The sequence below is a fragment of the Peromyscus eremicus genome, chromosome 3, assembly GCF_949786415.1.
Source record: "Peromyscus eremicus chromosome 3, PerEre_H2_v1, whole genome shotgun sequence".
Taxonomy (NCBI): Eukaryota; Metazoa; Chordata; class Mammalia; order Rodentia; family Cricetidae; genus Peromyscus; species Peromyscus eremicus.
In genome coordinates, this window is record NC_081418.1 from 50,043,488 (window position 1) to 50,331,845 (window position 288,358).

At 45.1% G+C, this 288,358-nt stretch overlaps 2 protein-coding genes across 6 annotated transcripts in view; one reads left to right on the forward strand and one right to left on the reverse strand.

Annotated features, from left to right (window-relative positions):
* Nucleotides 1-939, forward strand: part of Clec2l (C-type lectin domain family 2 member L) — a 16,899-nt gene extending 15,960 nt beyond the window's left edge. For both annotated transcript variants that reach the window (XM_059256560.1, XM_059256561.1), the window contains one exon: nucleotides 364-939. In XM_059256560.1, coding sequence (XP_059112543.1) covers nucleotides 364-475 — 112 coding nt within the window. In that variant the 3' untranslated portion in view covers nucleotides 476-939. The remainder of the gene's footprint in view (nucleotides 1-363) is intronic.
* Nucleotides 940-19,049: 18,110 nt separating this feature from the next.
* Hipk2 (homeodomain interacting protein kinase 2) lies at nucleotides 19,050-197,344 on the reverse strand. 4 transcript variants are annotated; one of them, XM_059257609.1, is made up of 15 exons: nucleotides 197,177-197,344; nucleotides 140,530-141,613; nucleotides 70,682-70,805; nucleotides 70,215-70,334; nucleotides 68,241-68,327; nucleotides 65,454-65,638; nucleotides 61,559-61,721; nucleotides 55,525-55,732; nucleotides 54,542-54,663; nucleotides 45,279-45,421; nucleotides 42,379-42,558; nucleotides 37,748-38,029; nucleotides 25,232-25,479; nucleotides 20,888-21,045; nucleotides 19,050-20,266 (listed from the first exon to the last, which is right to left on the reverse strand). In XM_059257609.1, exons 1-15 carry the CDS (start codon nucleotides 197,193-197,195, stop codon nucleotides 19,805-19,807), a joined length of 3,585 nt encoding a protein of 1,194 aa, XP_059113592.1. In that variant the 5' UTR covers nucleotides 197,196-197,344; the 3' UTR covers nucleotides 19,050-19,804. The 4 variants fall into 4 exon arrangements, with proteins under 4 accessions (XP_059113592.1, XP_059113594.1, XP_059113593.1 ...); XM_059257611.1 differs by having other exon boundaries at nucleotides 55,525-55,651; nucleotides 197,177-197,343; XM_059257610.1 differs by having other exon boundaries at nucleotides 20,888-21,048; nucleotides 55,525-55,651; nucleotides 197,177-197,342.
* Nucleotides 197,345-288,358: the final 91,014 nt, after the last annotated feature.

Consider the following 288,358-nt stretch of genomic DNA (forward strand, 5'->3'; position numbering starts at 1 on the left):
CTGTTCAGAAGCTGGCTGCCTTGGGGACTGGTGGGAACAGACAAGCCCCTCAAGGCTGTGATGAGAGGTACCTCATGGTGCAGACAGGGTTCTGTGGGACGTAAGGTGGGCAGAGGGTAGCTCTGAACTGGGCACCTTGGAGCTGACCTTAGAAGGAGGTAGAGTAAGGAAGGCAGGGAGCTTTGGTGGCGGGTGTGTGGATGGTTCCGGAGCCTGGAGCATAGAATTGGGGACTAAGCCGGCAAGGTGCACCAGTGTCTGTCTTGGAAGATACTCCAGCGAGGGCCAAAGGTGGGGACAGGACCTGTAGGACCACCTGGGACGGGCAGCACGCGAGCACCTGACCTTTCTCTTCTATCACAGATTCACCATCTCGGGTATGGGGGAGTGCGTCTTTGTGGAACCCACCAGGCTGGTGTCAACGGAGTGTCTGACCACCCGGCCCTGGGTGTGCAGCAAGATGGCCTACACGTGACGGGGCTCAGGTCGGAGGTGGCCCTCTGCCCAGGCCCGAGGGCAGTATCTCTTCTACCACTCGCTTCCAGCAGGAGCCGCCACCCTCTCTGAATGGAAGTAGTGGGGAGGGTGGCCTCTGTCACCATCCCCTCTCAGGCTCCAGAGCTCTGAGGCCCTGGTTCCTGGTCTCTCTTGTCCCCAGGCAGGTCCTGCGGCTTAGCAGTTATATCTCATGTGCTAAGTAGTGTAGACATCTTGCCCCCATACACACAAGCACACATGTGTACACACATGTACGCACACGTACACAACACACGTGCAGGCTCTCCGTAACAGGTCACCCTTCCTTGGCTCTGCCTGGAAGCTTCCTTACTGCAGTCCTGGTGCTTCTGGGCAGAAGAGGGCCTGACACGGATTGTGTGGCTTTTGGCTCAGCAGCTTGTCCTCCCAGTGGCTTCTCTCAGGTGGCTGGGGGAGGCAGGCAGGTACAGCTTCCTCTGCACCTTGGAGAGAACAGCCCAGGGCTGGAGGCCCCTCTGTCTGTCCTCCCTGCCTTCCCGGGGTCCTCAGGCAGGGCCCCTGCTGTGCTGAGGTGCTGATGTATCGGTCACTAATGGAATAAAGACATGACTGCATCTCTGAGTCTGCTGCCGTTTGTCCCGGGCCATCGCTTGGGGAGGAGCAGAGGGGCAGTCTCTGGGGGTCACCATAAGGATGCAGGTGTCCCAGTGTGACACACAGCATTGTGTGGGGACCCAGCACGAAAAAAATGAATAACAAAACGGAACACCCTTCCCAGCTCAGGCTTCATTTCTTTTTTTTTTTCTTTTCTTTTTTTTTTTTTTTTTGGTTTTTCGAGACAAGGTTTCTCTGTGTAGCTTTGCGCCTTTCCTGGGACTCACTTGGTAGCCCAGGCTGGCCTCGAACTCACAGAGATCCGCCTGGCTCTGCCTCCCGAGTGTCAGGCTTCATTTCATGGTGGCAGCTGTTAGTCTTACCTGGGTGTACCCCCATTCTGGTACTTTCAGGACCTTTTGACTCAATATGACAAATGCTTATTCACACCTACTATGCTGGCTTGTTTCATGTCAACGTGACACAAGCTGGCGTCATCTAAGAGGAGGGAACCTCAATTGAGGAAATGCCTCCATAAGATCAGGCTGTAGAGAAGCCTGTAGGGAATTTTCTTAGTTAATAATCGATGGGGAAGGCCCAGCCCATGGTGGGTGGAGCCATCTCTGGGCTGGTGATATTCCTGGGTTCTATAAGAAGGCAGGCTGAGCAGGCCCTGGAGAGCAAGTCAGTAAATAGCACTCCTCCATGGCCTCTGCATCAGCTCCTGCCTCCAGGTTCCTGCCCTGTTTGAGTTCCTGTCCTGACTTCCTTCAATGATGAACAGTGATGTGGATGTATAAGCCAAATAAACCCTTTCCTCCCCAAGTTGCTTTTGGTTCTGGTGTTTATCACAGCAATAGAAACTTTAACTAAAACAAACTGGAGACCTGACCATGTGTTTTGGGGAGGATTGTGGAAGGACTTCGGAACTTTGGGTTGGAAAAGCCATTAAGTGTTTAAAGCTTGGTGAGCTGTTCTGTGGGAGCTTGGAAGACAATGTTGAGGACAGTGCAGACTATAAAGGCCTGACTTCTCCAGAGGGAAGTTGAGAGTCTCTTAAAGACTTTATCAGCGCTGTTTGCTATTTTGAGTTGAGAACCTGTGATTCTGGTCAGCTGGAGCTGAAGAATCAGCCGTGTTTATGATAACAGAACCACTAAAAGTAAAATCTTTGCTCTACTGGAACATTTGATGCGGGTTGGCTGGGGCTGAGAAATCAGCAATCATTAAGAAGAGACCAGCATCACTGAGGTGAAATCTTCTGGGACGTGTTTCCTCAGGGTCAGCACACAGAAGTCGTGTTCCAGAGGGGCCAAGGTTGTACCTCAGGCTGGCAGCTGAACTCAGTCACCTGTAGGAGTCTCCCAGGTGGTACTGGTTTTGAAGGCATGAAGGGGTCATGGAGAGCAGCTGAGGCTTGGCGCTGTGAGAGGCCAGGAGAGGCCGTTGGTGAAGGTGCAGCCTCGGTAGCAGTTGAAGGCCCAGGGTTGAAGGTCACACAGTTCAGGTTTGGCTCCACGAAGAGAGCCCAAGAAAGGTTATTGGTTAAACTGCCCCAACTGCAGCCGGAGACCCCAGCAATTTGGAGACTCCTCAGCAGCTGCTGTGGAGACATAGTGTGTGCTGTGGCAAGCCCTTTGGACCCCAGGAGCCCATGAGCGGACCCCAGGAGCCCGTGAGTGGACCCCAGACATTGGGCACTGAGTTGTTTACACTGTTGGAGTTTGTTTTGCTTTGTTCAGATTGTGACCTTATCCTGGTTATTTCCTCTTGGAATAAGAAAGTATTTATTTTTTATTTTCCTGGAGCCCACAGTTGAGAGTCTGAACTTTTAAAGAGATTTTGGAGTTTTACGGAGACTTTGGATTTTAAAAGAGACTAGATATTTTAGAGGCTGAACTTTTTTGTTTGTTTTTGTTTTTTGTTTTTTGGTTTTTCGAGACAGGGTTTCTCTGTGTAGCTTTGCGCCTTTCCTAGAACTCACTCTGTAGCCCAGGTGGGCCTCGAACTCACAGTGTGCCACCACTGCCAGCTAAGGCTGAATTTTTAAAGTGTTTGAATTTGTAAAGACTGTGGAACTTGTAAAGCTGTTTGATTTATATTGCAATATTTTTATTAATATGCCATCTTGTGACAAATGGGAAAAGTAATGGTTCTGATTGAAAAGTGGTGTTTGTGTTTCAGGTGACAAGGGTCAGGTGTACTGGCTAGTTTATGTCAACTTGACACAAGTTAGTGTCATCTAAGAGGAGGGAGCCTCAAAGGCCTCCTCGGCTGTAGGCACGTAAGCCTGTAGCACATTTTCTTAATTAGTGATTGATTGGGGGGGGGGCAGCCCATTGTGGGTGGAGCCATCCCTGGGCTAGTGGTCCTGGGTTCTATAAGAAAGTTTACTGAGCAAGCCATGAGGAACAAGTCAGTACACAGCACTCCTCCATGGCCTCTGCATCAGCTCCTGCCTCCAGGTTCTGCCCTGTTTGAGTTCCTGTCCTAACTTCCTTCAGTGATGAACTGTGATGTGCAAGAGTAGGGAAAATAAACCCTCCCCAAGTTGCTTTTGGTCATGGTGTTTCATCACAGCAACAGAAACCCTAAGACACCTACCAGTTGACAGACACCATACTAGGTATGTGGGAATCTGTGTCCTTATGCCCCAGGGAACATATAGGGAGAAGAGGAGCTGGAAAGCACTAGAATGTTCTGGAACATTGTAGAAGAATGGTTTATTCTGGTTGGGGGAGGATGTTCATGTTGGGCTGGGTCTGAGCCTTGAGGGTCTTCTGCTCTTAGGCACCCAGGTTTGCCTGGTAAGGGACTGGAGGGGAGCTCCATGCAGCCTGCAGTGGGACCTGACCTGACTTCCTGCTGGTGTCTGCAACCAAGTGTGGGATGGATGGCTGCCTGGGAGCTGCTGAGTCTTGCATTTGAATCCTGGCCCATTTTCAGAAAATACCTCAGAGGCAAAATATGGCCCACTCCTGAGGTCCTGTTCACTCCTTTTGAGTGTTCTTTTTGGACAAAACTACTCATTTCTGTTAACTTTTCTACATGCTTTCTAGATATTCTTCAGGGGAAGTCAATGGGAGAGAGGGATGTAGGGCAAAGTGGTTAGGGAATTCTGGGGGTGCCCCTCCACTTGTTAGTGTGGTAAAGGGCCACTGCCAGGCACCTGGTAGTGTCTTGCTCTAACCTGTGCTTGGCCATCAAAGTCTCTGGAAGGGCTGGAGGGTTCACAGGGGAACCTTTCACCTCTTACTTACTAAATGCTCACCAGGCTGGAGAGATGGCTTAGTGGTTAAAACACTTATACTCTTGCGGAGGGGTCCCAGCATCTACACGAGGCTCACAGCTGCCTGTAACAACTCTAAATTCCAGAGGATCTGTGGTGATCTGGATAGGAATGGCCCTCAGAGGCTCATAGATTTGGTCATTAGGGAGTGGCACTACTCGGCAGGGATTAGGAAGTGTGGCCTGGTTGGCATGCTGAGTTCCCACCCTTTGGAGGCTCTCCCTGTTCTGTTGCTTGGCCATCTCGGAAGTGGTCAGTGTGTAGGCTGCTCAGCTCTAGCTGTCTTCTACTGGCCTAGGGTCTGTCCGAGGGCCCTGGGAGCTGAAGCAAACAGCAGGAAGCATTCCTAAACTGTAGTCTCAGGGAGGTTTCTATGGCAACGCTGCTTCCTCAAATATTCAATATACTTTTGATCATCTGCACCCTATCACCAAGTCCTTCCCAGGTTTTCAGGGCTGCCTAATTTCTTTTTCTTCTTGATTGGCTCTGCCCATGTTTTTCTGTTAACCTATTGGTACAGTCTTCAAGGAACTGGAGATAATAGATATTTGGGTCGCCATTCTGCAATCTTGACATTTGCTGGAGGCCCAGTTCATTTGTTCAGTTGAAACTTTGCTTGTTTTGTTGCTACCACCATCCCCTGCCCTTTCTCCCTGCCTCCTTTTTGCACCATCTCTCCAGGGTCTTACATAGCCCAGGCTGCCCTTGAACTCTTGGTGCTCCTGCCTCAGCTTCCTGAGTGCTGGGTTGTGTGAGCCATGTCCACCTTCTTTCCCCGGTGAGCCTTTTTTCTTCTACAGTCTTTCACAGTTTGAATTTCATTTTCTTTTGCTTGTTTTCAAACAGAGGAGTGTCCCTTGCCCTCCTCTCAGGTCTCGCTCTGTAGACCAGGCTGGCCTTGTGCCCAGAGAGATTGCCCACCTCTGCCTCCACCATGCTGGGATTAAGGCGTTCAACATCATGCCTGTCTGATTCCCGCTTCATTTTACCTCTTACAAAACCTTGCTGAGAAGAATAAATAAAAATTAAAAAACAGCAACAGCAACAAAAATAAAATAAAAAAACAAAATAACTTTGCTGGGTGGTGGCGCACGCCTTTAATCCCAGCACTCGGGAGGCAGAGGCAGCCGATCTCTGAGTTCGAGGTCAGCCTGGGCTACAGAGTGAGTTCCAGGATAGCCAGGGCTACATGGAGAAACACTGTCTCAAAAAACCAAAAAGAAAACAAAAGAAAACAAAAGAACAAAAGAACGAAAATGCATAAAACCTTGCGGCCAGGCGACAGCACCAGCTTCCACGCTAACGTTCTAGCTTTTCCTCTCACCCCGCCTGGAGCTGGGGAGCCATTTGGCTTCAGTTTTCCAGGGTTCCCTCTTGGTCCAGATTTTATTCAAGCCTCACCTGGACCACAATATGTTTAGCCCTGAAATCAATTTCTTTATTTTTCTCTTCACCTTCCAAGCCAGTGCCACACATTTCATGTTTCAAAAACATCATTACGTTTTAGTGCATGTGTGCTGAGCACCTGTGCCATGGTGTGCTTGTTGGGGTCAGAGGACAGTAGGAACTGGTTGTCTCCTTTCACCATGTGGGTCCTGGGATTAACCTAGGCCCTTGGCCTTGGCAGCAGGCACCATTTACCCACTGAAGCATCTCAGTGGCCCTTATTTTAGATTGTTTATTGTAGAAGATACTCCCTTTCAGGAACTAATCTCTATACTGAAACAGGCTCAACAGAAACACCGAACCTTAATGGCTCGACACAATGAAAAGGGTTGGGGGGGGGGGTTGTCTGGCCAGTCTGCACATGTCACTTTATTCCAGAGTTCCCAGGGATAAAATGAGAGCTCCTGGAGTTGAACCTGACTGGGACCAACCACACAGCCTGCTGTCCATACCTCAGTGGCTGGTGGCAACTTAAAACCTGTGGCTGTCTCCCCCACCCAGAGAGGCCGCCTCCTGACATCAGTATTTCCTTCTGCCTCTGGCCTTCTACCTGCCAAGGCTCAAGCACTTCTCTCACAAGCAGTCCTGGTCCATGGGTAAAGGTTTTGAGAGAGCTGTTGCCACAAAACCCGAGGTACCACTGAAGCAGAATATAAAAGACACATGAGGATGTCAAGTGTCTTTAAGGGGATCTGGAGTCCAGCATTGTTTTAGAAGTGCCATCAGACATAGTGTCCTCATAGAAGATATCCTTTATGGTATTCCTGTATGAGTTTAAGTGGGACAAAAATTTAAGAAAAGGTGAGCCTAGCCTGGTGGCATATGCCTGTCATCCCAGCTACTTGGGAAGCTGGGGCAGCTTGGATCACAAGTTTGAGGCCTGGTTGAGCTCCATAGTGAGTTTGAGGTCAGCTTGAGTAAATTAGCAAGATGCTTTCTCAATGTTCAAATAAATAAGTAGATAAATAGATAAACAAACCAACCAACCAACAAATAAATAAGGGTTGGGGATGTACTTAGCAGTAGAGTGATGGCCTAACATGCTCAAGGCCTGTGTTCAAACCCAAGTACCCTCCAATCAATCAATCAATAATAAATGAATGGTGGGGGATGGTTTCCATACTGAAGGAAGGTTTGGATCCACTGATTGGCTTCTACAGGGTGGAGGTTGGGTTGCTGCTGGGCAGTACAGGTGCTGCAGCCTCTGGCTGAGTGACCAGGATACTGAAGGGAAGGCAGTTGTGAGGCTGACTCCCAGAGTTGGAGAGGAACTGGAGTTAAGGAAGTTGTAGGTTTCCCTGGTTACTCTGGAGAGTAGTGATCTAAGGAAGTAAGACAGTGGAAAGGGAGAATGCTTCTCATCAGTCACAGGCGTCTGTGAGTAGAGGGGCCTGGCTAAAGCCACAGGCCATTTGCATGGCTGAGGAGGTTGGGGAATCTAGTATTGAGGGTTTTCTTGGTTAGGGGCTTGCTAGTTCAGTGGTCTATAGGGTCAGTGATCTATGGGATCAGGGGTCTGCTGGTCAGTGATCTGTGGGGTCAGGGGTCTGCTGGTCAGTGGTCTATATGGAGGATCAGGGCGTCTGCTGAGTCAGTGGTCTGTATGGAGGATCAGGAGTCTGCTGGGTCGGTGGTCTGTATGGAGGATCAGGAGTCTGCTGGGTCAGTGGTCTGTATAGAGGATCAGGGGTTCTGCAGGGTCAGGGGTCTGCTGGGTCAGTGGTCTGTATGGAGGATCAGGGGTTCTGCAGGGTCAGGGGTCTGCTGGGTCAGTGGTCTGTATAGAGGATCAGGGGTTCTGCAGGGTCAGGGGTTTGCTGGGTCAGTGGTCTGTATAGAGGATCAGGGGTTCTGAAGGGTCAGTGGTCTGTATGGAGGATCAGGGGTTCTGCAGGGTCAGGGGTCTGCTGGTCAGTGGTCTGTATGGAGGATCAGGAGTCTGCTGGGTCAGTGGTCTGTATGGAGGATCAGGGGTTCTGCAAGGTCAGGGGTCTGCTCCAGCAGATCTCAGGAGCTGAGCAGTTGGATGGCTTAGTGGAAGCATGGCAGGTGCAGTGGGGGAAGCAAGGGCTGCAGAAGTCATGGTGAGAAGGTGGAGGAAGTGAGTCAAGGGGCCACAGTGTTTAGGGTAAATTGGGAGCATGTAAGAAGAGGAGGCAGAGCCGGGCGGTGGTGGCGCACGCCTTTAATCCCAGCACTCGGGAGGCAGAGCTAGGCGGATCTCTGTGAGTTCGAGGCCAGCCTGGGCTACCAAGTGAGTTCCAGGAAAGGTGCAAAGCTACACAGAGAAACCCTGTCTCGAAAAACCAAAAAAAAAAAAAAAAAGAAGAAGAGGAGGCAGGAGATCTGAGGATGGACAAGAGTGCTGGGGAGAGCATGGAACCGTACACTGAAGATGGGAAAGAACGCAAAGTGAGTCACCCTGGGACATGTGATGGTTCTTCACAAGCTACCACGAAATTGTCATATGATCCAGTAATTCCACCTCTATAAGACATATCCGAGAGGATCAAAAGCAGGGGTTTGAAGAGAATTTTGCTCACCAAAGTTCACAGTGGTGTGCCACAAGGGCAGGGCAGATGTTCATACAAAATGTGGTATGTTCCTATAATGGAATACTATTTGATCTGCAAAAAGAAATTCTGATCCATGCTGTAACATGAATGAACCTAAAAACATTAAAATAAGCCAGGCATAAAAGGACAAATAATGAATGATTGTATGTTTATGAAGTACACGGAACAAACAGGCCAATTGTAAAGTCACAGTGCGATGGTGTTGGACGGGCTAGAGAAGAGAATGGCAAATTCTGTAAATATGTGGCAAAACAAAAGAAACACTGAAGCCAGGAGTTGTGACTAGGGGAGGAGCTGGCATTTTCTAGGCTTCCTGAGGGGTTGTGTGTGTGCGCGCGCGCGCGCATACATGCACTCTCCAGTACAAATGGCAGTCCTGGCAATGGGGCTGTGACACACTGAGGTTGTCTGTGGAGTTCAGGGTGAAGAAGCAGAATGCACATCTGGAAGGAATGTTGGCAAGCTACAGGCCAGCAGTGACCGGGGTCTCAGAGGAGGCATGGAGGCACAGATGGGGTCAGGAAGGGACAACAGGATCCAGGATATGCAGCACAGGCGATGACCACAGGGCCCACCTTGCTCCAGCCATGCGGACATCTCTAGTTTCCATGTGAGGGTGGGTTGTGAATCCTTTAGGGACAGTGAGCAGTTTCTGAAAGAAAGACTGAAGAACTTTCTTGCAGATATTACTTGTAACAGTGCCCTCTAGTGAGGCTCTGGATAAGAAAGCTGCTGGGCAAAGTACAGTGATTCCAAACAGTTTAATGTAATTCCAAGACAGTGTGATCACATCTCTACACATATACAATATGCATATGTGACTTTACAGATACCATTAATAACTCGCTTCACCTCAGAGACTGAAAATATGATCAAAAAGAAACTGAGTAACAAGCTATAACAGAGTTCACCACAACAGGACCCCTTCCTCACCCTACAGTTAGTAATATTACAATTAAAATAACTCTATTCTTCTATAATTTTTCTGTTAAAATCATCTCATAAATTTACAATGCTATTATTAGTTTTCAAGACTAATATAAATTCACTCCATTTTTCTACAACGAAAATGATGATTAATTTAGAAGCGCACGACGTCATGATGAAAACGAGCATTTTAGTAGCAACAACTTCATCAGTTAAGAATTAGTTTTCTTGAAAAACATTCTAAAGCCAAGTAAAATATCCATCCTTATAACATACCTATAATGAGACTAAGGAATAGGTTACATAGAGGTCTACGACACACTGGTTTGTCCTTTAAAAAAAAGTAGACATTTATAAATAAAGAGAGACACATCACAGAGGAAAAAGAGGTACACGAGAAAATACTGTTGCACGCAATAATCCCCACACAGATTAACATGGATTAACACTTTCTTACAGAAACCGTACAGTGAAGGAACAGATGGGCCAGGGCTTTCAAGGGGTTATCAAGATTGAGCTGAGATGACCTGGTAGAGAAATATCTAGGTGAGATGACCTCGGGGGAGGGAGCCTTGTTCCTTGGACTGGGGACAGGCATTGCTAGGTCCCCTCTTCCCTGTTTTTGTCCTAGGGAGTATGTCTTTCTGCCCAGAGCGTCCTGAACTCACAGGTGGCCGAAAGGTAAGCACTGCTACAGATCTCTCGCCATCTGCACGGTGCCTTTTGTTTTTGGAAATGTGATATAATATCAGGGCTGCAGCTCAATACATGTGGTCAGAGCAAATGGGCTGGAAAACCCCGTCACTCTGATCTGTCCCTCACTCTCCTGTGCCTTTGTTGCTAGGCGCCCTCATGGTCTCCCAGCTCTGCTGAGGTGAGGTGGACGGCAAGGGCTGGGTGCTGAGGCCTTAGCTGTGTGTGAAGGAACAGGATGTGCCTTGCTCATTGGACACATAGAGGCTGGCTCCACCCTCTAAAGGGTTCCTCTTCCTTCTCATCCATAAAGCTATACTTTTCCTATCAGAAATTTGGCTTGATATATATATACACAAACATATATATCAACATCTCTATCTATACAGTGCTGCTACTACACTAGGAATTCTGCAGCCCCACATCCGCCTTTGTCAACTTCATTTGGTTAAAAGACACACACACAAAGGGGTGAAGGGGGCTTTGGGGGCGAGAAATGATTGTGCCCTGGGTAACCCATGGAAGAAAGCCAGCCTCAAATGGGTAGTACACGAGAGAGAGGGGTGTGGAAGGGCAGGGAGCTAGTGGACTTGGAGGCAGTGTGAACAGGATCTCTGCTTTGAAGGGCACGTGGGGTGTGTGTGTGTGTGTTCATTCCACTCAGAGTCACAGAAAGCTAGAGGATGGCACACTTAAGTCACTTGAAACTTCCTATGTCTTCCTCCTAATCTGAGCCAAAGTACTAATAGCAAATGTGCAGGCCACCAGCCCAGCAGGGAGGCAGGAGCATGGCTCTCAAGGCTAAGCAAGTCTTCGAGATGGCTCTGGAGCTTCCTGGAGTCCTGAGTGCTAGAGCATGGATCTGTGGTGACAGCAGGGAGGCAGAGGTGGCTATGGGAGCAGTGAGTCTACGTGGGGGGAGGGGCAAGAGAGAGTCATTTTGGAAGCTGGTTGAGAGGACACTAAAGAGAGCCACAGCAGAGACCTTTCTTTAGATGCAGTAAATTTAACTTTTCAAATATTAATGAAAAGCCCATTTTTATACCTCTCATTTTTAAAAACATGGGTTAGCTCCAAAGACAATGACACAAAATTCATTTGGTTTATTAGTGCAAAGGAACACACACACACACACACACACACACACACACACACACACACACACACACACCAGGAGCCTGGGAGTATGGCTCAGAAGGGTGAGATGAGGAACATTCTACAAGGACATTCTAACAGAGCTCACAAGAGCATGCGGTCAGCACTGGCCACTGGTGCAAAGCCAACAGGGGTGAACAGTCCCGGGTACCCTGGTACGGCATGCTACAGCTCTCCAGGTGTCTGCTAGAGGAATGGTCACATCACACCATAGATCACCATGAGTTCTCCATAGTTCAGTGGTGGCACAAGAAAAATCAAAACCCAGTCCACACAGTGAGTTCCAGACCAGCCAGGGCTACATGGTGAGACTCTGTCTTAAAGACACAACACAAAACAAAAACACCCCAAAAAACCCAAACTCAACAAAACTGTCAGGGAAATTGACCTTTCTTGTCTTCTGCCTACCAGTGGCATCCACACTTGTCTCTGTAAATCCCCTCTGCACACCCAGTATCCATGGACTGTCTTTCGCTGCCCACCCCCCAGCTCCTTTGGCTCAGAAGCACCTGCATCTGTCAGCAGAGGTCTCTCAACTGGGTTTCACAGCTTAGCCAGACAATGGGTAAATTAAAGAACACATCATTTTACATGGATTTTATAAGAAAGAAAGAAGGAAAGAAAGAAGGAAAGAAAGAAAGGAAAGGACTAAAACAGTGATATGTGGAAAACCCAGCTAGCGAATACCACAGAGGGGTATGGTTCTCCCTCTCAAAATGCTGACCAAAGGTTCACTGGTCATACCTTCAGAGCTGTTGAGAACCAGCATCATCTACTTCCAGGTGAGGGATCTAGTCCCGGAGGAAGCACTCAATCAAGACAGAAGTGATGAAGCAGAGATCACTTCTCACTGCCCCCTCCATGCTGTCAAGAAGGCCTTGACAACAAGTGTCGATACAACATGGCACAGGCCTCTACATCTGGCCCAGGTTCAGGACTCACCCCTTCCCATTCCCTCTAGACTTCCCTTCACATTCTCTCAGGTTCACTGGAAAGCAACAATAAAGGAAACGCGCACAGTGGGCTACAGAACAGTGTAAGTGGAACATGCCTGCCTCGGGGAGACACAGCTTCTAACACAAGAGTCAATCAATCACTGTGGTGGAAGATGTCAGTTATAAACAATTTTCTTTTAAAAAGTACCAGGTTAAATGTAAACTATAAAATACTTTAACCATAAAATGTAGCCAAAAGTATGCTTGAATATCGACAGTCAATTGCGTAGTTTATTTGCTACTGGAGAAAGCAAAGGGCAAGAAACATGCTCTCCCCGTACTTGAACATCACATTGATTTTGACACAAATCATCATCTCTTCCTTGGTTTCACTTCTGGTATACCAATGAGCTATTCTCAGAATTCACTTCGGCAACAGTGACCAGGGTACACATTAATCCTTACTTTCAGCCCACAGAGAATTCATAGTCTTTTAAATCACAAGATCAAGCTGGCTACATGATTTCAAAAAAGGTTAAAACCAGGACGAATGCCCACATTTGAGGTAATTATTGCCATTAGGTCACAGTTTGTGTAAGATAATGTAACTAAAACCTTCTGAAGACCTTGCCAGGTGCTCTGCCAGAGTTCCAGAACACCTACTGACACCAACCGGGACCTCAGGTCTGCACTAGTTGGGTTTGCTTCCAAAGGAGTTAAAGTTCTACAAGAATTTAGAACTTGTGTAAACGACCTAAGAAGCTAGGCAAACAAGCCTGGAGCCAGTCAGTACAGACATTTTTAGAAGAAAAGAGAAAGAAGAAACTCAACCAAACAACTGAGCAGATACTTAGAGTCTTAAAGAAGTTCAAATCTAGTCCTCAAGCATTTCTCGATTGATTTTTGTCATCTCTCAAGTGAACGGAACCGCGGCTGCGGTGCTCCCAACCTCACAGCAGCCAGAGGCACCTCCTCCTCACTCCCTCGCTGGGGCGCTTCACTCTACTGCGCTCTGTCCGTCTCCCTGAGAAGGGTCTCTCTTGCAAGGAAGCTCCATTTTGTTCCTCTTCCCGACTTGCCTTCGTCCCCTCCTCCCCTTTTTTGTTTTTGTTTCTTCATAGAAAAAAAAGTTTCTGGACACAGACCCAGATAGTATTTACAAATTTGGCGTGAACCTGGCTCCTGGTTCTGTCCAGAGCTGAAGAGAGGGTCTAGTACAGAGATCAGAGCTGTCAAGATATTTATCAAGTACAGTAAAAAATAGCATTTTAGAAAAAAAAATATATACTTTTAGTATTGCCTTTCTAGGATTAACTATAAGCAGGAAAAATCATCTTCTGTATTTATTTATTTATTTATTTTTTTTGAAAGAAAAGAACACTTTCCCTTCACTCTCCTAAGAGTTGTAGCAGCGTGACTAGTGACTAAAGCTAGTTGCTGGAAAGAAACCAGAAAGGAATTCTAGGAATCCAGAGAAACTCCCCGAGTTTTCTTAAAGTTGAACAACTCCTCTTCCACCTGCATCCAATCCAGGAACCTCTTTGCACAGACCTGCTGAAGTCCACAGTCACGGGGAAGACAGGGCGTGACATTCTGCAAAGGACTGACTTTGCTACACAGGGATGCAGCTGAGGCTGGTGACTGTGAGCGCAGCTCTAGAGCCAAGCAGACAGAATCAAGCCCTCGGTCCCCTTCTCACTAGAGGGGTGGGTGGCCCGGGCAGGCTGCAGGCTCTCTAAGATACAGGTACTGACATGGCTGGTGTCATGGGGCTCATCCAGTAATTCTTAGCACAGTGTTTGGCACACAGGGAAGGCAGCATCACTGAACGGCTCATTAGAGATAGGCTGCTCACTGCAGTTAGTTAAACAGGGAAACAACATTTCATACAGGAAAGTCCTGATTAACACAAACAGGATTAAAAACTTGGGGATTCTGAAATGTATCCTATTTTTCCTTTCACATATGCCACTTTCTCAGAGAGGGCCAGCTTTTCCATCTGTCAAATAGGGGTACTGGCTCTTGCCACGGGTGTGTGGCTGTGATGTGGGAGGATGCTCAGACAGGCCTTGGCATACTGTGAACACTCAATAAATGTTGGTGAGTCCTTACACGCAGGGTACTACTAGTGTGCAGCAAGAGGCAATCAGCGTAATGTTCTCCTGCATGGGTCTGAGATGTAGGACCCCAAAATGATTGGGGGGGGTGTCATCTGTGACAGGGAGCCTCCGGGATCTCTCTTCTGGCAATTCTGGCACGGCCTAGGCTCTCCCATGAGCTGCCCTAAAGACTCAGTTGGCAATACAGTGAACCATAGTGCCAAAGTGTTCGTGAGGTTTCTTTTGCAATTAAGTCAGCCTCATTTTGCCCTCTTTGGTTCTCTAGAGGCTTGATGGATTTGTCTGAGTACTGCTTGTAGAGACTAGGCAAGTGGACAGATACTGCCTAAGCCTGGGGTGCAGTGTGGGTCACCAGGGAAGGTCTGCTTGCTGGTTTTCTAGCCCCGCACTGTACCATGAGATCAATTAAACACAAATGAGCACTGTAGGGCCTCGGTTCCCCAGGAGCAGCAGCATTTAGACCACTGCTCCACCCCTCTTTAAAGATGAGTGGTTTTGAAACACATGCAGTGCAATACAAAGAGGAAGCAGGGGAAGACAGTCCTGCCCAGAAAGGAATGGGGAACGGATGGCATCTGTTCTTCTCTAGGTGTCTTTGAGAAGGTTCTTTGGCTACAGAAAGGGACAATCTTACTTTCCGTTCTAATTTGGTAAGGACATCTCTGGCCTGCTTAATTCTGAGGTTTCCCCTTCAAGAATCTATAAAGCACATAAGAGGGAAAAACAGGAGTGAGGAGCACGCCCTGTGAGCCCCTGGGCCGGAATGTGTTGTGGTATAATGGCTGGCTGGGGAGTTGTGCGGTCTCAGGCTGGGCCATGGAAGGAGACCTTGCCTCTCATCAAACTCTGTCTGCTAGCTGGGGCACCAAGCAATTTCCTTCTGTTTTTTTTTTTTTTTGTCCTAGCAGCTATTTGGCAGGCCAGCAAGAGCCATGATCACACCCTCCCTCCCCTGCCCTCAGCCAGATGATGAGAACCTGGGGGAGGGAGGGGCAGAGTGAGGACCCAATCACCCTTACTACCATGAACCACCAGTAATACTTCCTTAAGCCTCCTCAACATTAACTCCACTCCCTACGATCACCCAACCCACTCCTCCACCACACTGTTCAAAAAGAGTGTTTGCAATTCCCGAGACCTGGTCCAGGGAGGTCCTCTCTGCTGGGCTGGCCTCCCTTCCTGACCTGCTCCACACTGTGGTCGGTCAGTTCCAGTCCTTAGGGGCAAAGAGGACAAAGCCAAGTTGGCTTTTATAGCAGAAAACAACTTTGCCACCAGGAAGGAGAGAAATCTGAATACAGTCCAGGGGACACTGGGCATTCCACCCCCTTTCCTCTGAATCACATCAACCACATCCACTTCACAGTGTTAACTGACACTAACACCAGCCTTGCCTACCCACTGGCCTGCTCATCTGCTTTCCTAAAACATCACCCCAACATAACTAACACAGAGACCTGGGTGCTAAGGCCCAGATGGTCAGTAAGAACCCAGCGAGCAGCGGAGTCTGCTGACCTGAGGGTCACAAGGTGCCATGGACGTGTTTCCTCCTCGTCTTCCTCATGCTGAGCAGTGTTCATTCATTAGAGAGGGCCCAGAGGGTGCACCAGGGACACACGGTCCATTAAGGACAAAGTGGGCCTCCTCCCACTGAGAGCGTACCGAGTCCTAAGGACGGCAGCTTTCTTCCATCTTCTTTGCCAAAGGGATGTGGTGCTGAGCACCTTAGAAGGAACTTGGGTGAGGATGCTAACTAGCGAGGGTCTTCTGTGCCTCCTGATGAATCAGCTCTGTGCATGGACTTGTGACCAACGCTGGAGTGGGATGAAGGTTTGCAGAGTGGCTGTCTTCTGTCTGGGGAAGCTAGTGCTTCAGTCCTTCCTTCCCTAGGGGCCTGGTGTTGGAGTGACAGTGGGTAATGTGTACACACCCAGCACCACAACTCGGGCACTGACAGGCAGAGCCAGAGCCCAGCAGGGAGGCGGCTACAAGTCCCACTGTGCCCTTCACTTGCCAGTGATTTAGAAGGGATCCTGCAGTATCTGAGCAGCTGCTGGACTTTGCGTGGGGCTCTCTTGTGTCCCATTCCTTTACTTGGCTCCCTAGAACTGTGTGCTGGGAGGATGTCTGGGGACGAAGCAGACTAGGGAAATGGGAAGGGTGGTAACTGAGCAGAAGGACCGAACGAGACAAAACTATCTCACAAGAAGACTGCCCATCACCCTCACTATACCTAATGGCTTTTGGGTGGGACCACGGTCTCTGCATTGAGGGAGATAAGCCACACTCCAAGTATGCTGATAGGAAAGAGTGAAGGTACGGGAAAGGGTCTAGGGCAGCTTTGAGAGGGGCCTTTTATGCTAAACGTCAGATGTGAAGCAGGCTAAAATCTGGTCAGTAGTTCAGACATGGAGGAAAGCACAGAGAATATGGGAGAAGTTGCCAAAGGGTCTAGAAGACATGGCCCAACAGTGGCTGTGTACTGCTGGGCCACGCCGAGAAGGGCCTGAGTACCCGAGTCTCTGCTTTGCAGTAGGCCTTCCTCACAGCTATTTATGGGCAGAGATGACAGAAACGTTTCCTAATTCCTGGGCCTTTCGTTTTCTTTTTTTGACTCTGAAAAGATTGGACATCGGCATGTCCCTCCAGTCTACTCATACTCACAGCTATAATAAAATAAATTTCAATATTACGAAGAAGACACAGATACTTGGAATAAATGTCTACTTCAAACCCTGACTAGAGGAGCAACAAGGTGACAATGACCATAATTACAGTGGTAACAACACAAATCATCAGTACACTAACACCAACTTGACGAGCAGCAAGAACGTTCACTCTTGATCTGGAAAGGGAAGGGGAAGGACACAGTGGGGGGGGGGGGATAGTGAGAAGCTTCAATGTAAGCGGATGAGAAGAGAGGAGAGGACAGAGTCATCCCTCCCCCAGACAACCAGCTCCAGACTGTGCTGGCCTCCAGATGCTGCCACACAGCGAGGCAAACCCAGGCCCACTTTCAGTCAGGACCAGCTGCCTGGTGACTTAGTATGCGAAGGTCCCACGGGAAACGATGTGACGGATGGATTTCTATGCTGGCGAGGCTCTAGGAGCCTCTAGCTCAGGGCTTCTCCACAGACTTTGCTCCCTCCCCCTCTTGGAACTGACCTTTCCTTTGTCTCACTTTCAGCTAAAGCCAGTCTTGGGCTAACGTGGTTCTGAGCAGGATGAGAGAAGGATGCAGCTCCCTACCCCAGGCCTGCTCCATTCATTATGCCTCCAGCAAGTCCTTGGCTGGAGGTGGGTCAGGCCTTGCCAGGCTCCAGGATCTCTTCTTTTTGGCCCACGGTGCACTAAGACATACCCAGTTTGGGGACTTTACAAGAATTTATGGGTAGGGAAGTTTCCAGAGTTTTTCACAGCTAAAAGCTAAGTAAGCTTTGTTACTGAAGGAGGGCAGGTATCATGAAGAAAGCCTTTCACAGTAGATTGCTCAGGGCCTGCAGAAGGAAGACAGGGAGGGAGTCTGGACTGCTGACGAGAATTTTTACCTGAAGATGTGGATTGGGGCCAGCTAGGACTCACACCAGGATCAAACAATCCATACCATGCTACTATGTCCCATCCTGGACCCGACTGGTCTCCAACCTCCATGGCTTCAGATTTTCTCAGTAGGAATACAAAATTCCTACCCACCTCACTGTTCAAAGCTGGAGAAAACGTCCAGATGTAGCAGAGGTGCACAGAGGGTGCAGGGCAGACTTCTTTGGAGGCTTAATTGTCCATGGGAGTGTTTTCCCAAATGTCCCTCCAGCCTCTCTGCCTGCTGTATCTCTCTCAAAAGCAGACATCAAGGTGTGTTGGGAGGCCTAGGATAATTTCAGGAAAGCAGCAACCGCAAACTTACCAGTGGAGGTCTGCAGGGAGAGCTGGGCACACTGGCAGTCTGACTGCAGCCCCTGGAGCTGGTACAGAGAGATGGGGTGTGCTGAGAGATCAGGCTTCTTGTGGGAGGGAGGGAGGGAGGGACTGGGGAGGTAACTAGAAATGGGAACAGGTCTCCTGCTTCTCCCCATATGGCTCCAGGAAGGAGGTGTGGTGGGCTTGGAGGCTGAGGCAAAGCTGACATTCTTAAGACCCCCCTCACGCCATATGTGGCAGAGCTAGGGCAGGGTAGGAAGTCTCTCTGGACCTCTGCCCTCAGTAAAACTCAGCAAAAGAACCAGCTGTCACCAGGGTTGCCCCCACCTGGCTTCCACATCCCTCTTGAGACCCATGATTCTCCCCTTTTAATGAAAACGTCTTTAAAATCCTTCTGCTCACAACAAGCCCAGGAAAGACAATCCACATGACATTAAAATGATCCAAAACCAAAAAGACGCAAGTGAAATACTCTAACAGCTTAACACAAGAGCTGAGAATGTATCTGACCAGCCCCAGCCAGTTTCTTGGAGTACCAGTGGAAGTAAACCCTTCACTGTGTCTGTCTGTCTGTCTGTCTGTCTGTCATTAAGGCACTAGGAGGGAATGATGTAAAATCAAGACTGCAAGGGCTGTGACGGCGGTGCCAAGGGACACACAGGGAGGGTGGCAGCCCTGCTCACACCCACACGTGCACACTCATGCACACTCACTCGTTCACCTAGACCACCACATTGGTTCCATGCCTATGTTATATCACTTTTTTTGTGCAATTATACTGAGGAATAGTCTATTGGTGTCACTGGAGTTGAACACAAGGTAGGAAACAAGGACGCAGAGTGCTACGTTCTACGAGGGTGTCCGTGACGACCACTAGCCCTATGTACACGACTAGGGGTGGATCCAAGGAAAAAAATCAAAGACTGCAACACACATTATTAATGACATCTGAGGAATAACATTGCTTAGAGATTTATCCAGAATGCCCCAAAAGAGGAAGCCCACCCCTCTCCTGAGGGTCGTCTTCCATCAGTCTGGCCGACCCCACTATTCCTGACGAATGAGCCAGAACTGGGCTTTGTCAACCCCAGACCAATCCCCAAATATGAGCCTCCTCAGGCCATGGCCTGACATTTGAAAGGGGTGTTGACTCTTTTGGAGTTCTGGAAAAATCCCTAATTTTCATGTTCAATTAATTAAAAATCTATTGGATTTCTGTATCAGGTGTCCCTGACAGCAAATTCTTCAATGTCACTTGCTGTCATATGAAAATAATCTTTAAAAAGTTCATAAAGTTCTTCAAAAACTGGGGCCCCTTGCTTCCAGAATCTTCCTGTAGCTCTTCTTTTCCTTTCCAGTTTGGTGCAGAATGGGTTTGTGAGCTGTGTTTTTTCTTTTTTCCCTCTTTTGTTACTAACATTTTTCTTTTTCTTTTTTTTTCCTTTTTCTTTTTTAAAATAAAAAGCATAGATTTCCCACTCCTTAATCCCTTCCTTTAAAATGTCCTCTTCTCTGCCCTAAGTCCTCCCCTTAGTCTAGTTCAAGTTCCCCCCAGCTGCCCCCCTCCCTGCCCCATTTGCATTGTCTGTGTGCGGCACCTGCAGTATAAAACCCCAGCTCCCCAGGTCTGCTGGGAGCTCCTCCACCCCGCGCCCTGCGGGCCCTCTCCAGTGTTTAGATGTAAGGGTATTGGTTGACCTTGGCAGGACTCAGTGGGTATCCAGTGTAGACGGTGGAGGCTGGTGAGGCGCTGATATAGGTCTGGTGGGCAAACTGGGCCGGATACTGACTGGGGTGGATGGTGGGTGAGGGTAGGACCCGGGGCCCCATGCTCACGGGAACTTGGTGGACGATGCTGGCCGGATAGGCAGTGTGCTGCACAGTGTGGCGTGCTGAGCCTTGGGATGCCACCAGGTGGGCTACGGTGCCGGTGGAGCCTAGGGCTGTGGGCGCTGTATAGGTGTAGAGGTGAGGCTGGGTGGGAAGGTGGGCAGCTGCAGCCAGGTGGGGGTGTACAGTGCCATGGCTGGGGCTGTTGTGTGGGAAGGTATATGGAGCCTGGGCCATGGTAGGAGTGATGTAGGCCTGCTGTCGACGGTGATTCCCAGTGCGGTCTGCAGCCATGTGCTGTTGAGCCTGAGAAGAAAAGTAGCAGAGGGACTGTGTTAGGGGAAGAGGGAAAGTATGGGAGACAGAATGGGAAGCCAGAGTGACTACACCCATTTCCCTTCAAAAGCAGAGAGCATAAAACTTTGTGTGGATTGAGAAAGTAATGTCTGACTGGCTCGTCACCAGACTAGGGTGAGATCTGAAAGCCAGTGGGACGCTCGGCTGGAGTGATCCCTCTCTGAGTAGTAACTACTTTCCCACATGCTGTGAAACCTAAAACTGGGGACTTCCAGACCCAGTCCAAGCAAAGAGCCCTCTCTCCTGTAGAGTCCAAATGACTGGAGTGTGTGGGCAAGTCCCAGGGTACTCTCTCCATGGGCCTGGGCGCTGACCATGAGGACCCCCTGCAGTGAGGCTAGCCTGGGGACCCAAAGCAATGGCAGGACACTATGCCCACCCTTTGCTGGGTCCATGTGGCCCTCTGATCAGCAGGTCAGCTCTGGCACCACCTCACTAACTACTCTATCACTTTGCTTTGGGCTGGCTCTTTGCGAACCAGTGATACCACCTTTCCCAGGGTTGGTCTAGCACAGGAATAAGCCATCAAGGCCCCTTAGGGCACTGCCTATTGTGGCTGTCGGGGTTTACCTGGCTGAGATTGAGGGGCTGCTGCTGCTGGAAATGGCCCGGCCGCTGCTGCCGGTAGGCGATGGCTCCTGATGAGCTCCCTGAAGAGTGGCCACTGGTGGAGGTCACGGTGCTGGAGGACTTGGACTTGAAGGAGGATGAATGGTGACTGGTACTGACTGCTGTGGGAAGATGAACAGGTCATAGGTAGGTGGCATGTCCTTGGCTGTCTAGCAGATGCATTCCCTCCCCTTGTAGACAGTGGCCTTCTAGGAAGGACATGTTCCTGAGACTGCCCAGACATAAACCACTCAGTCCCTGAACCTGGTCAGGCATTCACATTGACTCTGGAGAGGCAGCTGGGCTCTAGCCCTTGGCTACATGGTGGATTGGAGCTGCAAATGAGGGACACAGGAGTAACAAATTCAAGGGTAAAGGCACAGGTCCAAGCTGGGCCCCACACTGGTCCTCTAGGGAATGTGCATAGCAATACCTGGGAGGTCTGTGGAAGGAAGAAGGCTTGCCTGGTTCCTTCCCAGGTAGCCAAGAGGATCAGATGTGATCATGCCAGTGGTTGGCCCTAACAAACAACTAGGATGAATAGCAGAAGCTACAAATAACCCTGCAGTTTTCCTGACCCAAGGCAGGATGAGACTAGCTCTCCCAGGGAATGGCCTGAGAACCCATTATGGCTGACATTAACAACTGTTCCTATGTTACTGACAATGTAGAGACTCTGCCCAGCCAGGATGTAGCTCTATACTTGGGTCAATGTGAGTCCAGTCTTATAGCTGGGGGTGGCATGAGGGTCTGCATTCTAGTATATTCTGGATGTTGCTGCTGGGTGGGAAGACCACAGCCTTAGTGGGTAGGAGATTGAGAAAGACAATACCCATATTAGATGGCTCTAAGGGAGCCCAGAGCTTTATTAGAGCATGCTGTTTTAACCTAGCCAACATGTTCTAAGTCCATGCTGTCTGCCAGACACTGTGACCACGTACCACCCAGGAACAGATGGGGTGAGAGTGGTAATCAGGAGGCATCACAGAGCATAAAAGCAAGAGGCAGAGGCAGGGGATGCAGGGAGATACTAATGGTTGGTTAGGAAAGGCCTGAACTGTCCAGCTGGACAGGGGTGAGAACTTCAACCCCTGAATAAAGTAAGTGATGCTTTGCAAAGAAGAGCACCTAAGCGGACAGGTCGCAACCGTCTCCTCTCCCCTTTTATTTTTGATAGGGTCTCAAGTAACCCAGACTGCCCTCAAACTGGGGATCTTCCTGTCTCTGCTTCTTCTGCACTGGCATTACAGATGTGCATCACCACATCTGGCTCAGCGATAGCCTCTTTATTGAACAATACCCAAGAGCCAACCATAAGCAGACAGACAGTTATTAGGGAACTCTGCGTGTCTTGTGTAAACCTGCACAGAGATGAGACACACATGGGTGGGAGAAGGTCCCAGACACCTCCTCTGTGTTCTGAGTGCCTGTTGGAACAGAAGAAGCCTGTGAATTGTACCGTTGGTGTTGTCTGGTTTCAAAGCCACAGCTAACACGTTAATTGTACTCTTAAGAGCTGAAGAACAAAGAAGAACTAGTTGAGAAGACAAGGTTTTGGTTTGGAGGTTGAAGGACTGCCTGCCTCCACTGCCCCAGGCCAACCAAGTACCAGTCTAGGCAGGAACGTAATGCCAGCTGGGAGATGGGCTGCATGAGACAGGTGCACAAAGGTGGTGTTGATTCTCTTAACAAGTCTGAGGAGGGCTTTGCTCAAGAGGAGAGAGAGCGTACTGTAAGAGAGAGAGGCAGTAAACCTCCCCATCTCCACCAGTCCAAGTATATCTGAGCACTGTCACATTGTGTCTTGTAGTTAATGATTCATTTCCTTCACCAAGTTTCTGGAATTGACTAAAATACAGGTCTCTCTCTCATTCTTAGGACAGATGGCACTACATTAAGGAACATGTATAATAAAAGATGGGGCCTTTGAACGACCTGGGCTGGGTTGACAAATCCCAGGGCAATGGAGTCAGTGTTGTGGACCACCGGTGACGGGAGAAGAGTTCCATCAAAGGCACTGGCTCCAGGAGAAGGACAAAGGGAAACTGGAGACCTGGGGACAGCAGATCGTAGCATGTGCACAAGGCAGAGGGACCATCCTACCTCTCAAGAGACTCCCAGCCTCAAGCAAAGGAAGATTTGATTTGCTGGGAGGGAGATGGTGGGTCCCAGAAAGAGGTCCCTAAATATGACTGTGCACTGGCACCCAAGGTTTCTCCCACCTACCCACGGCATCAAAGTCCCTCAGGAGGTGCCTGGGACTTGGTGTACTGAGCTTGCCAGGAATCCAGAGGCAGCCAGGCGCTAGTGGAGCAGACGACATTTAGGACTCTGCCCAAGCTAAGCCAGTGAGATTCTCCAAGGCCAGCCCAAACCTGGGTCTTTGAGGACTAGCTATGGGGTCAAACAAAGCCGCACGCCTTGGCTGTCAGCAGAGCTTCCTTTTCTCTCGGGCACCAGGAGCTTGTGTGCTAGAATTGAGAGATCAGGGGCAGATCTCTGCTCTAGTTCAGCATCCTAGGAACTTTGTAAGGATTATGTTAGAGGTAGAATCAATTAGTTCCAGGGATCTACAGCTTGGGTATGCTAAATGTCAACACTAGAAGGAACCTTTATTGTGATGACAAGATGAGGAGACTGTGTCTGAGCTGATCAAGCTGTCCGAGTGGAAGAGCCCTGAATGCAGGAAGGTCCTGAAGGGGTCAAGAGATTCATGGAGTGATTTCCTTGGCAGAGGTGAATGAGGTGGCAGGGGGCCATCACTATCCTAATGTAGATTCTGTGGCCGTGAGGGAATAGATCCTCATTCAAGCAGTGTGTGTGCACAAATGTGCTTAGAGCACAGGTAAGCTCCAGCAGCAGATCGTGAGAGGCCAGCTGCATGGCCCTGGGCTAGTCTGAGAACCCCTATGCTCTTGCAGTTCCTTCGTCTGGAAATCATAGTAGCTCTAGAGTTACTATGAAGACTAGTTGTATTAGAGAGTCCTTGTAGGGTTCATCCATATGCAATATCCCCTTTACCGAGCAGCTCAGCAGCCTCATGTTATTTCTTAGCCAGGGCACTGTGGGCCCCACACTCTGCTTCTCACCCTTAGAGCACTGACTCTGTAACTAGCATCAACTCCACAGACTGTGGGAGCAGCTAGGATATAAAAATGAGCAGCAGTGGCAGGGTGCCAGGCAGATGTATTTAATGAGCCTATCTTCTGAAGAAGGTAGCTGGGATACCTTTAAAGTCATGGTCATGGAGAGTGCTTGGCAAGGAGGCCTGTGAGCATACCACACATGGGTCACCCCTAGTCAGATGGTGAGGGAGAAAGAAGCCCAAGCTGGTTTCCATTTCCTTTCAGGCAGAGTTCTTGGTGTGAAAAAGGGGGGCTGGTCACAGGCTGGCTATGCGCATTGGGAAAGTATTGCAGGCTGGCTGCATCAGGGCACTGGAAAAGTCCCTAGAGATCTCATCTTGAATTCTACTCTGTACCTCAGCAGCCTGTATCTTCTAGGCCTGGCAAAGGTGTAACCAGCAAAGAAGGATCCTTATCTTCCAAGGTGACCTCAGGTGTCTCCTGTTGCCATGTCAGGTGACAGGCAGGAGGTAGCCTCTCATGTTTAGACAAAGCTTGACAGTGTGTCCCTTCCGGACATGAAGATGCTCCCTGGCCTGAATGTGGCTGATGACAGCATGTGACAGGACATGCAGACACTTTTAGTCTCCCAGTTCTTCTATGTGAGCCTGAGTGAAGGAAATACTGAAGAGGTGTTGCTGAGTAAGACCATGATGAACAACTGTGCGGATTCTGAAGGCTCAGCTCACCAGCTTCCTGCTAGGGCTCAATTTTCAGAATAAGCCTGATAGAATGTTAGTTCTTTAAACAAAGCTGAGAGAAATGTGCTCAGCTCACACCTCTGTGCCCAAGAAAAAGTCCTGATAAAGGTCCATGACTCCCATATGGCAACCCCGAGGAAGTGCTTCCTCCACAGGACACCCGCTCTCCCAGTGGGCCCTAGGAAGATGTCAGCAATGCCCAAACCAGTTGATAGGAAATGACAGAAATGACAGAAGCAGAGCCACCATGAGGACAGCCATGCTTCCCGAATTTCAAAAGGAAAATGTTCTCTGTCGACTGTGATGATAGTCTATGATACAGGCAGACTCTCACTGTGGCTGCTTGAACAGAACCGTGTGTGCAACACAGATCATCTGAAATAATCAGGTACTTCCTGTTTCACTAGGACTAGCATTTGGAATAGCAGAAAACAAGAAAAGCAGAGAGATGCTATGGGTTTGCTGTGGTCCCAGGTTACCTGGCCCTAGGCTGTCACATTCTACCAACACTTCACTGGCCTGGGTCTTCAGTGGGGGTACGATGATGGTGCGGGGGTTGCCAGGACAGTGGTTCTCTAGGCCCCCCTTAGTGTCCAAGGCGCTGGTGCCGCTGTGCCCTGTCCGCTGCTGCACCGAGTAGGGGCTGGTGTTGCTGGAGGAGTCCGAGTAGGGGGAGTCGTGGACTGTGACACAGCTGATGACGTTTTTCCTTTGCTTGGAGACTGTGCTGCAAAGTTAAGGGAGAAGTTAGAACTGTGGGCTGGCTGTGAGGTGAGACAACCAGCACCCGAGCGCATGGGGGGCTGGCAGAGCAGGCCTGGGCCTGGCACTGGGCACACTGACGCCTAGTGAGACCATCAGATAGGCCTGGGCTGTCCCCATGTGGCAGATTCAGTAGAGTTCGGTGGCAACCCCTCTGACCACTAGAATTGGAGTCTGTCTGAGCAAGGAAACATAACCTGAATGAACTAAGCAGGCAGAGGACCATCTTGGAAAGGAAATGGCCTGGAATCTGGGCTCTGGGCCTGTGAGAATCAGCAGAGTGTAAGCAGGAAGGGAGGAGGTATCCAGTGATCCAGGATGCTGGTGGAGGAATAGAAGGAGTGAGGCTCTAAAGATCTTAGCATCATCACTCAGAAACTCTGAGAAATAGAAATTGAGCTGAATTTGGGTGATACTGTTCAGGCCACCTAGGACCCCTGGGTGCCCATTTTTAGGGATGGCCTGGCCTTCCTGCAGAGTTCCTATCCTCTGGGCCAAGTCAGGAGACAGTACTGTCTTGAGTACTAAAGGCAAGTCTCTTGTGTGCTAATGCCACTAGGGAGTGGATCCCAAGCCCATGTCTTCATTTTCTAACTGGGAACAGGGAAGAGCTGGCTTGGGGTAGCTCTTGGCCAGCACTTGCTTTTCAGAGGTTTATGCTCCTGTGGTTCCTCTAGGAACCAATTCCATCTGCCTGTGGCTTGGTGATAGGCTGCTGGGATGACAGATGTGGAACTTACTGCGTATTATGCAAGGTTTTAAAAATGGGTGTTCTATTTTTGTACACTGATCAGTTATTTTTAAGAATAACTGTCTATTTTTAAGAATAACAATTGCCTAGACAAGATGGCCACTTTCCAGCTAATTTGATAGGAGAAAAACCCAGTATTTATAGAGTCTGATAGGGTTCCCAATGACCTTTCTATCCCAGGAGTCTTGACTAATGCCACAGACCCAGGCCAGGCACTTTCCAATGACGGTAAGTTTTTATCACTTAGGGGGAGTAGGGAAGCGGGCACTTTCAAGAGCAGCTAGTAGGTCAGCAGGGCTGTAGACCTACAGAGGCTGGACGGGCAGTGGGGTGAAGGCTCTAGGGGACCTGGCCCTGCTCCTGATACCCAGCACTAGTGATGCCAGGGTAGGACCATTCCTCTCGTGGCCATACACCCTATTCTTTCTGGTTTAGGACAGAAGGTCCTTGGTGGGGCTTTCAATCGGATGTTTACCTTCAGTATGTGCTGATGACAGGGCCCTGGGAAGCATCAGTTTCTGAGGGATTTAGTTGTCTGCACTGCAATAATATGGGTAACCATAGAACCTGTGTCAGGCTGTTCTGGGACTTGGTGAGACAATAATACTGCATGACACATGTAAGTAGTTCACCAGGTGAACTATCACTATTATTATATAGGATGAGTTTCCCTAATCCAAAATCAAAAATGCTCCCAAATCTAAAAATTTTTGAGTGTTGACATGGTATTACAAGTGGGAAATCCCATGTCTGACAGGCTGTAGTCAAAAAGCAGGCATACTAAAAATAATTGTGTAAAATTCCCTTTGGAAGACATGCGCATGGGAAAATTTTAAATTTGAAACGTTTTTGGTCTCAAGTCTTTTCAAAAAATAATTTTAATTTTTATTGAAAATAGATTTTTTATATAATATATTCTGATCATGGTTTTTGCTCCCCCAACTTCTTCCAGATACTCCTCACCACTTCACCCACACAAATTCAAATCTTTTCTTTCTTTCTCATTAGGCAACTAAAAACCGAAAACCAAACCAAACCACACAAACAAATCAGAATAGGACTAAACAAAAAAGTAGGAAAAAAAAAAAGAGCCCCCTCCCCAAAAACTCCACAAGAAACACATACAGATGCAGAGATACGTTCCTCCTCCCCAGAAATCCCACAAAAATACAAAATTAGAAACCATAATATATTAGCAAAAGACTTACAAGGTTAAAAAAAAAGCCTAGACAAAGCACTGTGTGACAGAAGTCCACTGAGTGGGTTTAGTGTTGGCCACTGAGTGCTGGGTATGGAACCTCCCCGTCAGTGTGGTTTGTATGGCCAGCGAGACGCCATTGGAGAACTAATTCTTCCTCTGAGTGGTTATCAAGTGGAAACAGCTTCTGAGTTAGGGAGAGGGGCTTGTGTCCACTTCTCTCTCAGTGTTGGGGCCCCATCTGCTTAGAGCTGTGCAGGCCCTGTCCCAAGCCTTTTTTAAAGACAGGGTTCCACTACGCAGTCCAGACTGCCTCCTGAGTGCTAGGATTAAAGGCATGCAGACCATGCCTGCTGTCCCAAGCCTTTTGGGTAAAGGATATTCAATTTGTGGTCTCCTCAGTTGTGCTTCCTAAGACAGCATGGGAAAGCAAGCTCTGTACAAACCCTCATCAGGCACAGAGAGTTAGGGGGAAGGGCTTGCTGAAGAAGTTCTTCTCTAGTCTGTGCTGAGCCAGAAGAGAGAGAGGAAAGAAATGACACATCAGTGATTTGGAATCTTGGAGTTCTAGTCAGGGCCATAGGGAAGAGCTGCACAAAGAAATAGAAACATGCCTCTGTCTTCGAGTAGACGAAAAGCTCAGTGGGAGACCGTATAACAACACGACAAGTTAAACAGTTAAAAGTTTTAAAATAACCAGTTAGAATACTGGAGTCACAAAGCCATCCATGACTCACTGTCACACGAGTCTTCCAGATGATAACTGTTAAAAACCCAAAAAGATAATCCCAGCACTCAGGAGGCAGAGGCAGGTGTATCTCTGTGAGTTCAAGACCAGCGTGGGCTACTGTGTGAGTTCCAGGAAAGGTGCAAAGCTACACAGAGAAACCTTGTCTCGGAACAAAACAAAACAAAACAAAACAAAACAAAACAAAAACCAAAAACAAAACCAAAACCAAAAAACCAAAAACCAAAAACCAAACCAAACCAAAACAAGTCAAGGAATGAGCTGATCACATATATTTTCAGCTCTTCACATTAACAGAACCAGGTCCATTTTAACTAGTGAAGACCCACATTCCTCACTTGTAATGGTTTAAACCCAGAGTTATCACAGCAATTCTATTCTAGACATATTATCAAAGGAAGTGGAGATGGGACTCAAACAGCGATTATCATCTCAATGTCCACAGCAGTGCTGTTCACAACACCCAAGAGAGAACAGCAATGTAAGCACGGCCAATGCTGAGGGGTAAATGAAGCCTGGCACACCCACACCAGGGAATACCAGTCAGTCAAAAGGTTCTTTTTTCTTTCTTTAATATTTTTATTGTTCTTTATTGTTGTGTGTTATGTGTACAGGTACCCACAGAAGCCAGAGGTGTCAGGATGCCTTTGAACTGGGGTTATAGGAGGCTGTGAGCGTCCTGATATAGGTTCTGGGGATAGAGCATAGGTCCACTGAAGGGCAGTATGTGCTCTTAACTGTTCAGCTATCTCTCCAACTTCTTGAGTGAAGTTCTGATGTACACTACAACATTGACGAACCCTGAGAGGATCACATAAGCCAGAAACAAATTCTGCATGATTCAACACACAAAACGTCTAGAATAGGTAAACTCATACAAAAAGGAAATAGATTACAGATACAGAGATCTAGGGGGTAAGCTGAGAAAAATGTAAACTTATTTAATGGATATAGAATATTGGACTGGAATGACAGAAAAATTTTAGAAATAGATAACGGGGACAACCAGTGCTCCCAAATGGTTAAAATGGCAAATTTCATGTTTTACTATAATTTAAAAACTACTTGCAATCTCTCCGGTGAACTGCACACAGTAAGTGGGTGAACTGTACAGTATATAGATTTCTCTAATTGTAAAAAGCCCCTCGGCTTCTCCACAACCAAAAGCTCACAGGACATAGCCTTCGGCCCTCTAGTAGCACTGCTCCAGCAGCTCTCAGGAGCCACGAGCAACTGTGACCTGTCCCTGCCCCTGGAGAGTGGGGGGGGGAGAGCAATGAGATGTGGGAGTCAGCGTGGAAAGCTGAGGAACAAGGAGGACCTGCTGCTCTCTCTGTGGTGGGAGTGGTCAAAGGAAGCCGCTGGCCTCTGAGCAAAACACTGTTGTCCTGCTGTTGGGGGTATCCTTCCTACCTGCATAGGTACAAAATGCTTCCAGGACCAGGGATGGAGCCGGGCATTCACTCCAGGCATGTTCCCAAGGGGATGCAGGAGGCATGCTGCTCTGTTCCTCACTTAGGACTTCGGTCACTGTCACTTGTACTTGATTAACCCAACACAGTGGCTCCTCTTGCCATTTCCTGAAATGGGGCTATGTTCTGCTGCAGAGGCATGATCTGTAGGGTGGTGGACTTATGCAAAGCTGGAGGTTGGCTCCCAACATGTCCCTGCAAAGGGCATTCTAGTTCTGGCTCTGCTGTCCCTTTATAGGTGGACCCTGAGGAACCATGGCCTTGTACCATCCATCTAGCTCCAACTCACTCTGAAATTACTAGGGGAAGTGGGAGAGATTACTTGCAGTATGAAAGGGCCTGTTTTGAATATCTCTCAAAGATTTATTACAAAAGACAGTCAAGATAAAATCCAGCCTACTATTCACGTCAAGAGAAGACAAATCTCCTTCTCGAAAGGACCTTACACATAAGTGCGGTGATGGCCAGTTCTGCCGAGCCTCCCTCCTCAGGCTATCAGCTACTCACAAAGTGACCAAGGGGAGCAACACACGCTGATTGTGACCGAACTGTCATCTCACCTCCAGTGCCTGTTTGGAATTCCTAACTCAGATCTGAAAATTGTAAAGAATCTCTAGCTTAATGCAGTTATATTTTCTAGCCACTGGAACTTTCTGAAGGCACAGTGAACTACCTCATGAATTAGCACACTGCCACTGAAGTTCTGGGCAGAGTCCTGTGAGAGTGTGGCTGGGTCACCTGCGAGGTTAGGGTCAGGTTCACAATAGGAAGCTGGCAGGCAGTGAGTGGTGCATGTCAGTGTCTTGTTATCTGTGGAGGAGGGGGAGAGAAGATCTCCCCACACTCTTCCATGAGGCTCATCCCTTTGTCTGTATCTGGGAAGCCCCATGACTAACAAGCAAAACAACACGGCACAGCTTAATGTTGTATCTTCTTGGCTGTATATATGGCAGGTTTGGGAAAGGTGAATTCGTTTGATAGCTCTGTTTCTAATCTTGTCTACTGCTAGAAATGTCTGTGCTCCACGTAAATATACTATTCAAATTAGAGAACAATGGGAAGCTGCTAAATGGTTCACTTTAAAAACCAAGCACACATTTGAGATTGCCACTGCGAGTTCTTCAGGCTCCTATATGTCAATACTACTGGGATTTATTCTACCATTGTCTCTAATTATTATTGACAGCTTATCAATCCCATTCTGAGCTGGTTAATGGAAGTGAGAGAGACAGTGATAGGAGGGAAATGAGAAATATTTGCTCAAATGGCCTTGACAGATACCACTTCGGAATAAGAAGCAAAGCAGCAAGAGCTCACGACTGTATTGTGTTGTCATGGCAATAGATGATTTTCATCATTTTAAAATGATGAAAGGAAATAAGGAGCTAAGAAGTATAGAAATGAGCCACAAAGGAGAAAATACAGCCAGAGGATCAGATGCAAGCCTCTGACCCCATGCCTGTAGGATCCTGTCTGGAATATGGTTCTGATTTCCATTTGCTAATCTCAGTCAATTTCATCCTTCAAGACCAAGGTCAAAATCCATCTCCTCCAATAAACTTCCCATGACTTCTTTATCTCCCCTGACTTGAGAGTAAATGCTATATGTGAAAAAAACCAAAACCTCCTTTTCCATTACAACACTGATGACCAAATAAGGTGACATCCACTGGATATAGATCAACTACCATTCCAAGTGCTGTGTGTGTGTTACCTTTTCAGTCCTCAGAGCATGACTACACATAAAGGAACTGCAGACAAGGAAGGCTTGAGCCGCTTGCTTGCTCAAGGCCAAAGCATCTGCAGTCTTACTAAGCTCCACAGCCCTCTGCCTCCCTAACAAACACTCTCCTGTCTGGTTTTTCCAGGGCCCATTTGTTAACCGTGGTTTTCTTGGGCATGGGGTGGTTTGCATGGCGTTTCTTGGCTAAAGAAAACAAGACACGAGAGCTCAGCTAGCCTCACTGCTTTGTCCCCAGGCCCTTTCTGTTCTAAGTCCCTCAACCAGTAATACACAGGGGATTACTTTTTTTTTGTTCTGAGACAGGGTTTCTCTGTGTAGCTTTGAAGCCTGTCCTGGATGGAACTCACTCTGTAGACCAGGCTGGCCTTGAACTCACAGAGATCCACCTGGCTCTGCCTCCCAAGTGCTGGGATTAAAGGTGTGCACCACCACTGCCCAGCACAGTGGATTACTTTCAATCTGCCCCAAGTGAGAGAAGGGTGAGAAGCCAAGGCCTGCAGGTCAAAGTGCTCCACCTGATGCTATGTAGCTTTTAATTTAGCTATTAGCATGAGAAAAGATACCTTAAACTTGTTTGTTTACTGTTTTGTGTATGTGTGTTTGTGTATGCATGCCTAGGTATGGAGGTTAGAGGTCAACCTCAGGTGCCATTCCTCAGGAGATGTTCATCTTGCTTTTTGAGACAAGGTTTCTCTCTGGCTTGGAACTTGCCAAGTAGGCTTGGATTAGGTTAGTTAGCCATTGTGTCCCAGGATCTGCCTGTCTTTGTAATCTCAAGGCGGGGATTACAAGCACACACTACCACACACAACTTCCCATGTGGGTTCTGGGGTTCAAATTCAGGTCCTTATGCTTACATGGCAAGCACTTCTCTAACAGAGCTATCTCCCAGTCCCAAAACTTTAATATGGTACATACATTCCATTCAAATGATATTATCTGCTTATTTACATCTGTATGTATATATTCTCATGTGTGCCAACATTAAGGTCAGCCTTCACATGACTACTTTGTAGGATATCAGGAATGGGCCTGGAAGGAGGTGCAGGCTTTCCTTCCCCTCTCTTCAGTAGTTCAGTTATCTATCTTCCTAAAGCAGTTTGACTCAGCTGGCCTGGGCCACCAATCACATTAAGCCTATGCATTGAGCAATGCCCTGCTAGGCCGGATCCAACCCCCTCTAGTGTCCCTAGCCCCATCTGTGTAGAGTAATGAGCAACCAGGAGGTTGCCACACATTAGTCTGGCTCTGTTGTATACGAAAACATTAGGATAAGCTGTTGGGGACAGACAGGTTGGCACAGTGCTGCCTCTCTGATCCACCCATTCACCCACTCTGAATGGGGTCCTGTTGATGAAGACACAGTGAGAATGTCCAGAGTGTATAACCTTCCACTGCTGGGCGTGAGTCCCACAAGACTGAAATTGTTTTCAACTTTGGGGTGTGTTGTAGCTTGAAACCAAGTTCCCTTCCCTGACACTGAGAGTCTGGTTTCTTTGTCCCTCCCTCTAGCTGGCAGTCATTGGTCCAGCAGTGCATTCTGATGCTGTTGGATGGGGCTTTTTAACCAGTACAGGAGGGTGGTGAGTTCACATTGTTGTAGGTGTCAATAAAAACAAATTCCAATCTGGGTTGGCTTTTTTTGCTCAGGCAATAATAAATGAGTGTTTATGTTGTTCATTTTTCAGGCAGAAGTCATTTGAGTAATAGTTTGTAAATTACTGACTGTGACTTATCTGGAATAATTTTACCACCTTTTCAATTTAGTATAAAGAAGCAAAATATCTTGGGTCAACTCTTTTTTAGGGGTGGGTATTGAACTCAGAGCCTCATGCATATGGATAAGCAATAGAACTACAGCCTAGCCCCTAATTTTTAAAAACAATAGAAATACTTTAAGCGTAACTTAAGAAATTGCTTTTATATCTAAAACATCATGTGATACTTAGAGCTGACATTGTTCAAAACATTGGCTCAACAGTCCTCACGCAGCTGCTTGTGTACTGGGAGTGTGGAATGCAGATGTGCTCTGTGACCTGACTCTCCTACTGGACTCAGTGACTGGGCATGGGAATAATGAAGCCTGGACCAAAAATTCTTGCTGATCAGCTGAAATGAATCACTTTTACCACACACTTAAAATGTTTTCCTTATCAGAAGTTTGTATGTCATGGCTTCTGTAAGACTGTTTCTGCATAGGGTGAGTTAGGCATGAGGATTTGGATAAACAGACATGTCCTCGTAAACACTGTTCAAGAAGATTCCAGGTAAAAGACATACAATCAAATGCTTCCCTCGTCAAAAACACTTAAAATAAGACCAGTTCTACTTAATCCTGGGAAACGCAGCAAAAAAAGGTATTTGTTTAGTTTTTCTGTCTTTATGTCAAATCTCTAGCTACGATTTAAAGAATCCCCTAGGCTATTAGTGAACCATTGAAAAATAGAGCCCACTGGCTTTTCGGTGGTCTGCCCATTTATTAAAATGTTCTGCAACGAGAAGACACAAACCTCTGCCCGTTTCCTGAGGCAGCCTCAGCACCCTAGTGAGTACGGACCAAGCCCCTGTGCTTTCAACTCCTCATGGCCTGTCACAGCTTCCTGCACACACTGGATGCTATCATGGGATCGGCCACAGGAGAAGGCAGGACAAAATCAGTAACTGCTAAACTAGTGACTAAAAGAAATCAGTTCTTTTGTCAGGAATTAATAATATAATTTCTTCAATGGCATAGCACTTCCTGAATGAATTCCCATTCTTTTACTTGAACCTTCATTGATCTGACTGAGTCATTTGGCTTCCTTGGGCCTTAGTTTCCTTAGTTACTGAACGGAATCGAAGTGACCAAGCCTGTGGGTAAAGCGTGTGTGCAGCTCTGCTATGATTCCCCTTAGTTCATTTCCCCGTGTGCCTCTACATGCTGTGGAATTCTCCTGACTGGTGGGAGACTGGCCATTGCATTGGCAACTAACAGTGCCCATGTTTGTGGTCAAGAATAATGATCCTCCTTTGATATTCTTCAACAATTCTAGGCAATGTCATCTAATCTAGTCTTAGAGATTGACATCGTCAATACGGTCTAAAAACGGGGTTTATCATTTATGTTGACGCTAAAAGGCACTCTGTAGCGAGACTGTTTTCCCTGTGAGTGTCTTCGACACCTGGCTCCAGCTGTTGTGCCGAGGCTGAGCCACTCTAGGGAAACGACCAGCATTTCAGGACCACACTGGGAACTACAAAGGCTAGATTTGGGGTAAGCAGCAAGCAGGGAATGAAGTCGGGGAGACAGAACAATCAGGATGCTCACTTCCAAGGAGAACTGTAGTCTGGTGACAAGGATGACCAGAATTAGGGACTGTGGGGGCTTCAATGAGATGTCCCCCATAAATCTTGGGCATATGAATAGCTGGTCCCCAGTTTGTGGCTGTTTGGGGAAGATGAGGAAGTGAGACGGCTCTGAGGTTTCAGAAGACCTGTATGGTTCAGAGTTCGTGCTTGCTGCCTCCTGCTTGTGGTTGAGGATGTGAACTCTTGGCGGCTCCTGCGGCCTGCTACTTTAGCGCTGCCGCCATCTGGATTCCAGCCCTCTAGAACCGTAAGCCCCAGACAAACCCTTTCTTCTCTAAGGTGCCTTGACTATGGTGTTTTGTCACAACAGAGAAGTCATACAGGGACGGAACGTCTTCAATACTCAGACTGGAATGGGGAGGACAGGGATGCTGTACAGTTAGCTCTGCAGCCCACAGCCAAGTGCCTTCTTGTTTGGGTGCACATAGTAAACTCTTGGTTTTCTAGAATGGATGCTTTTCCTTGAGCTCCTTAGAGCCTTTGGACAAATCCTTCATCTCCATCTAAGGGAAAAATGCCTCAAAAAACATCTCTCATGGACAAATCCTTTTTCTCTGACATTCTGCATTCTCTTGGATAAGCTTTGCTACTGTGATGCTTCCTGTCTGCTCACCTTTGAGGCTCTGCCACAGTCACCTCACTTAAATCTACAATTCTCTTCCCTCAACTCTCCCGAGTGCTTGGCTGGTTTCTCTGGAGATGCTCTGCTTTGTGTCAGAATGATTTGTACATGTCTTATCTTGCTTATTACCTGCAAGCCTCAGGAAGAGAGACTGTCCCTCTTATTTGTATGACACTTGGAGTTCCAGACATAATATCTTACAATGATGGGGCTGGTAAATATTCACTGTGTTGAATTTTATGATAATTATGATTTCCAGGAACAGGTACCCTAAGTCCATGTACTTTCTCACTGTTAAATATAGTCACAATTACATGATCCAATTACACAGCGGTTTCTCTATGAGTAAGTGCTACTGGCTGCTGCTTCTTCAGGTAGCCTTTCCTATCCTTTTGGGTACTGAACCATTTTCTAAGGCAACGGTCATTTATCTCTGCAGAAAATATCACTCCTGCATCTTCCTCTGCAAGCTCCCTGTCACCACAGTGGGTAGCTGAGGCCCTTTACCATGGCTCTGTGGCCTCAGTCTGCAGACACTCAGCAGAGCGTCTCTAACGCGTTTTCCCTATCCCGGTGAAGGCTGGCAGTTCCCTATATTTCCTACTGTATAAAGCCACTGGGTTCAGTTTGTGGTTGTTCTTCCTAATGTCACCTGCCCATAGGCTGCTGTCCACCTTTGAGCCTCTGAGTCATTTTCATGGAAGTTCTCACAAGCTGCCACACACTTCCGTTATGTTTCCTCCTAGGGAAACAGTCCTATGTTCCACTTGCCTTCTGCTTTCAGCCCTATTGGCTCTGACTGAGGAGAGATACCACTGGTCCTCCTGTCCTCTCACCCTCTAGTCAAGTCTCTCCTGGGCACATGTTCAGAGCTGGTATCAATTCAGATCTCGGCCTTCAAGAATGACACTGCAATCTAGTTAAATCTAGTTAATTAAAGACAGCTAGGTCTTTAAATTGCTTTTGCATTTCTCCAGCTGTGCTCAAGGCTGCTCAGCTTCTCTTTAGGCAGCGCTACATATACACAGGCATCCCCAAACCAGGGGCCAGTCTTGGGTAGGAAGGAGGCCAAGCCCTCGGGATTCTCAGGTTTGGAATGATGGAACATGGACTCAACTTGGGGCTGTAATCACAAAGGAAAGTGAGGCCAGTCTTGGAACAAGGAGATGGAGTGTAAAGTGATACTGGAGTACAAAACATGTGCCTGCCTCACCAACCCTATGTCCCTCAGATACCTAGCAAATGGCAGGAACAGAAACACAACACCGAGCCATTCAACAGGAAAAAAGGACACATTAATGAGACACATACTAGCCCTAGTGGTGAAAACTCAGACCATTAAACTTCACCTGGAAGGTGGAAGGGCCACATCCTGTAGGGACTGCTACAATGAGAGTGCTATAATCGGCTTAGCTGAGCATTTTGTAATGACTTCAAGCATGAAAATTTATTATCTAATCAAAACCATCACGATTAGTAATTAGCATTATATCCAATCAGGAATCAACACTTCGGGCTTAATTGTGAACACGGAACTTTGTACCCAGTCATGGCAAGTACGACGGTGATTGGAAGCTCTGGCTTGCAGTGGCAGCCCCTTCCCTGGCCTCGTTCCTAATGTAAAGGTAACAGGAGGGTGTGGTTGTGAGACCGTGGACTTAGAAGGTTAGTGGACAGCTCTCTGGGCCACCTGAGCTGGCAGCCCAAGAAGAAGGCATCTGCTGCCGGAGTCTGGCTGCTAAGTGCAGAAAAGAAGCTCTGGTGCCAGGGTTCACAGTCTTGCAAATACAATAAATATTTCGTCCCTCCACCCAGGAAGCACACACGGAGTAAAATGAATTACTGCTCCTTTGGAATAAACAGTAATGCTCTCTGGGTGAAGAGCCAACTGGCAGTTTAAAGGATTGGGTTAATCAGACACAGGGAAATTTCTGATTAATTAGACAATTACTTCAAATTCTGAGTGAGCCAAGGCCATGTTCGAGAGATATCCTGACCAACTGGGAATAAATTGAAGAGCCTGAGGGAACATTTAAGTTTATAAGTATTAAAATAAACTGGGATTGGGAGTCCAATTTTTATAGTCTCATGTTCCCAAATGTTTAGGGACTGTAGCTATTCTTTAAGGCCAAACTCACTCAAAATTATTTTGGTTTTGAACAAGTATGGCAAACTTGTCATTCTCATGAAGTAATTGTGGACCCAAGAACATGGCAAAATGAAAATGTAGGGATCAGCAGGGAACAATCGTCATGTTTCATGGACTGGCCAGGATCCCTAGACAAGACTATACACAGTACGATGCATGTGCACTCTGCTCTCTCCGGAGAGTCTGTAAGCACAGCCTCACCTGGTGGGGGCGTGTTTCTGTTCCTCCTCCTCATCCGTGTCACTGCTGATGGTGATGACACTGACCGTGGGGCTAGGGGTGTCAGGGATGACAATCGTCTGCCGCTGTCGTTCCCTGGTGCTGCTGGAGGCCACATCGCCCCACCCACAGGTGACTGAGGTGCTGCAGGCTGGGCTGCTGTGCACCATGGCACACCGTGGGGGAGTGTTCTCCTTGACACGCTTAGATCGCTGAGGGGAGCTGGTAGCCTGTGAAGAGGTCACCTCACAGGTGGAGACATTTCTGTAATGACAAAACAACACAAACTTACAGAGGAAAGTCAGGCCCCACATCTCCATCCAAGGGGCCCAACTTTCAGAAGACACCAGATTTACCAAATTTCCACAGAAAAAGTCTGAAGCCCAGAGCAGTTGGCCTCCATCTGTGACAGAAAATGTGCCTCCAGAGGCCTTTAGTTAGTTACTATAGGACCTCAGGTTGGAACCTCAGCTGGGCCTTCTCTGGGCTCTGGTTTGGGTCCATATTACCTGTTCTTGAGAGTTGGTCTTCTCAGATGAGGATTTTAGCTATCTCATCCAACATGGCTGCACAGGATAATCTTCAGGATTAAACCCCAGCTTTTGGCTTCATCTAGTCCTCCCTCGATGGTACCTGAGTCTTATTTTAGGAGTGGTGAAAAAAGTGGTGTTGGCCACACAAGGGTTTGGTTTCCTTGCTGATGGCTGGTTTATTATTTAATTGTTCCCCTGCCCCCCTCCTGTGCTGGGGACTGAATCCAGGTTCTCACAGATGCTCTACTATGGAGCCACACTGCTAGCCCTTAAACACTTCGAGAGTTTCTAGAACCTCAGTGGTGGGTGTGTGCATGTGTGTATTCCAGAGGTCAGCCCCAGGTGTATGTTCCTCAGGAGCTGTCCATCTTGTTTTTTGAGACCAGGCTCTCCTTGACCAGAGCTCACTGATGGAGTTGATTGCCCAAGCTCCCAGGACCGGCCTGTCTCTGACCCCTGCCCACAACACTTGACTGACAGGCGTGCACTGCCATGCTCAGCTTCTTATGCAGGGTCTAGGGACTGAACTCAGCTCTTGATGCTTGAGTGGCACACATTTAAAGATGGAGTGATCTCCCGGCCCCTCGGCTCAGCTTTCCCCTTTCTCTTCTGGGAAAACCTATGGCCGTTCAGATTTGTGTACAATGGAAAACAAAAAAAACCTTTTTGGATTTTGACCTGAGCCTCATGGGAGGCTTATCAATGTGAGTTGTAATTAAAAACAAACAAACAAACAAACAAACAAACAAACTGGGACAAATGCAAGACACGCTTTAAAAGGGACTTTTTAAAAAATTATGTAAAACCAAATCTGAATACTGTAGCATAGTCTAACTGTTTTAAAATGATTTACTAGTTTTAGATTTATTTATTATTTCATGTGTGTGAGTGTTTTTCCCACATGTATGTGTGTGCCTGGTGTCCTAGGAATTCAGAAGAGGGTATCAGATTCCTTGGGACTGGAGTTACAGATGGTTGTGAGCTGCCATGGGGGTTCTGGGAATCAAACCCGAGTCCTCTAGAAGAGCAGACAGTGCTCTCAACTGGGGAGCCATCTCTTCAGCCCACCAAAAGGGACTTTTTAATTTGGATCGATGAACCCGAAATTCTACATTAGTCCTGGTAACTTTAGGGAACCATTACCTTCTTTTCTCCCTATCAAACCCATCATTGATCCTGGTTAGGACCTATGTGGTGAAGACCGAAGTCAAAAGAGAATAAATCTTTGGCCCTGCTATGTCCTTACAGAGTCCAGTACCTTTAAGTGAAGGGACAGAAGTAAAATGAAAATAGTTTAGTGAAGGTGAACTTGATTTTGTCCATGGCTGACATCAGTTGCATCTGTAAAGTCCTCTCTGGAGCTGGGAGTAATGCTTTCTGGTTAGACCATCGTTTTTGCATGTTACAGCTTTTATAGTTTCAGCACTTACAGCATGTCTACAGGAGAAAGCATGTCTGCTGCATTACTACACAGGGATAGTCATCTGTGCGGTTTCTCACAGTTTTGCTGGAGACTGATCTTCCAGCACTCAGGAGGCAGAGGCAGGTGGATCTCTGTAAATTTGAATCCAGGACTCATCTACACAGTGAGTTCTAGGCCGGCCAGAGCTTCAAAGTGAGACCCTGTCTCAAAAACACTAATAACAACAAAAAGAATCGTAGAGATGATTTGCACTGTGACTATGTTGGTTTTGCCCTACATAAGCAGTGTGTTCACCTGAAGCAGCTGTGTGATGGTGGTGGTGGGGGATTTGCTGAACTGCAGGGTGGTCACAAGAATGCTAAGCTCAGTTCTGTCTGATCAGCATTCTAGTAGGGCACCAGGCTGAGCCTGATGGTGCACAGAGATCAAAGCAGTGGTTTCTGTTGCCTCCAATGACACAGGCATATTGTCACAGGGCTGCCACACAAAAGCATTCTGGGGAGCTGCCACTGATCTAAGCAGAACTTCCATGTGTTATCAGAAATACCCTAACCAGGGATTATGAAGAAGGATGCCAACTTGAGAGAAGTCAGCCCTTTGAATTAACTTTTGAATAAGAATGAAAGAAGGCAGATCTAGCTTCTGGCACCTGGCTATGTGAGGAAGAAGAAAAAATTCACCAGCATGGTGGATAGACTTGACACATGGGGAAGAGGAACCTCAGAAAAACTGACCATCAGACTGACCTGTGGGTATGCCTGTGGGTATGACCTGTGGGTATGACCTGTGGGGAACTTTTCTTGATTGCTAATTGATTTAAGAAGGCCCAGCTCACAGTGGGTAGTACCAGCCCTATGCAGGTGGGCCTGCACAGTAAAAGAAAGGTAGTTAAGTATGAGTTTGGGAGCAAGCCAGTAAGCAGTGTTCATTCATGGCCTCTGCTTTTAGTTCCAGCCTTGGCTTTCCTGGATGATGGACTATAACCTGTAAGATGAAATAAACTCTTTCCTTCCCAAGTTGCTTTTGTCCAGAGTGTTTTTATTACAGAAACAGAAAAGCAAATTAGAATAACTATATTTTTTATGTACCTGATTTCTTTTGTTCAATTCATCCCAAGTAAACAAATATGTGCATCAAATCACGAGGCATTGTGGGAGCATTTCTGTAGTTACACAATCTAAATCTGTTTGACCAGCTATAGGTTGTGGTTTTGCTCCTGTTTGTTTTTAGAGTGGAGCCTAGAACCTCTTTTTAAAAATGTCAGGTTTAGCCGGGTGGTGGTGGCACACACCTTTAGTCTCAGCACTCGGGAGGCAGAGCCAGGCGAATCTCTGTGAGTTCGAGGCCAGCCTGGTCTACAGAGCAAGAATCAAGGACAGGCATCAAAACTACACGGAGAAATCCCTGTCTCGAACCCCCTCCCCCCAAAAATGTCAGGTTTATTGAACTCCACAGTTGCTACTATATACACTAAAAGTCTCCCTTCTGAAATGTTTGGGGAGTTACTAATATATAGTTAGAAACTTCACCTACAACCCAGATATGGAACTCTTTTTACCACCTTCCCAGGAATTCCCTTCTTCATATCCAGTTTCTGGTACTGCTAATTTATCTCTAGGTTTGCCTTCATCAACGTGACATGGAACCCGGAGCCTTAAGAGTTCAGGGGGATGGGAAAGATTAGCAGCCCACCATTAAGCATTTGGAAGTCACTACAGTTATATTTAAGCAACCAGCCAAATGTGTTCATCTGGGAGCAATTCTGTAGTTTCATGATCTAGATCTAACCTGCCAGCTATACAGCTTATTTTTAAGTTATGAGTTATATTTCTGATCTCAAATCTCAAAGAAAGCGCATTTTCTCGTGTTTTTGAAAAAGAGATCTTGGTAATTTGTATTCAAATGGAAACTCAGAGAACCACTGTTTCTAGAAAAGATGACAGATTGTGTGGCTGGCTTTAGTCAGACTTTGAACCTCCTCATGACTCACCTGTGCACTTCTTTATAAAGTCTAGTTTCAGCTAAGAGCCTTGCTAGTTCATTTTAGCCAGAGGCAGGTCCTCACCATCTTCTTGATATCTGCTCAGATTCCTCATCCTCCACTGTCCTTGGATGACGGCTAATCACTGTCAGAGAATCCTGGTAGGATGGTTTAGCCACAATTCTCCAGTTTCTGTTGTCTCCTATTCGTTTTTCCCTACACAACCTAGACACTACTACTCCTCCTCCTTGGCTGCAAATTCTCATTGCCCATGCTGTGTGTAGAGCTGAGCCCACTTTTTCCTCCACGGCAGCATTTTTGTACACAACCCCGTGGTCTCAAATGAAATCTGCCTTACTGTGCTTTATCACTTTTTCTTTAATAAAAAGGGCTGAAGCATTCAAGATATTAGGCACAGCATGACTTCAGGCTTCTACCTCAGAGTGCCAGAGGGACACGAACTAGAGAGAGTGAGAGGCAGGGTTGCATTTGCACAGAGCCCAGAGAGAGCTTTCAGCAAACCCTGGAGGATGTACTGTAGATGTTCCTCCAGTTCTTCCAGGAAGAGCTGCTCTCCGCACCATGCTGGGGTAGTGCTCCAGCAATCCCTACCTCCAAGCAGGGCTTAGCATTTCAATCTTCTGGGGTTCTGGCTACCAAGGCTCTCAGCACCTACCTCACAGATGACTGGTGCTGCTTGCTCTTCCTGGAGGAGGTGGTGCTGGTTGGTTGCTGCCTCATCACATGGGCTACACCCACATTTAAGGGCTGCGCTGCTGGAAGGGTCACATGTCCAGTCAAGAGTGTAGGCTGCTGCATGATGGGATTGTAATGGCTTCCATGAGCATGTGTGTTCCTGAAAGAGAAAAGGAAGCAGAAGGCGCCTTAGTGGGTTGGTTTTTTGTTTTTGTTTTGTTTTTTCCATAGAAACTGAGCTCTTTGCTAAGATGAGGCTTCTTCCCAGATAAAGGCTGACCACTGTAAGCCACCTCACAGTGTAGTGAGAGATAACTGAAGAGATGAGCCTTGTCAGGTGAGTTTGCATGTGGGCGTCCCAGAACTGTAGAATGGGCATCCTGTGCTGAGGAAGTAGGAGAAATCAAGCTGCTTGATGAGAACCTGGACTTTCAAGGCGGAAAGAATGTCAAGTTCTAGAGAGAGAGGGTAAAGAGCTCCTCTGGCCTTTAAAGTCCCTGGATGGGTGATTGTGCTGAACATTAGAATGCCCATTTTGTTTTCAAATTTATATAGCAACTGAAATGGGCTCTTTTATTCTGCTTTGTGAGGTAGGTAAGATGTCTTAGAAATAGCATTTTATTAATGAGGAAGTTGTAGTTAATGTGAAAAACAAACTGGTAACGGGGAGCCATATGTTTCTGGCGTTAGGAGTCATCAATGTTCTTTTGAATTCCCTCAGTAGCTAACACAATGCTCAGGCGTGGAGCAGCTGATCAGTTAATTACACGCTTGCTGAATGAACAATTAGATTAACTGAAGGGTGACTAGACATGTATAGAGTTTGTATTAAATCAAAATTAATAACAGCTATATACATGCAGAGAAATATGATGGCAGCCTGCATCCTGGAAATGAGTTACATTTTAAAGTCTTACCATCTAGGCTGTTGGTGCTTACAGCCTTGTTTTCCAATAGAAACATTTAAAGTGGTGATTAATTCAAAGATTTGACCATAAAAGCCCATTTAACACACAATAAAATTAAAAGCTAAAGAATTCATATAAACTTAAAAAAAATCAAATTCCATCTTTGTAACTTGAAGGGTAAATAAGAGAAAAAGAAATGAGCGTCTTAGAGTGATTTTGATAGTGTGTAGACACATCTACGGCCTTTGGCAGTGGTTGTGATGGCTTCTTCCTGCTGTTTACTTCCCCACAGACAGACCCTTTCTCTTGGAAACAAGGGCAGCACTGGGGCTCCTCTTTTGTTTTCTGGTCATGGTTATGAATGCTCTTTGGCCCACAGTGAAATGCAGAGCCCGGGAAGATATGGAGATTATCAGCTAAGAGATGGAAGAAGGCAGAGTAAGAAAATAGGCATGAATCAGTGCATGACTGTTGCTGAGATTGAGCTCTACCGGCTGAAGGACAAAGGAAAATATGATGTGGTGGTGGTGGCATCTTTCAGAAGAATAAGGGGGAGGGGAACCCAACCTTAGGTCAAATAGCTTTCCACTTGGCTGCTAGTGCTAATGAGCTTGAAGAAAGGCAATCCTGCCGAGTGAGAGCCGCTGTGAATGGGTGAAGGGAAGACGCCAAGCTTATTCATTCTGTAATGTTCAGGCATGGCTACACTGCATATTAAAGACAGGCCAAGTGCTGTGTGTTCCATTTTAGGTGACACCACCTCTACCCCACTCCTCACCGCCCCACAGTCCTGTGAGGTAAGCATCAGGACCCCACTTTATTGAAAAGAAAACTGAGGCCATAAAAATCAAATAACCTGCCCCAGGTCTTGCAGAGCCAGAATAGAAACCAGTTTTGCCTGGTTTCAAAGTACTTCCATTGAGTGCAGATTGCAGCCATGGGGACGGCCCAAATGTTCCCCTCCTGTTAGTAGTCAGAAAGTAGTTTTACGTGGCCAAGGAGAAAGCTGCAGTAGATATGATTCAGGGGACTTACTTAGCCACCTGCCAGCCTTTTCCCGAGAGTGAGTTACTTATTTAGACAGAGTTTCACTATGTAACTCAGGCTGGCCTCAAACTTGTGACCCTTCCTTCTGCCTTAGCCCATATGCCAAGATTTCAAATACATACTACCACATGCAACCCAAGAACTCTAAGCTCAGAAAAGGAACTATAGAGACCCTCAAGGTGGTATACAGACTACCAGAGGGTAGCAGGGAGTAATTTCTGCAGAAGGAGGAACAGCCCAAAGGGGCCACAGAGCTGGGGGCTCTGTACTGGTCAAGGAGGGCATTGTGATGGTGTTGCAATGAGGGCCAGAGGAGGAGTGATGAGTGCTTATGAGAACAGCGGAGGAGAGTGTCCTTGAGTAAGTCAGTGAGCTGCATGGGCAGCTTTGGAAACATGCAGGGTGCTGGCAGGCAGTGGCTGGAGTCCCTGGGGTCTGCAGAAGGTGAACTCTTATCCCTGAGACATGCTGTTAACTGAAGAGGCACACTTAACAAACATGTTGGAGCTTATCCTTCCAAATACATCTCATCTGTCAAGCTTTCTCTGGGGAGCTCAGACAGACAGGCACCTATGTCTCAAAACTTCATGAGAACACTTTTGAGAATTGCTTAGGGCTTTGGGGACTCTCTTCTGTATTCCTTCACTGGTGACGAGTATTTGCTTTCTGAAAGGAACTTAATTCTGAGAAAAACCCAGCCAGGCCTGCTGAGTTGCACTGGTGTTTAAAAGATTTAACTGAGTTTTGGGTAGAAAATGACGGCTAACTATAAATTAATCAAGTTAAATCTTTGGTACCCCGGTATATTGTTAAACCTCCTCCCCTTACACTGCGGCCATTGCCCATACGATGTTCTCTGTCAGTGGTGGACACAACAACTCTCATCCCAGAAACACTGCCCGACCCAGGAGGCTTTCCTGTTTACCTCCAGTCGGCCAGTTGCTGAGTGCCTGCCATGGTCTCAGGAATCACAGCCGCATGCTGCACTGACGTGTGGGTGGCCACGCCAGTCAGCTGCTGCCAGGCTGGAGGAAGCAGGATCTGTTGGGCCCCACCTGGCCAGGCCTGCTGTAAGACAGGATATTCACACTCATTACAGTCTGTTAATTACCTAGTTGATTTGCATGAGTCCAGAACTTAATCTGTGTGTGGGCTGTGCTAGATCTTGTAACGGGTGCGAAAGTGTGAACTGGTGGTTGACTTCAAAAAACCAAGGGAGAGCTGGAGAGATGGCTCAGAAGTTTAGAGCACTGACTGCTCTTCCCAGGATTTGGGTTCAATTCCCAACACCCACATGGTGGCTAACAACTGTCTCTAACTCCAAGATCTGACACCTTCACACAGATACACATGCAGGCAAAATACCAATGCAAATGAAATAAAAGTATATATATATATATATATACACACACACACACACACACAAGGGGGACAACAGATAAGTAGGTATAGGGCTACAGAGATATTTGGAAGGAATTTATTCATCTTCAAGATGGTTTCTTAATGAACTTGCTCTATTGAACAACATTCAAAGTTCTAAAGATCTATCTACTGGTTTGTTCTGTAAACTGTGTGCAAAAGACTGAGCTAATTGAACTGGGTCAGATGGGGATAGCTCTTTGCCCTCAGGAAGCCTTCTATCTAGTGTCCTAGATTTGATACTTGACTTTTATCAGTTAGCATGTAGAGTCTCACCTTACGGATTCAATTCCCACTTTATATAACTTGGAGACCATAAACTACCTGGTGCTGGCCTATACCTGAGAGAAAGTGGTATAAAATAATGAACTTAGCTATGACTTTCAGCTTAAATGACAAATACCTCAATTCCTTAAAGCTTGTAGGAACTAGTAGGAACTCGCTGCTTCCATCTTCACAGTATGAAGAAGACATGTTATGCTTTTTCCCTTAATGACTAATTGATGGGTACGCACATGTGCAATGCGCTTTAAGTTCTCTGTGCCTCCATTTCTCCTCTGCTTGTTTTGGTCATTCAGTGATTCTCATTAAACACAGTTGTCCAAAGGTGGACACCTAAAGGACCATCACTAAGTGAAATGCTTCTTGGATGGGTCAAGGACCTAAGGGTGTTGTCACGAATATTCGCTTACACTGTGATTGGTTTAATAAAAAGCTAAACAGCCAATAGCTAGGCAGGAGGTATAGGCAGGACTTCCAGACAGACAGACAGCTCTGGGAGGAAGAAAGGGAGAGTCGCCAGCGGCAGAGGAAGCAGGACACGTAGGAGGAGAGGTAAAAGCCATTAGCCTCAAGGCAGCACACAGACGAATAGAAATGGGTTAATTTAAGTTTTAAGAGCTAGTTAGAAACAAGCCTAAAGTAAGGCTGAGCTTGTGTCGTTATTTGGAAGCTGGCTGGCAGGACAGAAAAACTCATTACACGAGGGGTTTGATTTCTGTTATCTCTCTTCCTATGAAGCCAAACATGACTAACATATCTAACATTTTTCTAACTCAGTGCTCCACTGACTGGGCATGTGTTTTAATATGTATGTTCTGACTCTTTAGTTCTTTATAGAAATATTTATTTATACGATTTAAGTCAAGACTTAATAAGCATGATAGAAGCACATTTCAAATCTGCCCCATTTTCTGTTTCATCCTTCTCAGGTTATTGGTGTGGCCTGTGACTCTCATACACATTTTGATACTGCTTGTTTGCTTACTGATCTATTGTGATAGAGGCAGAAAGCTCAGAGACCACTGATCACACCATAAATACTTAATGTCAGCTGACAAAATGAAAAGTGATTCTATAAGTTTATTAATCACAGCTAACTGTATTTCAAGTCTACTAGTTCACCAAGGGGAAATATAACGTAACTGGTAAAACGACTGTCAATTCAAAATACTGAATGAGCCAGGGGGAGTGGTGTGCACCTTTAGTCCCGGGACTCAGGAGGCAGAAGCAGGTGGATTTCTGTGAGTTCAAGGCCAGCTTGGTCTACATAGTAAGTTCTAGGCCAGTCAAGGTTCATGCTTTAAACAAACAAACAAATGGTTTCACTGCCAGTTAAGATTTTTACTGCTTTGTGATCTGGAACTCATTTCCAATTCTATGAATTGGAATTTTTATGAGTTTTGACTAATGTCACTAAAAAATGTATCTCGATATCAAGATAAAGTTATCTTTTTTTCTCCCCATTTCCTTGAATTTTATATTCAAAGCCATAAGTGAAAAGGCTATTTTTTTAAAACCTTTTTTTTTCATTGACTGTGAAAGTGATGCTTACAAATACAATCAGCTCATTCAGATGACATTACATCAAGCATCTATAATTTATTATGACTACTACTAAGAACAGAACTAATATTTCCTTTAAAAAAATTATTATTATTGTGTGTGTCTGTAGGACATGTGGGTGCATACATGCATTTGGAAGTTCTGAAGACAACTTTTGAGAGTCAGTTCTTGGTTGTCTCTTCCTATTTTGTGATTTAGGAATTAAATTCAAGTTACCAGGCTTTCAAGGCAAACACTTTTAACTGCTGAGCCATATTGCTGTCCTCCTCCCCTTTCTGAGAAAGAATCTTGTTCTGTATCCCAGACAGCACTTGATTTCCTTGCCTTAGTCTACCAAGTGCGGGGATTATGGGTGCACACCACCAAGCTTGGCTAGAGCCAATATTTCTTGATCCATGCTGTGTGCCAATCAGTGTTTAGTCATAAATGGATTTTCAAACTTAATATCAGTCCTATGAGATAAGGACTACTATTTATTCCCATTTTTTAGGTGAAATAAACTGAGATGGAGAGGTTAAATGACTTGTTTAGAAAATATGGCAAATTATTTGTTTTTCTTTGAACCTAACATGACAGGGAAGAAATAAAATATATTGATTCACAGAAGCAAGAATAATGGAGGACAGACAATAACAGTTAAGATTTTAGAGGTGTAACAACACATGGCCAATTGCCAAGAAAGTTAGCATACTGAATTACTCTAAGGTAAATCTGCATATGAAACCTGGCCAGATCCCCAGTGTGCAGGTGTCTACTGTTCTCAGAGCAAGAGGAGTGATTCTCCAGGGAAAATGAGAAGACATTCAAGAGAAAAGAGCTACAGGTATGCCATTTGAGGATAAGGGGTCTGCCAGTGAAAAAGCTGGGCTTGCTTCTAACCACTCCACAGGGAAGCCCACATCAGTACTCTATCCCTTGTCAGCTTTCCCAGTGTGCTGAGCAGCTGAATGTTTTAGTCTCAACTATGTATGAACAGCTAAGGTAGCCTTTAGAAAGCATCCAGTGTGGAAGAGAGCAAAGCAAGAATAAACTGAAACAATTGAAACTCACATGAAACAAAAGCAATGTAGGAAACAGAAAAAAATTCCAAAGATCTATAACTGTCTATAATCAATATCCACAGAGTTTAAAAATATGCATCTTACTTCATATATATATATATATATATATATATATATATATATATATATATATGAAGTATATATGTGTGACTACTGAGAATTTCACTTTTTTGAAATTTTCTTTTTTACTTCATATCTATATGAAATGGAGAAGTCAAAAAGAAAATTTCAACAAAAGTGAAAGAAATTCTCAGAAGTAGTCACACACACACACACACACACACGAATGAAAGATAAGAAATGCTACAAGATGAATTTAGAAGTATAAACATCCAGGCTGGGGAGATGTCTCAATGGAACAAAGTACTTCCATGGAAGTGTGAGGACCAGAGTTGGATACCCAGCACCCGCGTAAACGCCAGGCAGACATGGTGGCCCACCTACAATCCCTGTGTTTGGGAGGCAAAGACAGGATTTCTGTAGCAAACTATAAAGCTAGACTACACTAGCCAGAGAGGTCTAGATTCACATGAGAGACTCTGCCTCAATATATAGTAGAATCCAGGACCACAAGGCCAGGCGTGGCAGTATCCATAATGGGCTGGGCCCTCCCCATCAATCATTAATTAAGAAAATGTCCTACAGGCTTGCCTACAGCCTCATCTTATGGGGACAGTTTCTTAGTTAAGGTTCCCTCCTCTCAGATGACTCTAGCCTGTGTCAACTTGACATAAAACTAGCCAGGACATGTGTGTACCCACACCTACCCACTACTAATATATCTGCATCCACACACCAAAAAATAGAAGTAACAATATCCAATTAATAAGAATTTTGCAAAGAGAAAAGAGAAAATATTGTTAAAGGACCAACAAACAACAACAAAACTCAAGAGTAAAGGGCAACTAGGGAGTCCAGGACAAGGTATGGAAAACAACAAGAAAGCATGAAGTCATAAATCTTGAGACCATTGTGGACAAGAATTGTCTAAAAGGTTTCATAGAGACAAATAATATACTGAACTCAATATATTCAAACCTAAACATGTCAAACACAGAAACCTCTTACAGCTTTAGAATGATCTGAGACTGAACACTAAGAAATACACAGAAGATAACCCAGTGGGAAAATGAGACAGCCATTAACTCTAGAGAAAACAAGAAGCCATACAAGGAAGGAAATACAGCGTATTATGAAGCTCATCGAGAGCAGTGTTGTAAGACTGGTAATAATGATACAAACAGTACGGAGGAGTTGAATCACAGATTCTAGGAGAGAACGGGAGAATAAAGAGTGAGGGGAAGACAGACGGCAGTAGGAATGGGCTGGAGAGCTAAGGCTTCCTTATACAAACGGAAAGTCAGTTTAGAATAAAAAAATGGAAGACTCAATTGAAAAACACTCTAGAATGTTACTTATATGGATTTAAATAAGACTGAATGGTCAAGTTAAAGGTTGTTTTAGAACAGGAGAGATTAAAGTTGGGATGGAGAGAGGACTATATTTTTTAGTAAATGTGTGGTGTCATATAAGTTAAAAAATTATGTACCTGTATTACTTTGAAAAAGGATGAAATTTAAATGTCAAAAACCACATCCCCAAAGGCAGCTAGCAAGTGGTGCAGCTGGTGTGTGCACATGAATGATCTAATGCCCATGCTCTTAGCCAGTATCCAAACATACTTTATGGAGCTCACAAACACGATGGCCCCATTTGGAATCTGGCGTGAGTGTTAACTACACGGAGGTGGCATGAGCAAACCTTATCTGTTAGCAGCTTCAGTGAGGTAGGAGTAGACAGCATGACAATGGCTGCAAAGCCTGGCTTTTAAAAATGCCATCAGTGGAGGGTTAGAGTGAGAAGCATTGGGTTTTGTTAGAGTGGATAGTTTAAAGATGTCCCTTGTCCTCAGGGAAATACAGGCACCTTGGCCATATGACTCAATTGGCCAAGAATACAAAAACCTCTTCATGGAAAGTGGAGTCTAGAAGGATCTGTCATTTCTGAGTTTCTGACTGGTCTTGTTAGTGAGAGGGAGTTTTGGATCCTACTCCTTGAAAAAAAAAATGAGTTAAATATACCACGATCTCACACAGAACTGTACCTCCCATATCCCCACTTTGACCTGTTCCCTCACAGTTCTCTCAGAGCCAACATGCTAACTGGGGCTCTAGGCTTGGGAAGGTGGAGGTCATGGCCCTTTCAGGAAGTATCAAGAGGTTCCTTAAGAAGGGCTTTCTGTAATAACTGTGCCTTTTACCATGCACACTTCCTCAGGCTGTGCTAGAGGCTTGTTTCTCTGTAGGACACATGTTACTGCTGGGAAATGGGGAGAAAGAGAGGAAAGAACATTAACTAATGCAAGGAATACTTTTAAAGGGTCCATATCTAAGCCTTCACTAAGTCCTCAAAAAGTTTTAAATGCTTAGAAGAAAACAATGTCAAATTTGGGGATACATTTAAAAGCACACAATAGTATTTAGAAATCTTGTGCCTGATAACCTAGAAATCTACTCACAGAAAAATGAAGGCCTAAATTTCAATATTTAATTATTGCCTTAAAAATAGCCACCACTTAGTTTTGTAAGTTACCATATTTTTGTCCTTTACAAGGAGCATAAAAAACAGAGGAGATAACTCCATTGTAACAGGCTAGCACATTGGGACAGATTAAATGGCAGAAGAAAAAGAAAGGGTAGCCAACCGTAAGCCAGTGAAATACTGGATAAGATATGTGTGCTTTTTAAAATAAGAAATGTATCTTCGAACTCTTTGCATGTGAAGACACACAGGTCTACTACATCCATGTTAGTGGGTATGTGCTGTCCCACTTTATGCAGACACCTGTTGATTCAGCAAATTCCCTAGTAAGACATACTCAACTTGTTCCTAATGGTTCCTTTTTATAAACATGGTAACAATTAAAATCCTATACACATATACTTCTTGTTGTTCACTTTTCCAATTACAGATTTAGGTTAAATCAACATGAAGGTTTACAACACCAGAGACTCTTTTCAAGTAAGCAAGAGGAGAGGACTCTTCCCACTATGATTAAAGGACTGAGACAAATTCAGAAATGCTGAGCCTGTTGGTTCCACTCCACTGAACAATGAGGAATGTCTCTGTTAGCTAGGAAGCCATGCTTAGTATTTCTAACAGAGCTCACCCCTGGCTTACTTGGATTCAGTGTGCAAATACAAAAAAAAAAAGGGTCTGTAATTACCTTGGAAAGTATACAGGGAGATCTACAGATTTTGGGCTCACTGGGAGGCTGGTTTGGACTTCTGACACTCAGATAAAGAGTGAGCAAATGTCTTGACCTGGACTGATCTTTAAGTAGTTCTTCTTTGATTCATAGTGGCCTTTTTTGAACTCCTCACCACAGAACTATGCATCAACAACACAAAGGAAGTTAAAAGGAAGGGACAAGACCACTTTAAATACAGGTTCTCTCTTGACACGCTTTCAACAAGGCATGCATAACTTTGTGTGTCACCAATTGCTGGTGTTGGCTATCACTTGAGCAATGTCAGTTTAGATTAAGAATAAAGAGATGCAAAGATGGTTAGTATCAATCTTAACTGTTCTAGAATACAGAAGAGGTGACAATATCCAAGTCTGTATGAGACTGTAGCCACCGTATACTCAAATCAGATAAGGATTCCTCAAGAAAGGGAAATCATGTGTCATTTCTCGTCTATGAACACTGATGCAAAAATATTAATCACAGTAGTTGCAAACTGAGCTCAAAAAGCATGTCGTCATATCAACATGATCAAATAGAGTTTATCTCATAAATATAAGGATAATTTAACATTATAAAATCTATTAATGTAACTTGCTACATTAACAGAATAGGGAACAAAGTCGCATGGTTATCCAAACAGATGAGAAAGTATATTTGATATAATATTTATTTAAAAATTAAAACATGACAAACTATCTCTATTAAATAGTTAGGAGAAAAAAAACTGCCTAATGGGAAATAGCTACAACAAACTAGACTGAAGTAAAAGATCCCCGATTTCATCTAATATTAAACATGATTTTGGACTGCTCTACTCAGCCCAAGACATGTGAGCAATAAGAAAAAGTGCAAGGATTGAGGAGCAAGAAACAAAACTATTAACCTGCAACTAAAAAGAATTCACAAAAAATTCCCTACAGAAGGCTAGCTTGATGACCCAAATCAGCTATATTCCTATAGACTGAAAGCAAATGATTACAAGTATAATTAATAAAATCAATAGTAACAAAAACTGTAAAATGTTATTTATTTTTATGAGTATGGCTGTTTTGCCTGCATTCATTTCTGTGCTTTACATGTGTACCTGGTGCCTGCAGAAGCCACAAGGGGGAGTCACTGGATCCCCTAGAATTGGAGTTATAGAGGGTTATAAGTGACTATGTAGGTGCTGGTAATTGAGCCCAGGGCCTCTGGAGGAGCAGCCAGTGCTCTTAACTGCTGAGCCATCTTTCTAGCCCCACAGTTAAGTTCTTCTTTCTTTCTTTTTTTTTTTTCCTAGCCAACATTCTTATGGAGAAATGATGATAAAATGGATATGGAAAAGAAAAGAAACCAGAATACCTAAGGAAAATTTGAAGAACTAAAGAAGACTAGGGCATTCCCTACCAGATATCAAGACACAGCTGTCATGGTGAAGACTGGATATTAGAGAGGCCAATGGACTACAAGAGAGCCCAGAACAGACCTATGCAATTTCACTACCTAGAAACTAAAACAAGGAAAACCACTTCTATAAACAAACTACTTGAGAACACTTTAGGGGAATCTTTTGGGAAACTACCTTATTTAAAAGTAAAGTTGACACTAACAGGTCAAGTCATCCTTGTCTGACAGTAGAAAGATGGCATGGAAGTGGTCTAAGATGGTAGAAAAATATGGACATTTGTGTCAGATGTCTAGAATATGTCCTGGTCTGACATCTAGTTGTTGTGTAATGGTTTTGTTTTGAGACGGGGTCTCACTGTGTAGTGCAGGATGGCCAAGACTCACTATGTAGCCTACCATGGTCTTGAATTCACAATTCTCCTGCCTCAGCCAGCTGAGTACTGGTGTGACAGGTGTGTACCACCACGCCTCGCTGCTATATGGCTCCAAACAAATCCCTGTTTCAGTTTTCCTACTTGTCAAGTAGAGACAGATATCCTGCTGTGTTGTGGGGATTAACTGTAAACTGTAAATGAATTAACTGTAAAGTGCATGGCACAGAAACATTACATATGTTATTTAGTGTTCAAATGTCTTTAAGGACTGACTTCTGGTATTGCACCATAAACTAGTTACTATAGTTACTAGTTAAAGTTACTATAAACTCAAGTAACACTTTATACATTGTCAATAATTTTTCATCTTTGTGACCTCATTCCACCATTAGAATACCTATATGGACAGAAAGGAAGGTTCCAGCCCATAGCTTCCACAAGTCATTTTCCCTCAACTCTAAAAATGAAGGGATAATCTCCAGGGCTCCTTCGGCTCTAAGAACCACTTCTATTTTACAAGAAAGAAATTGGAGGCAAAGAGATATTAACTGGCTTGCCTGAGGTCACGGAGAATTACTAGCAGATTTAGGATTAAAACCTAGGTCTCCTAGATGATTTGCTTTACAAAGCTATAATAATAATTTCCCTAGACTCTCTGTATCTAAATTTCTTCCTGGAATTGTCACTAGACACTTAGGGATGTAATTCACTCGGGATCATTTAGAACATTACTGACATATTCCAGTGCCTTGGAGCTCCTACCTCATTACTAGAGAGGGAGTCAGAGATACATGTCTTTTGGAAAAGCATTAACATGGACGATGGGAATATGAGCAATACAGAAGAGAATTACCTGAGCAAGCAGACCTGGTTGGATCTGAAGAGGCTGAGCTCCTGGAGCTTGAGTGACGATGGGAACAGCATTTTCCATCCGTACTGAGTAGCCAGCATGCTTGGAGGGAGAGGCCTGCAGGCCTGTTCATGGGTGAGGGACAGGAGGGAGGTGAAGGACTGAAAGATGGAGAGACCCTTCTAGCCACTGAGTGAGTGAGCTTGACTGCTCAGCTATGGGATGTTTTCCTTTTAATTTCTAACTAAAAAGTCGTTCCCTGCTCCCCACAAACACACCCCTCCAAAATTAAATTATGTATGGCCCAAAACAGAACAGTTAAGATGACTAATTACACGAGGGAAACAACGGTTGCTGCTCCTGGAGACATAGCTGAGTGTCACAGAAAGGATGCTGGGGGCAGAGTGGTGGGCTCTCTCTGGACTGCACAGATGGGATCTGAGCACCAGTGTATATATATGCGCACATGGGTGCTTTGCACACATCTGTCCTTGAGCTTCTCGTGTGGAGTCTTCTCTAACTCCTTAGAGTCCACAGGAAAAGAGCTCCGGGACCATGGCCAAAGGGGAGGAGGCACAGGGAAGCACTTTTCAGACAAATTTCTATTCTCCACATGAAGTGGGCCTATGCTGGCTGTCAGAGACTGGCAATTTTCTACAGACAATGTTCAGAGAGCATTTCATGCAAGGGAAGCTGGAGCTGACATCAGCATAACAATGGAAGCAGACAATCCGCCTCTTCACAGGCAGCTGGCTAGGACCACAGCTTCTGGCAGGTGGTGAGAACAACACAAATGGACTCGGTGCTAGAGCACAAGTCGCATTGTTTCTAGGTTGGTGGCAACAGGAGAGCAGCCTCCAACTTCAGTGATGCCAGCATTCGCAGGAAGGAAGGGAAAAGGGCTTTCTCCCCTGACAGTGAGCATTCCAGGAAGCAGCAGGGGTGGAACCCTGGAGATGGTCCTGCAAGAACCAGTTCGGCCTTACCTTGGAAGCCAGGGGGACACACGATGAGAGCTTGCTGGAAGGGATCGGGCCGGGCACAAATCTGGGCTGTTCCCGTCTGCAGGGGCATGCTCCGCTGGGCCACCGCGGCCATGGATGCCGCTGAGGGCTGGTAGAGTGCAGATTGGTAGTTTAGTATGGAGACTTCGGGATTGGCTAAGGAAAGAGTGGCACTGGTGGAGGTGGGAGCCTAAAGGAATGATGGGGATTAAACAAAAATAAACAAAAATAAAAAATGAGGGAGGTGGTATGCTGGGAGACACAAATCTAACCCAAATAAATGAACTGAAAGGAGAGCTAACATAAACCAAGAGCAGAAAAGCAAGAAGAGGGGCAGGAGTCCAGCTGAGTGCCTTAGAGGAAGGCAGGCGCCTGCATCCTCACATCTGGGGGACCACAGCTGACTCCTGAAAAGTTAACTCAGTCTAGAAAACCCTTTGCTTAAGGGTCTGGGGACGTAGCTCAGCGAGTACAGTGCTTACTTAGCATGCACGAAGCCCTGGGTTCAATAAAACAGCTATGGCAATACTGTAATCTCATATGTATTTTGTAATCTCAGCACTCAAGAGGCTGAGGCAGGAGGATCAGAAGCTTAAGGTTATCTTTGGCTAGATGTGGAGTTTGAGGCTAGTCTGGGCATGAACTCCTAATCTCCCCCACCCCCCAGAGGGGGGAGGAAAAACAAACAACGAAAAAGTAAATTGTTTAATGAAAGTCTGCTTCACCCCAGAAGGCCAGGTTTGGGGTGACAGCCTTTGTATTCCCTGGATTCTACAATGGACTATGATGATGGGGAAGGTGGGAAAACTGAGCCCTGCCTTTCTTCTCCTTGTCCCAGCAAAGCTCCACCAACGTGAGGGGTTTCTGACACACATGTATTGTGCTGCCAGCCCACAAGCTCCACCTTTGTTCATCCTCTCCTCTCCTCTCCCTGGATCCAGGTCGTCTATACCTGGGAGGACAAATCCAGGAAGAGGCGTCTGCAGGCCTGGGTCCTGGATAAACAGGTCTTAGCACGGAAGCCCATGCACCAGAAGGGAAGCCCAGGAAGAGCCCTGCAAGGAGACTCTTGCTCAGATCTAAAGACGGTGCTGGTACCCTCAGCCCACTGTAGGACACTGCTACTGTAAAAACAGTATGTGGCAAACATCTGGATCTATCTTTTGAAATGGAATTTCCAACAGAAACAAAGCTGTAGAGGGAAAGCAAATTCTTTGTTGGGAATTCTTATATTTCTCTCCTTAGCCTTCTTTACACTGAGCTTTAAGCAAAGAGAAGCAGAGGTTAGCAACGGCTTCAAACTGAACATTGTCTAGAAGGAGTTGTAACTCTAGAAGAGAGGTTCTTAACCTGTGGGTCACGATCCCTTTGGGGTTACATATCAGATATTTATATTACAATTCATAACACTAGCAAAATTACAGTTATAAAGTAACAACAAAATAGTTTTCTGGTTGGGGGTTCCTCTTACAGCATGAGGCACTGTATTAAAGGGTCGAAGCATTAGGAAGGTTGAGAACCACTGCTCCAGAGGGTGTAAGAACTAAGGGATAAGGAGGAGACAGACTGTGAGTAAATACTGGACACATGCGTAAAGAGAATTTCAAGTGGAGTTAATGTCAAATTTCATAAAAGTCAAAGTCTTGTTTACTTTTTATTTATTTATTTATTTTTTGTGGTGCTAGGGAAATCAAACCACCCAGAGCCTTGCATACACCAGGCAAGTCTACTACTGAGCTGTATCTTTAGCCCTACATAGTTTGTTAGACTTAGATTTTGTGCTAAATTTTAGTACAAGACAATAAATTTATTTGAAAATGATTACGAACTCCTATGACACACTTATTTAGATTTTTAACTGTATATGCATTTTCAGCATTCCACACCATGCCTCCTAGAAGTATGGTGGGGACATGTGTGCACATGTAGGAAGGAGCCAGTGTCTATGTACGGATGACATAACACTCATCTCCAGTTTTCCCCACACCATTATTGTTCCTGGCAGCTCTTTGACCACACTTCTCACCGTCACTTCAGACACTCAAGGTTCAGGCCCTGAAGGTCCCCTGCTTGGGGCCGTGGCACCAATGTCTTCCCAGTTGACTGTGCTGTCCCAGCCTCTGATCAGTCACTGTTCTGATGCCTCTGCCTTCCAAACATCCCTAGAACCCACTGACTTTTTTCAGTTGTTCTCTGGTGCCCACCCAGGACCCGTAAGTCTCTGATTAGTGATGGCCTGCCCTCTACTTCTCTTTCAATTCTTGGGCACAAGATCGTTTTTCTCTCTCTTTTAATTTTAAAAAATGTGTATGGGTGTATTGCCTACATGTATGTCTGTGTACCATGCATGTGCCTAGTGCCCACAGAGGCTAGAAAAGAGCACTGTGTTTCCTAGAACTGGAGTTACAGATGGTTATGAGACACAATGTGGGTCTAGGAATTGAACCAGGTCCTCTGGAAGAGGCCATCTCTCCAGCCTTGGATCTTTCTCTCTGAAAGACCACTTTGTGTATCAGCTCCCTGTTCTGCACTTAAGGACCTGCTCACAAACTCCAGTAATGGCCTCATGAATGTGGTGTCTGCATCTTGGCCCAGCATTTTTGCTTTCTACAGACCCTCAGTTACCTTCCTTGATAAGCGTTATCTATCTTTTTCTTCAGGACAGATTAGTCTACTTGCAGGTTTCCTAGCTTCCTGTGAGCGAAGGCTATTCATCTCATAGGAGTCCTTTGGCTCAGTGTTTTCTCTGAGCCTCTGTGCTTGGGGCCAGCCTGGATAGCAGGAATCCAAAGTGGAATCTTCCCTGGCAGTGCTCTTGTACAGCAGCCTGTGGTTGTGTGGCTCAACTCCCGCCACCGTGTGCCGGGCAGTGCAGTTAGCATCCTGACTGATGCCTCCTTGGGAGAAGGGCCTGGGTTCTACTTGTGATCCTGTTTGTCTGCCTTATCTGTATCCCTCATGTATGCAGCCTGTATCTGGATCTGTTTTAGCTCATGTTTCACCATGGAGACCATGAGCTCCTTGAGAGGAATCTACAAAGATGATGAGCTCTTTGTAGATTCTAGGAAAGAAAAGGGGAATGCATATCCTGATATGAGCACCAGTCCCCAGTGTGAGCAGTAGGCATGCATGCTGACAGTTTCCCTCAGTTTCCAATGCTGCTATGGACCAGCTGTTGGAAGTGTGTATAAGGCTGAGGGAGATTTTTGCTCTGTCCTCCATGGTTCTGGCAGAGTGACGTCACCTGTCTGCGAGAGGCAGGGAGGACTGTTAAGAGCTGTTCTGGCTAACAAAGACAAACGAGAAGGAAAAGCAAGTTCCCTGGCAACCTACATTGCAAAGATGGGCCAAGTGATTTTTTTTTTAAATTTTTTTGAGACAAGGTTTCTCTGTGTAGCCCTGGCCATCCTAGAACTCGCTCTGTAGACCAGGCTGGCCTTGAACTCACGGAGATCTGCCTGCCTCTGTCTCCTGAGTGCTGGGATTAAAAGTTGCGCACTACTGACGTTTGGCTGGGCCAAGTGATTTCTTGGATGCAGTTATAAAAGATGTTTAAACAGGATGTGAGCATAACCTATAAATCTAGCTAAAATTCTTAGTAGAAGGATATGCCCCTAAAACAAGACACCTTGGAAAAGTTAGTAAAGCGACTGAGCCTAAGGATTAAGCCAAGAACACTCAGGGGAGGACTTCCTACTCAATGTTACTAACAGTTTTGTTTTATGGTTTTTCGAGACAGGGTTTCTCTGTGTATCCCTGGCTGTCCTGGAACTCACTTTGTAGACCAGACTAGCCTTGAACTCAGAGATCCACCTACTTCTGCCTCCTGAGGCTGGGATTAAAGGTGTGTGCCATCACCACCCGGCTACTAACAGTTTTTGAAAGTACATAAAAATTACGGTATATTGACCCAGCTTCCTTGAGACACACACAATTACAGATCAGTGTCACTTGGGAAAGATCCTATGGCTAGTCTACCGGATGTATGTTAAGAGCAACACAGAACTAGGTCCATGGCCTTCACTAACATAAAACTGTAGGTGTATTTCAGAAAAATCCAAGAACCTCATGGAAGGAACACAGGACTGGGTCACTAACGTACAGAAGAAGTCATGTTGTATTTGGAGAGCAGACACCATCTAGAGAAGGATCCAAGGACCTCCACAGGATTTATCAGTGCATGTGTTTCAAGAAAACAGACCCTGATACCAGACCGCTGGGGTCAAAGGCCAAACCTATCTCATGTGTACTAGCAGGCAGCCTTAGGTAAGAGGATTAACTGCTCTGTACCTCAGTTTCTGCCTCTAAAATGCCAATGATCATACCTATCCCATATGCATGCTGGGAGGACTGAAAAAAATCTGACACAATAATGTTCACTGTCAGTAATGTGATCACTTTGTAACATTATCAGAGGAGGACAGCATGCCTTAGTGCTTTGTCTAGGTTATACCTGGAATAACTTGTTTTTCTCCTGTATTTAATTAAGGCCCAACAATTCTGAGTTCAGAGGATCGAGGGTTTGTTCTCAGGATCATGCTTTTGTAGGGCAGCGTTTCACCCCCAGTGCTCAAGCCCACCGTTATACAAAGGTAGCAGCCTTTTCTACTCTAGTGCACCTGGCCAGCTTCGCAGGTCTCACTGCCATGGAGAACAGGGGTGCCCTTTCTTATTTGGGACCTGCCTTTGTGGTGTTCAGTTTTGGTGATAATTCTTTTGAATGGATGTGCTGGCTGTCCTACCATAGGAAAAATGGAGATGACCTGTTCTGTTACGGTCAGGGACCTCCAGACCTCCAGTTCGAAGCCTATGGAGAGATTCATGGAAAGGCTGGTGGGGAAGGGGGATTCACCTGACCTGATCCATGATCCTCTTAGATCCTTTGGTAATGGAAGGAACAGACAGATGGCAGATGGGGACAAGGGATTTGAGGTTAGGAAGTTAGGATCAAGAGACTCCTAAGGAGATGGATGGGAAAAGCAAGCCTCAAGGTAATGAAGAAAGCCTCAGTGACCGCTGGTTGAGAAGCCCCTAGATACAAAAGCCTTAACCTTGGGGCTGGCAGGAAAATGAGCTTTTTTTACGCTACAGACAGTGTCAAGATCGCTGATGGCCTGCAGGGGGCAGCAGATTCCAGGTGGCACTGAACATCTAAGTAGAGGAAGAGCTAGCAACTGGAAGTCAAGCTCAGAGGGTGAACAGGGTGAACGGAACAGTGTTGAAGGCAGGGCCAGTGACTCCTCAGTGACAGGAGGATCTGCCAACTAAAAGTGGACCCACAGGTGACAGCATTCACACTTCAGGTTTACATATTTCTTTCTCTTCTCCGAAGGTGTGTATATGTGCTTGTGCACAAGGGAGACCACCACACAGGAATACCGTTGTCATTACAGATTGATAGTAAGACTGAAAAGTCTGGGGACACTTCTTTGAGGAACTCGGAAGATTGGAAGATGAGAGGAACAGTTCAAGTCTCTCAGATTCTAGAGGCGGGTGAACTAGGATGTGGAGATTCTCCATTTAGTACCTGAGTACTGAGTTTCCCGAGTCTCATCTGTATTTCAAACATTCTATGTTGCTGGGCCTTCCAGTCTACAGAAGGTAGGGGATCAGCTTCCTGTATCCCTTGGGTAGGGTGCTAGGATTCTGGTAACAGACCCATGAGCTGGCTTTTCTATGACTTAGAGAATGGACAGGTTTTACCTTCCCTGATAAAGACTATATGGACACAGGGGTGCAGGGAGGGACTCCTGCTCATTCTGGTTCTAGAACTTTTTAGCAGGCTCCGTTCCCACATCTGCTCAGAGGCAAATGGGAAGAGGTACCATCTCAGGAAGCGGCAGTGAGAACAGAGAGCCCCTTGGCCTCTTAAAAAACTAACCAAGGAAGCAAGTACTTCAGCTTACAAACCCTAAGGGACAGCACAGGGAAACCGCCTGGGTCTGTTGGGGGAAATCCGAGTCCTGATGCCCACACTGACAGCCCTGCCCACCTTTCTCTGGTGTCTGCCACTTACCTGGTTGTGGACAGTGGTCAGCTGGTTGTTAAAGGTCATGGTCAAGTTAGTAGATGTGCTAGGGGCCACGTGTGTGATGAAAGGTGTTTTGCTCTGGTTCACTGTGTCATACATATTCACCCGGCGCTTGCAAATCTCCATGTTTTGGAAACAAGATTTGACACTGTTCATGCAAAAGATGGAAGCAGAGAAACAGGGACAAGAAGAAGGGTGAGGTGGGGTAAGGTGGGTGGGGAAAGGAGAGAAAACAGTGAGAAAAGGAGAGAATGGTTAATCCAGTAAACAAAATGACCACGCAGCTTTACTTTAGCTTCAAAACCCCTGGCCTTCTCAAAGTCTGCTCCTGGGACTGTCACCCTTTGTCCTGTCCCAGATGGGCAGGTTCCCCAGACCACAGACATCTTCACTCTATCTTCCTGCCGTTACTTCACACCTCCAATCTCACTGCTCATCCTCAGTGCAGTTCTCACTCAACAAGACGACTCTCCAAGCAAGGATCTTAAGGAAGGAGCTGCTACAACCTACTGCCCCGCTCCTTGGGGCCACTTATCTACCCCATCCCCCTATTCTCCTGACCCTGGGCTACTAGCACCATCTAGAGGTCAGCCAAGTAATTCTCCCATCTAGGGTCATGAATTTAGGCAGCTCACCCACCTCACTGGAACATGTCAAACAATGAAAACAATGATGACTATGATTACTAATGGTTACTGAGAGCAGTGACATGTGTTTGCAATCTCCCTTCTAGTCTTACACCATCCACAAGACAGACTATGATCACTGTCTCAATTTTATAAGTAAAGCCGAAGGTTTAGGACAGATAATTTGCCAGATAGAGAATTATTAACTGGCAATTCACCCCTACTCCCATGTCTCTCTTGTATACACATTCCTAACTTCCTTAATCCTTACCTTTTTTTTGGGTAATTCTTGTCTAGTTACATGAAGTACAATTCCATCCCCCATTTTCTTCCTCTATTGTCTTGGTGAATCAAAACCAATAACCTAACTACAAAAGTATTAAAGGAGTACAGGTCCAAGCATGATGGCCTTTAGTGGCCTTGGCCCCTAGCTCCTGGCCACCACTGTGTCCTAATCAATTCATGCTCTGCTCCTCATACACTCTGCCTCATCTGTTTCTAAGTTAACCTTTCCTCAAGCGCTAATATTCAAGATAAAACCTCATTTAATCTACAATTTAAAATGCCTATTACAATAACTGAATGTAAACAAGGTAACAGAAATTGCTGTATACTACAGGTATGCTGTATTTTGAACTAAATAGGTGTTTATAGGCTATCCCAGAATATGATTTCCAAGAAAGATATATTCAAAATTTCAGAAATTGGACATAGGCATGACCTATGACCTAGAGATTCCTATTTCTTTCTAAGTTAATGGCTATTCACACTGGCTACTATTCACACTGGTTACTCAATACACAATGCACAGTAAACAAACTAACTGATGGTCCTAGAGAGAAAAGAAAACATATTCACTGGTAAACAACACCATGCCCGGCCACAGCTTCTGGTGAGTACCTAGTATACTGCTGAGTGCTTTCACATTGAGCAGAAGACAATAAAACGATGCTGGATGCATTCTATTTGGAATACATTTAAAGCATCCAGTGATTTTGTGATGGCTCAATGTATAGTCTCCAGACTCTAGAGTTTTCTCACTGCAGTGGGTTGAGTTTGACTGTTAGGATGAGACAAGTACTTCTACTTTGAGTTTTTTATTCTTAAGATTTATTTACATTTATGTATTTATGTATTTATTTATTTATTTAAACTTATTTTTATTTTATGTGCATTGGTGTTTTGCCTGTATGTATGTCTGTGTGAAGGTGTCAGAAGCCCTGGAACTAGAGTTATAGGCAGGTGTGAGCTGCCATGTGGGTGCTGGGAATTCAACCTGGGTCCTCTGGAAGAACAGTCAGTGTTCTTATCCACTGAGCCATCTCTCCAGCCCCTACTTACTTTTATTTATGTATATATGCATGCATGAATTTATATGCATCATATGTATGCCTAAGGAGGCCAAAGGGCATTGGATCCCCTGGAGCTGGAGTTACAGATGGTTGTGAGATATCTGATGTGGATGCTGGCAGCTGAGCCCAGGTCCTCTGCAAGAGCAGTAAGTGAACTTAATTGTTGAGCCATCTTTCTAGTCCCCAAGTGTCTTTTTTTCTTATTAAAATTTTTATGTGTATAGTTGTTTTGCTGTGTGTTTGTCTGTGCACTGTATGTTTGCCTGGGAAGGCCAGAAGAGGGTACTGGATCCCCTGAGACAAAAGTTACAGACAGTTGTGAGTTACCACGTGGGTGCAGGGACTTGAGCCCAGGTTGTCTACAAGGCAGACGGGCTCTTAACCACTGAGCTCTCTCTCTAGCTCCCCCGAGTGCCTTTCTTGACTACCCTTCAAGTAGTCTAGCTAGCCAGCTTGCCCCTGGGACCCTCTATCTTCACCTCTTGAGTGCTGGGATTATAGGCAGACCACCTGGCATTTATGTGGATGCCTGAGATTCCAACCCAACCCTCACATCTGTGTGGCTAATGCTTTATCCCCTGAGCCATCTCTCCAGCCACAGTCATCACAACATTCCACAATTGTAAAGCCATCACTCATCTTGTTCTTAACAGGTGGCTTCATCATCTATTTCTGAGACAAAAGCTGTCTGACAGGAACTCCCTCAACTTTCCTCTGCTATCCAATGCATCTGTGGACACCCACGCATCTCTCTTGCCATCCTGTAGTGACAGGGCCCACCTCTCCACTCAGTCACAAGTCTCTTTGTCCTTCTCACTTGCTACCAGATTCTTCCCACTAGTATTGCTTAAGTTTCCTCACTCTTAAAAACCTTTCCTCTTGACGCTCCTCTAGTTCTTCCCTTTTCACAGCTCACTTCTTGTGAGGCTGCCATCTATTTCTCCACTCTCACTTATCTTTCAACCTGCTCAACAAGTTCCTGCTTGGGAATGGCTGTCACTAAGTTAACAACGCTCTCCCAGTTGCAAGATCTTACAGACATTTTTTTTCCTAGATTACTGATATGGCAGCAGTTAGGTCTGTATCCGACACAAATCTGACCAGCCAGTCATTTGCTTCTAAGTCTTTTAATGAGTTGCACTGTGCTTTTGATAAAAGACAAAGTCCTGCTTGAGCATGACTTGCTCCAGCTGACTTCTGTGACCTTGGCATGCCACCACTGTCTTTATGTCCAGTGTTTAGTCATGCTGGAGAGTTCACACAGGCGATGCCCTGACTGTTCACACCCATTTTCTTCTTCACCTTCAGAGGTTACATTCTTGGGTCTTCTGGCCTGCTCAGTCAGCTCCTTGTTATACTGACTCATCACACCTCATTCCTTTCTTGGTAACAGCCATTGTTTTATACCTTCCTCTCTGAAGACCATAGCTCAGTGGGCAAGTGCTCAATCTATTTTTACTCACCGTACCCTAGCACCTAGTATAGCCCATAGCAAGCCGAGGAAATGGACAAATCTGAACAAACTAGACCAGTTCACTCCAGGACAGTTTGGGGACTAACCTTTGGTACTGATGCTAGATTGATTAAGAGCACTGCTGTTTTGTCCACTTCCTTTGTGCACGGATATCCAACTTCATCTGGCCCCAAGGGCTCCCATGTCCCATGTTCCCTCCTTTTTGGTACAACTGCAGTCTTAGGCCCAATCTAGCCCTTATAAGTTTTCTAAGTACTGTTTTGGAATGCAGATCCACAACTTTGCTTATGTGATGTATCACAGTTGCTTTCAACTGTAACAGAACTGTGCCATAGCAGCGGAAACCAGAGTGCTATAAAGCCTGAAGTATTTACTCTCTGGGCCTTCAAAGTGCTGCCCTGGTACCGAGGATCGAGCAGGACACTTACTGTGTACTATGGGGAAAATCGAGCAGATGTGTCATTGTGACAAAGGGGTGGTTCAGAGTTTCGATGGGAGTGATCCTCTTATCAGCATCGATGGTCAACATCTTCTTTAATAGGTCAATGAATTCCCGTCGGTCTGCCTTCTCTACCAACATGTCACTCCCTTCCAAATCTGTTGTCATGTTCACCTGGAAGCAAGCGGGGACAGGGGAGTAAGAGCCAGAGTATACCCTGTAACCTCTTCTGATCTCAAGCCTCCCATCCCAGTTGCCAGAGGGTAGACTGCCCCCAATGGAGGAGATGTGGCGTGTGTGCTGCTACTATCCACAGGTCATGGCTTCTTAGACTGTAAGAACAGAATGGCCGAGGCAGTCAGGCACCAGGTAGGGGTGGGGGCAGAAAGAGGCCACCATGGTTGATACCTGCAAATAATTCCCAAGGCACAAAACTGCTCCTGTTTCAACTGGCCAAGCAAAATGCAGCTTTTATCACACCTTATTAAAAATAACCACAGGATGAAGGGTTCTGGAGACTGATTGCATAACAGTGTGGATATACTTAATACTCATGAACTTAATGTTTAAAAAAGGCTAAGACAAGAAACTTTATGCTATATGTGTTTTACCACAATCAAACAACAACAAAGAAATAAACACATACACCCCTCAAAAGTTCTAAGATAAAGCAGCAGAAGAAGATAGAAAAAGTGTGTTCAACCCCTGGAGGGGGAAAGAAGAGCCTGGGTTCCCTCTTCCCTCACCTTCATCACGTCACCCTTCCAGAGCTCCCTGAATTAGGACCAGAATGGTTTCAGTTCCTGTGTTCCTTCCCTGCAGTCACCTCTGGCCAAGGAATGCAGTGTCCCTGAACACAGGGCGTTTCTCCCGACGGCAGGTCTCTACTAGCATGGCCTTTAAAAGGCTTGCTTTGTGGTACTTTCTATTTTTTTCAAAGAGGGGCTCTGGAAAGCAATTTCAGTTTTCACAGACCATTTAAGCTACTAATCAACTGACAAGTGTACTTTACTCAGAATCAGGAGTTCTGGTTACACTCATCTTGGCTAAGAGGTGTGCTAAGTGTTTATTGGGCTACAGCTTTTTATTTCTCAGCATTTTAAAGGAAAACTCATTCTGGGTTGCTCTCAGTTTGGACTAGTCTCTAATTAAAAATACCAAAAGATCTGGAGTTACCTCTGATACAAAGGTAAGAAAAAGTCTGTAGTGAGTGAAAAAGTCTCTGCTAGTGAGCCGACAGTGACTGAGTGTAGTGGTCTGGATTGGATCCCCCTAAAAGCTCAAATTCAAGTCCTAATCTGTGGGAGCTATAAATGTGCCCTTGTTTGGAAATAGCATCTTTGCAGATATAATCAAGTTAAGATGAGGCCATATTGGATTAGGATGGTTCTAAATCCAATAACCACTGCTTTCATAAGAGAAGAGATCTGACACCAAGACCAGAGATGACACAGAGATAACAGCCACGTGGAGGGTAAGGCTGGGATTAGAGTGATGTAGTTGCAAGCAAGGAATTCTGAGATTGCTAGGAGGCATGAGAAGCCAGGCATATGGATGGTGTTCACTAGGGTCTTGAAAAGGACTGTAGCTCTGAGGACATTGACACCACATACTTCTAGCCTCCAGAACTATGAGAGAATTCATGTGTGCTGTCTTAAACCCTCCAATTCACTCTATCTTGTTCTAGAGGCCGTAGGAAACTGACACACTGAACCATGGCCATCAATTCCAATACAGCAACGGGCTGGACTTCTCAGCTTAGGAGTGAGTGCCTGCCTAGCACATGCGAGGCCCTGGGTTCAGGCCTTTAGCACCACAGAAGAAAACATCAGTAAGGTTAGCCACTACCTTACAAACAAGAAGCAATACAACGGAGCTTTTTCTTTTCTTTTCTTTTTTTTTTTTTAAATTTTTTTCATTTGTTTTACATACCAACCAGTTTCCCCTCCCTCCTCTCCTCCCATTCCCTTCCCCACCTCCTTTCTAAATCCACTCTTCCTCCATTTCCATTCAGAAAAGGTCAGGCTTCCCATGGGAGTCAACAAAGCACGGCATATCAAGTTGAGGCAGGACCAAGATCCTCCTCCTGCATCAAGGTTGGATAAGGCAACCCAGCATGGGGATTGGGTTCCCAAAAGTCAGCTCAAGCACCAGGGACAGGTTCTGATCCCACTGCTAGGAGCCCCACAAACAGACCAAGCTACACAACTGTCACATACATGTAGAGGGCCTAGGTCGGTCCCATGCAGGCTCCCTAGCTGTTGTCCAGAGTCCATGAGCTCCCATGAGCACAGGTCAGCTGTCTCTGTGGGTTCCCCCATCATGACCTTGACACCACCCCCTCTGGCTCATACAATCCTTCCACTCTCTCTTCAACAGGACTCCCAGAGCTCAGCCCAGTGCTTGGCTGTGGATTGAACATCTGCTTACTGGAGCTATTTTTTAAGTGGTTGGTTTCATGGACCAAATGGCTTTTTTACTAAGTCTGGCACACACTGTTCAAAAGCAAATCCAAGGAGCACAGCAGGGTAGTGGGGGCTTCTACTCTGTACTGCTCTTGAATAAATCTCACTGCTGGTGGGTTTTATTTATTTATTTTTTGTTTTTAAGACAGCGTCTCTCTACTTAGCCCTAGCTGTTTTGGAACTCACTATGTAGACTAGGCCAGCCTCAAACTCACAGGGATTGAATGCTGGGATCACAGACATGTAGCACCAAGCCCTGCCCTGCAGGTGTTTTTTTAAAGTGCCGTACTGCATACTCATGCGGAGCTTACCTGGGCCATATCATCCAAACAGTTGAAAATGTACTTTCTTGCTTCTTTTGACTTAATTCCCGTCTCTGCTTCATGGTCATCTGGTGTCTATTGAAAAAGGCAAAAGCTGGTAAGATGGCATCTCTTCGTCACTGAATCTCAAGCACTTGAGCTCCTGCTTGGCCCCAGGGTCTTTTTCTCTCTTTGTAGAGGAGACTTTGGTTCTTCTGAAAGTGTCCTTTTCCCACCCATCCACACTAGCTTTCTTCCTTCCTACTCTGATACAGCTACCAAAGATTCTAAAGAGAGTATGAGAGCCACACCCTTATCCCTCTGCAGCTTTCCATACGCTGAAGGTAAGATTTCACTGTGCAAGACCAGAGCCCTTTTTGACATGCTTTAAAATTTTGTTTTACTTACAATCCCTTCTGCCTACAGCTCCTATGCTGTTTCAAGGCACATTAACTTATTAAATGCTCTTCATAACCATGGTTATCAGGATGACTGCTCTCCCCTTCTACTATATGGGAACACAAGAATACAAAGCTGTAGGGACCTACCAAAGCCCCTGGCCAACAAGTGGCAGCTGTTTCCAGAGCTTGTGCCCTACCCTGATCTTCTACAGACATCCATTACACCATTGGCTGGGAAACTACCACTGCTACTTGTCATGGGGTTTTGGACTCATCCATGGATCTAAGGTAATTAACTCTGGCTGTAGGCCAGCACACTTGAAGCAGCTCGACTCCTAGGAGCAGCTGAACACAAAGAATGAGTTTCCTGGTAAGACACAGAAGTAGCCATCCCCTACCCTCAACCTGGGCTCTTCCTCTGCTACCTGAAAACTTCTTACTAGACTTGACCTTGACAACTCACTCTCATAATTATTGAATGTCAGGTACTCTATTCATAGCTTAAGAGTCTCCTTAACTTCCAAATCCCAACTTTTTGAAAGTACTTACTATCTTTAAACTCTATTAGGATTTGGTTGGGATCCTGTCAAAAACAAACCAAACCAAACCCACTAAAACTCAACCTACTGTTAAAAAAAAAAAAAAAAAAAAAAAGAACATGCAATATACTTAAGGTCTTTATTCCTTTCTCCTTCCCAGGAAAAGTGTGTTAATTTTAATTACGAGACACAGGTTTAAGTAAAAGCAAACTGGGCTGGAGAGATGGCTCAGTGGATAAGAACACTGATTGTTCTTCCAGAGGTCCTGAGTTCAATCCCCAGCAACCACATGGTGGCTCACAACCATCTATAATGAGATCTGGTGCATGTAGACATACATGCAGGCAGAATGTTGTATACATAATAAATAAATAAATTAAAAAAAAAAAGTAAAAGCAAACTATGTTTCCATTAAGGTAGAATTACCAAGAGTTGATGGTGTCCAGCAGAGCACTACATGGACCTGGACGAATCAGATCTGCCCTCTTCCCAGGGGCTTGTGCCATTTGCATTGCTTAGGCTACCTGCTTTCACTGCCTGGGAAAATCCCTCCCTCTGTACCTACAAAGCCCAGCACAAATGTTCTTCCCTGCCTTGACCCCTGGCCTCATTTTTTCTTGGCTCACTTGGATCACTACTGTTCCCCACATTCTTTCCTCCTAGGAAGAAGATACTCTGTTTGGTAACCCAGAGCTTGGGCATTGGTCCTAACCTCCCCCCCACCCCCATGGACAATGAGCTCCATTAAGGGTGAATATGGCTGCTTCATCTGCCTAGCACAAATTAGTCATCAAGGATTAAATCCCAGAAATTCAGCAGTCTTCCCATGGGATAGAGCCTCTCAGGCAGTGGCAGGCCAAAGGAACAGGTGTTTTCAAACATTCAGATCCAGCCACACCTTGTATTCACAACTATATCTGACATCCCCATCTTGCTGGCCTAATTAAAGCTATCAATTTGAAAATATCAAAAGCTCATTTTTGTCTTTCCTTCTTCCTTCACTACTGGGCCACCAATGTACAAGGGAGGGGTGTTTTTCCTACCTTTAGCCTCCACAAAGGATACGGAGAGTCTGTGTCACGGTTGAAAAACCTAGTTGTCTTTGTCCCTGCACTTAATAAATATTCAGCTGGCAAACCCTGTGTTTGTGAAATATACCGAATCTGCAAGAAAAGATGAGAAAGAGGTCAGGGCTTTTTCTGTCACTGTGCATATGGTATACCAATGGCTCTAGTGGCTTTGAGAAAAATGGAATTACTAGTTCTAGAGGGAAAAGAAGTAGTAAAAAGAAAGGAGTAAACACACACACACACACACACACACACACACACACACACACACACACACACACACACAGGGTCGGGGGATAAGAGGAAGCCAGCCAGGCAAGAGAGACAGTAAGTCAGCCCATAAGAATATGATAGGGCAGGTTCTAAGTGAAATGGTAATCCAGGATTTTCTAGATGGAGAATGAAGTCACACAGTGAATTCCTGTGTTACCCAGATCTACCTGATCATACTCGGAAGCTCCTGGATATAACGGCCAGCCCAGGAACAGCTCAGCAATGACACAACCAAGGGACCACATGTCAATTGCCTCACAGAATGGCAAACCAAGGATGATCTCGGGGGCCCTGGAGAGGAACAATGGAAAGAACCATCAGTTCTCTAGCTCTCTCCTGGGGTACCATGACTGCATGTGTGGGGTCTGTGGTCTTTGAGAGAGGTCTGCATTGCAATGACCTCTCCAACCTTTGGCTTTATCCTCTAGTTAGAAGAGGATGTAGTTAGCTTGCTAGTGCAGAGTAAGGGCAGGTGGGTGGCAGTACAATAGGCCTACAGTGAAGCACGTCTGTGGGCATCACTATCATCACATTCTGGCCACATAAGCTCATGAACTGATAACAATCGCAGAAACAGTAGAAAATTAGTTTTTGTAGCTGAACACCTGGAAATCTTCATAAAGAATGCCTGGTTTTTAAGAAGGAATTCTGAAACAGTCTACTTTCGGACATACATAAAAATAGCTGCCCCCACTTAAAATAAGTCAATTAAGTCCAATATCCATTTTCCACAATCTTTGTCTTAGGCATTTGTATCACAATTCCTCAAAGAAACACTGCTATTACTTTTCTCATCCGTTTCTAAATGGTTAATCTCTATAAAAGTTCTTTAATGCTACAAATATAGAACCCCATTCATGAATAGATCATCTTGAGAGTCAACCAGAATTCCATTATAAACCCAACAACCAGCTCACTCCTGACTGTACGACCTAATGTCTCTGCAAATGACAGACAAGGTCACATACTAGAAATTTCAAAGAGGAAAGTGCACATGTAGTTGGTAACCAAAACCAGACCACACAGTACACCTTCTTTTAAGTTTTATTCGTGTGTGTGTGTGTGTGTGTGTGTGTGTGTGTGTGTGTGTGTGTGTGTATTTGTGTGAGGGAATGTCACAAATGTGGGGAAGCGGACACTAGGTCCCTTGGAGCTGGAGTTAGAGGCAATTGTGAGTCACTCAACACGGATTCCGGGAACCACACTTGGGTCTTCTGGAAGTGCACCAGCCATCTCTCTAGCACCTCTACCTTCTAGTTTAAGCATCTGTCCTGACTAGGTAGTAAGTACTATGCTTTGGTGTAAGACAGGCTCAATGTTTGAGGTATAACTACAGTTGGCCTGTTTTGAAATGCGCTCAATGCACTGTGCTCATAATGAAATACATTAGCCCAATTTGCTTTCTCTACAAGGTTTCCACACCATAGAGCCATGTCAGGAGCACTGCTGTGCCGCATTTTTAGAAGTCAAGAGTGGAGGCTCAGGGGTCTGTCTTCACCTTGGTCACCTTTCACCTGGCTGGCCCAAGGGAAAGGAAGGGTAGTACTCAAACCACTTCTATCAGCCTCAGACCTTCCTCTTCTAGCTCAGAAAACAGCCACAGTCCCTTCTTTTTAAATTTGCTTATTGCTATCATGTGTGTATATGGAGGCCGGAGGACAACCTTGGGTGTCATTCCTCAGGTGCTACCCATCTTTTTTTTTTTTTTTTTTTTTAAAGTCAGGCTATCTCACTGGCCTGGAACTTTCCAAGTAGTCTAGGCTGGCAGGGAAACAAGCCCTAGGGAAGCTATCTGTCTCTACCTTCCTAAGTGATGGGATTATAAGCACACACTATCATTCCTGGTTTTTGTTTGTTTTTTGAGACAGGGTTTCTCTGTGTAGCCCTGGCTGTCTTGGAACTCGTTCTGTAGACCAGGTTGGCCTTGAACTCACAGAGATTCACCTGCCTGTCTCCCGAGTGCTGGGATTAAAAGCACACGCCACCACCACCAGGCTCATTTCTGGCTTTTATTACGAGGGTCCTGGAGATCAAACTCAGGTTACCAAGTGAGTTATCTCCCCTATGAAATAGTTTTGAAAAACAAAATCCCAAGTGTTTTTCTGCAAAGTTTTGATTTTTCAGATGTATGTGTGCTTCTGTGGTGCTACCATGGTTGTTCTGGGCAGCAAGGGAGAGTGCTACAGTTTGGATGTTGAAGGCTTCCCAAGAGGCCTTTAGTTATTAGTATTTAGTTAGGGACTGGTCTCCAGTGTGGCACCACTGGAAGGAGGTGGAACTTCTAGCAGGTGGAACCCAGTGGGAAGTACTTAGTTCACTGGGGATGTGCCCTCATAAGAGACCACGGGTCACTTGCCCCTGACCTTTTCCCATGTGCTATGAATGATTTGCTTTGCCATGTACTCCTGTCTGTGTGCTGCCTCAGTCAATCCTATACCGGAACTTCCCAAACTGGGAGCCCAAAGAAGTCATTTCTAAGTCTTAGGCATTTCGTAAGGGCGAGGGAGAGTTGACTAGCACAGAGGAACACCACTGCTAGAGTAGAGGGAACATTGTCTTAGTGCCATTGAAGAGGTATTCCTGTCTGTGCTCCTTCACCGCTAGAAGCAGCTGCCAGCACCCCCCCCCCCCCAGCCTTTGTCTCCTTTAATGCAGTTGCTAACTATGTGTGTGGGCCACTGAGGCTGCTCGTGCTCACTAGCATCACAAGCTGGGGGTGCCTGTGACTGTTCCATGATATATGCCCGCCTCACTCTTATGTCATGAGCCACCACTTGTCTAGGTCACCTGTACTCTGGGGCCCCTAGTCCAGGATTCCCAAATTTGTTTCTCATGATGTGTAACTAGTGCCTTTGGAGATAGTCTGTTCATTTAAGAAAAACCTACATCCCTTAGAAAGGGGATGCCTGAAAAGAATATTAGAGAGAAGAATGAGTGTTACAAGCTGCTTTTCCTCCTGCCTCTCTGTTCTGGAGTCAGATGTGTTCCTGCCTCTGCACACATGTAGGCTCAGGTCTGTCTATGAGAGTTCTTGCTCAGGCTTTCCTCAGCAGCCTGCCAGTTATGGTCTAGATGTTTGGATGCATCCCATTCCAGTCCCCAGTCCCTGTGTTAGGAACAGGTATGTCTAGTTCCCTGGAGTTGTCTTCCCTGCATTTGACAGTGGGCCATTCCTATCAGGTTAACCGACTGGTTCTTGTGGCCTCCATGCTGACAGCTTCCAACCTCTAGACACCTTTCAATCAAGCCTCTGTTCCCTAGTGCTGGAAATGATACAAGTATCTGAACATGCCGTGCAGACACTTTAGTGGCAAGAAACACCAGATATAGATTTCTGCAACTGCCTATATGAACAGGGTCTGTGAATGTTTTTCTTTCTCAGTCTACCAGAAGAGGAAACTGCAGCCATTCATGGTACTATGGTTGTACATACAGCAGCGCCTACTTTGGGAAAACAAAACAGAATGCAAGGACAAAGTAAACAAATGTAAGCAAACCTCAAATACACACCTCTCCTTAATCCTTCTCTCTGTGTTACCTAGAGTATCTGCTTCCTCCATCCCCCATTTCTCATAGGAATGGCCCCCTAAAGTTCCTACCTCTTCACTGCATACCGACTTTATAACTTGTTCTAGTGGGGTCCTACACTCATGAGCCATACTAGCAAGATCAGATATGTCATATTCATTGGTCAGCATCTCAGCTCTACGATTTGAAAGCTGCCTTTCTTCTATACAACTGCCCATTGCTCCTCCTTTGCAATAGCTATTCCTAGCTTTCTAGGTGCCACTTGCCCATATCCAAATTTCTTGCCTGTCTATTCCCTTTGCTAGAACATCCTCCTCCTTTATCCAACTGCTCCATATCTCTTGTTCTTTTCCTTCTATTCATTCCCTAAGTGATTATCATGGTTTTGTGTTCGCCCTAAATGATATGCTAGGCTGGGGATACAGCTCAGCGGTAGTGTACTTGTCTAGCATGCACAAGTTTCTGAGCTCACTCTCCAGTATTACAAAAAAGGTATATTGAAATCTTAATTATTTAGAAATGGGGTTATTGTAAGTATAATTAGTTAAGACGAAGCTGTACCATAGAAGGTGGGTCCTAATCCAATATGACTGATGTCCTTATGAGGACAGGGAAATTTGGGCACAGACACTGACAAGATAATGTGGAGACAGAGGTGGAGACTGCATTCATGTGCCACAAGCCAAGGAGCCTTGAAACATAAAAAAAGAGGAGCCACTTTTCCCAAAGCAGGAGTGGCTAAGGTATGGTGTGTGTGTGTGTGTGTGTGTGTGTGTGTGTGTGTGTGTGTGTGTGTTAGATGCTTTTTTGTATCTACAGCCACAAAAAACCAGAGAAGGCAGGGAAAGATCCTTTCCTCAATCTCTATGGCCCAGCTAACATCCTGACTTTGGTCTTCTGAGTAGTTGCTCTTTCAAGCCATGCATGTTGTGGTCCTTGTTTGCAGCTTTAGGAGACTGACAGAGCAATCCTGCTGGCCCTCACAGGTTTCAACTCTACATCTAACTCTCAGTCTCAGTTTGGAACAGTCTTTTCAGCTCCCGGCTCACATCTGAGAGCCTGGAACCTCCTATGCTATATCTCACAGTCATGTCAAAATGCACAGTTGAAAGGGAGCTCTTCTCTGTCCTTCCTCTGTCTTCCTCATTCTCTAAATGGATCCAACATCCCCACCCCGACGCAGCTACTTTGCAAGAGATCCAGGACTGCTCTCTGATTCTCCCTTCCCTTTATTGCCTCCGCCACCCAGTCTACCTCAAATCAGTCCCTATTCCTTGTCTCCCTTGGCATCACTCTGGCCCCAGCCACTGCTTCACTTGGAGCTTCCTCCAACAGTCATGCGTTTCAAGCCCTCAGAGGCTCTTGCAGCACTCAGAATATATGAATCTCTCCCATGGTCCAGGGACCCCCCTTCCCCAATTAAGGACCCAGTCTGCCTTTCCACTGTCACTTCGAATCACTCTTCTAGTTCAAAAGGCTCTGGTGCTAGCAGTTTCTTTTCAGCTTCCAGAACACCTTAAGCACCTTGTGAGGCTGCAGCCTTCAGGTAATGTAGTTGCTTCTGCTTCTGTGTTTGCCCCATAGCTCTCAAACAGCTGCCTCCTCATCCTTCACATCTCTGCTTAATTGTCACCACCACAGACAGACCTCCCCCGACACCAGTTAGTCTCCATCTCCAGTGCCATAAATGTCACTTTACAGCACTTTCCCCAATAACCTTCCTACTGTCTCTCCCTCTACCAAGCCCACGAGGGCAGCACAGTGCCTGGCATTTAGTAGCCACTCAATCACTACAGATGTGTTGATTGAATAAACCTTGATTAAATATAAGGAAGTATGAAAACATGAGTCAGGCTGGGAACGCCGAGGCAGTGCAGACAAAGGGGAGGGTGAAGGGTGAGTCTTCACCAGGACCAAGCCTGGGCACTTGGGCAGAAAGGACTCAGCCAGGGGTGAACAGGCACTGAGGCCCAAAGGGGCATGTGCAATACCAGCCCATGCTCAGCTGCACAGGCACCTGAGCAAGAAAGACAGGAGGAGAGTCTGTGTGTCCATCTGCAGATGGCTAATGAAAGAACTACAGCAAGAAAGGCGAAGTGTGGAGATGTGAAAGTGGTACCAAGGTCTTGTAGGGCTAGGAATTCAGAGAATTAGTCCAAGCTCCCTGCCCCCGCCCCCCCCCCCCCCCCCCCGCCTTGGAGGGGGAGATCACTGTCCTACGGAGTTGGTCACTGGACTGTACCACGAAGCCGCACCCTGCTCGGCACCTGTTCCACTAGCTAAAACAAGTATTCCTCGGGCCATGGCTCTGCTGCAGTTGCTAACCGATCTCTTGCTGTTGGTTTCAGTCTTGCATCACTCTCACATCTCAGAGAACAAGTTCCACACATGAAACCTCTGTCTGACCTATCTTTCCCCCTTCCTACCTCTTCCAGCCTTCCTTACTCAGACATCTGCTGCTCACTTTCAACTGCTGACTACACAAGTAGATCATGATGTAAACATAAATGGCACACTGGTCCAGGAGATACTGAGCGTCTGCTGCCCCCAAAGAACCATCCTAAAGAAATCTGTGATTATTTGGGATACCAGAAATCCTTTAAACATACATGAAATTTATATATATATATATATATATATATATATATATATATATATATATATATATATATAGCGCACCTAAGAAAGAGGAAACCATTTCTCACATCCCAACAAGACACTAAAAGTTCTATATAGAGAGGGGTGTCTCATTGGCTAGCTCATGATAGCTCTGGATGGCCTGAAACTACTATGCAGATCAGGCTGGCACTGAGCTCACAGAGATTCACCTGCCTCTACCTCTTGAGTGCTAAGATTAAAACTGTGGAGCCGGGTGGTGGAGGTGGTGGTGGCGGCAGCGGTGGCGCACACCTTTAATCCCAGCACTCGGGAGGCAGAGCCAGGAGGATCTCTGTGAGTTCCAGGCCAGCCTTGTCTACAGAGCGAGATCCAGGACAGGCACCAAAACTACATGGAGAAACCCTGTCTCGAAAAACAAAACAAAACAAAGTGTGTACCACATGCCTGACTAAGTTCTAGTTTCCAATAAAAGAATAAATTCTGCTATTTTTGACCCAATGACATATTTGCCTATCTGTCCCATTTTTAAACCTGTAAGGACAAGATCCTGTGTCTCAATTACTTTAGATTCCAAGTTAGATGCACTGAGGCTGCTCTTTCAACAGCTGTTTGAATCTTCAGGAAAGAAAGATACTTCTCAGGCCAGCGAATAGCTCAGCAGGTAAAGGTATTTGCCATGCAAGCCTACAGCAACCTGAATTTGACCCCTGGAATCTGCGTAAAGGTGGAAGGAGAACATTGACACAAAGTTGTCCTCTGATCTTCACATGCATGGTATGGCATGTATGTGTACACATAGCAGTAATAATAGTAATAAAATTTATTTGGAAAAAAAGCCACTTCTCTCTTTGGATGCCAGCAATTCTTGGGAGTATGAGTGCACCCTGCTGTGATTCTGCAGATACCTTGTTCCTGTGCTGCTCAACTACTCTGAGGTCCTGGAGGCTTACGAGTCAGTTCTGAAGCTCATTTCCTTCTGTTCAGTTTCTCTGACACATGCTCAGTGGTTGCCAGAGTGTCCACTCTTTGATGAAGCACTCTGACCAGCGATCATCCGAAATCGGGCTTTGGCTTCAGCTGCACTCACTCTCTCCTTATTCAAACATTCAGCCATGAGCACTATTGTTCAGTGTTACTATGTGCCAGGCACTATGCTGGGGGCTGAAGATCAAACAATAAACCAACTCTGTGGCTCCTTTAGAGGTCACTGGCTCGACAGAGGCAGCCTCATGCAGGCAGCACAGCTCTACCACATGAAATGTGTACATAGTACATGAAGAAGGGAAAACGGGGAGAGGAAAGAGAGCTGAGGGCTTCCCACAAGAGGTCTGAGCTGAGTCTTGATACATGGCCAGTCAGGGGCAGCCTCCAGACACAAGGCAGTGAGTAGTCCTCCATCCCCCCAACCCCCAACCTCCACCCCACCCCACCCCCCTGCTGTATTGCCAGTGCCTGGGGCATGGTAGGTACTTAATAAACATGTCTAAAGGGATGATTGTGCCAACCACAGCTCCCCAGCAGTTCCCCCTCGAGGCTGGCAACATCACCTTGGCAAGTACTATGACAAGAGACACACTGCTCTGGCTTTCCCAGGTTTGGGAGGTTTGTGGTCACATTCCATGGAGGTTGTTTCTGTTCTCAGGTTAGTGCCAGTACAGGAAGGACCCCGGGCACATGGATCTCTGTTCTGTGGGTCACTCATGTGACATGGTTGCTCCACACTTTCGCTGCCATGGTACCACCTCATGCAATCATTTTAAATAATCTCACTACTATTTTGGGACATCGAAAATACTTTAAGCACATACAAGAATTGTCAGACAAAACTGTACTCAAGAAAGAGAGTGACTGTTCCTTTTCAACATGACCATCACAGGACACTGAACATTCCATTTGTCTATGGGAGATTAAAAACAAAATGCAACCATCACTTTCAACATATCAATTATTAAAGTTTTGATATTCAGCTCCACTACTCTCTTGACTGCACATAAGGGATAAGTTATTCCTAGATCAGTCCAGATCATATGACCCTGCAGAGGCTGGATGTGAAGACTGCAGACAGGAGCCCAGTGCCCGTGGGTCCAATCCTAGTGCTATTAGGCACTGGCTGTATACCTCATTCCAGAATGGGGTTCCAGAAGGAGGACTAAATAGAGCATGGTAGGAAGTGCCTCACGGCAGGTCTAGGGCAAGGCATGGCAATCAATGCTAAGTACACTAAATAACTCACCTAGTATCGGACTTGATTTATATGGCAGCAATCAAACGAACACCCCTTTTCTGGTTTCGTTTTTTGGTGCTCTGAATCCAACCCAGGGCCTTGCTCACACTAGGAACGTGCTCAACACTGTGACTTCCCTTGCTCCTTTTCCTCATCTCAAAGATGCCTTTTCTTCTTATCCACTGGCACCCACAGCCACAAACCTCTTACCTCACTTTAGAAGCAGAACTTCCTACCTATAACCCAGTTCCATTTATTTGGCCCAACACAGATGGCAGCAGCATGCATGGAACTACACGGCCAGGACTGAAAACACAGGCCCTGCCTTGTGCTGTGGGCAGGCCTCCTATCAAGATGGTAGTTGTGATGCCAGAGTGACACCCTGGGAACAAAGCCTAGGGAAGAGGTCTGAGGATCTAGATGGAGAGCTGATCCAGGGTGCGCTCACTACATTCAGTGCAGCAGAGGTCTTGATGCAGGAGCTAGGCACATAATCTGCTCACTCCAGTAGCCTTGGCCAACCACTGGCCCAGAGTCAAGGTCTCACTCTTGTCCACAGTGCTCTGACAAAACAAGGTTCACGTGCATTCCTGATATGGGCGATCAGTCTGCAGCTCATTTGGAGAGTCTAGGGAGAGCTGAGCATTTCTGGGAAAATGCTACTCAATTTCTCCTAGTTTTATTTTACCCTCTATAAAATGTGATTATTAATCTCACTTTTTCTCTTGTCTGTATAGTAGGTTATGAAGATAAATTATGGCCAGTAGAATTACAAAGCAGTTTGAACTACTTGGAAGCAAGAAACTGTATTAGTCCCTGGTATTTTATAATCACTGGTATTATAAGGTGTACTCAAATTGAACTGCAGTGAAGAAGTCTGTTCCCACAAATATATGTAGATTGAAAGTCACCTCAGTATGGCTGGGGCAGAAGCAATCAAAATGTAAAACTGTATTTCAGACGGGTTGTTAAATCTTATGTTTCTATGCAAAACTGAGGATACTTGGCAATGCCCTCATGAGTTCTGAGCCACTGCTGAGACTGGCGACCTGGAGTGGAGGCATGAAACTACATCAAAGCAATATAGGGCCCAAGAAACAGCAGCAGAAACCTGAAGGATAGAGAGGAGAAGTCGAGTTGAGAGGAACTAGAGCCAGAAACACGAGAGATCAGTAGAAAACAGCCTACACAGTAAGGGCTAGAGAACACCTTAGGGTACCACCTAGAGAGAATAGTCTTGGTTTACAGGCAAGGCTGCCAGGAAAACAGTCCTGCATCTGCAGAAATGAGTTCAGACTGTGTCTGGGAGAAGTCATGAAGCGGCACACAACTGGAGAGTTAAACAGTGATTCAGGCCTGGATAGTCCCAGGTCAACCAGGGATTTGGTTCTGAAAAAGATACAGCTTCTTCAGCAAACTACGTAGGAAAGGAACTGATCTGTCTTTGATTCAGGGGCTGGGGAATGGGCAGAAGGAAAGAGGGACCCATGGATGAGATTCTTAAGATTAAAACACTCGAAGAAATTGACCCAGAGCTCCCCGTTATGTGAACTTATAAGGAGCCATGCCTGGAACCCAGCTCAGTTGCTGGAGACCTTGAGGTTTTTTGTTTTTTTTTTTTACCCCCACACTCCCCAGCTCTAATGAGCTGAAGAGACATCGCAGATGAGATCTGCTGCAGAGAGTGGGCTCTGAGTCTAGAAGGAAAGCTAGTGAAACCCCGCTTAGCTGTCAGGGGTCACAGCTTGATACAACAGACCCAGAACCCACGGCAGCGGTGTTCAAGTTTGACATGGGGCTGGTGCTCATAAAACTGCTGATGAGGATTACTTCACAGCCCTCAGTGATGACTGTCTTTGGCTATTTCCAACAGAAATGCTTAAGACGTTGAAACAAAGCCTTGTGTCCATATGGGAAGGTGACATAATCACAGTTTGGTCTACGGTTGATGTCAGTCTCATGCCACACTTGGACAGTCTCCCAAAGAAAGCTGGCTTTCTTGATCCCACTGGCCATTTCCAGCACACTGTTAGGACCAAAGGGTAGCTGTTTTTATTTGTATAGGCAGCGTTAGCTCTGAACGAGATTTTCCCATGTGTGCACTAACACATGTGTATTTTCCATGCTAATCCTTGATTCCTAAGGCTACTCCACCTGTGCTAAGGACACCATCAAAGTCAAACTCTAGTTCTGTGCTTATATGTGGAAGAAAAAGCTGGCTCTGGAACACAAACTGAAAACAACACAAAGGCCTCTAATAATATTGGTGGCCTGAAGCCAGCTCTCAGATATCCAAGGTACATTCTGACACTAGCCTTTCAGTGTGCTAGTATGTGCTAGGGTAGATAAAACAAAGCAAATATACAGCCAGAGACATGTATTCACCTAAATAACACCAATTTGGCTTGACAACATCTAAAAGCCAAGGAAGAAGGGAAAGAGGTAAAAATAGAAACAAACTCCCCACTATGAGTGCATATCTCACTGAGAAATGTTCCTAGGAAGAAACAGCTTAGATCCTTTCTAGGAAAAGTCACAATGGTTCATCTCTAAAACACTCAGCAGCCCTGAAATTCCTAGAATCCTCACTTTCCTGGTGGTGCTGTACCTAACATTGCCTGTTTCTAGCCTGGGTGGCCTAAATTTTCCAGTCTTGTCTCTGGTGTTTTACCAGGAAGTCCAAAGTTGCTGGAGAGAGCCTGTCCAGGACCACAGTGCAACCAGGGCAGCCTTGATGGCAGTGCCTTTTGCCAAAGTATATGCTCAACAAATGTCAGCTCAGGGAACTGAATTACAGGATCTGCTCGTGTCCACAGAGTGATTTGTTTTACACTTGTAAAATTCCAGGTGCCTGTAATAGTTAAAAACACTTATTTCACTTGTGCTGAGAAGACAGACACAAAGAAGTATAGAACAAGGGCTAGGAAGACGGCTCAGTACAACAAGTGCTTGCTCTATAAGAAGACGACCTGAGTCTGATCTCCACCACCTGTATGAAAACCCAGGAGTGGTGACCCGTGTTTGTAGTTCCAGTGCTGGAGAGTGGAGACAGGCAGATCCCTGAGGTCTTCTAATTAACCAGAGAGGTCTAGCTTAAGCAGGAAGTTCCAAGCCAGCAAGAGATCCTGTCTCAAAAACAATGTGGAGGACTCCTGAGGAATGACACCTGAGGTTGACTTCTGGCCTCCACACGGTCATACAAAAAGAGGAGGGAAGAGAGAGAAAGAGAATGAGAGAACGAGAGAACGAGTGAATGTGGGTGTGTTCACTGCGTGCGTGTGCATGCGCACACAACACACACACACACACACACACACACACACACAGAGAGAGAGAGAGAGAGAGAGAGAGAGAGAGAGAGAGAGAGAGAGAGAAATATACAACAAGAACGATTAGAAAGCAAAGACAACTACAGCAAAGAACATCCCAGAATGTCAAAATCCCTCCTTGCCTTTAACACACTGTCCTTCTCTTCAAAGGGGCTTTGAAACCTGCGTCTTTATGCCACAGACACACAAGAGATGGGTGTGGGTCACACTGGTGAAGTGGACCCCAGCCTCAGGAAACTCCAGACAAGACGTGTATGAAGAAATGGAAAAACAGAGCTAAGCAGGCAGAGCTGTGGACATTCGGTGATATCTCCTCACAGTTCCTTCTGTTGGGTTTTTCTTCTGCTTTGTTAAGTCTGTTGACTAAAGCCGAGGGCTAAAATTGTGCAGTTATGGCTTCTAAGGTGAAACCTGCTGATACTGGGAAGGGCCAACTCAAATATTTCTCTCCCCTGCTGTCACCTGTCACAGCTTTCTGATGGTAACCCCTCTTTCCTCTATCCTGGGAGGAAATTCAGAATTTCAATTCCTATGGATCAGCTGCATATACAGCATCTTCCCTATATTTGGCCTGGTGACACATATCAAAGCTACCAACAGAGTGAAAATGGGATGTCACGCCACGGAAGGGATAGGATAGCTTCTTCCATGAGAACCTAGCGTTCAAGGGCTTACTTCATACCATAGGTAAAAAGCATACCCAAGCAGCGACATTACCTATGTGGCACTTCACTGCTTTGAATGTCACGATCTCACTGCTTGAACATTTTGCTTTGACTGGTTCACTCTGAGTACTCAGTAAATGTCTGTTGGGTAAATGAACATGAGCAGAGAGTGTCAGTGCTTTCCTGGCCGAAGTGCCCTGTGCCTGGACTGGCGAGGCCTCTGCATGGATAAGGCTCATCTCCTCACTTCCCTCATCTGCTCCTGTGCTTGGAGGGTTAAATGGCAAGCCACTGTTTATTGCTGCTGATCAGGGATTAAAGAGAGGACTCTGACAATAGAAATGGCTTCCTTCTTTGAAATGGAGGTACATTTGGTGTCACTGACTGGAACAAGACCAATTCAGAGAACAGAAGCCAGAAACCTGAGCTATGAAAAAGACCCCACAGAGCACGATGGCAATCCACTGCAGTGTCAGGGAAGGCATCAGAGGTTTCTTTCTGTTCACTGTATCTCAAGTAGAGGATTACTAAGAACCAAGGGCCAAAGTGTGCTAACATCCTGCAGAGCAAGTTCTCAGCATAAACTAGGAGCTAGCTGATGGGGTATGCTGACCCAGTAAGTACAGGATGTGGCTCTCTCCAAGCAAGCAGGCATTCACGGGTCTAGATGAGCCACAGGGATGAGGCCAGCTCTCTAGGGAAAGTGCACATGATCCTGGCCTGCAAAGGGGACTCTCAAGAGTATGCCCTTCAAGGCTACAGCAGTCAACACCCACAGAACAGGCTTAACCATGGCCCATTGTCTCACAGTATGTGTGTCGTCGTCGTCTCCCCCACCCCCTCCCGGATTCACCCAGGACCGGGATAAGGGAAGAGCTCTCACAGCTGTTGGCTGGTTGCTTCAGCAGAAGTTAGGAACAGGGGGATTCTGCTGGACAAGGTGGGTATAAACTCTAGCCAACAGCATCTTATTTAAGGGATAACTTCCAATAATCAAGTGCCAGGGGAATGGGGGAACAAACAAAACTAAACCCAAATTTGCTTTCTTATGTCTTGGTCCCACAAGAAACACTCAGCTGTCTCTTTAAATCCACCACTAGGAGGTGCAGAAGTATAGCAGGTAGGCAATCTGAATGTCATTTGAACCATCAATTCCTACAGGGATGGATGGCATTTCTATCCCCTGGTGACAGCCATTGAATCCTGGGACACCCACAGCAAACTAAGCAGAACATAGAAGATCTTTCTGTTGGTGCAAGATGCTAAGCTATTTCCCCAGGTGGCAATACCATTGTCCCATGTTCCCATAAACTGCTGGTTTTATTATAACAATGAGGCTCTTCTGTAATCCAAGAGCTGGAACTGCAGGCCTTTGGAATGGAGCAACATTCAGCAAGAGATTAGAATGCTCATTTTGTTCCCATGAATACCAAATACTACTCTAGCAGAGTGAGCTAACTGGTGGGCACTGGAGCTGGGGATGAGAAGTGGAGAGGAGGGACTTAGACAGAAAGACAGTATGGAGGGCTGAGAGGTAGTACTCTCCAAGAAACACTCCCGTTTCCTATCATTGCCTCCATTGCCTCCAGCACAGTTTTGTGTCTTTGGAAGACACTTTTTTCCCCCTGTCTCAACAAGGCTTTCCACTTAGACCTTGTCTCCTCCCAAACTCTCCCCTCACCAAGGGGAGGTGCTCTGTCTATATTCTCACTTACATTAGAATTGTATCCCACCTTCACTGATAACCTGTCTTTTCTTTAAAGAGAAAAATCTAGTCAGTCTTGCCTCTAGACTAGTAGCATCCTGGGGCCACAGGCTCCTCCTCCAGGTGTCATTGCACCTTGTGGTACCCAGCAGAGTCTGATGGCAGCAAGTGGGAGGTGTGAACATGCATGAGCATGTGTATGCACTACACACACACACACACACACACACACACACACACACACACACATCTGGAGATGAAGAACAGTAACAGAGAAATGGAGTGAGGAGACTAGATAGGAGATTTAAAAAAAAAATCATCTACTTTCCCAGGCAATTAAACAGATATTTGAAATAATGGCCGCAAGCCTAGAATGAAGACCTATGTGTCCTTGCTAGCAAAGAATAAGAGCTTACAATAGCATCTGTGCCAGCAAGTGGTGGTCTGGCATACTTACCTCCCGAGAACAGGAGGAGTGTCTGCATTCATGTACTCAGGCCTGTCCTGGACTCCCAGGAGACCAGAAACTCCTTAGGGAGGCAGAACCCATACTGGTTTCTTAAGCAAGTGCTGGTGACAAGTGACATTCTGCGCAAGTACAGCAGGTACTCAGCACCAACTGACAAGTGGCTAACCAAATTCAGAGGCTCCAGGTGGGAAGGCTTTAACCTAGAACCAACAAGTTCTTTTTCATTAGGCCTTAAAAATTGACTTTAAAAAGAAAGAAAATTATCAAAACCCCCACATACTCCAGAGATTCAACTGAGAGTCAATTCTGAAGCTAACTGAAACCTTGCCTTGTTAGAAATCCTGGCTTGGATAAAAATCCCACAGAAGTCTTCTTGGTTGATTAACCTAACTGCTCTTAACACACACATGCATAAAGAAGCCCTGGTATACACAATGGATGTTTACTCAGCCATAAAGAATGAAATTATGTTATGATAGGAAAAAGGATGGAACTAGATTATCATCATGTTAAACAAGAGAAACTCAACTCAGGACAAAAGCTGTTATGAGGCACTTAGGTCCATTAACCAGCTGCCTCAGTTTCCCTGTACTCTGAAGAAAATTAGGAAACTGAAAATGGGTTCATGCCTGTAGCCACCTTACAATTTTTACAAAGCCATTAGCCAAAGGCTACAACATATGTAAATTTAGCTGTGTAACAAATTAACAAGCCCTTTCCTGGGGGGAAAGAGGGACTCCACATAAAATACTCTCAGAGAGTATTTTATTCAAGTACAGATTGAGGAAAATAGGGTCTTCAATATCACCCATTTTTTAAAAGATAGAGTCTCGGGTTGTGTGGGCCCATTTTAGGGCTTACAGAGTTTTCTATTTGTGGGTCCATTCCTATCTTAGGTAAAAAAGGTTTTGTGTAGTGGACTTTGGAGCCTTTAGTATCTTTTCTTTGGAGGGCAGCTCCAAGTTACGACTCCATTATGCCTGCTAAACATACCAATTTTGCAAGTTTAAAAAGGTGGTACACTGATTAAAAAAAAAAAGGAGGGGCATAAGAGTCCCTCTTTAGAATACCCTTGCTTCAGGGCTTCAGTGTAGGATATATGGGTATAGTATCATGTTTTATCTCACCAAGAATCTAGACAAATAACAATAACTAAACAAAAAACTATACGAATAGAAAAAGTAAAAAGGAAGGACTATTTGGTAAGAAGAAGGGACCAGCTAGAGCAGGGAAGAATAGGAAAGAGTAATCAAAGTTGGGGGTGACTATGATCAAAATATGTTAGATACTCCTTTGAAAAAGTGTTAATGGAACAGGGCATGTTGGTGTACACCTATAACCCCAGCCCTTGAGACAGAGGCAGAGGCAGGAGGATCTCATAGCCAGTTCCAGGCCAGTCTAAACTACACATAGTTTTGTTTTAACCTACATTCTCTCCCCTGCCCCAAAGGGAAATATCATAATTATTTTGTATAACTAATATATGCTAATAAAGAAAATGAATAGTGAGGAGGACTCTTCCATTTTTCCCTCTTCTGGGCTTCCATGACCAGACTGACAGACTGCCTGTGAGTGTAAAGCACTGGAGAATCAGCTAAGGTCAGGACAGAGATGGCAATGAGGCTTTGTGCAGTGGACTTTGGAGCAGAGCCCCCAAACTGGTCATTATCTTCCAGGCCTGTCTCTGACATAAGTCCCATCACTCCTGCTCACACCTTCCCATCTACCAAACGATTCTATTGTTTGGTTGCAGGTTCGGGTCTGCCCTCCCTCCTCCTGGGTTCGGCACCATCACGGAAGGCCATTCCCTGATTGCTCCGCTTGGCGGGGAATATGGGACAGAGGGAGTGGATGCCACTGGGAGTTTGCCTTTCCCTGTAAGCATTGTGTTCAATATGGACAGATACTTGTGTAGCCTCTGTGTTCTGCATTAACCCCAGGGCAGAATCATTAGCGATTATGTTTTTCTATGGAAACAGCAAAGCACAGGAGAGAAAGCAAACTCCCAGTGGAAGATCAAATATGCTAAGGGTGGGCATCTTAAGGTACTATTCAAAAACAATATGGGAAATGGCAGAACTGTATTTCCTCTGTTCCTCTAAAGGGAAGTTCAGGAAAAGGTCAGAAGGAGAACAATGCAGGCCATCTATCATACAGCTTCTCCTCTAGAAAGGTTCTGTACACACTGCAGCCTCATTTCTCAATTCTATAATTACCCCCCCACACACACACACACCACAGATTGCATGCCACCATGGCCTTATGAATTATACATTTCATTTCCATTTACAACACTGGGACTTGGTGGAACTGCCAGGGTGGGCGGCTTCAGGGACGGCCCATCTAATGTCCCCTCAGGTATACATACAAATGTTACAGGGCCCATACAATGTAGCTAGTGGTGACCTTCAATTCTCAGGTCACCTTTGGTTTTGTTTACTGAACAAACAAGAACGGGCTACCAGTTGAGGGGTTCCCTAGGGGGAAATTATATTGGGGCACCTTTCCTTCCCCTTAGCATTTTTATTCAAGCTAAATCCTGTTTAAATGAATATAAAGGGTGGTCTTGAAAGACTATAGCTGTATGGGGCCTGAAGTGTACGTGTTTGAGAGCATCAGCAACACCCACTTGTCTTGCTCTTTGAGTTAGTGTGTGGATAGAAAGGGAGTACCAGAAGTGGATACCATGGCAGAAACTGGGGGAGCCCCACTCCTTCAATTAACTGACATGAGATGGCAGTGCAGCTCTGGGTAGTGGACTTTGGAGCAGAGTCCCCCAACCGGCCATTGTTCTCCAGGCTTACATCACTCTCTGATGTAAGTCCCCATCACTCCTGCTTACACCTTCCCACCTACTTGACAAAGAAAAACAAACCGACCAACAACCAGTAGGCTCAGTAGAAGTGGCATCCTTGGTAACTGAGAGAACATGCCCACAAAGAATATTCAAGGAACACCCCATAGAGCAGACGGGGTAAGCTAATTAGCACTCCCTCTGGGAGCAGAGGGCACACCTGAAATCTATCACTCTAAGTCAGTGGTTCTCAACCTGTGAATCTTAAGTCCTTTAGGGTCGAGTGACCCTTTCACAGGGATCGCCTAAGACTATTGGAAAACACAGATATTTATATTACAATTCATAACAGTAGCAAAATTAGTTATGAAGTAGCAAGGAAAATAATTTTATGGTTGGGGGTCACCACAACATGAGGAACTGTATAAAAAGGTCACAGCATTAGGAAGGCTGAGAACTACTACTCTAAGTGATAGTATGAGCAAGATTTTAATTTTAATTTAAAAAATTACTTTAGATAGTTCCAGAGCAGGCATTTGTGAGATGGGCTATATATACATGCAGGGGATTTAATTTCTGAGGTTGGTCTCAGAAATGTTAGTAAATGAAACACAAATCGCTGGTGTGTGTGTGTGTGTGTGTGTGTGTGTGTGATTGACTTAGGTCTCTTTGGGAACCCCCTTTTAATGTTGGATGTGTGTTTATAAAGGACTTACTGAGGTCTACTGGGAGCACAGCAGTGACAGCCAGCCTCTAAGATGGCCTGTGATAGTCCACATGTCCCTATCGGGTGCCCTACTATACCAAGTAGGGTAAATGTGTGGAATCAATAAAATATTACAGAAGTAATGATGTGTGACTTGTCAGATTAGTCATAAAAAGACACTGGCTTCTAGCCTGTTGCATTTTGAATCACTGCTATAGAGGAAGCAGTGGCCGTATTGAGAGGATAATGAGTGCCTACTAGCAGTCAGCATCAGCTTGCCAGTCACAGGAGAGCCTCTTGAGAAGCAGATCTCACACCTCAGCTGGCTTTCAAGTGTTTATAGGCCCAGCTGAGGGCTCAGTGGGTGCAGTCTCCCAAGACTGAGCCAGGGCAGTCTAAGCCAAGTTGCTCTCAAGTTACTGACCCCCAGAAACTGAGATGATCAACACTGACTGCACAAGCCACTACATTTTAGGGCAATTTGTCCCATAGTCATGGCTCATGTCCATGTGTAGGAATGCTATGTTTCTAGAAGAGCAGATCTGCCGGGCAGTGGTGGCGCACGCCTTTAATCCCAGTACTCGGGAGGCAGAGACAGGTGGATCTCTGTGATTCAAGGCCAGCCTAGTCTATAGATGGAGTTCCAGGAAAGGCGACAAAGACACACAGAGAAACTCTGTCTCGAAACAAATGAAGAAGAAGAGGAGGAGGAAGAGGAGGAGGAGGAGGAGGAGGAGGAGGAGGAGGAGGAGGAGGAGATCTGTGCAAAAGTAACTCTACATTCACTCTAGCCAGCCTCAGTGGAGCGGCCCAGACACTTGTGCAGGGCTCCACTTAGTCCCTGTCCTGACTGGAATCACTTAAATACCTTCTAACAATGGGCAGCACAATTACAATGATGCTGAAGGACTCCCAAACACCTACAAGCTGGCAGGACCAAAAGAGCAAGAAGAAGGTTGCAAATTGCTATCCTACGGGAAGAATCCAACAGAGACATTAACAATTTGACCTGACAAAACTTAAACTAAACAAAACAAAACAAAACAAAAAAACCAAAAAAACCCACACTTAAACTATTTAAAAATGTTTACTAAAAAATTTTATCAACATATACTAGTTATATTTAGTAACGGGTTTCATTATGGCATTTCCACACGTACATATTTCGATCATATTCAAGATTTTTATTTATTTATTGAGACAGGGTCTTTCTACACAGCCCTGGCTGGTCTGAAACTTACTCTAGGCTGGCAGTGAACTCGCAGAGATCCATCTGCCTCCACTTCCCAAGTGGTGGGGTTAAAAGATTTTTAACATTGAGAACTCAGGTGATAGATCCTAAGAGTAGGGATTTCCAGCTTCTCTCAAAAATCAAAAGCTCAGGAAATTCGAGGGCCCACATTTACTCCCAGCAGTGATGATCTGGGGATAACGGTGCTGCCCTCTCCTAAGACTCCCGTGTACCACCTGCTGCAGCTTCATCAGCCTGTAGACTGCACCATCTGGCTCCACTGGCACTTGAATTCTGAGATGGGTAGGAGAGAGACTGGATGTAGGGAGACAGGTAAAATATCTAAAAGTAATTACTGTTGTATCTCTATGATGGGCTCTTTAGAGGGATACAAATTTAGTTTTCTTTGCTATCCTCCCCTTCCCAGTTAGGCTGGTCTAGAACTCTACTGTGTAGCTCAGGTGGTCCTCAAATTCATGTTCCTCCTGCTTTAGCCTCAGAAAGGCTGGGATTACAAATACATCCTCATGCCTTGTGCTTTCAAAATTAACAGAAAGAAAGTTCGTTCAACAGCTGCCCCAGAGGCAAGGGACAGCTTAGAACTTAGAAAGTATATAAAACAATTACTGCACTTTACATTAAACAGCATGTATTTTAATAGCAATGTTTAACTTATGGAGGTTTTCTTATGTAAGACCTCTGCTGAGAGGAAGTATGATGTTTCATCTCACTGCAATCTGGCTTTCTACTACAGTAATAATTTACAATAACAGAAGAAAGGAAGGCTCTGGTGCCACCGCTCTATCTGCTGGAGTCTTCCCTCCTTCAAGACAGAATAATGTACCCTTTTCTGGCCGCCTCCTAATTATGTATTTGAAAGAGAATTCTAATCAGTTTTCAGAGTGGCTTACTCAGGAATTAACTAGCCAACCACTGGATAACTGATGTGAACAATCCCCTGTAACTTTTATAAAATTCTGGGAGAAGAATGTAGGGTTAACATATCATGCTCTCAGGAACATCCTGCCCAAGTAGGCAAGAGCTCAGCAGGGAAGAGAAGACCTTGGGTTGCTTCAAAGTCACTCAAGGGTAGCTTTATATGTGAGTGAGAGTGAGGCAGAACGAGCTGCCCTGTTCTCCTAAACACAGTGAGCACTGTGGCATCCTGAATCGCCCATATTTATTGAACTTTCAGTACATTTGAGACTCTGCTAGAGGTGATACTAAGCAATGGTTTCTGTTTTCACAAATTTCAGCAACTGGTTCATGTACACAGCAAGTGATACATGGAGGGCCAGAAGGAATGATCTCTTTTTTTTCGTTCAATAAGCAGTTACCAAACATCTGCTAGGTGCTGGCACTGAGTATTTGGGCATCTACAAGAAAGTCTTTGTTCTTATGGAGCTTAAACTCCAGTGGCCATTAGGGAATGCTGCCACTGGCTGGAGAGAACAGAGAATTTAAGGAGTCAAGATTAGGTAGAAAAACTTCAGAGCAGAGAGAAAAGAAGGAAGCTGCAGGTGAGAAAGTAGCCTAAGAGGAGGTACAGGGTAGGAAAACACGAGGGATGCTCAAGAGAACAAGAGAGGGGCCACAGGACTAAGGCAGTGCAAGGGCCAGTGACGCCAGGGTGGAAACCTTCCATCATCAGTGCCGTGGTCCCTGTTGAAGGGGACAACAAGCTTTTATCTGGTTTCCACTCTTAGGAAAAAAGACCCCAGGGCATCTGCCTCTAAACAAGAGCAACTGAGAAACTCAGTGCTGAGGCTTCTTAAGGTTGTAACATGGAGAGTAGGTTTAGAGAGTTGACTTGACAGGCAGATCGTGCCTCCTACACCACCACACAGAGAGGTCTGACCAGCAGACCTACAGAAGCAGCTCTTGGCCTCTCTGTAAAGACAGGCCACTGAGAAGCCCAGATGACAAGTGACATAATTTCCAGTGCTTCAGGAACTAGCTTGAGATTGCCTGATCTGTGATGAGATCTGCTGTATGATGCCGTCGTAAGGCTTTGCCCCTTATACAGAGTTACAAGGAAGGTTTTGTTTTTTTCTCTTCCCAAAGGTGGTAGGGGTAGGGAATACACTCGCAGTGCCTCTGAAGCCATTTCTTTCTTTTTCTTTCTGTTTGCTTGTTTTTGTTTTGTTTTGTTTTGTTTTTCCCCTGAGACAGGGTCCCACTGTTTGGCCCTGGCTGTCCTGGAACTCACAGAGATCCGCCTGCCTCTGCCTCCCAAGTGCTGTGATTAAAGTCATGCCCCACCACTGCCCTGTGAGGCCATTTTTTTATTGCAGGGGCAGTGTGTCTATGCAGCTAAGTTGGCTGAATGACAAAATCAAAGAAACCAATCATGATCTTGACTGCACTAGACAGACAGGCTCATGCTCCTATTGCAGGCCTAACTGCACAAGCCACACATAAAAGCTGCTGCGACACAAATGTGACTTTTCAAGTTAAACATCATTACAGACAAATCTCTGGACTTGTCAGTGTATTTAGAATGGTTTCGATGTGACCTCTAGGGGTTTGGAGCTTGTCACTTGGTCTCACTATCTCTCTCTGTCTTCCATACTTAGGAAGTCATCTAGAGCTATTTCCTGGTGGGGCAGATATCATCAAGAAAGAGTGAAAATTCAGGAAGGACAGAGGGCTAGAGTGCCCTGTACACATTTATAAGTCTAAGAAATCCTAATTAACAATGACACACACACACACACCCCAAAAAACAAACCTGTGTTCATCTTGATATCCTGGTAATATCAACTCTCAACTTACTTGGATCACCCATCCAATATTTATTTGGGGGAGAAATTTAAACCAAGAGAACAGTTATTAATAAGTGCTGCTGGAGGGATCCCTTCAGTGGGAGGTTAAACAGGGTGGTTGCTAAAGTCTTTGCCAACGTCAGTTTTCTAGGGACCACCTGATGCTTCCCCTCTGATCACATGGAGCTTCACATCCACAGGCCACAAAGAGCAAGGTGACAACAGTCTCTTCACACAAAGACATCTACGCTTGGGAGGTGCTCTCTTGGATTAGAAAGTGTCTCTAGGACTCAGGGTCCTAAGCCTGGAGCTAGGATGCTGATGAGCAAGTCACTGAATTCGTAAGACCCACAAGACGCGGCTAATGGCACCAACCACTCTGTTAAGTGGTAACATTTAATAGTCAACGCAAACCAGGAGAAGAGTGGAGAAGCAAACACAACATGAACAAATTTTGCAACACATGAGACAGAGCCAAGGTCCACCTTCTGTTTGGATCAAAGAAATGAGCCCCAGTGTAAAGGAAGCGAGCTGGTTAGCCCAGCCCAGGGCAGGGTTCCACTGCCTCATCTCCCAGGTGGCTGTGGGCAGCAGGTGCGTAGGAATCTGCAGAGTAAGGCTGTCTTCCTTGGCAATAGCATCAGCTTATCCCACATTGCAGGGGCTTCTTAGTTAGCACTGCAAATGTGCTCACTTTCCCCCTCCTTCTTTAGTTCTTCCAGTTGAGACAGCACTGCTTGCCCTGTTTCTGTTCTGCTTTCCTGACACACTGCTCCAGCCTTCTTCATTTTTGAAGGAACTCACAGATCCAAAAGGAGGCATGTGGGCAGGTTTGTACTGGGGGCCATACTACCACTTAATATTGTCATGCTCTTAAAGGCAGAGACCACCTTGTCCAGCTTATAGAGAACAGTGAGAGTTGAGGTGGAGCAGGGAGACAGGTCAGGAGGCTAGCAGGGTACTCTGGAAGTAATTTAAGGACACCTGAGCTGACTACACACCTAAAGAAGTTCCATGAAGCTCCATGAGTATGTCACCATCCACCCCTCCCCTGAGGCCCATAGACCTTTCCTGGCCTCTAGCTTTTGCCCTGCCCCCTTCTCTGACTCAGGGCCCTGCTGTCCTCAACACTCTCCCAAACCCCTCAAGGTTTGTGACTCAGTGAGCTCTCTACTGACTCCTTCTGTCACTCTCCCCTTTGCTGGCTCCTTGTGGACCCTGTCCCACCTGCCATGGCAAACTCACTCCCTGTCACCACCATCAGCAGGCTAGTGCCTCAGGCCCAGCCTTTGTAGGTCTCTGTTGGAACCTTAGAGTGAACTCAGTGTCCTCCTACTCTGTAACTCCCTGTGTTTCTCCTGGAGGAACCATCCTGCTCTCCCTATCTGAAGTCAGTGTGCTCAATGGTCATCTGTAATATCACACACTTGTTTGTCTTGCTTTATCTTCTCTCTCCTTTTCACCCTGAGATTATAGGCACACTGGGATTATAGGCATGTACTATGCTGTCCATTTTCTTTTAAACTAAGACAGTGCTAGGGATCAAGCCTAGTGCTCCATGCACAGCAGGCGAGCACTCTACCAACTGAACTTCATCTCTGCTCCTTTGCTCCCCTTTGCTCTCAAGGCCTCGACCCCTCAGCCTCACCTGATCTCGGAGATAGTCTCTGTTTCCAGTCTTCCCACTTTCTAATCAATTACAGCCTGTTGCTAGACATGTTTTCCTAAAAAGCGTTTTCATCATCCTACTTCTTTCCTAAAGAACCAACTTGTTTGTCACAGGAAGTACAAGTTCTCATTATGTGGAAGGCCCCAAAACAACTGTTCCTTATTCCATCGTTTCCCTGTGTCCAGTTTCCAATGTCGTCGTCTTTGAATCACTGTCATTTTGCCTACTCTGGTGATAACCTCTTACTCCACTTTTGTAGGAGTTGTTTCTCTCCACCCCTCCTCTGATGCTGGCCTTCCTGGAGCTCAGTTTTATGCTTCCTTCTACTAGCAGTCACTTCATGGTCTTACCTTGGGCTTTGGCACTAAATGAAAGCCTCGGAGTGAACTCTGCTGCCTGACTTAATGCTGACGCTCCACAGGAGTGCCCAGCGCCTTCTGTTAGACAGCGTTTGTCTCAGCACCATGGGTTGTGATCATGCTGTGAGAATGGCTTATGTTGGCTCCAATGGCCTTCAGACATTGCTGGCATGATTTTCACTTTACTGGTTCCTCAAGTCCCCAGGCCTTTTCTATGCTGAGCTTCCAGATTTCACCTACAGGTGAAGGTGGCTTCTTCTCTAAGTATGGATGGACCCTGTGCATTCTGCCTTCCTTCCACTCAACATCCCTGGGGATACTCTCACTTGCATGGACCCCCCAGTCTTGGCCCTCTCTACCCAAGATTCTGTCTCAAGTCTCCTTTCAGAACTTCTTCCTTTCCTTCAGCTCACCGTCTACTCAACCTAGGCATTGTCTCAGGCATTCCACTGTTTCTAGGTACAGCAGTTGGTCTCTCCAACTAAGCTGTGAGCTTCTCTAGGAATCCATGGCACCTTCTCCTTCTAGATGCTTACATCCCCATGCCATATCACAGGGCCTTTACAAAACACAGTGGAACTAACTATTTTGCCACATACCCCTTGATCGGCCACCATTTTCCTAGATGTCCCTTAAGAGGTTTGCATCAGTATTCAAGAGCTGGCTTGTAAAGCAAATCTAACTTACCTACTTTGTGCTTATATTGCTTACTTTCTGTTGCAACGAAACGCCATGCCAAAAAGGAACTTATGGAAGAAGTTTATTTTGGCTTAGGGTCCTAGAGGACTAAGAGTCCATCCTAGTGGGAGGCACACAGCAAGCATCAGTCTGGCTGCTGGAGCAGGAAGCTGAGAGCTCACATCCTCAACCACAAGCAGAAAGCAGAGACAGCCAATTGGAACTGATGAAAGGCTTTAAACTCTCAAGGCCTCTCCACCCAAAAGGCTACACCTTCTAAGCCTCCCCAACTAGGGCTACCAACTGATGACCAAGTGTTCAAATATCAAAGACTATGGGGGGCACTTCTCATTCAAACCACCAAAGTGCTTCTGGTGTGTCATCTACATACGATGGGCCATGGTCAGAACCACTGACCTTACATACTGTGTTGGGGCAAAGACCAACCAAGTTTCAGTATATGTGAGTCTAGCTCGCTTGTTCATTCAATAAATGCTGTGCAAAAATGACTAAACTAGTAAGTGGTCAAAAGCCAACTATTTTCAACTCCACTGAATTCTTTCCATGGATACATTCCATGTGAAATGGGAAAGCAAAACCAAAATTTTTTCATAGAAATTAATTTAATGACATTAAAAATTATATATATATATATATATATATATATAAATCAGCCAAATGTTAAAAGTTTTGCAAAGACTTTGGTTTATTAATGGCTTTAATCCTGGGGCAGGGGGTGGTGGTGGGAGATGGCAGAGTTTCAGTGAATGGAGCAATCTAGTTGGAGCAGTGGAGGTGAGATCTTGTTTGCAAACTCAATTCCAAGTGGTCATTATTATAGCTGTTTCCCACCACCTCCTTCAGACTGAACCTCAGGAAGCGTGGAGACGTTTGTTGATTATACACTGGTGGCCAACATCCACCACCAGACTATCAACCTTCCTCACCTTAGGCTTACCACATGAACTATAGGCACACAAAACAAGCTGGGTACCTGTGGCCTTCGGGTACATGGTAAGGAGTTCAGCGTAGCTGCCTTAGGGACGTAGGGGTTCACTCTCTCCTGGACCCTGGCTGGGGAAGGCTGGATGTTGACTGATGTGCATATTTCTCATGGAGGCCAGGACTATGTGGTAATGAGACACTAGGAATGAGACAGGGAGAGGGGCCACGGCTAGGTAATAAAGGTGGCAAATTTCCAAGATGGCCAGCTTCTTCCTCACCCTCCTGACTTGAGACAAAAGCCTGGCAGCTTCAAACAAAGGCCTTGTAGGCTTCTGTCTCCCACCAGCAGGTCTGCTATTGATGGACTGCCTCAAGTTCAAGGACATGTAACACATGCTCTGGGCCAATCAACCAGCCTAGCTTTCTTCAAGCTGACCAACCATAGATTATGAGAGGAAAACTCTTCAGAGGCTTTAAGAACCCCAGCCCTTGAAAAGAGACTGGATGTTTAGGTTTTCCAAGTTCCCCTCCACTCTGCAGAGGGTCGTTTTCTCTGAGTGTCTGCTGCACATGTATGCTTCCTCATCCCCCTTAAAAATCACCTTTCTTCAACTGCTGATTTTGTCTGCGGTCCTTAAGATTTCTCTGCTGCCTCCTGTTGAACTTCAGATTTTCTTCCTGCTTTTTAATTCTTTAACTGGCAGAGAAAGTGAATCTGACCAAGACCCCTAGACTGTATCATTTCACGGCCCCTAGACTGAATCAGCATTGGTACTACTGCCTGACTCAAACCAACAGGGCCCTCTCTCTGCTGCAGAGGCACCACAAGGACCTTCTGGACTGAAGTGCACACTACCTGAATAAACTCAGTTGCTTTCCTACACCCCTTGAGTTCACGTGTCCCCCGCTGTCTTATGTCCCCCATGCCCCAAGTGGCCCTGATTTTAACCTTTTCCTTGCAATGCAAGGCCACTCAAGCCTAACTTTCTAGTCTCAAAACATCCTGGCATTTGTATCTCATGTAGCTGAAGACTTCACAGTCATACATCCCAAGTTTTCTAAGCTTCTCTAGGCCCAAGTCCAGGGGTCTGAGCACTCCCAGTAAGCCCAGTGCTGAGGCCTGCTTCAGCCACAACTTTAAATAGTCAGAGGGAATTCTTCCTTGCGTTCCAAGTGTCCCAGGTCAGACTTCTTATTAAAATGACCACACAACACCTTGGTGATGGCGTCCTATAGCTTTGTGGCAGGACTCTCATGTTCTCCTTATTCCCTGTCCTGGGCCTTATGACAGACTTCTCTTCAAAAGGTATTGTCTCCAGCCTATGGAGCTGTGACTGTCTCTCGTTTTCCTTTCTTTCTGACACCCTTTGTATCCATTATCACACAGGGGTAGAGTGCAACTTTCCTTAGGATTAATCGGCTTTATAATAGACTCATATACAGCTTCCCAATATGTAACTATATAGTTAAAGTAATAACTATCCTTCAACTCCCTTACTTAGAGTTTGCATACTGAGACTTGAAATTGCTCCAATTAATCACTTTTGGGTGGGTTGTTTTCCTATAAAAAGTTGATCAAGTTCACTACTAAAACACACACTTTACTCAGGGTTTTCCAAAGTTTTAGGAAATTAGAGCTGGTGATAGCCCAAATGATCATGGGTATTGTCTGTCTCTTAGGAAACTGAAAAGGAGAGGGTTGGGAAGAAGAACCCCTGAAAAAATGGGAAACTTTGGGGTTTCAAATGTTGTAAGCATCTCAGGAAAGTCAATGTAGCCAGTTTCTGATTTTGTTTTTGTTTTTTATTTAGAGCCTAAAAACAAACTCAAATAAGATTTGCATGACTAGAGTAGAATTTGCCTATTGTGTTTTAGCACAGGCCTTTGTTTTTTTCCATGTACATTGTGATTCAGACTTTAAGTCTTCTCTTCAGAAAAAAAAAAAAAAAAAATGACGGCGATAAGCAATAGAAGTTTGCCCTCTGCCCCGGTGGCACAGAGACAGGCTCATTCACCTGGAGTTAGCCCAAGCTCCATCACTGGTATGTTATTACCATATGGCCTGCAGGACCTTCTTATATCTGTGGGTTGGACCTCACACCTGCAATCACTTGTTCTCAGCAGCCAGGTGTTTCCAAATCCCCTTTCTCTGGCTCAATTCATTCGCTGTTCACAGTCCTTTCAGATAGTGCTAAGAATGGTGTGGGGGGCACCTTCTACAGAGGGCTAGCCAAACACGACATAAAACAAGGAAAGAATTATTCTAAGAAAAAGAAGATAGCTGAGTTTCCCTGGCAGATCCAGTGACAGGGAAACTCATGGGCCTCAGATCTTGGCAGGAGATAGGAAATGGTATGTGCACTAGCAGGAGAGCTCCGCCCAATTCTGAAGGAAAACAGAAGCTGAAAAGACCAAAGCACATAAACACTAGTGTCCCCTCCCTTAGCTTGCCCTTCCACATTCCAGAGAATCCCAGCTCTAACAGGCACCCTTTAGTTTGGGGCTACTGGTGGTATGCTGAGAGGCTGATCCTGGGTGGGGTGAAGTGAGGCTGACCATTAAAGTTTGCTGCTAAATCTACCTGCCCATGGTGTTTTTCACATGACAGCTTTCTATGCATTTAAGATAATAGCCACAAACTTGTGTGTCTTCTCTTCTGCATACTAGACAAACATTCCCTCTCCACTTTAACTACCCTTCACATCAAAAGTATGACTGTGCCACAATCACATGAATATAAGATGTTCCATAAGTAACATACAATACTTTTTTTTTTAAGATTTATTTATTATGCATACAGCATCCCTTGCCTACCTCTGTAGGGGAGAAAGACCATGGTCACTCAAAAGGGCTCCAGAATAAGCTATCTCTTATCCTCTTTAGGATGAGAGATACGGATTTTGTGTCAAGACCACCCACCTACTTCTACTAAAAATTTTGATTCTAGTACTAACTTACCCAAAACTGCATGTATTCTTTAGTCTCCTCCCATTTTCAAATCCACCCCCTTCAAATGAGTACCCAGGGTTAACTTTCTTTCTTTTCTGTGTGGGCACCTGCTTAGCTAACCTGACCCAAATGATGTTTTGGTGAAGACGCTCACTCAGCATGTTGCTTGTTCACCGTAAATGTCTACGGTGTGACTTGTTCACCTGGAGCTTACCAGATGGTCTTCACTTGTTGAGTCTTCTGTTCTCAACTGTATGCTCTTCAGAATCAGTAAAAAAAAAAAAAAAAAAAAAAAGGTGTGTGTGTGTGTAAAACACCAAGCTGTCCGGATGGTGCTTCAGTATACAGCATTATACAATAAGCTCTGAAGATGGGCGGTGATTCTTGTTAGCCAGAAGCCAGTTTCTAGAAGGACCAGTAATCACATACAATAAAAACTATCACTAAGAAAAGATGTTATGGTAAGCATATTTTTGTAGATTGACATTTTTAAAATAATTTACTGGCATCCATGAAGAACAATGATCTCTCTTTTTTAGTCCTTTTTCCTTCAGGAAAAAGGTCAAAATGAGTAAATGGTTTTAAAAAACAAAACAAAACAGGACAAAACAAAATAAACAAAAGCTGAGTTTTAAGTGAGCTGCAATGCTAGGCTATTCTTTAATCTCAGCCACTACAGTTTTAGGCCTCCTGAGACTTGGGGAAGAGGGGCTGGCACAGTGTGTGTCCTCTAAAAACAAAACAGAAGAATTGGCCCCATGTTAAGAGTTCAGGCTCAGCGAGACCACTGAAGGGCCTTCTGGTTCTCCCCAAAGCCCAAAACCAGGTAGGAAATGCTAGTTTCCATACTGGAAATACTGTCTTCTTCCTTAAGGTTTTAACCAAACCAAACAGGAGCAACTGTCATACAGAGGAAATGATTTTCTGGGTAGCTAAGGAACATGGATAAGGACAACATACATAACATGGTCACTTGTAAAGTGGCACAAAGATACCACGAGACACCTCATTTTTGGTGATCTCGCACGTAATATCGACTGATCCCTTCTAGTCCACATGCATGTGCTCATATAAAACATGTCAGAAAAGGAATCAAAGGACTTCTTAACAAAAACCAAGACTAAAGCTCAGAAACTAAAACCAATATATACAAAAGCTAAAACCCAAGCAACACACAGAGTAGTGTTTCCTTCAAATCATTAAATACAAAGTTGTAATCACAGCATATGTACAGTTTTGTCGTTTTAATGTGACAGCCTGCACTTATTTTTGCTGGTCTTTTTACACTCTCAATTCAGAGCCTACCAATTAACATCTTAATTCTCTAACTTTTATCTGTCAGTTGCTGTTTGCCTTCGACACATGATTTTTAGGAAAAATAGGAGTAATTATATATAGCTACATAGTTTTAAAAAATTATAATTACCTATAATGTTAAAGAATCAGATTATCAGGAAAAGGGAGACAAATATTTGTGGCTGCCAGTTGGATTTATTGATGACTCTTACAAGGATCACATCATTTTAAAATCAACTTAATTTTTGATTCACTTGTGACAACTAGTAAAACTGAAGAGTGACACTAAACTGTGTTCAGTCACTGCTTTAGGATCCTAAGTAGTGACTGCTGTTTCAGAAATAGCTTTGATTCAATGGCTTTTGTAATTACAAGACAAAGAATGAGCTGCTTTAAAAACAAATTGCCAGATTCCTAGGACAGCCTTTATACATGTATATAATACATAAAACATATTGGTTAACCTCCTCATACCCTAGAACAACCTAGTTTCATTGGTAGCAAGTAGTGACATACTTTATTTTACTAGGCATTATCTTCTAGGTGAGAGTGAAAAGACTATTAAGAAACAACATTAACTAATTAGTTAATTAATTAGAGTCAGCGGTATCATACAATAATAGATAACCTCTATACAAATCAAAGAAGTTTGATTAATGTGAAGTGCTATAGAAAACAAGTCATGAATTAGTTTTCATTTAACTGGGTATCTAATGTGACATCTTACTTCAAGTACTGTTAAATTCCTTAAGACTGAATAGAAGAAATTAACAAATGAAATCAATTCTATTAGAGTTTAATGTCATTCATTTTGTGATGAAAAGTTATAAATACTATATAACTGAATGGCACTAATAGTAAAACTATAAATTTTAATATAGTACCATGCACAACAAATATACACAATGAAATCTTTTTAAAAAGGATAAAACTATATGTTGGCTATTCTATTTATTTGAAACCAAACCCTGCTTTAGATCCAGATGGTTAAGGTAAAAAGGCCAATGAATGGAATTTTATTTTATCTCTCTAAACACACCTACTTACAGGGTTGGCCTTTGTCTACGTGCCTTTCAAATGTCAAAGGTATTTTGAAAATAATCAAATAACCACAGACGAATTCATGTTACTAGATCACTTCAACCTGTGCCTTATATAATGCAGTCAATTTACTGAAGGGCCAGTTCAATTTTCCTATCAAAAACAACAAAACCAATGACGTGGTCTTAAAAATCTCTTCCTCTGAGTTAATCTCTTTAGCTAACAACTACAATCTCAGTTTATCATTGCCAGTGGAGGGTGACCTTTCCAGAAGGATCATTGAACCCTCCTCCTACCTAGAAACTAAGCTCAGCCCTCTTGGCCAAAGGGTTGCTGTATATAGCTCACTCTTGAGTCATTCCAAAGGATGACATAAACAGAAGCCATGCTCTCTCACTTTGAGAAGTGATCTGGTGGGGGAAATAAACCAAGGAGATAAGCATATTGTGACTGCACATAATTAAAGACAGGGGTGACATTTTAAAGACAGGGGTGACATTTTAATAAGACCATTCTTTTTCTGTACACTCAGAGATCTTTCAAAAAGAACTTAAATTTAGCCTTTAAAGACTCATTTGTGGACGGGAAAATAAGATTGAAATAAGTTTTACAAAAAGTATCTGTTCAGCATGGTTTTTATGTGGATGTTATCTGGCAAACAGAGGGCCGACCATGCGAGTATATCAATGTAGAGGGAAGTTCCTAGTCCCATGGCACTGTTTCATTACAATAACACTGTAACAGTCAGGGAATTAAGTGACAAAAAGTACTGAAGCCTAGCATAATCAAGTGTATTTACACACACACACACCCCTGACACAGCGCTATTGGAAAGAAAAGTCTACAAGCATGAATGTTAGTTAGAGGACTTGATGAAATGTAAAGAGCTATTGATGGCAGTCATGGCAGTGGTCAGCAGGAGAGCCAAGCACAGAGCACCTACAGCCGCATCTACAAGAGAAGACTAGCTCCGTCTCCTTCCTGTGGCACCCATCTTTGTAAAGTTTCATTTATGGACCTGCCAAGACAGCAAGTGGAGCACAAGGAACAGGCTAACCTTAGTCTTCACTAGGTGTACAAGAGGGTTTGGTTGAAATGTCTCTTAAATTGCTTTCAGACATTGACAAGTGGGAACCAACACAAAAGCTAAACACTTCCCTCTCTAACTCCTGGCTCGAGATGCCAGCTTCAGAGGTTGAGTGTAAAGTGGATGCTTTACACTGCTGGCCGAGGGGTGTAGAGCTGTAAAGTCCCTCCAAATCTGCACTCAGAGTTAAGAACATGGATGTTCTGCCCAGCTATTTATGAAGCACAAGAAGTATCAAGCAATTGCTGATCATTCCTGTTGACTGCAGTAAGGAGCATCTGGTTGCCACATTGGCATTCCTGACATTCAAACAGAGTTGTTGCTGGATGGCGATGGTGCACGCCTTTAATTCCAGCACTCCAGAGGCAGAGGCAGGTGGATCTCTGTAACTTTGAGGCCAGCCTGAGTTACAGAGAGAGTTCCAGGACAGCCAAGGCTACATAGAGAAATAAACAAACAACACCCCAAAACAAAACAAAACAAAAAACCCAAACAACCAAAGTTGAGTTTAATATCCTCTAGTTCAGAGAAAAACTTGGGGGAAAAAAAACAAACCTTTAAAAGCCACAATTTGAAACAATGAACTGAAAGAGGGACTTGCTACAGAAAGAACCTTAAGATATTTTTATAACAGTCAAAGACAAAGCATTGTAACAGGAACTCAGCAAACAGAAACTGATAAGTCAAACAGTAACATACTAACATAAAGTAAGAATCTGAAAATTTAAAATAGTAATTACACCACAGACAGTTTTACAGAAAACATCACTGATGAACTCTGTATTTATATATTTATTTTAACAGAACTGCTAACATGACATCTTCTCAGACAATGGTAATTGCCCTGCCTTGATCTTTAGCCTCTATAAACACTGCTGAATGCAGATCAGAAAATTAAAGCCAATTAAAAAACTATATCATGGGGCTGGAGAGATGGCTCAGCAGTTAGGAGCACTGGCTGCTCTTCCAGAGGACCCAGGTTCAATTCCCAGCACCCATATGGCAGTTCACAACTCCTGTTCCAGGAGATTCAACTCTCTCACCCAGACGTACATACAGGCAAAACACCAACGTACATAAAATACAAATAAATACATTAAAAAAAACTCTATCATTTGTGTATTGGGATAGATTAGACTCTATCCCAGGACTTCACTTGAGAATAAAATTTGAATGAAGTGACCAGTGCATTTGTTGAAAATAATCATTAGCAAAACCTAGGGACAGAATATTACCATTCAGATGGGAACACAAAGAACTATTTATTAGTTATTGCCATTTGTGTACCCATTGTAGTTCTGCTTTAAAGACACACCTGAAGTTTATTATATGCTGGTCTAGATTTTTATTAATTTACTTAAATTTTAAGTTACATTTAATGTGTGTGTGTGTGTGTGTGTGTGTGTGTATAAACATGCACACGCAAAGGTGCACACATGCTACAGTGCAAACGTGGAGGTCAGAAAATAACCTATAAAACTCAGTTCTCTTTTTCACCACGTGGGTCCCAGGGATTGAACTCATGTCCTCAGGCTGGCAACAAGTGCCTTTACCTACTGAGCCATCTCACTGGCCCTTGATTAATTCCTTACAGTTTGTTTCTCTAACGTATCCATTCATTCACTCACTCAAGAGCTCATGGACATGATGTGTGGTCCACACAGATTTAGATGCCAGAGATGGCACAGAGAGTGAGGAGTCTACTCTCTTACTCTCATGGAATGCACATTCCACTGTGCAACACTTGAGCATTAATAGACTTGATCCCTGGCTTACTAATTTAAAAATCAAATGCTACTTTTATTTAAGTTGGCAAGAAATTATAAAATATCTTGGATATGAAACACCTGTCAAGATTATAAAAACTGGATAAATTTTAAATATACCAACTAAGAACTGCTGCAAAAAAAAAAAAAAAGTCAAATTAGCAGACCAGAATGGGAGAACTTCAAAAGATATTAAAAGTAACATTTTTATTAACTTTGGTGATTAAGATCAGTGAACCATAACCACAAATTTATTTAATACTGTGGATTGTCTGCTACTTGACCACCCATTTTTAACTCAAATCAAAAAGAATTTATACTTTCACTGTTCTTGGCCATGGTATGATTAAGTGTTCTGTAAAGTACTCAGTATTTTTACAAAACATACTGGAACAAAGCCCACAAGCAAGCCATGTTTATCACTGCTTCAATCGTGAAAACAATTACATTAATAGCAATTTATTTGGTAGAACAGAAAGTCGTGGTGGCTAGAATGGTGAGGACCTAAAAACTGGTGTTTAAACTTTTTTTTTTTCTGAAAAAGGGGTTGGAGAAGAAGCCCCTAAGTTATACCTGAAACCCACCTGGCTCTGGAGCCCATGGGAAAGGAGTACAAACTCTGCAACCGAGTACACACAGAAAGACAACAGCTGCAACCAAACTTAAGGGGAGTTGGCTGGTGACATGAGGGTGGTCACGGTGGCAGGCTGGTGGGTGACATGAAGGTCATAGTGGCAGGCTGGTGACCCTGGCGGTAATGTCTCATCTCCTTCATGCTCTGTCCATTTCCTCCCCTCACAGAGTGAGCCAGCTTTTCTGAGAAGTCGGTCTGCCACCAGCACTTCTGACATGCTGCCACTCCTACTCCCCAGCTCCTCTTCACTTTTTTTGTGGAGAAAGAATGAGAGTTAAGGGGCTGCAGAGATGGCTCAGTGGTTAAGAGCATACTGACTGCTCTTCTAGAGGACCCGGGTTCAATTCCTAGCACCCATACGGCACCTAACAGCTATCTACAACTCCAAGATCTGACAGCCTCATACAAACATACATGCAGGCAAAACACCAATGCAAATAAAAATAAATTATTAAAAAAAAAAAAAAAAAAAAGGAATGAGGGTTGAGGACGCTCCTAGGGGCTGAGGTCTGGCATAGACTGTCTGTGCGAGGGTCCCCGCGGCTGAGTTTACCTGTTACCAAGTGGGTCTGCTTCATGTGGGACCTTCCATGTGGGGGCCTCCAGTGTAGTAGGGAGTTTGGGAAGTCTAGCTTTTTCTGACTTATTTCATTTCTGTTTTTGTTTCCAGCAAGCTCCCAGGCAGATGCTAAAAAACATGTTGACTTTTGGCTTGGTGATCTTAAGCATAAATGCAATAGAGAAGTTAAGATTAAATTTATCCAAAGATCAAGTGAATAATAATAATGATGCCAATAACTAAATTTATGTGGTACTTTATACTTTTATTGGGTCTTCCTCTGCTTTAGGTCTTTGGATACTCAGACTTGTTGGATAAGTTTTTTCTTGGTCCAGTGAGGTCAGATTTCAAACAACTAATGCAGGAAATCAGATGGCCTTGTTTTTGCTTTTGTTTTTAATCTTTTAATTTTGGGGGATGGGGAACTTCCATATAAATGAGCATGCACATGGGAACTGGAGGTTTATACCAGGTCTATAACTCCCAAATTATTTTCTGAGACAGGATCTTTTCACTGAACTTGGAGCTCAATGATACACTCTGGCTGGCCAGAAAGCTCTAGGAATTCACCCATCTTCGCATCCTTAGTGCAGGACTACAGGTCTGTCCTGCTGCACCTGGCTTTTATATGGGTGCTAGGAATCCAGACTTGCATGGCAAGCACTGTACCCACTGAACTTCTTTAAATTATCCCACATGTAAAGCGGCAAGAAAGTTTAACCCTTGTATGGTACCGACTAGGCAAAGCTAAGGGGAGGAGAGAGGCCTCGGAACTGGCACAGTCCTGGGGCAGCATGGGCCCGGGAAAGCAAGAGCTAGAGAAAGCACTGCGGGAGGATTTCACAGACAACAACTGGACGAGGTAGAGAAGATGAAAAACAGACTCCAGGCAAAATGACTCTAGCTTAGCCTCAGGAAGCAACAAACTTCGTGTGGACCAAACACTGGTTCCTCTGGACAAAAGGGAGAAAAATGAACACTGCGATCATATTAATCAATCAGTCTTCTGTTTTCAACTTCAATTCCCAGAGCTAATTAATTACTTCATTAAGGAGGGGATTCTTTCTTGATTTAGAGCATTAAAGAATATCTCTAAATAAAACCTTATTTCCATTTCCAAAACTTCTAGATTCCACACCCTAAGACATGGCCTCAGGACTCCAGCCCTCTACTTCCTGCCACCCAGACTGGCTTTCCACTGGAACAGCTGTCTACTGACCAGATCTCAGAGCCCGGATGCTTCAGCATCTGCTTCTATCAGTCTTGAAACCAACACTGGGATAAACGCTCTCATCTTGAGTGTATTTATCCTGTGTCTAATTTTAGTTTTATTGTATCACAATGACTGACATGAGTTTAACTGCTTTGTCTGATAGATGTTGGTGCATCAGACTGACAGATGCTCACTCTTACCATTATTAGCCTGATGGATTCTGACTAATTTATAGAACGAGATAGGGTATGTTTTCTCCTACACTGCTCAGTGGCTGTGTCATCATCAAACATTCAGAAAGGATCAGCTATATGAAAAATATTATGCTAATCCCTGATAACACAGAAGTATGAGTGGAGTCCCCAGCCTTCAGGGTACTTGTGGGAGGGAGATAGGACACACATCTACATACAAATGGCAGGAGAAGAATAGCAAGGGAGGGCTCAGGCACTGCCACTCGGGGTCAGAGAATGGTTTTAAAGTTGATATTACCAGGAAGCTAGCAACACACTGACTTAAACCTGACTGTGCAGAGACCACAAGGGTGTGAGAAAGAGCTTTCAAGTGGACCCCTATGTGGTAACAGGAACTGGGACACTGAGCTGGGACACAATAAGATTCAAAGGATATTCTGTGTTCAAAGATGCCTCAACTGGTGGCTGAAATGTCCTTACCAGAGGTTTCTTATATCCAGGCCCTTCCCCACAGCCCTGTCCTAGTCAATGCTTTCCCAAATCATATACACTCCCCATTAGGCCAGTCCCTGGTCAAAAGAGCACTGAGTAGGCACTGTTGCTTTAGAACATGGTCCTAAGGTAACTGCACTCATCTTTGCTCTGTTCCTCTGTAGCAGAATCTAGTAAAGTCTGTCTGGAAAGTAATAAAAATTTCAGCTAAGCAGGCTATACATGCTGCAACTCCTTTCTGTGGCCAACTATTCATCTCTGTCTATAGAGCACAAAGGTCTTAAGAAGCCTAGGAGGAGGACTGTAAATTTGAGGCTGGCCATGACAGGTCTACCTCATTACCACTAAAAAAGGCACCAGAGCCAGTAGATAAAGGAATGGATACAGTCATTAAACAGGCCATACTTTACTTCCCATCCCCGGCATGGAATCCCAGGCTCAACCATGTCAGCTCCCTTGGCTGCCCCACTCCCTGCCTTACAACCATAAGCACCTTCACTATCATTACTGACTCACCAGACTTCAACACCCACTCCATCTTCCTGTGCCCAGCTACTCTTCAACAGATACCGACCAGGGGCCTGCTCCACTAAGTACTTACTAATATGTGGGTCTATGGATGAATGACAGGCCTTTTTTTGTGTAGACATTTTAATAGAGGCAGGGTGACCAGAAAGAAGACCTGCTATTTGGTTCAGTATCTGATGCTAAGTTCCTCTTCCTTTTAGCCACCACTGTTCAATATACATGCTACATTGAACTGAATTAAATTTAAATTAACCATGACCTATTAATTGATACATGAGTATACATTTCAGAACCTTACTATTTCTTAATTGTAAAATACTACATTAGGATGTAAGAGCAGATGAGCACATATATATGCTTTAATATGTATTTATTAATCAATAGTAGCAACAACATGACAACACTGTAACCATCTTTCAAGCTTGATGAAATGACTTTTATTTAATGAACAAGCAATTACAAAGATTTTAGACTACGAAGGTAGGGTTATTTCTAGCATATGGAGATGTGTGAATGGGGCTAAAGAATTGTAGTATAGATATACCCACATGCTTGGCTGTATCAATCTTTAAATTAAACAGCCTACCAAACTACACTGCTGGCTATAAATGTGCTATACCTGACAGGGAGAAAATTTCATGAAAGATTATAAAAGCTTGCTAGAAGCATTAAAAATTTTCAGCCATTTCATTATTTGTCACTCAGCAACTGTTAATATTACTTTTTGTATTCTTAGTGAAGCTTGAAATTAACATGGCTTTTTGTTTATTTCTTCATTTCTGCACCCTTGTCAGCTCATCTCAGGAATGCAGTTTGTTAGCTGGCTGCTGCAGTGCCAAAGAAAAAAGCTCAAGGAAGCTTAAGCTGACTGGTGAAAGGCTCTGCATGAAAACACATTTGTGTTTTAACCTCTCAGAAGTAGAACAGTTAACTTAAAATAAATATTTAACATCTCTGGTGCTTTTATCAAGAATCATTTTGACATGGACATTAGAACCCCAGGGAACAAAGTCTACAGAAAAATAGATTGAAAGCAAAGATGAATCTAGAATTTTCAAAGGTAAACCAATCTCCAGAAATGCTCCTCCCTCCAAAAACCATTAATCTGAATTTTGTGTGAGCTTAGCATTTTGAAAGCTCTCAGGGCTGCAGTCCCAGGCAATGTCTCTTCTGCCCATGCTGTTTTTGCTGTATGCCGCCTGGCTGTTGGCCTGCCCCACCCCACCCCCATGGCTACTTCACACATGGATCCTGACTTCCACCCAGGGCCCAGTATTACCACACAGCCCAAGCAAGGAATAGATCTTGATAGGGAGAACTACCCAAAACACCTGGGCCCAGACCGTTGGCTGAGCAGTGAGCCTAAGAAGTCTGGCCATCTATGGTAGGTCCCATTTACTGATTTTCTTGTGCTGACTTTGATCCCTTCCTTACACAGTGCCTTGAGTTTTAAAGAGACGCCATTTAATAAGGGTCTGCTAGGGATGTTTTGAAAACTACAAAGCTTGACAGATGTGAGTACTCAATGTCCCCAGGAACAAGAGTGATCAGTGGTGGTAACCAAAATGGATTTGCAAAATGACTCAAATGTAGCAAGTCATTAAAAAAAAAACTTCAGGTTAAGATGGGCTGGAATTCTTCTGAAGACAGAATCCTGCCTCATTTATGGCATGTACACAGCTACATGAGCTTCCCTATGTTCCCCAACCAGAACAAGGCACATCCTGAAGGTAGCTTCTCATTTGGGTGTGTGGTCATCTGCCAAATAAGGCTCTGCAGAATGCCCTGAGTGTACTATTTTAAGCCCACCTCCACAGGACTGTCACCAGTGCATCCTGCAGCCAGGTACCTAGTGAGGGGACCAGGGGGCCACTGAGTCACACAGAAGCCCTGTTCAGGTTTTCCTGCCCCACAAACTTCCTATAAAGAACGTGGTCATACTGTGTTCTTTCCTCCTTTTTGTTGGCACTAACTTACTGAGCTCAAGGCACGCTGAGTCACAACATGACCCAGCCAATCTCCATCTCTATTTTCGGTGCATTTTGCACAGGCAGCTGGTAACACACCTTTCCTGATAGAAATACAGCTCTGACAGCGTATGAATTTCAACTGTGTCAGTCTTGCCGCATTACTTGACCATTTAAAACTATTTAAACTTTCAGAGTTTTCTGTTTTGGCTAGTTTTGATGACAGAAGTGTGCTGCATTCCTGGGTCAAAACTGAGGATAGACTGGATGGAGGTGTAGGAAGGAGGGAGGAAGTGGCCCTGCTTTTCTGGTCCCTCCAAATGGCTTTATTAGCTGAGTTTGAAAATTTGTGATGCATTTTCAGAATGCTGGGCACCCCCACAATTAAACAGAAGCACAAATCCACTTCCAAAGCCAAAAGATGTCTGGATTTTGAAGCCAAAAAATGTACTGGTACATTTACATGGTAAGCCCCAATGGTGCATTCTCATTTGTTTCCTTCCAATGTGTGCACTCGGGGCAGGACAAGCAGACATCTCTGTTGGATGCTGAACACCATTTGAAGGGAGTGTCTCTTTCAAATTCAACTTGTTTGCTTTACATGAAAATTAAGGATGTGGTGGCTACTGCCAGGGAACATATTTAAAGATCCCTATAATAAAAACTCTTAAAAAAAGATTTATTTATTTTTATTTTATGTGCATTGGTGTTTTACCTGTGTGAAGGTGTCCAATAACTTGGAGCTGGATTATAGACAGTTATGAGCCTCCACATGGGTGCTGGGAATTGAACTCATGTCCTCTGGAAGAACAGCCAGTGCTCTTTAACCACTGAGCCATCTCTCCAGCCCCTAAAAGCTCTTAAAGTTTAGAAAATTCCTGACTTTCTAAGAAAAATATGGGATGTAGCCTGGTTGTCCATGTGCCAAGCTGAGTTTGCTGTGGCAAGCTCTGCTTTTAGGGGGAGGAGACCAGAGTTCCCTGAGTGTAATCTTCCAGCATCTCTTCTTCATTCTGTGCTGAGGCTGCTTCTAGGAGCTTCTCTTGGAGATGCTCAACTGCCCGAGACTCTCCTGTCCCAGTCCCCATCTGAGTGACTTTGGGTATAGGGCAGTGCCGGTCCTCAGGGTCAGGTACTACGTGGCTACTACCCAGATTCTGATGTTACTTGCTGCAGAGTGGAGACCCTTTATAGTTCAGTCCTAAGTGATATCTTCAGTGTTACCACCATCACACACCCTCCCTTCCTCCTCCACTCACTCATACACTCATTCATCTATTCAGATCTTCTACCCAGGACCTCCAATGAGCACTGTACTGGTACCAGGGCACTGCATAAAATCCATACCCAGGCTCAAGAAACTTCTATTTGAGCAGGAATGGATAAACACAGTCATATGTAAGCAGATGTTAGAAATGAGGGTTCTGCTGGGGCACAGGACAGACACACCATGTGGGAAAGGAAAATGTTCTTTCACTCTAGAGATGAGTTATTTTCATATCAACACCCCATGAGCTCACTAACAACATGCATTAGTGAGTGACTAAAACTTGCCTATACAATAGTTAGCATTTCCCAAAGGGTTGCAATTTCAGATTGAGTCCAGCTTTTGACACTCTTTGTGGTCATCTTCTGACACATATATGTTGCATGTATGAAGATCAAAATACTATAAGATCTGTGCTAATTATCTACTGCCACATGACCAACTACTACAAAAGTTTAAAATAGTAGTTCTGTAGGTTAGAGATTCAGTAGTGTCCTAGCTGGGTGATATGGGTCAGGGTATATCAAGAAGCTGTAATCATGATGATCCATTTCCAAATTCACTAACACAGCTGTTGGCTGATGGTCTCAGCTTTGCCTTTATGTGGGTCTCTACAGGGATGCTGTTCCTAAAGGAACAGACAGACAACAAGGCAGACACCAACATATCCTCTATAATCTAATCTTAGAAGTGACATGCCATCATTTCTGCTGGATCCTACGGATCCCACAAATCAACCCTGAATACTAGGTGGTGAGGACCATTGGGGACTATCATGGGAGCTGGCTACCACAGGCACACTCTAGCAATGACATTCATATATCTCCATTATGATTGGTTATTCCCTTTCTAAGATCAGACAGACAAATAGACAAAAAGGTAGGTAGATTCATAACCCTGCATTACAGATTCACCAACAGAATTTTTCAACAGATAGTTTTTTCCTCCTATGGTCTCAAAGGGCTACCGATACATTAGAAAGGAGCTGTAAATATAGAACAAGCTCAGAACTTTCAGAGGGAAAGAGATTATATATATACACACACACACACACAAAATTTTCTTACTGTGAGAAAATATCAGTCCAGTGGCATTAAGTACAATTATTTTATTATGCTTTCATCTCCACTATCTACATCTAATTCTAAAATGGAAACTATACATATTTATTAAGCAATTAACTCCTATATCTTCAACCGTTGATAACTACTGTTCTATTCTCTGTCTCTTGGAATCTCATGGAAAAAGAATGATACTATTTGTCTTTTTGTGTCTCACTTATTTCACTTAGCAGAATGTCCTCAAGGTTCATTCCTGTTGTAGCCTATCAGAACCACCCCCCCCACCCCCACCCCCGCCTGCCACCCTTCTGGGGTGTGTGTATGTGTGTTTTACTAGTTATCAAACCCAGAACCTTGCATATTTTAAGCTATAGCAGCTCTACTTCGTTCCTTTTCAAAGTGGGGTAGAATTCTAGTGTATGTATGTACTAATTAAGTATATGCCACATGCTATTTCTTCATTCTCTGTGAATGCACACTTTGCTCTACATTTTGCTGATGTGAATGATGCTGCTATGAGCATGGTATTCAAGTAGTCTAAAATATATATAAAAACAAATATAGTTTGAACATGTTAAACATGAGTGAGTGAGGTGAAGGATGGAAACCTTCTTGCCTTGCTGGCTAGACAGTCCTTGGCCTGGTTCAGGTTAGGGCCTAGCAGCTCAGTGATGGTTGACAGTGGCTACAGAGAAATGCAGGCTTACTCCATTCCAGATGTACTGTGGGAGCTGGGGAGATGGCTCAGTTGGTAAGCATTAAACCAGTACCTATGTAAAAGTCTTAAGTGGTGGCCAGCATCTGTGACCCCAGTGGTGGGAGTGGGGGAAGGCATGAAGACAGGTGAATCCCTGGAGCTCATTGGCCAGCCAGCTTAGCCAATCAGTGACTACTACGTTCAGTAGAGACCCTGTCTCAAAAACCGAAGTGGAAGGAGGCACCTATGATGATCCCTGCCCTCCATATGCACGTGTACCATCATGCACAAAGGCACGTGAATACATACATATAACACATGCATTACTGTTCTCAGTTTAACTTTTCAAAAATACTGTCCTATCATAAAATACATGTTTTTTTTTTTTTTAATTCAAACAAACAGCCCTCTTGAGATAAGGAAATGCTTTATGATCAAATGTTGGCTCTTTTAAAACTCAACAGATACCTGAGTATGCTGCTAAATGCCTGTACTCCCAGGACTCAAAAGGCAAGGCAGGAGGAGTATGAGTCCCAGGCCAAGATAGTGAGACTGTCTTAAAAAGTCATAAAACAAAAGCTAAATCAACCAACCAAACGAACCAGCCTCAGCTGATAGCTCTAAGCAGAGGTCAAGGAACAATAAGTTTTTAACAGTAACCGCTCTTCCCTTCTCTCCAGTAGGGCAACACAGCATACCATCTTGCCTAGGGAACACTTCTTCACCTATATAAGCCTAAAGTTACCCTGAATGAGGTGAATCACTAAACCTCAGCTAAGGCTGAGGATACCTACAGAAAGAGCTGATGCATCCAGACCTGTCTGCCCTGGCCAGACCCTAGAAGACAGAGGAGTTCACACATAAGCATCCTACCCATCTAGAGGTGAATTAAGCTGTAGATTATTATAAAGTTTCATAAGTAATTCAAAACTCTAAATGTCTATCCCTTTAGAAAGTAATTGTAACATTCAATAACATACATGGCAAGTTATCTGTCATGTACAAGGCATGATTAGATGCTTGAGGTGCAGGATACACAGCTGAAGAAAACAGACAGTATAATGTATAATGAACATAGAACATTTGGTACTGCTTAGGAATTTGGGTTTTAACAAAGGGTAGGGTGTGTGCTGCCTCAATCTATACCTCAGTCTGCCCAACCCATGTCTAAAGTCTTCTCTCAGGCACATCTCACCAGGATCAACCCTGCAAATTCCTGGAGGAGATACTGTTTCCTGGATTCCTCATATGAAAATCCCAAGCAATATAGGACCAGACTAGTAACCAACGTTTCTTGCCTCAAATTAAACAAAACTCTGGTTCAAACCATTTATATTTGTGTTTATTAATATTCTGAGGCAGTTTTTGGCCTGGTGCACACATGATTGGGTGGGAGAAGAATCCAGATACTGAATGGATTTCCCCGAGAAGGTTTCCCACTGGAAACCACTAGATTCTAGGGTACTTCTGCTACAAAGCTGTGGATTTGAACATAGCCAAAGTATACATCTGTTCTTAAGCAACACACATTTTTGTCACCCTTGACCAACTGTAAGATGCTGCCAAGGCTGCAAACACATGGCCTACTGGGCCTGGAGTCAACATACCACAGGTCCAAACCCACACAACACCCTGTCCCTCTTCCATCCAGCTGAGGTCCTGACCAAGTAGGTGTAGAGCTAGCAACTCTTTCATTGAGAGATGACCCCTTTTTGCATTGTCTTAGCCCTGCCAGCTCTAGCTCCTCATGCTTTTCTACAATCTTCAGTTCCAGCCTTCTCCTGTACTGGGAAAGACTATTATTAGCAAATGATACCTTGGCCTTGGAATAACAGAAACAGTTGAGAGCAGCCAGACTGTAGAGAGAGGAAGGTCTGAAAAGAAATGGCTTCGCAGCCCCTCACCTCTGGAGTCTGGGGAAAGGTCAGGCCAGAAGGCAGTGGCTGCTGTCAGGTTCTTTCCCCCTCGCTGCATGGGTATGGGTGTGTGTGTGTGTGTGTGTGTGTGTGTGTGTGTGTGTGTGTGTGTGTGTGTGTGCGCAACATCAGAGGACTAGCTGCTCCCAGTCTTCATCCACAGCCCACACTAACATCAAATCCATCCAGAATAATGTGGCTTAGGACAGCATTTGCGTATCAATCATATGATTCCCTGGACTATTTTTAACACCAGTGATGAGTTCCTGTGTAAAATCATTTTCCTTCTTCTCACCTCCCACCTAACCAACATCCAGTCAGCAAACTTAAAAATACTGTCCATTAAAGGAGAATTCTCCCACATGTATACATAATCTCTCCAGGACTGACCAGCAACTCATAAGACTTTGGGGTATATTTGGGAGCTGATGCATATCAAAATACATTATAACCTCATTCTAGTCTCATTAAAGCTCAGACCTTATGTTGTCACTACAACTCCAGCCCCGACATTAACAAGTCAACTGAGAGCCACTCAGACTGAAACCTCTCCTAATTGTCAGCTCCCAGATTTAGAGTCAAAGCTAACGATTGCTCTTGTTGGAGCCTGCTGAAGTCACACTGGCTAGGGGGCCAGTGCAGCGGGAACTCCACAGTCTCCTCCCCAAGAGGAGACAAATGGACCTTCGGCAGGGTGGCCTGTTCTGCTGTGGGGAAAGCACAGGTAACGGGGCTGTCTAATTCAGCCAGCACAGTGAAATCCACGAAGTGCTTGGGACTGAGGTATAACTGGTATAAAGTATGTCATCCTCAAGTTATTTTTGTTACATGGTCTCTTACAAAAAGGAATCAACTTGCTATCCAATTTGGAATGAAAATAAATATTTCTTGTGAAATAGCCCAGAATTCTCTTCACCCAACATCATTTATTATTAGCTAAATGGTAAGTTCCTTAGAGGTAGACTCCTCCTGCCCTGATTACCACATGTTAGTGACGGGCTCTATACCTGGCCTGCTGCAGGGAAAGGGCTGAGCTCCAATTGCCCATCCCCGAAGACGCAACTACCTCGGCTCTGAGGGTATTGTGTACCCCACGTGTAATCCTGTGGCTCAGACTCCAAAGTCATGGCTTATACTTTGTTAGAGAAGAATCAGGACTAATTGGGGCCTAGAGATTTCCAACTCCCAAATTAGGAAATGAGAAAGAGGCAGAAAGGGGGAAGAGGAATGAGTAAATAAGCATGAGAAACACAGAGCTTCTGCAACAGGAGTCAGGGATAAAGGCTTTCAAGTAGCTTCCCATGCTGGGCAGGGCATCCATGGTTGCCTTCCCTTACTGAGTAAGAGCTCATGTAGAGGACACCGTGAGACTGGGAGAGCATCAGCCCTTGGGCGTAGGAAACAGCTGACAGCATGGGTTTAAAAGGACAGCAGGCAAGTACTCCAGAGACAAACTGGATCCAAGAGGACTCTAGACCATGCTACTGGACTATAACAATTCAGCAGCGACCATACTTACATTAAAATCTGCTTACCAGAGAACATCTGCCATCAATTAGTGGCATGAGCATTAGACACAGAGTCAGGGGATGAAGAAGGACCCAGAGCAGAGACATAGAGCTGGCCCTTCATGGGGCCAGGGCTCCTTCTACCTGATACGTGGTTCACAGGTCTGTAAACTGTTACCTGAAGCTCTGGTGGATTGCCTTGGAATTTGATGATAATTGGATGAATAGGAATCTCTTGATGAAGGAAAGGATTATCTAATTGCCAAGATCTCTTTAGGGGCCCCAGTGATAGGATTCTGCGGGAACTTTATTGCCCATATATGTGGCTAGCTGCAAAGCTGGTTAATGCATCCCTCTAATTCCATGGTTTCCATTGTTCAAACATCTCATACTATTGCTGATAAAGTGTCAAATAACATGGCAATGGCTGGTTACTTAGCCCTCTGATGAGCCCTCCACCAGTATAATTAATATAGTGCTCACCATCAGTGGAGAGTGACAACGAATTTCTGCTTTCTTTTAACATAAGATGACATTATATCATATGTACTACAGTTAAGATTTGTTCTTCTGAGTCCGGCCCCATCACCCCTCAGCAGTAAATGTTGCTTAGAACCATTTAACTCGGCCCTGTACACAGTACAAGCAGTATGAGACACTGTCAGGCAGCAACTCTCAAACACTGAAGGACAAGTGGAGCAGGCTGGAAGAGCTGGCTATGACTGAGGACCAGCTGGCTCTACTCCTTCCTGGCTCAGGGTCCAAGGACAAGTCAGGTTCTCAATTTCCACATATGCAGATGGGGATGAAACAGAGCTGCTCTGATGAGCACGTGAAATAGTATACATGATAGTGCCCTGTCAAGTTGCAAAATTATACTTTAAAAATAGATAACGCAATAATAAATTAAGAATTTTTATTCTAAGAGGAAAGAGTAGTAGCAGGGAGATATGTAGCACTATTATTTCTCCTTCTAAAGAGAGTTTAATCAGCCCAAGTCAGAATATATAAAGAGATGTTTTTAAAGTATATGTATTAGAAACAAGTTTACGGAAGCTTAAGGAAGCAGTTTTTAATATAGCAGTGAGTATACCAATGCTGTATATAAACAGGTGGTGTTTCTCTTTAAGCTAAGCCTGTGGCTAAGTGCTCAAAGAATCAACCAAACTCTCATAAATTCCTAATTATATATATCTCAAACATTCTCAGTAAAAAGAAACATATACATTTAATAATGTTTAGAACTAATTTTTATTTGGCACATATGACTGCTTAGGACAAAAATCTATTATCTTTATATAACCTCAAAGATGTCTTTGAGCGCACATACACACACACACACACACATTAAAAAAAGGGGGGAGGAGAAAGGAAAGAAAAAATGTTCACAGGCTTAGCTCACACAGGCTGGCTGCAGAAGCCTGTTGAATGTCACTACCACCTTACAAGGACAAAGCTCAGGACCTAGCTCTGTGTATCACCATCTTGATTTCAATTCCTTGGATCATGTAGTAATCCTGTGAAAAGTGCTTTTCCTGTGATGTAGACTTAGGGGACCTGGCTCCCAACATGAATGGAACTCTATCCTCATCTGTGGAGTATGGGGGTGGGTGAGGAGGGATTAGATTCTCATGATAGTAACTGAGTTTTTACTATCTTCCAACAGAGAAAGTTTAAAATGCCAAAAAGCCCTAGTAGGTAAATAATATTCATCACAATAACATCTACAAGCATTATAAAAAATAAAAGTCATGTGTGTTTACATTTAGTATAAGTTGCCTATACATTATGTAGATAGAGCATATCTAGATTCTCACTTATTTGTGATAAATGCCAGGAGGGAGAGAAGCAAGGGCCAGGGGCTTATAGTTCTCTATTTTAGGAGTCAAGGACATTCCACAAGGACAGGCCCAGCTTGAGGTTAGAATCTGGGTCCTTGGGCTCTTACATTACAATGTTTTCCAACAAGTTTGGTGACCTAGTACTAGAAACATAAAGAGATGAGTACATGCCATTAGAAGCCAATGAAGGAGGGGCTGATTCAGACAATGGTGAGCAGGACCCGCTGAGGATTAGAGACCATGAGGATTAGAGACCAATCGTTCTGCCTTGGAGGCAGAAAGGCAGGCTCTGTATCACCTAGTGGCTTTGGGATCATGGACAATTTTACTTAACCCATTTGAACTTAATTTCTTCATCTATAAAATAATATTATCTACCTACAAGAATCCCAAAGAACAGATAGTATATGTAATATTTGGTACAAAACAGGCACTGAACACACAGTAACTAGTTAGAACACTATATGCGGGGTGAATGTATTTGTATGCCTGGAGCCTTTTAGCTTTAAAGCAAGGAGAATCCAATATCATATACACATGAATCTGTGGTTTGAGTACATTTCATAGAACTCATGACGACAATGCTGAGGATGAGGAAAAAATTCAACTCAAGGAACACACCCTCTGGCAGGAGGAACAGATAGATCTGCCCTGGATTCCAGTGGTAGTGCATGCTAGCAACTCCTTCTCTCATCTACTAGGCAGGAATGATAATGGCTACCTTGAAAAACAAATGAGGCCCCTGGCTTTAGCAGGTGCTTACTGAATGCCATTGACTTCTGCTGTAGCAGAAGGCTAAGGATGCTATTGGTGTTGTCTTTTAAATATCTGTCCAGAAAAAACAAGAGTATTCACATTATAACATGGAGATAGATATATGTCAGGCACCTAGAAATTTATCCACATGCAGAATTTTTATTCTCTAATAGTGTGCGACTCATGTCAACACATGTACCCCACTAAAATGCTATTGCAAGTTCAATATATGAAAGGAATGATAACCAACTCTAAAATAAGTCACTTTTTATAAACATAGAGTGTTGTCTTTCCTTGAAGTAACTGATTCTAAACTGAAAAAAAATTGGAATTGGAAAAGCAGGAAAGTACATTTCCCCCCCAATCAATAAACAATCAAGAACGATTCGGTCTGAGTGGGCTACATCATTCAGTACTTATGGTTTGCCAGGTTTCTCATTTGACCTGCAGAAACAGGCATACTAAATTAGCAAAATTCTTTTGATCTTTCTGGCTCATGAAATAAATGTGTTAAATTCAGTCTGCCCCCTCCAACTCTCAAACAATTTGTCACACTCCACTCTGACAAAGACACGCATGCTCTCACATTCTTCAAAGGGTACCAGCTAGTGGGAGTGTGGTTCTGCCATCTAGCCCAGTGATGGGTATCTATCATCACTCCATCCATGTAACTTAGAATCCTTATCCCAACAACAAACACATGGCTTAGAATTCTAACAGGTGCCTCTCCCCAAGGCAAGGTAGGTCATAGACATAGGCACTCCTATACTGAGGGGTCACTTCTGCCCGGCTCAGAGTCACTCTGGTCCTTGAACCATGTGGGCATCCCTTGCTTGTCAATCTGGGTCTCAAAGCATCCCCTCCCCATATTGTTCAGGATTGTGGACCAGTCTCCCATTACCTGGTGGTCCCAGTATTCCTATAGGTCTAGCTTTGTTCACAAAAACACACAGATGTCACAATGTGACAACCTGGAGGTAGAGTCTGCTTTGGTTTGGTGGGAAGACATTAGACAGCAGATGAAGGCTGAGGGGTGCACAGTGAGTGGGTAGGAGGCTGAAGCTTGGCATGTAAACTGCAGGACCAGAACCACTTATAGGAAGGACAGACAGCTGCCACAGTGTAACAGTTACACCTGATATGAAAATAAAAATTTCTGTCACGTGAGAGATAACTGTGAAACTGCCTGAGATTGCAGGGAAATGTGGGCATTCACAGGCCTTCTGTTTCATGGCCTGCTAATGTTCATCAGCACTTTCCTGGCTGGCTGCTTCTCCTGTCTTGGCTTCTGGCTATGAAGTTTACCGTTTTGTCAAGAAAACAAACGCATACCTATAGCTCATGCACTTCACTCACAAACACCATCTCCATGAAAACCTAATGAAAAGGTAGTAAAAGTGAAATACAGTTCATTAATATTAATAGCATCTCCCACTGCCAGCAGCCATGTGTGTTCTATCATTAGATGAGGAGGCTGTTTGCAGCCTATATCTGAGGGAGCTGTAGTCTTTGTCATCAAAGTGACCACCACCACAGTGGGCAGCTTAGATGGAGGGAAGCCCTCACTAAAACTGCATGGCCATTAGGTGGCCCAGAGCCAGCCTTGCGGGTTCACACACTATCTCCTATGGTCACACAGTTAAGAGTGGACTGAGAATGCCAACCCAATGACCTGACATCAGTACTCTGTGGGGAAAATGTTCCATACTTATGACATATAAATGGATATATCTGGGCTTTAGGAAAGAAAAATGGTTCTTCAGAGGGCAGAGGAAAGAGTCAAGAATCAAAGCAAATCAGAGCTAGGCTACAGAATGCCTTACAGGACAAAAAGTCTACTAAACAAAACAACAACCAATAGAATTCCTTCAGAAAGAATATGTACTCAAAGGTCTGGGAAAAATGGCTTATTCAGTAAATGCTTCTCGAGAATACATGAGGACCAGAATTCGGATCCCCAGCACCCACGTAAAAAGCTGGGTATGGTTACTGCTGACCTATAATCCTAGCACTGGCAAGGCAGAGGCAGGAGGATCCCTGGAGCTCATTTGCCAGCTAGTTTTGCCAAAATGATGGTCTCCGGGTTCAATGAGAGAGCCTGTCTCAAAACAATACAGTGGAGAGTAACTGAGGAGGACATTCAGTATGGACACCCAGTACAAGCACACACACACACACACACACACACACACACACACACACACACCAAGGAAGAAAACACAGAAAAAGGAGATTTATAGTCATAAAATATACCCTGAAAAAGGTTCCAGACAAATTGCCCAAAATTATGAAAGAGGCGTGATGGGGGGATAAAATGGCTATATCAACAAAATATGGTCAGCTTTGCCCATGGTTATTTCCATCTTGTCTTCTTCACTAGATGCTCTTTGAAGGACAAGCCTAGTCCTGACTTAGGGTGATACAGGACCTTGCTTATAATAGATGTCCAATACATGTTCCCTGGATGATGAAGAAAGAAAAGTAACCCCAACTTAGAATGTGGGAGAGCAAGTCGTGTTCTGAGTATGGGAGACTCGACAGCACTGGCCTAAGGGGCAGCGGGCACAAACTGACTAACCAACAGAGGCTCTCAGACAAGAGTGGCCAGGGCTGAACTTGGCTTGTTGATGACAGGAAAAACAGTAAATGCATAAATACCCAACTGAGGTCTCCATCTTCTTCCTCATTTAAAGGCCAATGAGGATGAATATAATTATCTATGTGGCAATGCAGGGTGGAAAAAATAATCTTTGCTGATGATAGAAGCTGGTGTAAAAACAAATAGAACCCAAGTACTTTCCTTAGCCTCTAAACCCCAGCACAAGAAAGAATGTTATCTCTAATACAGGGACAGGAAGGTTAAGGGGTTTTAGGTCTGCCAACTCCAAAACCTTACACACCCATATGTGCGCGTGCGTGCATACACACACACACACACACACACACACACACACACACACACACACTCTTTAGGAATATTGAAATATAAACAAAATCCCCTCCACTTCTCAGTCTTTCTAAAGCAGAGAGGGCAACACCGGAGGCAGTACCTGGATTCCTGGCAAGCAGAGCCTGGCACATCCCCTCAGGAGAGGCCTGCTGTCTGTCCCAGATCCAGCATCCTCCTTTGCACATAAGGCCCACAGAGGCATGAAGAGAGTCTGAATGAAGCTGTTCCTTTGTTCCTCAGGTCAACAAAAGGCAAAATACTAACCTAGCAGTATCCTAAAGGAACTCATATTCTAGCTGCCATTTCTAACAATTTCAGGGTTTACCTAAAATTAACTTCAAAGTGTCTACATTTCAGTATTCAGTAAAATTCATCCCATATCAACTTGGGCCCGAAAAGTAATCCCTCCCCGTTTCTGCTTAAAAAAAAAACAAAAAAAAAAAACCAATGGTTCACTGAGGTAAAATTTACATACTATACAATCAGCCATTATAAGGTGAACATTTAGTACATTCATAGTGTTGTACAAATCCCCACCTCTATCTAATTCCCAAATGCCTTCCTCACTTGGAGATAAAAACCCTTACCCACAAAGCAGCTTCTTCCATTGTCCCTTTCACTGGCCCCTGGCAAACATGCCTACATTCTGCTGAGTAATCTATTCTGGGTTTCACATAATGTGACCTTCTGTGTCTGTCTTCTTTCCCTAAGCAAGCAGTTTGGGATTTATAGCCTTTCCCCCCCTTGCTACTGTTGTTTTGACAAATAAAATTGTGTTACATTGGTTCTCACAATTGCTTATACCGTCAACCACAGCAGTACATTGGGTGGTCTACCTTTTGCTACTGTGAATAGCGTTATAAGAACACGTATATACAACTATTCCAGTAGCTGTTTTCAGTCCTTAGGACATAAACCTGAGAATGGAATTCTAGGGATCATATGGAGATTCTATGTTTAATGTTTTTAGTAACTGCCAAGCTGTTTTCCACAATGGTTGTGCCATTTTGCATTCCCACCAGCAAGAAAGGGTAAAGAAAATTATTTTAAAACATAATTTATGAAAAAATTTCCCAAAATAATTTTCATTAATGCTGACCCCTATACTCCATGAAATTTCTTTGAGAATCTTCCTTTAATAAGCCTTGTAAAATCTCTAATCTCCAGCCCCACTCCCCATCAAGTACAGACAATATGGTAATTACCAGAAGAGAGCAGACACCCAGAAATGTCTACCATCCAGCTGGCTGCCCAGAACTAACACCCAGACACAATTAGCAAACAAATGTCTGTCTGCAAGTTCCATCAGATGCAGTGATGTCTAATACAGATTTTTAAGGAAGTAAGAATTTACAGCAGAGAAGGGAGAGATGCATAGAGGGCAGAGTGGCCACAGGAAGGTAAGTAGAGAACTGAAACTGTGTAAATAAAAAAGCAGGTATAATAAATGAGAGACATTGACTACATCAAGTACGGACTATCACATCTCTGGAGATGTCCATGACCTGCCTTCTGCAGGAGCCCAGCCAACTCTGTTCATCCCTAGGGCTTGGGGACCAAGAACCTGGAGAGTGAGCCACTGAGGAGTGAGACCCTTCATCTCCCTACCAGTACTGAGCAGTAGTGTCTCATTTCCAAAGGACTAGGGAGAGCATATCTCCTGCAGAACTCCCCTTCTACCTGCCAGGAAAGATAATGCCGTCATGTTTCTTCAGAAGTGTTCAATTTCAGTAGTAAAACAAACCTAGCAATTCTCATGCTGTGCAAGCAAAATTGAAAGTATTTATGTGTGATGAGTCTTGCTTGCTAGATGGAAAGAGGAGTAGAATGAATATGTACATGCTTCTTTACTGCCTGGAGACCAGAACTACACTTGAGTCATGCATGCCTTCCTTCTGCAGCCTCCATCACAGCAAGACATTAAACATTGTCCAGAGGGAATGCTCACCAAAGAACGGGTTTGTGTGAGTACCTTGAGCTCACCTGTTCAGAAGGCAGAGAGGGTTAAAACTAGGAAATGTAAGCTGGAATGAGTTCCTCTGTACCAAGCACCAGGCAACTGTTCCCATTGCTGAAGTCCAGCAACCTGCACCCACCCTGTCCACATTCTTAAACTCAAGAGTCTAGAGTGAGTCTGCTTCAGATTTGAATCCATGACAGTGGCAAGCTTCAGTCTATGTTCACTGGGGGGCACGCAGGCAGAATGAATGCACAGCTGGGCATGGTGCAGGTATACCCAGGAAAACAGGCAGGCAGGTTCACTATGCTTGCACATCCTGCCAGCTTCTGACCCTGACACTGAATTTGAATTTCAGTCAGGATGTGGTGTGTGCATGTGTGCATATATACATCACACTTGTGTTGCTCTGTCCAGCGGGATCAACATTATCATCATCCATGGCTACAGACAGAACCGAACAATAATTCTCATAGTCACACGATGTCCATGCAGACCAAACACATGCTTCCCACGTGACAAGAAAACAAATACTGATGGCATTCTCTAAAGGACAACTGCCAGTTGTTTGGAGTAGGGGAAGAGCAAGGAAGCTACATTCCTGGGGCTGTGCGAGTTCAGGCTGTTATCAAAGGGTTAGAGGCTGTCCTACACCTCAGCTGATGGCCAGAGACTCTTAAGTCCTTGTTTTCTAGGATAGGCAAGAGCTTACAGGTAGCTTACAGATAACCCAGGGCTAGGTCCTGTGCCCTGTGGGATGAGGACAGTAAAGTTCCTGAGCTACCCTTAGAGCTACTGCAGGGATCACACAGAGCCTTGTTCCTGGAAACACACAGACTTGAGTCACCAATATGACTAAGGACTGGTCAAATTCATACTATGTATGAAGCAGAGTTTGCCAGGCACCCAGCTTCATAAATGGCTACTTCTATGCATACCACTGTATTCCCTGAATCTGCATGCAGTGAGCCTTCCAGCCAGCCTATGGAAACCTTCCTTCTTTCTCGACTTTTCCTGAGATTTCTACAGACTTCTCCTGTGGATTCCCCAAGACAACATGTGTGGCTGGCTTTAGATCCAGCTCAGGGGGTTGGGGGGGGGGGGGCCGGGGGCGGCTCTGAAGCTCTTGTTAAATAAGATGTGTTCAGAGGGCTGGAGAGATGGCTCAGCGGTTAAGAGCACTGACTGCTCTTCCAGAGGTCCTGAGTTCAATTCCCAGCAACCACATGGTGGCTCACAACCATCTGTAATGAGATCTGGTGCCCTCTTCTGGCTTGCTGTCATATATGCTGTATACATAATAAATAAATAAAAAAATCAAAAAAAAAAAAAAAAAAAAAAAAAAAAAAAAAAAAGATGTGTTCAGAAGAGCTGTTGTTGCTCTGAAGAAGCCATAGCACTCTCCCCAACCCAGCTTTGTGTCTCTACCAGTAGAGCCAAGCAAGCACAAAGTAGGTGCACACAACCACTTGCTGACTACGGCTTCTACAGAAAGCAATGAGGCAGAGACATGGGGCCATGACATGACATGGAAACAGAAAGGCCTGGGACAAGTAAAAGATGGCACATTTCTACCTTCAATCTTCCTGTTCTAGTCAGTATCAGCAACACCTAATTTGGATCAGCTAACCCAAAATTGAGAGACACATGGTGACATTCCCTACAGGGAGCCCTGACATTTGACAGTAAAGCAGTTAGGTGGCAGTGTTCTGGAAGCTGATTTCTCCTCACTATATTCCCCAGCATCCACGTCTGGCAGGCAAATCCACTGCAGATGTGTCTACCTGGATTGGTTTGGGACAACTACCTTCCCTAAACTCAGCCAATGGAGACAAGTTGTTTACTATCACTGGTAGTATAGACAGGCACAGGAAAAGAGAAAGGAAAGGCGGGAACAGGGAGGCTGTGGTTAGAAGTAAGTAGTTACAGCTTCTTCTCCATGCAAACACCAAGGAGCTGTCAGCTAAACAGTGCTTAATTCACATAGGCCTCACAGTTCCCCAGGCCTCATGGGAACAACCTCTCTTACTCTTGAGCTGCAGAGACATTGTATCAGAGACCTGGAGACACTAGGCCCAAGTTACAAGCTGGCAGGATGCTGAGCCTTTGTCTGTCTCTAACTTCTTTCCCTATATTCATCCAATGGAGGCAAGTTGTTTACAATATCTTTAAAGTCAGTGTATACCATTGGTCTTGGGTCCCTGTCCTAGTTGGATTTTTTATCAACTTGATACAAGCTAAAGGCCATCTGGGAAGAGGAAACTCAATTGGGAAACCGCCTCCATCAGATTGCCTGTAGGAAATCTGTACAGCACTTTTTTTTTTTTGGTTTTTTTCAAGACAAGGTTTCTCTGTGTAGATTTAGAGCCTGTCCTGGATCTCGCTCTGTAGCCCAGGCTGGCCTCGAACTCACAGAGATCCGTCTGGTCTGCCTCCCAAGTGCTGGGATTAAAGGCGTGCACCACCACTGCCCGGCCACAGCACTTTCTTGGTTAATGATTGCTATAGTAGGACCCAGCCCACTGTGGGCAGTACCACCCCTGGGCGGTGGTGCTGGTGGTTAAGGAAGCAGGCTGTATAAGCCATGGGGAGCAAGCCAACGAGCAGCATTCATTCCTCCACTGTTTCTGCTTCAGTTCCTATCTCTAGGTTCCTGCCCTTCTTGAGTTCCTGCCCTGGTTTCTGTGGATAATGGATTATGATGGGGATGTATAAGCCAAATAAATCTTTCCTTCCCAAGCTGTTTCTGGTCAATTTTTTTTTTTTTTTCTCCAGAGACAGGGTTTCTCTGTGTAGCCCAGGCTGTCTTGGAACTTGCTCTGCAGACCAGACAGGCCTCAAACTCAAAGATCCACCAGCCTCTGTCTCCCGAGTGCCTCAAAGTCAACGTTTTAACACAGGGATAGAAAGCAAACTAAGATAGTCCCTCATAGTGTCTAGAGATCTCTTAGGGTTGTGGTGAGTTTCATGGAGTGAGTGGGGAAGGCTAGGTTTGGGGCCTGACTGGGTGAAAGCAGGGAGTGTCCAAGATGAAGGATAGTGCAAGCTAGAGAACGGCTAGTGAGCAGAGACAAAGTGGGCTGGGGAGGGATAGAACCACCAAGACTTAACATAGGCTAGGAGTGTAGAGATAGACCAGGATGGGAGGGACTAACAGAGAATGGAGGAGCAAGCTTCAGGCAAGGACTCCAGGAGAGTGGAAGACAGTGAGAGCGTGGACGAGTGATCTTAACAATGCTTAGACTAACATGGTGCAGCCAGATGGTTCCACACACAGCAGAAGTAGCGCAGCAAACAGGTGGTGTGACCAAGAGGTCTTTTCAGCAAACACAAGAAACATTCCCTCAGTAGTGTCAAAGAGAACTGCCAACTTAAACTAAGCCACCAGGGACACCGAGAAATATTCACATTTTAATGACCTTGTTGTTTCTTCCAAGGAAACAAGTGAAAGCTCCTGCAAATGAGAAGGACAGGAAGGAGGTTGTGCTCATAGTTGGCCTTGAGCTGCTGAGTAGCTGTGTGTGGCCCAGTAAGAGCTGCCAGGGTCGTCCTCCAAGGCCCTGCAGCTGAGACTTGGACAAGATCACCTTACCTATCTAGGACAGCCAGCAGGTGCTCCTACTCCAGGGGCAAATGGCCTTTCCTGCAAAACTGGCTACTTCCTGTACTGAGTACGAAAATGCCCGGAAATGGGAGGCCTACAGGAGGGGAAGCACTGTACTGTCACATACAAGGGTAGTGTGCAGGCTACAGCATGACAGTGGAGGAGCACTGCAGGCGCAAGGAGCCCAGGGAGGCAGAATCTACTAGTCCTTGATCTCATTCTGGAAGCCCAGAGTCTGGGCATCTCAGTACTAAGTTCATCGCCTCTCGGTGACCATTATCCTTAGCCCTATGGGGACAGCCTGTGACCTTCTCACAGAACAGCACTGAGAGAAGCTGCCTGCTTTCAGGGCGTCTGTCGTCAGCAGCTGTTTATTCCAGGCTTGTTTTTATAGGTTCCTCCCTCCCCCCACCCAGCCATTTCCAGAAATGACTGTTCCCCTCTTTCTGACCCTTCTGTGACAGGATAAACAAGACATCTTTTACCCAAGCACCACAGGGCAAAACAAAAACAGGAAGAGAAATCAAGCACACTAAAGCTTTCTATTTAAAATTATCAAGTATTTTTAGAAGTTTTTAGGAGAAAATAGATTTAAATTTTTAATTTTTTAAAACATTTTGAAATTAAATGTTATTTTGTTTAGCTTTATAACATGTACAGACTTGTGTTACCACACCTCTACTCAGAGGGTACATGACTCCACTAGCCTCTGACTCTTGCTGCTGATGAGGGTGGATGTCTGACTCTCTGTATGCCAAGTCCACTAATATTGTAAGGGTTAACACATTTGGTGCTTTTTTTATTTGCCAATATAAGTTCTAATTTACAAAAAGAAGAGAGCTAGAACGCCTTTCTTGGAGGTAGATAGATGAAAAGAAAGTGACAATAGCAGTTTGTTAAGTTTGTTCTGACTACAGAACTTTTATTTCCATTGTCAACATCTATGTAAGTAAGGATGCCACTGGAAGCTGTTTCTCGGGCACAAGAACTCGGGACATAGGAATACTGGACCAGTCTACTTGCTGCCACTGGAGACATGCACCCCATAAGTAAGTCAACAAACACGCATACACAGCACATCTAGCACCCATGCTCCACAGTGCTGTCTTTCAGGGGAAATCTTCAGCACCCCTCTCGGCTCTCTGACCTTCGGGATGGTGGGGTTGAGTGTAGGAAAGATCATCAGGTATCAAATGCAATTGTGTCCCACCTTCTGTTACTTTCCTCTAGTCCCAGCACCTAGTCACAGGCCACAGGACATCAGTAGGGGTGTAACAGCAGCAGTGTGACAATGAGCCAAACTTTCAAACTAGATTGGTGTGTCCCCTTCTCCCCACCAACCACAGTCTATACCCCACCCACACACTTGTAATTCTCTCTATCTGCTGCTCCCTTTGCAGTGTCTTCTGTCTCTTCCTGATGTGGGAGAGAAGCCACTGGCCACTCCCTGACCTGCAGGCTTGCTCCTTGAACACCTCCTAAAAGTGACTTTCAGTGCTGGAGATGGAAGGGAAGTGATGCATGACGCCTGATGCTTGGGGGATGGGGCAACTTGTAAACTGCTAACCATGCCTGATCAGACACATACATCCATTCTATGACAAGTAAACGTATGGAACAAACCTAGGAAAGATAACGGACAGTATAATCCAGCTGCTTCAGTAGTGCTGAGTTATACCCATGGAGTTGTCTCATTTGTTTCATATAACATCATGAGTTACTCAGTTTCCTGTCTTAAAAGAAATGAAGCTTCAGAAAGGTTTGGAAACTTGCCTGAAGTCACACAGCCATAAAGTAGCAGATCTGGAATTCAAACCCAGGTCTGTCTGCTACATATAGTAACGATGATAAAAGTAATGACTACAGTGCTAACAACAGCAGATTAAAATAGCAGCTAGCATTTATGAGTACTTCCTCTGTCCCAGGTCCATGCAGAGCAGCTTATGATGGGCTCTGCTCTCCCCAGGAAGTCTTTGTGCACTCAGATCTCTAGTGTGAAGACAAGGTTAGAGGTGCCTGAGTATCATATCCAAAAGCCTCAAAACCAGAAAAGAAACAAGAGGTCATGGGGCCCAGGGCACCAGCTCCAGCTCCCATAGTGCTATTATTCAGGCTCTGCCTATCACCCCTGGGGTAGTCCTTTCGAACTTTCTAAATAGGACAAAACAGATGCTTGCTGACTCTGGTGAATTAGTTGGTTAAAGGTTAGGACCACTGACTTCAGGTTTTAACTGCAGTCTGACTGGCACAGAGATACGCTGGCGTACACATTATTATTGTGTGTGTGTGTGTGTGTGTGTGTGTGTGTGTGTGTATGTGTGTGTGTGTGTGTGAGAGAGAGAGAGAGAGAGAGAGAAAGACAGACAGACAGACAGACACAGAGAGAGACAGAGAGAGAGAGAGACAGAGAGAGAGAGAGACAGAGAGAGAGGGAGATGAACCCCAAGAGGCTGAAGTTGGGTTCCTATGATCCAGGGCTCAGAGAAGCCCCATGACACAGACTTAAGACTTGTCAACAGGAAAGGACTTGTCTGAGGTATAACACAGAGCTTGGCATGCAAGGGTGTCTGGTACATGACAGAGTTGTATTATGAAGCATGGGAAATTACTGTCATCGCCCACCACCCATTCCTGTAGTCATCCCTCTCCACAAATGAATGTCAGGGAGTGGTAGCTCCAACTTCCTTAATTCATGAATGGAGAGTGTGGAAATAAAGTGGCTGACCTCCCATCTGCCTCTGCCATTTCTCTGACTGCCCCGTGCTCCACACTTAGGCCTACCTATCCTCACCACCTCTGTAGACAATCTCAGAGCCAAGCCTCACACTACCCCGATGAAGGCTACAGGAGTTAGAGATAAGACTCATTCTTATTAGCTTCAGGTCCCTACATCCCCTAGAACACAGCACAGAACTCAGCTTTGCATTCTTAGACTACAATTCTTAAATCTGCCTACAAAAGCATTTTCCTTTCAATCCTTTCCCACTTACAAACACCACGAATGTTACTGGTGCAGAGAACAGCAGCCAAGAGCTCAGATCCATTGGTGCTGCAGCTCACATGGGATGGGATAACACTATCCCAACTTAGTGCACTGTGGCTTCAGTGTTCACTGGGCCTGACTTCTGCCGTGGAGCAGACCTCAGAAATGCTGAAGCCCATTCAATCTTCACACACATTCAGCTCCAAAGGATGCAGTCAAATTAAAGAGACAAAGGCAACCCTGATTTCAGAGACCCCTGCTCTTCCTATGCTCTGCTCTAGAAGGCCTTGTGCAGACTCCTCACAGGGGAATGGAGTCCTATGGCTTCGAGTAGCTGTTCATAGGGCACTTATGATGGTCAGCATATTTCTGCTAGTCCTTACTCCTGATTCTTGGATCATCTACCAAAGAGACCACCTGAACTCAAACCCTTGTTTGTTTCAGGGATCTGCTAATGGGGAACCATAAGACAATGGTTCCTTAATGTTACCCTCTCAACTTCTCTCCAGCATCAAGGGCCATACACTTGGGTACCCTCAAAACACTGATCCACCATCTGGCACAAGCTGTGCTTGGCTTATTTTATCTCGGTCACCCTCCTTTACAACTCCATGTGAGCCAGCAGCTGCTGGGGACAGAAAAGAGAAGGGCTGCCATGCACCTACTTGGCAGGGTGGTGAGCTAGGCACCAGTTGAAGGGACTAAGGGCAGCAGAGAGCTGCTGCCATGGGGAAGACTTGAAACACTTGGAGTCCCCAAGCACCTAGGAGAATGGGCAAGGTGACTAGAGGGTAGCACAAGGCACTCCTCCTCAGTTTAGTCAGAGATAGGACCAGGACAAGGGAGCTCATTCCACTTAAGGTTGTAGACAATGCTTGCATAGCTAAGGGCACTCCTACTCATATCTTGCAAGCTCAGCATAAAACACAGTGCCTGGCACATACTTAGAATTCCAAAAATTGCTTGTGCAATGCCTGAATGGGAATTATGGCTCTTAACACAGCTGGGGCTAAAGGGAGTGTGCTGGAGTGACCAACAATAGGTGCCATATCTGTTGAAGTTATACAGAAGTTGTGAACAGTACTATCTCCTCTGCTGGGCATCTGCTTTCTTATTTCCACCCCATTGTAAACACACTCCTCTCAATCACCCACTCCTTCAGTTTGCCAACCCTCATGGCCTCTTCTATCACACTCTCTATTTTTGTATTTCCACATCCCCACCACTGAGTTTTAGGAGTTTAACCACAAGACATTTAACAGATGGGCCCTCAGAGGAGCTACCTATCACTCGGAAGAAAGATCAACTGCTCAAGGCCAGGCTGGCACAGTAACCCCTTCTCTACCCTTGACAAGGTACACTACACACTGAGAGGAGACTCTGAAGGCCACACCACCTGCAGCACACTCCAAAGAATGACAGCAACAACAAAGAAGGTGGGAGGAGACTTTAGAAGTGAGGGAGCGTGAATAGATTGTGGGTTTGCTAGTGGTCCTTTATCTACAAACTTCACAGTTAGCAGCTCCAACTTGTCAACAGCTTTCTGAATGGAAATTCTTCATTAAAAGCATGTTAAGCAGTCAGGCATGATGGCACAAGCCTGTAATTCCAGCTACTCTGGAGGCTGAGACAGGAGAATTATAAGTTCAAGGCTAACCTAGAGTAATAGAGTTCAAGGCCAACCTGAGCAACTTAGTGAGACACAATCACAAAATAAAAGTTTAAAAAGGGGTGAGTAGGGCAGGAGATGTAGCTGAGTAGTAGGGTACTTGCCATCATGTCCAAGGTCCTATGTTCAATCCCCAGTACTAGGGAGAAGAAGGAAGCGGGTAAGGGAGAAGGAAGAGAAGAGGAGGATGAAGAAGAGGAAGATAGCATTTGCTGTGAAACTTGACAATGCCTGTTTCTGTCCCACTCCCAGCATACCTGCCTATTAAATTGGTTTGGCATGGTAGATATCTCCAACTTCTAACAAGCACCATGGGAGATTCTGGGGTTGCAGGGCAGGGTCCCTAGAGCTCACTCTGAAAACAACTGGCCTACACCTTGAGCCCAAGGATGGTTGAGCCTTCCCATCTTTAGGCTTAGAGACATGCAGCTGGCCGCCCGACAACAAGGCAGAAAGCTGAGCTGAGTTACCAGGGCACTGACACCACTTCTGCATCTGGGTCCTCAGACTCCAAGGATACTTGAGAGCCTTCTGTTGTCTGAGGTGCATGTTTACCTACTGTCTTGAACATATGCACATCTTTCCTTTTATGTGTATTTGCCTCCCTTTCTGTCTCTAAGCACATCAGCACCCCTGCATAGAGTGCTAATGTCACCCTTTCTCACAAGCATGCCCATGCCTGCATGTCATGTATGGGCTTCACTGTGGTACCTAAGGCAGTATTTATGAGCATGCATAAGCCCTTGCTCTCGTGTGTACAGCAAGGTTGCAGCAGAGAGATACTCAAATACGCACCGACTATGGCACTGAAAATTATTTTGTATTAATTAACAATTGCCAGGTAGTTGTGAACATGAATTAATAATTACTGAAAGACTAATTTCAAAAATCTATACTATCTAACTGAAGGTCCCAGAGACAATGGAGATTTGAAGGCAGTTAACCAGCACAGGTAATTTATTGATCACTTCCTCACAGAAACAGAACAATGTCTCTGCTTGTTTTCACATGTGTGGAAGTTGGCAAATGAGACTGTCAATAAGCTGGATATGTTCACATACTACCCTCTGATGTGAGCCAGCACACACCTCTCCTCTTGTTGTCTCTATTAGCAACAGAAGGCACATTTAAGAGCTAATGCTTGCCATATGTAACTGTTTGCAGAGCTCTTTTTTCAAAATGGGCCAGTCACTTTTTATATATTATGATCTGCAAAAGTTGTATTATTTTTGAAAGTCCTGTTTGTGGCAACACCCTTTATTAGAGTGACTTTGGCCTACAGTCTGGCATTGTGGAATATGCCCTGTTTGTTCATGGGAAATGAAGGAAGGTTCCCAGTGGGGGTTAATGATACCAGAGCCCCCACAGGGGAAAGACTTCTACCCATAGCCAGAGTCCCCAACTCTGACCTACAGCCTGGTGAGCACAAGCCTGGGTCACAACAGAATCCAGATTGAACAGTGTAGGTGGCTCACAGCTCACAACCTATCCGATGAGTCAGGGAAACAGGTGGTGGGGGCAGGAGCAGGACTGAGGCTAAGGTGACCGTCCAGACACTATTACTTTGTAGTGATGGTGGGATTTGTTTTTATTTTCTTTTATTTTTTTGGTGGCAGGATTTGAAACCAGGTCCTAGCAGACCAGAACTTCAGAATTCAGCATCAGAGAGAGCAAAGTCACCAAACAAAAAAGCAAAACAAACACCAAACTGTTCTCTGGTGAGTCAGCTCTGCAGTCAATCATCAAGAAAGTCAAATGCACTAAAGGGTCTACAGTAAGACCATGGGTGGGTCAGTCACCATACAGTCTAGACCCTCTGTTCTTAGTCCTGAATAAATACAGTTATTTCCTGGCCTTTGTGTCTTCCAACAAATTTTTGTCTCTTTTGCCTTTTTCCAGCTGATTATACCATCACTAAAATCATCGGATTATTATTTCTTCTTCAAGAATTTCCAGAAGCTTCCAACATGTTACTTTGACTAAACCTCAGCCCCTCATGCTATATTCAGAACTCCCCACTGTCAGCCCTCACATCTCTACCGCTGTGCTCCAACTCAGGCCTTGAGCCACTTGCAAGCCCTATACTTCTCCCACCTTCCTTCTAATTATGACCTCCATGGCCCAGACTTCTCAGCCACTACCCATCTCAGACTTCCTTGACAAGCTGTCTCAAGATCCCCTCACCACAGCTCTCACTCTGTGCTCAGCCATCCTGTAAAATTCTTTCACTGGACTTGGTGTGTTATTTTACTCCCTTCTACTACCTACTTCAATCTGGTATACAGTGGGTTCATGAGAAGTATCTGTTGAATAATCACACACTTGGAATACTAAATATCAGAATTATATTTCTAGGAATTCTTTTAATCTGAAAGAGGTAATTATCTCAAAATTTGAGAGCATACCTTACTTCCTATATCCTCGAATATGTGATATTCAGAGCCACTGAATCGGTGTCTGACATAATGGAGGGAATTAAAATTTCCATCCTTACCTAAAACCATTCCAGAATCATCTGGAAGACAGCCTCTGCACCCAAAAGAATCAAATGAAAAAGAGTGCTAAAAAAATTACAGGCATTTACACTGTCCTAGGTTTTTTTTATATCTTTCCTGTGTGTCTATCTATCTATCTAGTTATTTATTTATTGTTTGTTATGTGTATATGGACACACTTACGTGCCCTGGCATGTATGTAGAGGTCAGAGGACAGGGACAGAGGCCAGTTCTCTCCTTCCCCCACATGGGTCGTCAGGACCAAACTCTAAAGTTATCAGAATTGGTAGCAAGTACCTTTATTCCCTGAACCATCTCACCAGCCCTTATGTCCTGCTTTTTATGTTCACTTTTGGGGATTGTAGCAATGGTCTTAAAAAAAGTCTCAAAAAAGTCTATACAAAATATTTTTGAATAGTCCAGAGCAGAAACAAAATTGTACATATTGTCACCTTGACTATCTTCTAATCAACAATGGTTTTTGTGTGTGTGTGTGTTTTCTTTTTCAGAGTTTAATAGTTAGTCTTATTTTTAATTTACTGGTCATACTGACAGCAGAAATACCCCAGCACCAGTTAATTGCTTACTCAAAAAACCAAAACCTTGGTATCAATATAGAGTTAAATAATGACCTGGTAGGGACTTCTTTAGTGACGTAATACAAGTAAACAGGGCCACCTGCCACTGTGTTTTTCTGGGCATGAGCAACTGAAAGGTGGCCCCTTAGGTGAATCAGGGGCCTCTTCCCCCCAGAGTATGGGCACAATAGCTTCACCAACCCTCTGGGATGGGATCTAGCATAATTCTGGTTATATAAGCTCTCCAGATTCTTAGGAACAAGAAAGCCTGAGAACCAGCCCTGCTGACAGTTACCTTCATAGCTGATCTTCAGGACATAGGTTAAGTTGGAAGACACCCCTACACCGCTCCATTAGACTCACAAAGACCTGAAAAGGCCACTCTGTTTCCTTAAAGCCACATATCGGGCTTTCCTCACAGAACGCCAACAGCAATTCTGTGGTAGGCTAGAAATACAGGGAGTGTGATTAAGGGGGCATGAAAAGAGACAAGTGCTCCTCACTCTGAAGTCTAATTTGCCTTTCCTACTGACTGAGGGTCAGGAAAGTTCAATATAACTAACAAAGCCAAACAGAAATAATCACATTTTTCTAAGGATTACCTCAAACAACAATGTTAAAAATAAATAAACTAAAATCCACCTAGGGCCAGAATGTTTGAAACTTTTGAGTTTTACTTTTTAATATATACCTTTCTCACTCCTGAATCTAAACTATGTACCTCTTAAAAACCCTATTTCATTTACAAAAGGAAAATCTTTAATGTAAGAGAAATAAGTAAACCTACCTGTGCATTTTTACTTGTTTTTGAAACTTTACTTACATTTTAAGCTTTGCTTAATCTTTAACCTTGTCAATGACAAGCTTTGAGTAATACATACTAACTTAACTGTAGCCAACTGTGACTCTTGAGAAGCCCTCCCTACACTGAGTGTACATCATCCTTTCCCTAGGTCTCTCGACCTAAGTACTTAATAAAACTCACTAACTATGTTTCACCCTAGCCCTTGACGCTCTTTTCTGTGGCCTTGTTCAGGATCCAGCTTAGGTGAGTAGATCATGGAGGAAAGAGAGATCCTGGGGCTCTGGGAGGCAGTACCAGCTGCCGGTGGCAGAGCCAAGCACATGTAGCTGCTGGGGAAAATGGGTGGCTTCCAGGCCACCACCTTCCTTCCCAGATCCCTCAGGCTGAGAACAGGAAATTCACTTTATATCACACTATTTTTACCATCCCTGATGGGGTCATGGGAGTGGCACTTAATATAGTCTTATTTAATATGATGAAAGGACAGAAAGTATTCATCCCTTTGAAAGTGAGGTGTCTCTAGTGGCTAACATGCCAGAGGGGACCCCTGGTGAGAGACACGGTCTGCAGGACAAAGGTCCACCTGACAGGCCCTGGGAAAGGCTGATCTACAGCATGTAATCATCTCTCTGTCCAAGCATCTAGAACCCTTGCTCTCTCAAAATGTCCCTGAAAGTATGCTCTTTTAGGAAAAGGATCTTAATGATAGACAAAGGATTTCTCTTGTCCCCTCTTCCCAAGCAAAAGGTGAGGTAGACAGGAAAATCAACCTGAACAGTGTGGTCTAGACTGACTGTCCTCCACAGCTGGGACAAATGGGGTCAAAGCTGGATGCTGTTCTCAGCATCTCCCACTGACCTGTGTGGCAGCAGTCTGGCCATGCCACCAGGGCTCAGAGGAGGCCTGTGGTAGGCAGAGTATCATGACTAATTTGGACACTGAGCATCATTTCAGGGCTCTGTGCCTCTGACCCTAGTTGAAGGCCACCTAACTAGCCTTGAAGACACAAGACCGTGAAGACCCTGGGGAGAGGGAAACCATTCTGCCTAGTATTTTAGGTAGTAGTCGCTTAAAGCCTAAAGAAAGGGGGTACCATGACACCCAAAAAGGAGTCTCAGATGGAAGTAGGGATGCAGGAAGTAGAGGTGGCGGCGCCTGTGGAGGATGACAGGCGGGAGCTAAGTGTCCGACAGTAAGCAAACAGCCTTTGTCATCCATGAGATGCTCAAATAGCTGACTAGGGCATAAAGCTGGCGAGGAGGGATATGAAGTTCAAGTAGAGGATTTAGTCCTGCCCTAGTTCCCATGGAAACATTACTGCCACCCATCGCCTTTCTGAGCTAGGGTCCCTGAAAGCAAAGAAGACTGCAGAGGCCTTACCAGGAGGGGCAGACAGTGGGCAGAGTGACAGTGGCACAAGAGGGCAAGAATACAAAAAAGGCTTCAGAGTCCCAAATGTAACTTGAGTCAAGTTTTGCTACAAGGATGTATTGCTTATTAAATATAGTTAGTCTCCATGCTTAATTTTTAACAAACTTCAATGAAGCTGAATTCTTTTCACTGAAAGCAATACAGGTTAACTAAATAATAAAATCTCACACGGCCCTTGACTTGGCACAGTTTTCCCTATATTCAGGCCAAGAACTGGGAAGAAATAGCCTTTGGCATCCTGAATTTGTAAGTCTAAATATAAAATGACAGCAACAGCCTCCATTTTGCAGTAACTAGAGAGCACCCCAGCAATAGCCACATCTGGGGAAAGCTGTTTCCCTGTGATGAACCATACTGAGTTGGCTTTCAAGGAAGGGCCAGGCACTCTCCAGAGAATATGGGTTGTCATCCTCCTTCTCTACCAAGGAGGGGTACAGTTCCCCACTGTCCAGGCTCCATCTTCCTGGATGGCTCCAGCAGTGTGCCCGTGGCTCCCCTCCAGGTCGAATGGCGAAAGGAGAGCGAGCAGCGGTAGATTTATCCTCACCAGTATGCAGAAGCCTATGAGAACTCCCCCTTTTTTTTTTTTTTTTTTTTTTGAGACAGGGTTTCTGTGTGTAGCTTTGCGCCTTTCCTGGAACTCACTTGGTAGCCCAGGCTGGCCTTGAACTCACAGAGATTTGCCTGGCTCTGCCTCCCGAGTGCTGGGATTAAAGGCGTGCGCCACCACCGCCCGGCTGAGAACTCCTCTTAAGAGCAGAGGGCTGTATGTATATCTGAATTCAGAGAGAAAGCCATCACTGGCCCATATCAGATTCCAGAGTGAGGCAAGAGCTCCTACAACTCAGGAATCGATCTTAAGAAGAAGAGAGAAGACCTGAGACCCATCCCTTGAATCACATCAAAATACAAGAGAGAGGGGAAGGCATGGCTGAAGGCTGAGGGTGGGGAGCACAGACAGAACAGGAGGAGACATGCACCAGTGCTGCACGCAGCAACTGGCTCCGTGAGAGGAGAAGTCAGGATGGGGAGGCCAGACAGACGGGGACTGCTGGTCAGCTTCACAGTAAGTCATGGTTGCTCGTCTGTCCAGTCTTCCTTCTGGATCCTTGAAGATGGTGTGGGAAAGCATATCCACCACCAGGCTATATGACAGGAGGTCTCATGAAGCAAGAAGTCCTGGGATTCTCCTACAACTGCCACATGTCAACCTCTTGAGGGTGGGTCGGCCTACTTTCTCATGGGAGTTTTGAGTTTCTTTTCTTGGCAATTTCTGCCTCTGTGGTACTGGTTGCTACTACTTCCAGGACAGCTCTTTGCCATTTTACAGCCCTGAAACCTTGCTTTCCATTTCCATTACCTCCTGATGCTGTGTCTCCCACAGACTGGTCACTGCACACAGCGCTAGGCTGTATCACAGCATGTGATGGTCCAACAGCACCCTGGACCTGGTATAAAAACCCCAGCTTCCAGCTCGTAGGTCAGGAAACGAGAGTATATAGATATAGAAGTTAGGCAGTGAGTACAAATCACTCAGCCTAATGAGTATAGGGATCAGCCCAGTTCTGGATTCTACTAATGTCAAAGCCTGCAGCATGCTGGAGACTCTGGGATGGCCAGGCCATGTTTATACCCTTGGAGCTAGCTAGCATTGTGCAAGGCCCATTTTAGAAATGAGATAAACACTTGTGTGATGTTTGAATGTGTAAATTTTCTTGCTAGAGTGTAGTTTGTGTCGTCCCCCACCCACCCCCCACCACCACCAAAGGTCCTCAGTTCAAAGAACGGTCCTCAGTGTAGTGATGCTGGGAGATGGTAAGGCCTAGTGGAAGTTCATGATCAGTGCTGTCCTTAGAAGGAATTAACGTTAAAAACCCCTGGTTAGTTCTCCTCAACAAAAGCTGTCTTTAAAGCTTGATCCTAACCTTGAACCATTATATTTTTTCCTATCTAGCCATGTGAGCTCTTATTCCTATGCATGTTCCCACCACTGTGGGGCCATCTACCATAAGGCTGTTGATAGCATCATGACCTTGAACTTTGAGCTAAATAAACCTCTTTTCTTTTTTTTTTTTTCTTTTTTTTTTTTTTCTTTTTGAGCTAAGGATCGAACCCAGGGCAAGCGCTCTACCACTGAGCTAAATCCCCAACCTAAACCTCTTTTCTTTACAAAATTATCCAGCCTTGGGTATTTCCTTACAATTAAAAAAAAAAAAAGTGGCGCACAAAGGTGGTGGGGGTAGATAATGTTTCCTGACATAAACTTATTATGGGAGGGAGCAACTAGCTCCAGGACAAAGATCTTCCCTTCCTCCAGCCTCTTCCACAGGAACATAATAGCCTTCTCAGAACACTGCTATCAACCTATTACCCCTCCCCCAACACCACCTCCCACAAACCCTTGCTTGTTCCAGGCTTCCAGGACCTGTTCCAGGTACCACTCACAAATCCTCTGGTCTGGCTAGGCTCTTCATCCTCATCTCCTAAATGAGTCTTATATTTTGCTACCCTGTGCCTGTTATTGGCACAGCTCTTCCTGTTCTAGCTATCTGGATCCTCTCTACCAAGAAGAACCTGACTTCTTTACTCTGCTCTTCACCTAGCTCCCAAAATTCTTCCCAACTCTCAATAGCAGCCCAAGAGCATTACTTGGATGCCTTCTCAGCTGGCTTCTCACTGTCACTCCCATCGCATGTACTCTAATTTTCCAACTACATGAAGGTCTCTCTTTCTGTCTTTAAAACCATTTATTTATTTTTATGCATAATAGTGTTTGCCTGAATGTATGTATGTATACCACGTATATGTCTGGAGTCCATAAGAAGGTGATGGATCCCCTGGAACTAGATTTACTGATCATTGGGAGCTGTCATGTGAGTACTGGGAACCAAACTGAAGTCCTCTGTATGAGCAGCAAGTGCTCTTAACTACGGAGCCATCTCTCCAGCCTCCATATTAAGATCTCTTTCTGGTAGCAACCACTAGTTATGTTTGTATCTCCCCCATGGTGACTCTTTCTGCACATCCCTGTGGATGCTACTGGACCTCCTGCACCCTATGACTATCTCCATGGAAACAGTCTTACCTGTAGTATCTGGATTGCAAGTAGGTAGAGCAGACGGCTTTGGACACGTGACTGGCTGAACCAAAGTCAATGACCTTCACTCGGTATGGCTGTCTGGATGGATCTACCAGCATGATGTTTTCTGGTTTGAGGTCAGCATGGATAAGACCCAGGCTTTTGAGTTTCATCAGGGCTGTAGCTACCTGCTGGAGGACTGGGCGAATGTACTTGAGGGGCAAGGGGCTAAACTTGTTCTGTTTCAGAAAGTCATAGAGGTTCTGCTCCAGCATCTCAAAGACTAAGCACGTGTGGTTCTTGTGTTGGAAGCACTCATAGGCCCGCACAAAGTTGTAGTCATCAGCGCTCTCTGTGCTCAGCCGGGCTAGGATGCTCACTTCAATCTGACCTTGTCGGGCATAGGAAGGGTGGTTCTTTAGGATCTTAATGGCCACAATTTCATTGGTGCCCCGTTTCCAGCACTTGACCACTTGTCCAAATGTCCCTCTGCCCAAAAACTCTAAAACCTCATAGGTGTTGGTCATGGAGCACAGCACTTCATGCTGTACCAGCTGATAGTCACCTTCACTGTTGGAGCCACTGTTTTTGGAGGTGGCAGTGGATGTGGTGGCAGTAGCTACAGTGGCCCCGCTGGCATTATTCTGAATCATGGGTGGATGCTCTTCAATGATCTGCACGCTGCTTGTGTTCTCAATCTCCTCACTCTTTCGCTTGAGTCCACATTTTTGGTAGGTGTCAAGGAGGCTCACAGTGCTTCGACGCATTAGGTTATGTGGTCCGCCGAGGACTTGCCCGGTGACAGAAGTGCTACTTGCTGACGTTACAACTATGTGTCCAGTACTTCCTGGGAAGATGATGGTCTGCTCGTAAGGTAGGCTCGGGTTTGGGATTGGCAAGGAGGTGCTGACGGTTGTGGAGGCTGGCTGAGAAGGTGGTATGTTCTTGCTCTGGCTGTATGCTTTGCTGTGGGAGCCGTACCCAGTCATGTCCCAGGTGGAACTCGGCTCTACTTTCAGTTTCTTCACACTACAGAAGGCACTTGATTGAAGGGTGTGAGGGGAGAAAACTTGTACATGTGAGGCCATACCTACGAGGAAAGAAAAAGAAAAATACATATTTGAGTTACTCCTCCATGAATAAACTCCATTGATTCATTTAGGCTCTGATCAGATTATCCTTCTACTTCAAAAGCAGCTTGAGGACCGGGGAGATGGATTAGTGGGTGAAGTATTGCTTTGAGGTAAGTATAAGCACTTGAGTTCAGATCCCTACAACCCATAAAAGCTGGCATAGTCACATGTACCTGTGATCCCAAAGCTCCCACAGCAAGATGGATGACATAGACAGGAAACTGTCCAGTAGCGCATGGACTAGCTAATCTGGCATATGCAGCAATGAACAACAAGAGACCATCTCTCAGGCCAAAGGAAGGGCTAACACCTAGTGGTGTCCTCTGGCCTCCACACATTTCTCGTTCTGCATGTGCACACACGAGCACATGTACACATATGCATGCATAATGACTTAAAAATGCAGCAGCTTGAAAAAAAACAAATCAGTTTCACTCAGAAGCACATTCTAGTCTCCTTGTTTGTAAGACTAATGGTTCCCAGGCTCTGCCGTTAGACCTACCAGCCTTAGCAGGATAGGAGACTCAGGAACAGAGTCAAGAATCAGATGCAGAACTGAGACTTAGTCCATCATTTCTTTCTTGTAATTATACTTCTAGCAGAAACAAATTCTTCATTCCTATTCACGTTGCATCTTGCCAAATCTGAAGACTGTATCCAGTATCCATGTAAATATTACAGACTTAGCTCCTCCAAGTAGTCAGTTTACCTTTCTCAATAGAATCTAATAGCCAGGTTTACTACTTTTTGCTTGTTTGTTTGTTTTTGTTTTTGTTTTTTCAAGACAGGGTTTCTCTGTGTAGCTTTGCGCCTTTCCTGGAACTCACTCTGTAGACCAGGCTGGCCTCAAACTCACAGAGATCCGCCTGCCTCTGCCTCCCGAGTGCTGGGATTAAAGGCATGTGCCACCACTGCCCGGCCAGGTTTACTTCTTTTAACAAACACATTCCCACAAAAACTCCATCACAGGGGCCTCTCATGATCTTCTGTGTTCTGAATAAGACATACTACCTACCACCTGGCATCCCGGTCATCTTGAATTCTATAGGGTTGTAGATGGATGATTTAGTGTTTAGCTGGCTTAAAACATGCATTGCCTTTCATACTGGTCTAGTAGCACCATTATGGGCTCCTTGCTCACCTATTTTGTCAGTCTGTACATTAATAAATTTCTCTAGAAAGTCCTGAGATTTCAGATGCTGGGGAGATGGCTCAGTCTAGACAAAAAGTTCACAATGCAGGCATAAAGGACTGAACATGATTTCTAGCATTAACAGAGAGAGAGAGAGAGAGAGAGAGAGAGAGAGAGAGAGAGAGAGAGAGAGAGAGAGAGAGAGAGAGAGAGAGAGAGAGTTAGGCATGGCTTTGCCCACGTGGCACTGGGGAGGCAGAGATGAGTGGATGAGTGGATTCTTGGGGTTTATTGGCAGCCAGGCTAGCCTTATTGGTGAGGTCCAGATTCACTGAGAGAACTCATCTCAAAATAATGTGGAAAGTGATTAAAGGAGGCACAGACATCAACCTGTGCGCGCACACACACACACACACACACACACACACACACACACACACACACACACAGAGTAGAAGCTGAGAGAGAGAAAGAACTATGTTCATACTGACATATCTACAACCTAGATAATCTTTCTGGAGTAGCTATATAATTTATAATTGTGGTAATATTGGAAAGTTTTTAAAATGTGATATATGTGTATATACATATATATGTATAAACACATAAAGGAAAAACCACTACAATGACAAGAAAGGGAAAACCCTTAAAGGTACAAGAAGAAACATATACCAATTACCTTCTAAGCTGCCTCTGATAACCATTTCGTGTGTGTATGTGTGTGTGTGTGTGTGTGTGTGTGTGTGTGTGTGTGTGTGTTCACGTGTACACATATGTCTGAGTATGCATGTATATGTGAATAGAGACCAGAGATTAATAATGGGTGTCTTCCTCTGCCGCTGTATTTTTGGAGACAAGTCTCAGTGAATCTGTGGCTCACCAATTCAACTAGACTGGCTAGCCAGCAAGCCCCAGAGATCTTCCTGTCTCCACCTCCCTGGTGTTTGGTTTACGGAAACTTGGCTTTTTAGGTGAATGCTAAAGATGGAACCCAGGTCCTCATGCTGTGCCATGTGTCATACTGAATGAGCCATCTTCCCACACCCACCACCACTTCTTACAAAAGCAGTTAGAAAGTGGACAGTCTGTCAAGCTTCGCTGATACTTAACCATCTACCTTCAGCTGCTCTTACCCCCAGCATTATCTAGAGTGATTATTTAACATCTCCCTCTTAACCCCATCCCTTGTCCGAAATCCTCCCTCTCTTCAGCAGATCCGCATCTTCTATTTTGTCCAGAACCCCAAGGTCAGTCTCAGATTCTGATAGTCTCCTAAGCCATATTCTCCCATTTTTCTCTAGAATCCTGTTTCTGCCATTCTTTTTCCTTGAAGCTATTGATTTTCTCAGTTTATTGGATAAAAGTCTTTAGCTGGTACTAAATAAGGTTGTCCAAATGAATCACTGCCCTAACCTCTCCCTCTGCCTTCAAGTGTGTGTGCATGCATGCACAAACTTCCACCTTGAAAGGCAGGAGGAGTCATGGCCCCTCTTCACTCTTTCCTTCTTACCTGTAAATCGATGCTTGCTGTACTCTTTTCTTCAATGCTCACTCTTAGTTCTCTCCCCCAACACATTCCAATACCATAGACCTGTGTTCATAAGGTACATAACTACCTAATTGCCTAATCTAGAGGCCCTTTCTCTGTAGCATCTGACATTGCTGACCACCACTTCCCTCTTGGTGCTCTTATCTACACTAATGTGAATCTGTAACTGCCTACCTCCTCCCCATGGCTAATTACACAGGGTTAAGGCAGTTCCTCCTCTTCTTCCTTTACAATGCTGATACTTCCAGTATTCTGTTTCCTCTGGAAGGCATCATTCATTCAGACAGTTTAAGCAGTCATCTCTAGGGAGGCAACTCTCACATGTTTATCATGGGCCAAGTTCCCACTTGAATGTTCCACCAATAAATTTCTGTCTCCTGCTACATCAAAGATGATCTTCCAAAGCTGAACTTCTTGTGTTTTCCCAAAAACATAGCCATCTAATCCTGCATTCTAACATTTCCATTTCTGTTAATAAAGTATTTATCTAGTTACCTGGTTCCCAAACTGTGGATTTACCCTGATAAGTCTTCATTACCTCAACAGGCAAAAGATACTCAGTCTTGATAGATTCCTCCTTCCTTTAAAATGGCGGGTTTTTTTTTTTAATTAAAAAGTATTTAAATAACCATATAGGGCAAAATGTCTCTTGTATCCAACTCTTTAATTCCTGTTCTTTTTGCCACTCCCAAGTTGAAATTATTACTTTTTCCTTTTTTTCCCTCCAAGACAGAGTTTCTCTGTGTAACAGTCCCTGGCTGTCCTGGAACTACTTTGTAGACCATGCTATCCTTGAACTCATAGAGATCCCTCTGCCTCTGCCTCCCAAGTGCTAGGATTAAAGGCCTAGCACCAACACCCAGCTGAAATTATTACTTTTCAAAAGGAATCCTAAAGTAAATATAGGAACCTGTTCTACCTGAATGATCTTTAATGTGCCTGTATCTGACCACCAGATTTGTCTTACTACATAAACCTCTGAGCACTGTCCATCTGTTCAAAGTTCCTGGTGGCTCCTTAGTATCCAGAAGATAAAACTGAGGAGACAACATACATCTTGATTCCAAACACCTGCTAGCTTTCATCTCCAACCATTAATCTTCCAGAGGCCTCTACTCTGACCTGGTCCCACAAGTCTTCCTAGAACAGAATGCCTCCTGTACTTGCCTCATTCACTCTCAGTACATTGGCCTTCTGGCGTGAAGTCACTGCTTCTCTCAACTGTCCTAAAGATCATGCAGTTTAGAGCCCTATGCCTGAGTTTTTGAGAGTCTCATGTAGTTCAGGCTGGCCTCAAACTCACTATATAGCCAAGGATGACATTGAACTTCTGATCCTCCTGCCTCTATCTCCCCAGTGCTAGCTAGGATCACAGGTGTGAGCCACCATATTTGGCAAGCAGTTTCTCTCTTATACTATTTACATGTTTAAGTCATGTTTCCACAACTAGACCATATTCTAGCACCAAGAACTACAATTATACCTCACATATCTTTGTTTCTGCCTCCGACTTCTGCGTGTCACGCTTACAGTGCACAGTGACCACTGCTGACTGAAGACAGCCTGTGACTGCTTTGTCACCATCACACATATCTAAAGAAGCAGGCCTAACTCGAAATTAGAGGAGAGTCTGCCAGTGTTTCTCTATCCAAATACAGATTTCTAAAATGCAAGAGAGGGCCAAGTATGATGGTACATGACTAAACTTCCAGTGCTTGGAAGGCTAAGACAGCAGAATTGAGAATTTGAGGCTATTCTGGGCTACACAGAAAGACCCCAACTCAAAACAAACAAATACTCTAAAATGAAAAGAACAATACCAAAGCGGAGGCTAGTCGGCTCCTCTCCTGGGCTGGAGAGTCATGCTCTGCCTGTGCGCTAGCCTCACGTGCTCTGACTTCTTGGAGGCAGGTCTGGGTCTAACTCGAAATCCTACTCTGAATCTGCCTTTACTGTGACCCATGGGTCAACAGACACTTCCCTTCTGGTTTGAAAGCTGACTCCAACCTTGACCTGGGTACAATGACTAATATGTCTGTATATGCCTGACATGATTATTTTGGTTTGCTATGCAATCATATTTTCACCTCCTTTCATGTTAGTATCTTCCTAATACTACAAATATAGAAAGTAGCTATTTTTTATTTATTAGTATCACTTAAATATTCATATAGTTGTAAGTGCTATAAACCAGACATGTCCAACCTATGGGCCACAGGCCTCAGGTGTTCCACACCTGTGAATGTGGCCCAACATATTTTAGATGACATTTTGTTACAATGTCAAAAGTTTTGACATCCTTGAAGCAAAACAGAAAAGAGCAGTGCCTAGCTTTTACTACCCATCATCCCTGGAAAAGACTAAGCAAAATTAACATCTGGTTCAGCTTCTGTCCCTTGACTGTCCCTTGCTCGTCACTCTTCAAATCACTGTCAGGAGAAAAGAGAGGAAGATGTGAGAGGAGAAATAAGCTGATTACACACAAAGCTTTGGAGGCACTGGTCCCTGTCCTCACTGTTTCAGAAGTTCTTGGTGGAAAGGCCACATTGCAGAGTGGAATTTTACAAAGGGGAAGAGGGTAGCTTCTGACTTCTTTGTTATTGGGATGAGAGCCAAGGGTCATAAAACTGTGGAAATCATCACTGGCTGCCCTGGGTGACAGACGCCCAGGATTAGCAAGGAGACCTGTATGCTGGAACCTCCCTGCACCCTCCATTATGGCCAGCTGCCTCAGATTCTGGCTGGGGCTGCTGTAGTCACTGCTGAGGTCAACAGCCTCGATTCCAAGAACTAGACCTAATGTTTCCAACAACCTTTTTACCTTTGTTCTAGGGTACAGCTCATTTTCCTCTGGGAAGCAGAATGCTCAAACAAAATATAGCTAAAGAAAGTCATTAATGATGATTTTTTAAGCCCTAAAATCTTTATAAGAAATAAAACACTGGTAGTTTTATAGTTTCATTTTAAAATAATCTCACAGCCACAATCAAACTTATTTCCAAACATTTCTCCTTAAAATGACGTTCTGGAACAAACCTTCCTGATTAGTTTAGCTCTCTCTGAGTCAAGCCTACAACCTTTGCTACTCCATTTATTCAGATCCCTAAGGCAAGGGACAAGGAAGAGGGTGGGAAGGCCTGTGTGTTTTCTACTCTAAAGGAAGAGCTAAATGTTTCCTCTCATTTCTTGTGGTCTGACCCCTGTACTCTTCAAGGACTACTGACCTCCTGGACACACAAAATCATAATAGTAATAATCTTCCCCCAGAAATGTCAGGGGCTGACTGGACATTTTCAGTTTGATCCTATTCAAAATTTCAATCTCTGCTCCTCCTCTTAGGCTCTTAGAAGAAAAAGTGAATTTGTCCCTCTTTAGTGGGAGGATAGGTTTTAACTCCCTGGAGGGCAGTATGAAAGACCCAGGGAATAACACAATAAATCTGCAATAATTACACCTGTTCCTTAGAGGTGTAACCCATCCAGACCTTTCTATAAAAGTCTATAAAAGATAAACCCCTACATGATGGTTGTGCATCCACTGATTGCTGAGATACAGAGTAAAGCATCTACAAAGGAGCATTCTTACTCCCCATGCTACTGGATCTTGAGCAGGCCAAAATCATGAGCACGGAACACCAGCTCTTTCCATGGTACAGGACTCATGGACAAACTACCAGTAAAAGAGATTTATTTACAAATTAAGCTAACTTATATCACAATAAATTCTTCACTTCATGACAAATAAAAAGTAGCACCTATAAATCTGATTAAAAACAGTCAAAACAGAATTAAAGTGCATCATTTTAAGTAATTCCTTACCTATACAAAAAAGACAGACTGCCTCATATACCAGACAAACCCAGGTCACCCAGGTTTTGTGTTTTGATGGCCTGTATGTTTTAAACAACTGCTCTTTTTGTAGGCTTCCTCCCAACTCCAAATGCCCACTTTACATCAAAACATATGTACAATAATAAATCTGTGTTTCAAAACACTGTTTTCAAAGCATTTGCCTTGTAGTCTTTTATGGAAGGCCCGTATGTCCACAAAATGCTACCACACTCAGTTTCAACCCCTATTTAAAAGCCTGCACCCTTCTCCAGGTTTTAAATTACTGAGTACCCAGTGCACAGCTGGCTGTAGGAGGGTGTCTGTGAGGCAGGGTGAGTGAGCACCTTCGCCTGAGACAGCCTGATTATCATGGTATGTTCATTCCACTAACACATTTCCCATATAGTCTCATTCTCACAAAGTTGAAAATGATGAAGTCAGACGATGGGGTAGGCTCCTAAAATGGGGAGCATAATCAGACCGTGATCTGAAGTTCAAGCCTAGGTAACTCTGTGTAGTTCTTTGTCTTTCTTAATCTTCAAGGTTTAATGAGAAATCCTTATTTCCAAAGTTATAGACAACTTTTTCTGGCCTTCTGAGACAGGAACTTGCTAGTCCAGGCTAGCTTCAAGTAGGACCACCTGGCCTTGAACTCAAGTGCTGGGATTACAAGTGTTTGTGTATTATCATGCCCATCTAACTTCTTTCATTTACAAATAAGAAAAAAAAGATAAAACTCTTCATGATCTTGAGTTTTTAACCCATGACTTTTTAAGACAACATTTGTTAAAAGACTGGGTCATTTAATGTATTTTCCCTAACATATTTGCTTAGTTTCTTCATAACTTTTATTTCACAATTGGATGAACTGAAAAGTTGCTTCACATGTGAGTACATTTCCTTTCCATTTCACCACCCCAAATTATCTACTGGAAGATCAGACTCTGGTGAAATTACAGGGATAAGTGAGGGCTCAACTATATGATTAATTTTCTCATTGAATTCAATTTCACTGAATTTAGCAAAGCTCAAGAGAAGGAATTATAAGTAAAAATAGGCATCATTTTTATCAGTATTTAAGGTTTAATTTAGGCCTGGCAGATGTGAAATAGACTGCCACTCAGAATCCAGTTACAGTTGAAGAGCAGAGTCCAGATCGGGAAGAGGCAGCAACTCCCTCACTTCTGGGGATACCCTGACTGAATGAACATCTGATGGAAGGAAGCTACAATGTCATTTTGTTTCCCTACAATACAGAACTCAAAGGATTCATTCCCATACTTAACAAAATACCCTGACTTTTATATCATATTTTGCACATAAGATATGGAATAAGTTAAAATAAATCAATGTTAGAAATATATATCTACAGCCAGGCTTGGTGGCACATGCCTTTAATCCCAGCACTTGGGAGGTAGAGGCAAGGGGATCTCTGAGTTTGAGGCCAGCCTGGGCTACACAGAGAAACCCCATCTCAAACTCCTTCCCCTCAAAAGAAATATGTATCTAAATGGAAATTTTTAAACACCTAGAGTAGAGTAAATTTGTATAACCTTTGATAAACTTGTGATGATTAAATGCCTCAGAGGGTTGAAAAGTATTAGAAAGAAATTCTTCATTGATATACTTACAGAATATTCATAAATTGTAGTAATTATTCCATGTGTCAAGTCTGTATTTTAAAAGAATATGAAGCAATTTCAGGTTAGCCTATTTCTGAATGACAGATTTTCAAAACAGTGTGTACTAAATATCTTTGGGGCTTTTATATCATTTTCAATCAGAGGGTGTTTATCCACTAGTTGTATAATGTTAAATATATGATATAATTCCACCAGAGCAGTGTAGAATTAACCACAAGCTCTACAGAATCTTTTTCGATAATGACAGCAGAAATACTATTGTTGCAGCACTGAGCATTTGAAAAATAGAATAAATCATCATCAGATCTGTATTACAGGTCCTCTGTATAAAAAAGACCAGCATGGGTTGGAATGAAAACACAAAAACCATCTATGGCATCACCATTAGCTGGGCTTGGCAGCACATGCCTTTAATCACTTAGGAGGCAGAGGTAGGCACATCTCTATGAATTAGAGACCAGGACAAAGTAAGATCATGTGTGTGTGTGTGTGGGGGGGGGGGGATCACCATTGTCCTAAAGGAGCTTAAAGTCTCATAGCATCGTTAAGTCCTATGCCAATTTAAAAGGACAGCTGGCAATTGTAGCCAACATAAACAACTGCCAAAGTAAACAGCATAGTTCAGAGCAGGAATCACTCAGGTTATAGTCAGGCAAGATTTTACAAGATATGCGCAATGATTAAAAAGATGGATGACCTTTTGAAAGGTGAGGCTGGTGTTCCAGATCCTACTAGGAAGGTATAATTCCATCAGTCTCACAATAGGGAGCAACTAGCACTGTTGTCTGTCCTTAGGAAGCTTCTGCTTTGTTTGGAAACAAATGAAGCCCATTTGCATATCAGCAATACCTTAACAAACGCTAGGGCAATACCAACTGCCTACTTACCTAATTCTGGTAGCTCCAACATTCTAGAAATAATTCTAGACATTTGAAGCTGGTGTGATGCTCTCGCCTGACCCACCTGTGGCACATGTAGCTAACAAAGTTTTTGGAGACTTTCATGATCTATCTGCCTTGCTCTCTCCTGGACTCCAGGTGCTTACCCCTCAGGACTTTCGGGAAGGTGCATCTCCCTATCTACTGAACAAATGGGTAGATATCCTTAGGGCGATGACATAAGTTGCCCAAGTCAATTTGCTACTAGCAGGGTTGAGTTTGAAACTGAGGTCTGCCTGGGTCTCAAATTCATGTCACGAGTCAAGCTTCTGCTTCATTTGTTAGGTTCTTAGGTTAGAAGCATCAAACACGAACGAGGCCAGGCAGAGTAGCGATCTAAACTAAGGACAGAGCCAACTCCATCAACCAGGACAGATACCCACAACAATGACCACGGCATCTACCATTTCTGTCTCCTCTGGTCAGGATGGCATCTGAGAAAGAGGCAATCATCTCTTTGTAATGTACAATGGAGCGAGGACCAGAACACTGGTCTTGGTAAGAAGACTTAGACTAAGTGACCTAAAGAGGTTACATGGCAAACAGGAAGGCTGTCACAAGAGCCCAGAGGTGAAGGTAGGCGGATCTGAACTAAGGAACTGTCTGAGAAAACAGAAAGGAAGGAACAAAAATATCAGGCTTCTTCACAGAGAGAAAAAAAAGTAAGATAGTGACAGGTTTCAGAACACTCGGGCGAAGGATGGAGAAGAATCAAATACATTTGAGAGAAGCAAAAAAGTGGGTCCACAGGCGGGAGCGGGGGAGATGGAACGCAGTGTCAAACATTTTTCTTGGGGGAAAAGAGGATAGAATGAGTTTTTAACAAGTTGAACGCCAAGCACTGACAGGTATCTATGCTGAAATGTCCAGTCATTAGCTTCTACTAAAACATAGAAAAAAGGAATTGCTTGATTTAACTGAAGTCAGTGTCAGGAGCTGCTGGTGTTTGACAAGCAGTATCTATTACCATTGTGCAAAGTTTGGTGTGAGTATATGTGTGCGTGCGTGCGTGCGTGCGTGCGTGCGTGTGTGTGTGTGTGTGTGTGTGTGTGTGTCTGTGTGTTTAGGTAGAAAGGGGTGTGTCTGTGTATTTACAGGCCAGAGGTTGATGTCAGGTATCTTCCTCAATTGCTGTCCACTTTATTTAGGAACAAGGTTTCTCACTAGACCCAGAGCATACCCAACTCAACTAGACCGGCTGGCCAGCAAGCTTTAAGGAGCCTCCTGTTTCCACTTTCCAGTGCTGGGATTACATGCATCTGCTCAGTTTATGTGGATGCTAGAGAACTCAGCTCCTCATGCTCATACAGCAGGCACTTTACCAACTAAGTCATCTCCAGTCCCAGGCTGACTCTTGAATGAAGAGAAACCATTTTGAAAATAGAATGGAAACTGATAGGATGGCTAAGCCTGCACAGGATTAACCAGAAGGAGAAGAGGGCAAGGTGGCCCTAACCTTATTCATGGATAAACCAAAAACAACGGGATAGGTTCAAAATACTGAAGTACAAAATGTAGACAGACATCTAAAGGAAGGAGACTGCAAAGAAAGGTTCTTGTGCCAGAGACACTGAGAGTTACTGCTGACTGTGAGAGCCCAGCCCAGCTAGGGAACTCTGCTCAGAGAAGGTTCTCGTTAGGTGTCAGGAACAACAAAAGGCTGTGCTGTATTTATCAAGACAGAAGTCAGGTGAGAGAATAGGCAAGAGGTTGACACCTCAATGAAAATGGAATTCATGTGAGTAAAGCTGTTTCCCAGGAGAACCAACGTACAAAGTTGAACAGATGGTAAATAAAGTAATCTTTGGAGGGCACAGATAGTATGTCAAATGGTATGAGGAGGACTCCTGAGTCATGCGGAAAAGTCAAGTATGAAGTGAGAACAAACACAATCAGGAGAATGAAAAAAGAGGAAGAGTGGCTAGGTCTGGCTGGGAATGTGCCAAAGCTCCTCTTTCCCGCAGAGGTCAGAGGAAAAAGGAGGAGAATTCTCCTGGGAAGAGAAACATATGCCCCTTGCTTTTCCAAGAAATGTAATTCTCTTAGGAACTTTCAAAGCCTTTTACATCATCTGTCATAAGCTGTGTTTCTTCAAATTTTACCATAAGCTATGTTTAATTCATAAAACATCTTTCCCTGCTATTTGCAAAGTCCTTATACATTTACCAACCTATTGGTTCACTATTTGTCAAAATCAGCCCAAAATCTCAGTGTTCAAACTCACTTCTCTTTCTGAAAGTTGTCAACCTTGCCCACAACTCCAAGCCTCTCTTTTGCAACTCCCCTATATTGGCCTTGCATAAAGCCAATGTCATGCCAAGCCAGAACTTCCATATAGTGGATGCGTCGTATCTGTAGTCTAGAACAATTATCTTTACAGTGTTGGTGTTTGCAAGCAATCTGAATACTCTTAACTTGGCAAGGCCTAGGAAGGTAGCTCACAGACAGAGCACTTCTCTACCATGTGCAAGACTCGGATTCCATCCCAACACTGAAAATAGTAATGATACATTCCCAGCAGTACAACCAATCTGATGCTGGTGAAGTAAAGAATGACTGCTGATAAGACACACATGCTTTTCAGTTTCTACAATAACTAGGCAGCTAAAGGGAAAACAAGTTTGTAAAAAACAACTCCAAAAATTAAAACTAGAGTTGCGATAATGGAGACTTATTTAACAACAAACAAAACCCAAGAATAATAGTATGTTTTGCTTGAGACAGGGTCTCACTATGTAACCCAGGGTAACCTAAAACTCGCAATTCCCTTTTCTCAGTTTCCTCAAATTATAGGCATGGATCACCAAGCCTGGCCAACAAACAGAAAGCCAGACACTGCTAAGTACAGGCACCGTCGTGGGCTGTTGGATGGCTGATGACACAGTCATCTCACAGCTCTGGGGGCCAGAAGGTCACCATCAAGGCACTGGCAGAATTGGTCCCTTCTGAGAGCTGGGGGGAAATGACGTGTTCCAAGTCTCTTTCCTTGGCTTTTAGATAGCCATCTTCTCCCTGTGTCTCTTCAGCTGTTTTCCCTGTGCGGATCTGTGTCCAGATTTCCCCTTTGATAAGGACACCTGTCATACTGGATTATGGTCCACCATAACGAAGCCACTTTAACATGATAATCTCTGTAAAGTTCTAGCTCTAAACAAGGTCATATGCTGAGGTCCTAAGGGTCAGAAATTCTACATATGAATTTGGGGGCACACAATTCATACTGTAACAGTAAGTTTAAGAAGGCCAGAAGCATTTTACTAAAGTATAATTTTGTCAGGATGCCATGACATTAAAAAAAAAAAAATACACTCTTTGCTTTTTTTCCTTCAAAGTAAGATGTTTCATTTTGTGCTTTCCCTAAATCCTACTTAAATAACCTGCAAGTATATTTCAATCACACATATGGAAACAAGTAAAAGCAAAGTAGTTATACTAAACTAAGTTCTGCAAACTTACTTTGTTATTGTGCTTCTGGAAAAGGCCATAGAGGGGTGTGTCTGTACACGTGAAGAAACCACTGCAGTCACATGGGTATCAGGGACAATTGCAAGTGGCAGATTAATAGCACCAACTTGAGGTTCTGGGTTCTGAATCTAAAAATGTGGAACAAGTCTGAAGCGACCTGCATGAAGAACCACAAATGGACAGCTGAGTGTGGAGTATTGAGGATGGGAGGGTCCCTCCTCATGCTTACTTTGGTGTCAATGATAATGAGCCTCTGTTAATGAATTCTCACCTGCGACCTAAATTGTCCCTTTTGTCCAAAGACCAGTAGTTTTTTTTTCTAGCCTTGTATTTTGTTTCTAAGCAAAAATCTCAAAAAGATAACCTATCAATCAAACAAAAAAACAGCAAACAACCACAAACTATTAAAAAAAAAAAAGTAGCTGCAGTTCTGACCTCAAAACAGATGAAATCCATTGCAGTCCTGGCCCCCAAACTCCAGATGGCTTTGGCCCCAGAATGTTCACAATTAGACTGCTCAGACTTGCAGCAGGCTAGTTTCAGGTGCTGAGTCACCTGTCTTCACCAGTTTCCTCCCTGAGCCCTTCAGCCTCTCCCTGCCATTGGCAGGTATATTGTCCTCTGTGTGCCACTAGCTCTCAGTCCTTAGTGACCACCTCAACAAGCCGGACTCGGAGCAGTCACTGAAGAGGCTGAGTAGTTGGCTGGTGAGTCAGCCTCACAATGAATTGTGCTTAGAAATGTCTTATAAAGCACAAACTGAGATTCATAACCTGGTGGGCTCTTATTTCCCTTGTGAAGAAAATCAGATATCCTCAAATATGTGCTTATTCCATGCCCAGCCCACTACTGAGTTGTCTTTTTATGCTTATCTGGCAAATCTGACTCTCAGAAACAGAGCTGGAGACCTGGTTTACCATCCCCATGTTGGGTCTTACACTATGGTAAATTCCTTCCATAACAGTCTATTCATCAAAAGGGTGTGTTGAACTCCCAGTCCCCAGCAGCTATCTAAGAATGCGGCCTTCTTTGGAAACAGGGTATTTACAGGTGTAATCAAATTACGATGAAGTCATTAGGGTGAGTGCTAGTCCAACCTGACTGGTGCCTTTATAAGAGGAGGAAATTCCACATGATGGCACAGGCAGAAACTGAATGAAGCTGCAAGCCAAGATACACCAAAGACTGCACGGCCCACAAGACCCTGGGAAGAGAAGAAAGGGACTTCTACTTGTTGGCACCTTTATTTCCCACCTCTGGCTTCAGAAGTGCAGAAGCTTAAGTTTCTGTGGTTCTCAGCCACCTGGTTTGTGCTACTTTGGTACAGTAGGAATCAAATATACTCTGTACTACAATTCAGGGTGTATTTCACTGAAGAAAACATGTCTACACTCAAACTATGACAAAGTATTTTTAGTTACTGCAAAGTCACTCAGGCCAAATAGTAACTGTCCTTGTGGCCTCAGAGACTGCATCTGTCACCTAGTGACTGAAAAGCTGCAGAGGCATGCACAGCTTTCCTCCCACATTGTGATTCCCATTCCTGTCAGGATGCCAAACAACTCTTCCTTGACGCAAATACACTTGTGCATCATGACTGAGGCCTGACTTCAGAACAACATGAAGCCACACGAAACTTCCCCTTTCCCTCCCTGGGGATACCAAGAGCATAGACATCAGAAACAAGACCTCACCTTTCCTAACTTCAGCTTCTTGCTGTACTAGAAAAGGGGACCAGAACACAGGATCTGCTTTCAGTGCCACACCTGCTGGCCGCCTCTTGCCCCCACCTTCATCTGCACCCCTGAATACTTTCTCAGGTGCTGCCAGCTAACTGCTCACAGAACTCTGTGAAGGGTGCTGCTTTGGCATACTGAGGCTGATGATGGGAAACACATAGGACCCTCCTCCCGAGTCGTTCTCAAAGCAGGGTTCATTTTACCTTCCGTCTGAGAGTGTGACAATCTGCCACCCTTGCTGCTTTATGTGACAACCCTATTTGCTACAGCAGCTCTATCTTCCAGTTTTTATTCTCTGCAGAACTCTGCCATCCCCCTCGGCTGCTCTGAACTGCTATTTGACTAAACTCAGTCACAGGTTACTTTGAGGAAGCAGAGGAAGTATCACCTCTGTGCTGTGACTGAAAGGACGATGAGCAGGAACAATGGGAAGACAGAGGGGAAGAGTTACGGAAGGAGAAAACAAAAGAAAAGAAGAGGTGAGAAAATAAGAAGCCCCAGATCAGGAGCACACTCAGAGCCACAAACATTGTCATGTGCTTTGGAAGCTACTAAGTACAATAATGCAATGTGTAGCAATGTGTGTGTATTTGTGTGTGTGTGTGTGTGTGTGTGTAGATATGGAAGTCAGCTGGGATCCCTTACCCATACACCCAGCAGTCCATGCTCACATGTGCAAATCAAAGTGGGTTCTGTGGTCTTTTGCAAGGACATTATTATACTATGAGTCACTGTCATTGAACCTGCCCCCTGATGTTATTACTCAGCAGCTCCATTATGCTAAGCCACTTATCCCATTTGCTGGCAGAGGTGACTACTCTCACATGAGTCCCTGCCATTGGTATCTATCTTCCTCTCAGGTCATGGCTGAGATATCTGATGGTGTTCATGTGTACTGATGGGGAAGATGGGATGGCCTCTGGCAATATCAGCAAACTCCAATTTGTCTGTGCACTGAGCTCCAAGGCTTGTTTTAGATCATTTTTGAATCTCCAACATCTATGTCAAAAGCAGTTCTACCCTTATGAGCACAGCAGGCCACTCAACCTCTTGGTGCCTCAATTCCTTCATTTAGAAAGTGGGGATAATAACAGTCTGTCACAAGGGCTCTGTGTGGGTTGAACAATTTACGTGTTTTCTGTGTGTGCAACTCTGGCACACAGTAAACTCTAAGATGGTGAATAGTGAAAAATGAGGTGGGGGTGTTGGCCAGCCTGCCATGGTTCTCTAACACATGAGGATATGATGCACTAACAACTGGTGCTCGTAGTTCTCAGCACCATACCTGGCAAAGGTGAGGGGTGCAGCATGCTGTTTTTAATGAGTGGACAACAGAAACAGGAAACAATGAAATGAGAAGAGATCTTGTGTTGGGGCAAGTGTACAAGTGTTCCTCCCTCCAGTACTATTCCTGAAGGAAAGACAGGTTTAGTCCAGAAGACTCTGAAGAGGACAGGGAGACTTGAAGGACATAGAAGTTTTGGGTGCAAAATATATTTTACTTAATTTGCTTTCATGAATTTTGTGTTTCTTTTGTGGTTCTCAGAAGCATTATTCATGGTCACAAGTGAGACCTGGATTCTATGTGTGATGTACACACTGCAGGTTTGTATCCATCCTATAAACTGATCTCAACTTTTTTTGACTGCATACTTCAGGAAAAAAAAATGAAAACCCACTCCTGAGATATGCAGTATTTATTTTATAAATTTTTGTATTCTATGTTAATGCGTACTAAAAGCACAAAATAGAAACGTCTTAGAAAAAAAAATGAATGTTTAGATTTTTCCCCCCTGAATCTTAGTAATTTTTCTTGAGCCTTCCACTCAGAAACTTCCTGCTAGAACTCAACCAACTCAAGTCATCTAATGTAAGAGTTAGGGTTGGCAGTAAAACAAAAAAGTGGGTGAGAGGCATTGCTTCTGGTCCAGAACTTTGAAGCCTGTGTGACAACTGGTCCTCTTTCCCTGATTCAGGGGAGAGGCTGTATGGCCCGGGAAACTGAAGGAGGATTGAAGGAAGCGAAGACCTCACTGGCCCAAGATGGAGCATGCATGCGAACAATCTGTTGCCTCCATATATCACAACACATCTTAACCAGCACTATAATTTTCCTTAATGTTGCCATCCCTGGCAAGTATTATGTGATTATGTCTTGATGCACAAGCTGCTTACCCATCAAAACCAGAGCACACGTTTGTGAGGATGACTTTAAAACTTCTCAGTCGTTTAACCCCTTTCTTCCTTATTTTAATGTAAGAATACTTCAACAAGGTTCTGGTGTAAATAATGGAGTGGCAGTGGTCATTACAAATGTTAGTGACTTCAAGTATACATATACCAATTACCACCTAGTGGGTTTTCTGAACAAGTGGAAGATACAGGATTATCTTTAAAAATGCCTTCTGTTTGGCCTGGAAACTTTGAGGCAAATCACCTTCTGGTGACTAAATGAGAAGCTGTCTTTCCAACTGGCCACAGGGACTGGGCACTGCTGATCATAGGCTGAGTTCCCTCGGGGGATTGTCTGTTTTTATCCCATGCTGGTGTTTCATCTGAGAGGAATGGGCCTTTCTCATCCTGCTCCAGTTGCGTTCCTCAGCTCCATGATGCAATGGTTATCTTTTTGGTAAAGAATATTCAAGCTCTGACATCATAGTAATAATGGATATTACTCGCGGTATGCTCTCAAGTCCAGCAAGGCACATTCTGTACCCTCTTTATCACTGAAGTCAGCAATAGGTTTAAAAATAGCGTTGCTTACACCCCGAGTACCACTGCTTCATTAATAACTGAACAAATATTACTTTGGACTCCTAAGTTATATAGAATCTTGGATGCAGGATTTTGAGACATGGGCATTTTCCATTGCCCTAGTAGGAGTATTATGTTGTAGAGACTCACAGATCTGAAAGGAAAGAACCTTAAAAATCTATACATTCAAAAAAAAATCTACACATTTGGGATTTAACAAGTCATCTAATTTCTGCCTCCAAAATTACCAACCTAAAGTGTAATTAATGAGAAGATCCATAAGTTTGTAACTCCAATATATGAAACATACCAAAATAAAGGCCTCATAAGGTCATGGTGACATCTAGAAATAAGAGTCTGATCTTCCACTGATAAAGGAGCTGGAGGTGTTGGGTTTTGGAAGTCTTCCTCAGGTCCTTTAAAGGCAAACATTTCCTCTACAGCAGATGTTGTGCTTAGACCTATAGATGCCTTTTGCTTAACTTTGTGCTCAATGAGCGCCTTCTGTTCTCCTGAGATCCCAGAAAAGGCCTTGGACCATGGAGGGTGCCCTCTTGGCTGGATGCTAGGATTATCTTCCTTTAAATGATCCAGGTTCAACAACTAACCAGCCATTTAGAAGATTAATCAGCTTGATCCAGACTTTCAGAATCAAATAATCCTAGAACTTCTGGTCAAATCTGCTCATCCAGATCTGTTAATCTAAGTATTCTAAAGGCCATGGTGAATAGCCACAACTATCTGCTGAGTGCCTATGATGTACAAGCAATGTGGAACAAAAGTACTGCTTATTTTTTAAAAGACCAGCATGTTGTGTGGCAAGACCAGAAAAGTTAACTGACCACAGATGTTATGACCCTCACCAATCAAATGTCACTGACTCAGAGAAAGAGGCACTCCCAGTGGTGGATGTGATCTTTATACAGGAGAGAGAGGCCCAAGGGGAGCTGAAGCATCAGGGCTAGGGACCTCACCTTGGGGTGAAGGGACAGACTGGATCTATTTTTATTTAAGATTTATGAGTTACCTATCTCCCACGGGACCAGGGATGGTTTGCAGTACAAAACTGAGATGAGATGAAGCAGGACCAAACCATCTACAGGGAACACAGGGGAGGAAGCCCATGCTGACCACAGCTGAGCTCTTGTCGGGACAGCAGCAGACGGATTTGGAGATAGGCCGGTGTCTGAGTAAGACAGGTCTTTAGCACCTGGTTTTGATTCTCTCCTGGAGGCATAAAGGATATGGTAGAGAAGGGAGTGGGATCTCTAAATGGAAAATGGGTATGTACACCAAAGCTTGATGGCTGTTAGCATCACATCCAGAAGCCCACTGCAGAGGTGTCTACGTGTGAGGTGATAGGAGCCTATATAAAAGATGGTGCCAGGGGGCTGGAGATGGCTCAACGGTTAGGAGCACTGGTTGTTTTTCAGAGGATCTGGGTTTGATTCCCAGCACTGATATAGTTAGTAGCTCACACTGGCAGTTCCAAGGAGGTTCTTATGCCCTCTTCTGACCTCTACAGGCAGCAGGCATGCACAGACATACCTGTAGGCAAACCATCCATACACATATTTTAAAAAGAAAGATGATGCTAGCAGAAAGGTAAGGCCTAGCCAGAGACAGGAGAGTGAGTAGCTGTCTAAAGCCTTGAGACTGACGGCAGAGGAGAACAGGCTCGAGAAGAAGTGGCCAGGCTTACACAGCCACTTCAGGCAAAGCAGATGGAAGAAGAGGGAGGGCATGCCCTGGAGTTCAGGTGCCAGGCTCAACAAAGGCACTCTACTCTGCCACCACAAAGAGATGAGGCACCGCAGTGTCCAGTTAACTGAAGTACATCCCTGAGGGAACACAGGCAGCAGAATGCAGAGGACATACACTTCTAGCCAAGCGTCCATCCAGCCTGCCCTCATTTTCCAAGGCCAAAGCTGACTGGAAACTAAATCAGCTATCATCCTAGCCCCAGGAGTTCCAATGACCATGGTCTCCATCAAAGCTAGAAGACACTACAAAGGGAAATAAACACCGAGTCCCTAGGTGGGGCTGGACTTAAGGGGGGGGGGGGCAGGAGCACAGTCCTGAAGGGAAAACACACAGCAACTCGAGTCACAATCAAAACAATGTGCCAACCAGGGTGCCTCTGCTGCCCATGATCTAAAAAAATACATACAAGTCTGTGTTCCAGCTGATGGTGGATGCAGAGGAGGCAAATACATGGAGTTGACTCCTTCAAGGCAAGTTGAAATATCAATTCTGTCTTGTACTGTGCCCAAGTGGTTCTCACAAGCTTGGTCTTGGGCCTGTCAGCCAAACCCTTCCATTCTGATTTACAAATGAAGTTACAGGCTCCATTCCTACTCTCCCGAAAGAAACCCTTTTCCCTTTTCTGCCCTGGCTCAAATGATATGGTTCATACAGGAGTCTGGCTGATGTCTTCAGTGACCCTTACCTTGCTAAATAGTTTCTTTTCTAAAAACTGCTAAATCAAAACAAAGGGTAATGAGGATACATTCTAAAGAGAACTATAGGAAAGAGTAAAGAATATACATGTTGATGTTTTATTTCCCAGCTTTTACTCCATAAAATCCTAAAAATTGGGCTAAGGAACTTCCAAGGAAATGGTCAGCAGCCTAGGAATCTACTTCCCATAGCATTCACCTAAAATCCCAGGAGTCACCAGGACCCTTCTCGTGCCAGTTAGTTCTGGAGCGGAAACCATCTCTGCGGGTGCTTACTTCCCTGCTCATTCCTCAGACCAGAAAGAAAACCACTGGGAATGCTTCTCCACCGGACTGCAGGGAAGCAAGCTGCCAATCAAAGGCCAAGTGACAAAGGCCAGGTGACAGGCAGCCTAGGGTCCCGCCATTTTTCAGTTGTTTGAAATTATCTGCAAATAAAATATCTGTAACTGTCTAAGGATTGTCATTTATTCATTAGCCACTGTAATCTAGCAGTTGAAGCCCCGAGGACTGAACAAACACCACGGGTCACAGGGAACCTTCCATGCTCCCCCTATCACACCCCCATCCCCACACTGCTCTCCACCTGGCTCCTCTTTCCAGGGCAGGATCAGTGCTTGCTCCCTCCAGGACACACCTTACCCTCTTAAAATACGCAGTTCAGTGGTTTTAAAGAGAGCGATGTGACTGTCATCACTAATTCTAAAACATTTTCATCACACTCTGAACAGAAACCCCACACCCATTAGCAGTCATTTCCCATCTCCCCTTCCCACAGGCCCTGGCAACCACTGATCCACTTCCTGCTCTGTGAACGTGCCTACTCTAGACATTTAGTATAAATGGAATGATACAACTTGTGGGTTTTGTTGTCTTCTTCCTTTCACTTTGAGGAAAACTTTCAAGGTTCCTCCGTGCACATGTCAGCATTTGACTCTCCTTTACTGTCAAATGAGAGTCCATTGACTAGATCCAGTAGGTACAGTTTGCTTCTCCAGTCCGCAGCAGTGGACATCTGGATGCTGGGGCTTTCTGGCTCTAATGTACAATGCTGCAATAAACTGTGTGACCAAATGTTTTCATTCCTCTGATGTTTATCTGTATGGAGTGGGGTTGCGGGGTCATGAGAGAACTCTATGTTTAACCCCTGGAGGAACTGCTGCCTGTTTTCTAAATTAGCCTTCTGAACTCTCCTCGAGTCCCAACATACATGATTCCAGGCAAGACACACTGAAAGCAATTCCATAGAAACAGTTGTCCTCCTGTCATTATAAAAGACAGTCTAAACTCAGAGCAAGAGTCAGGGTTTGTTCAACTCAAGATAAATGAGCAAGAGAAGCTGTGAGGCAATTGGTGTCAGCAGCATGTCTAGCCTGTATCATCCCAAGAGCATGCCAGCACTTGGCATGGTGGTCAAGGCTGGCACAATGTGCACCAGGCTGTCAGATGAAGAGGTGCTCTGTGTAAGAAGCAGCTGCAGCAGGAAGCAAACTGGCATGCTCTCACTGTCCCATCATAGGTCACTGGTCAGGACCTTGGTAGAGTTTTTACTGTTGCTCTAGATTATACTCCTAAAAGTGCCTTCTGAGAAACTGGAAGAGAGGAAGATAAAAGGGGCTGAGAACAGTAATCCAAGGAAAGTGTTGGGAAGACTGGTGCTCTAGAGCCCTGGTATATCCCAGAGTGAATGAAAAAAACTGTACCAACATGGTCTGACGACTAGGGGAGAGGCCAAGTCCACCACCAGTACAAGTGATGATTCAGTGCTGGGCATGGGTCCTCTCTGAGCTGGCAGAAAGCAAATGCCAGGCTTCATGTCCTTCCTTTCTAGGCAGAAGTACAAATTCCAGAGCTAGACAAACAAGCAAGCTTTGAGGCTGAGGTGGGCCAGGCTGGTGAGGTAAGGAAGACATCCTTTCAACAGGAGAGAGAGCAAGGAGCTGTGCATCAGAGAGCACCTTACAAGTATCTACCCAAGAAACACTCGACTCCAGCACAGTCACTGTACCTGGGCCCCCATTCCTGTGCCCTCATTACCCTGTTCTTCTGTAGCGCTCCATTTGTCTCTCAACACATGCTCCTCAAGACAGGCTTTATTAGCAGGCCTGCTTTTAAATTGTATCCAAAGGCACGCTGACATCTCAAGCACATTTTTACCTGTGGTGGTAGAGAAAAAGGAAGGTGGCTTGTGAGCTGGAATTTGTCCCACCGTGCACAGCTATTCACCTGGCCCCAGCTAATCTGCTCTGACCTGTCATCCCTTCTATGCTAGCTCTAATCCCATGAGTAGCTAGCACTTTAGTACAGCTCTGCACTTCCATAGGCAGCCATACCATCTCCTGTGCATTCATTCTTCAGTTACCATTCCATACATACCCACTACAATTATCTTCACTGGCTTTGAGCATCTGGAATATGCTCAGCTTCTAAAGTTCCAGGTTACTGAGCTCAGTCCCTGATGTAATGAAACAAGTCACAGGAAACAAAGAATGCAGTTCCGATCTTACAGATCCTCTCTCATCTAGTCCTCACAGCACCCTGTGAGGTTGTCCTTGTCATCGGTCTCTCTGCAGAAGCAGCAGATCCAGGGATCCAGCAGACCTAGCTGCCCAGGATCATAAGCTGGCAAGAGGGCAGGGACAGGCTTCAAATGCTTCCCAGTCTGACTCTAATGCTTGTGTGTGTTATTAACAATTCAAATGAAAAGGTTAAAAAAAAAATAAACTAGCTGGCTCATACCTGAAACCCTAGCACTTAGGAGAATAATATGGGAGGATCAGGAGTTCAAGACCAGCCTGGGCTACATGAGACACTATCTGGAAACATAGCAAACAAAATCTATTCCCTTATTCAAACATAATGGCTATATATTCAAATGTGATGGCAATAATCTGTAGAATAAGCAATGGAGTAGGAGTTAAGAAATGTAGCTTCAAGTTTGACTTTATGTTGACTTTAAACAAGTCACTTAATATTTCCAAACATAGCACAGTTTCCTTGTGTGTAAAGGAGAGACAGTTTCCAAAGTGTGCTTAGTATCCTGTAGGGTACTAATACATATGGGGGGAAAAAGGAACTGGGATCAGTTTCTGAAATGCCAGGTTAAATAAAAGTAAGCTACTTTACAGAAGAACTTCATAGAGCTGTTAATATGGTTGTGTTCACTGTGAATCACCAAGAGAGTCATACAAATATACCCCATAGCCCAAATTTGTTTATCAAAGACAAACTTTTTTTTTTTTTTTTTTGGATTTTCGAGACAAGGTTTCTCTGTGTAGCTTTTGCACCTTTCCTGGAACTCGCTTTGTAGACCATGCTGGCCTCGAACTCACAGAGATCCGCCTGCCTCTGCCTCCCGAGTGCTAGGATTAAAGGCTGGCTCAAAGACAAACTTTTAAACCATACTCAAATATTTAATATTTTTATCAGGAAAAAAGATTGGAAAATAATGGATTGGATATTCCAAGGCCATCTTCTAGTTACAACAAAGTAACTTTACAACTTCGTGTTCTAATTAGTCAGCAAGTAGACATCTAAGACATCAGCTAGGTAGAAGCAGGTCAAAACGTTCAGGGATGCCAAGGTAGTCTATGGACAGCCATTCCTGCAATGGCCTCATATAGCCATAGGTATTTTCCCACCTTAAAAGTACAACAAAGGCAGCTGGGCTGGCCTCGTCTTCCAACACACAGGTCCCAGGCACTAAGAAGAATTTAAACTACCTTGACTAACTTGAGAGGAGGAGTCAATAACATCTGTCTGTACCCAATCAAGTCCATCACTAAGGCAAGCCCAGTGTTTAGTTTAGGACTGTGGCCTCACAGCTTTACACCCTCTCAAAGTGGTAGAGATAGCACTCAGGAACACAGCACAGGAGGACTTGCCAGACCTTGGCATCACCACAGGCCCCTTCCCCTGGCAGCTGTGGAGAGGTCCTAGCCACAGAAGTCAAGGGAATATTTCCAGGAGAATGCAAGAGCCATCTGGCCATGGAGAGATAGCCAAATCCACACTGGCTTTAAAAAGGGGAGGGTGTGCCTGTTAGAGATGGAGAAGGGAGAGAGAAGGTGATGAGACTAAAACCAAGGGGGCACAAGGCAGAGAGCACACACTGGACCTGGAGTTCAGTGTCAGCAGCTTTGACGTCTTCCCATACAACTCTCTTCTCAATAAAACAGGCACATGATTTTCCTTGAGCTGTTTTTGTATGTGACTTCAAATTGCCAGATCACTCTCGGAAAACACATTACTCATCTCTGTAGTGACACAGTGGAAAAAGTCATTGTCTCCAAATACACAACCCTTTGTAATCCCTACCCCAATATCTAGATGCCCACAGTACAGAATGGAGGACTCTGGCACAGCTGTGACAACAACAAAATGCTGTACAATTGCCCTATAACACCTCCATCTAGAAACTGAGGCCTAGTAGCAGTCCTAAATGGATTCAGCCAATCAGCATCTCTAGATTCCAGCTAGCCTGCTGCTTTGAGTTCCAGAGTCTACTCCAGGATCAGAGTGGCTCAGGGTCTGAGCTAAGAACAGCCTCGGACAATATATAAGATGAAGGCTTAAGATGATTCTGTAGTGGGTAGCCATTCCAGCTTTGATCTGGAAGTTCCAACCCCTATTGAGACTTCGGCAACTGTCACGCCTACAAGGCGGGGCCAAGGGAGGACCCTGGAGACCTGAGATCTGGATGGGCCAGCGCTCTCTCTCTGTTCCGGGACCCTGGACGGTGGAGGTTGACTGAGCAGAGCTCCAGAGAACACCACTGGACTGCAATACACCTTCCCCAGACCCCGTGACCTACCTATCCCTTAATTTGTAAGTTACCCACTACATAAATCTTCCTTTTAACTACGTGGAGTGGCCTTAATAGATTCACCAATATGATTCAGTATCAGGAAAATTAGTCCTAGAGGTCACCTAGAAGCTTATAGATCTCTGGGAGAAACCTGAGATGAAGGGCAAACACAGACAAAGGACCTGTTGCAAAACCTAGGCACACTATCCACAACATATGCAGAATTCTTAAAACTCTACAACAAAAGGACAAATGCCCAAATTTTTTAATAAGTAAAGAATTTTACTCATTAAAAATGAGCCAGGTGGTGGTGGCGCACACCTTTAATCCCAGGACTCGAGAGACAGAGACAGGCAGATTTCTGTGAGTTTGAGGCCAACCTGGTCTACAGAGCGAGTTCCAGGCCAGCCAGGGATACACAGAGAAACCCTGTGTCAAAAATAAAACAAAACAAGAATGTATTATATATTTCTACAAAGAAGACATGAAAATGACTAATAAACACATATACATCATTATTAGTCATTAGATAAATATAAGCCAAACACAATGAGATGCTAAGAAATTGTACACGAAAAGTTTAAGGCAGAATTATGCACAATAATCCCAAATTAGAAACAACTCATCTTTTCATGGACAAACAAAATATGGAACAGCTATAGTACAAAATATTATTTGGCAATGGAAATGCAAAGAAGCACTGATACATACTATAATGTGGGGGAACTGACAATATTGTGCAAAGTGTAGTACAAAAGGTTACCCTTCCATTTACATGCAAAATTCCAAACAGACAAATACACAAATAAAGTAGCTCAATGGCTGCCAGAGACTAGAAGAAGCTAGTGGGAAGTAACTGTTAATGGGGACGAGATTTCTTTGGGGGATGATGATGAAAATGTTCTGGAATTAGATAGCAGTGATGTTCAACTATATGAAATGGTCTAATAACCAATAAGTTAGTTGTACACTTCAAAAGGGTGAACTTCATGATGGACGAATTGGATCTCAATAAAGCTGTTTTAAAAGTAGGCCACAAAGTATAGCGGCCCTCCCAATCCACTGTTCTGCTTCTATAAGTTTAGTCCTCTATGTTGTACCAAGATCTGAAAATATTAAATATAAGATTCCCGAAAGAAACAATCCACAAAGCTTAAATTGGACATTATTTGGAACATGACACAATCTCGAGTTGTCCTGATTCCAGCCTTTGCTCAGTATCCACACTGTATCCACTACCTGCTCTTCAGTCGCATGGTGACCGTTTTAGTCAACATGACTGTGCTGATGTTACAATAACTCTCAGATAGTGGCCTAATGCTTCAAAGGGTCATTCACCTCACTTCAACCCATCAGGTAAGCATCAGATAACCTCACATTATGAATATGTAAATATGACACAGTGATATTTTGAGAGAAAGAGAGGCTATATTAATATACCTTCATTATAGTATATTGTTAGAATTATTTTATTATCAGTTACCACTGATGGACTCTCATTATCATAGTATGCATGTAAGAAAAGCATCATCATGTGAAAGACTCAGAGCTGTCTGCAGTTACAGGCATGTATTGGTCTTGGAATCCTGGATCCTCTGAGGATGAGGGGAAATTGCTATAGTTGCTGGTATTACATTATCTCCAATGATCCTGAAATTCAGGTCATCCCCCATTTTACACATGAGGAAACTTGAGAATTGATGAGGAACAGCTAATTGCCAAGGGCCACAATGGAGCCACATTATAGACAGATGGACAGACAGACAGGATGGATTTAAACTAGCTTTGCCAACTCCTGAGGCCACATTCCATTTACCTTACTATGCTGCATCTTGCCAAGATAATAAGCTAACCAGCAACTATGGAATGGCTCTCTGGAAAAAAAAATTACTCCCTAAACAAAAGAACACTGAGCAATATAAAATGCTAGTGTTAGAAGTCACATTAAAGGACATCCTTGCCAAAATCCTTCATTTTCCAGATAAATAAATAAAGAGAGCACTGAACTGATGGGCTCAACCAAAGTGGCAAGACTGGCAGGCACACCCACCCTCTCGTGCCACAGAAGATAAGCAGCTCTACTGCTCTCTGCAGTTAGTTCAGAATTAAAAGGTAGCCAGAGTACACTACTCACCAGGCATTCCCAGCCTTCAAATGGGCCAGCCTTGTCTCCAAGCCCCTACTAGAAGATCACTCAGGCTGGTTATAGCTGTGCTGTTCTGTAGTTACCCAGAAATTCCTCTTCCAACCTCAGGAGTGCTCTGAAAAGTCCCACCAGGGTGCAACTGTTCCAAGGATCCCTCAGAGCCTTTTAACTATTTAGCAGAAACAGGGGGTTTTAGATTCACTTGCAATGACAAAGGCCAGGGAGACAGAGGAAGACACATCCCTCCCTCCAGACTAATAGGACTTGAGATTTGTTGGGGAACCACTTAAGATGGACTGGGAGGGGAAGCTGGAGGACTCTGCACTGGAGATTCTCTTTACTCTCTGCCTACTGTCACCTTGGGGATTGTCACATCTCAAACTTCCAATGTTCCAAATCAAGCACAAAGTCCCCATGCTCTCCATCCCACAAGCCTGCTCTTCCTGTCAGTTTCCCTTTCCACAATCATTTCCTTTACTCTCCAAGGGCCCAAGCTGACTGCCTAGGCTTACCTTTCTCATCTGGCCCCCTTCAACCCTAATGTACGGCTAAGTCTGAGGCCCTTTGACACCTAGACCCTACCTATCCCAGTACCTGTTCACTGCAGGTAGAGTCCTGCCGACCCAATAAATGTCCATTCTACCCAGAAGTCAATCCTGCCAACAATCAAGCATGACCCTGCAAGTCATAGCCAGAACTATTTAACATAAAAGAGACGGATGACCTCATGTAAGCAGGTGACAGGAAAGTTATTAAAGCTCTGCTCAAGCCCGGGAGCGCAGAGCAGATGGGGTTGGGGGTTGCCCTCTGTGTGCATCCTGCTGGGACAGAAAGGCACATGGAGACACCAGGGCTGCCAACTGCACCTGCAAATTATTCATTATTTCTGTGTGGTCCCTTTGAACTCTCCATCTGTGATGGCTACTTCAGTCACATAACTACATTCAAGTGAGAAAAACCTGTGACATAAATAAACTTGATCCAGTCACGACAGGTTGGATACTCACTGTCCTATGGCCATCTGAGGCAGACGTGGGCTCCACTGTTCAAACCCAAGTCATCTTTCAGAGCATCCCCTGGATACTTGGGACCTCAGGGCTTTCTCTCTGTGCCTCTCTGACGGTACTCACTGTATATTACTCGGCATCACTTCATGTCTTTTCTTGCTTTGTTTAATCTGTCTGCAATGAGTTGATAAATTCTTGGAAAAGAGCGAGTCTGTACTTAAGTAGACTAATGTATGTAAAGCAGTATGCTTGGAACCCTCCTGGCACATTGTGAGCAGTAACCAGATAAGCACTAGCTACTATTAGCTATTGTTGTGTATTGATGTCTCCCAGGTCCCCCAAGCATAAATACCCAGGACCAAAGCTGCTAAATTTGAAAGCAGCTTTTCTTCACCCTCTTGCCCTTCCTAACCTCTTCTACTTCTGCCCCACCTTAGACCCAGTGGTTCTGGCTGAACATCATCTCCTCCAGTGCTTCTTTTTCAAGCCATCTCCTCTGCTGCCTAGAGTCCAGTCTGCCGGGGGGGGGGGGGGGGGGGGGCAAGGAGAGCAGGTCCCTTTCTGATACACAGCATTTCCAAATGACACTCTAGCTGGTCTGAGGGTTCAGAGAGAATATAAGACTTGAAGAGTTATTTGTTTCTCTCTGGATCAGAATGATAACTATGTAGAGCTGGAAAAAGAAGCAATTTTTAAATTATACTGGGCACCGAGCCAAAGCCAGTAGTGATACAATGACAACAGTCATTTGTCCAGGATGGCCAGATCAGTCACAAGGACTCTTTCTTTTTCAGTGTGAAACTGCATCTAATGATGCCCAGTTGGGGTTCCATTTTAGATTCTGAAATATCCCACATGCAGTCTACGCAGCAGCATCCTGAGCTTATGGGGTGCGGGATAGAGGTGGGGGAGCACAGCAGAGAGAAAGGCAGCCCCAGCTGGGGCTAAGGGCTGAGCTTGAGCTCAACTCCAGCTCAGGGCACAGCAAATCTAGTAGCACAGACACCACAGGAACCGCCTACCTCCTGAGAAGTGGTCCAACTGAATATCCCCACCTTCCTAACGCTGACACCAGAGGCCCCTCAAAGCATATCAGAAACTGGCACCCAAAATCTGAAAAGAAATTTCTGTCTACCTGCACCACACACTTAGCTCCCTCACCTCTCCAGTCTGCCACTTTCTTCATCTCTATGAAGTACTAAACTAGCCTAAGACAACTTGGGCTTGGAGAAGGAACAGCAAAGCCCTGTGTTAAACACTGTTCTAGTAAAGCATTGAGAAAATTTGCTTGTGTTGTTTCCTTTCACTCTCACCATCCCCTGTACCTGAGGGCAATTCTGCACACATGTCAGGCAAGGGTGAGCCTAGGTGACCTTCCCAAGAGGCCCAAAAGGATGCAGGCACCCTGGGAGTTCTCCTTGGCCTTATGCCATAGCTACTGGTATGTTTTAAATTTGCAACACCTAAGACAGTAGCCATTAGCCATCAGTGGCTATTCTTAAGTTAAACAAAACATTTAGTTCCTTGGCTCCACTGGCTACATTATTTCTAAGCACTTTGGTGGTAAGTGGCTACTGTATTAAAAAGTGTAGATCCAGAATTCTATCATCACTGCAGAAAGTTCTGTTAGATGTTAGTGTTCCAGATGGTAACATTTAAACTATAGGTGGCCAATTTAAAAACAAAACAAAGCTAGCCAGGTGTGGTAGCAAACACCTGTAATCCTAGAAGCTGAGGCAGGGAAAAGATCTCAAGTTCAAAAGCTAGCCAAGGCTACAAAGCAAGAGCCTGTCTATGCTTTCATTCATTCATTTGCTCACTTAGAAACCTCTGTGGTCTTGAAGAAAATATATTTCTATCTCTAATGAACAATACTGCTTTCTGTAATGAGGTAAAAGGTCACCCCCAAGCAATGTCCTCACATAACAAGCACTTGCATTCTTCAGAAGCTGGTCTGTTAGTCTGGGTTACTCCTCTCTACTTCCTGAACCCTCAGTCCTACATCCAAACTCCCATGCTGCAGTGGAAACTTTAATCAGGGCACATCAGGGGCTCTCTTTTCTGAGTTTGCAAATTACTATTTCTCTAAGGGATCTGGTATTAGTCTGCAAAGGCTGCAGCAAACAGTACTGTAAGAACTGGGTGTCTTGAGCAACACATTTACTGCCTCACAGATGTGGAGGGTAAAAGTTCAAGATCAAGATGTTAGCATTACTGTTCCTTCTGGGGCTGCCAAGGATACTGCTAGGCCTCTCTCTTGGTGGCTGATGACAATATTTGGTGTTCCTTGGTGAATAGACTTATTGCCCCAATCTCTGCCTTCATGTTCATGTGACATTTTCCCTGTGGGTGTGTCTGTGCCCAAATTTCTCCCTTTATGAGGACACCAGTCATACTGGATTAGGAGCCTGCTTTAGTGTGACCTCATCTTAACATAATTGCATCTGCAACAACCATATTTCCAAATAAGGTCACGATCTAAAGTGTAGGGAGTCAGTAATTCAGCATATGAATTGGGGGAGGGGTGCAATTTGCCCCATAACAGGCCCTCAAAGCCTAAAAGAAAAAGCATTCCTCCTGGCACACCATCTGCCTTCCATTATTCTATTAATATGAAAAGAACTGTACGAAATTATTGGCTACTCAGCTTTGTAGGAGCAGGTGGTGACCCCAGGCAGAAGCTTATGCCACACAAGGCTATTTCCATTATACATCAAGCAAACTCAAGCCTATTATACTAGATTTAACAAGGTCCAAAAACAAGAACCAAAATCTGGACTTGGATAAAAGTAAAAGAAAAACTGTTACAACTAACAGTCACAGCCACAGTGCTGGTGAGTCCTTCCATGATCATCTGGAGCCTCCTCATAGATCAGGGATATTCTCTAAGCAGGGAAATGAAACACAAGTGGGAAACATCACTCCTGAAGCACATGGAGCTGGCCACAGTCCTCATGTAAATCACTGCCCAAGTTCATCCAATGGGTCACAAAGACAGAAAGTCACCCACCAGTCCAGGGAGCACCAGGTGCTTGCAATGAGGACATGGTGAGAAAAGCTGTGACTTTAGGTTTTCATCTGCTGTGGGGATGTTGAACACCCCACTGGCTGTCCGAATCACTGCTTCCTAGATTACAGCCCATATGCAAACACCAGCTGAAAGGAGCTAAAATAACGCTTGTTTTTCTTGAAATCCTGTGTATCTTCTCTTAAAAGGTGCTTTGGCGCTGGATGGTGCCTTTAATCCCAGCAGAGGCAGGTGGATCTTTGTGAGTTCAAGGCTAGCCTGAGCTACAGAGTGAGTTCCAGGACAGGCTCCAAAGCTACACAGAGAAACCCTGTCTCAAAAAACAAACAAACAAAACAAAACAAAAAAGTGCTTTGGTGCACAGTACATATGTACCATAAGGAATAAGAGAATGAATAATGTTGGCAGGTAACAAGGGAGACCAATGGGCTTTAGGTGGTAAAAAGCCTAGTTTTAATCCTCTTTGACACTTATCAGAAGGAAGATATTGGACAAACATTGTTTTATCCAATGTTTGAATGAGGAAACAGGCTTAGAGCCTAGAACCAAGTCTCTGACTGCAAAGCTACAGTCCTACCCATTTTTTGACATTCTCAAAGGAGGTCAGTAGAGCAATGGTGCCTGGGCACAGCAGTGAGTCTATAAATGCCCCTTTCCACTAATCCCACCTCTCTCCCTCTTCTATCTGTGCTGTATAATGGTCCACGCTGTGTTAGTACTGGTCATCCCAAAACCCTCACAAGGACAGAAGATCATTAAAAACCCATCTAGATTAAGTCAGTACTTTGTCAGGGTACAACCACTGTCTCCTCTGGCATTTGCCAAAACCCTCTTCCATGCCTCTTTCCCAGTAACACTCACAGTAGCTAGATGCCCTTCTATCCCCTGACTCACCTGCCTTGTCTCCCTATTAATTGCCATCCTTGTTCACCCTCTGCTCAACCCAACAGTCTGGCTTTTGACTTCTGTACCCCTTTTAAATACTTGGCCTGTATAGAGATGACAATGAGGCATCTTAGTTATGGCTCCATGGTTTTAACAGTCAGACTTCGTCCCCAGGAGTGGTTAAAGATAGACATTAGCACAGTTTTCCACCCAATTATCCTATTTACAAAAATAGAACTCTCCTCTGTGAGTGTTTCAAATAGAGGCCTTAATTCCTACAGATGTCAACCTTACCGGGCTGATTCCTAGACTCAGTCAGTGAGCTTCAAAGTGGCATGGTGGGCAATGGAACATCATTTCAAATCATCTCTCACATACATTCTCAGAGAGTACTAGAGATCTGTACACCTGTGCATAGACACATATTCCCCAGTTCTAGTCAAGACTGTGTGACAGACAAGAAGCAATCTTGCAGATTAAGTGGTGTCCTGGTACATGGACTACACCACCAGTAGCAGACCAAGGATAAGTATTCAGACTTGTTATTTTCAAGTTCCAGAATATGAAATTTGTTGAGGTACATGTTATACCTTGAATTTCCAATAAAAACACTATGAAAGAGAGACATTCCAGTTTTTCACTTGCTAGGGGGATATTGAACACCCTATTCAATGTTGCATTTACTGCTTCCTAGATTAAAGTTCACATACAAAATCAGTGAAAAAAGTTAAAGAAATCCTTGTTTTTCTTTCTTTTAAAAAAAGATTTCTATTTATTTCATGTGTCTTTTGTTTTGCCTATATGAATGTCTGTGCACCATATACAATCACTGCCCTCAGAGGTCAGAAGAGGGAGTTAGATCCCCTGGAACTGGAGTTCCGGAAGGTTGTGAGCTGCCATGTGGGTGCTGAGAACTGAACCTGGGTCCTCTGGAACAACTGGTGTTAATTGCTGAGCTCTCTCTCCAGCTCCTCACTTGTCTTGAATGGCTGGTATGTCTTCTCTAAAAGCAGAACTTACAGCACTGACCACATTGGCCTTTGATCGCTAATGGCATGAAGCTCAGAGACAATGTGAAGCTCAGCTAAACATCTTTAACGTTTGCACGTCTGGGATTCTTTTTCCTCCTAGCTTTAAATTACTATAATTATTTGTATTTATTCTGATTCTTTTCCTAAGTTCTTTTTCTGTATGGGGATACACTGTAAAACAAATCAAAACTTATAGAAAAAGATATGGTATAATTAATTGACTAGACTCAATTAAAATAATCACCATAGTAAACAAGGCCAAATTTACAGAATGCTATAGTTAAGCATTCCATAGCCAGAGTAAACTATTAAAAATTAGCAAGTTAAAGCAGATGCTCAAAGTTGCCTATCTGCCAGTCATTCCTTCCTTATCTGGCAGAACTCTGACTTGATTCTAATGTCCTCTCTCTCCATTACCTGCCATCTTCCTTTCTGTAATGGCAGAGCCAAGCCTGGTTAGCCTCAGCAAATCATTACGTATGTTTGTGAATAACTGATCCAGGCTAGGCATGTGACCCAAGTCTACCCTATAAGAAGGAAGAAAAGAATAGGCAGGGCTTTCAGGGAGGGTTTTCTTATTTGGTGATTGGATGGATGGAAGATAAATGAAGAAATGTTGAGCCAACTCATGCATACTAATCTGTTCCATCACTAGGTGCTGCTACAAAACTACACTTGGAGAGATAAGAATGAGGAGCAACCACGGGCTAGGGAAGGTGGATGCTGCAGGAGCCAAAACACTCCTCAGAAGGCGCCTCAGGGATGCTTTTCTCCAGATTTGACCCAGAATCATGGAGGTGGGAGCCTAAAAAGTTCGTCTCTGGTAAACATTACATGCAAAAAGCTCTTACTCTTTTATAAAAAAATTCAAAAAGAAGGGTGAAAGGGAAGAGAAATGAGGGAAGGAAGACGAAAAGAAAGCAGGCAGCCTGGGCAGAACAGCTGACTGCCCCATTTCACAGTATACTCAACATCCTCTTACGATTAGAAAAGTCTTCCCATCTGCAATTGTAACTGACTCACAAGCCACCAACAACTGACTTACCTACCTGGCTTTCTTCTCTTTCTGAGACAAGTTCTTGCTAGGTAGCCCCTGCTGGCCTGGAACACTGTGTAGACCAGGGTGGCCTCAAAGTCACAGATCCACCTGCCTTGACTGCTTCTGTGTCCTGTGCTAGGATTAAAAGCATGTATCACAAGGCCTAGCAGCCCTTCTTCTTAAGGGAACACACTAGGCACATACGCACACACATGTACAGATATGCCTGTGGCTGAACAACTGAACTCCAAGCTGCCTAGTTCATCTCCCTGCTGCCACTGCACTTCAGAGGCCAGATACCACCCCCTACGTCTACCTTCTTCTTGCTACCCAGAGCACGCTCACCTAGACATCAAAAAAAATAAATGAATAAAAATCACAGATGCAATATAGCACAGAGTTCTTCAAACTCCCTTATTTATTCACGGTGAATAAAATATTGTACTTTAATAGTCTAGTCACCCCAGCTGCTGGACTCTATAACCCACCCCGAGCTGTACCACCTCTGTCTCATGACTACTTATTACTAGAGATGTCTACCTGTAACTTTCCCACCCAGCTCTCTCCCTTCTGCACCAAGTTATGCCCACATCCTTCTAAAAACCTGAAAACTAAACTCTTCCTGAAAGCAGTGGAGTGCATTTGTTGGGTTTGGGCCCATTGAACCTCAGTGCTCAGGACTGAAGACTTCTTTTCCCTTTGAGGGCAGTATGCCCATCTTCTGGGAAGCATGTCCTGCTTCCTGCCCACTTTATCAGAGGCAGCAGAAGACAAGCAAAGCAATACACTATGCTGAAGAAGGGAGGCGCTTTCCTTCAAAATTTCCACTTTCCTTCCTAAACTTCCCACACTCGTCCAATGGACTGCTATCAGCTGGAGCCATGGACATCAGACCTCATTTCATGGTGGACTTAGGTGACAAACAGGACAGAAACAAGCACAAGTTATCCTCACTACTAGGAAACCAATTCCAAGAGTAGGTCCCACCACAGGGCAGTCTCTCAGCTTGGAGTGCACAGGTGTGCACCTGTCCCAAGGTTCTTCTGTGACTCTTTAAAGCGACTCAGGAGGGCATTGTGGGCTCACTAGTTTCTTCTCAGCTGAACAACTAGCACAGGAATCCAGTGAGCCAGTTCCAAGGCTGGCTCCTGAAAGTGAAGTAACGGAAGCTAGGTGCCTCTGTGAAGCAGAGGGCAGCAGGAGTACCAGAACGCCCTTGAAGGAGACTGGCTGAAGCTCAGTGATGGGAAATAAAAAGCCAGGTTCCCAAAGAACTCAATGGAAGGGGCTGGCCAGGCAGCCGTACTGTAATCAGGAAGTGATCACTGGAGATTTCCTACATGTCATGCTGAGAACAGCACCAACTCTAAGAACGAACACAACCCTGGCACAACCCATAGCATAAGTGCCAAAGGAGGGAGAAACAGTGATGTGGAAAGATAACCAATGTCACGTGTAATAGAAAATCCCCACGTAGGACCATAAAGAGAAAATATATATAGTTCAACACAACATGTAAGTTTCTCCAACAAGGTAGATAAAGCTTTATGTATCATCATAGCCCACTTGCTTAGAGAGACAGACAGACAGATGGATGGACAAATGGATGGAGTAAGAGAGAGAGAGGGTGGGAAATGTATGTTGGATATGTAGGAAAATACAAAAGTAAAGCTTCTGGAGACCTATTATTCTTTAATGCTTGTTGAATGACTTTGCAGTGTGGAGAAGTGGTTATTTGTACACATGTGTAACATGTACACATACCCCAATAGGCACTGGACCACCTCCCCCAATCCAGTACATTACAAATAGTTTAAAAAAAATCAAAGTGCACCTGTCCCTTTAACTATGCCAACTGTGAGATGGGGAAGGCGCCAGTGGAAAAGGCATTTAAAGCAGATTGCCCCATTTAGGGAGATATGATTCTTGGAAATGAAGACTGGCACTTTTCCTAGACTAAAGGTTGCACAGAATAACCAAAGAGAAGGGGGGCAACAGCCTCACCTGTTGGGCTTCCATCCGATTTCAAAGGCAGGAGCCACCCAGGAGCCAAACATGGAAACAGAGAGGTCAGGGGAAGCTCAAGGCCCTAGGCTGCCCTCGGGGTTAATTCAGGATAGTCCTGATTACCTCATGTTTGCCCAAGAGACACCCTTAGAAAGGGGGTTGGGGGGGGCATACTGTTAAGCAGTCAGGCCTGAAGGCAAAGAAAAAGGAGAACCTGTCCTTCAGGCCCTTGCTCCTTAACTGCAGAACCATTTGAAGAATGTTAATTATTTTATCTAAGTCTCCTAGGATGGAAGGTGCACACAAGTGGTAGATGATCTGCAAATATCTAGCTTAGTGTCAGGGAAAGAGACAACTCAAGAACCATTCTGTGTCAGTGGAGAGCACAGATGAGTGTGTCCAGACCATTTTGTGAAGGAAAGTGCTAGACCTGCACACTTCAGACACATTCTCTCACACCATGACTAAAACTCTCATCTCAGGAAGAAGAGGAAGAGATCCATGTGTAGAGCAGGAAAAGCAGCTCCATCAAAAAAGTCAGGTCAGAATGAACATACAGAATGTCTATGTGTAAACATGTACAGACACATAGGAGGAGTACATGCTAATAAAATCTACAGCTGCTCAGCTATTCCTGGGTTACCTGAAGAGCTGGGGCTGAGGTTCCGTGATAGATAAGTTGTCTACCACACAAGGCCCAAGGTTTGATTCCCAGCACTGAGGAAACTAACAAACAAACAAGGAACTGAAATTTTTCTAAAAATTAGCCAGTTATGGTAGTGCATATCTATAATCCCACACTTGGAAGGCTGAATAGAAGGATCTCAAGTTTGAGGCCACCCCAAGTCACATAGCAATGATGTGATCTATGACAATTTAAAAATAAAACAAAACAGACAGCTGCTGGGGAAAGGCAAAGATGTAAAGGGAAACAATGGTGGACCTCTAAGGGCAAAGGGGACCAAACATTCTCATTGCCCTGGACAAGACACATGGCTGACAACCTCTTGAAGTCATGTGGAAGTCTATGATTCTTAACTAGAAATGGATGATGTACATGGGTGATATAAAAGCGCAGAGACATCCCTAACTGTGCAAGAGCAGTTGGTCTTGGGGATCACTCTGATCAGACGGATGGACGCTCCCAGCGTTGAGGATACACAGCTTGACTGGTTTGAATCCACTCCCTTTACTATTATCACCTGACTTAGGGACTGATATATGATACCATCCTGGCCAGGAGATGTGAAGGAAGGGCTGTGGGGAGCTTCTAGAAAAGGTGTTCTTGCTAGTTAAATAAATAGATGAATAAATAAATAAAATAAAATAAAATAAAATAAAATTAAAAAAGGCTTTCCTATGGACGTTGAGTTTGGATGTGTGTCACTTGAAATGGCAACAGCTATCTTCCACACACTTACTGGATGGTGGAGTAGATTGGAAAGAGTTTTGGTGGTTTTTGTTTGTTTGTTCTTTATAAAAAATTTTTATTACTATGGCCAGATGTGGTGGTACATGCCTTTAATGCTAGCACTAAGGAGGAGGCAGAGGCAGACAGACTCTGTGAGTTTGAGGCTGATGTGGTCTACATAGTGAGTTCCAGGCCAGCCAGGGTTACATAGTACATAGTGAGACATCTCAAAAAACAAACATTATTATTATTAATATTATTATTATTATTATTATTATTATTATTATTATTATTATATTGTGTGTGTGTGTGTTTGAAATATGTGTAAGGACAGACAAATGCCATGGAATGGAGATCAGAAGAGAATTTTGTGGAGTTGGTTCTCTCCTTTATATGAGTTTCAGGGGTGTACTTGGGTCATAAGTTTGCAAGTGCTTTTACCTACTGGGATATCTTGCCAGTCCATATTAGTTCTTTATAACCAATTCCAGAATTGACCACATCAGAACTTCTTGGCAGTGGGACAGTGAGCTTTCCTTTATGTTAAGACTCTTGAGTTTGGTTTCTGTCCCTTAAAGCTAAAAGCACCCCCAACCAATATTCTAATACACAGTACATGAAACTCAAAACAGAACAATAGCTTTCTGCCACCCCACTGGTCTCTAAATAGATATGCCTGACCAACAAGGGAATCATGACTCTTTTCTCCCGTCTTCCTGTCTTCCTTGTGGTGAAATGCTTGGGAAGGCTGTCTCCCCAAGTATCTGTAAAGGCCATCTAGTTCACCAGCTACTTTATGCGCATCCAAAGGTGCTCATTCATCTTGAACATCTCCAGGACCAAAAACCCTTGTCCTCAGGGCTGCTGCTAAGAGATTTCGGCATGAGGCTCCAGTTCCGGTCTTATGAGATCTGCTTCCTGTGGCTTTCAAACCTTGGTTCAAGTTAGAGCCACAGCTAATCCTTTTATCTGTCTGACCTTCAAATATTACTTCTGTCCTTGTTCCTTTCAGACAAGTATTTTCTTACAGTAAATGCATGAACCATGTTTTACTTTTCCCAATTCTAAGGCCAAGACACTTTAGGGAAATCAATTTGTCTCAGTTAATCAATGCATGAATGATCAATTAATCAATCAATCTCTCTCTTTCTCTCTCTCTCTCTCCTCTCTCTCTCTCTCTCTCCCTCCCTCCCTCCCTCCCTCCCTCAGTCCCTCCCTCCTTCCCTTCTTCCCTCTTTCCTTCCCTTTCCTATCCCAATGCAAACATGTCTAATGAGTAATAATCATGTTTATAGTCATATATTTTGAAACAAAATAGAAGCCATATAAGAATCTAATATTATGTATCTCTAAATCTTCGGATCATGTCCAAAAGTCTTTGCCAACCTCTGCACACATATAATCTGACATAATCAAAACATCTTCCTTCAAACATTTATATTTTTTAAAATGTATTATTTTTCCAACATTTAATTATTTCCCTTTCCTTACAAAATACATGTATTTCAGCTGTGATCTCTTAGAAGATATGAATGGAAGATAAATGGAATTCCAACATGCCCTCTACCCAACATGTGCATTAGCTCTACTCTCTCTTATGTTCTTTATAGTTTTTAGTTTTATCTCATGTGTATGGGTGTTTTGCCTGCATGTGTGCATGCAGGCTAGAAAAGGGTATCAGGTCTCTTGGGTCTGAAGTTACAGGTGGTTGTGAGCTGCCAGAAGGCTTCTGGGACTAGAACCCAGGTCCTCTGGAAGAGCAGCCAGTGCTCTGAACTGCTGAGCCATCCCTCCAGCCCTCTCACATGTCCTTTAAGACTTGCTTGACACCCAAATCTTAATTGGTATCACTTTTTTTCTATAACCACCTTACAAAATACATTTAAGAAAAAAAAATGTAGAAAAAAGTTTTGGAACACAGTTCCTGGTAAACCTAGGCCTTCTTCTGATATGTATATAAGCTGGTCAAGCTCATTCAACACTCCCTATTCCTAACCCCAAAACAACACCTTTATCCAGTTTCTCACTTTTGTTTTTTTATTTGCTAGCAACTTGTTCAGTACCCACAGTCTAGTGGTAAAAAAACCATCCTCCTGAAAAGATAATGAGACTCTTAGACATATGTATCAGCAATTCACAGTCATTTGTTTTAATGTAAGAAAAAGTAATGTTGATTATCACAAACTATACATCATACAAAATTACTTTTGCCAGGCTGTTGGATATAACACATGACTTTCCCAGAGGAGAAAAACAACCCTCCCTCTAATTATGTTTTGCCTGGGGAAAAACAGAAATTAATTTATATGTGCTAAAACATATTTTAACTTTAAAAAGTAGAGGTGGCCTAGAAACATAACAAATCCAATCACTGACTCAATAAGCATTTATTAAATACCAAATATTTGCCAGGCACTATGTCAGCATTGTGGTTTTAGAATTGAAAACCTGTTCTCTACCCTTCTGAAGTGTCACCAATGTGAATTACAAGTGAGAACTAATACATAGAGAATCAGGGGAAAAACAGCTACACACAATGAGATATCATTACACACAAGAATAGCTAGCATAGAATGCAAACACATGCTACAACATGGGTGATGCCCAAGAACATTATGCTAAGTGAAAGGAGCCAGCTGCAAGAGACCACACATTTTATAATTCCATTTATAAGAAATGTCTAGAATACCAAGCAGATTAGTGGTTTCCAGGGGAAGGAGGAGGGTGAGAATGGAGAATGACTGCTAATGAGTACAGGGTTCCTTTTGGGAATGAGAAAAATGTAAAAACACAAAGTAGTTATGGACACACAATTATGTGCATGTACTAAAATTCATTTAACTATATACTTTACATAGGTGATGTGTGAATTTCAATAAAGCTGTCAAAACACACATAGAATCAACATTCTAGTTATGTAAATAACCAATTAGAATAAGAAATTCATTATTTAGCCGGGCGGTGGTGGCGCACGCCTTTAATCCCAGCACTCGGGAGGCAGAGCCAGGCGGATCTCTGTGAGTTCGAGGCCAGCCTGGACTACCAAGTGAGTCCCAGGAAAGGCGCAAAGCTACACAGAGAAACCCTGTCTCGAAAAACCAAAAAAAAAAAAAAAAAAAAGAAATTCATTATTTGAAAAAAAGTAGATTGAAAGTTACATAGGCTATAAAAATAAAACTCTCAAAATTACTAAAATGCACAAGAAAGAACACATGGGGAAAATGACACTATCTAGGAAGCCTCAACTTCAGAAAGACATTGGTCCTCCTAAATACTTGACCAATTTAATGTGATCCCAATGGAAGGGTTTACTTTTTCCTGGAATCAAGTCATGTTGATTCTAAAGTTTTAATGGAAAAACACACATAGAAAGGAGCCAGGGATACTCTGAAGAGGAAGCACAATAAAAGAGAACGAGTCTTTCCAGACATTGAAAACCACAGGCTTCAGTAATCACTAGCCAGTGAAACAGAGTCCAAAAGCAGAACCCCAAACTTACAGAGTATGTTATGGCATTAGAATACCATGGCAAAAAATATCAACTTTTAAACAATGGTGTTGGGACAACTGAGTACTGGGAAAACGTAAAGCCACATTCAAACCTCAGAACATATATTATTCTAGTTTAAAAACCAAATAAACCATCGGGTGGTGGTGGTGCACGCCTTTAATCCCAGCACTTGGGAGGCAGAGCCAGGCGGATCTCTGTGAGTTCGAGGCCAGCCTGGTCTACTGAGTGAGATCCAAGGACAGGCACCAAAACTACACAGAGAAACTCTGTCTCAAAAAAGCCAAAATAAAAAAAAAACCAACCAAACAAACAAACAAATAAATAAATAAATAAATAAAGCAACATAAAAATGGAAAAAGATCAGATTTCAATAATACACAAAGGGAACTTAAAACAAAACACAGGAAAAAGTCTAACTCTAACTCAAAATACAAAAGCCATTTTTAAAGATATAAATTCGATTACATTAAAGAGATTTCCATCATGACCAACTAGGAAAAAAATTTTTACAACTCACTTCAAAGACAATATAAAGAACTATTAGAAATAAAGAAAAGAAGATCAACAAAATATTGAGAAAATGTGTAAAGTTCAGAACACAGTTTGCATAAAGCAAATGCATAAAATAAAATAAAATGCCAGTTAAATATATGAAAACATAATCTTATTTATGATAAAAGAAATATAAATTGAAACTAAATTGAAATGTTATGTCTCACTACCAAGAAAGCTCCTAAAGTTTAATATCAGACAGTGTGGGCGACATCTCGGGGAAATAAGTCCTTCAATGTATTGCTTGTAAGAGTGGAATATGGTACAACCCTGTCATTGTCAATTGTGGGTCTTTTCAGAGCAAAACTGCAAAACCAGCTCTGGTGCATTCCAGTCAACTTGAATCTAACAGGACCTCATGCATAGGAAATTCGAGAATAAAGAAATAAGCGCATCCCTCTACAAGAGACTCACCCTACTCACTGAGCACTGACAGGTGCAAGGGTCTACCCAGCAATTGCTGTGGAGGAGTCTGCAATAGGAGACTACACAGTCCTAAGGGATTACAAACAAGTTCACAACCAGACACAGAACAACATCCTACAGTGGATGCTGACTTCAGTGTATCAGATTCAAAAGACAGTTTAACTATGGAAATACAGTATGAACAAACTATTACATAAAATAAGCTTCACTGAAATATAAAGTTAGCAGAAAAAACTCAGATTTTGAAATAATTAACATTATTTTATCTAAAAAAATCACATTCTATTTATAGAGACTGTGGAAATATCTAGAAAGCATGAGATTTAAAAAGCATGACAGAACCTGTGGCAGCAGGGCGGGAACATGTGTTGTATATGCTTGCTTATTTTCTAATGTTCTACACGGCACAATGTCTTACAGGAGTTAAATAAAGATTCAAGATTCCCACTAACCTACAAAAACCCACCTGAAAAGTGATTCTCTTCCTGGTTGCATGTAGGATTCTTGGAATAATTTAGAATAATCTCCACACTGGAACATCATTGCTTAGCTCATTCTCTGGCAAATAAAAGATTTCCTTCCTAGATGGTACGATTTCAATACAAATAAAACATCTACCAGTTGAAGTCTAAGAAGGATAAAACAGGAGCCAAGTCATTTTTCATAAGGCCTGCTGAAATGCCTCCACAAGCACACTTCACCTCCACTTCCCCACCCAAAAACCTTACCAGTGAAGTCCCCAAGGCTGCCGAGGGAAGGAGACTAGCAGACTCAGGATTCTGTGCTGTGAATTCATCTACTCACCACAACTCACTTGCAACTCCAAAATCAAGACTCAGTGCACTTTCTCTCCTTCCCATGCAAGAGCAGAACAGCAGGGAGGTCATGCTGCTCTTCTATGTGTGCCTAGCTGAAGCTCAGCAGAGTGATGCCCTGACTTCTTATTCCGGCTCTTACATCAACAACTGTCCTAAATACCATATACTTGATGCTGTTTTTGTCGTGTGTGTGTGTGTGTGTGTGTGTGTGTGTGTGTGTGTTTTAATTTAGTAATTTTGCTGTTTAAAATGGCTGAGGTTCTAAGCACTGTGCTGAGATGCTCATATGAGCTCCAAGGTAAAAGAAGCTGTGGTATTCCTTATGAGAAAAAACAAGTATTTGATTTGGGCTCATTTGGGCTTGAGTGATAGGATTGTTGGCTGTGAGTTCAATGTTAGTCAACAGCAAGATGCTCAGCAGATAAAACACTTGTCACTAATTCTGGTAACCTGAGTTCAATCCCTGTAACCCATGTAAAGGTGGAAGAAGAGAACCAACTCCACGAAGTTGTCCTCTCATCTTCACACATGAGCCATGGCATGCACATACGCACATATATATGCATTCCTCCTCCTTACTCCCTCTTACACACACACACACACACACACACAAATAAAAGTTAAAATTAGGTTGTCTATAAGCAGAAACATATAAAAAACATTGTTATACAAATTTATGTAATATCAGAACACATAATATGTACCAACATCCAACATCATTACACCAATGTTACTGATGCCAAGTAATGATCAATTGATGGAAATATGACCAAAAACTCTCAGGAAATTAACCCTATATTTTCCTTATCAATAATGGCTCACTGTTCACTAATTCAGGGTTCACAGAACATAACTACAGCTAAGAATGAGAATGGCTACACTCGGGAAGAAAAAAAAAATCAATAAAAAGTAGTGATGGGTTAACTATGAAGTAAACAAAGGCATGGATGACTCCAGCATTTGTGAAATAAAGTACTGTGGGGAAACAAAGCATGGAACTGGAGTGTATTTCACGGGGTGACCAAGATTTTTTCTTAAGATGTGTTAAAGTTGAGATGCCTATGAGATCTCTACATAGAGATGTCAAGTAAACTGTTGGCTTCATGACTCCAGAACTCAAAAAAAAGTCCAAGTGATGATGGGACTTTGAGAGTCACTGAAGTAATATTCCAAGTCTGGGACTGACGTGTCACTCAAGGGGAAAAGAATTAGAGAGCAGGGTCCAGGCCCAAGTGCATCAAGGCACTCCTTTTACCTCTGCAATAAATAGAGGAGACCATTTAAAATTTATCTAGGTAGTTTGATTTGTTTAGTTTGAAAACACTTTGAGAAAGGAGTTAATCCAGTAGTATATATCTAAAACATGACATATGTTCAAATCCCTTGACCTAGTAAACATAATTTGGAGAACAGATCTTAAAATTCAGGCAAACTTTAATGTTACAGAGAATTATCCTGAGGAATAATTCATGATGGCAAAGCCAGAAATAATCTTAACATTTGGGGAATGTTTACTCTGACAATATTAATGATATTTCCTATGATTTCATCTATAAATTCTAATCTTAGAAATTTCAGCCTTTCTAGGGATTTAATAAGTGTCCACTTCTATTTCCTTCAAGCTTAAAACAACAAAACAAGACAAAAAACCAAACTAGATTATTCACTTTCATTCACTATAGCACAGGCTGCTTCAGGGCAGAGTTGTATCATCAGGCCCAATGCTGTCCACTGGGCACCTAGAACATGGCATGCTGAGTGTGCTTAGCTGACTTCCGATGAATCTCATGCTTTAATCACCTAAGATTTCTAAGACTATGTTGTTAAATGATGCAACTTGTCAATCTGGACCACTCCATTGTCTAATAAGCGTTTCTCTCCTCACTTTGAGGTTCCTTCTCCATCAACACAAGCCTGTAATTCCATCACTTGGAAGGCTAAAGCAGGAGGACCTTGAGATCTAGGCCAGCCTTTGTTACGCAGAGAGTATGAGGCCAGTATAGGCTACATAGAGAGAGGCTGTTTCAAACAAAAACAAAGGCATGCTAAACTTGAAGTGAGTGGTATGGTTTGTTTTTGTACTGGGTTAACTATCCCCACTCAAGCCTGACTTCTATGCCCACCACCTTATCGTTCAAGGAAAGCAACATAAATCTGCTTCTGCAACTTTAAAATACTCAAGACTTTGGCTGAAACAAAAGTCATTTATATCTGGAGAAGAACCAACATATTTACAAATTCCACTTCATTATTATCTACAAGGGTTGGGAAGTCTCCACTACACAGTCACAACTTGATGATAAAAGGTACCAGTTGGATCTATCTGCTTGGGAGTGACCCTATCCTGCACGGTGGGCTGCCTCATCTTCCTATGTTGTCTGTACAGCATACTAATAGTCCAGTCAACCCTGAAGAAATGCCATGGGGATGCAGTGAAGCCTCAAATGCAACAGGCAACCTCACGGGCTTGGTAAGTCTTTTCAAAACATATCTCATTGTTCAAAGTAGGCTCATGGCTTGGCCTCTCCATACTACAGCCCTCCTCCACGCCAGCTACTCCACCCTGCTTTACCATCACCACCTCATCTGGCCTGGGTGATGAAGAACATTTATGTTAGGGAAATTAACAATCTAGCACCAATGGTCTTAGCTTAGTTATTTCTTTCTAAGAAAGATTCTAGATCCTTACTGTGTGTTGTCTGGGCCATTCTAACAATGCTGTGAGAAGGAAGGCAGCCTGCATGTCAAGACAAGAGCAGGCTGGTGTCAGGTGGACTCAGGCTTAAACTCTGGCTCTACTATGACTGGTCAGAAGGCTTTGAATACATTATTAAATATTGCTAAGCTTCAATTTCCCCTTCCATAAATGGAGAAAATAACAGAGCTCTTAAATGTTAGCTAATAATAATATGTTACTGTGTGAATGATGACTGCCCAGTCTGTTCCAGGGTTCCAGGGCCAAACTGTACCACTGCAGACTTGCTGGCTGTGGAAGGCCCAGAGGAAGTAACTCCTGCACTTGCTGACCTGCCAGAGGAGAAGGGAAGGTGTGTGAGAGGACAGAGACAGCCCCTGCATATTCCTGAGCTTCTCCTGGCCACCAAGGCAGCAGGCTGCCAGTTGTGCTAATGTCAGGTCTCTCCCCCAAACATGTAAGAAAGGCTTCATCAAAATAGCTATCTGATTTTAAATGTGTACCGATTCTTCATTAAGAATGCATTTCTCCAAAACAATGACTTTCCACTGGAAATGTAACTGGGGCCTACCACAGACTTCACAAGTTAGAAACTCTAGGGGCAGGATCACACGTTTTAACAAGCCCTCTAGGAGACTGATGGTCCTCCAAAATAGCGCCCCACTCAGATATACTTCAGAGAGTTCCCTGACATCCCTTAGACCCTCCCACCTACTAGGATAACAAGGCACAAACATGCCCAAGATGCAGAGAGTCAGAAAAATAAATAGGTAGGGAGAGGGGCCCTGTGGGTAGATAATAAGCAGTTAAAGTGTAGAGGAGAGATGCCGTCAAGGAAGGGAGGCCCCAGGTGCCAGGGGCCAAAAGTTAAACAACAGAAGAGCTATCGGATTTACTAGGTCTTCCATGAGGTTTCCCTGGTGGGAGGAGCAACCTTAGCAAGCCATAGGACATGGGTCAGTTTCATGACTCCTGTGCTTCACAAAGCAACCGCAAGTACAGCAGGAGAGAAGGAGGAACAGAACAGGAGATGATACAATCAACAGCTGTCATTTGTACAAAAATATTTCAGATAGTCTTCGTTTCTCAAGTATTTGAAACATGAGGTAAGCCCCTACTAGCAACGTAGCTCCCTACTTGTCCCCTTTAGGCAAGACTCAGAGAGCCTAGCCACCCCACTCCATGACTGAAGAGTCCCCAGAGTCAAGGTGTGTGCCACCATAGGCTGAGCATCTGCTGTCTCCCACATCCCCAGGGCTTCAGGGCTCCCTGTCCATAGGTCTCAAGCCTTTCCGGAGCCTGTGGGTGTGTACTCATAGACCTGACAGGCATCCTTGGGACACCTCCAGTCCCAAGAGGAGGTAGGCTGGTTGCAGTTTGGACCCACCAACCAGAAAGACAGAGTGGGCTCTTGTGATGCCCTCTTGCCCCAGGATCTATGTCAGAGCAAGCCCGCCCTTAGTTTGTGCTCTCATCAGGGTTAAAGTCCGTGTCCAGAAGTCACTCAGCAGGATGGAAATTCTTCCAGGCCAGGTCAAAACCAACACCAGTGCAAGAGGACTCACAGTATCCCATGTGGGGTCGTGTTGTTCCCGAAAGCAGTGGCAAATCTCAAGTTTGTGGTCCTGTCAAAGGGCAAGAATGACCCAAAACTGAACCTTAGGAAGGCAAAATTGTTTTAAAAGCTGCTTAAGGCTGAAAAGTGCTTTGAGGTTCTGTGAAACTAATCATGGTTGTACGGTCCTTTGCCTGTGATTTTCTGTTGTTAATATGTAGCTCATAGTGACAAGCTGCAAACTTGTTCATGGAAACATAAGGAATGAGTTCCTAAGAGAAAACTGAAAATCCTAGCGCTGAGGGCACTGTGGCTTTGCTCTCCTAGGAAAAGAAAAACACACCCTTTAGATGCTGGCCTCTGTAATACTGCAGGCTTCCAGGCACCCCAGAGACCAGAAGTCAGTAGCTCACCCATAGCCTGGGGACAACAGGATGTGGCTCTGATGAATCCTAGGAACCTAGCTAGACACTGGAACTATGCCTACCAGTATAGTCCAGTGAAGCTGTCCTCAGCATTCTAGGCTGTTGTGGGCTTCTCTGCACACTGCCATAACTCCACCCCATCCCTACCCTGGCCTCTCTAGTAAGCATCTACAGTCTCTTCATTGATCTGGACTTTAGGATCCTCATGTGTCAGAGTTGGAATACTAACTCATGAAGACCCTAACAGGTTGTACAATGGTCCAAGAAGGCCATGCACAATGTAAGGAACCTACAAAAACAGATTTTTAAAAGACTAGAAAAAATGTTTTGCCCAAGCCAGCTAGTCTCCCTGATCTTAGATCACTGTCAGAGGTACAGGAAGGAAGCAAAATAGAACAAAAACTTCTTGAACCTCTGGGCCACACAGCACTGACAGATACTCTCTCTGAATATACTCCTAGGCAACCCAGATGCCAGCCCCAACTCCAGAGTACTCATGCTTCCTTCCACAGTACCCAGCCCCCTGGCAAGCTCTCCCAAGTTCCCTCCCTCCTCCTATTATGTCCAGGCGACTAAAAATGACCTGGTTCAAGTATCATTTTGATACCAGTCCCCTTCTCCACACCATAAAATGTCTCTTGAACTGGAACCCCTTTTAAACCTTTGACAGCTGATCCAAAACACTTACTGTCCTCATCTGCTGGTCTATTTTGTGCTTACCACTCCAGCCAAGCAAAAATTACTTTGCAAATGAATCCCATTATACACTCTGCTCATTCACCTTGTTAAGCCAGCACAAGAGCTTTGGCTGTTTCTGTTGTCTTTATAAAGGACTACTTCATTTACCCAACTTCCCTTGAAATAGGCTGAGCCATGAAATTGATCTACATAAATTAATTTTCCTCTCTACCAGAAACTTAACCCTTTATGTGGTCTTAAATCCTTTTCAGAGTAAGTCATGGTATAATCAAATGAAACTTTATTTTGACCATTTTCCTTTCTGTAATACATTAGAAAGCTTCCCCATCTCAGTAAGCAGAACATAATGAATATCGATTAATCTTTTCCTTATGGTGCAGGTCATACTTAATGAGTAACAGTAATCATTCCAGCCTGTGGCTGCAGATATAAATGATCCATACTGAAACTGACTACATGTGTGCATTCTTATATGTACTTTCACTCTTTCCCTGTCACAAGATTCTCTGAAACTGCCTTCCCATCTGAAGTCCCTGCTATCAGTGTGGACTTTAATGACTGGATACAGGTACATAGAATGTGGAGGGTAAACTCACTGTCTTTCTTCAGAATCCCAGGAATTTGTAACTTCTTTATTTGGCAGATGTGTGTGTGTGTGTGTGTGTGTGTGTGTGTGTGTGTGTGTGTTCCACACCTAGCAACAAAACAGTTCTCCAAATCTTTATAATGTGATTTTTACAGGCTGCAGGTACAAAGACCACAAAAAATGGACTTCAATAGATGGATGCCAAAGTTCTACACAGAACTAGCCTGATGGATTTGACAAACCTTTGAAAAAGTCACTTCATAATTGAAGAATAATTCACAGTTGAATAAGGAAATATTGGTATGGAAGGAAATGTCCAATTTCACAAATAAGCCTTTTAAATAAAGATGTGCTATGTTAACTGTATAGAGATGTGCTTTTTTCCAGCCCACATTAGGAAGTGCTTCACAGTGATTTCTCACTGAAGATGGACAGAAGCACCAGGGAATGAGGGTGCCCTTGTTCTATTATGTATTAGATGGCATTCTTTCTGTGACAGAGGTTTTTATAATGTCTACACATTAGCACACAGAAAAGAGTCGATCAGTCTTAATTCTCTTTAAACATGGCACTTAATTGATCAGAATGTACTACAGCAAAAGTAGTTAGGCAAGAATTGCTAAACCAGAATACTACCTAAATCACTACAAATCTGTTTGGTAACATGTTCACAAATAAATGACACCACAAAGCTAATTTTCAGTTGTGAAGTTTTGATAATTTTTTTTGTTTGTTTTGGTAATAATTTCCTTTGCTTTTTTAAGAGCAAAGTCATCCATCCGAAAATGACCCAGTGGCAATGAGACTGTCCATTATATCTTTGTTCTTTCTACTGGCTCTAGACTGTCAAGAGGGAGGCTACTCTCTGGAAGCTGGCCTTGTAAACTCTCATAAACACCTGGCTCACTGACTGGTAAAACAGGTATGGCTTTTGCTGACTCAGAATCCATAAAGAATTTGACAACTGTCCTTTCTAACCCTGGCGAACTAATATTACACTGAATCATAAAGACACTGTGCACTCTTTTCTTCAGTCGAGAACAGGTCAACTTAGTGATACTTTATGTGCTCTGCAGTCTGTCTGTTCTGCAGCAGATAGTTAAGAAAGACCCTAAGAGCTGGAAATAGGCAGGTGAAATTCAAAGAAGTGTGTACAGTCGAGTGGAAGATGGCAGCTTGGCTGGGGGCAGGCATGGTAGCATATATCTTTAATTCCAGTGCTCTGGAGGCAAAGGCAAGTGGATCTCTGAGAGTTTTAAGCTAGCCTGGTCTACTTCCAGGCCAGCCAGGGCTATATAGTGAGACCCTATCTAAGCATATATCTTTAATTCCAGTGCTCTGGAGGCAAAGGCAAGTGGATCTCTGAGAGTTTTAAGCTAGCCTGGTCTACTTCCAGGCCAGCCAGGGCTATATAGTGAGACCCTATCTAAGAAAAAAAAAGAATACTGAAGACCCAAGTGAGTACTAGGGCTGCTGTAAAGTGTTGCTTAGATGACATTAAAAAGAACAGTCAATGCTACAGATGTTTATAAAGTTCCTACTAGGGTTAAGGAACTGTACAACTATAAGGGGAGACACAAAGGTTCTTGCCCTCCAGGACTTCCCCAGGAAATAAGAACCCTAAAGTCCCTTTTCATACTAATTAGAATATTCTTAAAGAATTGCATTCAGATTTGATTACCATCATTTTTCTTAGTGGAGAAAAACTAGAGCATTCACAACAGAGAAGAGATGTTTCGGGGAAAGTAAAGAGTGCAGTTATTATTTTCAAGTGTATGAAAGGCTTTAGAGAAAAAAATGAAAGCAGACGAGATTTCTAGTCAGCCTGGGGATCTCTGGAACATCAGATTCATGGAATATTAGAACTAGTTAATGAAGGAGTTGCTAATGCTCTTTCTGACCTCAGCTACCACTGAGAGGAAGATTTCAAGTTGGGGATCGGTTCTTGCTAACGGCAAAGGTTACCTTTCATTCTTAGGACTGCCTTCCCAGGAACACAGCTGCAGCCCCTCAAAGTCTGTCATTTTTCACATAGCACAAAAGTGCTGCTATGGAAGAGCCATTCTCTACCTGAAACCATCAGAAGCTTGATGGGAATAGAGACTGGAAAGGTCACAAAAGAGAAGGGGGGGGTCCTTCCTCCGTGGTCATAAGGGGAATAGAAAGAACACCACCTAATACATGATCAGACAAGGGCATATGCCCTACCCCTGACCCAGGTGATTCTGCTGAAGGCAGAGCTATCAAATTCTCAGAGGCTCCTGCTCCAGGGCTCTCTATATTCCCCTTCGTAAGGGTACAGGCAGGCTTTTCCCAGAAAGATCTGCTCCCGGGAAAGAACTGCCGGAAGCTGCTGTGTGACTACTCCATCTATGTCCTGCCAGTGAGTACCCACATGACTATCTGGAATACAAGTGAGACAGTGAAGCCAGGAATGAATTCTCCAACAGGCGCACATGGATGGGGCACAACACAGCCTTCAACTCTAAATGTAAAAAACAAAAAGTACCCCAGCAGCGGGTGCACTTGAGAACTGTATCTGCATTGATAAGGAGACACAATAAAAGTTAAATAGCATCCTATGCAAGAGAGATGCTAATATTCAAGAAATTTCTAAGGAAATCTAATGAGAAGCTATGAAATTCATACATAATTCTTTTAGTTCAACTAAAGAAAACATTTCAACATAAAAGGGAAGTTGGAGATCTTCCCTTTACACCATAAGTATGTAAGAACTGTCACACATAAAAATAAAACAAACAAACAAACAAACAACCATTGCATCTGGGTCAGACACACTCCCCGGTGAGTTTGTATACACTTAAATATTTTGACTTTCACTTCCTCTATTCCTGAATTCCCAGAGGTCAGAGGCCAAGTCTTTGTCATTTCTCCAAACACTGAACCTGCCACGAGGGCCCAGGACACAGCAGAGCCTTTGTAAATGTTTGCTCAATGAATGCATGAAAGATGCACCCTGGTCTGCAGAATGAGGGAACAAACAGCATGTAGAGAGTGCAGAACGTACATGAGCCAAATCACAGTCTAAGTCATAATCACCATCACCAACCCCCAAGATTCTCAGTTTCTGTTAAAGAAAAAATAACGATCTTCCTGTACTCTGGGTTTTCAATTTTCTGGGTTTTTTTCCCCCCTCCTTCAACAAGGTATTGTCACATGAAATGGAGCTATTATGAGCTTGGGGCTTTCAAGTTCACACTCTATTAGTGGTTACACAAAGTCTGCTAGTATTATTCTGAATCCAGCCTTTGACTGCAACCCCAAGCGGTTGAATCGTCATACTAAGGCTACCAGAAAGCACTGGCAAAGCATGCATTCAGAGAACAATAAAAAAATGCACAAATGTCCTACCCTCTGATCATCACTACTTTGTTCCATACAAACCTCAAAGGTAGATCCTTAACACTGATCTCTATGGGAGAAAGGAAGGAAGAAAGGAGCATGAAACATAAAATATGAAGAAGGTAAGCAGCTATAATTTGCATAAAGCCCCAATTTTCTTTGGTAAGAAAATTCATGTTTAATGCCTAGTGAGGCAGACCCTGGCATGTGGCTGGGTAGGAGCCTTTCCTCTAAGAAGAACCAGTAAGCAACCATAGGGAATTCCTTACCCAGCCTGCCCCCTTATATAGGAGTGAGTGGGTCTTTGCTAAGGGCAAAGGTTACCTTTCATTCTTAGGGCTGCCTTCCCAGGAACACAGCTGCAGCCCCTCAAAGTCTGTCTTAGTATTTGTTTGCACATTTTTAACGTAGCACGAAAGTGCTGCTATGGAAAAGCCATTCTCTACCTGAAACCATCAGAAGCTTGATGGGAATAGAGACTGGAAAGGTCACAGAGGAGTTTAAAAAAAAAAAGGTTCTTTCTTCCATGACTATGGGGGGTTTATTGTGGCTGGTTCCCAAACTGGAAAACGAATAGCAGGAGATTAATAATTGAAATTGAATGTTGCTATTACTGGTTTTCTAAACTATTTGTAGGTTACACTTTCCCTGGGGTTGTCATGCCTATGAGCAACTCAGAAGACAGGGATTTAGCACTTACTGAGAAAATGCAGGAACTCTACTGAACACCAGGTTCTAATGGCATCTTCACACAATCCAACAAAGGCTAAAAGTTCTGATACCAAGTAAAAGTAAAAGTAAGATACCAAGGTCATAAGCTAGATCTAAACTCTAGTTTCTCTGATTTGAGTGTCCTGCCATCCTGTCCAGTGTCAAGAATAAAACCAATGAGTTTTGCTTCACTGTTCAAATGTAACAAGGAAAACAATAGCTATACTTACTAACTTAAAAAAATATAAAATATAAACACAGGCAAAGATATTATAGACAATACATCATAAAATTCTTTTGAGGGAAGATGATTCAGCTTGGTGACCAGTGTCTTCGGGTCCATGTGATGAGGGATTTCAGCATGCCAGGGTGTACAAGCCTGACTGTGAAAGGTTCCTTGGTTTCCTCCACACTCATCAACAAGACAACTCAGGCAAGTGAGACATAGTTAACTTGGAATTCAGGTTCCTCTAATTGGGAACCCATAGTTATGGACCCCTGTGGTTGACCTTTGCACTGCATAATGAAAAGGCCTTGGTAAGCAAGTTGATGGAGAAATATAATCACAAGGCAAATGTTTAACCTTCTAAAGAAAATAACCCCCCCTTTTTTACAAGAAGTTTAACTTGATCAGTATCAAGTCACTGAAAACTAATGTGCTATTTATAAATATACTCCTTAAGAAACCCTAGAAGACTGATTACACTTTGCCACTTATTAATTTATATTATCAAATATGCTTTGTTTCAAAAGCAGCATGCCTATCTAAATTTCTACATTCCAGCCTTCACTCAGTATTCCAGTCACACTCCATTTGAGAAATTCCAGCTAGAAAGTCTCATGTGTCATTAGACCTCTGAGAAGAATCATGTGGAACTATTAGGAGGCGAAATCCCTCTTCTTGGAGAAGTCTGCAGGAAAAGCCCTGCTCATTTAAGACACAACACACACAGTCCCTGAGTTCTGGTTGAGATATGATAAAAATCAGGTTCACTGAATCCACAAATTGTCACTACGGGTCAAAGGAGAGGTCACTGTAGTCTTGGACACACACACTGTGAGTAAATGTAGGTCCTCAAAGCGTAGTCCTTGACTATGGAGGTCATTGATCTGTCTCACAGCATGCCTAACAGTCTCTCTCAAAAAGACCAGGCCTGAGCTTTCGGCTGGGTGATTCTAGGCTGGTAGATAAGCAGTGCTGAGCAAGACTAGGAAAATAATTATGAAGATGTACAGAGATGGTCCCGTAGAAGAAAAAGCTACAAACAAAAGAACAGTTAAGAGAACCCACAGACAAGATTTAAGAAAACCAGGGTTGAAAGGGTGACAAATTAGGTTGCCTGGGATAGAGGAGGGTTGGAAAATAAAACTGTGAGCTGAGACCCCTGAGATCTGCTGTCCTACTGTAACACCTTACACACCTGTAATTCTTTACCTGACATAATCACTAAAAGAACAAAGTCATAGGACCAACCATACTAGGCCTTACTTAGCCCCAGGGGGGGTAGCCTACATTTCTCATGGGTTCTAAATGAAATCAGCGTGATAAATGCAGTCCCCAAGGTGGCTTTGTACAAAGTTGATAAAATACACCCCAACCCACCTACTCAGGCCCCTAGAAGAGGAAAAGCAGCCCTCTATTACAGTTGTGAATTCAAAGCCAAGTTCCTTCTAAACTGTTCACCCCGAGTGTCCAGCAGAGGGAGTCTCAAGGAGGTACTTAATAAAGAGAAAACTGTTTCATTTTAACACTCTAGACAGTGGGAGCTTTGACGGCAGCCCCCTCCCCTAGAACAGATGAACAATGAATGCCCGACATGGGCTCTCCTACGTGTTCACATACCCACTGGCATGTTTCTGTTCTCTGTGGTGGAGTGATCAGAAATTTTGTTTTGTTTTGTGGAACGGTTAAATGGACCTTGTGTTCATCAGAATCAAAGAGGAAAGCCCCTGGAATAACATTTCTCTGTTGCTTTCTAAACAGACCCTTTGTTTCTAAGAGACTCTGGAAAAAAATATTTACAGTCCATAGGTTATTTACAGCCTCATTATTCAGAGCCGGACTGGTAACTTTATTCCATGCAGAAACCTAATTCATTTGGAGCCCTGGAACTAATAACAGATTTTCTTTTCAGATAAGTTTTTTTTTTTTTTTTAATCAGCCTCTCCTAACAGAGATAAAACTATTAATGAGATCCCTGTTTCACTCGGCCCCACAGTTCCCCGGGTTTATAGGATTACAATCTCCCCTCGCCCCTCCTCTTGGTTCCTGGCAAACCCGTTTCCCTCTCATTTGCGATTTCATCCACAGACTATCTGAACAAAACCGAAAGAAAGCCAGATGGACCCACGCTAAAAGTATGTAAAAGGCTGCTATTTCAATGACTTCACGAGAGAAACATTTTCACGATGAAATAACTGAAAAATCGGGCACACTTTGGTTGAAAAAGCCCCCGTACTACAAGTACACAAAAACACATAAAAGTGTAAAAACTTAGTTGATTCGGGTTTGATTTTTTCGCTGCAAGCTGACGGAACTGACGGAAGGGAACCGAAAAGAGTGTGCGAGGCAGCTGTATCGCCTTACCTTTTCTTTCTTATGAAGACAGTCAAATGGGGAAAATCAGCCAACGCCAGGTGAAGGTGCACAGCACAGATCTACCCAGGCCGAGCCAGAAAACCTTCTTTCGGCCCCCAACCCAAGCCAAACTACATTCTCCCCTCCACACGCTAATTGCGGGGAGATTTTGAGCCCATTTCATTGTTCTGCCTGGGTCTGAAATGGACTTTTCATCTCTACCCTCTCTCACCGCTTGGCCCCTTACAATCGGATTCCACAGCCGCCACCACCACCACCCCAAAAAATCGGAGGCTCGGAAAGAATAAAGGAGTGTGGGGTGGGAGTGGAGATGTTTGGAGAAGGGAGCAGAGAGGACGGACAAGTAGAAAGGAGATCATTCAAAGGTAATGGGGGAGGATCGCATCACCTTCATTTATCACAAATAAACAGAAAGCAGTCACGGATCCGTCTTTCCCACACGCCGCCCCCATTTCTTTTCTTTGGGCAGCAGCCCACCCGGCACACACCCCCCAGCCGCCTTCTCTGCCCTGGAAATAAGATCCTGCTCCAGGCCGGCTCCGGTCCCGTCTGGGCCCGGGATGGGGGCATCGGGGAGGGTCACGAGCCCCCGCGGCCAGGGCCCAGGGCTGCGGCCGGGGGCTGCCGGGCGAGGGGCCGCGGGCAGAACAAAGCTGCGGGGGCCGCGGCCGGCCGAGCGAGCCGGGGATCGCGGGCCGGACGCCCCTTACCTTCGTACACGGGGGCCATCGGAGCCGGGGTGTCCGCGGTTCATGGCAACGGAGAAGGGAACGCGGCGCGCGAGCTCGGCCCCCTCAGCCTCAGTGGGAATCTGCCATCTTGAGCCTGTGTCTCCGCTCTCGGCTCAGCCCAGGCCGCCAGCGCCCGCATCACCGCCTCACTTGGCCGGCGCCGGGGGAGGGGGCCGGGCGGGCGCGTCGCCGCCACCGCCGCCGCCGCCGCCGTGGCCGCGGCCCGGGCCCTGCGCGGGGGGCTCGGCCGGCCCGGGGCGGCTAAGGCGCCGAGACCGAGGGCCGGGCGGGTCCGCGAGGGCGGGGAGCCGGGGCGGGCTGCGGCGGCCAGGGCCCGGGCCCGGAGCTCAGCTCCGCATGGCTGTGAGGCGGGGGCGCCGGCAAAAGTTGCCCGTGAGGAGCAGGGGGAGGGGGCGGGGGCGGGGCGGCGCGGCCGGGCGCGAGCGGGCAGGCGGGCAAGCGCGAGCGAACGAGCCGGGAAGAGCCCCAGGGAGTCCGCGCGCAATCGAGCGCCGATGGCACGGATGCGAGGCGGGGGGGGGGGGGGGGGGGGGGGGGGGAGGCCGAGCCGAAGGACAGAGCCGGGCGTCGGCGGGGGCCGAGCGCGGCCCGAGGGGAGCCGAGCGGTCGTGCGAGCCGGGCCGGGGCGAGAGCGCCGTGCGCTGGCCCGCAGCCGCCGACCGGAGGCTCGGCGGTGGAGGCGGCCACAACTTTGTGTGTGCGTGCCTGGGAGTGCGCGCGTGGGTGTGCGCGCGCCGGCCGGGCCGGGGAGCGCGATCCGCGGCCGCCGCCGCCGCCGGCGGTCCCGCTGCCGTGCAAAGTGTCTTCGTCCCAGCGCGTGCCGGCTCGGTGCTCGCCGACGCGCGAGGGGAATGAATGGAGGGAATGGGCGCGTAGTCCTCCCCGGAGGATGCCCGGGGAGCTCCCTGAACGTCCGGGAAAAGGCAGCGTCAGGATGGACGCCTGACCCCCGCCGTTCGCAGAGCCCTCTCCTCCACCATCCGGGTGGGAGGGTCCCACCTAGCGGTTCCAGGGTTTTGCTTTTCTCTGAGCGCTCCGATCCGAGCGAAACGTTCTTTAAACTCTCCCAGCCTGGAGTCCTGCCCTGGTTTGCCTCTCCAGCTCGCTCCTGAATGTCTGCACAGGACGCCCTGCCATTGCCTCCAACTTAAGAAAACTTGTTGAGTCCCGACACATGAATACATCATAAAATAAATTTAGTGGGTGGCAACATGCTTTTGAAAATCCAACAAAATATTATAAGAATCCAACAAAAAAATACTAGTTCATTGCCCTTAGGAAGGTCAACTGTTGTCTCATAAACGCTTTGTTTTCACGAATAAATACTGGACACCTGGTGTAAATTGTATTATTTTCTACTTGTGGATCATAGGACAAAACAGTTTAAAAGCTATCTTGAGGGGTGGGGATGTAAAAAGACGGCCTCTAACTCTATAAAACTTTCTTTAAAAACAAGCCCATTCTTTTGTTTTTAAGCCCATTATATCCTCACTATCCTTCCTGCCTCTGTATCCCGTGCTCATCATCCTCCCAGAATAAAAGACAAGCCAGCTCCTGCACACACTTAGCTTGTTTTGTTACTGGAAAAATACTTTCCTCTTCATCTTAGGATGGTCCTTGACGGCCATCTTCTCTGCCTCAATATTTAACACTACATAAACAAGGGCTTTCCTTAGCCTAATGCCGTTTACATTTGTAAACTCCTAAACTACCATTGGTAAGAGGAACCTCAGAGATCATCTGGGCCTGCCATGCAGTTGGAGAAAAGAAACCCACAATCCACAAAGCATTGAACCTTAGCCTTAGATCTCTAGGTTCCCGTGCTGATCTTCACAGCACTCACTCAGCCCCCTGTCTGTCTCCTTGTAATCCTTCACTGGTCTCCCTAGCTTTGTTCATGGCCAGTTGTTCCTAAGCACGGCTGCCCTCTCATAGTACATGGTTCTGGCCACTCCATGCTCCTGCTTACATCTTAGGAAGACTCAGCCCCATGTAGTGCTAAGTTTCTTAGTTTGTTGGCTTTTAGTCAAGACAGGCAGGTTCCAACTCACCTCTCCTAGGACATGATTTCAGCAAATCGTGGCTTCTCCAGCCAGACTGGTTTACCTGTGCTCCTCTGTCAGCCTTGCTCATCTATGCCTTTGCCCAAAATTTCACTTTCTCGCCAGTGGTGCCTTCTCTCTTTAAATAATTTCTACCTGCGGGTTGGCTCATTCCCTCCATAAACCAACCCAAATACCATGTGAAAAAGACATGACAGAGTTCAAATCCCCACTTCTCCCATTCTGCAGGTGTGTGAACTTGGTCTCGTGGTCTGACTTCACCGAGCCCTGGTTTCTACATCTTGATTGCAATCGGAATAGTAGTAGTAATATTATGCTTCCCTGCGCCCATCAGTCTCTACCCCGCCTTCACCACATAGATACACATTGCTTATTGCTTTCTCTGCCTCTTTCCATGCTGGCCAACGGGGCTTTCTGCAGTGTTGGCGGACTCCATCCATTTGAACACGTGATGAAATGCAGCTAGTGTGACTGAGGAACTAAATATTGATTTTAATAGACACATGTGGCTATTGGCTACCACATTGGGGAGTGTATTTCTGTCTATAAGCTCAGTGAAGGCAGAAGCCACACGGGTCTCATTCATCATCTTATCCCTAAGCAGTGAGTGACGGTGACAACTTATTTCATCCTTACCTGTGTCAGCACAACACTTAGGACTTGATTTTTTTTTTTTAAGATAGTTCATATAGTTCTCGCCACCCCTTCTGAGGTTAGATTCAAGAGAATATGTTTAAAGTGCTGATGCATAGTAGGGGTTCAATAAGAGGTAGTTATTACTATTCCAAACACCTCCCTGTAACCAGCCCCACTGATTTTTATTGTTCCTTTCCCTGGGCTGGCTCTCCTTTTGAGTAAATATTCTATCCCACACTTGTACTGGCAGCTCCTTGGGGCAAGCTCCCTAGCATGCTTTCTGGGCTACCCTTACCTCAGCACTTGTTCCTGACTAATAATGGCCTCTAACTCCAGCTGAGATGCTGGTGAGCAGCAGATAATCTGGGTAGTCTTATTCTCTGGAATGCCTCACACACACACACACACACACACACACACACACACACACACACAATGTGCAATAAAATGAAAGTGGCTTGTATTAGCTGAAAACATCTTAATGTTCCTTCTCATGGAATGCAGGCATAGTGGGCAAAGAAATAGAGTCTCACAAAAGAGGAGCATGAGGGAGCCATGTTGGCAAGAGACCCACCTTCTTTTTAGGCCACTGTGACTATAGCTGTCCCTATGGATGCAAAACTTCAGTTAAAAAAATTCAGTCGAGCTAGTATTCTTGGTATCAAATAGATTAAAAAAAAACCTGCTATTGAAAATGAACTTCAATTTTTCTTTTACACACTGCCAGGCTGAGGAGAGCTAATTATCTCCTTTCCCTGTAGTGACTGCCGTCAAGCAGGCACCAGGCATACGCTAACTGCAAAGTGTCACTGTGGGAAGGCATGAGGGCAGGAGGGGGATGGTCTGAGATGATGGCCTGAGGCGCGCCCGTGTCCGGTGGGAAGAGGGTAAAGAACTGCCTGTAGGTCAGAGGGCAGAGAGACGGGTGGACGGCGGGTGGACGGACAGCCAAGCGGGAGGACATCAACACCACAGAGCCAAGAGCATTTGTACCCGATGAGTTGCAGTGCTGCTGTCCCCAAGAGCACCCATGAGAGGAGACTCCATAAGTACCTTAGTGCTCTGTGTTCTGAGCAGTGTATAACTATTAACTCATTCAATAAATCAGACTTTTTATAACTCATAGAACTCCAGGTGGCCAAAATGCAAAGCAACTTCAAAATGTTTAGAAGGTGGGGGGGGGGGGGGGGGGGCAAGAAAACTATCAAGGCATTGGCAATCACCTGTGCCAACACAACTTCTTTTTTAAAGGAGGTATTTATTTTATTGTATGCATATGGGCATTTTCCTTGTGTGTATGTGTGTGCACTTCATCCGTGCCTGACGCCTGAGGATGTCAGAAGAAGGGGTCTGTATTGGCTAGTGTTATGTCAACTAGACACAAGATAGAGTCATCAGAGAGGAGGGAACCTCGATTGAGAAGATAAGATCAGGCTGTAAGCTAGTCTGGCGGGCATTTTCTTAATTAGTGATCCACAGGGAAGGGCCCAGATCATGGCGGGTGGTGCCATCCTGGGGCAGGTGGTCCTGGGTTCTCCAAGAAAGCCGGCTGAGCAAGCGATGGGGACCAAGCCAGTGAGCAGCACCCCTCTGCCTCAGCTCCTGCCTCCAGGTTCCTGCCCTGTTTGATTTCCTGTCCTCACTGTTTTTGGTGATCTGTTGCATGGAACTGAGTGAATAAACCCATTCCCCCACAAGTTGCCTTTCATGATGTTTCATAATAGTAATAGTAACCCTAACTAAGGCAGGATCATGTCCCTAGAAGTTACATGTTACTGGAGTTACAGATGATTGTGAGCCACCACGTGGATGCTGGGAACTGAACCTGGGTCCTCTGCAAGAACAGCATGTGTTCTTAACCACTGAGCTATTTCTCCAGCCCCCAGCTACCACTTCTTAATTCACCTTTCTACAAATTGGAACGAGCCCTAACTCTCCAGAACTAGTAAATGTAAATAAGCATTGGCCTCATTTCAGCGTCCTTTTGTTTACATGACAAGTAACAAGGGGTCTCTCTCTGTATTTGTGCCTACAGTTGTGAAAACACACACCACAGTATCTTCAAGGCCACCAGATAGAGATAGTGGTCTTTAGGGTGCATATTTTAGGGGTGTAGGTCTCAGGTGTTTGGAGCAGGATGTCTGTATAAGTTATGTCTTATTTTGACTTGGTGTTATGATTCTTTTCCTGACAGCTTCTCATTTCTGAATCTGAGCCTGTGGTCTGTCTATTAGAAATGCATCTAGAGGAAGCAGGTCACACTCTCAAGTTCTCTCTCCCCAAATCACCTCTGTGAGCAGGGGAGATGGTGTCTTTGGTAAAGTGCTTGCCTTGCAACACAGGACCCGAGTTAGATCCCTGGGACCCACAAGTAAAAAGAAGATGGTTGTGGTGATGCTTATTTGTAATCCAGGCAGGTGGATACCTGGGGCTCACCAGCCAACAAACTAGTCTACTTGGTGCGTCCCAGTCAGTAACGAGAGAACTCTCTCAGAAAGCAAGCCAAGATGGAAAAAAGGGGAGGGAGGGAGGGAGGGAGGAAAGGAAGAAAAATGAAGGTAAGACAAGGTAGAAACTTCTGGAGAGGTGACACCGAGGTTGTCCCCTGACGTCTGCACACACATGTGGCCAACATTCACACAAAGACACACAAATCACATCTCTCTTTTTGTCTTGTTTGTCTCTATTTTCTTTCTGACCTTGTGCCTGTCTTTTTCTTTTTTATTTCATCGACTCCTCTTTTTCTCTTTTGATTCTGTTTCTTAACAAATCATAATATAGCCAATTTTGTTTTCACTATTGTTTTACTAGTTTTTTCTCAGTTATTCTTTTTTTTTTTTTTTTTTTTGGTTTTTCGAGACAGGGTTTCTCTGTGTAGCTTTGTGCCTTTCCTGGGACTCACTTGGTAGCCCAGGCTGGCCTCGAACTCACAGAGATCCACCTGGCTATGCCTCCTGAGTGCTGGGATTAAAGGCGTGCGCCACCACCGCCCGGCTTCTTTTTTTTTTTATTTTATGTACATTGGTGTTTTGCCTGCACATATGTCTGTGAAGGTGCCAGATCCCCTGGAACTGGAATTACAGACAGTTGTGAGCTGCCATGTGAGTGCTAGGTATTGAACCCTGGTCCTCTGGAAGAGCAGTCAGTGCTCTTAACCACTGAGCCACCTCTCTAGCCCCCTTCTCAGTTATTCTTAAGAAATTCATTTGTATTTCCACTTTCAACTTTTGCTTGGTTTCAATGATCTTTTTGTAAGAGGGTGGTATTTGATAATGACAGTTCAGTGACAAATATCACACCCACAGAGGATTTTGAAAGAGTAGATAGTGCATTCAAATGAGGAATGATAGCAGCTATAACTTTAAGGGCAAAGGGTAGACCAGACCGGAGACTTGGCAGGGCAAAGGAGACGTGTCTGTAAAACAGATATGCATACAGCCTTCGAGGACTTGCATGGACAAGGCCAGGATGACAGGAAAAATCATTCATTTTCTGCTTCTGTTTATAGAAGGAAAACAACCAACCGGACACCTTGGCAGGGGTGTGGGTAAGTCCAGGTGATGTCCAAAGAGCACTCAGCTGAAAGGGGTCAGGGAGAAGAAAATTTCCGAATGTAATCCACCAACGCATGAGAGAGAAGCTGCAATGGAGGTGCGGAGAAATCAGGCTGGGGTGGTTTTGTGGAGGTGGCGGGAATGGCAGACTGGGGTGATTTGTCCCTGAGAAGCAGTTCTGAGAGGTAACCAGGTCCTGCAGGGGACTTCCTGTGATGATGGGAAGGCAGGCAGGAGCTCCTTGCCGACATGCAGCGCAGGCTGAACTTGAGCAAACTAGGCAGAGAGGACACACAGAGAAGTTAGGGGAAGGGCGAAGGCAAGCGGTTTACAGGGCCAGCAGGTCCTGTTGCATCAAGCCAGCCTGGCCCAGGGATGAGTCCGAGGGCCTGAGCATCGCTGGGTGTCATGTTTGTATTGTAAGTCCCCCCGCTGACATGAGCCTGCCCTGTGAGGCAGGCCCTGGAGGGGCTGGCCCTCATGGCAGAGGACTGCTGGACTGACACTGACCTGAAGTTGTTAGTGACCTTTTAGATGCCAATCCCAGTGACTTCCTCAGCTCCTCCCCTGCTGGGTCTCTTAGGCAAACATCAGTTAGACGCTGTTATTCCTCTCCAGTCACTCCCCTCTCTCTGCAAACTGTTTCAAATTTCCCTTCGACCTTCCTGGTCATTTTCCTCTTCCTTTCTCTCTCCCTCCTTCCCGCCCCCACTCTTCTTTCCTCTTGAGAAATTCAATTCATCAGCTGTCCTGTGACTGCTTATTTTGTGCTAAATTCTATAGCAAGACCTGGGAGTATAAAAGCCATGGCCCTGGCTTTTGAGGGGCTGAAGTTCAAAGCAAAACCATCATCGAAAGAACACAATACAACGTGATGAGCACTGTCGTGACATGGGTACCTGTGGTCTAAAGGTAGTACAGGGGGATGGATGAACCGGAAGGAGTGTGTTTGGGGGCAGGGGTGATGGCACATCTGTGACCAGCCTGGGAATTCTGGCAAAGGACAGCAACATAGAGAAGCCTGTGCAACCAGGATCTGTACAAAATGAGAATACTGCCAGAGGCTGTGGTGGATGAGCACACCGGGGAGACTATGCCAAACTGAGGAACCTGTACTTAATCCGATATGCACCAGGTGTGGGGAGAAAATGAGTTGGATTCTGAACATGCTGAGTTCAAGGTTTCGGAGATATTCAGACGGGGTGTTCAGCTGCAGGTGGGTGTTAGAGCCTGGCATTCAGCCAAGAGATTTTTAATGGCAATGGGCTGTTTTGAGTCATACATGTATAATACGCTGCTAATCCACGGGGGGGGGGGGAGATCACACAGGGAGGTTCTGTGGTTGTGTTTCTCAAAGTGTGGCCCTTAAGCCACCTGCATCCAAACCCCACAGGAGACAGCGAGAGACGCAGGATCTAGACCAAGCACCTAACCGCCTGACTCGGGGATCCAGGGTGGTGTCTGGATTAGCATTTATTCCCCCTGGGATAGATTTACTTAGTGATCTTCTGTAACCACATGGTCTGAGGGGAGGCAAGGAAGGGCCGCTTCCCCTTCTCACCCTTGATGGTCTATATCTATCTAAGCTCTCCCTGCTCTGTTTGCTCTCTCTCGACAAGCTCTGGGCTATGCCTTTTAGGCTGATCTTGGCATTGATGGCATGTTCCTAGATCTGGTCCCACATTTCCAACAGCCTTCTAGAAACCTCTACCAAATGGAGCTCACCTGCTTTTCTCAGAGAACCACTACCCTCCTGTGCTTTCCATTGCAAATCCATACTAATGCCCACTATTTCTCTTCTTAAGACCCCTCCCCATAGTTCACATTCCTCTCTCCCTTGGCTACCAGTGTCCAGTCAGCCCCACTTACCCAGACACCCCGCCTCCAGTCTTTTTTCTTGAATGCATGTAACTTGTTGATAAAATTGTCTTCCTGCAGCCACACCATTGCTCAGAGCTGTTGAGTCACCACTGCCTGGCCTACACAGTAAACCTTAATCACCTTGACCAGGTCCTTGGAGCTCATTATCACCTGCCCCAAACAAACCTTCCAAGCTCATTCCCCACTCTTGCCCCACCTACATACTGAGTAGTGGCCTCACCCCTTCGTCCCTGGATTCACCCTCCCATCTGTTTTTTTCTATCCTTTCAGACCTAGCTGAAGGTCTTGCAGGAAGCCCTGCCTGACACCTGTACCCGCAGAAGTTAGTTATCCTTTGGTCTCCTCAAAGTACATACTGGGTCCATTTTTGCTGTACCACCCACATAGGATTAAAGTTCTTTGTCCCATATTTTTAATACTTTTATCTTCCCCCTCTCTGGAAATGGCTAAACAAGAATAGAACATGGGAAATACAGGTCTCATTTCTGTAGCTCCCAACTAGATGATGGTATGAAATTTATCTAAGTCTCGGTTTTCTCATCTGTAGAATAGGATAATGATGTCTGCATCATCAGTAGAAATCGGCAGAGCACACATGCATTTCCAGCAAGTGAAGCGCTGTAGTGTCAGCTATGAAGGAGCTTAACAGACACACCAATTGGTGAAAAGGGGCTGTTTCTGAGTAATCTTTAAAGTGTGACCTGGGAATACAAAATGTAAGTGACCGAACGGAGGGAAGAATTTAGTCTTGAGATTATTTGTTTTTAGTTTAGTTAAGGTTCGTATATTTCCACAGCTTAAAGTTTCAGGATTCTTTTTGCTTAGATTCCTAGAGCTTTTGCTCTATGGGGCAGACCCGTGAGGTATGCAACTTGGGTTTTATTTGAACAGCAATGTGCCTGCCCCCATGAGGTATGCAACTTGGGTTTTATTTGAATAGCAATGTGCCTGCCCCAGGAGTGATAATCTAAGTCAATTTGTGGTAAAGCAATCACGTTCCAGTGGCAACTGTGTGGTGGCCTGTTCTAGCCAAGGAGGCAAAAGGTGAAATTTGGAGCTACTGGGAAAGTGGTTTATTTTGATAAGACTATTCCATAGGGAGAGACCACTGCCACCCCCACATACCTCACTCCTTCAGCCTGTCACAGTAGCATGGGGTAGTTCAAGTTGCTGCTGGAGGCTTGAGGAGTGAGAGAGAGGTGGGAGTGAGGAGGGGGCCTAGCCTCGGAAGTACTGACTGATGGTTATGATAAACGGCACTGGTGGCAGTGCTGGTTACCCCCGAAAAGGTGGAAAAGTCACGGGCCACGGCCATGACTACGACTACCAGAGTTATAAAGAGCTTTATTAGAAAGAAAGAGGGAATAGGAGGGAGGAGAGCCAGGCCTGGACAGAAAGGAAGGTGGTGGGAGCAGAGGGAGAACACAGAGAGAGTGTGTGGGGGGTCTGCGTCTGGCTTTTTAAGGCGCGGTATTGTGTGACCACGCGGCAGGTACATAGTCGCCAGTGCCCGCTGATGATGTAAGACACAGGACCCCAAGCTGCGCATGTACAGAATCCTAACACTGACCTCTGATCTGACTGATAGAAGAGACCTCTCCATGAACATAACTGTCACAGGACAACCCATCCTCACAGCTAATAGCATCTTAATTTGTTTGAGAAATCAATTTTTGTCATTGCTTGATAGTATTTTTTTATCATAATTGACATGTAGTTCTTTAAAAATATTTCTACAGCCTCAAAGTGTAAAAAAAAAATTTAAGAAACAAAGGATCCTTTGTCACAGAATCCCGAGGATTTTCACTGTATGTGTGAGATGAATTGGAATTTTAAAATAATTTGCAATATGGCGATATCTTCCATTCACATTCCATTTGCCCTGGGTGGTACTTAATCAGTAGTCAGAGTTGCCAATTTGCTTATCTTTTCTTTGGGAGACAGACACTGCTGGCTGATTTGAGCTAGTTTATTTTATCTCCTTGAGTCGGATGCTGAAATAGAAAGCAGAACAACAAGAAGATCTCTCTCTCCCTTTCTCCCCAACACACACACACACACACATACACACACACACACACACACACACACACACACACACATGCTTTTTTGGTCCTTCTGACAGTATTCCATTGATTCCCAACATTAACTACATGTGGTGGTGTAAACCTGTAATCCCAGAAATGAGGCAAAGAAAGAAAGATCAAGACTCTGAGGTTAGGACTGGGCAATGACTCAGAGGTTGAGGGCCTCATAGGATGTCCTAGGTTCAATTCCTAGTACTGGCCCCACCTCCCTCCCCGCAAAAAATGTGAGGCCAGTCTATGCTACATAGATAATTCCAGGCCACCCTAGATTATATAGTGAGATCTTGGCTCCACAAAACAAAACTGAGCCTTTGAATGTTAAGTACTTTGAGAATGGAGAGCAATGGAAGGTTTTCGGAGTGAAATAGGCTGGTAAACAAGATGTCACCACTGCACACCTGACTCTGAGCATTAGATAGACCCAGGCAATGGTTTGAGAATGGCCAGGGAGAAAGAATGCGCTAGAAACTTAGGTCCCTGGGCATTACAGGTGGTGCCTTTCCTGTTCACCCCACTTAACATTAAACCTGTTTAGTCACCCCTGCTGTCCTCTACTTGAACCCATTTTTCTTTCCTAACTGTTTGTAACCTTTGTTTTGTTTTGAGAGAAAGGGTCTCAGATAGGAGTTAGTTTTGAGCTCCAAGTAGCTGAGGACAGCCTCGAGTTCCAGGGATCTTCCTGCCTCTACCCACTGAGTGCTGGGATTACTGGCTTCCAAGAGATGCTTCTAAGTGAGGGAAATAAAAGACATTAGGTTGCAAAAGAAACTAAGTATATCGACACCCAGTTACTAAGTATCTATTTATTGATACACTAAAGAACAAGATCTAATCAGAAAGCCCTGTGGCTACAAAGCAACAATGACTAGAAACAATAGTTCAAGGTATCTAGAACAGCAGCCAAAAAGATAGAAAATATCTGTGATTTCTACAGTTGCTGCTGTTAGCGTGTTCGAAGACTGCTACGCTCAGGCTTGAGGTTTTAAGATCAATGAAAATAAAAATCTCCCCATCCCCATCCCCCCCACCCAGTCTGTCTATTCAAATTCATGGGGATCCTGATTGCTATCTCCGAGACAACCCTTGTGGATCTGGGACTCTAAGATAAGAATTCCCATCCTAAACCACAGTGGCACACACCTACAATCCGAGCCTTTGGGAGCCAGGAAGCAATAGGATCGCTTTGCCTTCAAGGCCAGCCTGGGTTACACAGCGAATTCAAGGCCAACCTAGGCTATACAGCAAGACTCTGTGTCAAAAAAGATAAAGAAAAAATCCTATTCTTATCCTGTTTCCCTGTTTTTGTTTGTTGTTAGCTTGTTTGTTTGTGCTTGCTTTTTGTGTTTTTGCTTTTTGCATAGACTTGATAATATTCTAACATCGGAAATTATTTACTTATTCCTTGTTTTTAAAGTTCATTTTTTATTGTTCCTATTAAGATGTAAGCTCCTTGTAGCACTTTGGCTGTTTTGTTCACTGATCTGTGTCTAGAACAGCGCCGACATTTACTAGGGGTTTCCTCAGTTCTAATTCTGCAGCAGAGGCCAGACTGTAGTATTGTGGGCAAGGAGGCAGGGCCTGGAGTTTACACGCTCTCTCTAGTTCTCTGTAATTTTGTTCCCCCCCCCAAAAAAAATATCCTCGAGCTCAAGAAGTTTTAAGATAAAGCAGATTCAGACCTTTGCCACCCGGCGTTTGCCAGCACCTGGGCGGTGACTAAGGATGTGATTTTCGGAGCTAGGCTAACATAGTCAGCATCTGCCCCCCCCAGCACAGCTGCAGAGGACTACAGGCACATTTGCTAACTGTTCTGTGACACGGGTTTTTATTTTGTTTGTTGAGTGTCTTTTTCATTGTACAATTTCTTTTTCATTGATTAGTCAATCGTTAGAAGGTTTACTACATGCCTGGTCCTGTGATCTGTACTGGTTCCAGTGGGGAAAGAGACAAGTAAACACAGGTCACAGCCAAGATAGTATGATCGTGCTCTGATGAACCAATAACCAGTTGCAAGATGCATGGGACTCCTGGGCCCCACCAAATCCTGTCTTAGTATACTACCACAATCAAGAAGAAAACTTCAAATAAGTCCCCCCCTCCCTCCTTCTTTCCTCTCTCTCCCTCTCTCCTTTTTTCTCCACATCTCTCTCTTTCTCCTTTTTTTCTCAACATCTGGAACAACACCAAGGAGGATCTAAGTTCACAGTGCATGCCAAGAGTCAGAAAAGCTCTTTTCTTCCACCCCCAGCTATCCCAGGGCTTCTTCGAGTGGATTAAATTAAACTCTCACCTTCTTTCTGGGGGTGAAGGAAACGGGCAGGGTAAGGATTTCAGGGTTCTCTTCAGAGCTTAGTAGAGAAAAAGACTGTGGCCACCCTCTTGCGCTGATTTTGCCCACACCCAGGAGCGAAGGAAGTGAGGCGAAAAACCAACCCGTCAGTGTTAGGAAATAAGGGTACCGCTCTCAGCGGCAAACCTGTGGAATGAGAAGTCACAGCCCTCAGCTGGGGGACAATCAGTCTGCCTAGAGCATAAGGGATGACCAGGAGGCTGGTGAGAGAACCCAAAGGGAAGGGGGAGGTCAGGGAGGTGGATCAGGCAAGGCCTCCTGAACTGCCTCAAAGAACTGGGACTTGCTTGGAGGTAAAGGGAAGTTAAGGAGCCCTTATTGGCTGGCTGCAGAGAGGCCCACAGCCAGGAGACAATGTGAGGAGGCCACTGCAATATTAAGGGACAGTAGGAATTGCTGGTTTCAAGAGACAGTCCAGATTTGAAGTCTGGAGAGTTAATGACAAATAGTGTGTGTGTGTGTGTGTGTGTGTGTGTGTACACATACACGCAAGCTAGAGGTCAACCTCAGGTGTTGTTCCTCAGAAGCTGTCCCCTCTTGTTTTTGAGACAAGGTCTCTTACTGAACCTCAAAGCAGGGAAGTGTTATGAGATTTATTTTATTTTATTTATTATTGTTGTGTATAATATGTATGAACACAGGCAAGCACATCACAGAACATGTGAATGTCAGATCAGTCTTGGAGAGGCAGTACTCTCCTCCCTTGGTTAGGTCTGGGGATAGAACTCAGATTCTCAGGCTGGTACAGCCAGTGCCTTTACCTGCTGAGCCATCTTGCCAGCCCTGTTCCTGTGTACTTGAAATTATATTTAGATTACTTTTAATCCCTCATACAACATAAATGTTGTGTGAGGAGCCATTATACTAGACTGTTTAGGAAAAATGATGAAATGTTTAATATAGATTCCGTTAAAAAATCCTGATCACGGATACAGGACCCTCAGATACAGAAGGCTGTCTGCCTGTACACACAAGGCCGTGAGGAGGCAAATGGAATCACCATGCACTGGTGCACTCCTCCCCAGAGAATGAGCCTCCCTCTGCAACTCCATATGCTCCAGAGACCAAGGGTGCAGGACAGAAACAGGGTTAGCACCCCTGAAGTTCTCTTTCTTGCTGCAGAACTGCCAGATTCATGTCCCCAAACCCAAGGACAGTCATGCCAGAATCCATTCCTGGACTTTAGTCCTGTCCCTCTTTCTTCCTCCTTTCTTCCTCTTCCTTCTTCTCTTCTTCTTCCTCCTCCTCCCCACCTTCATTTTTTTAAATATAGAGTCTTCCTATAGAATCCAAGATGGATTCAAACTTGTAATCCTCCTGCCTCAGCTTCTTAAGTGCTAGGATTGCACTTATCCACTACCACATCCAGCAAGACGAATCACGTTCCAAGTGAAGTCCAAGGACTTCCTACCTCACAAACATCAGCGGTAGCTTTCAAGACAGTCACTAAAGGTTTGGAATCTTAGGTCATTACACCCAGGGAGCTGCCTTGCCCCACCCACTTGCACTTTTGAGGAGTAGCAAGCCAGTCAACTACATGGAGGAAGACTGGGATGCTGACATCAGCATGCAGCACTGCCAGGATTGGCTGTGGGAGAGACAAGGATAAACGAGGAAGATTTAGGGTTCAGGCTGGAAATGCACGAAATGAACATGGCACCCCAAAACCCATGCCTACAAGATGGCCCTGCCCAGACAGCAGAGAGCAATAACAAGTGCACAATAGGACTAGATAGTTCTGCTGGCCCTGGACTGGGGAGACCCTTTAGTGCCAGGCAAAAGTATTTGAATCTGATTCAATAAAGCAACAACAGTGAGACAGTGAGTATTTCTAGCAGGGACACAAGTTGAGAGAGATACAAAACTGGGAAGGAATGCTTGGAAAACAACAACTTCAATGTTTTAAGTCTGAGTAGGAAGTTGGTTTATAAACTATCGTCAAAAGCAAAGTCTGACCCTTCTCCACTTCCACTGTGCTCATCAAGGGTCCTGGTGGGATAATGTGTCATTCTCTCCTGGTTCAGCACCCCACCAGGCACGCAGTCTCCTTTTGTCCTTTCTCTTTAAAAATACAATATCTTTTATTCTTTGAGGATTTTATACTACAATGTATTTTGATCATATTCACCCTAACCCCTCCCCAGTCTGTCCCCCTCTCCTCTCAATAACCCATCAAATCCTATGTGTACTGCCCACATACTCATGAGCACAGGGCCACCCACAGGAGGACGGTCAACCTACCCTGGGCCATACTCTTAAAAAAGAAAAAAGGAAAAAGAAAACCCACTCTCCCTCTCCCAGAAGCCATCAGTTATCAATAGCTCCTCTGCTAGGGGCGGGGCCTTGTTAGTCCCTCCCCCTCGTGCTAGAATGTTAACAGTCTTGACGGTGTGCAGGTCTTGATCATGTGCTGTGCAGAGGCTATGAGTCCATGAGTGCAGTGGTCCTGCTATGTCTAGAAGACCCTGTTTAATTCCGGTCCTCCTCATCCTCTGGTTCTTACAATCCTTCCACCCTCCTCACCTGTAATGGTCCCTGAGCCTTAGTTGGTGTGGTGGTAGTAAAGATGTTTCGTTTGCCACTGAGCACCCCACTGACACTTATTCTCTGTGTTACGGTGTTAACTGTCATCTGCAGCACAAAGAAACGTCTTTGATGAGGTCTGAGGGCTGCACTCATCTATGGGTATAGAGATATGAATTTAGAGGGCAGTTTGATACTATGTCCATTTAGTAAAATCATAGTAAGTTCATCTCTGGGGACTATGAACACTCCATCTTTGGGGCTTTATAATAATTTGAGAAATCACAAAAATGCCTATAGTTTTAGTGTGCATGATATGCTAGTAAAATACATGACCCAGTGACTGTGATTTGATTGTTTCTTTTTGTATCTCCTCGAATCCGTGTATCCTAAAGCATGTTTTTTTTCTTATAACATTTTTAGGGTTGAGTCAGTTTCTCCATCAAGCCATGCTGAGTCTGACTGTGGCTGTGGATCTGAGCAGCTCAATTGGTTAGGTCCATGGATAAAATACTAAAATCTCTTTACGTGGTTGTGTTTCCTCCTCACTGTACCCCCCACACCCCTATAATTGTTCCCTTTTGTCATTCAAACTTGTTACTAAGTGACAATCTAGTCTACCCCAAACTGCTTCATCAAGATGCTGGGCTTAACTACCTGGTTTGTCTCAGCCATGGAGCTGATGCAACTTTGGTTTGAAATACATGGAGGGAGAATGAAGAAGCTCTTTTAGGTTTATGAATTAAACATCCACACCACAAATATGATTTTCAGGAGTCCTGCTTATTTTTAAAATTTTCCTTCCCTTTCATTTTTCCCACACCTTCTCATTTGTTCTTCACCTTACCCTTAAGGCAAATGCAAGACAAGGAACAAGCCAGGTCTCATGCCTGTAATCCTAGCAATCAGGAAGCTGAGACTGGAGGATAGTCATGACTTCAAGGCCAGCTTGGTCACATAGTGAGTCTGTCTCAGAAGTAAAAGGGGGGAAAACCCAAACCACAAACACAACTAACCAACAAATGAACAAAAAGCCCACTGAAAGTGAAATAATTATTTAGAAAGTTTCTGCTACCATTAAAATGACAAAATTTGTACTCAGGGACAAAGAACAAAAGGATGTTGCTCAAAAAGAAAAATGGGTCCTTCACCTCTTGGACAAAGGAAATTAAATTTGCACTTTGATTAAACTAAACAAAGTTCAATAGTAAGGATTAAAACACCTGGATGTCAGGCAAACTTTTTTTTTCTTGCTCTTGTGTATTTATTTTCATAGAGAAGTAGCTGGACTCCAGATTATATTTATATGAATTAATGGATCCTAAGAAATTGTGTGACAAGTTGCTACAAAGTTGATTTTATATCTGGTTATCCATTTAAAAAGAAAATGAAAGAACAGTGTAGTGAGACGTTTATCTCCGTAAAGCAACACATGCTGCAATAGTAGATAATTTGAACAGTTGTCCAACCAGCGGAACCTTCTAGTTCCACACTAGACCAGTGTGGGTGATCCTTGTAGTGCTTTATTTCCAGCAGGCTGACAAGAGAAGAAAACAAGCCCCTTCTGCGGGCGGACTCCATGCGTCAGACCTAGGAATGGCATCCTATCTTCTGTCCACACTACATGGGCAAAACTCAGTACTGCGAGTCCATCTAACCACAAAGGCAGCTGGGGAGTGATCAAATATGATATGGCTTCTAAAAATAATGAGTTTGAATTATCTCTGTTGACCAAGGGGAAGTGTCCATGATATGTTAGTGATGGATTAAGTTTTACAATAAGATACATCATATGATATTTATAAAAGAAATACGAGACTTCCCAGTGGTGTTTTGTGTCCTCACACAAGCCCAGTAGAAAGTGCGGGAGGCTGACACACACCGGGCTCTGCCTGTCTGTCTGGTCATAGTCAAGGAATAGGGATGTTGGCAGAGATGTGGCACTCTGAACCTTTTATTTCTACATTTTTGGGTTCTGGCTTTTGTTTTGCTTCTACTAATGATCACACACTTACTTTGGATTTTTTAATATGTGTGATTATAAACTGGATGTGGTGGCAGACTCCTTTAATCCCAGCTCTCAGAAGGCAGAGGCAAGTGAATCTCTGTGAATTTGAGAATAGCCTGGTCTATATAGGAAGTTCCAGGCCAGCCAGGGCTGCATACTGAAATTCTGTCTCAAAAAATACAAAAAATAAAAATAAATTAATTAATTAATTAATTAATTAAAAAAAGAAAGAAAGAAAAAAACAAATCAAAGGAAAACAAAATGCTTGATTAAAAACTATCAAAACAGCCGGGCGGTGGTGGCGCACGCCTTTAATCCCAGCACTCGGGAGGCAGAGCCAGGCGGATCTCTGTGAGTTCGAGGCCAGCCTGGGCTACCAAGTGAGTTCCAGGAAAAGGCGCAAAGCTACACAGAGAAACCCTGTCTCGAAAAACCAAAAAAAAAAAAAAAAAAAAAAACTATCAAAACAAATTAGTATTTTATAATGGCGTATGTAAGGCAGTGGTGGACTCTGTGAAATGTAGCAAAAAGAAACAAAGAGGAACCAATGCATCTGGGTATGTGTGTACACAACATTTGTTCCTCTATGAAGATACTTATTTTTTCTCTCCAAAGTGAAGCAGGGTGTCTGCGTGTATAAGAATACAGTACACTCTGGAGAAGCACAGGATTCTGATTCCACATACAGCAAGGCAATTCCTTGCCCAGTATTCACTGTATTAGCTTCTACTATATCAAAGGTTACTGAATATTCTACACCTAAATATTTGGGCCCTAAAAAGATCTCTCTCTCTCTCTCTCTCTTCCTTCTGAGTTTGAGAAGAGAAACGATCACTGGGTTCAACTTGCCAGATCCTTGGTAACTCACAGAATAGACTCACCTAGACCTCAAGGCTGAGACCTAAATCTTTCTCATGACAAATACACAGAGAGTCTCCTAAAAGCCAATCCATACAAGACCAAAAGAGATAATGGGCTTCATCCACAGCCTGGTTGATGGCTTATTTCCTGGCCACTTTCTTGTCTGTCTTTCCCCTGTAGATCCCAGAAGTTATAGACCACCCATTAGTCCAATTTCCTATGGAACTTGGTCCAGCATCTGGGTAGAGCTCATTACTAATAAAAACAAGCAAACAGGTGTGATGATCCATATCTCTAATTCTAGCACTTGGAAGGTAGAGACAAAAGAGCCAGAGTTCAAAGCCATCCTCAGATACATGGTCAATTTGAGGCCAGTCTGGGCTACACGAGATCCTGTTTCAAAAAAATCAATAGCCTGGGGAGATGGGTCAGAGGGTAGGGGCACTTGAGAGAACAAGAATACCAGAGATTAAATCCCACATAAAAGTGGGCCACAGCCACAGGTTCATGTAACCTTAGCATTAGGGTGGTGGTAGATGAACAGAGGTGGGCAGATCTCAAGAGCTTTGGGGCCAGCCAGCCTAGCCAAAAGGTTGAGTTTAGTAAGAGACTTTCTCTGGAAAATGAGGTGATAAGAGAGAGGAAGATACCGAGGTCCTCCTCTGATTTCTGCATGTCCACATGTAGGCATCTGCCCCTGCATATACACACCAACCAATCAACCAATACAAACAAACAAGTTTGGGCTCCGGGGGGGTGGGTTGTTGATTTGTTTTGAAACAGAGTCTCAGGTAGCTCAGGCTAGCCTTGAACTTGCTAGGTAACAGGAACTTGAACTTCTTTTTTTTTTTTTTTTTGCTTTTTCGAGACAGGGTTTCTCTGTGTAACTTTGTGCCTTTTCTGGAACTCACTTTGTAGACCAGACTGGCCTTGAACTCACAGAGATCCACCTGTCTCTGCCTCCTGAGTGCTGGGATTAAAGGTTTGCGCCACCACTGCCTGGCGAACTTGAACTTCTTATCTAGCTGCTTCTACCTCCACGTACTGGGATTACAGGTGTATAACACCATACTTGGTTGGGTGTTTGTAAAAAACTTTATTTCATTGAATTTTTATTTTAGCATTTATTGGGGGGTGCACATGTGTACCATGGCATATATGTAGAGGTCAGAGGACAACCTGCAGAAGTTGACTCTCTCTTCCCACTAGTCTCTATCACCACCCTTCAGAAGAGACACATGGGTCCAGTTTCAGGGGATTCATACTCCTTTAAAAACATTGCTTTTCTAGATCAGACTCATCTGGTACAAACATATACATCAATGTTTTAAATACATTTTTGTATGATTTTTGTCCAGCATATGTCTCGTGAATAAACAAAACTTGAGGATAGAACCATTTTAGGAAGTTCCTGTATCTCTCATCTCTTATCCATATCCGGTTATGGTAGATCACAGAATAGATAAGGACACTTATCTATTATAACTGTACAAACAAACTGTGATTTATCCATATCTTCTACTATCATCCAGGAATCAAAGTAAGTGAGCTAGCAAGCCAGTCACAAAAAGACACAAAGGGAATTTCCATGAATTCTGTAACTAAGAGAAAGCAGCCAGTGTGCAAAGACATGCTGCTGCATCCCTCTAACTGTGACATTTGAAGACAATCAAGGACATAGACATCAGACAGATCCTCGATTGCCAGGGATGAGTGGGGAGGAGGGTGGGACACACAGGTGGGGCACAGAGGACTTTCAGCACAGTGAAACTATTCTGTTGACAGTAACAGATCCGTCAGTATACATTGGTCAAAACTCCAGAACATACATACAACAGGAAGAATGAGGCCTAATGTAAACAATGGACTTCAGTGAGTAATACTCTGTCAATATTGGTTCATCAGTTGTAACAAATGTACCACATTAATGCAAGATGTTAATGACAGGGTAACAACTGCATGAGGTGGGGGAGGGGACACAAAGGCCTGTGGGGGAAATTTCTTTGTTCTCTGCTCATTTTTCTGAAAAACAAAAACAAAGACAAAACAAAAATTAAAAAAAAAATCAAAACTACTACTAATCTAAAGATTTTGACTGTAAGCACTAATGAGCACAAGGATGAAGAATGTTCTATCTTGAGACCGATGTGCTGGCTCACGTCTGTAATTCCAGCAGCTGAAAGATGGAAGCAAGAAAAGTACTGTTATTCTGAGACTAGCCTTGGCTACATGGCAAGTCCTAGGCAAACCAGGGCTCATTCACACTCCCTTAAAAACGTTGCTTTTCTAGGTCATTGTTGGCCCTGTTTCCAAAATAAAGCAATCACAAACTAAAACAGAAACTATGTTATATCTTCATGCAATCTGTATTCCCTAGATGCTGTCAAAACTCAAACTTGCTGCTTGGAAGGGTCTTGATACAATATCCAGAAGTTTCAAAGGAACCAACTGAATTGGTGGAAAAGTATACAAAAGAAAGACAGGTTCTTGTGGTACAAGTTCCTTCCTATCTCAACATTGGAGAAAGCCTCAGCATTTAGCACACAAATTTTAATAGAAAGAAAACTCATTATACTATGATCACGGAGTCTTACCATCAGTAGAAGGAGGACCTGCACAAATTTGTCATTTAAAGCTCACTCCCTTTTCTTTCTTTCTTTCTTTCTTTCTTTCTTTCTTTCTTTCTTTCTTTCTTTCTTTTCTTTCTTTCTTTCTTTCTTTCTTCTTTCTTTCTTATTCTTTCTTTCTTTCCTTCTTTTGTGTGAATGCACATGGGCATGGGTGTGGAGGTGAGAGGTCAAAGTCAGATGTCCTTTCAGTCTCTTTTCTCTTTTCTTTTTTTTTTTTTTTTTTTGGTTTCTTGAGACAGGGTTTCTCTGTGTAGCTTTGATTGGAGCCTGTCCTGGAACTTGCTCTGTAGACCAGGCTGGCTTCGAACACAGAGATCTGCCTGTCTCCACCTCCCAGTACTGTGATTCAAGGCGTGCACCACCATGACCAGCTTCATCTGATTTTTTAAAAATAGGGTCTCTTATTGAACCTGGCTTGGCTAGACTGTCTGATGAGTAAGCCTCTGGGACCTCTCGCTTCTTTCTCCCCAGTATTTGAATTACAGGTATGTACTGGCTTTCTATATGGGTGTTGGAGGTCAAACTTAGGTCCTCCTGCTTGCCCGGTAAGCCCTACACTAATGGAGACTAGCCCCAGTCTCACCTTTTTTCTCCAAGACTTGAATTTACTATGTATCTAAGGATGACCTTGAACTTCTAATACTTCTGCCTTTACTTACCAAGTGCTGGGATTCCAGGCATGCTCCTCTATGACTGATTTATACAGTGCTGGGGATTGAACCCAGGACTTCCTGCATGCTAGGCAAGCACTCTACTAACTGAGCTACATCCCCAGCCCCCAGCCTTGTTTTTATATTCTTTTGTTGTTTTTTGGTTTTGTTTGTTGGTGGTTTTGTTTTTTGTTTTGTTTTTGTTTTTGAGACAGGTTTCTTTATGTAGTCCTGGCTGTCCTGGAACTCACTCTGTAGACCAGGCTGGCCTTAAACTCACAGAGATCCACCTGCCTTTGTCTCCCAAGTGCTGGGACTAAAGGTGAGCATCACCATGCACAGCCCTGTTTTTGTATTCTTAACAGATGATTTGAGGAAAAGCCATATCTAGTCAGAGTGAAACGAGTGTTTGAAGTCACAGGCAGTCAGCTCAGTCAGTAATGGAGCCCAGTTCACAGTGTTGTTTTCAACTTTGAAAGAATATGCTTAAGATAACTGACCCAGGAGACTTCTCCCCTGGGACTATACCTGAACTGTTTATTCTCAACTGTCTGTAGTCACAGCTTCCACATCTATGAATTCAACTGAGGATCAAAATCACTCCTTAGAAATTGCATCCATACTAAACATCCCCAACTTTCCTTGTCATTATCTCCTAAACAATGTAACATCATCGGATGACTGTTTGCTTAGATTTGCATTGTGTTGGGTACGGAGGAGGTGGGGGGAGGCGTCTATGCAAACACTACACCACTTCACACAAGGGACTCTGATGTCTGCAGGTTTTTGTGTCCGTAAGATTCTGGAACTAATTCTCTGAGGATACCAAGGAACGATTTTTGAGGTTAGGCAAGGATTTGGGCCACAGAATAGGCCATTTCCCTCACGTAATCTTGTGTGGTAACTAATATCATTTTGTGTGGCAACTAAAATGGCTGAACTGATGGACAAAACCATCCAAGTCCTTTATTCACCGTGCCTTACCTAATAACCACGGAGAACCCAGCTGGCTGCTACGGTTGCTTCATTATTAGCCAGGAAGAGAAAGGCTTTCCACCTCCAGTTGGCCAGTATTTCCTGTCCCAAATAAACAGTGCCTGTCAACTCCCCACCTGCTCATGAACTCTTTGTATTTGGAAGGGAAGCAGAGAGATAGGAGAGTCAGTAAACAGAGGTGGGGAGTGTTACTCTGAAGTGTCTACTTGCAGCAGAGACTATTCAAGCACCACAAAGGACTGTACCAGACTCACAGAATCCCCCCGAATCCTGAGCATTGGTCTGGCTACACGAAGTTCATTTGATTCCATCCATTAGCTCCTCGAATAATTATGAACAGTGTGTTTACCAACTAAAGCAAAGAGACGCTTACTTAAACTCTCCTCAGAACACTCACGCTCTGCATTCCAAGTGCTTAGCCTGGGGGTCGCCATTGTGTACACACAATAAATCTTAGTGTATCGGGAATCCAGGCAGTCACAAAGCTCTGATGATGGAGATTTTTTTTTTTTCTTTAACAGACAGAAGTCAGGGAGGGCAGTCAGACAATGAGACTCAGGCAAGGGCCGCCCTGAATCTCTGAGCCATGTGGGGGAGAAGATGGATGAAGCAGGAATTCTGAGAAAGACGACAAGAAGCAAGCCAGAAAGGAAAGAAAGAAGTTGGTGAAGCAGGAAGAGAAGAAAGCGCTGAAATAAGGGAGAGTGTGAGAGATGGAAGCTCATGTGTGTGGAGAGCAGGGTCCTCAAAAGGGGAGGTGTCCCAGGCAGAAACCAGGGAGCCCCAGGAGGGAGGAGCCAAGCTTCCACTGAAGGAAAGCAGGTACATTGTTCTTCAAACTGCATTACTCACTGCCTGCCATCTGGCTTCTGAGGTGCATGCAAGAGTGGAAAACAAAATGCTGGTCAGCAGCCCTGACAGTGAAAGATCGCCATTTGTGGAGGTTTGGAGGCGTGGGAGAATAGAATCCATCTATAGCGGGAGATCAACACCTTTGGACATGTCTCACATCAAAGCTCCAAGAGAATGTTTGGCCACCAAATCTTGATGGTTCTGTCCTAGATAGAGTTTTTAATCCACCTCCAAAAATTCAGGGTCCTAACTTTGTCCCTAAAATGGGACAGAAAAAAAACTTGAAGAAAACTAATTTTCAAAGCAAGATTGATTGTGTTATGTACAACAGAGCAGATGCCTCATGAGTGATTCCAATCGTCACCATGATCATCATCATCGTTTTCTGGTACTGGGCATTAAACTAAGATCTTGCACATGCTAGGCTAGTGCTCTACTTCTGAACTATACACCCAGCCCTTAAAAACAACAACAACAACCAAACTTTTGCATTTTGAAAACAGGGTCTTGCACTTATCCAGGATGGCCTTAAGCTCACTGTATAGACCAGGTAATCTTCCTGCCTCAGCCTCCCATAGTAGCTAGAACTACAGGCCAAGGAAGACAGTCAATTATTTGAAAGACAGATTAGTTCTTGGTGACTTAGGATATGGTCCATTTGCCAGCCAGGCTGGATCCAACACTCTTGTTCTGGTTCTAGAGGGATAATTGTCATCTGGGTGTTTGTACCTGGAAGCCTTGCCGTCCCTGGAAACCGTGACCAGGACTGGTTGTCATCCCTCTGCCTGCATCCTCTCCCTGCCTGTTTCTCTGACATCGACATTGTTATTGTCCATCTCCCCCCTTGGTTCTCCCTTCTTGACTCCCACATCCTGCCACCTTTTCTTCTGATTATCTCTGAGCTCCTCCTGTACCATTCTCGGTTCTCTTAACTAAAACCAGGCTGCCATTCACTAGTCTCACTCTGTTTCATCCTGCACGTAATTTAGAACAGTGGTCCTAGCACAGCTTTGAGCCCTACGGTCTCTGAGATCCCCTGCTCTCTACAGCAGAAAGCCCAGCCTGCCTCATGCAACTCAGGACGAAGCCCTCTCTACTAAAAAGACATGTGTTTGCTGAGACTTGGGATCATTCTGTATTTCTTTGTCTTTCTTAACCAGTTCTGTAGATTGTACATCTACAGTCTTAACTTGCTCCCCCCCATCATCTCCATGATTACTACCTTCACTAGGGCTCACCTCACACATTAGGATAACTACCACCTCCCCATCCCCACCACCATCCTCCTACCTCCCATCCCCCCATCCCTCCATCCCCCTACCTCCCCTCCCCATCCCCTCCAACCCACCGCCTGCCCAGCTCACTGCCTCCCTCTACCTGGATGTCTGTGGGTCTTACACTGGTCCTGACTTCCTGCCAGGCTTTCAGGAAAAGCATCCATTGTCCACCCTCTTCCTGTTTCTTGTCTCGCAGAAGCCCCTCACCTCTCTGGTCCTGGGTAAGTATCTTCAGAAAAGCACCGTCTACCACCATTCTTATTACTATTTGTTTGTTTTTGAGACAGGTTTCCTCTGTGTAACACCTCTGACTGCCCTGGAACTTGCTTTGTAGACTAAGCTGGCCTCGAACTCACAAAGATCTGCCTGCCTCTGCTTCCTGGGATTAAAGGCACGTGCCACCACCACCTGGCCTTATTACTATTTTTCATTCCTTTGTCCATTAAAAAATTTTTTTTTCCGAGGTAGGATTTCTCTATGTAGCCCTGGCTGTCCTGGAAGGTCCTGGAGACCAGGTGGCCTCAAACTTAGAGATCCACCTCTGCCTCTTGAGTGCTGGGATTAAAGGTGTGCCACTACCACCCCGCCCTGGCTCCTTTGTACATTTTAATCACCATTTGCAATTGTTTAGTTTGTTTCCTTGTGTCTTATCTGTCTCTCCAGTGAACTTTCAATGTCAAGAGGGCCTGAACAGAGTATATCTTGGAAACCATCCTTTATCTCGATGATTCCGATATTCTCATATGGAACATATCTCTTTTACCTCTGGCCGTCTGTGCCCTTCTTATGACCTCTTCCATGCCCTCTGGTCCTCCCTCTAGTTGACAAAAACAAAAAACACAAAACCAATGTATTGATTCAATTCAATCATGCTTCTTCATGTATATATGGGAAAATATATTTTAATGTGTGTGTGAGAGAGAGAGAGAGAGAGAGAGATGTGTGCGTGGATGCCCTTGGAGACCAGAAGAGGACATCATGCCTCCCAGAACTGGAGTACAGGCAGCTGTGAGCTGCCCTACCTGAGTGCATAGAACCGAACTCAGGTTGTCTACAAGAGCAGTTAGTGCTTTTAACCACTGAGCCATCTCTGCAGCCTGGCCTTCCTCCTCCTACAAGAACCTGCTCTGGGAACTGTCTTCAGCTTTGCTGTACCTTCTCACTTCCTTTTGTTTTCTCCCTGTACTCAACTCCTTTCTACTTTTATTACTCCAAATTAATTTCAGAAGTAGTGTTAGCAGCTTTCAAAAAACAACCCTCTACCACTAGCATTGAGGAGAGAGTGCACAGAGACAGGTGGGTCCCTGAAGATCATTGGCCAGCCAGGCTAGCTGAATCGACAAGCTTTAAGTTCTGTGAGCTCTCCTGGGCTAAACCTTGGGCCTTGTGCTAGTAGTTAGGGAAAGAATGGTTTCCACAGTATACAAGGGTCCAGGCCCTCTTGACACTGAGAGTTCAGTGGGGAGACAGACAGGACACTGGGGGACAAAAGATGGGGAGCAATCGAGGAAAGACATCTGGCATAGACTTCTGACCTCCATTAGCCCATGCATGCATGTGCACACACATGCACAAGTGTGCACACACACTAATGAGTATGAACACACCACACACATATCACAGCGCACATGCACACCACACCATATACACACATATACCAATCACATGAACACATAAAAAAAATAGAGCAAGAAAAGAAAGAAAAACAAAATAAAAGAGCTCCCTTCTCTCTGCCTCTCTCCACTTTCCCTTGTATGTGCCTGTACCTTGGCTCCTCTGCACTCTGCCTTTGGCTTTCCCCACTCTCTATGCCGTCCTAAGTCATCTTACACCTCAAAAGATTTCACTGCTGTCTGAAGACCTGGTGTCTGGTCCAGAGGTGCAACCTAGATATCTCCAAGGCTGCCTTAAGTAGCTAGTTGTGGGATATTCTCAGTCAAAGGTCTCCCAGACCAGACACTGCAACTCCACATGTCAAAAGCCACCCAGGTCTTCCTTTCCTATAGGACTTGTCTCCTGCACGGTGACAGAGTTCCTCTAACCTCAGAGTCAACTTTGGTTCCTGTCTCTAGCTCAGCTACTCTCTAGCTAAACAACCCTGCCCCAATACTCCTCCCACAATTCTGCAAAGATGGTTTCTTCTCTCCTAAATCCTTCAAAACCACAAGCTCCGGTTTCTCAACAGGCTCTCAAAGGGCCCTCTTGACCTCACCAGCCCTTTGTGGCTGCCTTAGGTTCCCAGCTTCCTGCACAGCTTAGGGTTTCCTGTTCCAGCTGGCCTTGTCTGCTGGTAAATGGTTTGGATGGTGGGTCTTCACTGGCCACTTGATTGGGTTCAGAACTTCTCAGGAAACACACCTGAGTGTGTCTCTGAGAGGGTATCCAACAAGGCTGAAATGCAGTGGGAAGCTGCCATCTCAGATGTGGGCAGCGGTATCCCGTGGGCTGGGGTTCCAGACTGATTCTAACGGAAAAGGCAAGCAACACCAGCGTTCATCTCTCTCCTGACTCTGGACACTATGGTCACCCGCCTCATGTTTCTGCCACCACAGTTACAGCTGCTTCCACCACCATGCCCTCCCAGCCAGGATGGATTTTATCACCTCAAGCTATGAGCCAAAAATCAAGCCTTCCTTCCTTAGGCTGCTTTTGTTCAGTATTTTTGTCACAGCCTCCAAGAGAGGTCACCATGTCACAGCCTCCAAGAGAGGTCACCAACACAGTGGTCTTCTGTGCAGGGGATAATCCTTGATCCTTTGTACTTCCTGGTCTCGCTGATGAAAATCCTCCCATCATGACCAGTCTTCAATCTAAGCATGGTGTACTTGGTCGTGGACTTGAGAGAGATGTACACCATTAGATAATGTGTCTACCAGATTTGACAGACCTAAAAAAAAAACTCCCCCAGAGCAGAGTTAATGGTAAAAATGTAGTAAAATAATAAATACTAAAAGAGAGTTTTAGTATTTATTGTCTTTACTTCTCCACTTAATTATACATTTATACAATTTAATTTTTAACAATGGCTATACTTAACAACCAGCTGGTAAGATTCCCAAACATGTAGCAATTGTCTTCTCTCAACCTGTTCTAGCAGCTATGGGTGTGGCTCATCTCACCTCTTACCTGGAGATCCTGGTCTCCGCTGGTCATTCTGCCCTTGATTCAGCTCTGCCCACACAGGAGTGTTCTCCTCTCCCACTCTGACAGTGCTGTCACCATATTATAGGGACAAGGGCCTGTTGCCCCTTTTACATGAGCATCTGAAGGTCAGAGGCTATGACTCCTCTTTGTCACCCCAGCACAGTTCTTGATCCATGCACAGTAGACACTGAGTGAGTGGGTGTTTTCTGTTGACAACATTTTCCCTTCCTTATCTCTAGATCTAATCATTTTGGAAAGATGATACATGATAGAACCATGAATCAGTGAAAAACCAAGTGCTTGGTAATTGGATGAGCTGACCACATGAATAGAGCATTTGCAGGGAGGAGTAGTTTACTTGTATCAATTTGGAGTAGGGCAGGGTATGCTCTCCCAGCTGGTTTCTAGACATGAGGTCACCATGCGCATGACTATCATGACTTAGGCTACAGAATGTGAATTCATTGCATGTGGGGAAGTAGTTGTATCAGACAGGGCTTTCCAGAGAAATGTAGTCAAGAGTCTGGGTGGGTGGGTGGATGGGTGGATGAATGATAGACAAGAGGGGTTTACTATGAGGGTTGGATCACACAGCTGTGGAGCTAGAGATGTCTTGTGATAGGTGGTCTGGAACCTGGAGTCCCAGCAATGACAATAGCTTGCTCGACCCAAGTCTGAAGATCTCAGAAGCAGGGAACCTTGTGATGTAAATCTCAGTGCAGGGCCAAAGGCCTAAGAACTGGAGTAAGGTAAGAGTTGAGTCCAGAGTCTAAAGGCAAAAGAGCTTGGAGTTCTGAACCTAAAGGCTGGAAGAAGGAGTCCCAGCCCTGAGACAGGAAGTGCATGCTTGCTTTTCCTCTGTCTTTTTATGTTCTGTGGGGGTGGGGAGAGTACAGCAGATTGGATGGCCTGCCCACATCAGGGCAGACCTTTCCCACCCATTTCATCTACTCATGTGTCAGTTTCTCCGGGGCACACCCAGAGATACTACTTCAATAGCTAGGCAGCTATCCCTTAGCCCAGTCAAGCTGGTACCTAAAAAACAACCCACCACAACGACCAATTAAGGTGATTATACGTCTGATATTATGCGGTATTCTAAACAGTGGCCTAGCCTTTCTTAATGAATGAAAATTAATTTCATCACTTTACGGTGGACAGAAAGCCAGGGCAGGCTATCAGGAAGGGTTAGTTAGCTAATGGACAGAACCCACCTGTCACTGAGCTGCTTTTGTGTGGAGGTGCTGTATTAACTGCTACAATGGGATATAACCCTCAGCTGTATTGCTATCAGTGGGGTGCTTGTTATTATGGTGACCTAGGTTCTAACTTCCAAGCCTTTTCCAAGAGACTCATATTTTTGCAGCCAACTAACCACACTGGATGGTGTCTTTGGGCTCCTAAGTTGTAACACATCTACAGAAATGGAGCTCAGATCTCACCAGGAGCGAGTCATGATGTGCTCGCTAGAACTGTTTTATCTCTTACAAGGATGGCTTGTTTACAAAACAGAATCTTTTTGTTTTCGGAGCAGATTCAACAGTTCCATTAAGCAACAGCCAAAGTCGCAGTCACTTCTCCAGAACAGATTTCAATCTTAGCAAGATTTATATTTCACAAATAAATATTTAAAAACAAACCATAACAGAGCTAAAACTAACCATATCACATATCCTCAAACTACACCAGCTCATCTAGACTCGGGTCTCGTGGAAACTGTGTGTTACTAAAACCTGAGAGAAATTGGAGTTTTTCCTTAAAGAAAAGTTTAGGGTCTTTAAGATTCTATCTACAAATGACCTTAGTCTGAAAGGCAAAATCCGAAAATGGATTTTTTTCATATTTCATTCAAATTTCAGTTGGTAGAATCTAAAAGAACTTATTTTGGGGTTGGATTCAGCCTTATCCAATTTTGATTTAGATTAGCTAAAAAATCTCTCTTTATACAGAAATATTATTTCTTGCTTATGATAGGTATAGATCGACATAGTCTCTGCTTTAGCCTTGCCAGGTTCAGCACTGGGTCACTTTTGTGCTTAGCAGACATTTCCCAAGATTCTTAGGTTCTTGGGCTGGCAAGATGGCTCAGTGGAAGAGGCACTTGCTGCCAAGTCTGATGACCCAAGTTCAATCTCCAGGGCCCACATGGCAGGAGAGAACTGGCTTAGGCAAGTTTTTCTCTGACACCCATCTGTGTGCCATGGCACATGCACACACACACACACACACACACACACACACACACACACACACACTAATTAAATGTGATACAAAAATTTAAAAAGGAATCTAAGCTTCTCATTCAAAGAGGAGGTATATGGAAGAGTGGGGAGCTTCCCAAATGAGCCTGTTTACTTGCTTGTTTACGTGTATATGTATAGTACACATGCATGTATGTATGCATGTTTGAATGTGTGTGGACACGGATGTAGGTACACATGCATATGTGTGTCCATGTATGTAGAGACCAGAGGATGATATTCTTCTCACTCACTCCTCACTTTATTTTCTGAGACCAGATTGTCCTGAACCTGGACCTCACCATTTTGGCTAGTCTAAATAACCGGCTTGTCCAGGGACTCTCCTGCCTATATCTCCCCAGTGCTGGGCTTCCAGGCAGACCACTACACCGGCCCAGCTTTGATCTGGGTTCTGGGGATCTGAACTCTGGTCCTCGCATTGTTGTGGCAAGCCCTTTAGCCAGTGAGCCATCCCCCCATAAGTGCTTGTTTACTGTTTGAGCCCAGGCTGCCTTGAACTCACTATGTAGCTAAGGATGACTTTGAACCCCTGATCCTCCTGCTTCCACCTACTCAGTGCTGGGATTACAGAAGTACAGGGCTGGCTAAGTGAGATTGTGCAGAGCTGTGCATGGACACATTGTCCTCGTTGGAGAAGTTAAAAGAGACCGAGCAGGTTCTCCTGCCTTTGAGATGTTGCCTGGGAGGATTATCTGGGTCTAAGCTTGATGACTGTAGGCTAGGAATGAGTCCATAGCATGGCTGAATCTCTTGAACAGAGACATTGTGGAGCCAGCTTCTAGAATCAATGTCTAGACACAGTGTAAAGACTGAGTAGGGTAGGAGAGAGGGCGTGGTGGTTGGTAGCACATGTGGCTCGTGTAAGGGCCCAGGTTTGGTTCCCAGAACTCACGTCAGGTGGCTCATAACCACTCATGACTCTAGGTCCGGGGATCAGACACCCTATTGTGGCCTGTTTGGGTACCTGTGTGCACATGGTACACACACACACACACACACACACACACACACACACACACACACACAGAGTGTAAAAAAGTAATAATCTTTAAAAAAAAACAACCCAGAATGATGGTATAGCCAAGAGAGGGGGAAAGAAGGAATAAAAATAAAAACAAGAATAAAAGGAAGGTGGCGTTCCATTCTGACAAGAGCCACACAAGGAGACACTCTAAGGACTGCCAGGGACCTCTGGGCAGGGATATTCCACAACCTCAGCAAGATGGGCTGCTTTATAATCTTGCAGTGTCCCAGAATATACTCTATCATGATAAGAAAGGCCTTCTTGAAAATAAGCAAGGCCTGAAATTGGGCCGGCCACATGACTCCATTTCTAATTAGGTGGGTTTTTTTTTTCAACCTTGTCCTTCCTGGCCTGTACCCTCCAGAGCAATTGCCTTTCATAAATTTCAGGTACGTGCCTAAAGCAGATGGTGGAAATATAGGAATGGTCATAAATCTAGGCCCAGTGGCTCCCAGCTCTTATATTCCAGGCTCTCAAATGCTGGCCTTGGTATAACTGGAATTCATGTCACAGGACGGTCTTCTTTTTTTTTTTTTTTTTTAAAGATTTATTTATTTATTACATATACAGTGTTCTGTCTGCACGAATCCCTGCAGGCCAGAAGAGGGCGTCAGATCTCATTACAGATGGTTGTGAGCCACCACGTGGTTGCTGGGAATTGAACTCAGGACCTTTGGAAGAACAAGCAGTGTTCTTAACCTCTGAGCCATCTCTCCAGCCCACAGGACGGTCTTCTATGGGTGGCAATTCAGTGTGCGACACTTGTTCCTTATTGCCATCCTTGAAAGCGGCAATGCACGGAATTCCAAAATATCTGGCATCTCCCTCTCGACCATAAAAGCTAGTGGGAGGTCCCTCTAGAGCCGAGACGATCGGGCTGAAACGTTCTGTCTGCACTGTGTGGTCAAGGCAGAATTCCTACCGAGCAAGTATGCATGAACACAGAGACATGATATCAGCCCCACATTCTGGGGGTGACCTTTTCAGTCAGAGATGGGGGGAGTGTACAGCCCCAGAACAGAGGTCTTCAAATCAGATGCTTTGACCCAAACCAAAGGATTCCAGAACTCTTTTTCTATCATAATAATAAAACATGTGAGGGGCAGGGGAGATGGCTTGGCCGGTAAAAAGTTTGCCCTGCAAGATTTAAGACCAAAGTGTGATACCCCAGAAGTCATGTGGAGCGGGGAAGAGCCAGGCATGGTGGCACATGCTTGTAATCACCATGCAGGGGAAGCCGAGGCAGGCAGATTCTCAGGGTCTTTGGGCTAGCCAGCCCAGCCTACTTGGTGAATCCCAGGTCAGCAGGAGACCTTGTCTTAAAATAAACAAGTGAACAACCACAACTAAGGTGAATGGTGTCTGAGAAATGACAGCTAAGGTTGTCCTCTGGCCTCTGCATGCAAGCACACATATGATCACCCACCTGTGCACTTGCCCACACAAGAACACTCACACACACTCACACACAGGGACAGACAGACACACAAAGCAATGCATGTTCATTCTAGATTTTAAGTTCAGACAAATATAAGGAAGAAAACACTTTTTGCTTTCTCTCTCTCTCTCTCTCTCTCTCTCTCTCTCTCTCTCTCTCTCTCTGTGTGTGTGTGTGTGTGTGTGTGTGTGTGTGTGCGCATGTGCGTGCAAGCAGCAAGATGTCTTTCGCCCTTTGGTGCACTGTGTGGGCTGTGCATAAATAAAGAAGGAACTTTCTCAGAAAACAAGAGTAGAAAATGAGTAGGAAGAACACGCAAATAGAAGTGGAGGTGGACTATGTCCTATCCTGGCTCTACCTTCCCACTCATGCTTGGAAAGGACAGAGGGCTGCAGTACCCCTGTGCAGGTAATGGGTACCTTCTCAGCCTCCCATGAACAACGGATGGACCTTCCACCCCCACCCCCATTCCCAGACTGTAAGTGCTTCCAAAGTGAATCCCCTGGGGAGGCCCTCATGCTATTTGAAGCAAAACTGGGGAAGATCATGAGTTTGATGCCAGGCTGGGCTACATAGGTACAAACTAGGGTACCATGGAGTATCCACTGAGTAACAAGCTGAAGGACAGAGCTAGGAGAGGTCCCGGTGACCAGGACAGCAGACTCAAATGGAGACCCCAGGATAGAACAACCACGGGAGTACCCGGGTTAGTGGCAACAACAGTAGTCTTGGAAAACATCTGGGTACCACACAGATGCTCTGGGCACTGAGTCAGCGTCCATTCTCATAGAGCATCCTTGACACCAGGTTGCTGGTTCTCAGTTTGGTACCATAGCTCTGTCCTTCAGCCTCTTACTCAGTGGATACTCCAAGACCCTATCTCAAAAGTTAAAAGCCAAACCAAAGAAACAGGGCTGGGTGCGGTGTGCCACCACTTTAACCCCAGCACTCAGGAGGCAGAGACAGGTGGTCTCTGTGAGTTTGGGGTCAGCCTGGGCTACAGAGTGAGTTCCAGGACAGCCAAGGCTACATAGTAAGACCCTGTCTAAAAACGAAGCAACTCCCCCTCCAAACAAACAAACAAACAAACAAGCACCCCAAGAAACCAAAATACGTTTGTGCCTCTGGTCAAGGGCTGGTGAAATTCATGTTCTACTGAGCTAACTAAGGCTTCCTGAGAAGTGCTGAGGACAGAGCAGAAAATCCAGGGGTCTTGGGTTTTCCAGAGGTTTCTTACTTAGACCCTGTTTCTTGGGAAGAAAACCCATTATAGACTTCCTGTAGTCCTCAAGCTGTCCAGATACCCAACCAGGTCCCTGTCACTGCTTATCTGTGAGTATGTTCCTGAAGCCACCTTTCCTGTGGCTATGGACTCCAATAACTCTAGAACTCAATGACTCTGATTATCCATTATTATACTTTTCCATAATTATCCATTAATATTCATTATTATACTCATTATTCACATTAATAAAACTAATGTGAATAAATATTGGGCTTTACAATGATAGACAGAATCTATACTTTTTTTGTGGGGGGGGTCCAAAGCTGTGTCATTTGGGATCTATTCCTAGTGGGAGATGTATGAGATGAAGGTTCGGAACCTCCTGGTTCTGCCTTCTCCCCATTGTATCTGCTTCTTTCTGGTCAGCTGGGTCTTGCTTCCATGCCTGTCTGGCTCCCTTTGGATGGATGTTTTTCTGAGGTGGGTCACAGGATTCAATGCTGCCTTTACCAGCATCTCTGTGCTTCCTGTCTGGCCTGGAGGAAGCTCTGTTCAGACAGCATCAGCCCCTCCTTGCTGGAAACCATCTGAGTGGGAAGAAATAGTTTGAGCCATCTCTCTGTCTAGTATTTTGGGAGGCCATCTCCAGACCTCTGCTCTTCTCTTGCTCACTTAGCCGTACCCTGGGCTATTGGTTTGTTCTTCACGAAAGTTGAAGTCTGGAGCACATGGCGGCTCTCTCCTTCTGTCTGTTTCTCTCTCACACACACATTTGTTGGGAAGATCACCAGTGTGACTGACATATTCTGGGCTCTGATTATGCTCCCCACCATGACAGTCATGATGGAGACTGTCAGACCAGAAGGCAGCAACAACTTCTAGCCTTGTCTTCACCTAGATCACTGAGCTCATCTGTTAACAGCCTGGCCGAGTGTTCTCTCAGCACAGCTGTGCCGGAATCAGGAACTGGTCAAAGCCATCAGATGAAAGGACAAACGTGGAAGTCCTAGTTCAAGATTGCCCAAAGGGCTCTGCAGAGCTCCCGAGTCCCAGTATCTCACTGACTTAAAGGCCCTGAGGAAACATGACACAGATGTAGAGGCCAAGCCATACAGGGAGGACTGCTTTCTGAGGCAGTGAAAGCCTCCGGACTGGAGGAATTCAAACTGAGAACCGGCAACCTGGTGTCAAGGATGCTCTATGAGAATGGATGCTGACTCAGTGCCCAGAGCATCTGTGTGGTACCCAGATGTTTTCCAAGACTGCTGTTGTTGCCACTAACCCGGGTACTCCCATGTTCCATCCTGGGGTCTCCATTTGAGTCTGCTGTCCTGGTCACCGGGACCTCTCTTAGCTCTGTCCTTCAGCCTGTTACCCAGTGGATACTCCATGGTACCCTAGTTTGGTGATGGTATCAGGTCCTTCAACCCCAGATACAAGTCCAAGTCCTGCCTCAAATCCACATTGCACTCCTGTTCGAAGGCTGTGAGAGACTCACAGGGGCAGAATAAATGGGGAGAGAGTGTACGTGTGAGTGGAGAGTGAGCTTGACTGATTTTGCAAAGCAGCCCTATGAGGCTCCCAGACCTCACCATGGCAGTTTTCCTATTTCTAGGCAGCCTGACCAAGCAGACAGAATAATACGGTCAGTTCCATGTGGGCAGGCCATATCTTCTGACATGAATTATTCTAATTGACAGCTTCTTCCAACCAGCAAATGCAGTTGAGTTAACACACCCCAAACTGATTTTGTTGGCAAACATCACCCAACTGTTTTCTTATTAATTTACCTTGGCAACACCTCTCCATCATGCAATTATGTGGGATTTTAGACCCATATTTACACCCATCCCACACACACCTTATGTTACCTCATCTTCTACCATGTTGAGGGAAAGGACACAGTCTTGGGCTTCCTCAGAACTTCATATAACATTATTGGAAAATGACAAAGACATTTGTTCCCAGGAGTAAAGGTTCGGGACAGCCCGGGCTGGGGGAGTGGCCAGCTGGAAGAGAGAAGGTATCCCTTGGAATCTGAGGGGGAGGGGAGAGTCTCCAGGCCAGGTATTTTCTGGATTTTGATTTGGTTGCTATGAGTAAGCTCCAAACTTGAGAATTTTAAGATGTCTCCCCTCATACTATGACTCCTGGGAGACAGGAAGGGCTGAGAAACACAGCATCCTTAGAGGAGGGCCCAGTTCATCAGCAGCTGCCCTGGGGAAGCCGCTAAAAATATAAATTCTCAGGCCCCAATCTAGGTCCACTGAGTCAGAAGCACCGTGGGACAGCCCAGATATCTGAGTTTCATGTTGCAGGGTGTCCCATAAGAAGAAGCTGGAGAATCGGTGTGCTAGAGACTGAGAACTTCAGAAATTCCTCTTTTTTTTTTTTTTTTTTAAAGATTTATTTATTTATTATTATGTATACAGCATGTATGACTGCAGGCCAGAAGAGGGCATCAGATCTCATTACAGATGGTTGTGAGTCACCATGTGGTTGCTGGGAATTGAACTCAGGACCTCTGGAAGAGCAGTCAGTGCTCTTAACCTCTGAGCCATCTCTCCAGCCCCCCAGAAATTCCTCTTAAAAGTCATTGTCCTCAGGGCTGGGGAGGTGGGTAAAGCCCTCGCTGAACAAGCCCAACAACTTGAGTTTGGATCCTCAGAACTCACGTTAGACCCAGGGGTGCACACATCCAGAATCCCTGCACTTTCAAGAGAGGAGGCGTGGCAGAGACAAGGGAACCCTGCGGAGTTAGAAGGCAGCTAGCCCAGCATTTGCAGTCCTGAACTCTGTCTCAACAAACAAGGACCCTCACCTAGGGTTGTCCCCGGACCTCTGCATGCACACCAAGGTGCACACTCACACACATGAATGCATGCTGTGCATACAGGCACACATCAGAGTCCTCTGCCCAACAAACACAAGAGGAACTAGCCTCCATCTTCCCCATGTCCTTCAGAAGTTCCAGCCCTGACGCCTGCTTCCTGCCTTAGAACTTTGTGGTCTTCTCAAGACTGTATGTCCTCACAGGTGGGGTGGGACTCAACTCCACAGCATTCCACTGGGGAGCAGAGTAGACAAAGACAGTTTTTTTCAGATGTCTCTCTTGTGCAGCCTTAGACCTATTTGTCAGACTCCAGCTGTGTGGGTTTCCTGTCTGTGAGTCTCTCTCCCTACAGCCCCTAACTTTTTAGCATATGTCTTTCTCAACATCACTCCATCCCATCCCGTCCTGTCCCTCCCTATCCCATCCCCTTCCACACGTATTCTTGAACACGTGCACACCCGCCCACCCACACGTGCATGAGCATATGTGTGCCCACAGGAATCTTAACCAGGAAGTCTGGTACCTTCAGGGTAAAGTCCATGCTCCTGAGCCTGGTGTCTAGAGGTCTCTCCATCTGCAGGCACCTCCCAGTGTCCAGCCTTATCTCTCACCAGCCTTCCTCATGAACCCTGCCTCCAGTCCTAAGGGTCTGCTTGGGAACCCTTGATAAGATAAGCAAGAAAGCTAGACAGTGAACCCAGAACAGCTGCGTGCAGCTTCTAATGCTCAGGCGTAGAACAGGTTCACTTGGTCTTTTGAGTTAAATAGTGTAACCTAGCCAATGTTCTGTGGCGAGAGGTCTCAGTGGCTCAAGAACTCAATGGTACTTTGTTTCCTTCTGGAAGTTCACCCATTCCAGTCTTCTTACAACATCTAGTTTGAGTAGTCACTTGTCGGCTGTTGTCTAGAAAATGTCCCAGCTGTTGGGCTTATGGGGGCACACCTCAATTTACTGTTCTAGGTGTGCTGGAGTGCTACCACCTACCCTCATAACCCAAAGAGCACTACTGCCACCTGGTGGCAGCTACCTAAAACACAGGCAAGAATTCATTTCATTCATTCCTTCGCTTATTCGACATTTTGTGAATACTTACTGAGTGACAAGCAGGCATCTCCCGGCCACTGGGGGTACATCCTTGGGTGAGATATAGTCCTCATTAGAAAGCTAACTTACATCTGGAGTGTAAGTAAATAGAAGTAACCTCATTAGTAGAGGTTTGGGGTGCTATGGTAGGAAAGAGGTGGTGAGACCCTGGTTGTTCTGGGATGTCCTGGGGGCCTTTCTTGAGAGGACATCTACTCTTGAGAACTGAAGATGTACAGGAAGGAACCTAGCCAATGAGGGAATGGTGAGGTGAAGGTGATCCAGGGCCTGTCATGAGTTCATGAACTATGGGACATAGTTCATGGGACCTCTGCAAATGTGTCAGTACAGAGAGGGCGGGAGTGTATATATACCAGCAAAGACAGGAGCCTGGCGATCTCTCTGTACGAGGTTGACTTCTGCAGACAAAGGGAATATTTTTTGTTTGTGTTCTCTCTCTCTCTCTCTCTCTCTCTCTCTCTCTCTCGTAGTACTGAAGATTGAACCTAAGGTTTTTTTTTTTTTTTTTTGTTTTTTTTTTGTTTTTTTTTTGTTTTTTTTTTTGTTTTTCGAGACAGGGTTTCTCTGTGTAGCTTTGCGCCTTTTCCTGGAACTTACTTGGTAGCCCAGGCTGGCCTCGAACTCACAGAGATCCGCCTGGCTCTGCCTCCCGAGTGCTGGGATTAAAGGCGTGCGCCACCACCGCCCGGCCTTGAACCTAAGGTTTTATACATGCAAGTGCTCCATCACTGGGCTACTGCCCCAGCCTTAGAGCAAATCTTTAATTTACACTGTTCTAAGGGTGTGGGGAACTGAGACTTGGTTCAAGTAGTACTACATCCCGATGGTCAGTGAGGCAGGCTAAGATGAATATTATAAGCGGATAGCCTCAGAGTCCCTGTGGGGCTGGGAGCAGGCTCTAGGCAGTGGGATAAAACAGAACCTAGATCTCAGCCCAGCCTTTAGGTCAGTGGTTCTCAGCCTGTGAGTTGAGACCCCTTTGGGAAGGTCAACTAACCCTTTCACGAGTACCATATTAGATATCCTGCACATCAGATATCTCGCATATCGGATATCCTGCGTATCAGATGCTTATATTATGATTCCTAACAGTAGCAAAATTACAGTTATGAAGTAGCAACAAAATTATGTTATGGTTTTGGTCACCACAGCATGAGTAACTGCATTAAAGGGGGTTGCAGCATTAGGAAGGGTGAGAACCATTGCTCTAGGCAGTTGGGAAGACTAGCCAGAGGTTGACACACATCACCTTAGGAGCTAGTCCTTTCCATGCCTGTCCCCTGAACTGGCTATGCAGATGTAGCCTTGGGGAGACCTTAGTTGCTAACCTGTCCTGATGGCTTGTCCCCAGAAAAGAGTCTCTGGAATTGAGTGTATAGCTCATAGGCCCCCTACCAGTGACAGGAATGCTCTATATCTCCCAACCTAATGACTTTTCCTCCTGGGCCTGGCTCCTTTCCCCAGCCTCCTTTGCAGTTGGGTGTGGCCCCATGTCTGAATCCAGGTCAAAGCAAAGAGTGATAGAGCATTTATACTACTTTCAGGCCTGACTTGCAAAGCACCACTTCCCAGCATCCTCTTCTCCCTTTTTCCATTGGTTAGTTGACTCTGGGTGACCCAGCAGGAACATCAAAGGATCTACTGAGTAACAAGCCTGTAGGATAGAGGGAGCCTGGATCCCTAAACACCATGTGGAAGCTCTCACAGGATGCCGTAGTTTGGACTATTATGTGAGTGACAGCTTCATATCTGCTTCCTTAAGCTACTAATGGTTAGCAGATCTTTGCTACATTATCCTTTCTTCTCTTCTCTGTAGACCCAATTCCAATTCCCATGTCATTCTGGGGTGGGGACAACAGGGTCCCACTATGCACTGAGGCAGCTGCTGCCCAAACTCCTGACTGATAACCCATCTTCTGCCCTATGAGCTGTCCTTATTGGTCCTGTGTCGAAGTCACGGTGCCCTCTCTGCCCCGTGGTGGGATGTCCCAGTGCTGACAACTTAAGGAAGGGCCAAAAGTGGCCCTGCTGTCACCTCTGTAGATTATGCACTCTGCTTTCTCGGCATGCGGTGTGTTCCCTCCATGCCTGGCTTGCCCGGTGACCGGGAGGTGACAAATGACTGTTCCAGGCTCAGGCTTGCTGAGGGCTCCCTGACTTGCTGTAAGGCAGTCGAGACATCTGCTGACTCTGCATGTTCGTGGGCAAAGCCGTGTCTCATTGTCAACATGTGGCCACGCTCAGCCGTGAGGCGTGACAAAAGAGAATCTCCGACCACTTAGGAAGTGCCAACAGCTCCCAGGCGGTGACCGTCGGTGACACGAATTGATGGAGAGGCTGAGCTGAAAAGGAGGCAGGCTCGGCCAGATCTAGGAAGCAGCATCAAGAGCAGCCCGCGGATGACGACACTGTCTACTGCCTTCTGATGACACACGCACAGTCAAAATCTAAATGATCGCGTCACTTCAGCCTCCTTGTGTGATGGAGGGACCGGTGTGGTGTTGACATATGGGTGTTAGGGTATCATCTGATGAGACCAGGTGGGGTACAGTTGGCCTAACGAGCACCTCCCCACTGCCCTGCTTGAAGCTCTTTAATGGTTCCCCCACTCCTTAGAAGACAATCACCTACCATCTCACATCTCTCCTACATCATCCAGTCCAATATCAAGCCTTGCTCAGGGCCGCTAGCGTTCTCTACGTTCTTCAGGCACACAGAGCAAAGGCGGTCAACACCTCGTGCAAATCCAACGTGCTGTGGTTGAAAGAATGAATGAGAAGTGGAAGGCCACCTAGAGATGTGCAAACTAGTAAGGGAGCATGGAGGAGCCGGGCGGTGGAGGAAGAACGGGAGTCTCTCTAACCACAAGCGCAATGGGGTCAGAAATCTCGTTCGTTCATCAGACCAGGGTTCTCACGGCTTAGGTTGCTGTCTGATGTGAGCAGCCACCAAGGAGCCAGTGGCGTGGGCTGCAGTGGATGAAGAGGGGACCTGTGGGCATAATGAGAGAGACTTAGTAGGGAGAATCCCGGGGATTAGCGATTAACTTGTGGTGAGAGGTGGGGGCACAGGGGGAAGTAAAGGTCAAGGTTAAGCCCAGCTTCTGCTTGGAGCTCCAGAGACAGAATGTGGGTGAGGTGAAGCCAGGGTGGAAGCCGCAACCTTGAATCTGGTTTTCGGTATTTCCAATGGGCAGCATCTGTGAGAGAGCTGTCAGAGGGGACCCAGTGGGCAGCTGGAAATATTGGTCTCAAACTCAGGAATGAGAACGGCGCTGGAGAGAACAGACTGGGGAGTGATCAGCCTGAGGACGTTAACAACAGCCAGCGAGCAGAAGAGATGGCGAGGTGACAGGCGGTGAGGTTGTACAGCGAGAGAGAAAATATGGTCCCTGCCCTCACAACCAACACAAAATCAAGATTTGACATAGACCTTAAAGCTGTTTACGCACCTGTCCATATCTCCATAGCAACCCATAGCAAAGAGAGAGCTCTGCCCTTATCACAGGCAGGGAACACACACAGATGGCTGCCGTCTTTCACAAGTCTACAAGTACAGGCTACAGCCCACATGATGCCAGGCACAGAGAGTGGCACCCGGCTCAGCCCTTTCTCAGCCTGCTTTTCTCTAACTCTGATGCCCACTACCACTCCCAAAGCCATCATGAGGGCGGCTAGAATGACCCAACTACCGAATCCTAAGACACTTTGCGAGCCACCACGCTTGGCCTTTCTGGGGCAGTCAATGTCCTTGGCCATTCCGTTTGGTAGCTTTGGTAAACAGAGGTTGCTTGCGTCAAGTGCTTGCTGTGTGGAAGTTTTGCTGAAGCCGTCACAGGGCACCTGGCACTGTCCCCACTCCCCTGAGCAGTGGGAAAACAGATTTGGAGGGGTGATGTAACTTTCTAAGACCTTCTGAGTTAGAGAGCTGCGGTGTGAAGATTTGGACTCAGGACATTTAGGAAGAAAACGTTCGTGTTCCTCGGCACTGAATATGGCTTCTCCATGGTTTTCCTGCCCTTGGGAGTCCTCCCTCCTCTCTTCTTTCCCAGACGTCTCTCCGCCTTTCCCTACAGATCTGTCCCCACCCCTCCACACTCCCGTGTGTGTGTGTGTGTGTGTGTGTGTGTGTGTGTGTGTGTGTGTGTGTGTGTGTTTGGGTGTGTGTACATGCATGTGAGAGGGTCAGAGGTCAATTTTGGGCATTGTTTCTTGGGATATTATCTACATTGGTTTTAGTGACAGAGTCTCTCATTGGCCTGGGACTTTCTTAGGAGGACAGGATGGCTGCTCAGCAGGCCTAAGGGATTCACCTGCCTCTACTTTTCCAGCACTGGGATTTATTTACGCTTGCACCTCCACAGCGGGCTCTATTGTGTGGGTTCTGGGTATCGAACTTGGATCCCTTGTTTGCACAGCAAGCATGTTACCAACTGCGCCATCTTCCAGGCCTTTCTGTCTTACGTTCTTTCTACAATCCACTTCTCAACACTGTCTCCGTTCTATGTGCTCTGGGGCAAGTTTTAGTCAATGGCTCGCCATCCCATCCACATGCGAACGGCTCTCGAGACAGAAACCCCTCTCCTGCCTCAGATTCTCCTCACTGCTGTAGATCTGCTGCTTTCTGAGCCATTCCCTTGCCCAGACTCTTTCCTGGACACCCCCTGAGCACCCCCACCCCTCACTGAACTGCATGACACCATCAAGGGCTCAGAGGAGAAGCCAGAAGGTCAGGGATTACCCTTGACATCCTTCACCCCCACTCCTGCCTGCAACACACAAAATGCTATTTATTATGCCTTTCCAGTGCCCTCAAAGCTAACCCTCCTCACAAGTTTCCATGCCTCCTGACTCAGAGCATCATCTCCTGCCTCAATGACCCACAGCCTCCTGGCTGGACTCCTCAAAGGTATAAACCATCCCATCTACCTCCTGATGGATGTTTCTAGAAGCAAATGTGATCGCGTTGCCACCTAATTTTTATCTCCTGTTGTAGAATATCTCTGACTCCAGAATGAAGTGTCAGTTTCTTGGCTGGCCCACAATGCCTTGCATGATCTGGCTCAGAGTATCTTGCCACTCTGCCCCTTGACCCCCAACTTCCGATGCCTTTGACTCGGTGTGGGCTGTGCTCCTCTGCTGGGTACACCCACGATGACCTTGATGTTCAGTCTCAACTGTTTCAAACCTTCCACCAATCTCCTCCCCTCTGATTTTTATCCCCTCTGTGCCCTGTGCGTCATCAAAGCTATAATGCTGATGGAACTTAGGCATTAGGATCTCCTCGCTCATCCTCAGAGATGAGCAAAGATCCTTGTTGGCAAGACCTGGCTCCTACACGTTGAGATTCTAATCCTGGTGCCTAGTGCCTAGGAATTGTCAGTATGTTCTCCAAAACTGGACAGAACATCTCTAAAGATTTGGGGGACAGTGAGGAGATGGGACTGAACTGGGACAGCTGAGGTGTTGAGTCCTCCCCAGGGGCCCCACTGTCTTCTGCAAGGAGGGGGAGCAGGCCACTTCTTGTAACTGCATAACTCTGCACTTCAAAGAAGCCAGCACCATAGAAAATCAAATGTCTGACCGTGGACTTACTGCACAAACAGTGAATTTTCCAAGTCTCCGACGGGATGTTAGTTTTAGTGGGAAAAGAAAGAATCTCTGATGGGCTTAGAGTCAGAAGACTGGGGCTTGAGCCTGGCCTCTAGAATGTACTGAGAGCCTCATTTTCAGACAATATCGGGTCAGGTCTGACATCAGTGACACCCAGTTTCCGCAGCTTGGAGCCCAAGGATGAAAAGTATTGCTCACCACCTCCTGGGGTTGCTCTGAGGTGATGTGTAGAGGTGCTTACACAGCCCTAAAGGGGTATCACACCCTTTGCTCAAGGCTTGCCTGGCAATGAGCCTTCTCTGAAGATGCCTCTTTTCACCTCTGCCTTGCTTTTCTGTCAGAGACGTCAAGCTTAGCGCCGAGCAGCTGGGTCCCTTGCACTGAGAAGGAAGGCACCATGTAGACATCCACACATGCAGTGTTTAAACACGGGGAATATGGAGGAAATATCACAGAATTTATGGAGGGAAAGCTTTAAAAAGAAACACAAGACTTAAGTCAAAACAGTTGACTCGACTTTGGGGAAATGTCTGCCTCGGGGTAGGAGGGAAAGAAGACAGACTCAGAGGGTGGAGACAAGAGAAAGGCTCCTTGGGGTAACCACTATGTGGTCTCAGTGGACCCCTTCACACACAGTTCCAGGGATTAGGGGACAGGAAGCCATGCTGCTTGGACATAGGGTAACGCTTCCCAGTATTTTTGAAACACTTGTTTTTGCACCCAGCAATCTCACTTCTGAGAGTACATTTGAAGTCAAGAAACCTGGAAACAATGTAGATGCCGCTGAGTGGAGGACCGGCTAATTGAGTAGAGTCATGAGTAGTCACTGACACCTTTCTTTGGATGTGGAAGTGAGAAATACTTCACAGCAGGTAAAATGGTATGGACACAAGGAGGTTTTTCCCCACGTGGGAAAATGTAGTGATACATTGGGGGCTGTACTTTAGTTTGTCAACAGAGTGTCCCTGCATTGCATTATGAACTTCAGACTTGCAATAAATCCTTAATTATGTTACTTTCCCACTGAAAATCCTTCAGGCCACTTATTTCTGACCTTTCCACCCAATTCAGGTTAATAGATTGCCTCAGTCCTTGGAGTATTATCACTGCCCTGCTGCAGACATAGAAAGAGTGTGGCCATCCGTCTTAGTTTTCTGTTGCTGTGATAAAGCACGATGACCAAAAGCAACTTGGGGAGGAAAGAGTTTATTTCATCTTACAGTGTGGAGTCCATCATCCAGGGAAGTCAGGCCAGAAACTGGAGGCAGGAGCTGATGCAGAGGCCATGGAGGAGTGCTGCTTACTGGCTTGTTCTCCATGGCTTGCTCAGCCTGCTTTCTTTTTTTTCTTTTCTTTTCCTTTTTGTTTTGTTTTGTATTTGTTTTTTGAGACAGGGTTTCTCTGTGTAGCTTTGGAGCCTATCCTGGAACTCACTCTGTAGCTCAAGCTGGCCTCGAACTCACTGAGATCCACCTGCCTCTGCCTCCTGAGTGCTGGGATCAAAGGCGTGCGCCACCACCGCCCAGCTCAGCCTGTTTTGTTATAGAACCCAGGGGCATTTAACCATGGGTAGCACTGTCCACAGCAGGCTGGACCCTCCCACATTCATCACTACCCCATAGACTTGCCTATAGGCCAATCCTACGAAGGCGGTTTTTAAATTAAGATTCCTTCTGCCCAGGTTTGTTTAGGTCTGTGTCACTCTGAGAGAAACTAATCGGAACACCATCTCTTCATAGAACTTGCTGTTTCGACAGATCACACATCACCTAGGGAGACTTCCAGAACTGTTACAAGGATGATCACATGAACTCAGTGTCCCTAGGGGAGTGGGTAGCCCCTTAGAAAGCTGGACATCTCTGGGCTGGCCACTTGCATACCAAAGCATTGGCAATGAGCAGTGGGAGGAGGGGCATGCCAGGTGTGAGCATGCCACACCCACAGGGTGATGTGAGGGACACACTCAGGATAGGATGGGTGACATAGCTTGTATCATGACACAGCTATGGAGCCTGATTCTAGTCAGTCTTCTTTTCTGAGTTTCTGCTTCCTCCTTTATAAATAAGATTTTGCCATGATCAACATTTCTCAAAGCAAGTTCTTTAGCATACTCCATCTGGGGTATGTTAACAAATGCCTCTGAAGGAGGAGGATTCTGTGGTCAAATGCACTTGGGCCATGATGCTCGCCACATCCCACTCTTGACCTTCCCAGGGAACATCAGCAGCCTCACAGCTTTGAGCAGCCCTACAGTAAATAAACTTACTTATTGATATTTATACCAACCTTTCTCACACTTATTTCACCTTGGACTCCTTAGGGGGGATTATATATAAATTTAATATCTTTCCTGAGTGTTGGTCTGACAATGCACTGAATTCAGTCACAGCTGAGGTCATCCCTCCTCCTCTGAGTCCATGGCCATGAACTTGCTGCTGCTCCAACAGCACTTGCTGTTACTCTGAATAGTAGGTAGCTCCTTAAGTTGATAGCAGACCATCTGGCCTTGTGGAGGAAAAGCCTGCTCTGAGAGAGAGAGAGAGAGAGAGAGAGAGAGAGAGAGAGAGAGAGAGAGAGAGAGAGAGAGAGAGAGAGAGCTCACATAGGCCTATTGACATCACAGTATAGAGACTGGTGGGATGGGACACACAGGGAGAAAGGGGATCTAAAGGTGCTGGGACATCTGAATCCAGATGAGCCACTGGATTGGGGTCACAAAATAGGCACCCACAATGAGAAGGCAGGCATTCTGAGAGCTGGGAAAGGACTTGTGAACTGCAATCTTTCATTTCCAGTAGTACAGTGATCCTTCTGTAATTCATAGCCAGGATAGTATGGAGGACTTCCACATTTGAATATCATCATCTAAGGAAGAGGTTTTGAAGTCACGCACGTGCCTCAGTTTATTCTACCATAAAATGGGACCAATCCGTAGGTTTGCCCTGCTAAGCCTGAGCATGAGGATTGCATGAGTTGGAACACATGATGGCTTGGGGACTAGTGACTGACATGTAGCAGGACCTCCACAGATGGCATGGTCATGACTGACTCCTACAAAGGTTCCGTTCTGACTTGGCAGTCTACTCATACGCCCCTAAGCATCTCCACCTCAGGACCAAAATAAAGCTTGATTCCCCCAATACTTTTTCTCTTCCCTCGGCTTTCTCCATCTCTGTATGTCACCATACCCACCTGGAGCTCACGCAAGGAGTTAGAGGTGGTGTCTTCCACTCCCCTTTCACATCAGTCCACCTAGAGTTTCTGCAGTGTTCACCCCCACATTTCTTTCCCATCCATGAGCTCCATTCTAGCTCCCTAGTCTACACCAAGTTTCCTCATCTCTGGATGAAGGCAGCGGTCTCTAGAGCGGTCGCTCTGCTTTCCTCTCCAAGGACTCTCTCAGTTGTAGCTTGAAGGACCTGTGATGAACGCACATATGGCACAGGAAATAAAGTGAGGTTTCTGACTGTGGCACTGGGGATGTCTGGCCTCTATGGACACCTCCTCTTTCCCTCCACTACCTCCCTAGTGGGTCTTCTGTACTCTAGGCTCATGGGTCTTGCTGTAGTAAACTGTAGGAAGATTTTCCCGCCATCGGGCCTCCAGCCATGCCCTCTTTATACGCCACTGATGCTCTTTCACAGGTAAATCTCAGCTGGCAGCTTTCATCTCTAGAGTTTTTCTGCACTATACCTCCTAGTGGGTCATCCCACAGGCTGTCTCACAGCTCCATTTTTAGGACCTTCACAACACTGTTCTCCAGTAGTAATTATCTCTTTATTTGTAGACATGTTTACCGTTCACCCATCTGCAAAGAGAATTCTCCAGGATTAGGTGCCAGCTCCATTTGTGAGTATGGCAGACACTGAGTTTATATATGCTATATGAGTGGTTCTCTCCTCACCCTGCCTTCTATCTATTCTCAAGATAAAACACACTGACTGATAAGCAAATAAAATCATCCAGCGGCTTTTATCAGATCAGGTCAGAGCTAGAACAATCAACTTATGCATGACTGTGCGGAGCTTTTAGACAACCAAGAAACCCACCAACTCATGCTGACAGCACCCACCCAAGGCAGGATCTGTGGTCTGTACCAATACTCTGAGTACACCTCTGAGTCAGGGGGTTCTGCTTGATAACCAGTGAACTTTGAGGTAGTTGTCTGCAAAGCAGATAGTGTTTTCCATCCAGCTGGTGTCTGGTCCCTGGGTTCTGTGGGACATCCAGAACGCCCCGATCTGTATCATCCCTGAAGTATGGACTGACAAAGGTATACAGAGGGAAACCATAAAGGAGTTCTTTCCCTGAGGAATGCTTATTAAAGAGCAGCCAACGGTTACAACCATTTTGCTTCTCAGTGATCATTGGTTCCCGACTGTCTGTTGCTGTTTCTGGGGGAAGCTAACATAAATGTTTATTGACAACACAGTCATGAAGAAAATAAAGTTGCTGATTCATTGCCTTGCCCCGAAACCCTTTGTTTCTCCCTCTGCTTCCTTCCTCTTTATAAAGGCACATTCTGAGAAAGAGCACATTTGGGGACCCACTGGATGCGACCTGCTGCTGGCTATCATTTTTTTCTCCACCACCTGCACACAGATCAGGACTCCTACCAGGGCAGGAGGTTAACGCTCTCTGTCCTCCAGACACCACCCCTCTGGGGTCTCAGAGGAACAATGGAAGTTTTGGGGTTTCTCAAGTTGGAAGCGAGTGGCACCATGGTTACTCTGACCCTGTTTGTGGCTCTCCTGGCCCTCCTGAAATGGTAAGTGCCGCCAGCCCTAGGGAGTGTGACATGGCTAGAATGTTGTCGTCGGCCCTGGAGCCTGTGGTGCCGGGTGGGGTGTGCGGGCATGTGTTTTTCTTCCTGTCTAATCTAGAGGGGGTTGGGTGTTAACACAGCTTCAGAATTAAAAGCAAACAGCCAGGTTAATCTTTTGCTAAAATGCATGAGATTCAAGTGTCAGGAAATGCTGGTGATTCAGTGACTGAGAACGCTACACATAATTAAGTCTGAAAGAGATGGAAAAAGAAGAAAATTGGAAAGGCATTAGGTATGGCTGAAAGTGTTTCCTCAAGCCCTGTCATATCGTCTCACCTTGCTTTTTGAAATCCTTTCTTCATGTTGGGTTTACAACGGATTCAGCCTCTTGGTTCACAGCACATTAAAGACATGGAAGCTCGTTGGCGAACAAACTCTGTAGCAAGCTGGTGACAGGGATGTCTGCAGGCTTAAGGACAAAGTGGCAGAATGAATTTCCTAAGGTTCTAATACATTATAGAAGGGAATACGTTGCAAATGAGGTACAAGATGCAGTGCCCAGGAAGCTGGGAATCCTGAAAGAATCTCAAATTTGAGCTACACAGTCTCTCCCCAGCCGGCCGGTTTGTTAATTCAACAGCAGATTTCTTAATCCGGCCCCAGTGACGACTGTAAGAGAAAGACCTCACAGTGAGCTACGTTTGTGTCTATCCAGCCTGTCAGTTACACTTCCTAGAGCTGCCCATGTATTCCCAACCACCTGGATTTAGGTCTCTCTGGGTTTTAAGGGGAAAGCGGAAAAAATAATAGAGTTGGAAGAGAGTTTCAATTTATGTTTCTAGTGGTAATAAAGCCTGCTGTAGATTAATAACTGGGAAGGCACTTTGAAAAACATCAAGCATTATGCAAATGTGAGGTATTATTCTTTTGGAATTTGCATAGCCCAAAGTGGAATGCGCGTTTGATGTTCTCTGCTGATGAAATGACTTCTTGGGAACTGGCTCTGAAACCCGGCTTCAATCCCAGCGCTCTTTCGCTTTTTAACTGGTTTAATTATTTTTTGAACTTTTCTGTCTCAGCATGGCCTGTCTGGCACTGAAACTAGCCACATGTGAAAACAAGAGCAAATGCTTACCCCTTGCCCCCGAGTCTCGTAAGCCACTTCAATGCGCTTTTGTGCCCTGTAGAATCCAAAACAAAGCACATAACATGCAGTAGGTGCATAATAGATGTCAGCCACTATGACTCCAACCTGCGGAACCGAAAAGCAGAGGAAAACATGTTTGGGAGTGGGGAGGATAGCTCAGAGGAGGAGCATAGGAATAGCATGTGTGATGTCCTAGGTTTGAACCCCTGCACTGCGAAAGAGAAGTCTTTAGTGGTTGGCTTTATGTGTATTCTCTTCTCTCATTAATGTTCTGATTGTGGGCTGGGGCTGTAGCTCAGTGCTTGCATACCGGTAGTTCACAAAGCCCCAGTGGGGCGGAATCCCTCGCACCACATAAATACTGGGTATGGTGGCATAAATCTGTAATCCCCAAACTGGGGAGGTAGAGGCAGGAGGATGAGAAGTTCAAGGCCATCCTTAAGCAACCCAAACTACATAAGATCTTGTCTCAAAAAAGAAAAAAAGGAAATGCGTCATCAGCTGTGTTCTGTGGTGCTCAAAGCCGTACCCACCTGAGTCTCCCAGGTGGTCCTGCAGCATCAGTGCCTCCCTGATACACATTTCTACATCCCCTCTCTGTGTCTTTTTCATTTTTGTGTTAATTCTCAGCTCTGTGCCTGACATATAGCATGGCCTCAATAAATGTTTGATGAGCGAATGAGTGAGTTGCATACGTTACCATTACTCTGATGATGGAAAGGGCCCATGTCCTGCTCGATAAGCTGTGGCTGGGCGTTCCCAATCAGCTTTCTGCAGAGACTCAGGGACACACCATCCGGCAAGGCAGCTGCATGTGTGTAATCTACTCCCAGGCCCTATTAATAACTAGGTTCAAAGACGCAGAGTGAAGATAGAGGCACGGAGCACAGGTGGTGAATAGGAAGTAAGAGTTTAGCATCCATTTGTTATCACAGAAACATTTATCGACCTGTTAATGTGTGCCAGCATGGTGGGAGGTCTTAGTATAAGGTCGGAGGAACAGGAGATTTGGATCAAATGAGCCAAGGACAGGGCAACGTGGCTGTGGCAGGGGTGGGGTGGGGGTGGAGCTCAGTGTCTACAAAGATGAAAATTGCTGGGGAGGAAACAGTGGAGCACATGGCTGTGGCCATGGCTGTGACTATGGTACTCTTGTATGTGTGCCTCCACTCAGCTTAGTGACAATCATGCTTGGACCACCCATGTTCCTATTCCACGCAAGACACTAGGCAGCCATTAGAAGCCTCCAATTTGACTTTGTCAAGGCTTCCAGCCCTCTGGCTACATTTCCCATGAGCATCTATATATATGTGTGTGTCTCTAGGGGAGGAGGTCAAAGGCCAGGAATTTGAGGTAAAGAGAGACCCTCACAGTCATCTTCTACCCAGGAGGGTTTGTGAAGAGTGGTGTGTTCTAATGGGCTGTCTACCAGGGGTATCCAACCTTTGGATACTGGCACACAACATAGTCATCTGTCAAGTTCATAGCTGAGAACTATGCAATTGAGTTACAAAAGAAAATCACACACATACAAAACTCATGTTTTAAGGAAGTGTAAGGACCGGTGGTGGTGGTGGTGGCGCACGCCCTCAATCCCAGCACTCAGAATGTAGAGGCAGGCAGATCTCTCTGAGTTCAAGGCCAGTCTGGTCTACAGAGCTAGTTCCAGGACAGCCATGGCTGTTATTCAGTGAAACCCTGTCTTGAAAAAAAAACACCCAAATAATAATAATAATAATAATAATAATAATAATAATAAGTTAAGTTTAAGATTTTGTGTTGGACTGAATTTATGGATATCCTTGTCCATATGTGTCCTGTGGGATGATGGTTGGATGCACCTAACTGACCTCCATTAGGAGATCCCTCTGACCAGTCCAGGGGAGACTGAAATGGGTAGCCTAACTGCTGAGCAGATAAAGGCACCAGGGACTTGAGGTTGTGTCCTATCCCTTCAAGCCTGTGAGTCTCTCAAGGGCTTGTGCAGGATCTCCTTTCTCATTGCGATTCTGGAAGCATGGAGCTGTGGCAGAGGCACTGCTAATGTTTGGCTGAATGAGGTCAATCTGACAAGTCCGTATTCACCAGCTCCGGATTCCCCGAGTGGCCTCTATTACTTCAGCCACTCCGTCTCCCCAGTCTCTCCCGACAGCCTGTGCATTGGTCACACTCGACTGGGCAGTGCCACGAATGTCTCATGTCGCACACAGTCAGTCTGCTTGTTTAGAATACCCTTTCCTCTGTTCTGTCCTTCAACCTAGCTCAGGGGTGTGTTCTTGGTGGGGCATCCCTCCAGGACACCGAGAAGCCCACCTCTGTCTGCTTTCTCCTTCACTAACAAAGCCTGGCACATAGATGTCTAATAAATGCTGGCAGAAGGTCCCCAGTCTCTGCCAGTCCTTTCGTCCTTGGCCTTTGGTTAGACTTCAGGGTCGCACAGAAATCCAAACCTTCCACCATGAGCCTCACTTGCTTCCTGAAGACCTCATGTGTGTGGCGCGAGGCAGCTTGGTGCCTGCCTTTATAATTATTTCACCTTGTAGAGCAGAGACCACGGACTTAATAATAGTAAATGATTATTAAGTATTTGAATGGATTTGGGAGAAAGACAAAATAACTCCATTTTACTTAAAGGGAGACTGCCATAAACTAGGTGTGATTTTTTTTTTTGATCATTTTCCCCAAACTGAACTTGTAGCATGAATCTTAAAAGTTCTTACTAATAAAATCAAACCTGAGCCAGGTATTGGGGTGAACTGGAAGATCAGAGAGACAGAACAAGCCACAGCCACCTCAACTCACGGGATCCTCAGCTGATCCTGTTTCCTCAGACTGGAGGCCTCTGAGTCCTCATCCAGAATGGGTCTCAGCTGAACTGCTGCTCAAAACCTAAAAGCGTAACCAGCCAAATGCTTCTAGTTTCTGGTCTTCACGCCTTATATATCTTTCCTTTCTACCATCACTCCCTGGGATTAAAGGCTCGCTTTCTGGGATTAAAGGTGTGAGTCACCATGCTTGGCTGTATCCTTGAACACATGGATTTCTGCCTCTGGAATGCTAGGATTAAAGGTGTGAGTGCCACCATTTTCTGGCCTTTGTATCTAGTGGCTGTTCTGTCTCTGACCCCACATACGTTTATTAGGGTGCAGAATGTTTTGGGGAACACAATATCACCACATTGAGCTGGTACCATTTTTTGATGATATCCATTTAAGTTGACTGATGCTTGGTTAAGTGGCATGATCTGGCGTTGGTAGGTCAGGGCTGCTTCACTAGGACTGGGGATGGAGTTGGGGGCATCGATTATGTTAGCAGCAAGGATATGAAGCTTATACTACAGTGACTAGCACACACACACACACTATATATATATATATATATAGTGTGTGTGTGTGTGTGTGTGTGTGTGTGTGTGTCTGTGTGTGTGTGTGCGTGCACCTGTGTATGTGCAGGCGCACATTGGGTGCCTTCTTATATTGTCCCCTACCTTATTTACTGAGACAGGGTCTTTCACTGAGCCTGGAGCCCACGGATTCTGCCGCACCTGTTTTCTCGTGTTCGATGCTAGGGGTCCTAACGCAGGCCTTCATGCTGTACCCACTAAGCCATTGTCTCGTCCCTGTTAGGTTACAACCCACTTGTCATCTGGTGACACAGCTCACTGGTAGAGTGCTTGTGTAGCATGAACAAAACCCCGGGTTTCATACCCATCACTGAGATGGGGGTGGGGGAAGACATCATTTTTCTGAATAAAATTGTTTGAAATTCTTACTCCAAGAAGTAAGTTGAGTTGAATATTGCTTAAGGCACCCTTAAGTACAAGTGTGTTTCAACTTTCAAGCAATGCCTCAGGCCTGGCAGCTGGATTCCTGGGGTAGATAAAGATTTCTTTATCCCGTCAGAAAGAGTGTGAGGGAAAAGCCCAACTATTAATAATAGGTTTCTTTCAGTGGTGAGTTAGGGGAGATTTTTTTCTTCTTTCAGCCTTTCTGTAGCTTTCCTATTTCTTTAAGGAGTGTGAATACAACACAACAACAACAACAACAACAAAAGTAATTTTGCTTTAAAAAAAAAAGTGGGAGATTGCTCCTTTCAACAAGTACAGGGGGACCCAGGAAGCAGCTGTGTTCCTTGGGCACGGAGGTTTGGAACCTGGGGTGTCAGTCTTGTGTGGGGAACTGGAAGGGTGGTGTGATCAGCACGGAAGGCAGTATGAAGAGGGCAGAGCATAAGCCCTCAGAGGTGAACACGGTGAGGCACGGGGTCTCTCTTGGGAAGGTGGAAGGGCTTTAACGCCGGGCTGTGCTTAACGCTCTGGCTTTAGGCTGCAGAGGTATGCCTTGGTTCAACATTTACACAGGAATCTGAGTGAGGCGGTGTGCTGATAAATGCTTCTAAGTCTAGTTTAAATTAAAACGTGTTTGAGGATTATTAGGGCTTGAGATTATCGTGGAAAACCCCACCCCTGTGCTCAGAAGTTTCTCAGAAGAGAGCTTGCTTTCTGTATGAGAGAATGAGTTCCAGTCCTAGAGCCTTATCTCCTGCCAGGACATATTTAAGATAAACCACTGGGGTAGAATGTGGGTGCCAGATAAGAAACCCAGAGCATGGCAGAGCAAGAAAAGCATTTCAGTCAGCCCTCCATATGTTCAGGTCTGTATTCATGGATTCAACCAACCTCAGATTAAAATACGAAAACAAAATAAAACAAATATAGTAGAAATTTAAAAAAAAGGGGGCTGGAGAGATGGTCCAGGGACTGAGAGCACTGGCTGCTCTCCCAGAGGACCTGAGTTCAATTCCCAGCACCCACATGGCAGCTCACAACTGTCTGTAACTCTAATTCCAGGGGATCTGACACCCTCACACAGACATACATGTAGGAAAAACACCAATGCATGTAAAAATAAATAAATCTTTAAAAAAAATACTAAAAAAAACAAACTTGACTTCGCCACATGCAGATGTACACTGGATCTACCAGCACAAAGCAGCGCTGTGGTACGTCCTGCCACGTCACAGCTCCTCGGCCTCTGCCCATCGCTAGACTGAACCTTGCCTGCCTGGTACGTCATTGGCATGTGATGGGGTTAGGTCTATGATGCTTGCACCTGTATTGAACATGTGCAGATTTTGCCTTGCTATCATTCCCGAAACAACAGAGCACAGCATTTACTTAGCATGTCCATTCATCGTACCGTCTATTATAAGTTGTCTAGAGGCTGGGCGGTTGTGGTCCATGCCTTTAATCCCAGCTCTCGGGAGACAGGGCCAGGCAGATCTCTGTGAGTTCAAGGCCAACCTGGTCTACAGAGCAAGATCCAGGACAGGCACCAAAACTATGCAGAGACACCCTGTCTTGGAAAAAAAAAAAAGTCTAGAGGTGATTTAGAGCACAAAGGAGGGTGTGTGTATATACAAAGTCTGAATCAGTTTCTGTAAGGGACTAAAGGATCTTGTGTTTTGATGTCTATTGGGAGTCTTGGAAATTAGGCCATGTGGATACATGGTCAAGGGACACTTGTGTTTCCTGATATAATCAGAGGTAAAAGGACAAAGTGACCAGGATCACAAAGTCAGCATTCACAGACCCAAGATCGGTTTGGTCGCCATTCCCAGCTTTTTGTTCCTAACCATACTTGGAGTGTTAGTGCTAAGCCCGCCCTTCTTGGAGATTTGTAGATCAAAGGCCCTGGAAAATTCTGCAGGAGAGAAGCCTATTCAACTTCATTTACTCCGGTATTCCCACATTTATTCGATGGAGTAATTGCGTACGCAGCCACGGTGGGAGGGAAAGACAGGCCCTTCCCCCGGGAAAGACAGCCTGCTGCATCTTTGGGCTGGTAAAAAGTGAAGATTGCTGCAGAGAGGCTGAGAGGTTAAAGTTACCCTTTTGTAGACCCTCGGGTTCCAAGGGTTAATGTATTGCTCCCCACAGGACAGGAAAGCTATGGAGTCTAGTGGCAGAATTAGGGCCGGCAATGAGTTCTGGCTCAAATTTCCACATCAGAGGTACAGCAGGCAGCACATTGGCTCGGTCAGGAGGCAGGGATGCCGCTCTGGGAGTGTGTGAGCGCCCCTGCCACCCATCAGGGATGCTACCAAAACACGTGGGCATGGTGTAGGCAGCAGCAAAGATGGCCACAGAACCTTCTGGACCTAGATGGCTTTAACATTGTTCGATGTAGGTCTATGTGGACCTAGATACTGCTCCTGAAAAACTGGCTAAACCCCAAACTATCCACAAATGGTGATTCTTTCTCTTGTCCAGACCTCCCTACTCTTTCTAAGTGGCAGCCCCTGAGCCTGACAGAGTGCTCCAGAAGCCTGGAAATGCACCCCAGAAGCAGTGTGGGGCCCTCACTGGAGCTTTGTGAATGACTCTTGTTTCTCCTCTCCCATCTCCAGTCCTTCAGCCTTTGCTTTTGCTTTAATTTTTCCCTTTTTGTTCATGTGTGTTTTGCGCATAGATCTACCACCTGCGTGCAGTACCTGAGGAGGCCAGAAGAGGGAGTCAGATTCCCTGGGACTTGAGTTACAGAAGGTTGGGAGTGGCCATATGGGTGCTGGAGATTGAACCACAGTCCTTTAGAAGAGCAGCCAGTGCTCTTAACAACTGATGCATCTCTGCAGCCGTTAGCCTTTGTTTTTATTGTTGCTGTTTTTGGTTTATTTGTTTTTTGAGACAGGGTCTCACTACATAAACCTAGCTGGCCTGGAACTTGCTATAAGATCAAGTTGACCTCAGACTCATACACATCCCCCTGCCTTTGCCTCCTGAGTGCTGGGATTATCAGCATATACCATGCCTGACCTATTTTGTTTTTGTTTTTGTTTTTGTTTTTGTTTTTTTGACATGGGGTCTCATTATAGCTCATGCCAGCCTCTAATTCACTATGTAGTCAAGAATGACCTGAAACTTCTGATCCTCCTGCCTCTGTCTTTTGAGGCATGACAGCCACGTACCACTATGCCCAGCTTTATATCGTTTTGGGGATCAAACCTAAGACCTCCCGTGTGCTAAGTAAGCACTCTGTCAGCCGAGCTATGTCTCCAGCCCTGTCAGCCTTTCTTAGCCACTCGCCAGTCAGACATGACTTTGCCATCAGATGGGCCTTTGCTGGTGCTCGAAATGCAGGCAAGAACAGAGTGGGCAGTTTAGAGGAGGGAGACTATTTCAGGTGAGGTGGGAGCCCAGGAAAAGGCCCATTAGAGTTGGTAACATTCAGTGGAACAGCACATTAAGAGTGTGAATAATGGGCAGTTTAGAAATACATTTCAAAGGCCGTGGATAATTTCCAGTGCCTCGGAGCTCCCAGAGAAGGATGCACACTGCTCCGCCCTTTTGCTTTTTTGCATTTTTGCCTGGGATACAATGGATACTTCAGTTTAATAAGGTGCTGATGAGTGTGGAGATAAAAACCATGCCTGCTTATGAAAACTAGGTCTGCACTTCCTTGAGGACTATTTCCACAGAATATTACTGGTTCTTTGTTTTGTTTTGTTTTCTCTTTTCAATAGTCATGCACAACGTCTCTGTCCTTCTTCTCACTTTATTGATTTTCCAGAACAAGAGTACGAGGTGTGACTGTAAAGCAACGTGACTGATTATTTTAGCATACGCACCAGAACTTATACAGCCAGATGCATTTTATGACCTTCAAAGGCATTTTCCTGGTAGGCTGAGCCCTCACTGCGGATCCACCATGATCAGAAACTGTGTCCTCAGGACTCGGCTACGGGGAAGGCACAAGGTGTCTAGATGTGGGCTCTGGGAAGCCCTCGGGCAAAGCATCTTTGTTGAGAGTGGATTGGTCCTTAAAAATAGCTTCCAATTTGGCAAATAGGTGATTAAACTGGCTAATAGTATTTGCAATCCGAATAAAAGGTGATTATAAACAATAAAGCTTCCGGGCACTATTTGCTCATGGAGGCAAATGAACCAGTTGTGGAAGACTTTGAATTCTGTGGGAGGGCCAAATTCACTGGGCGGATGATTTTTGTTTTTTCTGTTTTTTTTTTTTTTTTTTTTTTCCGAGACAGGGTTTCTCTGTGTAGCTTTGGAGCCTGTCCTGGAACTCACTCTGTAGACTGGGCTGGCCTTGAACTCACAGAAATCTGCCTGCCTCTGCCTCCCAAGTGCTGAGATTAAAGGTTTGCGCCACCGCCGCCCAGTGTGGGTTTTTGTTTTTCAGAAAACTATGGAAATATTCTCATTCCTTATGATCATTCCTTCTCTCTGTGTGTCTGTTTGTGCATGTATGTGCACATTAGCACATGTGTGTGCACACGTGTGGGTATAGAGGCCAAAGGTCAAAATCAGGTGTTTTCCTCAATTGCTTCTCTACCTTCATTAAAAAGAAAATTATGTGTATGTACATGTGTCTGGTGGGAGTGGCCGATGCCCTTAGAGGCCAGAAGAGGACATTGGATTTGCTGGAACCAGAGTTACAGGCAGCTGTGAGACTCCAAATGTGGGTGCTGGGAACAAAGCTGGGGTCCCCTGCAAGAGCAATACATGCTCCCAGCTGCTGAGCCATCTCTCTGGCCTTTCCAGCTTTTTTCTTTTGAGACACAGACACTCACTGAACCTGGATCTCACCAACTGGGTAGGCTGGCTAGCAGGAAGTACCAGGGGTTCCCCTATCTCTGCTTCTTCCCCCAGTGCTGGGGTTATAGGTGCATGCTGGCATGTTTGACTTTTTACATGCGTGCTGGGGATCTGAATTCAGGTCTTCATGCTGCGTGGGATGCACTTTACTGACAATTTCCCACCCCTCCTTTCCTTATCCCGGAAGGAGCTTGGGCCCCTCGTGGCATCCAGTCTTGGAGCAGGGGGATCAGTTGCTTTTAGGCTCTATGACTACAGCATTGAAGGGAGAGGAGGTTTATTTTGATTCGTGACTCATCCATCCTGGTGGCCATAGGGGCACCTGAATCCATGGAGATATGGGCTTGCTGCATGGCTACTTCACACCTTGGTGGATCAGGAAGCTGAAACTCAGGCCAGAACCTGAAGTGGCTATCACCTTCAATGCTCACCCCTCAGCAACCTACTTCTGTTAGCTAGGCCGTAGTCCCGAAGAGTCCACAAGTATCTAGAACAACGCCATCACTGGGGACCAAGGATTCAAACACACCAGCTTCGGGAGCCATTTCACATCAAAAGCACATCAGGCAGAGACGAAACAAGACTCTCAGAATCTCACTTCTTCCATCAGCAAAGCCAGTTTTCCGTCTGTGCCTCACTGAGCTACTCGGGGACCTGTGTGGTGTTTGCTTAGGAGGAAGCGGAATTGGCTTTCCCAGAAATAGAGCTACTGAGTGTCCCCTTTCCTTGTCCCCAGATACCCCCAAGAACAAACAAATAGGCTATCCTTTGCCGTTTAAGGGAAGCACTCATCTCTGGGGACCCTGGTAGCCTTTCAGGGACTTGTTCCTTGTGGCAGGGATAACTTGTATGGAAAGTGTCTTTTGGGAGCTGAAGACAAAGGGCAGATGCCCATGTGGTCATTGGCTCGTATTTCAGTTATGGGTTGGGGCGCTGATGGCTCCTGGTACATCAGCACTGTGTGATGTTGTACAACTTTCTGGTAGGAGGGGTGAGAAGGACTATGGGGCATTTTTGGCTTGTCACCAACCTAGGCAGAGTCCAGCTCCAGGCCATACTGATGAGCTATCTCACCCTTCCTTGACAGCCTCACACAAAGACATGCTTCTGAAATTTCATCTCCATGGAGTGCCAGCTCCTGAGCGAAGTCCCAGAAGGAGGCTGCCTCCCTATTTTTTCAAAGTATTTGGGAAAATGGTGTCAGAGATGATTCAAAAAGCTAAGTCAACCTCCTAGAAGCAATGGTTTCCCCTCTACCCAAATCCTCCTTCCTGAGGATAGCACAGACATCCTGGGAAAAGAGCCAGAGAGCGCCAACACTGCACCATACATAACACATCAGCAGCTGTCTCCGCATTCCGGTCAGAGAGTACCCTAAACTCTTCCCTGTGGTTCTCTTCTGCCTGCCACACAGCACCCTCCTCTCCTCCATAAGCCCTGCTGCCAGAATGCCTCCCCTGGCTGTCACATCCTACCCCCCCCCCCTTCAAAAGCCTGCCTTGGTGTTCTTTTTCCATGAAGGACCCTTTGACCAGGCCAATATGCAATGAGCCTTGTCTTTCTGCCCCGTTCGCTCTAGATGCTACAGCATTATTTTGTTGCACATGCCTATCCTGTCTTCCTGGCTGTATGCCCTGAGGGAAGCATCTGAGTTAAAGCCACAAGTGCCTCATCGCTGCTCAGTAAATATCAATCACCGTTATGATGCCCAACTAACGGCGACAGCACCATTGCTTCATGGGATACTGTTACAGATGTGCACTTACATATGCAGGGGAGGGTGGGATGACTTTCCTTCCTTTGTGCCCACTAACGCCACTGTATTTTCAGCACCTGGCAGAATGCCTTGCTTGTGACTTCTACTTGAAAGAGTAAATAAACTCTCTGTTCATTCAAGCATTGAATGCCAAAGGTTTTCTGGACTGTGTACTGGTCTGCCTCGTGGGTATGCTGTGGGTAGCCGTCCCATGAACTCAGGGAGGTAAAACATTAGAAATGAGAGAACGAGACTAAGAAGATGGGATGGGATGGGATGCAGATGTGGTAGAGGAGGTGGTGAGTGGTAGAGTATCCTGACTCCCTGGGAGGGGAGAAGGGGCACGTGGCCACCTGTAGAGAGGGAGCAAAGAGCAGACATTGCTCCATATTGTCCTATTGATCACCAGCCCTGGTAAGTGTAGAGCAACGTCATCTAAACTCTTCCCCAACATCCGCCGTTGATATGATTGTCCCCATAGGTCCAGGGCTCTACTGTCCCCGCCACAATGTGTATTTATGTAGCGATTGGTTGATCTCTCCCATTGTAATTATTCAGCTACAAGCCAATTGGAAGCCCTGCCAAGGAGCAGAACTGATCAATGAGATAGCCAGCATCCGTGGGCCAAGTTATCATTCCACTCCAGAGCAAAAAGGCTTGACATTTTAGCTAACCTGCACCCTCCTATTGTCAATGAATGCACAGTTTACATCAGGCTCCCTGAGATGTGGTCAATACCCCGCACACCACTCTCCCACCTTCACAAATGAATAGGCAACGGGCCACAGGCTGCAGAGCTTTGAGGAGGGACTCTAATCGGTTGCACACCTTAACCCTCGCTGACCACACAGACAACGGGCACTTTAGTAACCACATCCCCTGACAGAAGGGACTGTGGAGGTCGAGGGTGGAAAGCTCTCAGGAAAAGTGTCGTGCTCTGGGAAGCAGCCAGACCTCTCATTTAGGGACCAACAATTTCCTGCAGAGCGATGTTGGGCAGGTCACATTTCCTTTCTTGTTTCCTGTGAGTAAGAGAAGGTCAACAGCTTCCACTTCTCTGCACACACACACTTTCCACCTCGTCACTCACCGGCTCTCTGGGACTCCATCTTGTCTTTTTTTCCTGTCTCTCATCCCTACAGCCAGTCTAGACCCTAGGTGGCTCTGGACCCGTCCCTTCTCTCTCGACCCTCCTGTGGCTGAAGTCTTCTAGAGAGTCTGAGGCTGGGGAGCCTCCCTTGCTTGCCCTGTCTCCAGTTCCTCAAATTCACCCTGCACCTGCAGTCAGGAGACCCCACAAGCAGCTAACTGCACCCCAGTGTGAAAAAAGAAACCTTCCCTGGGCCTCCTTCCCTCAAATCAGCTCTTCCTGGCTCAGCTCATGAGGGCTCTTGGGGACTTGTCCTTGTCGGTGCATCTCTGGCCACTTCTCAGCTGTCCTAATTTTTCCTCCCAGTTCCTCTCTGCTCCACCACTTACTGCCCACTTCCTGTTCTTTCATGTGAAGTTCACCTCTTCACTCAGCGGACAGCTTCATCGGTTGCATTCCCAGGCTCTTGTCTCCTCACACTGATTGCCTTCTGTCTCTCTGATCACCCAATAGCTTCCCCATCTGAAGGTGGGTCCCCCAAGGGCAGGAGCAGCTATTACTCACTTAGTTGGAATATTCAGTATTCAGCCCAAACCCTCGATACACTCCTATTGGGCAACAGGCACTCAATGACCTGGTCGACTGTCCTGAACGAAAAGACACACTCTATAGGACTTTGTGGGGCATAAATGAGCCCTCAGTGCATGTCACTGTCCTTTGACACTTCGACTGTCATCCTGAGAAAACCACTCAGTGCTGGCTGAGTGCCGCTGGGACCAGCCACCACCCTCATTTGTTATATGATGAGAGTTCATCTGGATTGTAAGAGCTTTTACCTTGGTAAACTGAGCTCTGGTGTGGGTTGAAGTTCATCTCTGTCCTATTTATTAGAGAAAAGATGTGAAGCATCACAAAGTGGGCAGCTGAGCCCATTCAGGAAAACAACACACTCTTAATGCATTAGCAGCTTTCCAGTCCTTAGACACCTTACTCTGGCCTGCCTCTCCCACTTTCTATAATGGCTCAGAGCTTATGCTTTGTGATGACCTGGGCTCACCTTATGACCTTAAGACCTTAAACAAGCCAGGTAAGATACTGTGCCTTGGTTTACACAAGTGTAAAATGTGGGTACACACACACACACACACACACACACACACACACACACACACACACACAAATGGGAATACAGAAGTACAGTACAGGAGTGCCGTGGGCAATTTTACCAAGGCTAGAGTGTCACAGCCAGCTTTGAGCCTCAGATCTTTTATTTTCCATATGATGAAGAGGAGGTGACCATACTTCCCCATCTCTTGGAAAGTGAGGACTTTTTGAACAGTATCTTTATTACAACAGCATGTACTATTATTGACCCACTGGTGGCAATGTTTAGTCCCTATCAGCTCTTAGTTATTTCAAAATCTCTTTCTTGAAAAACTGCTTTGCAAAGCAAGCCCCCAACTCAGTCTGCTTCCCAGAAAATGTTCAAGTTTTCCCATGTCAAAACCAACATTCATCATCTGACTTGATCGGCCTTCACTTGGCTGCTGCTTGTCTTGCCTTTGGGTTTGAGAACTTGAAGTGTAAATGATGTGTGGCAAATTGGCACATAAACCCTGTGAAGCTCTTCCTCTTTTCCCTCATAGGGTAGGCACTGTGTTTCCTGATCATTGTAGCCTAAGCCCAACTCTCCCCATCCTTTACCACAACACCCAAGAGGTTTCTTTACAACTTGCTTATCTTCTATCTTAGACCAAATGAATCATCCAGTTAGCTAGCCAATAAACCAACCAGTCAATCAGCCAACCAGTAAACTAACCGAATAACCAGCCAGCTAACCAAAGAACCCACAATCCTCCACTTACCCATCTCTTTCTTGACTGTATAGTTTACCCACTCTATTCTTCTTCCCCTGGCCAGCCGAGTGCTTGAAAGGACTCATGCTTGCCAATGTACCTGTCAGCTCTTGTTGTACTTTGAGTCTGTTGCTATGATAAAACATTGACCAAAAGCAGCTTGGGGACAGAAAGGATTTATTTGGCTTATAGGTTACAGTCTATCATGATGGGAAGTCAGGGCAGGAACTCAAACAGCGCAGGAACCTGGAGGCAGGAACTGAAGCAGAGCCCATGGAGTGCGGCTTACTGGCTTGCTTTCCATGGCTTGCTCAGCCTGATTTCCTATACTACCCAGGACCACCAGGGTTGGCACCACCCACAGCGGGGCTGGGCCTTCTTACATCAGTCCAATCAAAGAAATGCTCCACAGGCTTCAGTGATGCTGGCCTCTTGTTGATAACAGGTGATTCTTCAGCTCCAGCTGCCTAGAAGCCACTGATTATTAATTAAAATATACTACACAAATGGCCCTGGTAGTCTTTTAAAGACTCAGACTTTGCTCTGACATTTCACAAACCAGCCCTCCATTATCCACACCACTTTCCACATTTGTTTACAAACTCCCCAGGACAGCCTATTAAACTCTGAGCAATGAACAGCTTTTTTAGCTCAGAGTTCCAAACTCCTTCCACAATCTTGCCCAAAAGAATATGGTCAGGACTGTGTTGGCCATACCTCATGATCCTGGTACCAACTTCTGTATAAGCTACTTTCTGTTGCTGTGATAAAACACTATAATCAAAGACTACTTATGGGAAGAGTTCATTTTGGCATATGGTTCCAGAAGGATGAGAGTTTGTCATGATTGGAAGACATGGCAGCAAGCAGGCTGGAGCAGGAAGCTGAGAGCTCAAACCTTCAACCATAATCAGGAAGTGGTGAAAGCAAACAGGAAGTGGAGTGAGACAAAAAACATTTAAAGGCAGCTTCGTGTTGTGCTTCCTTTAGTAAGGTTCCACCTTCTACAGTCTCCCCAAACACGGTCACGTGGTGTCAAGATTCCCAAGCCTATGGTTACATCTGAACCACCACAGCTTCGCAGTGGGACTTCATTTCCCACTGGAACAACTCACTCTAGCAATACCAATATGCCCCAAGTTATTTATTTATTTATTTATTTATTTATTTATTTATTTATTTATTTAATGTGTATTGGTGTGAGAATGTCAGATCCCCTGGAACTGCATTTCCAAACAGTTGTGAACTTCCATGTGGGTGCTGGGAACTGAACCTGGGTCTTTTAGAAGAACAGCCAGTGCTCTTAACCACTGAGCCATCTCTCCAGCCCCCATGTCTCAAATTCTTTTTTTTTTTTTTTCTGTGTAGTTTTGGTGCCTGTCCTGGATCTCGCTCTGTAGACCAGGCTGGCCTCGAACTCACAGAGATCTGCCTGGTTCTGCCTCCTGAGTGCTGGGATTAAAGGCGTGCGCCACCACCGCCCGGCTATGTCCCAAGTCTCAACCTCAGCTAAACTCTTCCCATCCTCTGCCTCTAATGTCTGCAATCTTTATTCGTGAAATGTTTGGTCTCTGGGACTGTTGGGAATGTGTCATACATAGCCATCATTTATCACAGCCATTATTTGTGCATCATGAGTAAAAAGGCTGTGCTTACTGATTATGATCCAGCGGCCCCATTTTATAGATGCAGCAATGAAGATCCAGGAAAATTAAGTGAATATATCTGTATCGGTCAGTTATGCTGTATAACAAGCCACCTGAACTCAGTCACAAACATCACATTTAGTTTTCCCATGGTCTGTGGCTTAGCTGGAGGAGCTCTGTTCTGGGCTGAGAGTGGGATTTGTGTCTATTCCTTGTGGTTGTAACAGCTGAGGCTTGAGGAAGCTCTGTTCTGGGCCATCACAAGAATGCGGAACACAGAAGAGGAAATAGTAACACTCGAGGCTTTGTTCCAGAACTGCCCTCTGATTGGCTCAGCAAGCTGCAAACTGAAGCCTAATGTGAATGCGCTGAGAAAGAAGACACCACCCCTGTAGTGGGAGGTAGTGGTCTGGCCTGAGCCAAGAATGCTGCTGTGTAATTTTGATACAGAAAACTCTTGAAGAATTGACAGCCTTCCATTGCCCCATGTTCCAAGTCCAAGATTATAGACATTTTGAGTCTTATCTCTGGCAAAAAAAAAAAAAAAGCAAGAAAACAAAACAAAATAGAACAAACAAACAAACAACAACAACAAAACCCACTTAAGGCTAACGGACATCTGGATTTTTATTAGCAATGAAAATCGTGAATCTAAGTAAAGCAGATACCGAGGAGGAATCTGCCCGCTGAGACAGTGGCAGGGCGTCATGGCAAGCCTTGCTGTGGAGAGATGAGCTGGCATGAAGAGTTCCCGAAGCTGAGTTCAGAATTCAGTGAGGGACTCAGATTGGACCTGGGCCTAGGAATTTCCATCCAAACAAAGGATTGAGGGCAGGGAGGGCCTGGCTGATGGTGGGTGGGGCATACTTTCAGGGAACCCTGAGCGCTCAACTCCAGTCTAGGACAGCAGGGTGAGGGGAGGCATGTCTGAAGGGAGAGGGCCTGCAGGACCTGGGTGCAGCACACTTGTGTTTTGAGACAGCAGCCGGTGCACACCCTTGCAGACTGAGAGCTGTGGTGGAGGACATGTTCCTTGTGCTGTGTCAGGCAGAAAAAAATGTATGGATGTAGTTATGCCAAGAACTGGCTGAAATACAAACTTCCGGAGACGCTTTCCTAGTCTCATGGGTACTAGAGCATCCTGGATTACTAAGGGTAAAACGTTTATTTCTTGTAACTCCCTCTGGGTGTCAGCTACTGGCTTTCAGAAGGAAGGCAGTATCCTCCTATCCCAGGCTTGTGGACACTGAATTTTATGTGGGTTTCAAAACTAGAAAGAGCTCCTGTCACACCACACGCTCCTACTTCCCTGTGCTCTGTCCCTTCTCCCTGGGAAGCTGCCAGGGAGACTGCGCACCAGGGGCTCTGTGATCCAGGATCAGACGCGCTCCACTGTCTTTTCCCCTCTAAAGGAGTGCTGACTAAAGCACCTGGAATATAGGTTAGTGTTGTCATACGTGCAGGAAAACCTAGAAAAACCCGGACAAGTAGGACACTCAGTGTGAGCTCAACGCAAGATGGCTTTGGAGTGGGGCTTCTTCCTGCCTCACCAACTCTGTCTTTGGGGCAGTTAGGATACAGCATATACACATATCACACATGCCACATAACATACCCACACACATATGCCACACACACAACTAGCCACTCCCCCATATCACACACATAGCACATACTATACACACACTTAGCATAACATCAGGTACATGCATATAGCATACATGCCACATACATTACACATAATAATATACTCACATGCTACATATACCACACACATACTGCACGTAAATATACATAATATACAAATATGCATAATACACACACATAATATACATACCCCATACTATACACATATTAAATATATACCACATATATCATATGCATACACACCACACACACACCATGCATACCACACATGAACACACATATTGCATACATACCACACAAATAACATACCCACACATACCAACCACATATACTATGTACTGCTACACCTGTGAATTAACTACCAGTTTTGATGGTCCTTGGAGCAGGTTGAACCATGTCCCCCTAAAACTCACATCCACTGGAACATCACAATACCAGGAAATGAGTCTCTGCAAATATAACCAAGTGAGGATGATGTCGTGGTTTGAAAGAAAAAACGGTCCCATAGGCTCATAGGGAGGTGTGGGGAGGAGTGTGTCCCCAGGGGCAGGCTTTGAGGTTTCAGAAGCTCAGGCTAGACCTAGGGGCTCACTGTCTCTTTCTGCTGGCTGCAGAGCCAGACGTAGAACTCTCAGCTACCCCTCGTCTGCCTGTGTGCCACCATGTCCCGCCATGATGATAAGGGACTAACCCTGAACTCTAAGCCAGCCCCAGTTAAATGTTCTCCTTTATAAAAGGTGCCATGGTCGTAGTGTCTCTTCCTAGCAATCAAAACCCTAACTAAGACAGGAGTATCAGAGTGGCCCCAAACCCAGGACTATTGTCCCTACAAATCAGACATTCTGATGCAGATTCAGAGAAGGTGTGTCACAAAGTCGAGGCTGCTGGCTGACGGGACAGAGGCAGAGAGAAGTTTGAGCGACACATGTACAAGCCAGAGAAAGGCAACAGTTTGTGCAACTTCCAGGAAGTATAAGCAGAGGTGAAGGCTGCTCCTGGGCTCCACAGGGGACAGGCACCTGGGACGTGGACCACAAGAGCAGGGCTGGTACGGCCACTTCCCCAAGAGGGAGGGTCTCCCTCAAATGTGCTCTAGATGTCTCTCTGGACTCAGTCCTGGCCTTGGAGAAGAGCTTGGGTCTAAGCCCAGAGTAGGAAACAGGTCAGCATAACTAAAAACGTGCAAGATTACCCCAGTCTACAAGGGGTAAGGCTGGAAGACAGTCATCATGGCCCCCTAAACCAAGGGGGCCCCTGGCTCCCCCATTCATAGGAGAGAGGCTCTTCCCTGTCTCTCCAGTGTGGCATACATGCTTTTAAGCAATGGTTGACATGAATTCTGTGGCTTTCAGAGCCCCACTCCACCCTGGCATTGGCTTCCAAGTAGCTTCAGGTGTCCCTAATCTTTCAAAGGCGCTGTCCTGTGAGGTCTAATGCTGCAGTGAACCCATTTCCCGGGCATTTGTTGCTGCAGTACTGACTTGGCCCCAAAGAACCTGAGTTGGCATCTGAGGTGTGAGCAGATGTCAGAGGACACTGGGGCTTCCCGTGGCCCCGGAAGGTGAAAGGAGGAACAACGTAAACCGTCCTGAAGGCTTTCAGGAGGCTGAGGGAGGTTTGTCGGAACGTGAACAGGACCTTGGGAGAGATGGCCCGGAATTGAATAATTAGTCGGAAACACTATCAGCAGACTGGTTTCTGGGGTGCCATCTGGGAGGGCGGGCAGCAAGTCTCGTTCAGCAGCTTGGGGAAGGAAATTCACTTTACTGGTGCTGCTGAAGTCAAGCTCAGGGCAGGAGGAAGTTCTAAGGCTACAGGGTACATTATGAGACACTCACTGTCACTAGCTTCCTCAAACCTAGACAAGGCCACTCGGGCCTTGTGGTCCAGTAAAGTCTCTAGATCCTTCTCTGTGAGCTTCAGTGGAGCCGGGGACTCATTCTCCTTGTGCTTGAGAAGCTTGGAAAATACCGGCTCTACCTGAACTTCCCACTGTTCTCATGAAAATCAAACATGTGAAAATGTGTGCCTGAGCCCTTTGATACATTAATGAAGAGCCCCATAGCTTCCTTGTTTAGCTGAGGGCTGCTACCTCATCTGGGGTTTTTAGCAAAGTGAGAGGGCTTTTGTTGAGCTTGACAAAGTGATTAATACAGACTCGCAGTGAATTTTGGCTTCTCAACAGCTTTTGATGCTCTGAGATCCCCCAGTGAGGACAACACCATCAATTACCTAAACAAACCACTACCTCCAGGCCTTGGCTATCTGTGAGGCTAGCCTGCTAATTGGCAGACAGAGCAAAAAAATGGCCTCCGAGGCCGTGGCCTCAGCCCTGACCTTTCTTGGAGAAGCAAGGCCCTTTAAGTGGCTCTGTGGAGATGCCACCTCTGATCTGAGGTGACTGCATTACTCATCACTTCTGCAAAGCTCTGTGTCCTGGCGTCTGTCCCCAGCACGCTTTGCTTGTCCAAGGCTCTGCAGCTCCTAGAATCAGCCAGATGCAGCCAGGGCTGCACATGGGCCATTGTGGGATGCCATGTTTGGACCTCTGTCTGCTGAGGTAGCTTTTAAGAAGCTAAATGCAGGGGCTGGAGAGATGGCTCAGGGTTTGAGGGCCTTCCAGAGGACCCAGGTTCAATCCCCAGCACCCACATGGTGGCTCACAACTGTCTGTCACTCCAGTTCCAGGGGAGCTGACATCCTCACACAGACACACATGTAGGCAAAACACCAATACACATAAAAAATAAAATTTTTTTTAAAAGAAAGAAAGAAAGAAAAGCTAAGTGCAGGGAAGGACTGGAGAGACGGCTCAGCAGTTAAGAAAATGTAGAGGACCCAAGTTCATTTCCCAGCACCCACTACAGGTACTTCGCAACCGTCTGTAACTCCAACTCCAGAAAATCCAATAGCCCTGGCCTCCACAGGCACCTCCTCCACACACACATACTTAAAAAAAAAAATAAGAAAAAGCCAGGCAGTGGTGGCACACACCTTTAATCCCAGCACTCAGGAGGCAGAGGCAGGAGGATCTCTGTGAGTTCGAGGCCAGCCTGGTCTACAAAGTGAGTTCCAGGACAGGCAGGACTGTTACACAGAGAAACCCTGTCTCAAAAACAAAACAAAACAAAAACAACAACAAAACAGCCCCCCCGAAAAAAAAAAAAACCTTTAATTTTAAAAATATTTAAGGTGCTTGTATTTATACATTTAAGTAAGCCCTTCTCCCCTCTTTTTTCCCCCCTCAATCATAGAAGAGAGATTAAGGGAAAAGCTTTCTACTCTATCTCTGTATCTATTGCATATGTCTAATTTGGTTTTAAAAATACTATTATAGAGGTTGGAGAGACGGCTCAGTGTGTAAGAGCTTATACTGCTCTTATAGAGGACCTGGGCTCAGTTCCCAGCACCCATGTGGTGGCTCACAATGATCTGTAATTCCTGTTGCAAGGGATCCCATGTACTCTTCTACTTCTACATGTATGTGGTGCACATGGACTCAGGAAAGAACATACACATAAAAAATGTAAATTTATAATTTTTTTTAAAGATTTATTTATTTATTTTGTATACAGCATGTATGACCAGAAGAGGGCACCAGATCTCATTACAGATGGTTGTGAGCCACCATGTGGTTGCTGGGAATTGAACTCAGGATCTCGGGAAGAGCAGTCAGTGCTCTTAACCTCTGAGCCATCTCTCCAGCCCAGTAAATTTATAATTTATTCCTACAATGAAGCAGCTTTCTGTGCTGTATGTGTGCATGTACACCTAAGGGTGAGCTTTTGTAGCTGCACATCAGTATGTGCAGCCGGAGGTCAGAGACCCTGGGTCATTTCTCATTCCACAAGTGATGTCCAACCTTCGGACATTGCAAAGCAATGTTGTTATCTACAAGGTCCACACCTGAGTACCACACAACTGAGTTTACAAAAAAAAAAATTACAAAAAAAACCTCATAATGTCTTAAGTAACAATTTTGTGTTGTGTTGGGCCCAACTCATAGAGATCATCTACCAATCTACCACTCGGCGATCATCTGCCTACCTGTTTATGCACCATCTATCATCATTGGTTTTTTTCTGGTCAATGGAGTAGCTTAGTTTAGATAAAGTTAGAAAAATAAACAATACTTTAAAAGCCATACCACCCACCCCAGGAATATTTCTTAAGGAAAACCACTTAACTGGCACTCTGACATCATTTGATGGCATTGTTCCTGCTTTTACACTAGAAACAAAGCTTGTGTGTACCTACAACATGACTCTACTGTTTGACTCAGTTTCCTTTAATTCTCACTGGCATGGAAAGGCAGGACAGTGTCCCAAGAGCCTTTGGTGGCTAGATGTGTGATGGTAGAGAACTAGGACCCAAGAGGAGATGGCTGCCTCAGCCTCTCTTGCCTGGCCCTCCCAAGCTACCCATCTCACCCCAGCCCACCTCATACCACCTGTCCTAGTGGGTGTTGGCTGGCTCTTTCTTACGGGGCTGGGTTTTCGGTTTTCATGGGGCACCCAATGGAGAACCCATTCAGTGGTCAGGATATCTTCCTAAAGTGTTTCTGACAACACCCTGTGGCCTCCTGCACCCCATCCTGCCATTATGTTGTGTCCCTTGGCTACGATGTAATGGTCACATCTTCTGGTTTAACGGCATCATAGAGAGAGGGCCTCCTTATGGGATCTGAGTTGTTTTGTTTTGGTTTGCTTCAGCTTATTTCCAAACTAGCTTTTGTAGGAAACAGCCTAGCACCATTTACCGTGTTTTCTGATTCATAACTACAGCTCAGCAGTGAGTAGAATAACTGAAATAGGAATGGCAGGTTTCAACCGAGCATGCACCCTCTGACAGGGGCCACGTCTTAGCTGCAAGGTTCGAATACAAATGCCTAATTCACTTTTGCTGTCTGCTGTTGAACTTGCCCAGGCTGTGAATGCCGAGGCTCAGGATGTGATCTCTATGGTGGCCTGGTACCCAGCCCCTGCCACCGTGCTGCTGAGTGGGAACACACAGGGAGCCATGAAGGAAGCAGCTACCCACATGGCAACTCTCTCCATTCCTAACATGCTGGGCGCATTAGCCCCAAGGGCCACACAGGCCCTCTTGCACTTCTTTCTTCCCTGAGGATAAGCCAAAAACCACAGCTTGGACTAAACCCAAGGTCAAGTGCGGAGCAGCTCTTTGTGGTAGTGACATTATGACAGGAACGAGAGGTTCATCCAGCCCGAGTGACCACATGAGCTTTGAGAAAGGACTGAGGTTCCCTTTGCCAGTCTCTGGCCATCGGGTCAAACCGTCAGCCAGGCCACACCATGAGCAGACCACAGTTTACACTGTGCCTTGCTTGGACCATCTTCTCAACAGTGACCGTGGACCACGGCTGGTATGGGAGGCTCTACTGTGTGCCTCCCCTTAAGTCTGTCACTAGAAAGAACTTATCACTGTTGGTTTTCGTTTATGGAAGCAGTCCTAGTTTTCACTTCAGGTCATAACATAAAACTTCTTTGAAAAAAAAGGCCCGTTTACAAATGTAAAGGGAATTGGGAGGTGACGGAACTGGTCAGACACAGGCCTGGCAAAAATTCCCTCAGGTGTCACACACACGACTGGCTTTGGAAGAGTAAGGCCATTAAGTCTGTGGGGCATATTGATGCCCCTAGCTTTCCTAGCCTGGAGTCTAGGATTAAAATGGAAAAGTAAGTTAACTCTCTGGACTCATCGCCATTAGCTGGGGACTGCTTTTAACATCACTATGGGTTCTGGAAAGTGCTTACCTACTTGGCTGTGTAGGCCGTGGGCGCCAAAGCCGGTTTGTGCTGCCAGGGCAGAGGCCAACTCTGTAGGAGCAGCTTGCCGGCCTCTTGCCACTGCCCCACAGCTACACCATCCATCTGTCTGAAGGAACCTATGACAGTTCACAGTCCCGTCCTCATCCCAGGCACTTCCCCAGACAACGCCTATCTACCTAAATATGAGTTAGTCCATGTCCTACCCCAGGAATGCCACCGACATGGCAACTAGGGTTTGAGAATCTTAAGAAAGAGAATATTCTGGACCATTGGACCATGGGGGTAGATCTAAAATAATCACGAGACTTCTTTTGTTACTGTGGAGGGGTCTCTAGGGTTGTTTTTTGTTTTTAGATTTATTTAATTTTATATTATGAATGTTTTGCTTGCATGTATGTATGTGCAGCAATGTGTGCCTGGTGCCTACAGAGATGAAAAGAAGGCTTTGGATCCCCTGGAACCCGAGTTACAGCTGGTTGTGAGCCAAACCTGGGTCCTCTGCAAGAGAGAGCAGCGAGCGCTCGTAACTGAGCCGTCTCTCTAGCTCTGCTCTGGTCTCTAGAAGGAAAGTTTTCAGTGAGAGACACAGAAGATGGCTTAGCAGGCACTCCAGAGAGGTGTGGAGTCAGGAAGGCAGCACAGCGGCCTCGGTGCTATGGGTTTTAAAGCCAGTTTTAGGAATATTTATGAGGTGGGTGGAATATTCATGGAGCAAGGAGACCCTTTTCCTCGCCCAAGTCATGGTGGGCCAAATCCCTTTTTAGAGTATTTCCTCCCATAACCCTCTAGAAAAGCCCATCAGGTAGGTGTGTGTGTGTGTCTGTGTGTATTATGTGTGTTGAAAACCACAGTGCAAGGGAATTATAAAGAAGCCACCACCTTCAGAGGCTGCAGATCCTTCATTAGTGCAGATTTGTGACACCCCAGTTTCTGATGCAGAGGAAAGAACCTAACTGCAGCTTCAAGAATGCTTAGCCACAAGGAGCATGCCACCCGTCCAGAAATACAGCTGCTGAGATGTCCCACTCGGCCCACTCATCTCTAACTACTTGGCCACCTCCAGAAGGGACCAGGAGTTCTAAGTGATGAACATAAGCACAGGCTGTCATTGCCACCAGCCTGGGAGGCTCCAGGAGGAGCTGGCCTGGGGTTTAAAGACTTTTAAAGGTGTTTAAGAATGCTAGGCCTACAGCCCCTAGAACCACAAGGCAGTAAATCTGAATTGTCTAAGCAAATATGCCTGTGGTTATTTGTTATATCAGCAATGGGGAAAACTAGCTTATTTTTAAAAATAGCTTAAATTTCTGACTCAAAAATGGTTTCAGTTTCTGATAGGATTCACTATGATGTTTGCCTTTTGAAGGAGGCACCACCACGCATGTAAAATGACTTTAATTATAAAAAGCTCGATTAATGAGCCTCCAAGTCCACAACTGTTTTCAGCAGTGGGGGAAGCTTCAAATGCGGTATCAGAAGTCAGTTGTTTCACACGTTGTGAAGGTGATGTTATATACACCTGTATCATTCTGAACTCATGAATTTAAATATGTCTGATGTTTTGAGTCACTGCAATTATTACTGAATTGACTAAATTGTTCGTCTGAGGCATAGCCATGCCTTGCCGGTCTAAAGTCTGGGTGTCAGCTGGTCTGGCAGCTTCTGGAGGCCTTGTTTCTGGCCTGGTTGGGATGTGGACTCCACGCTCCAGATGCCAATCACCATTTGGCCTGAAGCAAATGGGATGGGGATGTCTACTATCCAGTTAGGAGGGGCAATTATAGTTATAACAACTATACAGCCTACTGGGTCTCTGAGGTGTCTGGCTTACACCATTGGTGAACTGCAGTCACAAGGGCTGGGGAGCAACTGCTTTAGAGGGGAAATTGCTTAGTTATTTATTTAATGTTTAAATATAGTTGTTTTAGTTTTTTTTTTTTATTGCTGTAACCAAATACCTAGCAAAGAGCAACTTAGAGGAAGGGTTTAATTTGACTCATGGTTCAGGGGACACAGTCCAACATGGTGGGGAGAGGATACTTGCTCACATCTTGGTAGAAAGCGGAGATGGGGATGCACTCAGCCAGCTTGGTCTTTCCCCCTCACTATTTAGTTCTGGGATAGAGGGAGAATCTTCCTCCCTCAGCTAATCTCTCTAGAATTCCCCACTGACATACCATAGGTGTGCCTCACCAGTACTTGAGTGTTTCATAATCTAATCAAGTTGACAATAGAAATAGTTAAATTTGATAGTTGTATTACTTATGATTCTGCTGCTATGATAAAATACCATGACCAAGAACAACTTATAGAAGGAAGTGCTTATTTGGGATTATAGCTCCAGAGAGAATAGGAGTCCATCATGCCATGGAGTTATGGCTACAAGTAGCAGGTATGGTGGGGCAGGAACAGAAAGCTGAGAGCTCATGCCATAACCACATTCACGGAGCAGAGAGAGTGAACTAGAAGTGGCCTGAGGCTTTTCACCGCAAAGCCTGCTCCCAGTGATGCACTTCCTCCAGCTGGTCCGCATCACCCAAACTTCCCTAAACAGCACCACTAACTGGGGACCAAACGGTGAAGCGCCAAGACTGTGGGGGACATTTCCCGCTCAGCTACCACAGTAGCCAATGTTTGAGGTGATGAGTAGACATTTAAAATGTGCAGCTGTGTTGGGAGCTGGATAAAGAGGATCAGAGCTCAATGGCTCTAGAGAATGGAGCTAGAGTTAGAAATGTAGGAGTGTTGATGGTATTGACAGTGACAGGTTAACAGAAGGAAAGAGGCCAGCAGCTCACACGGCTAGAGGGGTGACGTCATGGAAATAAAGAGGAAACAGTGCTGTGGATATCGCTCTGTATGCTGTGAATGTGTTGCTCTGATTTGATTGACAAATAAAATGCTGATTGGCCAGTAGCCAGGCAGGAAGTATAGTATAGGCGGGATGAGCAAAGAGGAGAATTCTGGGAAGAGGAAGGCTGAGTGAGGAGACGCTGCCAGCTGCCGCCATGAAAAGCAAGATTCAAAGATACTGGTAAGCCACGAGCCACGTGGCAAGGTATAGATTTATAGAAATGGGTTAATTTAAGATATAAGATCTAGCTAGGAAGAAGCCTGAGCCATTAGGCCATACAGTTCGTAATTAATGTAAGCCTCTGTGTGTTTATTTGGCTCTGAGCGGCTGCGGGGCCCAGGCGAGACTGGAGAAAACTTCAGCTACAAAACAGTGTTCCCAAAGAAGTGCTCAGGCACATGCAAGTACCACTGAGAATTCAAGAAAAGAGACTGGCAGGGGATCATGAGATTGACAAAGACAAACTCGTCAATGACCTTGACAAGAGCAGTCCTTCCCATTCTGCAGAGGGAGCAATTTAGCTGGAACAGACAGAGGAGGACAGCACATCTCCATTTCAAGAAACTCTGCTGAAAGCAGGGAAGAAAGGTGAGGGCGCAAGTGGACTCATGGGCGTTTGACCCCATGCTTTCAGGTGGAGGACACAGGGCCTGTTGGCATTGTGATAGGAATGGTCCAGTGGAAAGGCAAGATCAATGCATCTGAAGGAAAGAAGACAGAGGATAACAAGCAAAGGGCGAGGCAATGTGGCTCACTGGGTAAAGGAGCTTGCTGCCAAACCTGATGACCTGAGTTCAAGCTCTAGGACCCCATGGTACAGTAGAGAATCAAATCCTGCAAGTTGTCCTCTGACCTCCACATGTGTACCATGGCACGTATGTGCATGGGCATACACTAAATAAGTTAATAAAAATAAATAATAAACCAAGAGCATCACCACAAGGCGGGCCAGGAGTGGAGACGGAAGGACTGGCCTCACACAGCAGCCCCCAGACACCTGTCAGTTTTTTGACATCTGTGTTTATGAAGCTTCTATGTTCCCAGCATCCCGCTTTTGTTCTCAGCACATTATCTGCACAGTCGCCTGTTGACCCTCAGAGCCGTAGCCTGGAGGACTGAACGGGTTAGCAGGGTAGATGGACAGTAACACCTGCTTGAAGTGAGCCTGACCTGGTTTGAACTCTGGTTCAGGTGCTGAGCAGGTCTGGTACCTTGGGTACACCATTAAATCTCTCCAAACTTGGCACTCCCAACTCGCCACAGGAAAACAGTACTGACTTCTACTTTCAAAGGGTTGTTGGAGGTTGTGTGTGAGGTGGCATATAAGCCACAGTGCCTGGGACATAGGAAACTGTGTGGCCGAGAACAAATGGCAATGACAGTGTGACTGTTCTGCTCTCCCATGTCAATGGAACATTGTTTTCTTGTAACAGAATTGTTTTCAGGCGAATGACTGCAATGGTCACTTTTTGTTGGTGTGGTGGTGGTGGCGGTGGCGGTGGCGGTGGCGGCGGCGGCGGCGGTGGTGCTTTTACATCATTGGAGGGAAGAACTCGTATCAGCCGTTAGAGATGCCATTTATACCTGAGGATCAAGGGTTGGGGATTTAGCTGACTGGCAGAGCGCTTGCCTAGCAAGTGCAAGGCCCTGGGTTCGGTCCTCAGCTCAAAAAATAAAATAAAATAAATAAACAAAATAAAATAAAACACGTGAGGATCAGGGATGTAGTCCCAGGGTAGAACACTTGCACAGTATAGATGAGTTCCTGGGTTCTGTCCCAGCACTGCAAAAAAGAAGGGAGGGAGGGAAGGAAGGAAGGAGGGGAGGAGGGAGGGAGGGGAGGAGGGAGGGAGGGGAGGAAGGAGGGAGGGGAGGAGGGAGGGAGGGGAGGAGGGGAGGGAGGGAAGGAAGGAGGGAGGGAAGGAAGGAGGGAGGGGAGGAGGGAGGGAGGGGAGGAGGGAGGGGAGGAGGGGGGGGGAGGAAGGAAACCAGACGTGAGGTACTGAAAGGAGAAACGAGAGTCTCACACACAAACGCAAGATGTCATCATTTTTTCACCAGAAATGTCTGGGTTCAAACAAGATTTAAGTTATTTCTGCCCGTGTGCTTCTCTTGCTCTGGTAGAGAGCGGAACCAGGCGAAGGATGAATGGGGCGTCAGCCAAGGTTGCAGGTCGCTATTTTCCAAGTGGACAGAACGAATGAGCCACACTGCTGGCAGAGCGCAGACACGTGCTCAAAGAGCAGGCTGCTCTTCCGGCTGCTAGGACACCCAGCGAGGGAAGCCTGCAGGCCAGGCTGGCTGCTGACGGGCTTCTGGTATTCTAAACCTCAGCCCATTTGACCTGGACCCATGAAGCATTCTCCAAGGCCTGGGGATGTAGCTCAGTTTATAGGGTGCTTGCCCAGCTCACACGAAGCCTTGAGTTTGATCCCTGGCTCTGTATAACCAGGTGTGGTGATACACACCTGTACTCCTAACAGTCAGGGGATGGAGACAGGAGGGTGAGAAGTTTTAAGTTTTTCTCAGCTACACAACATACACACATTTGAGGCTAGCCTGGGCTATATGAGATCTTGTCTCAGACAACAACTCCCCCCCAGTTTACCTCAAGTGGTTTCTTTGCCTAAACAATGGGCCATAATCCTGTGTAAAACCCATCAAGAGAGTGCCTTGGTTTTGAGGAAAATGAAAGACTGGGCAACTTGTAACCTTTACAGTTGAGCCTTATTGTGAAAACTCTGCCTACGGTTCAGTTTATTCCGAGAGGGGGACGCCCTAAGCTTCACCAGCGGTTCTGCAAGATCTGTATCCTGTAGCATGTAATGACGCCTTAGATGTGAGAATAAAACCAGAAAATTTTATGTGGGGTGATATGTATGTCTGCTGTCATTTTCTGACTTAAGTATCCTTACTATAAACAACGACAGATGTCCAGAATGGTAGTGGTGGGCATATTTGCATTAATTCCTGTCATAGGAAAGCTGTTCCGAATATCACAACATAGCGGTCACAGAACGGCTGCACAGTACCCGCTTTTCACAGCACCATTCCAGGCCACCTGCACTTCTGTTGGATGGTACAGAATTCAGTGACACACTCTGACACAAAAGACAGATGTCTTTTACAATGACAGTGTTGAAAGTGACGGGAAGAAAGAGAAATTTAAAATATTTCCACTGACGGCCTGGGACGGTTTGGGAGCAACCTTATCCTCAGCTTCCCACGACTGCTCTATTGGAGGACTGATTGTTTCCCGGGTCTCGAAGCTGGAAGTCTGAAAAGGTATTGGTAGGGCCAGGCTCCCTGGAACCCTGTGGGATGAACCCTTCCTTGCCTTTCCTCCTGTTAGAAGTTTGTTGAAGACCTTTGACCTCCCTTGACGAGCAGCAGTATCACCCTGCCCTCCGTGTGTCTGCCTTCACACGGCCGTTTTGGTATTTGAAGGTGGAGCGTCTCTCACAAGCTCATGCACTTGACCATTCATTGCCCATTGGAGCTGCTGTTGGAGGTGGGGCCTCGCTGGAGGAAATGGGTCAATGAGGCGGGCCTTCAGATTTCGGGGGGGGCGCCCACGTTCATTTCAAACCCGTGAGGCCAGGAAAGCCTTCCCTTTGAGTTGCTTCTTGTCAAATATTTTGCCACAGCAGTGAGGGAGGTAAACAATTTGGCCATCTTCTGACAAGGACCCCAGTTCTTTTGGATGAGAGGCCCCACTGACTTCAGTATGACTTCATCTGAATGAAAGGCATTAAACTAACCCTATCTCCAAATAGAGTCATGTTCCGAGGTCCTGGAGGTTAGGACTCCATCTTGTCATTTGGAACTTATCACCCCATGGTTGAAGGAGTCCACGGACTTGGGCGTCTGGTGAGACACTGGGAGGTCAGCCTGAGGCCCCAGAGACCAGAGCACAAGACGACAACAGGTTACAGAGAAGGAAACAGGACGAACACAAATCATGCCTGCATTGCAACTTCGCCCCTTGCGTCGGTAGTGGTAATCTCTCACTCTAGATCTGTGCTCAGGGACTCTGACTGATGACAGATAGCCTTACCTGGTCACTTCCCGCTGAAGACTCCCATGTTCTGCACCCGAGTCCAGGCTGTGAGTGAGATTTGTGATTGTGCATAGGACACTCTCTGCTGGTGCCATATGCTCGAAAATGTCTGAATTTTGTGCAGAGACACAGGCTGTGTTCTAAGTGCAGTTACATAATGAGGGCATGGACTTGCATAATAATTAGCATGTGTAATTAGGCAGAGACTTCTTGTCCTTTAATTAGACAATCAAGGCATCTAATTACTAAATTAAGATGTAATTACGTGGCCCAAGATCTTCATATTTCTTTTTATCCATCAGAGATTATATTTAGAAAATAATTTGCAAAAACTGATGGAAAAATCTCCGATTTGAGAGTGTTACAGGAAGTGTTCAATAGCTGTGAGTTTCCTTTCATCTCTTCATTTGGGGACAAGGGGAGTCATTTCAAATACCATCACTTGCCTGAAAAACTACCGTTCCCAAACGGTGCTGCCAACCTTCGGCACACACACTAATGAACGGGAATGTGGGCGTGGCTAATCCATGTAATTCACACATGGCTCTAGCATGTGCTTCATGATTCCACTCAAATGTGGACATACTGGTGATGTTCTGGGAAGTCATTCAAGCCAACAGTACTTTCGGATGCTTCCCACTGTGCCCTGCCTGGTCCTCCCCCATGGCTATTTTAGCTATAAGCACAAGGCTGTGTTGTAGAAACCATACTTAAGAGGCGTCTCCCTTTCCCTGGATGTTGGAGGGTTTGCTGAACTGTTCTCCGGTTGGAGAATAAGGCAAACACCCTATGCTTCTCACTGTAGAGGGTTTTGAGCTCCAGCATTCATCAGAAGCCAGACTGGAGTGCTATTCTGTTATTTTTCCTTGTTCCTAAATTGGGATTTGGCTGATCTCTGCATGATGCTAAACACCCAGTTTGACTCATTAATTTTTCTGAACCAACTGAACTTTTGACCTAATTGTCTGGCTGGGTGGGGATCAGGGCCATATGGCAGGTTTGCCCAAGCCAGTTCCGACTCTAACTATGTCACCTCTCTGTTCCCATAAACAAAAACATCCCCGGGATCCCAGTGTTTGGACAGTCGTACTGAAAAGTTGTGGACTCTGTTGGGCCGCTTTTCCTGGTTTGGGGTGGAGAGAATCTGCCTCCCTTATGTGTTAGGTGGAAGACAGAGTCTTTCAAAGGCTTTAAGTGGGAGTAAGGCAGTCTCCTGCCTCCACCTCTATTTTTGTTTTCAGTGAGGCCATGGCCATGGAATGTGATGAGCAATGAGTTGTGTATGAATAGGGGGTTGGCCTGGACCCAGAAAATGATACCAGGGAGCTCGTTCTCCGCCACTGTAAGTTTTCGCTTTGTCTTCTGAGGGATAGTTTTAGAAGCTGAGGAACTGAGGTGCGTGTGTGGAGACAATTGATGGAGTTCTAGCGGAGGAGGGTGTTAGACTGCCTTCCTCTGAGGTACCTCAGGCGGTGAAGGCCTCGGGATCCCACCTCTGCATCTGGAGGCACTTCGGAGTTCCTACGCTTCTCTTTTCCTTACTAGTTCCCTGCCTCGGTGTCCTTAGGTGCGATCATTGGAAACATCTCTCAGCCTCGCTAAGAGAACTCAATAGTTTTGCTTCATAACAGGGCCAGTGACATGAATATAATAAGCATCAGTTTCTTGGATTTGAAAATTGGCTTCTCTGTCCACCTAGGTATTCCACATCGGCATTCTCAAGACTGGAGAAGTTGGGCATCAGACACCCCAAGCCCTCTCCTTTTATTGGAAACTTGATGTTTTTCCGCCAGGTGAGACTCTGGATCTTGCACAAGATTTAGCATGGGGCATTGCTCCTGTTTCCATTTCAGTAGCCAGGGTGGTCTCCACGTGAAGAATGCATGTGACATGTTAAAGAGTAATTTATCAAAATCTGACGGGGCTTATTCAAGGAGTGTAGGCCTTGAAAAGCAATCATTTATAACTTGTTACATTAACTCAGTAAAGAAAAAATATATACAATCTCAACAGATGCCAAGTAATATTTAATAAATTTCAATAGCCATTCACTATACCAAGTCTTAGTGGACTATGAATAAAATGACATGAAATATGCTGGGCGGTGATGGTCCACACCTTTAATCCCAGCACTTGGGAGGCAGAGGTAGTCGAATCTCTGGGAGTTTGAGACCAGCCTTATCTACAACGTGAGATCCAAGACAGCCAAGGATAAATAAAGAGACCCTGTCTCAAAAAAACATTAAAAAAAAAAAAAGAATACATGTGATGGGAAGAACCCTTCTCCATTGGAATGGGGTTCCTTCCTTCCTTCCTTCCCTCCCTTCCTTCCTTTTGAGGCAGGGTTGCCAAGGCTGGCTTCAAACTTGCTATGTGATGATTATGAATTTTTGATCCTCTTACCTCCATCCCGAGTGCTAGGATTACAGGTGTGCACCACCACACCCAACTTCTGCAGTGCTGGGGCTGAACCGAGGGCTTTGTGCATGCTAGGCAAGCACTCTACCAACGAAGCTACATCTCCAGCATTGTTATGATAGTGTTCATCTCTTATCATCAGTGTGCATTTATTCATTCATTCATTTATTCACCCACCCCAAACCCAACTGATTGAGTATTTAAATATACTGGGTTCTAGAATGCAGAAGTAGAATTACTCACACCCTCAAGGTCACCATCCATCAACGGTGTATACCACCAGCTGGAATGTGTCAAGTCCTAGGTTGGAAAGTGCAGATAGATAGCAGCTATCGTTCTGCTGAAGGGAGAGCCACCAAGGAGGGGTCACTGTGGGGAAGTTCCTGGAGAAGGGGGTCCTGCAGGAGCTGCAGACCAGGACACACACACCAGGGAGAGAGCACTGTGCACAAGAGGGCCGCCATATGAGAAAGGTGGCCCTGGTCAGCCAGCAGCCTGACGGGACCAAAGCTAGTGAGGGAACTCTGTAGAATGTGGCTGCGTGTGACTCATGGGCGAGCTTACTCTCAGATGTGAAGGTCAAGCGTTCGAAGGCCACTGTTGTGGAGTAGAGGGTGGACACTGAAATGCAAGACTACCCTGTGAGGGCCGAGAATTGAGATCAGGGCTGCAGAATCCACGCTGTGGCCAACATCGAGGCTGAAGGGGGAAGGGCTTAGTGCAGTCCTGAGGAGAGAACAGTTGGGACAGAGTAAGGACTCCAGTGGCTGCCAAATTTGGAGGGTTCAGGGAAAACGGGGGAACCAGCAGCCAAAGGGTTGAACCTGCAGAGCCAAGACAATGGCCACAGGGAGACAGAAGGAAGTGGTTGGGAGAGGAAGCTGGTTCAGGGAGAAGATATTTTAAGTGTGTGGCCTTCGGCTCACCAGAGTGACATGGCGTGTAGATGACCAGGGCGTTTGTAGATAGGGAGCCAGTATCTATTTTTGAAGGTTATTTTTTTTACTGCCATTGGTTTTTCTCAGAAGCCTGATTAACTTGTGGGGACACTGCCTCCAGACCAACAGCAGGCGCCACCAGATCCTGCACGTGAATTGCCATACAAGGGCAGGAAGGGCTAATTTGGGCCAACCCTGATAGCAAGCCTCGGAGGATGCTGGGACATCCCTCCCACCCCACCCCCCGCCCCTCGAGGCCACCCCTCCACCCCCTAGGCAGAGAATGACCTACATCTGGCCTTTTGCCTGCCTCTTCTCGATCTCCTTTCTTTTCCTTCCTCTGCCTTTCTTCACCGTTTATTGCTGGCACTTCTCTCCTCTGCTCTTCCAACACCCTCTTCTCTCATCTCTCCCGGTGGGGTGCCTGGTTCACAACTTTTAAGCCCACAAACAATCACCCCAACAGGCCTCCTACACCCTCTTGAAGCAAGTGTGAAGAGATTTTAAAGTGTCAAAATAGAACAAGCAAGCCATATAGGGAATTGAAAGAAAATAAATTCCATACGCTGTAGGGTTGGCGGAAACCATCAGACGGTCAGGTGAGTAAAATGTCCTTGGTATTAACATCTGGAGGCAGACAGAGTAACGGCCATGTAAGGAGAAGCCCGGCTGGCTGGCTCTGGAGAATGTCTACATCAGTTCCTTTCAGCTCATCCTCCTTGTGAATGTAAACTCTGCCATGTTCTTTCTAGAACGCAGCAGCAAAGGCACAGGTCATTCCTTTACTTACACTTCTCCAAGTTTGCTTTACAAACGTTGCAACACGATGCCTCTTTCCCTGAACAGGGAAGTCAAGTCATTAGAGAAGTTTATAAAAACTTAGACTTACTAATCTCCTGGGCACCCACCTGAGGTACTTGTATATATCTTTTTAATTAAAATATAATGACATCATTTTCTGCTTTTCCTCTCTCCATTATCTCCCACATGCCTCCGTGTTCCCTCTCAAAACCATGACCTCATCTTCTTTAGTTTATATGCAAAAATGTGTAGACACAACTTGCTCAGGGCCATTTAGTGTTATATGTATGTGATTTCAGAGTTGACCATGTACTGGATAACCAAGTAGGGGGTTAATCCCCAGGGAGGACTATTTCTCCTGTCTCTGCATTTCTTAGTTGAATGTAGTTTTGTCTGTGGGCGGGGCCTTGAATTACACTCTTCTTGTGTTCATCTAGGCTTTCCCTGCTACGGTCCAGGCTTTCACCGTGCAGTGCAGAGTTACTGAGGACAGGGCCATTCAGGACATTCCATTCAGGATATGTGCTTTCTCTAAGCCACTGCCCTCTGTCCCTCCATCCCTGTGACTCAGATCCAGCATTTTCCACCCATACCTTTCCCAACACATGCATGTTTTCACATATATGTCCTTCCCACCACATCTCATGTTTACCAATGCCTGCCCATGTGATGATGTCCTATCACACCTGAAATGAATGATCAGCGGCGCATGTGCAGTCATGTAGCTGGAGTGAGGGCAGAATTCTAACAACACCTGTTTATGCTCCCTGTCGACGTCCACTTCAGCTCCATCCTTATAGCACAAGGGGCTAGCATGTTCCGACCTCCACCAATTTCACCCCATGCACGTCTTCTGGTACCCTAAAGTTTCAGTCTATGAAAAACCATGCTGAGGGCCTTAGGTTTGGGGTCTCTTGTTTGACAATTAACTCAGCTCATGAGAATCTGGAATTTGTGATAACTTGGGTAGATACAGAAGTTTACATGTATGAGGGCCATGGAAGGAGACTTGGCAAACAAGAGCCACATCTGAGAGGAATATTGTAGATGTGAAAGCAAATAGTTTTCAGATGTGTGTGCAGCAATTATATGCAGATAGTTTAAGTGCTTGTGGTCTCTTCTGTCCATTAAATAGAGCTGCTGAAAGTTTTACTCAGCATTATTTTTTAAAAGCCATTTCTTTACCCAATATTCTATAGTAATTCAATGCAATATAATGGTGATTCTTCTTTTATTGTTTATGTAATTGTGTTCTTGCTGTTCTGGTTTTTTTTTCTGAATAAGTTGGAATCATTGAAATTTTGCTCAATTTTATTCTTACCATAGTGCTATGTGTTTGTTTGTTTTTTCTCTAGGGTTTCTGGGAGAGCCAATTGGAACTCAGGGAGCAATATGGGCCTCTGTGTGGGTAAGGGGGAAACTCAGATTCTCTTATATATGTTTTCATTTCTCATGTTGAACTGATGTGGAAGTCATGGCAGTAATGGGACTGTCATGAACATTTGAACTGTTTGTTTGTGAGGATGCCAAAGGATAAGTACACTACAGTACACACATATATACAAATACGTATCTTATTTGGACCTTTATTGTTCCATCCTGTGGGCGAGGTATACCACCAACAGTGATGTTACTGTCAGCTAACCTGGCACACTTCTGGCACTGGAAATAAGTTCTGTAAATAATGACATATGACAATAGTGTGACCAAGCCTGTCCTGGATACACTGGGACACCTGGTCTCCTTGTTTGTGGCCACAAAAAGTAACATAGCCCTTCCCTTTATTTTTCTTGGATTTTTTTCTGTTTGCTGTCTTTCTTTTTTTTTTTAAAGACTCGTTTATTTTTAATTTATATGCATGTGTATATGTACCATGTGCATGCAGGAGCTTGCTGAAGCCAGAAGAGGGCATCAGATCCTCTGGAACTGGCATTACAGATGGTTGTAAGCCAAATGTGGGTGCTGGGAACTGAACCTGGGTCCTCTGCAAGAACAGCAAATGATCTTAACTGCTGGGACAGCTCTCCAGACCCTCTTTTAAGCTTTTTATGACTCAGGATGTTTGTGCTGAATCTTTGCTTAGATCATTTGCTCTCTCCAAGTTCTGGAAGACTTGGCTCTTTTTGCTTTTCAGTATGGATCTGTGCTCACCAGGGTCCTCATCCTTTCAGTCCATTTTCACATGGCTCCTCCTCAGCCACTGGGTGACCTTCAGTAGCTTTTCCTACATCTCCAGGCTAGCAGTCATTTTTCTAGGTGCACGAAGGTTCTGTGGAACTGCTTTGCCTGCTCTGATTGGTTCAGTTGTTTGTAAACCTTTCTGCCTAAAAGATCTGGCCCTGTATTCACTCAGTGCTGCTTTGGAAAGGTATTGGCTTGAGATCTTTGTGGTATAGTAATTCAATGCAATATAATGGTGATTCTTCTGGGTATACCCAGAAGAACAAGGGGTTACCCATTTCTACTTTCTTATATGGCCATGAGAAAGTAAAAAGTTAAGCTGTTGTGGTCGATGTTCTCTGAACTTGTCTGTTACTGCTGTGTTATACACCACCCCAAAACTCAGTGACATAAACAACTTTATAATTTCTCATTCATCTGAGAGTTGGCTGAGGCTGGCCAGCCTAAGAGCCATCTTGCTGGAAGGACTTTCGGGGTTTCCTGTGTCGGCCAGGGAGGAGGCTTCTCTGGGCAAGTCTGCCTGTCATGTTTCCCATCATCCCTCAGGCTCACGAGGGCAGGGTGCTCTTGTGGGAAAGCAGAGACTCTTGTGGAGAGCGAGGAGCACTGCTGAGCATGCGTGCTGGCACCCTTCCTTCAAGCCAGACTCAGAACTGGAGCAGGGAGCATGCTGTGGCCACTGTGAGGCAACAAAGTCCCTCAGCCAAGCTTGATGTTGATGTATCGGGGAGGGATACTCCTCCTGTGGGGTGGTGGGAGGCAACAATTGTCTCTAAGTAATAAGCCCTCCTTCTTTCCGTCTGTGGTCTCTGAATGGAGGACTTCACTCAAGTTTTACTTTTCACATGTGGCTTCTGGCTCTAAGCATGATACTATTCATTAGTGTATCAAGGGGCTGAGTTATTTACCTTTGTCTTACCCGGGTGCTGTCTTGTCGCCTTTTCAACCTCACTCGGCAATGGCCTTGACCCTGACTGTAGTGACCGCCCGTGATGCTGATTCAGAAGGATGCTGTCTCCACCAGAGTTAGAGAAGCTTCTCCGTAATTTTAAATTCTAGAAATCACTTTCTTGGAGAATTTTTTTATATGTTTTTAGTGTGGAAGCTTTGGGTACCTAAGAATTATTCTTAAATGTCAGATGAAGAGTATAAAGGACACCACATGTATACACACACACACACACACACACACACACACACACACACACACACAGAGAGAGAGAGAGAGAGAGAGAGAGAGAGAGAGAGAGAGAGAGAGAGAGAGAGTTGGTTTCCTTGACAACAGACTGTCCAATCAACTTTTCTTCCCAACTTTAACTAAGTTCACACCATTTACCCTTTTCATTTCCAGAAAACTTTAAATCACAGAGAATGATTTCAAATGAGGTTGTAGAGACCAAGATTGCGGCATCATCTCTATTCTTTGTTCCCACCTCTGGTGCAAAAGGGAAATGATGGAATAATCTCTTCACACAAAGCCATCAACCTTCTCTCCTGTAGAAAAAAAAAATGGCTCCTAAGACACTGCCTGCTGCCTCTACAGGTCCTCTCCCAGTCCCACCACTGTGCGGTCGGTCGGGTAGAAATGACAGTCTTGAATCAGCCTCTCTCTGAGTGGCCATCTAACCTAAAAGACTCTTCCTGCTCCTTACCTTTGGCATAATGGATTCACTGATTTGGATGTCAGAGGGCTGTGGTCCTTGAACAACAAAGACACGCCCCCTCCTTTTTTTTTTTTTTCCTTCCAGGAAACAGTTCTGTTTAAATGACATTGGTTTTCAGGCTGCTTTTACGACTAGGAAATGGAGTCCATCATGGTCCTCTTACAACTTGAAAAACCAAAGAGGCTTGATTCCTCGTTGAATAAGTGAAACCCCACTCTGAATCTTGAACAGAGCAGCGCTGAGCCCTCCCTTGACAGCACAGCCTGTTTGTGGAGAGGGTTGCCCGCAGCAAGGATCGCCCACCTGCTCTGAAAGTCAGTAAGACGACCGTGATGGCTGTGAGGAGCCCTGATTTCCCTGTCAGAGCAGCCTGGTCAGAGTCTGGGACTCCTAATTGAAGTAGGCTCCTAAGTGGGGGCAGGGGAGGCAGGAGTGGAGGACATCGCTGGTGAACGATCCTGCCACAGGGACAGATAGCCTCAGTGTTTATCATTGCTGCCATTGATATCACCACCCCTGCCATCAAGAAGTGTTTCCTCCAAGTGTCTAATTATGTCGGTGCTTTGCTAGGTCTGTGTAAGCTACATCCTTCTTTGAAGCTGAGTGTAAACGGGTAGCCTGGTGTGCACACGGCCCGGCTTCTACCTTTGCTGCTCGGTCTCTCCTGACTTGCCTTGCAGTACCATTGGTACAAGCAATTAATGATTACCCATACTCTCTTTTGTTCTGAGGACCTGCTCCAAGTTATTAGATCCCATCCCCATGCCCTCAAAAATGGTATCAACATCCTCACTGATGATTAAATACGAACAGGGAAGAAATTATGCCCCACCAATTTGTGGCAGACGATGTAATGCAGTAGGGGAGGGCCCTTTAGTGTGCTGTGACTATAACTTATAGATACACAGGCCCTAAGTTCAGCTCATTAGCAACAACTAAAGGCCTCCATCAGAAGCCCCTTTTCCCTTACCTCATCCATCTTTCAAGCACTCGCTCTGCAGCTCCGCTTTTACTCAGCCTCACTCTCATTTCTTCTTGCCTCCGCATCACTTTAATTTTGATCTCTAGAGCAAACATCGCTCCCCCTTGCTGGCGTGAGGCTGCTTCCTGGCACCTGGCACCCACGCACCTGTGTCCTTCCATGAAGCCAGCTTTGTGGCATAACCTCCTGCATTCCCATTAAAACATTAAGTTGTGAATAGACAAACGTGAATGCCACATACACGCGACTCACAAAGCACAGAGGGGGGTATGGACACACACTTACCTGCGTCTACTCCATACACTTAGCTCTGGAGGCGGCTTTGTCTCCAGCTTCTAGCCATGTGCATAATGTAAGACGTGTAAGGATTGCTCTTCCATTCTGCTGTGTTCATTAATGGTCTTCAGGAGAACTTTCTCCTTCAGCACACTCCTTATTAAATGCTACATTATTTTTTAAAGGATTTAATTGTATGGAAATACACTAAGTTTAAAAATAATTTCTCAGCTGAGCAATGCCTTCTGCTTTCACAAACAACACTGCAGTGATTATTCTCAAATATACATCATTGTTCTCTAGCCTGAGTATATATGTAGGATAAATCCCTAGGAATGGAATTTTTAGGTCAGAGACTATCTACATTTTTTATTTCGATGTTACTAAATTGCTCTCTCTAGGGCTTATATCAACTTATGCTCCAACAAATAAAACATAAGAAAATTTGATTCTTCACATACTTGCCACTAAAATAAGTGGTCAAAAGTTTATTAGCATTTGATGGCATATTGCTGTTGCTTTAATTAGTACTTATTTATCATAAGCAACTTTGAACATTTTTTGTGTATTTAAAATTCACAATATTTTGTTATCTTTTGCCACTTTGTGTTGAGGTAGTATTTTCCTAATTTGTTTGTAAAGGCTTGTTACATATTAAAGAAATTAGCCCTTTATATTTAATGTATGTACACGGTTGTTCCCAGGGTGATGATATCGGGAGGTTGTGGAGTCTTTAGGAAGTGAGGCCTGTCGGGGATCCCTTGAAGTCATTCTAGGCTCACTCTCACAGCGGACTTCTGGACTCCAGTCATTACCTCTACTCTTTCTTCCTGGCCACAAGATGACCAGTTCACTTTGCCATGGGCATTCTCTTACTCCTATCCAGGCCCTCATTAGACACTTGAAAGAATGAATTATCTCATCATGGACTGAAACCCTAAAGCTGTGAGCAAAAGAAGCCTTTTCTCTTTGTAAGTTAATTAGCTCATTGTTACCATGTCAGAGAGTGGATTCATAGAAGATTCCATCTTTATTTTTCCCAGATGGTTCTACTTGAAAACTCATCCTTTTCCAATTGATTTGAAGTGTCATGTTTTCATGCATCATTACTTAGGGATTCCTATCCTATATGTATTTCTGATTCCTCTGTTCCATTGAAATATCTACCTAACTGGATGCCCTACTGGCTACCCTGATTTGAATGTTATGTGTGAAACTCCTTGTATCTAGCAGCAGCTGGTGTTCCAAGAGCACCTTTGCAATTCTGAGGACCTGAAGCAATGGATCTCCAGGGAACTATGGGTCCTCATGCTGGAAAAAATATCAATGTGCCAAGCAAACGTGTCTTTGACAAGGAGGGACTGACAGGTGGCCTCAAAGATCACACCACAGAAAGGGGAAGTGACACCTACGCTTCTAACATGGAGGGTTAGCACCATGATTTAACTAGTTAGCATGAGTGATCAGATAGCACCTTGTCAGGAGACAGGGAGAGAGTGGAGGGCTTTGGGATACATATGAGAGAGAGTATGGCATTCCGGATGAAGCTAATAAGGTTGCTTCAAGCTCAGATTCCATGGTGCTGTTTATTAGGAGCATTTGTGCCCCAAAAGTGACTGATGTGTGGTCTTCTGATGCAAGAGCCCTTAACTACTGTGTTCATCCACTAAGGTGAGAGCCAGGAGTGGCAGAGAATGGTTAGTTCTGTGCAGTCAAAGAGCAATATCAACTTGGGGGAGAGTTCCTGGCTCACTGCCATGGGACAAGAACACTGGAAGTTGAAAGGATTGGAAAGGTATGACCTACTGGACTGGTGCTGTGGGGGATGCTGGTTTTCAGACAGACAGACAGACACACACACACACACAAATACACAGACAGACACATACAAACACATTCATAATTATACACATATGCTGTGAGACATCTGAATATACTGAATTTGAAAACGTGTCTAAGTGTGTGGGGAGAGGGGTGAGTGGAACCTATGGTTGAATTGCTCAAAAAAATGTAAGTCTTGAGACAGCAGCTGAGCTCCTGGGTCATGGAGACTGTCCTTGCTCTTAGACTGTCCAGAGCTCTACCAAAGAGTGCTGAATAGTGGTAGAAAGGAGGCCACGTGAGTTTGGAACCAAAGTGAGCATGAGACATAATGGCCTTGAGGCCATAGTCATTGGGCATCATCTTATAAATTAAATTTTCAGTATTCTCATAGGTCAAGATAGATTAATCACGAACACTAGGCCTATACGTTCACAATTTTTAAAACAATTTAAAAAAATTTTTAAGCTGTTATTGCATATTGGCTAGTTTTACGGCAAGTTGATACAGCTAGAGTTATCTGAAAAGAGGGACCCACAACTGACAAAATGCCTCCGTAAGATTGGCCTGTAGGCAAGCCTGTGGAGTATTGTCTTGGTTAACGATTGGTGTGGAAGGACCCATGCCACAGGAAGCTCTATCATTCCTGGGCAGCTGGTCCTAGCATGTATATGAAAACAGGGTGAGCCAGCCGTGAAGAGGAAGCCAGTAAGCAGCCCTCCATGGCCTCTGTGTCAGCTTGTCTCCAGATTCCTGCCCTGTTTGAGCTCCTGCCCTGGCTTCCCTCAGTGATGGACTGTGATATGGAACTGTAAGCTGAAATGAACCCTTTCCTTCCGGGGTTGCCTTTGGTCCTGGTGTTTTATCAAAGCAATAGAAACGCTAACTAAGAGAGAATTTTAGGGCTGTTATTTTATCAAGTGCCTCGCCTGACAGAACAAACAGGCTGACGTAGGAGACCCTGGAGAATAGGAGGAAAGTGTCCAGCAAGACGACTGTCTCCAGGCCAAGTACATGGCCTGATAAGTAGACAATTATCCTCAGACAAATGTGCATCAGGGACCAAAGAGAAAGCGATGAATTTGTTTAAAGCCACACTTCCCTTGAACATATCCGAACTGATTCTCCACTTACCCTCCAGGGCCATTGCCTCTTGTTATCCTGATGGGGAATCGCTCCAAACTCCCATCCTTCTTTATGGGCTGGACCGTCCTGTTTCCTGTCTCCATCCACAGGTCTCCGAAGACGGCTTAAATCCCTGGGTTTCTGACTCTTCCTTCAGCATATTACCTCCGGCCATTCATTAGCACCCCCCCCCCTCCTCTTTCTGTAACCAAGTAGAAGTGATGGGTGCTGCAGGTGTTTTTATTATAAATATTTTGTTAGCATACTAAATAATGAATTTTATTCTGACATTTTTATGTAGGTGTGTCATTATACCTTATACATATTTGACTCTAACTATCCTCCTGTCTCTCCCTCTTCTCAATATTTCCCTTCCTCCCTTCAGTCATCTTTGCTTCCATCTTTCTCTCTTACACACAGACACACAGACATACCACACACAGACACACACAGACACACACACACAGAAAGACACACACACATACAGACACACAGACACACACAGACAGACACACACACATACAGACACACAGACACACACACAGACAGACACACACACATACAGACACACAGACACACACACAGATACAGACACACACACACAGACACAGACACACACACAGACAGACACACAGACATACCACACACAGACACACACAGACACACACACACACAGACAGACACGCGTACATACAGACACACACAG

Excerpts from the sequence above, each read along its gene's own strand:
- Hipk2 (XM_059257608.1), bottom strand. Across the intron at positions 61,722-65,453 it reads GATTTTCCCCATAGTACACA|TGTCAAATCTTGTTTCCAAA; the intron begins GTAAGTGTCCTG and ends TTGCATGAACAG. Across the intron at positions 45,422-54,541 it reads AACCAGGTCTGCTTGCTCAG|CAGGCCTGGCCAGGTGGGGC; the intron begins GTAATTCTCTTC and ends CCTGTCTTACAG.